The sequence below is a fragment of the Hyperoodon ampullatus genome (genome assembly GCF_949752795.1).
Source record: "Hyperoodon ampullatus genome assembly, chromosome: 13".
Taxonomy (NCBI): Eukaryota; Metazoa; Chordata; class Mammalia; order Artiodactyla; family Ziphiidae; genus Hyperoodon; species Hyperoodon ampullatus.
This window is the reverse complement of record NC_136926.1, coordinates 43211800-43431824: the sequence shown is the minus strand read 5'-3', so window position 1 is coordinate 43431824 and position 220025 is coordinate 43211800. Positions and strand designations below refer to the sequence as shown.

General features: G+C 38.4%; 2 protein-coding genes across 7 annotated transcripts; both read right to left on the bottom strand.

Moving 5' to 3' along the window:
* Positions 1-36045: 36045 nt before the first annotated feature.
* On the bottom strand, positions 36046-157971 carry TAF4B (TATA-box binding protein associated factor 4b; the record flags this gene model as incomplete). Of its 3 annotated transcripts, none has more annotated exons than XM_079717377.1 (15): positions 36046-36213; positions 51009-51119; positions 77025-77081; positions 82564-82689; positions 87571-87701; positions 91651-91820; positions 111608-111710; positions 112371-112521; positions 120455-121069; positions 123825-123914; positions 126016-126138; positions 126246-126407; positions 145521-145628; positions 147131-147276; positions 157629-157971. In XM_079717377.1, the coding sequence occupies 15 exons, from the start codon at positions 157969-157971 to the stop codon at positions 36046-36048; spliced, it is 2604 nt and encodes an 867-aa protein (XP_079573503.1). The 3 variants fall into 3 exon arrangements, with proteins under 3 accessions (XP_079573503.1, XP_079573504.1, XP_079573505.1); XM_079717378.1 differs by having other exon boundaries at positions 112371-112506; XM_079717379.1 differs by having other exon boundaries at positions 112386-112506.
* A 23085-nt stretch (positions 157972-181056) lies between these two features.
* On the bottom strand, positions 181057-211710 carry PSMA8 (proteasome 20S subunit alpha 8; the record flags this gene model as incomplete). 4 transcript variants are annotated; one of them, XM_079717442.1, is made up of 7 exons in its annotated part: positions 181057-181340; positions 183591-183653; positions 183769-183888; positions 189072-189194; positions 192560-192729; positions 197285-197411; positions 211609-211710. In XM_079717442.1, the coding sequence occupies 7 exons, from the start codon at positions 211708-211710 to the stop codon at positions 181248-181250; spliced, it is 798 nt and encodes a 265-aa protein (XP_079573568.1). In that variant the 3' UTR covers positions 181057-181247. The 4 variants fall into 4 exon arrangements, with proteins under 4 accessions (XP_079573568.1, XP_079573569.1, XP_079573570.1 ...); XM_079717443.1 differs by having other exon boundaries at positions 192560-192684; XM_079717444.1 differs by having other exon boundaries at positions 192560-192684; positions 197399-197411.
* Positions 211711-220025: the final 8315 nt, after the last annotated feature.

Below are 220025 nucleotides of genomic sequence, written 5' to 3'. Positions count from 1 at the left end.
CCCCGTGGTCCCAGACTCGGGCTCCGGAAACCTGGCTCTGCTCCCTACTCTGGGGGCCTTGGGCAAGTCATGTCTCCTCCTCAGGCTTCTCTAAATCTGTAAACTGATGGGGTGGGACCAGAATCTCACTTCTCAAATGGGTGCACTTAACCCCAGCTTGCCCACTGGTGAAAAGCTACAAGTTTCTTATCTTCTCAGAATGCCAATTTTACATGAAGATGGTGAGGGACAATTTTTTATTTTTTTAAGAGCTTTATGTGATATAATTCATATCACATACACTCCACCCATTTAAAGCATACAATTCAATGGTTTTAGTATATTCATGGATTGTGCAACCATCACACAATCAATTTTAGATCATGTCCATCACCCCCAAAAAGAAACCCTATACCCTTCAGCATTTCCTCCCATCTCCTCCAGCCCTGGCAGCCCTAGGCAACCCCTAACCCACTTTCTGTCCCCACAGATTTGCCTATTCTGGGCATTTCATGTAAGTGGAATCATATAATATGTGGTCTTGGGAGGGTAATTTTTATATGAAACCAACAGCTATGTTATGAAAAGCAAGCAAAAAATTACATTCATTTTTAATTCACAAAAGATATTTCAAAAAAATTTCTCTTAAATCCGGCAGCTTCACGGCAAGTTTGTCCCCTTCAGGGACAGTGATTCACAGTGCTCCCGCCCCTAGGGCCACTTGGTGGAAATTCTGGGGACCACTGGACTTAATGATCTTTTATCCTCATCCTAAGTCCAATCTTTAGAAGACACCAAGGCCCAGCCTGGATAAACCTACAGAGAGATTTTTCCAGGAGAAACTGCTAGTGACCTTCTGTTACCAGTTCTTCCTTCATCTCCTTATCTGTCCATCTCATCTCTACCCAGAGGTCTGCATTTAGAATAACTGAAAAAAATAATCAGAGTACAGCAATACTGCAGCTTTCTCTATAAAAGAATGACAGGTTGGGTTGTCCTCCCTGCCCACTCACCCTATAAATTCCCCCAGGTCTTGAGAGGAGCTTCTTGATCTGTTTTATTCGCTGAAGTCTCTCCAGTGCCCGGTACAGTGACTTGCAACATCATAGGGACTCAATAACTATTTGCTGGAAGAAAGAAATGAAAGAAAAGATGAAGGAATTAAAGAGGGAAGGATAGAGGGAAGGAAGGAGAAAAGAGGGAAGGAAGGCAGGAGGCAGGGCGGGCCTTGGATAGTGTCATCATACAGGAAGTTAGGCTGTGAGAGGCACTCAGCATCAGCGCCAGGAAAGTTTGTCTCTCTTCCAGGCTTGACACGCTGAAGGAACTGCCTCTGTCCCTTCAGTTCCATCCAATGGGAAAGAAAAAAAGTAACCATGAGCAAACAAAAGAAACAGGAAGATGAAACAGAGAAGGGACTCAGGGTGCCCTCTGAGAGGGGGCCCAGGAAAGTAGACAGGCAGTTCCATCTTCTGCACCCAGTTCAGGACTGTCTAATAGGGAGTTTCTTTCCAAAGTAAAGTCCTGACCCAACACGAATGCCAAATAACCCCAGGATCCCGCCTTACACTCATGGGCAGGGAAGCAGCTCAGGGCGATTTTGACACAAAGAACCAACAACTCACCAGAAATAATGGCAAAGAAACATTGAAGCCTGGGACCCAAGGGCCACCAAGGCCATAGAGAAGTGGGTAGTGAACTTCTGTGGATTTGGCCTGTCCCGGTTGCCTGGACCCCTGGCTGCCTGGACTCCAAGGCTCTAAAGACAAGAAATGAATTAAATAAGTTTTTTAGCTACATAAAATCTATTAATTTAGTCAACAAGGATTACTGTTCTAATCACCAAACTGATGAAACAAAGAAACACAAGAGTAAAGGCCACTTCTTTCCTTTTGTATCACTCAGCTTCTTCTAGGTTACGTTGCATAACAAATGTCCCCCCAAATCTGTGTCATACAACAACAGGTTTCTTGCTCACATTTCACACCTTCTACAAGTCAATTGCAGGTTTTCTTCCATTCTAGCACCAAGGCTGAGGGTGCAGCCCTCCCTGGAACAAGCTGGTCTCGTGGCAGAGAAAAAAGATCCAGAGGACTGGTGGAGACAGGCAATGACTCACAAGTGGCAAATGCCACTTTCATTCACATCTCATCGGCCAGTGGAAGCCATCCACCCAAGCCTATGTCAATGATGTAGAGAAAAACAAAACTCTCACAAGAAGGGCGGCAAATCATTGCAAACAACTGTATGGTCTACCACAGTCCAAACGTGACCAGAAAGACCACGCTGAACCTCTTGAAGGGCAGAATTGAGACTTTTTTCCTCCGCCCCAGTGTCTGGCAGAGCCTGGTTATAGTAGAGTGTTCAAGAATGAAAGGATGGTGCCCACATTTAAAGGTGGAAAATAAGGACAATGACATTGCCAAGATTAGAAATCAGACATCCTGATATCAGCCTTCCCTCTTCCCATCACCACACCATCCTGAAATGCAGCCACCTAAAGAGCTTTGACCTTGCACATGGCAGTAACTTTGCTTTTCAGAAATCGTTCCTGCCCCAGATCAAGACAACAAAACCAACTCTTGACTAAAGAATTTGAAGATGAAGAGGGGTGAGTGAGTTGGGGGGGGTGGTATTAAACCAGGAAGCATAGCACTTTTAACTTATAAAGTGATTTTGCATATATTAACTCATTTGACCTTCCCAGAAACCTGGTGAGAAAGCAAAGTTTATTTAGGCTGTTTTTGATGAGGAAACAGTGCTTAAGTGGAAAACAGTGGTTTAGCACACAGGTTCTAGAACCACTCAGCCTGCCTTAAGTCCTGGCTCAGCCCCTTGCTGGCTGTGTGACCTTGGGAACACTGCTTTACCTTGGTTATGCTAATGGACACAGGCAACAGCACTGGTCATTGGGGCAGAGGCTGGAACACACAGGGAGAAGGGGCAGCCAGTGCTTGGGTGCTGTATTCTCCTGGCATGCTGCCCCATGCCTGTGCTCCAGGAGAGGCAGACCTCTATCTTTCTACTGGTCATGAAAGGAGCCTTGGAGGGTGAGGGACAAGTCAGGCCGGGGTACTAGGAGGTCTGAACATAGACCTGAGCTGTTCAAGGAGGTGCTGGGAGTGCTGGTGCCCAGGATCTGGAGACAGGGAGCAAGTCAAGACTGTGCACAGCCCTCCCACCTTGGTCCCAGAGACCTTGTTGCCAGGCAACTTGAGGGTCATCCATTGAACAATTCATCTGACATTACATCTGACATTTGGAGTTGGAAGGGCTGGGCCCAGTGCCCTCCTGGAGAGGCTCACGGGGTGGAGGGGGCAGACACACAGGATGTGAGTGTAACACAGTGGGTGTGGTGGATGACTGCACAGAGATGTGAGCGCTCGAGCTGGACCAGTGGCAGGCAGGAGGGATGTTTGACGAGGGAAGAGGCAGGAGCGGACACCTGAGGAGGTGAGGGAGGCTTCCCAGGTCAGGGTCAGCCCAGCAAAGCGAGAGCCTGTGCGGGGAGCGCTGAGGGGCCTGAGGCTGGGAAGAGCCACCCTGACCTCCGAGCAGAGAACAGATGGAGACCTGGGAGGGGTGCGGGGCCGGGCCTGGGAGCTTATAGGTGCACACCTCATTCTGCATTGATGAGGAGCCAGTGAGGCAGGCCCGGCCACATAATTAGGGGCCCAGTGCAAAATGAAGATGTGGGGCCCCCTTGGTTAAAGAGTGTTCGCAATTTCAAGACAACAGCAAAAGAGCATTATACCAAGTCCAGGGTCCTGAGTGCAGGCCCCATGTGACCACCCAGGCTGCAGCCCTGGGAAGCTGGCTGTGGGTGTGGCTTAGGGAATGAATCCAGACCCAACAGCTGGCAGTTCCCAGTCTTGGCCAGGAAAAGCCTTGTACTTGTCTGTCTTTGCAATACTGCTATTTTACAGGCACACCTTCATTTTATTAGGTTTCACTTTATTGTACTTCACAGGTTTTTTTTTTTTTTTTACAAATTGAAGGTTTGTGGCAACCCTGTGTTGTCAGATGATAGTCTGCATTTTTTAGAATAAAGTATTTTTAAATTAAGATATGTACATTTTTTAGACACAATGCTATTGCACACTTAATAGACTACAGTGTAGTGTAATCATACCTTTTTATGCACTGGGAAACCAAAAAAATTGTGTGACTTGCTTTATTGCAATATTTGCATTATTGTGGTGGTGTGGAACCAAACCCGTAATATCTCCAAGTTGTGCCTGTAGTTTTTCTTCAAATAGAAAATTTTTAAATATATTTTTAAATCTTTTATGAGATTTTTAAAATGTTATATGCCATTAAATACACAAATTATTCAACTAATAGAAACATTTCAGAGACAATTTTTTGAGAATCTCTCTTCTCCAGAGAGGGACAGCTGGAGTAAATCATCAGGGTTGCCCCTGTGGCTGGCATGCAACTTGCTGCTGGGGTCAGGAGCCAGCACTGCCTTGAAAACAGGGCAGTGACACCTAAGGTTTAAGTTCTGGCAACAGTGGTCTGTCTCCTTTCACATATTTTACATCAAAGCCAGCCAAATTTCTCTGAGGTTCCCTAAGAATTTCTCTCACTATATCCCTAGGAGAAGGTAGAGTTGGAGAGAAGAAATCGTGTTTTTAAAGGGCAGTGAGGACCCTCCTTTGGGGAGCCTCACAGCCCTTTTCCCCTGAGCCCTGGGCTCGTCCATCAAGGCAAGGCCCCAAGGGATCTTGAATCCTGTCTAGGTTCGCAGTCAGACTCCATGTCCCACAGGAGGGAGCCCTGTGGAGAGAAAGCTCTACCTGTGCACTCCCTGCTGAGAAGAGACCCAGACCCTCTCCAAGTGGATGGCACATGAAGCAGCAAACTTTCAAATATAGATGTGATTTTTTTAGGTTCTTATTTCTCTCGTCCTTGAATTTCTGCCTGGAATGTGAGGAGGTTTCTAAGAAGACTCCAAGCTGTACCCTTAAGTGGAACACGTGGAGTGGGAGCCTGGGCTTCCTACCCAGCTTCACGGAGGGTGTGACCCGGCCCTGCTAAGCCTCACTTTCCTCATCTGTAAAATGGGCATAAAAATACTCTGCTGCCGCAAGTCCTGGTGGTGCCACGAGTATGAAGTGGGGAGATGGACACATCCGCACACAGTGAGAGTCTAATAAATGTTGACTGCTGTGATTTCTGCCCAACAGAAGTTTGCTTTAGTTACCTAAAGCAAATATACTCAATCTGGAGGGTTGAGAATGGTCAAGCTGTTAGAAATGGTCTGGATGGAAGGCTGATTTTTCATAAAATTACTGTCTTCACTGCCCTCGTAATAACCCCTGTGGGATGCCCACCCAGAGGCACAAGTTTCCCCCTGTGAACCCACTGCCCTGGATTTTATCTGTGGCCTTTGACCTCTGGTAATGGCCATGGGTGGGACTCCCAGTGATGCTCCTGAGCTTAGCCCCACCCCTGCTGCCCCATGCCCAGTGCACGCCAGCCAATGGCTTAAGCTGCCATAACAACGCAAGCTGCTCCCCAGTAAACAGCTTCAAGTTTTTCCATCCCTAAACCATACTTTACGTGTTTAAACTAACAACAGAGTATCCATCAGCACAGAAAAGTGGATTTCCTCCTTCTATCAGAGAGAGGAGTGAATGGGGAAGCAAATCACTTAAAGGGGTTTCAGAAATGAACAACCAGGAGCTCTTGGTTGTGAGCAGGTTGGAAGGAGACTCTACCCTCTCTTCCACAGTGTGCCTGCCAGCTCGCCAGGGAGCAACCACCAAAAACCACGGACAAGGTGGAAATCTCCAGAGAGGTGAGAGTTTCTGTAACACCTACAGAGCACGACTTGGGCCCTGGGAACACCCCAAGAACTGTCACCTGGCCCTGAAGGCTATTCGCTAAAGAAGAGTTAATTCCAACTGCTGGTGGTCACTGAACCTCCAGAAGGAGAGAATAACATGCATCCTTTCCAAAACAGAACTCACCACAAAACGCTTTTATTCGCGGAGTTCTGAGGGAATGGCTCCCTCAAGCCATTGCTCTAGGGACGTGAGCAAAGGGAGAAGACACAGCTCCCGGACACAGGAGGGGACAAGCAAGTTGAGGCCACGCTGCCGCCATGTTGAAGAAACCAGACTCACGACCCCAGGCAGCCAAGCCAAGGGAGGTTCTCGTGGCCTGAAGGGCCTTCCCCTTCCTTTGCTCTCCCTTCTTTCTGAGTACACACTCCTGGTGTTTTCCTGGCTCCACCATAGCATCCATCACAGAGGCTCGGGGGGTGGGGGGGAGTAGCTGGGCAGGGAGGTCCAGCCCCTCACATGGCCCAGACACCTGACCCAAGTCCTAGCCAGGCCTGAGACAGAGGTGGGGATCCTGAGTTTTGTCTTTGTGTTTTCTATGACTGTACTTTCCACCCATCAAATAGACTTTTTCAAAGCAGTCATTCTCATTGTTTTAAAGGATGAAATTTATGGTTTGAAAGTAACGGCTGCCAACCTCATAAAATGAGCTTTAATATCACCACAGACATTCTCACAATTGGCCAAATCCCCAGGACCCCTATAAAGAGTGAATCGCCCTAGGCAGAAAAGGATTAAATTTACTGAACATCATAAAAATACACAATGAGCTCCATATCCTTTCTCATTTTCCAGTGACAGTTGTGCTGGGCAGGGGTCCTTTGGTCATGATCTCCTCTCCCCTCACCACGCCCTCCTCCCAGTGTCCACGTGCTGGCCTCCACACTTACCCCACACAGCCTGGTCTTCTACCCCTGGTCTCGGCCCCTGACATCATTGTTGACCTGCTCCAGCCCGATCACAGTCAGTGTATTCTCTTGGATCCTGAAGAACCAGATGAGTCCAGAATTTGTTTCTGGATGTTGGGAATATGGACTCATTAATATAGGGCAATTAAAGGCTAATATTCACCTTGACCTGTGAGATGTGTGAAAATCTCTTTATAGGTAGGCTATGCTCTGCTTTATAAACTGTAACCTTGAGGAAGTTACTTAACTGCTCTGAAACTGCTTATTCATCTGTTAAAAAAAATTTTTTTAATATGGATGGTAACTTTATTATCTCGTCTCCCTTAATACTAAAATCCAACTTTCACAGCTGTTGAGGAAACTGACATTCTCCAGCCAGTATGAGTGGAGTTGGGGTTCAGATTCTGGTTTGTCTGATTCCAAAATTCACACTCTTTTTCGAGAGCCCTCCATCATATCCCGGGACGGGGGTTGGTGGGGGCGGGAATTTCTGGAATAGTAGGCAAGATGGCTGAGAAAGGAAAGAGGCCAATAGCAGAGCCTGGCACACTGGTCCAGAGTGAGAGATCCTAAACCAGAGTAACAGCAACTGGAGGGGACAGAGATGCTGTGAAGGCTGAACCAACTTGATAGGAGCCAAGGGGGAGAAGAGTAAGAAAGTGGGAGGGACCATACTAAATTGAGATTTTTGAACCTAAATGACCGAGGAGGTGATGGAAGAGATGAATGTAAAAAATTTAGAAAAGAGAGGCATCTTGAGCATCAGGACAGTAAATGAAATGTCTGGAAGGAATTTAGGGATACAAAATTTTATATTTAGAAGAGATTAGATGCAGAATCAAGATGTGTAAAGCAGCCGCATTAATTAAGGCTAAAGTCACGAAGGCAGGGGACCTCCCAGTACAGAGAGGAAGGTTGTGGGCTGAGAGAGGCTTGGGTGGAGCGGTCACAGGTCACGGGGCAGGGGGAGCACCAGGCATTGCAGGGCCACCCTAGGGAAGGGCCACTTTCCCAGCAGGAGTGCTCAGAATCGGTACACAAAGCTGAGGGAAGGATGTGGTGATAGAAGGAAAGCTTTCCTTTTTAAGAGCGTAATCTCAGTAGATAGGTAAGGGTGGAGGTCAGATTATAGATGGTTAAAAAAAGACTCAGGGCAAAGAAAGAAGACAGAAGTCATAGAGCACATGTTTAAGATACTTGGAAGGGAAAAGATAAAAAAGGGAACACAGGACCAAGGGAAGAGATTTTTCTTTCCCCTCCAAGTCAGATACTTGAGTGTGTCTGACTAGAGAAGGGAGAAATCTAGTGAAGATGGAGAGTGAGTAAGGAAAAGAGATCATTGGAAAAGCTGATTTCTAGAGAAGGCAAGAAGGGATGCATTTGTTAAGTGACAATGAGCCATTATATGCAAAGTACTGTGTTCAGGACAGTAAGAAATAATAAGGATAAAATGAAAAACAGTGCTTTCTCTAAGGATCCCACAGTTTAGTAAGAGAGATGACAGTTAAACAAATAGTAATATTGCATGGCAGTGTGAGCCCTGTGTTCATTTAGCAATATAGTGTTATTTGAGGTTCAGAGAGGAAATTTGGGATGAAAAGGAAAGGGACACCTCAACAGGCATCACAGAAGAGAAAGTACCATATTCAGCCTCAGAAGATGAGCAATAATATGACTGACAAAGATGCAGAGGAAGTGTGCGAGAAAGGAGGAATTCCAGATGCAAAGATGGTATTCAGAACAAGGATAGAGGAGGTAGCCCTGGAAAGAGGAAAAATTCTCTAAATGGGACTTAAGGAAAGAATAGGTAGGGAGGAAAAATAGGATAAAGAGGTATTGCAAAGCAGAAAGGAGCGAGTACAAGAGAACTCACACCTGATGTTCTCACTGTACTTTGTAAGGTTGGCAAGCAGAGGAGCCTCTGAAAGCAGAGGATCAGGGGTCAAGGTCAAGAAGAAACGGGTGCATCTGAAAGAGATGGAGACACAGACTGCAAAGCAGCCAGGTGGGCTTGTTCTACTGAAGTTAGAAACTCCCAAAACTTTGTCTAACAAAAGTCAGCACTCTGGGAATAGGAACTGGAATAGTAACTGTTGGGAGGACTTTTACTTCTGGAAGCATGGAAGAGATACGCTGGCCTACCCTCTTATGGAAAACGATTAACAATGCTGATCTATAAAAAGCATTGTTGAGTTTGGCCAGAAAAATGGCAAGAGACTGAAAATTAAGTGAAAGTGAAAAACCAGAGAGATGTGTAAACTTCTAAAGCCAGCTTTTACCTTGATGACATTTGCTGCAACAGTGAACTTGAATTTTGTTTTTCACAGCCTTGCTGGGTGAAGGACATAGGGCCCAATCAAGGTGAGGAGTCTAACAGAACACCCCCTACATAAAGTTAGAGACTCACTGGATTATATCTTTCATGTCAGAGTGAACTGAGAAATAGACTCATCCATTCCCTCCTCCAAGGGGGTGCAAGGAATTTGCCTCTGTGAACCTAGAACTGAGGAAGAAGGAAAAACTTCAAACTGAATATTTAGTTTAAAGATATTTATGACAGGAGGTGCCCCAGATGCCTGAAAGAGGCAAACACAAATCTTCCCAAGAGAAACTCATCAACCGAACCTCAAATAATTCCCACAGGTATCAGCTCACAGTCAAGAATCACAAAATACATAAGGAAACAAAGCATGAGTGGGTACAAGCAGGATTTAAGAAAAAAAAGAAGAAGAATCAGACCCATGGAATTATCAGATAAAGAATATATGATTTAAAAGATAAAATAAGGAATTTTAAATATTCGTAAAGATAAGAGACTATAAGAAAAAGAACCTAAAAACCCAAGAAATGAAAATGATAATTATAACATGAAACTCAGTAGTTGAGTTTAACAGCAGATTGGATACAATTGAAAAGAGAATTAGTGGATCAAAATACAAAACGTTATAGCATATAATCTGAGATCAGAGGAGGGGTTTTTTGATAGGAGTTAAACTATCCCTCAAATCATGTATTGTTCAGAAAGAGGGAGAAAATACTGATTAACTTTGATGTTAGAATTTCTAGTATAGTAAGAAAAAATGGGGAAAAATTATATAATTTTTAAGCTAGTAAGGGGGAAAAGGAGATAAGAAAAATAATTTTTACTCTAAAAAAAGAAAGAAATGGGTGGGCCTTACTGGATCCAATTCAAGAAAACCAATAAAACAGTAAAAAAAAAAAATTGTGTATGTGAGACAATTAGGAAAATCTGAACACTAACTGGATATTTAATGATATTAAAGAGTTACTATTTTTTAAGATGTAATAATGGTAATGTGGTTTTGTTTTATAAAAGACCTCTTAAATATTATAGATACACACTGAAGAATGTATGAATGAAATTATATGATGGCTTTGTTTTGCTTAAAAACAATCCAATGCTGGGTTGTGGGGAAAATATAGAGGAGAGAAAAAATTTATTTGGTGAAGCTGAGAGATGGTTTTTCCATTTTTGTGTGTGTTTAAAACTTTCTGTAATAAAAAGTTAAAATAAGAAAATAAATATTAAAAAGATAAAAGAAGGCAAGTAAGGAGAGAAAAAGAAACAAAGAAGGCAAGACAAATAGAAAGCTTTTGATAAAATGGCAAATATATCAGTAATCACAATCAATACAAATTGACAAAGTTTCAGTTAAATAAATCTGTCTATATGCTATTTATAGGTAACACATAGAAACATAAAAGGTGAAAGTAAAAAGGACTGAAAATGATATTCCAGGCAAATGCTAATCAAAAAAGCTGGTGTACCTAAATTTAGAGTAGACAAAATAGACATGAAGGTAAGAAGCGCCACTAGGAATAAATAGAATCATTATACGTGATACAAGTTTCAGTTTACTGGGAAAATAGAGCAACTTTAAACATGTGTAACCTAAAAATATAGCTTCTAAATATATAAAAGAAAAACTATACACAATTACAAGGGGAAATAAGTAAATCCACTCTTGTGGTAGGAAAATTTATTATACCTGTCCCAGTAATTGAAATACCAAGAATACAAAGCAAAACAAAACAACAACAAATAAAACAAAAAAGTGAAAAACACGTACAAATATAGAAGATTGGAACAGCACCATAAGATCGATCTAACATATATTTATAGAGAACTATACCAAACAACTACAGAATATAAGTTATTTTCAGTGATAACACACTGAGTCAAAAAATGTCTCTATGGATTTTAGAGTATTGATATCACACAGACCACATTCTCTGATTACAGTGCAGTTAAATGAGAAAGCAATAACAAAAAGATAACTTCCTAATGGTTGGAAATTTTAAAATATGCTTATAACCAGTGATTCAAAGAAGCCAAGGCAAACAATTTATAATAGAATTAATGAGCTAAGCATACAACTTAAGAAGATAGGAAAAGATGGAATGAACCCAAAGAAAGATGAAGAAAATAAAGATGAGAAATTAATGAAATAGAAGACAAAAATATAGAGAGAATCAACAGAGCCAAAAGTTGTTTTTGGACAAAACTAATAAAATTGATACATTTCTGGCAGGATTAATCAAGAAAAGGGGCAGTCACAGATAACAATATCAGAAATTAAAAATGAGACATAATTATAGATGCTGCAGACATTACAACGATTTAAGAGGTTAATATAAACAACTTCATACAATAAACTTGGAAATGTACATGAAATGGACAAATTACTAGGTAAGTATAATTTTATATAACTGACTCAAGAAAAAATAGAAAACTCAAATAGTCCTTTAAACATTAAATAAATTGAAATAATAGTTGAAAATCTTTCAAAAAGGAAACACCAGGCTCAGATGATTTTACCAGCAAGTTCTACCAACATTCAAGAAATGAAACTAGCTTCAAATTATGTTAAGATAGAGACTTCCCTGGTGGCGCAGTGGTTAAGAATCCTCCTGCCAATGCAGGAGACATGGGTTCGAGCCCTGGCCCGGGAAGATCCCATATGCCGCGGAGCAACTAAGCCTGTGTGTCACAACTACTGAGCCCACGTGCTGCAACTACTGAAGCCCACGCGCCTAGAGCCTGTGCTCCGCAACAAGAGAAGCCACCGCAACGAAGAGTAGCCCCCACTCGCCGCAACTAGAGAAAGTCTGCGCACAGCAACGAAGACCCAACGAAGCCAAAAAATTAATTAATTAATTAATTAATTAAAAAAAATTACGTTAAGATAGAGAAAGTAGGTATGACTCACCATTTCATTTTAATGAGGCTGGCAGAACTTTGGTATCAAAAGCAGACAAGGGGGCTTCCCTGGTGGCGCAGTGGTTGAGAGTCCGCCTGCCGATGCAGGGGACGTGGGTTCGTGCCCTGGTCCGGGAGGATCCCACATTCCACGGAGCGGCTGGGTCCGTGAGCCATGGCCGCTGGGCCTGCGCGTCCGGAGCCTGTGCTCCGTAGCGGGGGAGGCCACAGCAGTGAGAGGCCCGCATACCGCAAAAAACAAACAAACAAACAAAAAAAAGCAGACAAGGACAGTAGCAGAAAGTTACGATCTTACTTATGAAATACAGATGTAAAAATAGTAAACGGCTAGCTAACGATGGCAGATTAAAGATGACTGCATTTTTTTGTGTGACTTCTCCCATTCAGAGGTAGAGTCTAATTCCTTCCCTTTTCTTCCAGAAAAGTGCTTCATCAATAGAATGTGGTGGATGTGCCACTGCATGACCTCCTTCTGCCTTAGTCTCTTAGAAACTTCCTCTGGGAAGCCCTGAGCAGCCATGTAAGGAGTAAGACTACCGTGAGAATGCCAGGTGGAGAGGCAACATGAGAGCACTGTGATCGACAGTCCCATGTGAGTCCAGTTTTTCAGCCATTTCTGTCAAAGCACCAAACGCATGAATGAGGTTGTTTTGGACCCGCCAGACCAGCCCATCTGCCAGCTTAAATCCACCAAGTAACCTCAAGGAGTCCATATGAAGCAGGAAAATCCCTGAGCTGAGTCCTGTCCAAATTTCTGATCTGCAAAATTATGAATAAAATAAAATGAATATTGTTTTAATCAACTAAGTTTTGAAGTAGTTTGTTATGCAACAAGAGATAACCAGAAACACTAACAAATTCCAGTACTGTATAAAATCATTTATGACCTAGTTGGTCATAAATATTAGCAAATCAGTTAATATAATTTACTCCATTAACAGATTAAAGGAGAATAGTCATCTTCTCAAAGTAAAAAGAAAGGTAGTTGTTAAATTACTACTCATGATTTAAAAAAAACAAAAAACTCTTAGTAATCTAAGTACATAAAGGAACTTCTTCAGCCTAGACATAACTTTACAGACATCATCATATGGTAAAACATCGTCTGTATTTCTTTTAATATCGGGTACAAGACAAATGTGTCTGCTCTCACTACTTCTAATCCATTTTGTACTGGAGATTCAACCCAATAGAGGAGGGCAAGAAAAAGAAGTAAGAATTGTAAAGACTTCAAAGGAAAAAGCAAATCTGTCGTTATTTGCAGATGATACAATTGTCTTCAAAAACAACCCTAGAAAATCTATCAGAAAGAGTATAAGTATTGATGAAATTTTATTAAAGGTGCTAGATGGATATAAAATCAACATACAAAGATCAATTTCATTTTCATCTATCAACAAAAATTGCTAGAAAGTTTGTTTTAAAAACATAGTTTAGAGTAGTATCAAAATCTTTTAATCAACAAAGATACCAATTTTTCACAAATTCATCTACAGATTTAGTTCATATCCAGTCAAATACCAATAGAGTTTTTGTGGACCTTGATGAGCTGATTCTAAAAGTTACATGGACAAGACAGCATAGCAGCCAAGACACTGTTGAAGAAAAATGGGGGAGGAGGAGTGTGGAACTGACATCACAAGGTATCAATATTTATTCAAAGCCATAGTGCATAAAACAGTGTGGTATTGGAGAGACACAAACTGATCAACAGAATTGAGAGCCTCAAAGAGACCAATATTGATATGAATTTGGCACATTATAGATCAATGGAAAGGATGGACTATTCAATAAATTGGTGGAATAATGGTGTATCCATATGAAGGGAAAATTTTAACTGGACCCTGAACTCACACCATTAAAAAAAGAAAATAATTTCAGGTGGACTAAATTGCTAAATGCAAAAGATAAAACTACCAAACTTTTAAAAGACAACTTAGGAGACTATCCTTATGAACTTGAATGTAGTTGAAAAGGATTCCTAAAACCAGAGACAATTATGCAAATTCTAAAGGGAAAGATTAAAGAACTTATATGTTAAAATTAATAACTTCTGTTCATCAAAAGGCACCACAAAGACAGTGAAATGATAAGCCAAAATTGGGAGTATGTATTTGCACAACACATAACTGACTGAGGATTGACATCCAAAACATATAAAGAACACCTGTAAATCCATTAAGAAAAATAGGCAAAATATTTCAATAGGTGCTTCACAATGGCTAATTGGCATAATTAAAAGACACCCATCCTCATTAACCAACAGGGGAATTCAAATTGAAACAATGGTGAGCCATCATTTTCTGCTCACTGGACTGGCAAAGATAAAAAACAATATCAAGTGTTGGTAAGGAAACAAACGGTACACTTACTACACTGGAGCAGAATGGAAACTGACCTAGCCACTTTGGAAAACTGAAGATGTACACATTCTAGAACAAGTCATTTTACTTCCAGAGCAAGTCTTGAACAAGGAGACATATCTAGAATGTACATAGCGCAGCAGGAAAGTCTGAAATAGTGAAAACAATCTAAACGTCCTTCGGAATCAATATCACCATACAATGGGACTCAGTGAGCGGCGACACTGAACAATTTCACAGCCGCAGCCAAAAGGATGCTTCTCAGGAGACTGATGTTGCCAGAAAGAAGCTGCAGAAGAATATTATTCTATCATGTAAAGTCCGGAAACATGCAAACTGAGTATTCTAGTTAGAGATACTCAATATACATGAAAACGTAAAGAAAAGCAAGGGAACGGTGGACACACACCTCAGGATGATTGATCACTTCTGGGGGAGAGAGAAGGAGATGGATCAAAGAGAGCCCACAGGACACACCACAGGCAACAGCAACAGCCTTTTATTTAGGGTGAGGGTTGGGCACATGGGTGTTCCCTAAATCGAGTCTTTTTATTCTATTCCGTCTCATTAAAAACAGCGAGGGTCCCCCAGGATTGGCAATTGGTGGCCAGAGGCGCCACTACAGGACAGAGATCCCTGTTAAGCCCCAGCTTCCAGAAAGTTGGGCTTAAGAGGAATGTGTTGTAATTCTCTTCGGGCACCCCTCAAAAATAAGAAAATGCCTTTTTAAAAAAGCAAAAGCCCAGGTTTTCCACCTGAGCTAGCTTCAGGGAAATCTGACTCTGATGGATTAAGGATTATGCATGTGTGAATGTGTAGGTGGCTGGGGAGGGGTTGAAGAAGGATGAGGGAAAGTGAGAAAAGAGAAGAGTGTGATGGTGGTGGTTTGGGCCCCAAAGACAGGCACCCAACGGAAGAGGTTATGGGAAAGCTTCTTGTAGTCCCCAAAGAAAGTGAGGATTAACGCTGAATGCACCAATTAACACACGTAGCGTCTACACTCAGAGTCTGATGAAACCAGTTTGATTCTGGCCAACAGCCAAGGGGAGAAAACCCCACTGGATCTGATTTCATAGCACCCTTGAGGATGTACCCAGTAAATGGACACCTTGGAAAGAGGAAGAAAGGGTTGGGTCAGTTCCTGCCAACTTCTTATCCTTGCAAGGTCCTACCATTAGTTTAAAATGCCTCTGTCCTGTTGGGCCTGTCTGCCAGGGCACAGGGGAGGTACGATGGCCTTGCTTAATACAAGGGATTGCTCTGCCTTAGTTTTTCCTGAAGCAAAACTTGGCACTGGCCTCCAGTGTGGCAGAAAGACAAGCCTGTACCTCCCAGGCCCAGGCCATTCATTCCTCCCCTGGACTTGGGGAGGGAAGGTTGGTGATGCATGAAGCGCCTCTGGGAGGGGGCCACTGTGCTGGCCTGGCTTCCCAGGCACAGGGTTTGAATCAAAGGCGGAGGGGGAGACGCTGGCTCCAGTTGGGCTGTGCTCAGAGCTCCAGCTGTTGGGTCTTTGGTTTTTATTACATTAGTCTTAAAAAAAAAGTTTTTAATCAGCAAGAATCAGTGAAGCAGGCTTTATGGTGCAATAATTCTGCATGTTTTGTTATAAATATCCCCAGGCAGAGTTAAGGTTATTTCATACGACTATCAAAGTAACACGCCCGCTTCGGTTGCAACAAGGAATCTGTGAGGACTAGCAAACAGGAAGCATACCATCTGCATTTAAGAGGCTTTTGTTTTAATAAAACGGGTACATATTTATCTATAAAAGAGATTGACCGGCTTGGTAAAGCCAGAGTCTGTAATAAGTAAAGATACAGAGAGAAGCCATGTTATTTGCTGAATTAAAAAAAAAAAATCATCCATCCACTCACTTTCCAGAAACAGCACTCAACTGTGGGTTTTGGCCACACTGATGTTTACAATGAACTCTCGGAGCTCAAAGGCTCCAGGTCCAGTACCCGAGGCCTTGGCTCTACAGGAGATGCTGACGTCTGATTTTTTATTAAGAGTTAAGACCCTTCCCCACCCCTCCCCTGAAAAAACATCAGATGAAAGTTTGAAATTGTTCAGTCCAGGATGAAAAGACACTCCCATGGTTCTGCTTCATATATCACACTCGATCTCGCTTATTTCGACCCTGAAGAGGTTTGGCAGTAGACACGGGAAGCTTGCAGAGAGGCAGCGCAGAGGCGATAACACCCCCACCCCACCCCCATGCAGTTCTGAACCGCACACACTTTCTGATCGCGGTGCAAAGACACATTTCCAAACTCCATGCTTCCTGCCAGGGAGGATGTCACAAATTCTTTTCCATCAAACTTCCCGAAAGCTGCAATTCTTGATGCTGAGGCTGTCCTGGGTCAGAAGGAAATATCTACAGGGTGTCAGATTTTAGTAGGAAGTCTGTTTGTTCGCTTACCTTTTCATTTACTAGGCGTCTCACACATCCCAGGCTGGCCCTGGGCATCTGCATATTGAGACGTCCAATGATCCTGCAAGGTAGGCATCTCCCCTGGCACAGACGGACCCACAGAGGCCGGAGAGGGCAGGAAGGTGTCCAGGAGCACAGGCTGCTTGGTCACTGAGGGCTTGGGAGGCAGACCTGCCTCTTTCCCACCATAAAGAACCCATTCGGCTCTCCTCCCTCTGACCCCTCCGCCACCCAGGTGGGTGAGTTGTGAGAAACATGGGCGGCCAGGAAATGCAGCACGAACTTGACCTGGAGGCAGACCCTGTGGGGACGCTCAGGTTCTTACACTGTGGAGACAGCAGCTGCAGGAACTCCGTGCCAAACCACCCATCCCAATTTTGAGTAGGAGACATGGCACTGACTGTCACAGTGACCCTCCTTCTGCCCTTTGACTGGATGCTCTACTTGGACACCCTCCCAGGAGTGTGTCCCAGGGACACTGCCGGCCTCCTGTCCCACACGGAGGTGCAGAACAAGCATCTTTACCCTCCTGACCTCCGTGCTTCTGAGCCGTGTGGAGCCGCGGCCTCTGACACGGGGTCTGTGAGCCCGTCCGCCTGGCATCCACCCCCCAGGTAACATCCCCTGGCCCTGCTGTAGCTCAGGGCTTCCCTCCAGCCTGGATGGTGACGGCCACACCAGCGGGGCTGCCCGAGTCTCAGGATAATCATCTCCCTCGCCCCTCATACCCATAAATGCACATCTGACGCCACGTAACCCCCTTGGGGCTCAATCAGCAGCCTACGTGGTACTTGGAAGGGATTTCTTCTCTCAGAGCCCTTCCTACAATGGACAGACTAGGTTTCTAGGCAGTAAACTAGTCCTCCTGCCCCACAAAAAATAAAATGACCGGGGAGCCCATGGTTGGTTAACAGGCCTTTAGTTGGTGCCCGAGTGGGAAACCCGAGGCTCTGGCTAGGGATAGAAGGGTCTGGAAGTAAGACAGGTCAACCCATCTTGATTGTGCAGCCAGAGGCTTCGCTCCCAGGACAACAGAGTGATGATAAGGGAAAACACTGACCTTCTCTTCTCAGTTTTCCAGCTTGAGAGACGGTGTCCAACCCTGTGGGGGAGAAATGGCTGGGACACCACACGACCACCGACCAGCGGAGGAGAAGGGGTGACAGCAGGAGAGGAGCCGCAGCCAGGCTTTCTATTACAGAACACGTTTGAAAGTGCTTAACCAGAGTCCATGATTTACATGGCACAAGCTAGCTGCCGGCTGTGGCTTCCAGGAGATGACTTATGAGGCTTCTGCACCCAGAGGACCCACCTGAGCCCTCTCAGGAAGAGCCCCAGGACCGCGCCTGTGGCTCAGAGGTGGCCTGTGCCACCATCAACAGTCAGGACAACCACTGCCCGGCCCTGCCCAGCCAGTTTGGCTCCTGCTGACTTCCAGAATTTCCATTCCAGAGGAGCTAAAAACAGACAGGAAAATCCCTAATTGTGGCTTCTGTAGGCACTTCCTCCCCCAGGCTCAGGCTACCTGGCAGGCAGCTAAGAAGCTCCCAGGTGCCAGTGCCTGGGGAGGGGACCCCTGCTGGTGCTGAGCCCGCCCAGTCCCGCCAGGGCCCACAAGTCTTCCCTCAACCTTCAAACCTCTAACCAGACCTGGGGTTTTCCAGAACCGAGGTTGCAGAGTGAAGGGGCACCTCTTCTGCTTGTTACCACAACACAAGTCACGTGGCGCCTCAGTGGAGCAGCCCCACATGAGGCCGTCTGCAGACGGCCTGGACCTGTGTCCTAACCCACTCCCACCAATCCCACCACGGAGAAGGAGAGGGTGGGAGTGGGCTGAGGAGCCCCCAGAAAGACGCTCCAGGGTCCAACCAGGCAGGGGCTCAGGTAGCTGGGCAGCAAGCAAGCCACCCCTTGGCTGTTCTCTCGGTAATGGTGCCTGACAGGCAGGCAGGGCTGCCATGAGATGCTTCATCATCAGTCCTGCCATGTGTGAAAGACCAAAGCCCAAGGATGGAGGTGGCTGGCGTGTGGGTGTGAATGGTGAGCAAAAGGGAGACTATGTGAAAGCTGAAGGCCTCTCATGCTTAAATTCAAGCAGGCCTTACCTCTCAGGAAGCCTGTGTGTGTACCATCAATGTATTATCATTTAAAGGGCTCCAGAGTCAGGGGAGTCTGGGATGTGTGTCCTGTGCCATTATTGGAGGGTTGACTCCTGTACTCCTGAGCTGGCTTACAGAAGCTGTCATTCTGCACATGCTCCAGACTCAGTAAACAAACAAGTCCCCAGATATAGACACGTCATGGACCTCTGCCTTTTGCCTGGACAATCTTCTTCCTAGGAGTCTAGGCAACTCCTATTTATTCTTCAAGTTTCAGTGTAAACTTTCCCAACTCCCTCCCAGAGAAGGCCCTCCTCCTGTGTACCCGGAGGGGCCTTGCATGTCCCCCGTCCCAGCACTTAGCACACCTCATGCAGCTATTTGGTGACAAGTGTGTCACCTGTCACCGAAATAGTTCACCTCTGTGTACCCATCACAGTGCTTGGGTACAATGGACGTGTGATAAAATAAAACCCGGTATTACTATCCTTAAGCTATTTGATATTTATTCATTTTCAAGAAGGAAGAGAAACTGAAAGAAAAGGCAGAAAGTGAAAGAAATAGAGTTGATGCAAACAAGAATGAAAACCCTCCCACTGCACTTGGTTCATCTTTCACCCTCGCCACACTGTGTTCCATCCACCTGCCTCCCAGATATCTTGTTTACTCTGTGCAGGGAGCTCCCAGGGCAGGGAGTATGTCTTCTTCATCCTGGAATCCCACTGCATGAGATGCAGTGCCTGCTACACAGTAGGCACCAAATATATGTCTGTTGGATGCATGGCAATACCGATGATTGCAAGAAATCCATAGAAAAGAGCAGCAGTACTACACATTGAGGGAAAATGGTTGAGTGCATTGGAGTATATCCAACTCACAACCAAGACACCTGTAACCTGGAAGCAAGAACCACAGCTAAGACCTGTCGCTGGGGAACAGGGGTAAGTATTTTGCCAGGCGGCCCAAGCAAATGCCCAAATATCAGGCTCTCAGGCTCCCAAGACCAAGCTCACAGCCACACGGGACACCCTACCGATCTGTTGGATGATTCAAACCTCTGTCCCCCTGGGTGCCAGTTTCTGCTTTGCCACTGACCATTTATGGACATTATTCTCCTCACCTGTAAAACGAGGTGCCAGTTCCATGCTCTCTAACATTCTTTTGGGTGTTCATGTATATAATTCCACCCCCTCCAAAGCTCTGCAAAGGGGATATTCTGTAGCTAAATATTGAATGAGCAGTGACCACTACAAAACCTAAGAAGAGTATTTTAAACTATAAGATCAATTTATGGATCAAATGGAAAATTCATCAGGGAAAACCTTCAAGATTGCAATGGCACATTTTTTTAGATATCAGTGTGACATACATAGCTCATTCATACAGATCTAAAATGCTGTACTAATTATTATTTCTACCCGTGCCACTACTGCAAGTGCTTTTATTATCATGGTGTCTGTTTAGATGAAAAATGTGGGCCAAAGGCATTCTGATGCGAATCAAAATGGAAATTTAAAATATAAAAGATGTGGGAGAATTTGCTTAGAAATGGGATAGACTTTAATAATCTCTCCTAAGAGGGTAAGACCAGATAGAGTAATTCTCCAAGCCAAGCGTTGGCCCCTGTAACTGGAAGCACGGTGGTGTTTCTCTTGGGCAGACAATCCTTCAAGTTCTCTTCAACCCTCCACGGCACTAACCCCTTTGAATGCAGTTCATGTATGCAGCCAGCTAATTCGTCCATTGCTTTAATAAGTTTAGGCCCAGTTCTTACATTTATCTGGCTCAGAAACTGACTCAGTATTGCTGGGTTGCATAAGAAAATAATTTTTTTTTTTATATTACCAGTGTTCCCACAGAATTGTGCATAATTAAATGCATTCTCGTGCTGGGCTCTTAGGCAAACTAATCTCTCTGGTCTTCAACTTCTCGTCCTGAAATCTGACTGCGTGGCTAAGGCTCAGCACAGCTTTAAAACTCCTAGGATCTGATCTAACCCACACAGGTATGCAGTTTTAAGCAAGCCTAATATTCAGAAAAGTTCAAATTTACCAAAAATCAGTGGGGGCAGGGCTTGGTAGAGCAGTTCTTCTCAAACTTATAACACACATACAAATCCCCTGGGCATCTTGTTAAAATGCAAATTCTGGTTGAGCAGCGCTGGGGTGGAGTCAAGGTTCCTCATCTAACAAGCTCCTGGTAATGCCCATGCTGCTGGTCCATGGACCACACTTTGAGTAGCAAGGGCATGCCCGCTATGCTAAAGTCTTCCAGTAAACAACACTGCCAAGGGTGCTTCCTCGCACGGGATCTTGTCTTGCTTTACACCTGTGACATTATACCTAGGGACTAGCCCCTGACCCCAGAGCAATTATCTATAGGCCAGCCAGTCAGTCACCTGTGAGATAGTTTAGCACAAAATCATTATCCAAAATGTATGACTATCCAAAAGGAAGAACATTTAATCTATCTAAGCACTTCCTCTCTCTTGGGAGATTTGAATGTGACACACAGAGATTTGTGCCCAGATGTAAAAATGTGCAGGGAGAAAGCACTCAACAGAGAACAAAAGCAGTAGCAGAAAAGTTAGCAGGAGAAGCAGGGATTGAGCAGCTGAGGCACTAACGTCAGAAGCACTAGCGTCAAGAGAAAGGGATTCTGACGTCAAGGGGACAAGATGACAGGGTTGCTGGAGTTTGTGCTCTATGGTGATGACTTTTTCATTCTCCCAGAAGCTTCACCTCAGGGGTGTTGTATTCTGGGGTTCCCAGTAAGCTTTGATTAAAGCCCACGAATGCAGACACCTTGGACATTCCTCTGTACCTTGTGACCCTAGAAGTGATTTTGCCCTTTGAGTCAATCCTTTACCTCACCCAGGACGTTACTGGAGCAAACGGCCCTGAGGCGTTTTAAAGGTAGCATCCTTTAGCCCACGTTTCTCACACACACAGAAAGGTACCACCTCAGATCATCTTACCAGAGCCAGATGATCAATTCTACCAAAAAGCAGTGGCAGAAGAGGGGAGGGGATGGGATGGTAGATTGCTCAAGGCTGCCGTAACAAAGAACCACAAACTGGGGGGCTCAGACAACAGAATATTTTCTCATGATTCTGGAGCCCAGAGATCAAGGTGTTGGCAGGGTTGGGGTCTTCTGAGGCCTCTCCCTTTGGCATGCAGGTGGCTGCCTACCTGCTGCATCCTCACATGGTCTTCCCTCTATACCTGTGCCTGTGTCCCAATCTCCCCTTCTTATAAGGACACCAGTCACATTGGATTAGGGCCACCCGAATGAGCTCATTGTAACTACCTCTTCCAAGACCCTATCTCTAAATACAGCCACATTCTGAAGTGCTGGGGGTTAGGAATCTGCTAGCAGGTGAAGACCGTCCAAACCATCATCATGTTCTTTGAGGTGCCTGCCAGGCTGGTCCAGCACGTGCTGGGTGGTGCATACAAGGGAACGAGTCCGCCAGAGCTGCTCATGAAGACCCTGGGGGCCCTGCAGCAGCACTGTCAGTCAGATACGACCCCGGGTGGCCAGAGCAGTGTCCGTGCTGATTAACAGACTGCTGGTGGAGACAGAAACGTGCTTCATATTTCCTAGCAGCCCTGTCTTGTTCAACACATTCACGCGCAAACTAAATGAACACAGAAGGCAGGCTGATGAAACGTGTGGGTGATGCAAGGCTGAGCAGGATAATGGGTTGCAGAGTTGACTGAGTCACTTGAACTCAAATGTGCTCACTGAGTGACAGAATCAAATTTAAATGATCATAACAGGCCAAAAGTAACAAAATGAAGCAAGTAGAACATAGTAATGTTTTCTCTTTAGGCTGATAGAGGCAATTGAGAGACAAGTGCTTCTCAAACTGCAGGGAGCACAGGAGTCACCCGGGGATCTTGCTAAAATGCAGGTTCTGATTCAGTAGGTCTGGAGTGCGGGCTTCAGCTCCTGCTTTTCTATCAAGTTCCTAGGTGAAGACGATGTTGCTGGTCCACTGGCTACTCTCTGAGCAGCGAGGGTGAAAAAGCCCTGGGGTGATTAGTCAGCCACAAGTTCACACGACCACCATCTGACTTCAAGCGTACGAATGGGCCCGCTCTCCTCCGATGCCCCCAGCCCCGTCTGCTGTGCTGCATTTAGCATAGGAAACCAAGTTTTAATGTGGCCTTTAGCAGAGTAGAATGTGACCAAGAGAACAATGAAAATTCTGAGACATCTGGAACCTATGTGCGGAGAATGGAAAGAACTAGGACGCTTCAGCTGACAGAAGGGAATACCAAGTGTAGGAAAGGACACGGGTAGCTATCCCTAGATATTTAAAGTGCTGGCCACAGGGAGATCAGCTTGGTGCTTTGTGACCGCCTGGAGGGGTGGGATAGGGAGGGTGGGAGGGAGGGAGACGCAAGAGGGAAGGGATGTGGGAACAGATGTATATGTATGAGTGATTCACTTTGTTATAAAGCAGAAACTAATAAAAAAAAAGTGCTGTCACATGGGACAGAGATGAGCTCTGAAGCATTAAAAAACAAACAAAAACAAAACAAGACACAACAACCCCCCAGCTCAGTGTAAGGATCAAGAGTGTAGGCGCTGGGGTTAGACCTCCAACTCCACGACTTTCTCTGTGACTTCCACTAAATTGTCTAATCTCTTAAGGCACCAGTATGTCTATCTGTAAGATAGAAATAATAGTAGCAGTAGCTGTATCTGGGTTAGTTGATTTAGCTGCTATAGTTATATTACACATCATAATATGTATAGCATAGTTATATTACATATATAGTTATTAGCAATTAACTACTATGGTAGTTACATCATATTAGTGATTTACACATTAGATGTTTATTTCTCACCTGTGCATAGTCCAAAATGGGTGTCCTTGATTAGCAGGCAGTTTTGCTCCAAGCCACGATTCAGTGACCACAGCTCCTTCCATCTGGTGGCTCGGCCATCTTCACAAGCCTTTCAGGGCCTCTGTAGAAAGGGAAAGAGCACACAAGTCACACATGGCAGGCTGTCATGAGCCAGCTCTTACATGTCACACATCACTTCTGCCTACATGTCATTGGCCAGACCTCAGGCACAAGGCCACTTTCAACAACAGGGAGACTCAGAAACATGGTCTAGCCGCGTGCCCAGGAGGAAACAGGTTTAGTGAACAGCCAGCCACTTTCTGATTGTGAGAGTAATGATTTAGACAGCGCCGGTAGAATGCTTAGTTTGGTCCAGTCTCCGTTTCAGAGTCAGTGCTCAACAAACCTGTGTTATTATGTAACTTCGGAGAACAAATGTAGGCCCAAAATGTTAAATTATAGGAAGGCAGATTTCAAATCAAACCAAGATCGAACAAAGAAATAATAGTTCAATTACGAATTCCATGATAAGACAGTAAGGTCCCCATCAATGAAGCTATTCAAGTAGAGGACCTAGGCCTCAAGGATGATGACGGGAATTCCTTTATTAGTGGAATGTTGGACTAGCTAACCTTCGGACAGCCTCAGAAATATCGAGAGCCTTGGGCTGCACGTAAGTGGCTTGATTCTAAGTGGATTTGTACTCAAATGTGGTAGACTAGACCACATCACCTCTTGTTCTACAGACACTCATCTTTGTGACTTAGCCTGCGTCTCAGCAATTGACATCTCTCAGTAACACTGAAACAGATGTAACCAGAGAGAAGATGCAACGTCCTATCATTTTGCTTGATTTGATATCTTTCTCTCCTTATCCCCATGCCTGCCTCTGCACCTGCCTCTGCATCTATCAAACAGATGGATTAAAACTTAATCTGGGGAACCTGAGGTCTGAGTCCTCCCTTGAGATAACTACAGACTACGTCATGAAAACAAGTTTGAGAATCTGGTAGATGACTGAGCCTATGTTAGCATTTTAGGCACAGCCTGCTGTTTTTTGACCTTTACAGACTGCACTCGATAGACTTTTCTGTGGGATTCTGCTTAGAATATATGCAGATGTCGTCTAAGGGCCTTTTCCCCAAACCCCTGCCAACTGTTTGCCTAGTTATTCAGTAAATCCATAAGAAGTAGACAGAGGATGGCCTTTGAAAGCTGCAGTAGGCAAAATACATTCTTTAAAAAGTTAGTTAGGATCTTTTCAATATTCTATCGCAAAAGAAATCTGATAAAAACCTGAACTGCCTGTTAGGGACTCTAGATTTAGAATTTGCTATCAACTCCCAGGTCCAGAGGCTAATGCCTAATGGTGGCATCTGTGATGAAGTCAATAAAACTATTCTTGATGTTTCTCCAATTTCTAAGTCTCCTCAGTGATGCATCTCCCCCCAGTAATTCTGGGCTTTGCTTCTTCCTTTCCTTCTCCAATAGTACAGATTCCCACCTCAAAAGTGAGACTGCCAGTGTCAAATCAACTGACTTGATTGATTTAATGGGACTGGGTCCACAGTTGGCACTTGGGAAGCAGATTTTGAAAGGAACAGTTACTGACATTTTCCATATATTGGCACATTCTCATTTCAGGACTAGACATGCATACCCTGGAGATATTGTGGGTTTGGTTCCAGACCACTGCAATAAAGCAAATATCACAATAAAGTGAGTCACACAAATTGTTTGGTTTCCCAGTCCATATAAAACTTATGTTTACACTATACTGTAGTCTATTAAGTATACAATAGCATTATGTCTAAAAAAACAATGTACATACCTTTATTTAAAAATACTTAATTGCTAAAAAATGCTAACTATCATCTGAGCCTTCAGCGAGTCATAATCTTTTTGCTGGTGGAGCGTTTGAAATATTGCGAGATGTTGAACAAACTGTAACACACAGACATGAAGTGAGGAAATGCTGCTGGAAAAATGGTGCCAATAGACTTGTTCGACACAGGGTTGTCACAAACCTTCAATTTGTAAAGCAAAGCACAATTAAATGAGGTACGCCTGTACTCTCTTGACGTTCTTGCAGAGAGGACCTGGGTTCACTTCTATTAAAAAAATTCTAATACTTGACACTTGTTAGAAATAAACTTATGATTTGCTCATAGTGTGGAGAATTTCCTTAAGAACAGTCAACATGTACATAGCATTCAGAATCTCAAAAGGCTTCTGAAGACAGAGTCACTTGAATATACTTCTGTAAACGCCAGGATGGCACAGTCTAAACCACATCAAAGACACATTTCTCAGAACAGAGCCACCTACTAGAAACTTCTGAGCTGAAAGAGGAGAGAAGTGGGGAGAAGTGGAGGACAGGTATCTTGACAGACCACAAGATTCTAAGATACCCATTTAGGGAGACACAAAATCGACCCCTTTACATTTTAACAACCATTAAGTTTTTCACTACTTTTGAAGTCAGAGGTAAAAAATAAAGTATCAGGAATATATAATCATATACAGTATGCTCCTGTAGTGAGGTGGACAGTGTCCCCTACTTAATACATGTTCACCTGGAACCTCAGAATGGGACCCTATTTGGAAATAGGTTCTTTGTAGATGTTAGTTGAGGGTCAAGATGAGATCATCCTGGATTAGAGTGGGCTCTGAATTCAATGCCTGGTGTTCTTATAAGAAGGGGAGAGGACACAGAAGATGCAGAGAAGACCATGTGAAGATGGAAGCAGACACTGGAGTTCTGCTGTCACAGTCAAGGCCATTAAAAGATACCAGAAGCTGGAAAGGCAAAGAAGGTTCTTCCCAGAGCCTCTGGAAGCAGCTTGGCCCTGCTGACACCTTGATTTCAGACTTCTGGCCTCCAGAACCGTGAGAGAATTTAACTGTGTTTTAAGCAGCCCAGTTGTGGCAATTTGTTTTGGAAGCTGTGGGAAATTCATCTAGCTCAATATATCTCAAGTAGGATGCTTGGATTGTTCTTTGATTGGGGTCTGGCCCAGCACCATGCACAACTTACACTTTTTGATAATGGCAGAAGACACGGAAAAGACATGATGCACCATTTATTCTATTGCTCTCCTCAGCCATAGAGGCAACCACTGTCTACTTTGATAGCAATTAAAACTCCCAAGAAGCACCCAGTGAGATACTCATACCGCCATCTGAAAGTTTAAAGGTTCCTTGAAGACCAGCTGGCACAACTTCACACTTCTTTTTTTAGGGACATGAAAACCTAAGGCATGAGATTTCATCAAGAAGCCAACCAGCAAATCCTTACCTTCCCCTCATCTTGAGGCAGAGCCTCCATTAAGATTACAAACAGGAAAGTTACCAGTCCTATAGCTTAAACCTCATGGATAACATTCCTACACTAGCTTTGAATCTGCTCAATAGTTTACAGAGAATTATGGCAATTCTTCCTCCACATTACCTTCTCATGTAGAGGTCCAATGCAAGTAATGGTGAGACATAAAAAGTACTCTCATTTCACCCTGAAGAGCAGCAAATTGAAATTGTTTTAAACAAATCTACATGCTATATGAGGGCACCAGAAACATGGCCTCAACATCACTTTGAAAAGACAGAACTCAAAAAAGTGATGTTTTATTCTCCTAGCTGTGTTTCTTCTCATTTTCCCTAGTGTCTCCAATGGTGTGTAGGTAAGGATACAAAGCTGGATCAACTTTATCATCTAAACCATCTATCTACAGATTTAGCACAGAAAAAAAAGGATAGAAAGAAATGCACCGAATATTATTATATTTTTCATTTTCCTTATAGTCTCTTATTTTCCAAATTTTATACAGTGCGAATATATCATTGTTATAATCAAGGGAAAATCTTTTGGGTGGGTAGGGGGTTGGTTTCAGGCAACTCTTACCACTCTCTTTTTCTATAATCACTTTGAAATAAAAATTATAAATAACTTATCTAGAAGACAAAGGTAGGGGACTTATATTCTTTTGTATCTATGAATTTTAGACACTGTAAATATTAGTTGCCGCTATCTTAATTTCCAAAATTATTTTCCATTTCTCCCTTACATGACTTTCATAATCAGCCAAACTAGATCTAGATATTTACTTCCCTAAAAGTACTCTATCCTTTTTTTTTTTTTTTTTTTTTTTTTGCTTCCCAAACTTTTGCCTTAGAAGGCCTTAAAACATACGACTTGAAAAAATCTTATCCATTTCTTTCATTGCATGGGTCAAATTCTATCTCTTCTGTGAGAAATTGAATACGATCGTTCCATTTGGAAGTGACATCTTTTTTTCTAAAGGCACCTATAAGAAACTGCTATTTATGCCTCTCTTTAGGAGGAGTATATGCTACTTTGTGTTTATGTGTCTAGAGTCCATCTCTCTGACTAGAAAACCCCTCCAGGCCATGGACTGTGTCTTATGCATCTTTGTTCCCCATAGTGCAGAAAATTTTTACAAATTTGCCAAATGAATATTTTGGTATCAGGCATTCCTTCATGGATCATTCTCAGGAACCTCAAATTTAGATCACCCCTATTATGATCTACTTATTACATTTAAATGAAGAATATCAATCTTACAAAAAAGAGGTTGGAGTGATCCTCAATTCAGGTTGGCTTCCAATGCTAGTGTTCACGGTGGGAGGGTTCTGTCAGTGAAACTTTATAATTACAACTAGAAGACTCAATTCTTCCTTTAAATGATTTTTCCTCTTTCCCTCTCCCCACTTCCTCCCAGAGTAAACCTCTACTCCCCTTGTTGCTTTTCATGATGCCTGTTTGGTAGAGGAATGTTGTTGACACACACTCAGATATGAATGAATTCTTCTAGTGAAATAAGAAAATTTACAAAACAGTAAGAAAATCTGAGACTAAATCCCTCAAGGAAAAATTCAGTGTTGTTTTCCCAAAGATTTACAGGAAGATTCTACTAGGACCCCTGGCCTGGGACACAGTATAAATTGAATTAAGAATAATGAAACCGTGAGAATGGCAAGGGATAGATCAGTATGCTCCCATATGCAAATAAAGGGGGAACCTACAACTATGTGCTTATATGTATACAAACTATGTCTGGTAAGAGATATATGAAACTGGTAAAAGTGGGTGAATCTAGGGAGGGGAGCACAGGACCTCAGGAGGTCTGTGAGTAGAATTACTTTGGTATGTCCTGTTATGTGATTTGATTGTTACAATATCTATAATAGTTTCAATTAAAAATTTAAAAATAACGGCACAGCTTCATTACTGCTTCCAACCCTACAAGAAACTTAATAGGCAAAGCCAGGGACATAAGAATTACTCTGCTTAATGGCTCCACTATAGTATCATACTTTTCTCCTTCTAGCCTCCCATCCTCCAATCCTCAATGCAATACATTAGACTTTTGCATGAGCTTAGATTATTCTATTTAAAATAAGATACTAGGTTCATGCATTCAACTAGTAACTTTTATCAATACAATCTAGTACTGGAGGTGGGTGGGAGGTAGAACTATGCCATTCAGAATTGATAAAACCGTGACAACCACCATTACTAACAAATATAGTGTTTACTACATGTGACACACTGTTCTAAGAATTCATTAAATTCTCACAACTACCTCACGGGTAGGTACTATTATTTGCCGATGAGGAAACAAAGGCAGAGAGATTAAATAGTTTACCCAAGGTCACACAACTGGTAAGAGGCAAGACTGAGATGGTGACAATGTCAGCCAGGGCAACATTGCCTCAGTACCGCCTATAATAAGAGAAGTTAGAAAGATATCAAACTGACCTTATTATTTGAAAGGAGAAGAGCTGCCATTAAAATTGCTCTCATCATGTTTTACCAAAAAAGTCAAAAGTCTTCAAGTGAGTTCCTTGGAAGTATTTTCTTCCCACAAATATTCAATGTGCAAAGTCTACACAAATTCTAAACATATAACTGTTAACATTATCTGTTCCTCTCACCCAACCAGTCAGTGTCCAAGTACACAGTGGCCAACACTTTAGGTTTCTTGCATGCACAGCAGTCTCTCAAAGTTTCCCAAAGAAAATTATGGCAAATATATGCTACTTGGAACAATTTCTAACTGATGGAATAACTTCAGTGAAAACGTAATTGCACCAATGCCATACTGCTAAAATGCATGTGAAAATACCAAGAGGTTGTTAAAAAGTCAGAGAAAAAGAAGTTGATAACAGATGTAAACTGTGCCTAAATGTTAAAAAAAAAAAAAAAAGTTGTTTCAGGGCAGCAAGGCATATGAAAGTATCTGAAAAGATAATAACATTAAAAACAACAAGGTAAAAACTGGATACTAGGTCGTATATAAACATAGGATATATTATACTTTTATTTCCTGTAGAATCACTGAGTCTTGCTGAGGTTATGGTTTCTTATTTTTCTGAAGAATATGTCCTAATATTGCTTGTGTTTTTTTGCTGCAACTATGACATAACTAGTATAAATGGTTTTAATTCTAAATAAACTTTTGCCAAAATTCTAATGAGACAAAATTTACCTCAAAGCAGATTTCAAGAAATATAGGCTTTAACTTTTATTGAACATAATTTTGGAAGTCCTAGCCACAGAGTCAGAATAGAAAAAGAAATAAAAGGAATCCAAACTGGAAAGGAAGAAGTAAAAATATCACTGTTCTCAGATGACATGAAAATCCTAAAGATGCTACCAGAAAAGTAGAGCTCATCAATGAATTCAATAAAGTTGCAGGATACAAAATTAATATACAGAAATCTGTTGCATTTCTATACACTAACAATGAACTATCAGAAACAGAAATTAAGGAAACAATCCCATTTACCACTGCATCAAAAAGAATAAAATACCTAGGAATAAACCTATCTGAGGAGGTAAAAGACCTGTACTCGGAAATCTTTAAGACACCGATGAAAGAAACTGAAGACAACACCAACAGATGGAAAGATATACCATGTTCTTGGATTGGAAGAATTAATATTGTTAAAACGACCATACTACCCAAGGCATTGAATCTGCAGATTCAATGCAATCCTTATCAAAATACCAATGGCATTTTTCACAGAACTAGAGAAGGTAATTTTAAAATTTGTACGGAAACACAAAAAACCCCAAATAGCCAAAACAATCTTGAGAAAGAATAACAGAGCTGGAGGAATCATGCTCCCTGACTTCAGACTATACTACAAAGCTTCAGTAATTAAAACAGTGTGGTACTGGCACAAAAACAGACACTTAGATCAATGGAACAGGATAGAAATCCCAGAAATAAACCCAATGCTATGGTCAATTAATTCATGAAAAAGGAAGCAAGAATATACAATGGAGAAAAGATAGTCTCTTCAATAAATGGTGCTGGGAAAACTGGAGAGTTACTTGTAAAAGAATGAAATTAGAAATTCTCTAGCACCATATACAAAAATAAATTCAAAATGGATTAAAGACCTAAATGTAAGGCTGAATACATAGAGGAAACTCCTAGATGAAAACAGAGGCAGAACACCCTTTGAACCCTTTGACATAAATCGCAGCAATATTTTTTGGATCTGTTTCCTAAAGCAAAGGAAACAAAAGTAAAAATAAACAAATAAGACCTAATTAAACTTAAAACCTTTTACACAGCAAAGGAAACCACTGACAAAATGAAAAGACAACCTACTGAATGGGAGAAGATACTTGCAAATGATATGGCCAGTAAGGGGTTAATATCCAACATATATAAACAACTCATACAACTCAACATCAAAAAAAAAAAAAAATGGGCAGAAGAACTGAAGAGACATTTTTCTAAAGAGGAAATGCAGATGGCCAACAGGCATATGAAAAGATGCTCAACATCACTAGTCATCACAGAAATGCAAATCAAAAACACAACGAGATATCACTTTACACCTGTCAGAATGGCCATCATCCAAAAAACAAAACAAAGAAACAAAAAACCCACAAATAACAAATGTTGGCGAGGATGTGGAGAAAAGAGACCCCTCGTACACTGTTGGTGGGAATGTATTGGGTTGGCCAAAATGTTCATTTGGTTTTCTCATAAGATGGCTCTAGTAGCACTTAGTTGTCTTTAACTTCATTCAAAACTATTTTGTTAGACTGTATGTGACAGCTGTCATATCAGCATGCATTTAAAAAATGACATCAAAATTAGCGAATTTTTGTGTAGCCATTTTAATATTGAAGATGGAAGAAAAAAAGCAACATTTTCGGCATATTATGCTTTATTATTTCAAGAAAGGTAAAAATGCAACCGAAATGCAAAAAAAATGATTTGTGCAGTATATGGAGAAGGTGCTGTGACTGATCAAACATGTCAAAAGTGGTTTGCGAAGTTTTGTGCTGGAGATTTCTCACTGGATGATGCTCCACGGTTGGGTAGACGAGTTGACAGCGATCAAATCGAGACATTAACTGAGAACAATCAACATCACACCACGCGGGAGATAGTCGACAGACTCAAAATATTCAAATCAAGCACTGAAAGTCATTTGCACCAGCTTGGTTATGTTAATTGCTTTGATGTTTGGGTTCTATGTAAGTTAAGCGAAAAAAACCTTAACCGTATTTCTGCATGCAATTCTCTACTTAAACGTAATGAAGACGTTCCGTTTTTAAAACAAATTGCGACAGGTGATGAAAAGCGGATACTGTACAATAATGTGGAATGGAAGAGATCGAGGGGCAAGCGAAATGAACCACCAAACACACCAAAGGTCGGTCTTCATCCAAAGAAAGTGATGTTATGCATATGGTGGAATTGGAAGGGAGTCCTCTATTATGAGCTCCTTCCGGAAAACCAAACGATTAATTCCGACAAGTACTGCTCCCAACTAGACCCACTGAAAGCAGCATTTGATGAAAAGCATCCAGAATTAGTCAAAAGAAAATGCATAATCTTCCATCAGAATAACGCAAGACTGCGTTCCTTTGATGACCAGGCAAAAAGTGCTACAGCTTGTCTGGGAAGTTCTGATTCATCCGCCGTATTCACCAGACGTTGCACCTTCGGATTTCCATTTATTTAGGTCGTTACAAAATTCTCTTAATGGAAAAAATTTTAATTCCCTGGAAGACTGTAAAAAGCACCTGGAACAGTTCTTTGCTCAAAAAGATAAAAGGTTTGGGGAAGATGGAATTTTGAAGTTGCCTGAAAAATGGCAGAAGGTTGTGGAACAAAAGGGTGGAATACGTTGTTCAATAAAGTTCTTGGTGAAAATGAAAAATGTGTCTTTTATTTTTACTTAGAAACCTAAGGTACTCTTTGGCCAACCCAATAAATTGGTGCAGCCACTGTGGAAAAACGTATAGAGGCTTCTCAAAAAACTATAACTAGAACTACCATATGACCCAGCAATTCCACTCCTGGGTATATATCCAAAAAAACCAAAAACACAAATTTTAAAAGATACATGCACCCCAACGTTCATAGCAGCATTATTTACAATTGTCAAGTATGGAAGCAACCTAAATTTCCATCAACAGATGAACGGATAAAGAAGATGTGGTATATACACACACACACATACAACGGAATACCACTCAGCCATAAAAAAGAATGAAATTTTGCCATTTGCAGTAACATGGATGGACTTGGAGGGCATTGTGCTAAGTGAAATAAGTCAGACAAATACTGTATGATATTACTTATATGTGGAATCTAAAAAATACGACAAACTAGTGAATGAAACAAAAAAGAAGCAGACTCACAGATATAGAGAACAAACTAGTGGTTACCAGTGGGGAGAGGGAAGAAGGGAGGGGCATTACAGGAGTAGGGAAAAAAGGGTTAGTATGGGATTATATGAAATCATGTGTGTGAAACTTGAAAATTGTAAAGCACTAAAGCGCTAGAGAATTTAAAGAATCTTTCATTCAATAAAAAAAAAGAAAAAGAAAAAGAAATATAGGCTTTACAAGAATGTTAAACTTCGCTTCTTTTAAGAGGAGAATAATCTTACAGATATTCAGGAGGAAACAATTTAAAAGGTCCATTGGTCATATTAAAATTAAATGGATAAAATAGTGAATTTTATATGTAAAACATGCCTCAATAAAATTGCTTAGAAAACAGTAAATAGATGGAGGATTTCTGGCACTTTCCCCTTTTAGTGTTCATAACTTAAGATCAACATTGAAGGCAGAGTCTCATACTTCAGTGCTTAAAGGGATCAGGCAAGGGAAGGTGAACTTAGGCTCCCACATCTAAAGTGGACAGCCACTGGTTGGCTCCAGCAGACTGTCACACAAACCGTACACCTAGTGACTCCAGATCTTCTAATTTTTCAAAAGAAGTGGAAATACAGATTTTTGTGAATTAAAATATTGGCAGCACCATGTGAGTCACAGAGAACGCATTTAGAGATCAAATCGGCCCCAAGGCCATCATTTTGCAAACTGAGTGGAAGAATACCTTGGGCCCACTGTGTTTGTTCTTTTGTGTGTAAGATATACTTTAGGACACAAAGTTTAAAAATGTATATTAAGGATAAATTTTGAAAAAGCATACCTTTGTAAGAAAACCTTGATGGGCAAGAGAAGCTTTTGTAATGAGTATGTGTAGCTTTCATTGAGTCAAATACCATGCAAGTTTACAACTATTTCAAAGAAAGTGATACAGGAACTTGGGTCTGAAGTGAGCTTATGGAACCCAAATGCTCACACTCCAAAGTAACAATCCCAGCCAAGAAAGATCTACTGCCCAGCCCCCAGCTTCAGGGGCTAACTTCCAGAGATATTTCCAAAGTCAGTGACTGAGCAAAGTTATTCTTATAATAAAATAATTATTTTAATGAAGTATTTGAAATAATTTTAAACATCTGATCAATAAGATTACACACAAATATGGGAGTGTGCTGCACTTTACCAAAAAATAAAGCTAAGCATTTAAATATACAAAAACAACTTTAGGTATAGACCTCTTCTTAAAGGACTCTTTTAACATACACATAATTTATAGCATTTTTACATAATAACTTGCTGAAACAGAAAATGTGGCCAATTTGAAACTTACTACAGTATAGAATATGGCCATAACAGTCCCGATGGGAAGAACAGGATGAAGAATAACATACTTGAGGTTTTATTCCCCTGAATTCTTTTTCTAAGAAGCACAGCTTTCCCTTTTTTTTTCCTTTAGCCTTCTTTGGAGGATTTACTCATTCTTTCTGTATGTGATTCTAACTACAGCTATTATCTTTCACCAGCTACATACCACAAAAGTGGAATTAAAAAAAAAAAAAAAAGAGGGTTTGCTTTGCAAAATGTCAGCTTCCTCCTCAGATGAGTATATATAACATGCTTCTCATAACATATGTAGAGCCAAGATCTCCAAGAGTAAGATGCTGACATTACCTTTTAAAGTACAGAATCCAAAATGGGATCCCATTGTTAAAAATTTCTAATCATCAATTAGGGATTTTTTTTAATGCAACAAGATGCTTAAAACTTAGGGTAACTAAAAGAGTTTATAAAACTATCCTTCTTGAGATTTAAAGCAATACACAAAACAAAGAATAACTTCTTCCTTTTGAAATACTGTAATTTGAAAATGTTTGATACATTTTCCTTTTTGGTTGGGCTGTGATTTTTTTCCTGTCAACAAAACATGTACTGGTTGGTTCGGAGTTCCAATTCGACCACTCACCCCTCTTAGGTGTATACAGCATATTTCCTGTTTTATGATTCCATTTTCATTTTCCCTCCATCGCTGGTGGTGAGATGAACCAGGGAACAGCAACCTCAGGCACAAACTATCTCCATTTGTCAATGTTTTAACAACAATGGGACTCAGCCGACAAAAGCCACCACTGGCCTTACCTTGTGGCTTGTCACCTTCAACCACAGAAGGCAACTGTCATAACTTGCTAAGCAACTTCTGATTCCAGCCCAGAAAACCTAATGCTTTGAGTCAGGTTCCATGTAGGATGAAATACATAGTTTCCTGGTAAGTGGTGACCCTTCCTTCTTCCACCTGCATCTCAATGCAGGCTGTACTAGGGAAAGATGCCTTACCTATTAATAGTTTGGCAAATGAAGCAGGGAGTAACAAATAGAGCCTTGCTGTAATTAAACACATAGGTAGGCATATGCCTACTTCTGTGTAAATAAACCGTACTTCACAACCTATTTTTAGAAGCTGAATCCTAGTCATTAAGAACCTAATGGAATACATAAGATTTAATAAAAGTATATAACTGTAAACAATGGTCTTCCCTATCGGTGATTATTTTCCAGAAACTGAAATCTCAGGACCACGTGACACCGCTCTATATGTCTTCTTTGGCAGTAAGTAGCAAGGATCTGGATGGAGAGGGCCATGGTCACTTCAGAAGGGCCAGGTACAGAGCTCGAGAATACTTCATCTCCCTCTCCTGCTCCATACAGAAGATCAGGTCCCTGAGGCAGACTCTTGTGATTCTTGGACGAAGCAACTGTTTGGTGGCTGTCAGGCTGGATGTCCCAGAAGCAAAAAGGTTGTCTTTTAAACCCTATACAAAGTAAAGGGAGAAGCAAGTTTAAAATAAGCAATCTTTTATAAATAGAGAACCTGTCAACTCAGCAAGAGCCTGCTAGCCTCTGGCCCCTGGGGTAGGTGCTGGAGGTAATAGCATGATGCAGCTTGTCCTTCAGCAGCCCAGGCTCTTGGGGGAGGCCCATGGCCAGCACACCTAGTTCATGGCCTCAGTCACTCTCTCTCACCTGGACCGTGGCCACAGCCTTTTAACTGACTTCTCCACTTCACTCCGTTCTTTGCTGCACATCACAGGGCAGACCGTCCTCTTTAAAGGTCTTAGACAAAAGTTTCAGGAGTGATGGCTGTGGTCATAATTCTGATTGTGGCGATGATTTCACAGGTGTGTATATATGTAAGAACCTGTCAGATTACACACTTTAAATGTGTGCGGTCTTTTGTTTGTCAATTATAAAAGTAAAAACGAAAGCCTCACATGGTTCAGATCCCACCACTCCATGGTTCAAAAACCTTCAATGGTTCCTCTCTGTCCAGAGTAGCTACTTGAGCACTTATTATACTTTGAGAGCTACGTTAAGCACCTTCCACACATGATCTCTTTTCTTTCATACAACACTGCAGCAAGTTACATGGGTGCTGTCCTCATTTATCAGTGAGGAAACTGAGCTTAGACAGGTTAAAGCAACCTGTTTAAGGTCACACAGCAACACTGAGCTGGGACTCAACTTTTAATGTGATCTGAAGTGAATGCTCGCCGCATAGCACAGGGAGATCAGCTTGTGCTTTGTGTCCACATAGAGGGGTGGGATAGGGAGGGTGGGAGGGAGACACAAGAGGGAGGAGATATGGGGATGTATGTATATGTATAGCTGATTCACTTTGTTATACAGCAGAAACTAACACACCATTGTAAAGCAATTATACTCCAATAAAGATATTAAAAAAATAATAAAGTGAATGCTCTTAGCCTGTTCTATATTATACATCATATCAGGTACAAACTCATTACCTGGCTTCCCTTCAGCCTTACTTCCCATTGCAGAGATCAGCAAAAGGCCATTCCAGGCCAACCTCCTCATCCTTTAAGACCCATTTCAAATGGGTCTACTTACCCTCCCCTTCCCCATAAGAATTCTCACTGTGGTAATTATCTTACATCGTATTATAATTTGTATATGCTACCACCACCAGCACATACCCACTAGATTGTAAGCTTTCTGAGGACAGGGACTATCATTTCTATACCTTCTATGGCTTAGCAAAGTATACAGAACAACACAGATTATCAGCAATATTTTCTCAATTGAATACACTGGTTTAAAACAGAACAACTAATATGAGTTCTAAATGTCATTGAAAATTGAATGAAGGGCCTCCCTGGTGGCGCAGTGGTTGAGAGTCCGCCTGCTGATGCAGGGGATGCGGGTTCGTGCCCCGGTCCGGGAGGATCCCATATGCCGCGGAGCGGCTGGGCCCATGAGCCATGGCCGCTGGGCCTGCACGTCCAGAGCCTGTGCTCCGCAACGGGAGAGGCCGCGGCAGTGAGAGGCCCGCGTACCACAAAAAAAAAAAAAAAAAAAAAAAAAAATTGAATGAAACCCAATACTTCTGTATTAAGATATTACGTTTCCTAAGTATCAATATGTCTATACATCACTATTTAAAAAAAAGATTTGGAAGAAGAAATAAAAATACAGAATACTCAGATATAGAATAATTTAGCAAAATGAATCTTTTATTCTCCCATTCTTTTTTTTTTTTTTAACCATACTTTGTTTCAAAAACATCTCAATTGAGTTGGCAACCCTCCTTTCCCTACCCAAAAGACTTACACAAGGAAAGATATGTACCTAACACAGGAAGCGAATCTTCTGGTTCCATTACTATCTTTTCATAACCTTCAAATTTTAATTACTCCCTCTACATTTCTGGTTTTTTCTTTTTTTTGCTTTGTTTTAGTTTGATGGAGGGTAAGGAAATCCCCTTTAAGGTCTCCAAAACCCTATGGTCAAAACAAGTGAACTTAATTCCATACATGTTCACAGAATGACTGGGAGCACTTTACCTCACAGTCGAATAAAATTTCCTTCGAAGATACTACTCACTTTTGAAGGGATATGATATCACAATCCCACTTCTATACTCATTAGGTCAGACTTATTCAAAAGCATCCATGAAGCAAATTTTGGAAAGTCCACGTTTTAAAAAAAAGGACAAAAAGACTAACTTAGAGGCGGTGTAACACAGATATAATCTTAACTCTTACAAATTATCACCATCAAAATATTCTCATAAGATTTTTACAGAATGGGCCCACCAACTCAGCTTTGGAACACTGGATAAAAGGACAAATTAGGAAGAAAGTTAATATAACACGTCCCAGGCACTGAGCAGCAATTTTGCTGTATATAGGAATTACCTATTTAAAACTACAGTATATTTAACTAGAGGCATTTTTCTTAGCCAAAAATTAGATATATTATGCTAAAGCTGAATCTATATATGTTTATAGATCTTTCCTACCAAGTTTGCCAAAAATCACTTGTTTAGTGTTTTACATGAATTTTTAAATTAAATGGTTAGTTGGACATATTATATCTTGGTAATTTAATTTCTACATAAATATCCAGAAATATGTCATGTCTTTTGATAAAAAGGCATGTATGAGACTGTTTAGCACTACTATTCATAATGGCCCTAAGCTAGAAACGATCCAAACGCCCATTAAGAGCAGAATAAACTGTGGACTATTCATACAAATGGAATACTACACAGCAGTAACAAACTTGAGTAACGTGGACAAATGTCACAAAATGTTAAATGAAAGGATCCAGATGCAAAGGAATACATATGGTTTGATTCCATTTCTATAACGTTTAAAACAGGCAAAGCTATAGAAGTCAGGATAATGATTCCCCTTAAGGGAGAAGAGTGGTAACCAGAAGGGGATAGTAGAGGTTTTCTGGGATTCTGGTGATGTTCTCTTTCTTGACCTAAGTACTGTCTGCATAGGTGTGTTCTGCTATGAAAATTCAGTGAGCTTACTCATGATTTGTGTACTTTTCTGCATTGATGTCCTACTTCAATAAAAAAATTAAACTGCTACCAAAAAAGTCTTGTGTAGGTAGGAAATACAAAGGGAAATGAAGAGGGAAAAGAGGAAAGAAGATAAGGCAAAATTGTTAAATAGAAAAAAATTATGGAGAACGAACCATCTGGGTAAGGAACAAAGGGGTCACAGTTCATGTCTGTCATGTGACAAGCCTGAAGGATCCCAGGGAAAGAGCCACATCACAGCTGCCAGCACAGGGTTGAAAAGGAGGTCATTCCAACAGGATGCAGCAGAAGGCCTGAGGCAATGTTATAAATGAAACAAACCCCAAGGGACATTCAGTAACCCAACAGAAATGTCTTTTATAATTCACAACTTTACGAAGGTGACAGCATTCTCTTCCCCCAAATAGTGACTGGCTTGGAAAGTTAATCTCTGTTGAACTTAGATACAAATATATAGCATTTTTATTCCTATGCTTATGATTTGAAAAAATCCACAATCTGACTTTTCAGCTTCATACTGACCTGGCCAGAATAATCAGCTACATCTCAATTATCCATGGTAAAGCAGGTGGAACTCAGAGCCATAAAAACTCGAACCTGCCTTCACCATCAGTTTTTATTTTCTTCCTCACCAAGTCCTTTGCCCAAAGTCACCTAGGGCTGATTTCTGGTTACACTATACTGTCAGTGCCAAAGAACACGAATGTAGTTAGGAGACCATTTGTAAGAAGAAAAAAAAAACCTGTTGGGACAATGTACTGTTTGTTTCTGAAATAGAGGATTTTCCCAATCGACTTTCTACATGAAGATATTCCTTAATCTGAATTCTTCACTTAGATGAATAGAGGGTAAAACAGAAGATGGAATTCAGTGAAGATGAAAGAAATAATTCACTTACTAAGTGTACAACAGATGTTTTCGGAAGCGTAACCGAACCTAAATGTAAACATTCTTCAACACTGCCAGGTCAATTAAGTTAGCCCTCATTAATTTGTTCAATTATATCACTAAACAAAGTTTCTTATTTTTATAATGAAACTTCTGAGAAACGCTTTTGCTCTAATAAGGAAAACTTGAACACTGTCAGTTACCAATTTCAGAGCAATGACACCATTTTAAGAATGACACTAAGTAATTAAAAATAAGCAATTATTCACATTTCCCCCCAACTTAATAGAGCAGGTGCTGTGAGGTAAAACTTTTAAAAGCCTCTCTACTTCTTTTTCCATGTTTCCTTAAGTTATGTTACTGCTATACTAACTAGTTCATGCTAGCCCACGTACTGATTCAATTCAAAAGTTATCTGGGTTACTGGGTGCCTACTATGGACAAAAGAACTGTTCTGGCAGCATAAGATATACAGGGGGGCTGAATGGTGGTGAATACACTTTGTCTCCTCCATAAGGAAACTCAGACAAATTACTTAACTTCTCTGTGCCTCAGTTTCCTAATCTTCAAAATAGGGACAGTAACTGTAACTATCTCACAGGGTTGGCCTGAGGATTAAATGAGAACAATGCCTGGCATACAGTATACAGTCTATAAATGTCATTTGTCAGTTGGGAAGCATTGAAGGTTTATAAACAGGAAACAGTATAATCCTAGTTCCAGATCTTTTTTTCCATCCCCTAGTTTAAATCTAATTAAAAGTTCCTGTCCATGCCCTATTCTCGTAAGTCCTGGCTAATTTAAATAATTTGTCCTGCCACACTAACCTTGTCCCTCCAAGAGAAATTTTTAAATTTTAGTTGAGCTTTGAATGCTTAAAGCTAAAAAGTAAACTAATGGGCATTACAGACATATGACAAATGGATGAGGGATGTATCCTGGGACAGGAAGGTTTTCACAAGCTCCTCAGATCAAACAGTGGAGGAGCAGCATTGCTCCTTTACAGAACCAACCACACTTATCAGTACTGTCTGCAGGAGCTGATGTCCATTCCTTCCATTCTAGTCCCTGAATCATAAGACCAAGAAAACACAAACGTGTCCCTGAATCTTAACAGTTAACCAGGAACAAGAGTTGGGCATTTTAACCTCTAAAAGGCAAAGATCCATTATATTTCTCAGACTCTCTATTTGATTTATTCTAACCCCATGTCACCATGGCAGCTCTTAAGGGACGCCTCAAGTCTCAAACTTTAAGGAAAAATAAGAATTAGACATGGGGCACAGGGGGTGGAAAGAAAATCTGGCTCCAGAACAAAAATCAAACATCTCTAAGTCTTGGAAGCAAAGATAAATAAAAGTGTCCTGGATGCCTGGCCTTAGTTTAATAAGATCACTGAAAATCTATGTTTGAAAGACCTGAGCTTCTAGGCCTCAAGGGCAGCACAGAGCAGAAAATACTGAGTTGTGAGACTGCCTGCCCTCTGCTGGTCAACAAGCAGAATTTATGAAGTAACACATCCCTTACCTCTATCACCTTCATTTCATTCCTTTGAGTTATTTCAGAATACAGACAATCTTGCATATTAACTTCCACCCTAGAATTTTGTCACCTCTAAGTATCCGTTTTTCAACAGTCTTTATAGAAGTAATACATCTAAACAGACTGATGTGACATGTAATCATGGGCTTTGAGTTCTAATTCTAGTTGTGTGATTATGAGAGTTGTGAAGACAATACTGGTTGCCCTATGCTAATGACCACTCGCATCTTTATCTCCAAAAGAACACTTCCTTAAATTCTAGACCTCATTGTTCAATTTCCTAATAAAGTATGTATCCTAAATTCAACATGTTTCAAATCATTACTCCTGCCTTTCTCCTCTTCTCTTTCTCATTTAAAGGAATGGTAATACCATTCACCTCCAATGCCTAAGCCAGAAAACTGTGTGTCATCCTCAACCCTTTCTTCTTCTAATCCTATCTATCACTTCTGATCAGTTCTACCTCTTTAATAGTTTCCAAATCATCTACATCCTTCTACATTTTCATTTCCATTATCTTCTGCCTAAGACGACTTCATCAACCTTCTAAGAAACTATTTCCAGTATTAATATTCTTCACACTGCTGTGAGTATGATCTTTCTAAAATAAGTAATCTGATAATACCATTTTCCTGTTTAAAATGCTCCAATGGCTAAAAATCTCCTCTAGGACCAAGTCCAAGTATTTAAGCATGACAAATACAGTCAACCATGAGCATACCAAAGCTTCTCCCCACATTCTCATCTCTCATTCCTTTCTTCCTATCTCAAACTATTGATCATGCCATAGAATGTTTTTTCCTCTTTGTTCCAGACAGCTAATTCTCTCCTCCTGGAACTCCTTCTCCAATCTCTCTGTCCTATCCTTATATCACATCACCCGACTAAGTTCTTTAAGACTCAACTCAGGTAACCTGTTTCCCCAATGCTACAAACACAGACTCACCCCAGGTCTAGATTAGGTGCAACTCCTGTGTATTTTAGCTGTACTCTGTACTTTACTGTCACATGTATTCAGTGCAATGCAACAACCTCTTTAACTTTCTCACTCACTGGAAAGGAAGGATTTTGTATCTGTGAATATTTTATATATACGGCACTTAGCTGGTATCCAATCAAAGTTTGTAGTACAATTATGCATCAAGTGTCACCCAATATCATCAGTTATATGAATGACCAAATAGTGAAAATGAGCCATATTATGGGCTTTGGACATTTTAAATCAAGATCCTGCTGTCATTCTTAGCTTTAAGCCAAATAAATTTGGGAGAAAAGCTGAAAGGTAAAATCCTTTGATGACTTGTTCCTCAGCATTACTCATCCCCACCAAGCTGCCACCAGATGGGATTTGCTCAAAAGGCTATTTTCTGCCACTTTCTCCAAACAGTGGGTAAGTGCTTCAACCCACCAAGTAATACAACACACAAGAACAGCAAATAACCAAATAAATGTCAATTCTGAAAAGCAGTAACTTACTGCATGTTGAAAAGCCTGTGTCAGTAGGACTTTCCTCTTTATACTCCCATAATTTTCTTTACCTTTAATTAAGACACAAAGTCCTTCGAAAACTCAAGTAACCTATGTCCAGAACTAAGTTTTATCTATTATTTTATGATAACTTCTTTAAAGGACTGACAGTTAAAGATTTTTCTTTCAGAGCCAACTTTAATTTTATCCTCGAAGGATTGTAAATGTTAAAAAAAGCTACAACATCAGTAAGGATTGCTGTGCCTCACAACTAAAGGTAGATTTACCAGTATATTTAAATGTATTAATAGTAGCTTTAGGTTTGTTTAATTAAAACTTTGGTAATTCTGGAGTTGATGAATTGCATATAGACTGATGGAAAATGATACTAGAAAGAAATATGAATTTACAGGAAAAATGAAAGAGCACTAGAAATGGTAAACATTAAAAAGCTGTTTTTATTTTCATAAGTTCTTTAAGAGATATATGACCAAGTGATAACAATGTACTATGGAGGTTAAAACATATGCACAAGTAAAATAGGTGACAACAATAGCACAAAGGATGGGAGGAATTTGTATAATGGAATTATATAGTTAAAAGGTTTTTACATGATATGTGAAGTGGCATTAATTCAAGATTGAGTATAATCAGTTAAGGATACATATTGTACCATAAAGCAACCATTAAAAAAAAAAAAGAGGTATAGTTAAAAAGCCAAAAGAGGATATAGAATGGTATACTAAAACACTACTTGGTTAACTCAAAAGATGACAAGAAAGGAAAAACAAAAAAACAGAGGGACAAACAGAAAATAGCAAGACGGTAGACTCAAATCTAATCATAGTAATAATTGCATTAAATGTAAATGGACTAAACAGTCCAAATAAATTTTCAGACTGGATACAAATCCAAAGCTCCATTACATGCTACTCATAAGAAACCAGCTTTAAATAAAGACACAGATAGGCTGGAAGTAAAAGAATGGAGAAATGATAAATCATGCTAATACTAAGCATAAGAAGTGCTGGTGTAGCTATAATAATATCAAAGTAAACTTTAAGACAAGGAATATTAGAAATGAGAACAATTTCACAATGACAAAAGGGGGCAATTCATCAAAAAGACATAATGTGTTTGCACTCAGTAAGACCATCAAATGAAAGAAGCAAAAATTGACAGGTAAACATAGACAAATGTACAATTATAGTTAAAAGAAAAGAAAACAACTTATGGAATATTACTCAACCATAAATAGAAATGAAGTACTGATACATGCTACAATATGGATGGATCTTGAAAACATTATGCTAAGTCAAAGAAATTAGATACAAAAGGCCAAATATTGTATAATTCCTTTTATATGAATGCCTAGAATACGTAAATCCATAGAGACAGATGGTTGCACAGCTATGTGAATATACAGTTGTCCCTAGGTATACTGGTTCCAGGACCTCCCATGGATACCAGAACCTGTGGATGCTTAAGTCCCTTATATACAGTGGCATAGCATTTGCATATAACCTCCACACATCCTCCTGCATACTTTAAATCATCACTAGATTACTTATAATACCTAATACAATGTAAATGCTATGTAAATAGTTGCCAGCACTTAGCAAATTCAAGTTTGCTTTTTGGAACTTTCTGGAATTTTTTTCCCCAAATATTTTCAATCCATGGTTGGTTGAATCCATGGATGTGGGATCCAGCAGATATGGAGGGCCAACTGTACTGAACTGCACACTTTAAAATGATGAGGTATGATATGTGAATTTTATCTCAACAAAAATCCAAATAATGGCACAGTTTGGTAAGTCAAACAAACAAGTTCAAATAAACATTTCAAAAACAACTTATATTTATTCTTTTTAATACTTTTCACAATTCTTAGGAAAAAATGCATAAATAGGAATTCAACAACATACTCTAAATAGGTACTGTTGCAATGCTTAAGGCAGATACATTGTTTTCCATGTAAACCTGGATTTTCACTGGTAACATTAGTTGAAAATCTGAACATTTTATTTCGGAATATTTCAGAGAGAAATTTACTGTCATTTAAACTACTGAATAATTTTATTGCTGATTTCTCCTCTCTTCTTTATTCTTGTGTATTTATGTCATTTTCACTCCTTTATTAACATTTAAGGGGGATTTGGGAAGGAGGGAAGATAAACCCATAATGTGCAATTCAACTTATTTCACAGGTGGTCCCTGAAGATAGCTGACAAGGTGTCACACCTGCTTCTAGATAGAAAGGACATACACTTATCTATATAGTAATAATTTCTTTGTTTTGGTTAGCAAATGAACACTATTTTAAGCAACACATACCAGGCATATCAATACTATAAGCATCATGTAGTTGATCTGGCACTGTAACCACTTAATTTTAAAAGAAATATCAGCATTTTCAAGCCAATATGTTATAAGGTTAAAATAAAACCTATCTTTATTTTCAATAAAATAAAGAAATATTGTTATGATGGTTGGCTCATTAAGTTAGGTGAACTATTTGTAAGTATTGCTAACAGAGAAAAGATAGATCCTTTCTAATCCAAGGACCTAAAATTAATGCAGGAAGTAAAGTTATTAATGACTTAACATTCCAAAGAACCCCAAACACATCACCTCAGCAGTATACATACATGACACACACATGCAAACACTCTAAATCTTTAAGTAGGTTCTAGATTACTGCATAGGTATCTGTACAGCCTATGTTAATTTAAGAACTAATTTCATATGCATATATTCTTATATATAACTTCAACACACAGCAGTAAATTAAGGACAAATTAAATATTCCAAAGTAGTAAATTTTAAGTCCCCCCCCCGCCCCCCGCTTAGAGCCAACAGGTTTATGAAACAAATAATTTGGCTCTAAATGATAATTGGTACTTGCTGCTTTTTGCCAGGTTAACAAGAGGAGACAGGAGCTGATGCTATTCAACTCTACCAAGACTTCTGAGAATATCAATGTAAATCTACACAGAGGATAGTTTAATATATAAACTGTACAACTAGAAAGATTTTTTAAAGGATAAGAGCCAGTTTTGCTTTGTTTTACATAATAGAAAAAAATACTAAAGGAAGAAGGTCTAAAACTAATTTCTCCAAATTTATTATTGTTGATTTATTATCAACAAAAATGATAATCTGTGAATGCTGAACGTTCTAAGTTTAATTCTCTGAATTTTACATTTTTTAAAATCACCGTTTTATGCAATCTTCCAAACTGAAACCTATTCCCTTCAGTACTAAAAACCTGCATTTGAACTAAGGATTTTACTCTTCAAAGAGCAAGACTCTACCTCACTCCCTTCTGGGATTATATGCTTATTCTAGTAAATTCAAATCAAACAGGTAAGATTTCAGGTTCCCATCTATAAAGAAAGAGGCAAACAAAAAGTAGACCCTTAGTTTTCAAGGTATAGAATATTAAAAATCTAAATGGTTTCATACATCAATTTTGTGTTATTTGTGAGAGAACAAAAAAACTGAATCGTTAAAGGGTTTTTAACAATCCTGATTCATGCAATTTAAGTGATTGGAGGGGCAAATCAATCAGCAGTATATGTAAACACTGAAAGAGCATACAGCAGTGTTCTCTCCAGTTTCCCATTTTTCAAAGAAAATTACCTTTGAAGTTAAAACACCATGAATAAAAATCAACAAAAAAATAATTTTCAGCTAATTTCAAAATAAGGATTGTACTAAAAAGTCACCAACTCATTAAAGAAATGGATATTTTCAATTCAGGTTGGCATTACTTAAAAGTACTCGCTGTTATAACTCAGTAAAAGTCTGACAACGATCGAAGTTTAAAGTCCAGGAATAAAGGGGAAAACATATAGGCCTAAGTTCTCAAAACTGAAGAAGCACCAAGCAAACACACACTTCAGTATATTTATAGCCAAGTTAGAACACATCTGTTTTGAAATTGAAAACTTAAATAAGCTTGTATTTTAATGTTAATAGATAAATCATATAAACTGATATTTTTTTAATCACTGTTTTGAACATCAGCAGTACATTTCATTTTCCCCCCTGTAACCTATGGACTTTCTCAGATTCAAACATACAATTGATGAAAAATACTTTAAAATCTGATTATTAGAAAACAGGGAACATTTAATGTTTCTGAGATTTGTGACGAACTCAAATGAGACATAAAAATGAAGCTTTGAAGAGATTAAGGATTAACACAGTTCAAATTCACTATGGATCATTACTACTTATAAAATTCTATTAAAAGCTAAAATAATGGTACTATTACTATGATAACAAAGATGACAATTTATTAGGCCTGTACTTGAGGCCAGGAACTAATTAAGCACTTTACATAATCCAATCCTTAAAACATTATAAGGCGGGTATTACACCCATATTCCAGATGGGGATAATTGAGGTAAGAGGTTTAAAGAACTTGTCAAAGGTTACAAAACTTAATGGTCAAGAACCAAATCCAGATTTGACTGAGTCCAAACTATAATGTACTTACCCACGTGCTATGACGCTTCCCCACGAAGCAAACATTTAACAGAATTTGTATAAAGCGACCATTATCAAAAAGTAGGGCAGGAACTTAGATATCCCTGTAGCTCTTTCTCAAAGGAATTATAATATTATAAAGAATAACTTTATGTGGATGAAAAAAAGATTACAAGTAACTGTTCTTGCCAAAAAGAAAAAAGTATGCTAACTAGGCCATATTTTTTTGTTTGTTTGTTTTTGCAGTATGTGGGCCTCTCACTATTGTGGCCTCTCCCATTGCAGAGCACAGGCTCCAGACGAGCAGGCTCAACGGCCATGGTTCACGGGCCCAGCTGCTCCGCGGCATGTGGGATCTCCCCGGACCGGGGCACGAACCCGTGTCCCCTGCATCGGCAGGCGGACTCTCAACCACTGCGCCACCAGGGAAGCCCTAGGCCATATTTATAGGAATACGCTTAATGATGAAATAGCATGCCCCACTTTCAATAAATATTTACACATTTACATACAAATAGACCAAAAATAAAGGGCAGTGGGTTGTCCTGTGCTAGAGAAGTAGGAACATAAAAAACTCTACTGGACTAGTTTTACCATATTTTAAAATACACTAAGATTTGGAACCTTGAGGTCACAAAAAGACAAATACTAAATGATTCCATTTACATGAGCTATCTAAGTAGTCAAATTCATAGAATCAAAGTAGAATGGTGGTTACCAGGGGCTGGGAAAAGGGAAGATGGGGAGTTGTTTAATGGGTACAGAGTTTCAATTTAGCAAGATGAAAAAGTTCTGGAGGTGTGGTGCATAACAATGTGAATATGCTCAACACTACTGAACTGTACACTTAAAAATGGTTAAGATGGTTGAAAAGAAAGATTTGGTACTAATACATAAATAGCCATAAACAGATATACATCACTAGACTGGTCCTGCTGCAATTATATGGTAGTTGCTAGTCACATGTGACTATTAAAATTTACATTAATTAAAAAAAATTAAAATTATTTCCTCAATCACACTAGCCACAGCTCAACAGCCATATGTAGTTGCTGAGGACAGCACAGACAGCACATTCTCATCATAGAAAGTTCTATTAGCTAGCACTGGGTCAGAGTATACAGAAACAGTCTCAAATACATATGGGAATTTGTATTTGACACAAACTTGTTTGTGATAAAGGTGGCGTTTCAAATCAGTGGGGAAAGAATCATTGAGTAAATAGTGTTGGGACAATCTGCTAGCCTGGGGGAGAATGAGGGGGGAGTGAGGGAGTAAAGGTAAATCCAGATCTCAACTCTTATTCAAAACAAATTCTGAATGAACCAAAGATTTATACTTAAAAGCTGAAATGATAAAAGTACTAACACGTAAGTCTAATTATTAAGAAAGGGCTTTCCAAACACAATAGAACCCCAGGAGGACAAAAGCAGAAGACTGATTTTTTTTTTTAATTTAAGAAAATACAAACTTTTAGATGAATAAAGCCCAGACAAACTGAAAGGAAAGTGGAGGGAGGTGTGGAGAGTTCCATTTTCTTAATCTATTAAAAAATATAACTCAGTGGGGAAAAGGTAAATTGAAAATGCCAATATACACATGAAAAAATTGCTCAATTTCACTCATAATTTAAACACTCTATTAAAAATTGCATTTTCAACCATCAGATGGCAAAGAGAATCCCCAGTGTTAAATGAGAGTGTGAGAAAACAGGCACTAATGGATGTAAAACCTGATACAACTCATTCAGGAGGTAATTTAAAAATATTTATCAAAAATGAAAATCAACAAATAATATTTATGGGTAAAATGATATTGAGTCTAGGATTGACTTTAAAATAACCTGAGGAGTGAAAAACTTACCTGAGAAGGTTGGTGTAGATATAAATAAAACAAAATTAGGCATAAATTGATAGTAGTTGCAGCAGGATGGTAGGTGTGTAGGGGATTCATTATACTACTCTAGTTTTGAGTATGTTTGAATTTTTCCAAAAGGGTTTTCCTATTAATGCACACCCTTTAACCCAGGAATTCCATTTCTAGGTATTTAGTCTATAGTTACATTGGACAAGCACACAACAAGGTAAGTACAAGGATGTTCTCTGAGGCAATAAAAGCAAAGACCTGGAAACAACCTAAATTTCCATTAGAGAACTGGTTGAATACATTATTTATCTAAACACAGTAATGTCATATACCTTTAAAAAGTATGGAGGTAAATTATATGAGAGAGATTACGGAAAAGGGGAAAAGTATCAAGAGCAGAACAACAGACACAGTTTGACTACATTTAGTAAAAACAAAATCAAATGTGGATTTGTGAAGGCACATGAGATCCATGCCCACATTCACAACGAATTCTAGAGGGATATGTGAGAATATTAATGGTGGTTACATCTGGCTGGGCAGGAGATGGGGGACTAGAAATCTGTGAGGAGGAAACATTTATTTTTTTCAAACATTTTTATACTATGGATTTTTTTTGCATGTGAACATATTGCATTCATTACACTTCTATTAATAAAAAGAACTAGACTTTTAAAATCCTTCTTCTATTGAGATGATTGTCATTCATTTAGGAACTATCAGTGTTCAGGGTCAGCACTGGGAGGGGCTTGTCTCAAAACACATTTAAGTTTTACAGAGCAGAACAGACGAGCCGTGGTTCCTTTACTGCTGACCTAGCTCAGGGCTCTTATCGAACCTGTATCTCAGCCCTGATGACCGATCTGAAAATCTATCACTACAGCAAATAATTGCTCTAAAGATTTAAGTAAGATCCTTCCTTGGTGTTAATCAAACATTAATGATATTTATTGAATATGTATGTGCCCTGTCCTGTGGGAGATACAAAGGAAAAGGAATTGCTCAAGAAATTCATAATCTCACAGAAGAGAAAACACGCACGCGAGGAGCAGAGAATGATTAATGCCGTGCAAACACATTATGTGCTGAGAAAAGAAGTCAGTGTGGGTATGTAGAGTCAAGGTTCATGATAGAAATGAGAGTGCAGACTTGATTTTAACAGATGAGCTGGATTTAGATACATAGCGGGGAGAAAATTACATAAAACTGCCTGAAAGAGTGCACAGAAGAAACTGAGATAGTGAGATTCAGTATGACTAGAGATGGGGGATAGGAAAAAGTATAAAATAAGTAATTAGTAGGAGTAATGTTCAAGGTGATATATATTTTTAAAAACAAGCAAAAATTAAGATTTTATAAAGAGGCAAAGGAGAGTTTTAACAAGTATTTGACAGCAACAGTGTGCAAGGCAGAGTAAATTTGCATTCTTTGCTTCCTTTAGGCTTGCTTTTTTGACATGAAAAATAAAATAACAAAGAAACATTATTTCAATACCTCACTTCCAGACCCGGATTCTAGTGGTCTCTTCTTCCTTGGTCCAATAGCTGCAAGAGCTGTGAGATTAGCATCTCTATGCTGTATCTGCGCGAGCTCCAACTGTTGTAACTAGAAGATGGAATTAAAAAAAAAGAAAAAAATCAATGTTTACACACAGTGATGCTCAAAGGGGGAAAGAAACTGATCACTAAGCCCACTTCTCTGTTCTTTACCAAATACGTGACAGTGTAAAATAAACATGAGATTTCCCTAACAGCCAAAGGTACATCATTTCTTGATTCCTTTCCTCTAACAAACTCTTTATTCCTGAATCTCTAAATAGAAGAGGCAGAATTTAGGTAAGGAAGAAGTATGGAATAGAAGAAAAAGAAGAAAAGAAACACCCCTAGAGCTTAAGCTCTCCTTAGTTTAGGCACAGGTTAAGAAATGCCTGAAGAATAAGTTGAACGGTAAATTGGAGGGAAAGTGGCCAAAATATAGTCAAACTTTTTGGAATAAGAGAGAATGGCAGTTGGCCCTTGAACAACAAATGTGGGGGGTAGAGGCGCGGACCCTCTATGCAGTAGAAAGTTCACATGTAACTTATCGTTGGCTCTCCACATCCGAGGTTCCTCCATATCCACGTGTCTGCATCCATTAATTCAACCAACTGTGAATCGTGTAGCACTGTAGTAGGTACTTAGTGAAAAAAATATGCATATAAGTGAACCCACGCAATTCAAACCTGTGTTGTTCAAAGGTCAAGGGTACTTAAAAATAGTGTCTGTATATTATAGGAAACAGTTCTATGCTGTATGATTTACAAAGCACTTCCTTAAAATTAACTCATTTAACTCTTACAATGACACTGAAAGGTATATATTAATTGCTATAATAACATGAAAATTATACATATACTTTTTTAATAACTAAGGGAGAAAGTGAGGTTTTAAGAGATTGGGAAAACTTCATAAAGGTCACACAAATAATAAGTGGTAGAAACAGAACTCAGAGCCAAGTGTTCTCATTATATATCTTTTCAATATATTACACTTTCTTATGGATTTACTCTGTATCTGTCTTCATGTCAACAACTGAAAGTGAGTTAGTATTGTTTTGTTGTACAGCTTTCATTATGCCTAACCCAAATGACCAAATCTACAAGGTATAATTTTTTAGTATTTGGGCACTAAACTATTCAGGGGTACCCATCAAAGATGCCTCATTAATGTAGATAAATTTAAGATATTAAAACTGGGAAATAAATGTATGAAACGTAGCATCATTTCACCAAGGCAAGTAAGTGTCAAATGGTATTCTTTAAAAAAAAACAAGGTGAAGAAGTCAAAGTAAAATATCACCACACAGGTCCTTAAGTTTTTCTGGAAAAGGAAGCAGGTTTAATTCCCACCGAAATCTTATTACTGTGGAGAAGAAGGAAGAAAGAACCTGGCACTGGTTGCTAGATAAATATTCAAACAAGATCAGACTCCAAGATAGTCAACTGAAAGTAGCCTATTGGGGAACCATAACTGTATCCTGAGAATATTTTTCTAAAAGAACACTAACTAAATTTTTGACATTAAAGAAAAAAAGCCTAGATGAAAGAAACAAACAATTTATGATGAAATAGGCAGTCTCAGAGAGACATAAAGTAAAGATCACTTCAAATTATTTTATAATATCAGAGGACAGACAAAGAATAAGCCATAGGTAACTGAATCCAGCAAAGCAGAAAACACTTAACTAAAGAAAATGAACTAGGAGCCATTTTCCATTTGTTCCCCAAATTACAGGACAGAAATCCTTCATTTAAATTGTGTATTTACTTATATATAACTTGCTAAAAAACTATTTTCAGGAGTTAAAAACCATCTTTTCTTAATGCTGGCCTTTTAAATAAAATATATAGTTTTAGAGCCTGATGCTGTCACAACATAGAACTTGTAGGTGACAAAATATAATTTTAATTAATCTACCCTGCAGCACAAATCAAACAACAAGCTATATTTTAGTCTTTCCCTGTAGAGAAATGGCTTCTGCATGATAGTCACACCAAATAAATAGTTTCAAAATTGACCTGTCATCAAATTCCACTACCTATATAGTAAAACATTTTCTTTCACTCTGTAAATTACACTTTGGTTTTCAGAAATCTCAAAAACGTTTTAGAAAATTTTGCAAAACTCTTAACAAAAATGAAAACTGACAATAGGTTGGTTGTATTTACAATTAACTTTCTTAAAAACAATGTATTTTGGGGCTTCCCTAGTGGCGCAGTGGTTGAGAGTCCGCCTGCCAATGCAGGGGACACGGGTTCGTGCCCCAGTCCAGGAAGATCTCACATGCCGCAGAGTGGCTGGGCCCGTGAGCCATGGCCGCTGTGCCTGCGCGTCTGGAGCCTGTGCTCCGCACAGTACAAGAGGGAGAGGCCACAACAGTGAGAGGCCCACGTACCGCAAAACAAACAAACAAACAAAAAAAACAATGTATTTTGGCCAGCACAATATAGAAAAACTATGGACTTCTTTTTTTAACATCTTTATTGGAATATAATTGCTTTACAATGGTGTGTTAGTTTCTGCTTTATAACAAAGTGAATCAGCTATACATATACACATATCACCATATCTCCTCCCTCTTGCGTCTCCCTCCTACTCTCCTTATCCCACCCCTCTAGGTGGTCACAAAGCACCGAGGTGATCACCCTGTGCCATGCGGCTGCTTCCCACTAGCTATCTATTTTTTATTTGGTAGTATATATAAATCCATGCCACTTTCTCACTTCGTCCCATTTACCCTTCCCCCTCCCCTTGTGCTCCAGTCCATTCTCTATGTCTGCGTCTTTATTCCTGTCCTGCCCTTAGGTTCTTCAGAACCTTTTTTTTTTAGATTCCATATAAATGTGTTAGCATATGGTATTTTTCTTTTTCTGACTTACTTCACTGTGTATGACAGACTCTAGGTCCATCCACCTCACTACAAATAACTCAGTTTCGTTTCCTTTTATGGCTGAGTAATATTCCAGTGTATATATGTGCCACTTCTTCTTTATCCATTCATCTGTCGATGGACACTTAGGTTGCTTCCATGTCCTGGCTAATGTAAATAGAGATGCAATGAACATTGTGCTACATGACTCTTCTTGAATTATGGTTTTCTCTGCATATATGCCCACTAGTGGGATTGCTGGGTCATATGGTAGTTCTATTTTTAGTTTTTTAAGGAACCTCCATACTGTTCTCCATAGTGGCTGTATCAACTTACATTCCCACCAACAGTGCAAGAGGGTCCCCTTTTCTCCACACCCTCTCCAGCATTAACTGTTTCTAGATTTTTTGATGATGGCAATTCTGACTGGTGTGAGGTGATTACCTCACTGTAGTTTTGATTTGCATTTCTCTAATGATTAGTGATGTTGAGCGTTCTTTCATGTGTTTGTTGGCAGTCTGTATATCTTCTTTAGAGAAATGTCTATTTAGGTCTTCTGCCCATTTTTGGATTGGGTTGTTTTTTTCATATTGAGCTGCATGACCTGCTTGTAAATTTTGGAGATAAATCCTTTGTCAGTTGCATCGTTTGCAAATATTTTCTCCCATTCTGAGGGTTGTCTTTTCGCCTTGTTTATGGTTTCCTTTGCCCTGCAAAAGCTTTTAAGTTTCATTAGGTCTCATTTGTTTATTTTTATTTCCATTTCTTTAGGAGGGGGGTCAAAAAGGATCTTGATGTGATTTATGTCATAGAGTGTTCTGCCTATGTTTTCCTCTAAGAGTTTTATAGTGTCCGCCCTTACATTAGGTCTTTAATCCATTTTGAGTTTATTTTTGTGTATGATGTTAGGGAGTGTTCTAATTTCATTCCTTTACATGTAGCTGTCCAGTTTTCCCAGCACCACTTATTGAAGGGGATCTCTTTTCTCCAATGTATATTCTTGCCTCCTTTATCAAAAATAAGGTGACCATGAGATTGGTTCAAGATAGCAGAGTAGAAGGATGTGCTCTTACTTCCTCTTGCGAGAGCACCAGAATCACAACTAACTTCTGAACAATCATCGACAGGAAGACACTGGAACTCACCAAAAAAGATACCCCACACCCAAAGACAAAGGAGAAGCCACAATGAGATGGTAGGAAGGGCACAATCACAATAAAATCAAATCCCATAACTGCTGCGTGGGTGACTCACAAACTGGAGAACACTTATACCACAGAAGTCCACCCACTGGAGTGAAGGTTCTGAGCCCCACGTCAGGCTTCCCAACCTGGGGGTCTGGCAACGGGAGGAGGAATTCCTAGAGAATCAGACTTTGAAGGCTAGCGAGATTTGATGGCAGGACTTCGACAGGACTGGGAGAAACAGAGACTAGACTCTAGGAGGGCACACACAAAGTAGTGTGGGAATCGGGACACAGGGAAAGGAGCAGTGACCCCATAGGAGACTGAACCAGACCTACTTGCCAGTGTTGGAGGGTCTCCTTCAGAAGCAGGGGTGGCTGTGTCTCACCGTGAGGATAAGGACACTGGCAGCAGAAGTTCTGGGAAGTACTCCTTGGTGTGAGCCTTCCCAGAGTCCGCCATTAGCCCCACCAAAGAGCCCTGCTAGGCTCCAGTGTTGGGTCGCCTCAGGTCAAACAACCAGCAGGGAGGGAACCCAGCCCCACCCATCAGCAGTCAAGAGGATTAAAGTTTTACTGAGATCTGCCCACCAGAGCAACAGCCAGTTCTACCCACCACCAGTCCCTCCCACCAGGAAACTTGCACAAGCCTCTTAGATAGCCTCATCCACCAGAGGGAAGACAGCAGAAGCAAGATGAACTACAATCCTGCAGCCTGTGGAACAAAAACCACATTCAAAGAAAGATAAACAAGATGAAAAGGCAGAGGGCTATGTACCAGATGAAAGAACAAGATAAAGCCCCAGAAAAACAACTAAATGAAGTGGAGATAGGCAACCTTCCAGAAAAATAATTCAGAATAATGACACTGAAGATGATCCAGGACCTCGGAAAAAGAATGGAGGCAAAGATCGAGAAGATGCAAGAAATGTTTAACAAAGACCTAGAAGAATTAAAGAACAAACAGAGATGAACAGTACAATAAGTGAAATGAAAAATACACTAGAAGGAATCAATAGCAGAATAAATGAGGCAGAAGAATGGATAAGTGACGTGGAAGACAGAATGGTAGAATTCACTGCTGTGGAAAAGAATAAAGAAGAAAGAATGAAAAGAAATGATGACAGCCTAAGACACCTCTGGGACAACATTAAATGCAACAACATTCACATTATAGGGGTCTAGAAGGAAAAGAAAGAGAGAAAGGACCCGAGAAAATATTTGAAGATATTATAGTCAAAAACTTCCCTAACATGAGAAAGGAAATAACCACCCAAGTCCAGAGAGCGCACAGTCCCATACAGGATAAACCCAAGGAGAAACACGCCGAGACACATAGTAATCAAATTGGCAAAAATTAAAGACAAAGAAAAATTATTGAAAGCAGCAAGGGAAAAATGAAATATAACATACAAGGGAACTCCCATGAGGTTAACAGCTGATTTCTCAGCAGAAACTCTACAAGCCAGAAGGGAATGGCAAGATATACTTAAAGTGATGAAAGGGAAGAACCTACAACCAAGATTACCCTACCCAGCAAGGATCTCATTCAGATTCAATGGAGAAATCATAAGCTTTACAGACAAGCAAAGGCTAAGAGAATTCAGCACCACCAAACCAGCTCTAGAGCAAATGCTGAAAGAACTTCTCTACGTGGGAAACACAAGAGAAGAAAAGGACCTACAAAAACAAACCCAAAACAACTAAGAAAATGGTAATAGGAACATACATATCGATAATTACCTTAAACATGAATGGATTAAATGTTCCAAACAAAAGACACAGGCTCGCTGAATGGATACAAAAACAAGACCTGGGCTTCCCTGGTGGCACACTGGTTGGGAGTCCACCTGCCAATGCAGGGGACGCGGGTTTGTGACCTGGTCGAGTAGGATCCCACATGCCGTGGAGCAGCTGGGCCCATGAGCCATGGCCACTGTGCCTGCGCGTCCAGAGCCTGTGCTCCGCGACGGGAGAGGCCCGTGTACCGCAAAAGAAACAAAACAAAACAAAAGAAGACCCATATATATGCTGTCTACAAAAGACCCACTTCAGACCTAGGGACACATACAGAATGAAAGTGAGGGGATGGAAAAAGATATTCCATGCAAATGAAAATCAAAAGACAGTTGGAGTTACAATACTCGTATCAGATAAAATAGACTTTAAAATAAAGAATGTTACAAGAGACAAGGAAGGACACTACATAATAATCAAGGGATCAATCCAAGAAGAAGATATAACAATTATAAATATATAGGCACCCAACAAAGGAGCACCTCAATACATAAGGCAACTGCTAATAGCTATAAAAGAGGAAATTGACAGTAACACAATAATAGTGGGGGACTTTTTTAACACCTCACTTACACCAATGGACAGATCATCCAAACAGAAAATTAATAAGGAAACACAATCTTTAAATGACACAATAGACCAGGTAGATTTAGTTGATATTTAAAGGAGATTCCATGCAAAAACAGCTAATTACACTTTCTTCTCAAGTGTGCATGGAACACTCTCCAGGGTAGATCACATCTTGGGTCACAAATCAAGCCTCAGTAAATTTAAGAAAATTGAAATCACATCAAGCATCTTTTCTGACCACAATGCTATGAGATAACAAATCGATTACAAGGAAAAAAACGTAAAAAACACAAACACATGGAGGCTAAACAGTACGTTACTAAATAACCAAGAGATCACTGAAGAAATCAAAGAGGAAATCAAAAAATACCTAGAGACAAATGACAATGAAAAAACAACAATCCAAAACCTATGGGATGCAGCAAAAGTAGTTCTAAGAGGGAAGTTTATAGTAATATAAGCCTACGTCAAGAAACAAGAAACATCTCAAATGAACGATCTAAACTTACACCTAAAGTAACTAGAGAAAGAAGAACAAACAAAACCCAAAATTAGCAGACAGAAAGAAATCATAAAGAGCAGAAATAAATGCAAAAGAAATGAAGGAAACAATAGCAAAGATCAATAAAACTAAAAGCTGGTTCTTTGAAAAGATAAACAAACTTGATAAACCATTAGCCAGACTCATCAAGAAAAAGAGGGAGAGGACTCAAATCAATATAATTAGAAATGAAAAAGGAGAAGTTACAACAGACACTGCAGAAATACAAAGCATCATAAGAGACTACTACAAGCAACTCTATGCCAATAAAATGGACAACTTGGAAGAAATGGACAAATTCTTAGAAAGGTACAACCTTCCAAGATTGAACTAAGAAGAAATTGAAAATATGAACAGACCAATCACAAGTAATGAAATTAAAACTGTGATTAAAAATCTTCCAACAAACAAAAGTCCAGGACCAGATGGCTTCACAGGTGAATTCTATCAAACATTTAGAGAAGAGCTAACACCCACCCTTCTAAAACTCTTCCAACAAACTGCAGAGGAAGGAAAACCCCAAACTCATTCTATGAGGCCACCATCACCCTGATACCAAAATCAGACAAAGATGTCACAAAGAAAGAAAATTACAGACCAATATCACTGATGAATATAGATGCAAAAATCCTCAACAAAATACTAGCAAACACAATTCAACAACACATTAAAAGGATCATACCCCATGATCAAGTGGGATTTATCCCAGAGATGCAAGGATTCTTCCATATACGCAAATCAATCAATGTGATACACCATATTAACAAATTGAAGAAGTAAAACCATATGATCATCTCAATAGATGCAGAAAAAGCTTTTGACAAAATTCAACACTCATTTATGATAAAACTCTCCAGGAAGTGGGCATAGAGGGAACCTACCTCAACATAATAAAGGCCATATATGACAAACTCACAGTAAACATCATTCTCAATGGTGAAAAACTGAAAGCATTTCTTTCAAGATTAGGAGCAAGACAAGGATGTCTACTGTCACCACTATTATTCAACATAGTTTTGGAAGTCCTAGCCACGGCAATCAGAGAAGAAAAAGAAAGAAAAGGAATACAAATTGGAATAGAAGTAAAACTGTCACCGTTTGCAGATGACATGATACTATACATAGAGGATCCTAAAGATGCCAGCAGAACACTACTAGAGCTAATCAATGAATTTGGTAAAGTTGGAGGATACAAAATTAATGCACAGAAATCTCTTGCATTCCTATACACTAATGATGAAAAATGTGACAGAGAAATTAAGGAAACACTCCCATTTACCATTGCAACAAAAAGAATAAAATACTTAGGAATAAACCTACCGAGGGAGACAAAAGACCTGTATGCAGAAAACTATAAGACACTGATGAAAGAAATGAAAGATGATACAAACAAATGGAGAGATATACCACGTTCTTGGATTGGAAGAATCAATACTGTGAAAATGACTATATTACCCAAAGCAATCTACAGATGCAATGCAATCCCTATCAAATTACCAGCGGCATTTCTTACAGAACTAGAAAAAAAAATCTTAAAATTTTTATGGAGACAAAAAAGACCCCAAATATCCAAAGCAGTCTTGAGGGAAAAAACCGGAGCTGGAAGAATCAGACTCCCTGACTTCAGACTATACTACAAAGCTACAGTACTCAAGACAATATTGTATTGGCACTAAAACAGAAATATAGATAAATGGAACAGGATAGACAGCCCAGACATAAACCCATGCACCTATGGTCAACTAATCTATGACAAAGGAGGCAAGGATATACAATGGAGAAAAGAGAGTCTCTTCAGTAAGTGGTGCTGGGAAAACTGGACAGCTACATGTAAAAGAATGAAATTAGAACACTCCCTAACACCATACACAAAAATAAACTTAAAATGGATTCGAGACCTAAATGTAAGACCGGACACTATAAAACTCTTACAGGAAGAACACTCTGACATAAATCACCGCAAGATCTTTTTTGATCCACCTCCTAGAGTAATGGAAATAAAAACAAAAGTAAACAAATAGGACCTAATGAAACTTAAAAGCTTTTGAAAAGCAAAGGAAACTACAAATAAGATGATAAGACAACCCTCAGAATGGGAGAAAATATTTGCAAACTAACGGGCAAAGAATTAATCTCCAAAATATATAAACAGCTCATGGAGCTCAATATTAAAAAAAAACCCAGCCAATCCAAAAATGGGCAGAAGACCTAAACAGACATTTCTCCAAAGAAGACATACAGATGGCCAAGAAGCACATGAAAAGCTGCTCAACGTCACTAATTATTAGAGAAATGCAAATCAAAACTACAATGAGGGGCTTCCCTGGTGGAGCAGTGGTTGAGAGTCCGCCTCCCAATGCAGGGGACACGGGTTCGTGCCCCGGTCCGGGAAGATCCCACATGCCGCGGAGCAGCTGGGCCCGTGAGCCATGGCCACTGAGCCTGCGTGTCCGGAGCCTGTGCTCCGCAACGGGAGAGGCCACAGCAGTGAGAGGCCTGCGTACTGCAAAAAAAAAAAAAAAAAAAAAAAAAACTACAATGAGGTATCACCTCACACCAGTTGGAATGGGCATCATCAGAAAATCTACAAACAACAAATGCTGGAAAGGGTGTGGAGAAAAGGGAACCCTCTTGTACTGTTGGTGGGAATGTAAATTGATACAGCCACTATGGAGAACAGTATGGAGGTTCCTTAAAGAACTAAAAATAGAATTACCATATGACCCAGCAATCCCACTACTGGGCATATACCCAGAGAAAATCATAATTCAAAAAGACACATGCACATCAATGTTCACTGCAGCACTATTTACAATAGCCAGGTCATGGAAGCAACCTAAATGCCCACTGACAGATGAATGGATAAAGAAGATGTGCTACACATATACAATGGAATATTACTCAGCCATAAAAAGGAACGAAATTGGGTCATTTGTAGAGATGTGGATGCATCTAGAGATTGTCATACAGAGTGAAGTAAGTCAGAAAGAGAAAAACAAATATTGTATATTAACGCATATATGTGGAACCTAGAAAATGGTACAGATGAACCAGTTTCTAGAGCAGAAATTGAGACAGAGAAGTAGAGAAAAAATGTATGGACACCAAGTGGGGAAAGAGGCAGGGGATGGGGGTTGTGGTGTGATGAACTGGGAGATTGGGACTGACATATATACACTACTATGTATAATATGGATAACTAATAAGAACCTGCTGTATAAAAAGATCAATAAAATAAAATTCAAAAAAAAAGAAAGTGGCCATATGTGCATGGGTTTATCTTTGGGCTTTCTATCCTGTCCCACTGATCTATATTTCTGATTTTGTGCCAGTACAATATTGTCTTGGTTACTGTAGCTTTGTAGTATAGTCTGAAGTCAGGGAGCCCGATTCCTCCAGCTACGTTTTTCTTTCTCAAGATTGCTTTGGCTATTCGGTATCTTCTGTGTTTCCATACAAACTGTGAAATTTTTTGTTCTAGTTCTGTGAAAAATGCCATTGGTAGTTTGATAGGGATTGTGTTGAATCTGTAGATTGCTTTGGGTAGTATAGTCATTTTCACAATATTGATTCTTCCAATCCAAGAACATGGTATATCTCTCCATCTATCTGCATCATATTTAATTTCTTTCATCCGTGTCTTACAGTTTCCTGAGTACAGGTCTTTTGTCTCCTTACGTACATTTATTCCTAGGTATTTTATTCTTTTTGTTGCAATGGTAAATGGGAGTGTTTCCTTAATTTCTCTTTCAGATTTTTCATCATTAGTGTATAGGAATGCAAGAGATTTCTGTGCCTTAATTTTGTATCCTGCTACTCTACCAAATTCATTGATTTGGTCTAGCAGTTTTCTGGTAGCATCTTTAGGATTCTTTACTTATAGTACAATGTTATCTGCAGACAGTGACAGCTTTACTTTTTCTTTTCTGATTTGGAGTCCTATTATTTCTTTTCCTTCTCTGAGGGCTGTGGCTAAAGCTTCCAAAACTATGCTGAATAATAGTGGTGAGTGTGGGCAACCTTGTCTTGTTCCTGATCTTAGTGGAAACGGTTTCAGTTTTTCACCATTGAGAACGATGTTGGCTGTGGGTTTGTCATATATAGCCTTTATTATGTTGAGGTAAGCTCCCTGTATGCCTACTTTCTGGAGTGTTTTTATAATAAATGGGTGGCGAATTTTGTGGAAAGCTTTTTCTGCATCTATTGAGATGATCATATGGTTTTTATCCTTCAGTTTGTTAATATGGTGCATCACATTGATTGATCTGCGTATATTGAAGAATCCTTGCATCCCTGGGATAAACCACACTTGATCATGTTGTATGATCCTTTTAATGTGCTGTTGGATTCTGTTTGCTAGTATTTTGTTCAGGATTTTTTTGCATCTATGTTCTTCAGTGATATTGGCCTGAAGTTTTCTTTCTTTGTGACACCTTTGCCTGGTTTTGGTATCAGGGTGATGGTGGCGTCGTAGAATGAGTTTGGGAGTGTTCCTCCCTCTGCCATATTTTGGTAGAGTTTGAGAAAGACAGGTGTTAGCTCTTCTCTAAATGTTTGATAGAATTTGCCTGTGAAGCCATTTGGTCCTGGGCTTTTGTTTGTTGGAAGATTTTTAATCAGAGTCTCAATTTCAGTGCTTGTGATTGGTCTGTTTACATTTTCTACTTCTTCCTGGTTCAGTCTTGGAAGGTTGTGGTTTTCTAAGAATTTGTCCATTTCTTCCAGGTTGTCCATTTTATTGGCATATAGTTGCTTGTAGTAGCCTCTTAGGATGCTTTGTATTTCTGCAGTGTAAGTTGTTACTTCTCTTTTTTCATTTCTAATTCCATTGATTTGGGTCTTCTCCCTGTTTTTCTTGATGAGTCTGGCTAATGGTTTGTCAATTTTGTTTATCTTCTCAAAGAACCAGCTTTTAGTTTTACTGATCTTTGCTATTGTTTCCTTCATTTCTTTTTCATTTATTTCTGCTCTGATCTTTACGATTTCTTTCCTTCTGCTAACTTTGGGGTTTTTTTGTTTTACTTTCTCTAATTGCTTTAGCTGTAAGGCTAGGTTGTTTATTTGAGATGTTTCATGTTTCTTGTTTCTTGAGGTAGGATTGTATTGCTATAAACTTCCCTCTTAGAACTACTTTTGCTCCATCCCATAGGTTTTGGGTCATCGTGTTTTCACTGTAATTTGTTTCTAGGTATTTTTTGATTTCCTCTTTGATTTCTTCAGTGATCTCTTAGTTATTAAGTAGTGTATTGTTTAGCCTCCATGTGTTTGTATTTTTTACAGATTTTTTCCTGTAATTGATATCTAGTCTCATAGTGTTGTGGTCGGAAAAGATATTTGATACGCTTTCAATTTTCTTAAATTTACCAAGGCTTGATTTGTAACACAAGATATGATCTATCCTGGAGAATGTTCCATGAGCACTTGAGAAGAAAGTGTATTCTATTCTTTTTGGATGGAATGTCCTATAAATATCAATTAAGTCCATCTTGTTTAATGTATCATTTAAATCTTGTGTTTCTGTATTTATTTTCATTTTAGATGATCTGTTCATTGGTGAAAGTGGGGTGTTAAGGTCCCCTACTATGATTGTGTTACTGTTGATTTCCCCTTTCATGGCTGTTAGCATTTGCCTTATGTATTGAGGTGCTCCTATGTTGGGTGCATAAATATTTACAACTGTTATATCTTCTTCTTGGATGGATCCCTTGATCATTATGTAGTGTCCTTCTTTGTCTCTTGTAGTAGTCTTTATTTTAAAGTCCATTTTTTCTGATATGAGAATTGCTACTTCAGCTTTCTTTTGATTTCCATTTAAATGGAGTGTCTTTTTTTCATCCCCTCACTTTCAGTCTGTATGTGTCCCTAGGTCTGAAGTGGGTCTCTTGTAGACAGCATATATATATATGGGTCTTGTTTTTGTATACATTCAGTCAGTCTATGTCTTTTGGTTGGAGCATTTAATCCATTTACATTTAAGGTAATTATTGATATGTATGTTCCTATTTCCATTTTCTTAATTGTTTTGGGTTTGTTATTGTAGGTCTTTTCCTTCTCTTGTGTTTCCTGCCTAGAGAAGTTCCTTTAGCATTTGTTGTAAAGCTGGCTTGGTGGTGCTGAATTCTCTTAGCTTTTGCTTGTCTGTAAAGGTTTTAATTTCTCCATCAAATCTGAATGAGATCCTTGCTGGGTAGGGTAATGTTGGTTGTAGGTTTTTCCCTTTCTTCACTTTAAATATGCCCTGCCACTCCCTTCTGGCTTGCAGAGTTTCTGCTGAAAGATCAGCTATTAACCTTATGGGAATTCCCTTGTATATTGTTTGTTGTCCCCCCCTCTTTTTTTTTAGTGGTATGCGGGCCTCTCACTGTTGTGGTCTCTCCCATTGCGGAGCACAGGCTCCGGACACACAGGCTCAGCGGCCATGGCTCACAGGTCTAGCCGCTCTGTGGCATGTGGGCTCTTCCCAGACTGGGGCACAAACCCGTGTCCCCTGCATCAGCAGGCGGATTCTCAACCACTGCGGCACCAGGGAAGCCCCCCTTGCTGCTTTTAATATTTTTTCTTTGTATTTAATTTTTGATAGTTTGATTAATATGTGTCTTGGCGTGTTTCTCCTTGGATTTATCCTCTATGGGACTCTCTGCCCCTTCTGGACTTGGGTGGCTATTTCCTTCCCCATATTAGGGATGTTTTCAACTGTAATCTCTTCCAATATTTTCTTAGTCCCTTTCTTTTTCTCTTCTTCTTCTGGGACCTGAATAATTTGAATGTTGGTGCGTTTAATGTTGTCCCAGAGGTTTCTAAGACTGTCCTCAATTCTTTTCATTCTTTTTTTCTTTATTCTGCTCTGCAGTAATTTTTTCCACTATTTTATCTTCCAGGTCACTAATCTGTTCTTCTGCCTCAGTTATTTTGCTATTGATTCCTTCTAGAGAATTTTTAATTTCATCTATTGTGTTGTTCATCATTGTTTGTTTGCTCTTTAGTTCTTCTAGGTCCTAGTTAAACGTTTCTTCTATTTTCTCCATTCTAGTTCCAAGATTTTGGATCATCTTTACTATCACCACTCTGAATTCTTTTTCAGGTAGACTGCCTATTTCCTCTTCATTTGTTTGGTCTGGTGGGGTTTTACCTTGCTCCTTCATCTGCTGTATGTTTCTCTGTCTTCTCACTTTGCTTAACTTCCTGTGTTGGGGTCTCCTTTTCACATGCTGCAGGTTCGTAGTTCCTGTTGTTCTTGGTGTCTGCCCCCAGTGGGTAAGGTTGGTTCAGTGGGTTGTGTAGGCTCCCTGGTGGAGGGGACTGGTGCCTGTGTTCTGATGGATGAGGCTGGATCTTGTCTTTCTGGTGGGCAGGTCTGCATCCAGTCGTGTGTTTTGCGCTGTCTGTGCCCTTATTATGATTTTAGGCAGCCTCTCTGCTAATGGGTGGGGTTGAGTTCCTGTCTTGCTAGTTGTTTGGCATAGGGTGTCCAGCACTGTAGCTTTCTGGTCATTGAGTGGAGCTGGGTCTTAGCGTTGTGATGGAGATCTCTCGGAGAGCTTTTGCTGTTTGATATTATGTGGAGCTGGGAGGTCTCTGGTGGACCAATGTCCTGAACTTGGCTCTCCCCCCTCAGAGGCACAGGCCTGACACCCAGCTGGAGCACGAAGACCCTGTCAGCCACATGGATCAGAAGAAAAGGGAGAAAAAAAGAAAGAAAGAAAGAAAAAATAAAATAAAATAAAGTTTTTAAAATAAAAAATTATTAAAATGTAATTTAAAAAAAGGAAAGAAAAGAAAAAACGGACAGACAGAACCCTAGGACAAATGGTAAAAGCAAAGCTATAGAGACAGAATCATACAAGAAGCATACACATACACACTCACAAAAAGAGAAAAAGGAAAAAAATATATATTTTGTGCTCTCACAGTCCACTGCCTCAATTCTGGGATGATTCGTTGTCTCTTCAGATATCCCACAGATGCAGAGTACATCAAGTCGATTGTGGAAATTTAATCCGCTGCTCCTGAGGCTGCTGGGAGAGATTTCCCTTTCTCTTCTTTGTTTGCACAACTCCTGTGGTTCAGCTTTGGATTTGGCCCCGCTTCTGCGTGCAGGTTGCCTGAAGACGTCTGTTTCCGTTCAGACAGGATGGGGTTAAAGGAGTGGCTGATTAGGGGGCTCTGGCTCACTGAGGCCGGGGGGAGGGAGGGGTACGGAATGCGGGATGAGCCTGGACATTGCAACAGCCTGAGGTGCGCCGTGTGTTCTCCCGGAGAAGTTGTCTCTGGATCACGGGACCCTGGCAGTGGTGGGCTGCACAGCCTCCTGGGAGGGGAGGTGTGGACAGTGACCTGTGCTTGCACACAGGCTTCATGATGGCTGCAGCAGCAGCCTTAGCCTTTGATGCCCATCTCTGGTGTCTGCGCTGATAGCCGTGGCTCGTGCCCGTCTCTGGAGCTCGTTTAGGCAGTGCTCTGAATCTCCTCTCATCGTGCACCCCAAAACAATGGTCTCTTGCCTCTTAGGCAGGTCCAGAGTTTTTCCCGGACTCCCTCCCGGCTAGCTGTGGCACACTAGCCCCCTTCAGGCTGTCTTCACGCAGCCAACCCCAGTCCTCTCCCTGGGATCTGACCTCCAAAGCCATAGCCTCAGCTCCCAGCCCCTGCCCGCCCCGGCGGGTGAGCGGACAAGCCTCTCAGGCTGGTGAGTGCTGGCCAGCACCGATCCTCTGTGTGGGAATCTCTCCACTTTGCTCTCTGCACCCCTGTTGCTGTGCTCTCCTCCGTAGCTCCGAAGCCTCCCTCCCGCCCACACTCGGTCTCCACCAGTGAAGGTGCTTCCTAGTGTGTGGAAGCTTGTCCTCCTTCACAGCTCTCTCCCAGAGGTGCAGGTCCCGTCCCTATTCTTTTGTCTCTGTTTTTTCTTTTTTCTTTTGCCCTACGCAGGTACATGGGGAGTTTCTGGCCGTTTGGGAGGTCTGAGGTCTTCTGCCAGCGTTCAGTAGGTGTTCTGTAGGAGTTGTTCCACATGTAGATGTATTTCTGATGTATTTGTGGGGAGGAAAGTGATCTCCACATCTTACTCTTCTGCCATCTTGAAGGTCTCTGAAAAACTACACACTTTTAACTGGAATAGGAGGATGTTCTGGGCATTAATTTGGAGTTGGCATACACAGTGGGTGAAAATGACATGCAAGCTCAGTTCAGTAAGAACAGCCATTGAATTAGAGGTTTGCTGGTGGAAACAGGATTGCAAGTGACATGCTTATCTACACAGAAAACCTCAAGGTAGATACAAAAAAATGAAACCAAAAAGCCTCCTAGGACTAATGAATGAGTTTAGTAAGGCAACAAGATTCAAGGTCAATACATAGAATAATCATATTTCTAAATATCATTAAGGTAAAGTCTGAAACTTAAATTTTTAAAAATCCTACTTGTAATAGCTTTCCCCAAAATGAAATACTTAGGTATCAATCTAACATGTACAGGTATCTGTATGCTGTAAACCACAAGACGCAGATGAAAGAAATAAAGGAAAATAGAGATAAATGGAGAGACATGCTGCATTCATGGATTGTAAGATTCAACATAGTAAAGATCTCAAATCTCTCCAAATTCATCTACAGATTTAACATGATTCCAATAAAAATTTTTTGTGGATATGGATAAGTTGATTGTAAAACTTATATGGAAACTGAAGAAACTAGAAAAGCTAAATCAATTTTGGGGAGAAAAAGGGAACAAAATGGAAAGAATTATACCATGAAGTTTTAAGAATTACTTATATAAGGCTACAGTAATCAAAATTATGTGTTATTGACAAAGGAATCGACACATAGGTTAATGAAACAGAATAGAGAATCGAGAAATAGATCCACATAAATATGGCCAATTTATTTTTGACCAGGGTGGAAAACAATTCAATTGAGAAAGCACAGTCATTTCAACAAATGGGGCAATTGAACATTCACATGCAAAAAAAATGAATCTTGAACCTCACACCTTATAAATTAACTCAAAATGTCAACTATAAACTTCTAGCAAAAAGCTTAAGGAAAAATCTTTGTGACTTGGGACCCAGAAAAGAATTCTTAGACATGACAGCCAAAGGCAGGTCTATTTTTTTTTAAATTGACAAATTTGACTTCATAAAAATTAAACTTTTGCTCTCTAAAGGACACAGTTAAGAGAATGAAAGAACAAACTAATTTTTCTCTACAAGCTATATGCCTTTTCCTTTTCTTGCCTTATTGTACCAACAATATAATGTTGAATAGTAGTGAAGAAAGCAGACATCCTTGCCTTTTTCCTAATCTTTGGAAGAAAGCATTCAGACTTTTCACCATTAAGAATGATTTTTAGTGGTAGGGTTTTAACAGCTGCCCTTTATCAGACTGAGAAAGTCCCTTCTATTCCAAGATTGCTGAGAGTTTTATTATTAATGGATGTTGAAATCTGCCAAATGTATTTCTACATCAATTGATATAGTCACATGGTTTTTCCTTCTTAGACTATTAATATGTTAGATTTTACTGACTAATTTTTGAATATTGAACCAGCTTTGCATCCCTGGGGTAAAGTGTACTTGGTCAAGATATATTATTATTTTTATATATCACTGGATTTGATTTGCTACTATAGTGGTAAAGATGTTTACATGTATGTTCATGAAGCATATTGGTCTGTAGTGTTCGTTGGTATGCTGATTAGATCAGAGTCACATATAACAAATCTGTAGCTCAAGAGTGGTAATAAGAATTAAACATAGTAATACGGGGTTGCTTTCCTGAGCTCCTCCCTTTCAACCATCTTTCCAGTAATTTCTGGTTCCCTGGGGCTCCTCTTTTTGGCCCTCTGGCCAGAAAGCTGGGGTTTAGTTACTCCTCTTTGCCACATAGTTCTATGACTACGTCCATGTCTAGGGTCCAACAGCAAGAAAAAATGGGGGTGGGGAGTGGAGTAAAAGTGAGATGGCAACCTCACTGCTGGTTCAGAAGTCAGTTTGAATTCTCATCTTCTTCCCCAATTTGCCTACTATTTACTTTTCAAAGCCTTCGAATAGCTGCTCCATGCATTCTGTCCAGGTTTTATAGCTGTGTTCAGTGGCAGAAACAGTATGGAATGTTTTTACTCCATCTTAACTGAAACCATTAAAAACTAGTTTAATCAGAATTCTGACAGCAGGCTTCTGTTATATTATATTCCTATTAGCTTGTACTTCATAAAACTTAAGCCTGCTTGCTCACCTATACCAGCAAACTCTCTCAACTTGGTCCAAAAAGACCTAACAGGCTTGGCAGGTTTTCTTTTAAGGGCACCCTCATTCCTTCCTTAATGGCTAATGAAAAAGGCAGAAGTCTTCATCTCCCTTATCATAGTCTCTCTGATATCAAGTAGAAGTCCCCTAAAATTCAAGTCAGTGCCCTAGAGAGCAACAGAGCAATCGTGGTTGAAAATTATTTTATCTCTGGTGTTTAGTACTTGTCTCTGTTCCTTAAAAGTGTAACTATGGTAGTGTTGACTTTAATCAAGAGCCAAACCACATTAATAGATTACCTTAAAAAATCACACAAGCTCTCAGAGGTAAAACTCAGTAGAGGTACTTCTTGATGTTAAGGACATTATTTTTTAAAAAAACAAAAGATATAGAAAAAATGAAAATTAATGAAAACAGAAACCAAAAGCTTATTAGGCAGAATCAGAGGAGTTACATGAAGAATGAATAAGCTAGAGTCCTAAAGCCAACTCCCTCAACAAATATAGGGACATATTTAACAAAAAGGGCTAAATTATCTAGATAATTATGCTGACATAATGGGAAATCCAAAAATGAGTTTCTTTTTCATGCTCAAGGAAGGCAAGATATAGGGGGAAAACGTAGGCACAGAGAGTACAAAAGATGACAGCAGAGCTGTCCTTCATAACAAATGATCCAAAAATATGAAGTAGTGTCACCTTCAGTCCGATTTCGCTACATACTTTCAGAAAGTATAAAGGTATAAAGCAAAGGAAGGAATTGAGAGGTAAGTTAATGAGCCTGTGCCCTAGAGCCCGTGAGCCACAACTACTGAGCCCTTGTGCCACAACTACTGAAGCCTGCGCGCCTAAAGCCCATGCTCCACAACAAGAGAAGCCACCACAATGAGAAGCATATGCACCACAACAGAGTAGCCCCTGCTCGCTGCAACTAGAGAAAGCCTGCGTGCAGCAACGAAGACCCAACACAGCCAAAAATAAATAACTTAATAAAAAAAAAAGAATGTCCTGCTGAGATTTCATAATTACAGTTAACATAATCTTAAACCAAAGGAAAAAAATTTTGGAACAAGTTCCAAAAAAATCATCTCCCCACCTCACATAAATTCAAGGATACCACAATTCAAACACAGAATCCTTTTTAACACCTTAAAGACAATTATTAAGCAGGCATTCTACCAAATCAGTCACAGGGTCTGATTAATTTTTCTCCCAACCATTAAGGCTAATGTTATCAGGACACTGTCCAGAACACCTGAGATACTTGGCTTGAAGTTTTTTCCTCCATTGATAATTATTTTAATTGAAGTATAGTTGATTTAAAATACTGTGTTACAGTGTTCATTGCAGCTCTATTTATAATAGCCAGGACATGCAAACAACCTAAGTGTCCATCGACAGATGAATGGACAAAGAAGATGTGGCACATATATACAATGGAATATTACTCAGCCGTAAAAAGAAACGAAACTGAGTTATTTGTAGTAAGGTGAATGGACCAAGAGACTGTCACACAGAGTGAAGTAAGTCAGAAAGAGAAAAACAAATACCATATGCTAACACATATATATGGAACCTAAAAAAAAAAAAAAGGGTTCTGACGAACCTACGGGAAGGACAGGAATAAAGACGCAGACATAGAAAATGGACTTGACACGGGGAGGGGGAAGGGTAAGCTGGGATGAAGTGAGAGAGTGGCACGGACATATATACACTACCAAATGTAAAATAGATAGCTAGTGGGAAGCAGCCACATAGCACAGGGAGATCAGCTCGGTGCTTTGTGATCACCTAGAGGGGTGGGATAGGGAGGGTGGGAGGGAGATGCAAGAGGGAGGAGATACGGGGATATATGTATACATATAGCTGATTCACTTTGTTATACAGCAGAAACTAACACACCATTGTAAAGCAATTATACTCCAATAAAGATGTTTAAAAAAAAAAAAAAAATATTGTGTTAGTTTCAGGTGTACAGCAAAGTGGTTCATATATATATATATGTTTTTTTCAGATTATGTTACATCATAGGTTATTACAAGATATTGAATATTGTTCCCTGTGTTATACAGTAAATCCTTGTTGCCACCTGAGATACTTGGAATTTGAAATGTATATCTGCTGGTCAGCCCTTCTAATCCATCTCTACCTTTCAGGAAAATAGTATATTCCACATAATCTCAATTGAACACTTTTCCCCTTACATGCAAACATAATACTTGATTTATGTATTATTAAAAAGAAATATAATGTGCTGTATTCATATTAGATTACATAATTTTTTTTCCAGTTCTTACTCTTATATCCTTTTTTTAATTCCCAAACTTCTTTTCATTCCTCTGGAAGGAAAAAAAGAAACCAAAAAACCAAAAAACTGACATATTAGTTTTTGGAAACTGATATACCCATGGGCAATCTCAGGATTATTATATTTAAGAGCTTGATGGCATCTTTCTTAAATGTATCTTAGCTAATGGTTTTAAGCTACTGGTTTTCCCTGTAATACCTCACCTTTCCCTAAATTATGACAGCTCTGTAATACAAGCAGAGCATGTATTGTTACATTCATTTTAAATACAAGGAAATGGGTAAGTTCAAAGAGGTCAAGTAACTTTCCCAAAGTGAAATCTAGATAATGGCAGGCTGAATCTAGCATCCACGACTCCTGACTTCTACTTCAATGTTATTTCCTCTATAATACACACCTTTTCTATCAAAAGGATAATACATATCTCAAGACACGCAGATCCTATACATCAAAATTAAAGAATGAGTACAACCTTCTGAAGAAGCTCTAAATAAAATGTTATATTTTCTATGTAAGGTTCACCAATCAACAGATACAACCAATAAAGGTCTCTTGAGAAAATATCCATTAAAAAACCTAGTGTAGCTTTCCTGCTTCCAAAGAGAGAACTTAGTGAATGGTAATTGGATGGTAACTGAACTATGCCAGTTCAAGATGCCAATTCTCAGATTCCCAATTCACAGTATTTTATTTAACTTTCTATGACCATTTAGTCAATGGGAAAACAAAAGTGATAGATTTTAAAGGCCCCCTTCTTTCCCCTCCTAGATTCTAAGTGTGATCTCCAGAACAGCGATAGCAATAGAAAAATCACCGAAAATTTTGTTGGAAATGCAAATTCTCAGGCTTCACCCAGGCCTACTGTGTCATAGATTACTGGGGTGGTACACAGCAACCTGTGTTTTAACAAGCTGTCCAGATAATTCTTATGCATACCAAAGTTTGAGAACTACTATCTTAGACTATCAATGCTTTGAAAACATTGCATTTCTGTTTCTCTGCTATGTATACAAGAGCTTTATAACTTGCCATTTTAAGAACATCTTCTCCGTACTACATTAATTTGATTGCACTTTTAATGACAAATTTCATTTTTCCCTGTTCAGTGTTCCATGAGTTTTGGCTCATGCAGAACTAGCATAAAGTTTAAATACAAGTTGCTATAAATTTAATAGTTAGCCTTAACTATCATATTTCACTGACTCCATATCTTTTAAAATTTCTTTTTAAAAAATCCCTTGCCCTTCTTGTACCTAAATGATATATCTTCTAATCAGTAATGAGCCTTATGAGTCAGTATTTTATTTATTGTACAATAATGCTTCATGGAGAATTGTATTACTTATAGTTTTTATATCCTATATTTTCTATAAACAAAAATCCAAAGTCCTTCAGGGTACAAGTTTTCTAATCTGTTATGCATTTTAATTATTTAATACTTATTTTTGCTCAGTTTCTACAGGATGCACCATGAAACTAATGTGCCAGCAGGTACATGTCATGCATTCCTTTTTCTTTCTTCTAATGTCTGATAACAAATGAAAGCGGGGATGCTAGGAATTGTTAAAAAGAAAGTAAATGAATTCTTTGTCTCACTCGGCACAGATGTACTAAACTCACATTTCCCAAAGGAGAAAGAAGATATTCAAAGGAAATAAGGGTCATGATATATATAACAAATGTTTAAGGAATCAGGATGTTTGAACTCCAAGGTCAGATGGCTTGCTCTGCAGAACTGTGGATGATGTGGTAAGAAAGGAAAACATTGAAGGCTAGATGGTAATCTAGGACACACAGCACACATTTCAGACAAGTCTGCAGATGCATTAAACAAAAACGTGCCTGCTTGTTTGAAGTCAGAATTTGGCAATTAGTAATCTATTTAAAACCTTTCACACATTGATGGTGAAATGGAAGAATGTCAGTAGTTACATTTCAGTAAAAGTATCTAGGGGAAAAAAGCCATCACAATTTAAAAGTGTCCATATTTAAAATATAAACTTACAATACAGAGAGCGAGAACGCTTATGACATTTTTTTTTTCCTTCGGTATGCGGGCCTCTCACTGTTGTGGCCTCTCCCGTTGCGGAGCACAGGCTCCGGACGCACAGGCCCAGCGGCCATGGCTCACGGGCCCAGCCGCTCCGCGGCACGTGGGATCCTCCCAGACCAGGGCATGAACCCGTGTCACCTGCATCGGCAGGCGGACTCTCAACCACTGCGCCACCAGGGAAGCCCCTGCTTATGACTTTTTTTTTAAAGGCAAAGATAGAAAATAGGAAAAAGATGGCCCCAAAGTTGGAACTAAAATGTTTGATATCCACAGACATTTTAGCCAGACGACAAGGTTTTCAAATAGATGGATAACCTGTCAGATCAATAAGAATAGTATGCAGCAGGAGCTGCTTCAACGGATTCAGACTAGGCTGGAGGCAAACCCAAAGGCAGCCTACTTTTTTAAGTGCCAAATGAGAATGACAAAATTGGAAGAAGTCAATAGGAAGGATGAAAAGAAATTAGACATCTTTATAAAAACCTGCTCAATTTAACAGTTTGTCTTTACACCAGAATGCAAAGAAGAAATGCATAGACTCTAAAACTATTAGAGAAGAAAACCCATGGGAGAAATGACCAAGATCAAAACTCTAGTCCTGGGCTTCCCTGGTGGTGCAGTAGTTGAGAGTCCGCCTGCCGATGCAGGGGACACGGGTTCGTGCCCCGGTCCGGGAAGATCCCACATGCTGCGGAGCAGCTGGGCCCGTGAGCCATGGCCGCTGAGCCTGCGCGTCCGGAGCCTGTACTCTACAACGGGAGAGGCCACAACAGTAAGAAGCCCACATACCGCAAAAAAAACACAAAACTCTAGTCCTTAACAGTTGAAAGCAACCATGGATTATAAGACTACGTATGAAGGGGATTCAAGTTGTGATTTAATATTTATATGACAAACATCACTGCTGAAACATTCCTCAGGATCAATAAAGCCTACAACTTCTCTAAACAGTTCTTTGGAGTTCTATATTTGTAAGACACTGTCATTAATCTGTTTCCTATGCCCAGCTTGGTAGGTAGGTAGTTACCGGAAAAAGGAAAGCAAAGCAGTTTTTATATTGAGCAACGGTAAGGAATCTGTACTGATTTTCACAATTGGACAAGGAAAACTTCCTAAACAGCCAAATACCAAAAAATCACAAACCAAAGCTTTATAGTTTATAGCAGTGTGATAACAATTAGTATATCCCAAATGATAACCTTACAAATTACCATATAAGACAACAATTCAACTCTATATAAAGATAGGGTCAGTGATCTTGCAACCAAACAAAATATGGTGTGTTTGATTCTAAATTAGAGCCCCTTAGAATATTAAAGTTATTAAGAACTCTAGGGGACATGGGGATGACAAAAATGACAATATTTTACTTTCATCCAACATTTGCAACTAATAGAGTGGCTCTGTTCTTGGAACTGGGCCAATGTATTTGACTCTTTTTTAAATCAAAGATGATTTAGAATAGGAAACAACCAGAAAACTTTTGAAATATTTTGGAAGGAAAATATATAGTCTTTTTAATATTGCTAGTAAAAATAAATAAATAGAGGTGCAAAAACAGTGGGGGAAAAAAACAGGCTTGCTAAAGCACACCTGCTCTCATTGAGAGTTGTTTTTTTTTTCTTTTCACATTTGCTCTTACAATTTTCTTCAAAAAATGCTGTCCACCTATTCATCCTTCAGGGAATAAAAAACACAATTAAAAGAAAAACAAACAAAAGCATTCCATACAAACCTGAAGGAAAAATTAATCTATGATCCACATGTTTGTGAAGGTATATGAAAGAAAAACAGACAGGATAAGACCTTTAAGGATAAAGCGGTAAGTTTTCTGATATTTATTTTCCAAAAAGTGGGTGGGATTAGAAGATAAGCATCTATCAGTCCTAAATGAAAACAAAGAGGGACACTCATGATTCAAAGCAACCAATCAGTCTATCATCAAGCCAGACTTGCTGTAAGATTATAGGTACAGTTCTCGTGTTAACTTTTTTAGATAATATTTTTAGATAAATTTTCTGGAAAGAAATGAGTAACAGAAATTTTTTGTTGTTGAAATAAAATGATTCGGTTTCAAATCCTTTTTAATATTCTCCTTTCCCAGTTCTCTTCACCTCAATCCAGAAACCCCTCCATCCAGAGTTCATGTTTTCTTCCTTTTCTATTTGAGTGAAAATACACCACATTGATTGTAAGAATCTTACTAGATTTCCATTTGCTTTGCCTCAGCTCCCACATTAATCCAAACAATAAGGGCCTTTAAAACATTCATAAATAACCTGCTGCTGCTGGCACCTAGGAGCCGAGTGCAGCAATGTTAAGCAACAACAAATTTCATAGTTCAAGAGGCACAGTTAAGGAAAAAGGTTGCTCAGGAAATCACTCTTATTTAGCACAAAGATCCTTAAAAATTGCATGAAATCAGTCAAGTAACTATAGAAACCAATTTCTTCAGCTCCATATCACACGTCTCACACCTCAATTGTCTTTATTATCATCTGCTGTCAGATCCTTAATCAGAAATGTGAACAGGCTTGATGATTTATTCAGCAGGGAAAAGAATCTGTAGGTCAAGTGAAAAATTTCACACACACACCCATACATACACCACGTCTTCAACCTTAGGTACTTTCATTTCCTTCTGTTCTCAGCAGCTCTGGGGGCAACTCCAGTGAGATCCAATATTAAGGCTCAATTAAAATAAGCTCCAATTAGTGGAGCTTTTTTCTCTGGGGCTAGAAAAGTCAGGAAATGGATATTGGGAAATGTAAAAAGTCAGCTACTGAGAGGAGGCTGCAGACATAAATGAACTTATTTGTTGATTTCTACAGTTGCTATGCAGAGGCCTCTGGGAGTAAAAGCTTAACCAGTCTAAGCTATAAACTAAAACCCCCGCAGCTAAACATGAACTGTGTGAAACAAGGGCTCCATTCCAGAACAGAAAACTGCTGGGCCCAGAAAATTAAAAGCCAGAGGCGTTTTCCATTTAAAACTAAATCCCAGTACCACCTCCCAGCCAAAGAATTATAAGCAGTATCAGATTTACAAAACGAACAATTACCCTGGAAAAATGTAGCCTATTGTACAGTCCCAGATGCTAAATCTCAGAAGTTTCTTTTCTTTCTTTCTTTTTTTTAAATCCCACATTATACTCCTCCAAGTGTGCTGCTGTAGTTTACAAAGAGCCATTTCTAGACAGGCCTAAGCCTTGAAAATAAATTTTAAAAAGAGAGCACATAACTCATTGACCTCATTTGAAGTACTGCCCTTGCCTTCAGCAGTTCCTGTCCTTCCCCAAGGCTTCGGCAAATGGTATGCAACAGCAAAATAAACCCTGACCTAATTGCCAGGAGAGAGCTGCCAACCTTCCCTCAAACACAAAGACAAGCATGGTAACTTGAAAGTCCTACCTCTTTGGCTTTCTGCTTTAATCTCAGCTGTTCTGGATCTTCTTTATTGGAACGACTCTATCAAAGGAAAAGAAAATTTTAATAGAAATTACTAGCATCTAAACACCATAGTTGCCGTTAAATATTTAATAAATGACAATTTTCTCTTGTGATTGAAAACTTTAGCTCCAGGGGAAAATGCCTCAATCCAGTCTCGTGCTCTCCCTCCCACCTCCCCCTCCCTCTCATCATCTGGGCTGGCTGCTGCAGTTCTAGCCCGGAGGAAGCTTATAGAGAAAATGATGCTAACAATGTCAGTCAGGTCCAGTTGAGGCATGACGTTGTTCTTGTTGGAACACTAAAAACTGAAAAATGGATGGTAGAGATGAAGGAAAAGAAAAGGATAACTGTTGGCTCAAATGAATGAAAACAATCAACATTGGCTAATCCTTAGGTGAAGCTATTTTGGTAAAAAATATGGTATTTCAAGGACTATTAAAAACAAGAACGTGACGAACTTTGAACCAAATTTCTCCCTCTTCAAAAGTGTAATTTTTAAAAATTAAGAAATACATCCCAATGTTTTCATTAGAGTATCTTATCATCTTTGGGTCCTCTATAGCACTTAACAGAATGCTGTGCCCAAGAAAATGTTCAATAAATGTTTACTGAATGTCACTTTCCATACTGATTCAGTTTAACATTCAAAAAATGAATAGTCTTACAGGACTGCTATAAGAAAAGAGCTACATTCTACATGTAATGCTATGATGGAACCAAAGGTAAGGAAAGAACTATATTTCTGACACTACAGACATTTGTCCACTGAAAAATATGCTGCGGATAGGTGTATTCTTCTTCTTATTCTAATAAAGTTACCTAACTCCTTATAAATCTGAATATTCCATAACATTCAATAGCAGCTAACTAAAGATAGCTAACAAAATAAAAGCAAAAAGTATTTTCCTATTTACTTAGTTTAACTGATAATGTTTTTACTGATTTATCAGTACTTCTGTTAAAGGAAAACACAAGGAAGAAACTTTATATTTGAGTGCCTTCTAATTTTAAACACCTTAATTAAATACCTACATAAGATTCTACCCAAAGCTAATATATTTTTTCTTAATTTTGTCTCCAATCTAGTAAAACAACTTCACTCTAGCTCAAACTAAGAAAACTCCCTTGTTATTCTAGTTATGTTAGGAGAGAATGAGTATATGTGTATTCACATAAAAATATGTGTGTATATGTATGTGTGTATGTGTGTGTATATAATTTTTGCCACAGTATAAGATGGGCACATTTGGGTATCAAGTCTTTGTCAGTCAACCAATATTTATTGACTATCCATAGTATATATTCTACTCTGTGTGCCATTGTTCTAGGCCTTGGAGATATAGAAATGAGGTAACAAGACAAAGTCTCTGCCTTCGAGTAACTTACATTTTAAGAAGAGAAAAATAAAACAATTTTATAGAAATTAAACACAGTTGTGAAATGTAAAACATTTATGATGGGGAAAAATAAAAAACAATGACTGATAGTGATAAGTACTATAAATAAAATAAAATAGGATAATGTGATAGAAAGAGGGGCATACTTCTATAGTCAGAACAGGATGGAAGACATCTCTGAGGAGTGACAACTGAGTAGAGATCTGAATGACAAGAAGGAGGCAGCCACATAAAGACCTGGGGGAAGAACACTCTTAAGCAGAAGGTGCAGTCACTGCAGAAGCCAAAAAATGGGAATATGGTTGGCGTACTTGAGGAAAGAAAGAAGGCTGGTGTGGTTGGAGCATAAAGAAAAGTTGAGAGATAAGGCTGGAGACAATGTACCACCTTGCAGGTCATGATAAGGAGTTGGGCTTTGATTCTAGTTGTAAGAAAAAGCCACTGGAGGGTTTGGAGCACAGGTGTGAGATGCCACTGGCAGGACACTTTCGAAAGGTCACTCTGGCTGCCGTATAGACGATGCACTGTATGGATCCAAGACTGGTGGCACAGGCACACAGAGCAATTAGGAAGCTGTTCTAAAACAACTGCTGTAAATACAAGACTGAGAAAAAGATGAGGGCAACTTGAACCAGCATCATAGAATATGATGATAAATAACTAGATCGAAATACATGTTGGGGGTAGAGCCAACCAGATTTATTGATGGATTGGATATAGGGTGTGAAGTAAACAGAGGAATCAAGAATGATGCCTAGGATTGTGGCCTAAGTAATTGGAAGGATAGAAAATTCCAACTTCCCGAGAAGGTGAAGACCAGAGCAGATTTGGGGAAAGGGAACTCAGTGTTCAGTTTTAGATGCTTCATTAGTAGTCTAGGATACAAACTTGGAGCACAAAGAAAGGCCACTGTGACTGGAGCAGAATGAGTGAAGAAGGGAGGGACATGAGGCAAGTTCAGAGAGAGAGGTGGGTGCCTTTAAAAATTTGGTAGTAAGTTTGGATTTTATTTTAAGGCAAGAGGAAGTCACTGAAGGATTTTAAGCAACAGAGACACACATGATTTGTTATGAAAACATTATCCTGACAACAGTATGAAAAATGGATTGTAGAAGGAAAAGGACATTAGTTAGAAGACATTATAAAGGTCCAAGGGAAACATGACTCAGATCAGAGTGATGACAACAGTGATGAAGAGAAGGTGGTGGATACATTTTGGGAACTGAATAGGAAAGTGAACTGGATGTAGGGAGAGAAAAGAGAAAAGGGACTTAAAGATGACTCCTAGGTTTTTTTGGCTTGAACATATGGGTGAATAATGATGTCATTCACTGAGTTAGAAAATCTGTAAGAGTAGAAGGTAAAACTACAAGAAAGTGAGAGCAAGTATAATATACTACACCCGATAATAACTAAACAAGTATTTAAAGGTTTATAACCTTGTTTACAGCAGAGTAATTGGGAATAAAATACCAATAAACCACCTCGTTACATTGGCTGTGTGCTTGCTTATAATACTCAAGGGCTCGAGAAAGAGCATCTTCCTGTCCCAGCAGCCTTTCCCAGGACGAGAGGGGTCAGAATGGGGACTGAGACTGTGGGACAGTGAGAAGCTGCACAGTGACAAGGTTGTGGTGCACCTTGGCACATGAAGGTATAGACCAGAGGTCAAGCATGCAGGGTGATGAAGGGCTGGGGAAGACCCACCAAGGCATGGGCCAGTGGGCATGGCGGCCAATTACATGGGCAATGAAATGAGGGCAGGGATAACAGTGGTAGCAGACAGAAGAGTCAGTCAGCATGGTTGCTTGGGAGATTAGTTACATTGATCAAATAAGTAAATTGAGAACATAAATATATTGAGGATAATGAGAGCCAAGTTTCTGACTTCAGAGTAAGTACTTATAAACATGGAAAGGTTAAGGCTAGGAAGAACCCTAAGATATCACGGAGATATTCATATAAATTTACAGTTTTACAATGTACACACACAGGAAAATAGTTATAGATCTATGTTTGTGTGTTTATATAGATATGTGTACATATCACATACATGTTTCCTAGATCTGTCCATTTGACAGGGTCTACATGTAATGATACTCTCTTAGCAATGAGCACACTGTAGGCTCTAATCTTGATTTCTGGATATCATCCTCAACTAAAAAGTATACGGTTCCTTGGAGAACTGACTGATTCCAGGGCTGGGAAAGGATGAGTAAAAGCTGGGCCTGGAGTATCTTGTGCCTGAAAGTAAGGACATGCTCAGTGAACGATGGAAACATGATTAAAGGACAGAAGTGCCAGCTGGAAGGGTCTCCCACTCAGGAGCAATTTGAGCAACAAAATAAATAATGATAGTAATGGGTTACAACCTGTTGCATCAAACAGAAATCCATGAGCGCATGTTGATATAAATGAATGTATGAATGTATGAATGAATGAATGAGAGAGAGGAAAGCTCTTCCACAAAGCAGAGTACTAATAAACATAGAAGAGATGATGAAAATAAAGAATCACCATTTGGCAGCCATTACAGAGGTATGTGATTCACAGGTATCATCTATGGATGCTAAAGTCGCTCTGTGGAGTTTGATGAGGTATGGGATATTAGTATAATGCTATAATACCTTCCTACAAAAAACTAATTGATTACAAAGGGGGAAAGGGCAACTTTAAAATGGAGAGAACTGATCAAGGTTGCCTTTTGATAGAATCAGCTGAGAAGAATGAAGCATCATTTCCATGCATTCCCACCAAGAATGCATGACCCAAGTCAAGTTGTAAGAAAACATAAGATGAACCCAGGTTGAGAGTCACCCTACAGAAGGTAAGGCTTGTACTCTTGTACTCTTGAAACTTGTCAAAAACATGAAAGAAAAAGAGTGAGAAAATCTGACTGAAGGAATCTGATGACAACTGAATAGACACACATTCCTGAATGGGAAAATGGACCATGAAGGAAAAAGAGGGTTGAGACAGCTGGTTAAATCTGAATGGGGTCTGTGGATTAGATGGTAGTGTCATGTTATTCACATCCTGACTTGGAAGGTTATACAGGGGAATGGCCTTGCTTTCGCAAATACATGCCAGCATGTTTAGGAGTGATGAGACATCATGTCTGAAGCTTGCTTTCAAAAGGTACAGAGAAAGACTAATTAGAGACAACAGTTCCATAATTTTGTGAATGTACGAGAGACCTCTGAATTCAAAGAAAAAAGAACAGAAGAAAGAGAATAATAATGGGAGTGTGCACCTGTGTACAGAAATGATGGAGATGGAGGAAATGCAGTAAAATGTTAAAAATGGGGAACCCCAACTGAAAAGGAGATGTATAGTTCTGGCAACTTTTCTGTAAGTATGAAATCATTTCAAAATAAATGAATTTTTAAAAAAGTGATTAGTATGTGACTAGGAACAAATATTCTAAAAGGGGAAGATTCCAATAACATTGGAAATCAAAACTGAAGCGTTTAAAACAAAAAATAACACTAGTATCTAACTCTTAAGACTGCTCCCCAAGGCCTACAAAGAAATGTGTAGCAACAAAACACAAACTATGATGGAACTAGCTCTCACTCCATCTGGCACTAATGGCCCAGGAAAATGCTTAAAGGAGGAAGAAAGAAAATCAATAATAGCCTTACCTGTTCTCTCTTTTAGTATCTCTCTAACCCATTCCTGCTCATCTTCTATTTTGTTTCATATAATCCTAATTATTCCTAGTTTTTACCTATAACATTCATGTCCACTTTCCAAATTTTCCTCTCTCAACTTCAACTTGGCACATATTAAATCATATCCCTAAAAAGAACTTGAAAAATTTTTTAACATTTTTACTTGGGGAGGGAGGAGTGGTATGATGCTAGGCACACAGGAATTGAGAATGAGGAGACAAAAGATTATGTCTCATTAAACTAAATTAACTGAAAGCCACTGTACCACACCATCCTGTGGCTGTGAGAGAATTTATTAGTAATTTCATTTTAAGAAATCCTTCAGAGAAATCTAAAGGCCTAACAAAACCAAGATAGTCAACAAATGATAAAGCCGATTCTGACCTCCTTGCCAGGCCATGTTCACTCATAAATCACATAGGACCTTACCTTGGCTGCTTTAAGTAACATTTCTCTTTCTTCTACATCCTTTCTCTGCTTCTCCAGTTGATCTAGCTTTTCAAGAAATTTGAGCTGTGATCTGGTGTCATTAGACAGGATGTAATTTTCACTTGCCTGGGGGAAAAAAAGTCTTATGATGATCCTAGGCAACACATTCTACATTAGGTCTTGTTATAAATCAGCTAAAGACAGTAACACAAACATAGGGAACTAAATTTACAGGAGGTAATATGTTTATTTCTGTTAAGCAAACAACAACAAAATAAGAACTTTAATCATCCTTAAAATTTGAGAGGTGATTAAGCATTGAAATTTCAAAGAGCTTTGCTAGTAAGCTTCATCCAGAGGGGAGGAAAAAGGAATTAAGCCAAGCAGATCCTAATAACTGGAAGTAGAAAGCAAGAGAGTGCACTGTTTACCTATAATCTAAATCTTTTTATTTAAACTATCGTCCATCTCAGCAGACCTTAATGATTAATTAAATCGTAGGCCTGTGAAAGACAAAAAATAAGAAACAAACATCTCACTGAAAAATATACCTAAGATGAAAGTTATCACCCTTGTTTCTATTGTTGAATTGGTCTAACCATGCCAAGTGAAGGCAACTTCTACCAAAATACAACATAAGACAAAATGGCAAACATTAATATCCTAAACCCTGTTGTAAGGATTTCCTTCAGCTATGGACTTGGGCAGAAACTATAGTCAAAGAAATTAAGTATACAATGTATAAATGAGAGTCATAACAGAGAAGTATAATTATTCATCTTCAATGTTCCATAAAATGATAAAATTTATACTGTTTCATTTATTCTGATATTCTACAGTGTAAAACAGTGCTTTACAATCTAAATATTTTGTAATTTTATCTGATATGACCACCTATCTCTCCTCCTTTAATACATGTATGCTTGTTGGGGGTGGGATGACTTCCTGCCATCTACTCATTTCAGTAATTCAGACATCCAAGCTATTGAAGGGAGACTATAAAATAGGAAAACTGAATGTTTTTAAACGTTTAGTCCAACGGTCAGTGCGTGGCTTGGAAATCTGGATACAGCACCATTCCCATCTTTGTTTTATCCCATGCTTATGGTTGATTCAATTAACTGGGACTGAGAGATTTCATATGCCCAAGATTCTTTTTAAATTAAATTTTTATTGTTGGTATTTAACTAGATCAAAAGAGTATTACATAGAATAATGAACAAGGATGTATTAGTGCTACTTATTTTACTCTGTGTTTAATACAAAAAGAATTCTCAAATGTTTTTAAAGTTAAATAATACAAGATAGAATATGGAATACATTATAAGCCAACCATAGAGGCATAAATATAATAATCAGTGGTTTCTTAAATACTTCATTTTTACCATTTTTCTGTTCATATACCCTGGAGATAATTTACTGACAGGATTTAATTTAAAAGGACAGCAAATGCTAAATTAAAAAGGGGCACAGACTTTCTAAATTTGAACCCAATCTCATTTCCATGCTAAGATTCCTTCTCTCTCTTCCAACTGAGTACAACTGCCTCTTGCTTAATGCATCCTTCCTTTACTTTTCCAGTCCTAAACAACTGAGTGTCTTCCCTACTTCTACTGAGTCTCCAACTTTATTTAAACAACAGTAACCCCAATCTTATCATGATGCTTCCTGTCTACCCAGCTGGTCTAACTGAAGTCTTCTTGCACCACAGAGTCAGGTGGTTTAGCAGTGAAAATATAAGGACTCAGACCAAACAATAACATCATCAAGTGAATCCCATCTAGAGAAAGTACTACAGCCCCTTTCAACTGGAAAACATGAAGTTTCTCCATGGCCACTGGCACGTAGAAGACTCTAACATATCTTCAGTGGGAAAAAACCTGGCAGCAAGATCAAAAGCTTTGTATCACGTGTGTCACTTTCTACTTCTTCACTTAAATCTCAGTTTATGGACTATGATTAATTAGAGAATTATGTCTAACCAGGTGAAAGATTATCAAAAGTAGAGGGATTTCAAATGGAAAGAGATGGTGGGGTTTTGCTTTTAATAAAAGTAGCTCACTTTTGTGAAATTCATGGAGTAAAATTTCCCATACTGTACAGATAAAAATAAATCCTATCAGGGATGAACTGAAATATAAGGACAGGGCTCAGTCTGTGACACAAAGATTATTACAATCAAAGTCTACAAAATAAGTATATAATTTTGAACTAGATCCAAATATAATTAAATGATTATTATTTCTGTTTAAAGAAGGATGATTGTGTAGCTGCTTTTCTATATGTGCAAATTCACACAGTGGCATTAGCTGTATTAAGGAATAAGTGTGGGGAAAGGCGGACAGGGGAAAATCAATCAGGATAGGCAGTGTCAAGACAGAAGGTTAAGAAGGTGTTAGCTTTAAGCTAAGTTATTGAGTTTCTAAGTGGGGTAGATACTATCCATTTTGCCTGGGGCAACTAAATCCTTGGAATATGTGTTATTGATATACACTAGAAGAACTACTCCATCTGAAGGCTATACATAATAGAGCTTTGGATGGCATTCTGGATAGTAAACATTACTTGGAAAAATTCTATTCCATACTAAACGTACATGCTACATTTTGTATAGAAACAGCCTACTGTAAATGAAAGTGCACTCATGTATATCTGAAACAACAGGGTGTTTGAGGCAGGAAAAGGGGAGAATCCAGATGTGAAAAATTATAAGGCTCTTTAAAAAGTTACAGTAAAAAGACAAAAAGGAAGACTAATTCCCCCACATCCCAAAAGTGAAGGTAAATTGTTATCAATTTAAATTAGGTTACTGCAAATTTAGGATGCTAATTGTAATCCCCAAGGTAACCACTAAGAAAATATCTAAAAAATACACACACACACACACACACACACGCAAAGGGAATCAAAACAGTATACAACAAGAAAAAAAATCAAACAAAAAAGAAGGCAGGTAAAGGAATGTCAAAAAAAGCTGTAAGACACACACAAAAACAGAAATAGCAGAAGTAAGTTTTTCCTTAATCAGTAATTACTTTAAATGTGAATGGATTAAACTCCTCAATCAAAAGGTAGAGACTGACAGAATGGATAAAAAGCAAAATCCAACTATATGCTGTCTACAAGATATTGGCTTTAGATAAAAGCACAAATAGGCTGCAAGTCAAAGGATGGAAAAAAATATTCCATGCAAATAATAACCAAAAGAAAGCAGGGGTGGTTATACTAATATCAGGCAAGACAGACTACTTTGTGTCAGAAACTGTTAAAAGAGACAGGACATTATATACTGACAAAGGGTGAATTCACCAAGAAGATATACACACTAGACAACAGAGCCCCCAAATATATGAAGCAAACACTGACAGAACTAAAGAGAAATAGTTTTACAATAGTAGTTGAAGTCTTCAATACCCTACTTTCAATACTGGATTGAATACCTATACAGAATATCAATATGGAAATAGAGGACCTAACACTATAAACCAACTAGATCTAACAGACATATATGAACACTCCTCCCCAACAACAGCAGAATACACATTCTTCTCAAGTGCACATGGAACATTCTCCAAGACAAACCATACGTTAGGCCACAAAACAAGCCTCAATAAACTTAAAATGATTGAATTGTGCTAAGAATATTCTCTGACAACAATGGAATGAAGCTAGAAATCAACAACAGAAGGAAAACTGGAAATTTCACGAATATGTGGAAATTAAACAACATACTCTCAAATAACCAATGAAATAAAGAGATCTCAAGGGAAATTAGAAAATACCTAAGAGATGAATGAAAACAAAAACACAATGTACCAAAACTTATAGAATGCAGCAAAAGCAGTGCTCAGAAAGAATTTTATAGCAATAAATAAATGCTTACATTAAAAAGGGTAGATCTTAAATCAGTAACCAACCTTACATCTTCAGGAAACAAAATGAGAAATGAAAGTAGGATCATTACCACTGACCTTACAGAAATAAAAAGGATTATTAGAGAATACTATGAACAACTGTATGCCAACAAATTAAATAACCTAGAAGAAATGGACAAATTCCAGAAGCACACAAAAATAAATACTGATAGTGGGGGTTTTTTCACAGCTTTTTCTGATGATCATGTATTTTTAAGTCAGTCCAGCAAATTCTCACAAAGATTTATACAAGTGAGGACCTCAGCAACTATAAATAGTTCTTCCAAAGTTCTAAATGAAGCAGAAAGGAGAGAAAACAATGATTTCCTCCAGGAAATTTACCGGTGGTAGAGTGGCTGATCTTCCCTAGATTGTTTTTAACCTATGTGTAGGACATCATGACAATGACCATTCTTGCAAACTCAAAACCTTATAAGGTTACCCATATACTACACTGTACAAAATCTACCTATGAACATTTCTTGATATAGGGGGAAAAGGTTATCTTTTTCAACCCTCATTACCCAATAAATTTGTTCTCCATCAAAACCATAATGCAAATAAATCTAATGCTTTCATTTTGATGATGGCAAGTGATTTGGTTCACACTACTAGGGATAAGATAGGCTATTCTTGCATTTAATTTTTTATAAAAGCGGTCAATATAAATAATGAGTGGCACCAATATTAGCACTCAATGCAATCATTTAACTTATTAAAAGGAACAGGAGTGCTAGCAGAGAACGGATCACTGAAGAGAACACAGCTATCCAATACGTTATCCCTTCTAACACATCCTCCCTCCCAGTCAAGAGCTTTAGGAGGAAAAGCCTCAGGCAGAACAGATGCATATTTCAATGTACAGTGACATAGAAGCTTTGGATACCATTTGAAACCCTATTTTATTTGTCATGTAAGCGTATCTAAATAAGGCAAATTAGGAATGAGACTTTTATTTTCTACCAATATGAAATATGTCTCGACCATTTCCTTGAAAAAATATACTTAGAATGTGAACCCATATCAAAAAACTACCTTTAACACAACAAAGAAGAGACAGAAGAGTTTGTTCTTCTTTAAGGATTTCCTTTACCTTGTAAGTTGTCATTCGATGCTGAGCGATTGTAGTCAGTTTTTCTAGAAGGCCTCGTAATCGCTCCTGTGTTGCATGGGAGATCAAGTTCACAGCATCAGAGTTAAGTTCTGTAATGTCATGCTTTTTACCTGTGGAAGCAGAGAAAATCCATTACGTGTTTTAGTAGTGGCTGATAATTGAAATAATTAGCACAGCAGGTATTCTGTTCCCCCTGGAAGTCATACCCATTATGAATAAAGGTTTGGAGATTATGATTTTCCTGGTTAAGTCACAACTTCAAAGATCTTAGACATTACATTAATAAAACCTAGCCTGAAGCCTCAGAAAATATAGACATTGTTTCACTTAGCCTCTAGACTCATTCTCCTTGCAAGGTCATTTATAGGACAAAGTTAATAAGAACACAAATCAAGTCTAGTGTTCAGGGAGGAAAATGGTAACTGCAGAAATCAGTGCTGTATTCTGTTAATTTTAGTCATTAAAAAAATAGAAAATTACATTTTGCCGTTTGACACTGTTAACAATTTATGACATTTATTTCAGTTAATTCAGATTGTGAGTCTCTGTTAATAACTTGTCTGCATGACACACCTATACTCCTTTTATCCATTACCAATCATGCTTATTTTGCACTAACTCATGTTCCATAAGTTGACCTGGTAATTAATTTACAAGTTGAAATGGGTTCAAAGCCTCATCATTTTACCCATCAATTTGAAAAATTTCTCTTTCACTATATCTCCTTCCATAAATAAAACAAACTTCTATTCTTCCTTCTGCTAATTAGGAAGAAAGTTTCAGGAAAACAATTTGGACCACATACCCCAAAGCAGAAGCTCATTTATAAATCAACCTTATCAGTTTTTAAATAGTAATTCTCCAGCTCAGTGAAACTACCTGTATTATCAGAGACCTAACTCTAAAGATACAGGTAATTAGGTAACCTCATTTAAATGAGCTTTTAAATAGTGCTATTGTGTTTGTTTTTAACATATGTATTTATAGAAATTTAAAATATATTATTGTTTGATTTTGCAGTCTATCTGAAACATACTCATATACTCAAAGTGTGAATGAGTATTGCAAAAAACAAGCTTTAATTAAAAGCTAACAATTCTTAAACACATTCTTTGACATTATTCTATAACAAATGTTCAACTTAATTCAAAATGTGGGCTATAGTAAATCACACAGGAAAACGATATAAAATGATTCAGTTTCTCCTATAACAAACCTTTAAAACAAAGCAGTTCATTACTTTGTAGCAAAAATGAATTAATCACCAAGTTATGATTCAAGGAGGGGAAAAACACTGAAAAGTCAAATCTACTTTACTAAAACATCAGCATAAACAAATAGTGGGGGCCTTCTATAGAAGGAATAATGCAATTTCAAAACAATCCAATGATTAAAATTATAATTAAACATAGAGTATATAGAGGATGACATGCCTGTTAATGCCTAAAGAAAGTGAACATTTAAGAATATATAGTGTTGGGCTTCCCTGGTGGCGCAGTGGTTGAGAATCTGCCTGCCAATGCAGGGGATATGGGCCCTGGTCTGGGAAGATCCCACATGCTGCAGAGCAACTGGGCCCGTGAGCCACAACTACCGAGCCTGCACGTCTGGAGCCTGTGCTCCACAACAAGAGAGGCCGCGACAGTGAGAGGCCCGCGCACCGCGATGAAGAGTGGCCCCCGCTTGCCACAACTAGAGAAAGCCCTCGCACAGAAACAAAGACCCAACACAGCCAAAAATAAATAAATAAATACATACATACATTTATTAAAAAATATATATATATAGTGCTTGGGGAGAAACTTTGAAAATAATTTCATATGTATTTATAAAACAGGAACCTATGCTAAAGAAATATCTGTATTTTCAAAATACTAAAAATAAACAAGTACTGGGAGTTGCAATCAATTCCAGGGCTTAGTGAACAATCAAACATTCTAATATCTTCACTAAACTGATGATAAAACATAACAGAGTTACAAGTTAAAGTCTCATTTGAAAATAAAACACTCCCTTTAGTAAAGTCACCATTGACTGTTTAAGGCAATCTAGGTGTTTGCAAGCTTACTATCTGATTTTTACAGAATGTCTGTGTAATTTAATTTAGGTAATTAGCAAAAAAGGAAGAACACTGGCATGTTTACTCCCCTAACATATTCAAGTAAGAAAATCTTCCTCCCCAAATTCTTTGGGTTACTTTATAATTCCTGTTATTAGGAAATGGTCTTGGTTCTGATCTGTTCTGTAAACATGAAATTTTATTGTAAATGAAAAAATTCCTAGAAATATATAACTCCATTCACTCTATGGTTTTTGTTTTTGTTTTAAAAGCTTAGGTAATTTAGAGGGAAGAAGTTTTGCAATTTTCCATCATATTAAATGACAAGTTGGTGTTTTATCATCAAGAACTGAAAATACAAAGAGTTCTCCCCAGAATTCTCCTTGAAAGCAGAGGTTAGCAAACTAAATCTGGTCTCTCTTTATAGATAAAGTTTGATGGCAATACAGTCTTTTCTATTTGTTCATATGCTGTCTACAGTTGCTTCTATAACATAACAGCAGAGGTAAACAGTTGCAACACAGACTATATGGCCCACAAAGTGGCGAATATTTACAATCTGATCCTTTGCAGGAAAAAATATTGTCAATCCCTGTCCTAAATGATGGAAAATGCTCTGTCAAACTAAAAGTTTTCCTATCATATAATCAAGGTTTAAATCAAGCTAGAAATAAAATTTAGAAGGGGGGCAGGGAATTGCTAAAACTAAGTATGAATCTACTTCTACTCCACCAGTTCTAAATAATTATATGGCTAAAAGGAGTTAAAACACCCGTAAATTTCCCAAGCCATCACAGAAAGATATTTGCTCAGCCTTATTCCAAAATTAAGGAACCGTCTCCTATATAATACAAAATACAATGCAAGAAGAAAACGAAAGAGAAAGAAAGAGAGGGAGGGAGGGAAGGAGGAGGAGGAGGGAGGGAGAAATCAAACAAAACACAAGCAAACAGCAAACAAACATTTTACCATTAGCTCTTCTGAATTTCTATCCCTTTGAACTACTGTAAATTCTAGTTTTTCAAGATAAAAGAAGGATAACATATAACCAACTTAAATTAGAGGTGAAAAAAGTGATAATTTGAATAACATACAGTAGGAGCTCACATATTTCTTTACTGAGTAATTGTGAAGTAGACTTAGAATATGTAATAGTAATGCATTTTGAAGTCTTTAAATATACCATGGATGTATCAAAAATCTGAAACCTTCACATTTTTGTGTTAGGCCTTCAACACAGAATGTAAAGGTTCTTAGTCAAGCATACTAAAAGGTCACTGGTACTGGCCCCACTGGCCCCTCAAATTGGACATGGGTTAAGGAAGAGAGCTAGAGGAGACTCCAATAAGTCAGGACACAAGAAGTGAGATAACTCACATGCAACAATCTCTCTCCAATCTGTCTCTTTTTTCAGTTATCACTGCAAGTTTGGTATTAAACAACAACAAAAAAGCTGTTTGGCTCCAGAATAAAACTGGTATGTTCTCTTCCATTTCTTTTCACATGCTTCAGGCCACCCAGCAACTACTCCTGGCCAGAGAGAACTCTGATATTCTAGTTCAGTTCTTTTACGGTAAGGATGGGTTTGAATTTCAGGGTTGAGATGAGGAAAAAGGGACTTACTCTCATTGGCTATTTCTTCATTCCATAAAAACAAACTTGTAACAAGTTACATGCCTAAAGCCCAACCAAGGAAGAACAACACAGAAAAAAATAGTATATCATAAGCATATATTCATTTTTTACACATCTATTCTCCCATTAAGATGAATAAAATATTAACTTCTATTATCTACACCAGAAACCATAGGTTACATGATTTAAGTTACATTAATAATTTTTAAAATAAAATACTTTTTTCTATAACACCCATGAAATCTTGATTACTTCCAGAGCCTTTTTTAAGCCTCAGAATTTCCAGAAAAACCAACCCAGGCTATCTCTTTTGATAACATTTTCCTTGGAAGAGACAGTCCTATCAGGTCAATAATCATACTTACCAATGTCTAAAATTCTCTTTTGTAGAGCTCCAATGAAAAGAAACGGTTCATCTTTACATGACTGAACAAGTGTGCCAACCAATTCAGAGTTTGTTGCTAAGATGCAGGCATTTTCTTCACTGAGGTTGACCCCTGCCATGGAAGTCACATCATTGATGTCATCTTCATCTCTAATAGAAAAAAAAAGAAAGTTTTCAGTGGTTGTGGTATGTGAATGAGTGATTTAAGAGAGCAAAGAATTATAGGTTTCTCCTTATAACTAAAGACATTATTTTACTCAATTTATCCAAGCAAGTGAAGTAAAGCATGGCTATCTTTCCCTGTCAGCCTTTAAAAATTCACTGATGTTTCTAACCACTAGTGTATATTTAACATCAGAAAGATGAATCAGAAGCAACTTTGTCTCCTAGTGCCCATCTCTCCCACTCTCAGTTTAGTAAATAAGATACTCTAAGAGGGATTTGGAAGTTATACTAAGTTATCCACAAATTGCGGGTAATGAAAGAATGAAATAAAAACAGACTTCTTTGTTTTCATCCAAGATGATTTAAAAACCCCTCAGATATCCCCAGTGCAGTCCACTGTTCCACTGAGCAGCAGGAGAAATCCCCCAATCCCGAAAGGTCCATACCCATGTAAAAGCCCTTGAGAAGAAGCTTTCTAGACTAGCTATTCTGAAACCATATGGTTAAAACCAGTTTTGTTTTTCCGCTTCAGACTTTTGGTGTGCTCCACCTGTACCAATTGAATTCATTAAACCACCTCCTCAAGCAAGTGGCTGCAAAGGGCTTATATTTAAAATATAAAATTATACACACATATGTAAAAGACATACATATAAAAACACAAAATATGTTTGAGCTCCTTGCATTGTGCCAGCAAAATTAAATAGTGGCTTTTATCTAATAGAATTGCTACATGGCTACAGTACTAAGATGAGTATATATGTTTCAGGATAGAGAAGTGAGAGACAAAAACCTAAAATTCCCTTACGGCATTCTTAACACCCTGTAATAACAAGCATGTTACTGATCATAACTCATGTACCAACGCATAACATAATTTACATAAACATGATTATATAAAAAACATATTGTTTCTATTTATTGCATGGGCCAAAAGATATATCATGTGGTTTCATGTCAACAGATTTAAATTATGAACCTCCTTGTGGTAATGCATTTATGCACAAAAAAGCGAAATAAAGTATAACTGTCAAGCGCTCAAGATACAAAGGCCTCTGGTGTTCAGCTTTAAAAAGCAGCATGTTAGGAGTGAGAGGGAAAGAGCCCCTACTCACACAGGTATGAGAGATTCAAACTAAATGAAAGAAAGTTAAGTGCTGGACATAGCAGTTGCAAGTGAAGAGAAAGAACAATGGTCTCACAATCTGAACACTATATTTAAAAACCTAACATTAAAAGGTGTGTCTCTGTAATGGAGAAAAGAAAAAAATTTTAATTAGTATCTCAAATCAACCAAATGAAACACGCAATATAAATAAACTGTATGGGGACTTCCCTGGTGGTCCAGTGGATAAGACTCCATGCTCCCAATGCAGGGGGCCCAGGTTTGATCCCTGGTCAGGGAACTAGAGCCCGCACGCCACAACTAAAAGAGCCCACACGCTGCAACTAAAGATCCTGCATGCCGCAATGAAGATCCCACGTGTTGCAACTAAGACCTGGCACAGTCAAATACATAAATATTAAAAAAAAAAAGAATCTATATGAAAATGGTTGGACTCCACCTCATCAACTGTCACAGAGGTACTCTCAGAGGGATGGTATGCTGAGAATGGTTCTAAGAATCAATTTACCAACTATGTAAACAAAGAAGTATTCCAGAAACATCTAAACATTTAAAGTCTAAAGTGTAAGACGTAGAGAATGGACATGAGGACACGGGGAGGGGGAAGGGTAAGCTGGGATGAAGTGAGAGAGTAGCATGGATTTATATATACTACCAAATGTAAAATAGATAGCTAGTGGGAAGCAGCCGCATAGCACAGGGAGATCAGCTCAGTGCTTTGTGACCACCTAGAGGGGTGGGATAGGGAGGGTGGGAGGGAGATGCAAGACGGAGGAGATATGGGGATATATGTATATGTATAGCTGATTCACTTTGTTATACAGTAGAAACTAACACACCATTGTAAAGCAATTATACTCCAATAAAGATGTTAAAAAAATAGTAAAATCTAAAGCATAAGAACAGTAGAAACCATAAACCTAAAGATGGACCAAGGTCTGAGTAAAAAAGTATTTTAAAAGGTCTGCATAAAAAATATTAAAAAAAACCCCCCAAGTATCAAGAAAATGAAAAGACAAGCCACACAAAGGGAGAAAATATTTGTAAAAGACATATCTGATTCAAAACATATAAAGAACTCTTAAAACTCAACAATATGAAAACAAACATTAAAAAATGGGCCAAAGACCTAACAGACACCTCACCAAAAAGATTTGCAGATGGCAAACAAGCATACGAAAAGATGCTCCACATCCTATGTCATCAGGGAAATGCAAATTAAAACAATGAGATACCATTACACGCCTATCAGAATGGCCAAAATCCTAAACACTGACAGCACCAAATGCTGATGAGGGTGTGGAGCAACAGGAACTCTCATTCATTGCTGGTAGGAATGCAAAATGGTACAGCTACTATGAAAGACAGTTTGGTAGTTTATTACAAAACTAAACATACTCTTACCATATGATCCAGCAGTTACACTTCTTAGTACTAACCCAAAGGAGCTGAAAATTTATGTCCACACAAAAACCTGTACATGGATGTTTATAGGAGATATACTCTTAATTGTCAAAACTTGGAAACAACCAAGATGTCATTCAGCAGGTGACTGGATAAATAAACTGTGGTAAATCCAAACAATGGAATATTATTGAGTCCTAAAAAGAAATGGTATCATACCATGAAAAGACTAGAGGAAACTTAAATGCACATTATTAAGTGAAGTAAGCCAATCTGAACAGGCTACATACTGATGATTCCAACTATATGACGTTCTGGAAAACGCAAATTATGGGGACAATAAAATGACCAGTGGTTGCCAGGGGTTAGCACAGAGGATGAATATGCAGAAAACAGAGGACTTCTAGGACAGTGAAATATATAGTATCTGTATGATACTATAATGGTCGATACATGTCATTACACATTTGTCAAAACCCACAATGTACCACACACCGAGTGAACTGTAAAGTAAACTATGAACTTTGGGTGATAATGATGTCTCAATGCAGGTTCATCAATCGTAACAAACAGACCACTCTGGTGGGGGATGTGGATAATGGGGGAGGCTGTGCATGTGCTGCCATTTTCTACAACGTCCAAATCAATTTTTTGCTATGAACTTAAAACTACTCTAAGAAACAGTCTATTTAAAACAAAAAGGCCAAGTACAAATCGATGAAAAGTCAGGTCACTCCAAAAGAGAATACCAACCAGTTACTTAACACCTTTAGGACTCAAATTTTTCTTCCTCTAAAAAATGAATAACTTAGATTAGGTACTTTCTAAGGTCACTCTCAGCCACTTAAAAGAATGAGGCAGCTCTCTTTGGCCAGACACAGAACAAATGCCAAGGTGTATTGTGAAGTGGGAAAAAAACTAAATAAAACATAACAAGGCATAGAACAGACTGCACCTTGAAAAAAATACACACACACACACACCACACACACACACACACACACACACGGGCATAACATATCTCTGCATGCACAAGAAATTCTCCTCTGGAGAGGGAAACAGGGAAGCATGGATAGGAAGAAGATTTCATTTATACCACATCATACTCCTTTCTACCCTTTGAATGTTGTAGTATATGCACAGATTACCCAATCAAATGGTTAGTGATATTTTAAAAAATAATATATAAATAAACAGAGAAAGAAAACTGGAGACAGAAAAATATTATGAAGTTTAGATATATGGCCTCATCCTTCCTTTAAAAAAAATCAGAATTGTTTAAGGTACACAGCACATGGCTTTTACACACATGCACACAACACTGATTGTTCACAATCTCAGCTGTCTGCCAGGTACACAGGCCCTGTAAACTGCACCCTGCCCCCACAGGTGAGTTCCCACATAGCCCCTGCTGAAATCTCACATACAGACTGGAGAGACCAGTACGAGGCCTCCTTACTACCAGTACCATGCACAGTACTGGAACTGAACAGAACTCAATGTTCAATGAGGAGACTGTCCCATGTCTTTTAGAATCTTCTTGCAGCCCTTCTCTGAACTAAGGGAGCTAACCACCCAATAAGATTTGTTCTTGCCTACCCACCCACCCAGTTTGGCCCCAAGCTGAACACAGCTCCCTCTAGTTCAGCTGCCAGTTGCTATGGTTACAGAGGGCAGCAGGAATAGAGGAAGACCCCTACTGAGGGAAGAGGAAAAGGTACCACCATAAACAGTACCCGAACCACTTAAAAGTTCCTCTAAGAAAGGAGGCAGACTAAAGGAAAGCAAAGACAACACCGTGTTGTAGAAGCATTATTGATAAGGCTAAATATTGTAAGATAGGCCAAGGCAGTAATAAAGGATTTGATGCTGAGATGTATTTGTGATTCTGGGTTGGCTCAATTTTAAAGGAAAAGAAAGTGAGAACCTCCAAGTCGCATCTTCAAGTCTTCTGGTCTAATGCAGTATGTCTTTTAACGAAGGTGCTGTGAAAGATAATCTGTTTCATTTTTAAAGACATACAAAAAGGAAATTTAATAGTGCCTCAGTAGAAAAAGGCTTCCAACTCAAGATTCTGTGGGGAGTAATAGGTTAATATGCAAAAATTAAAGTAGCATTACCTAATTATCATTAATACCTTGCATTTTGGTTTCTGAAACTGATCTAATTCTTCAGCTTTTTATAAAGTTAACCGTTGCTTGTGCCTACCTTAAATCTCTTCTACCCTTTTAAGATCTATAATAGCACCAGACTAATTTTTCTATAGTAGAGAAAATCACATTACTTTCCTATTCAAAAACATTTCATGATCCTATGAGCTCAACCTGATATTCAAGGCCTTCCAAGTAATGACCTTAACTTAGCACTCTTACCTCCCATTCCTCACCGTAAAATAGCTCCTACTGATTCTGGCTTTCCTGTTCTAGTCTTTAGCTCCTCTTGCTTTATTATCTTTCAGCTGTCAGTGCCTTATCTATATTCCAGACCTACTTCAAATGCCTACTTTGGAAATGTTGGTTTAACTTATCTTTATACTTTTAAAGCATCTTTCCAATTGCTACAACTTCCAAGGGTACATTTTGTCTTTGTTACGGTAGGTCTTACTCTGTCTTCCAATAATCAACTATTTGCCTTATACTTCAACCAGAATAATTTTATTGAACATATTAATCATTTTCATCACCTATCATTTCTAGCAGAGTAGTCATAAATGGTACTTAAATATTTGAGGAATTTGTATGTGCTCAGAACAGCATGCTGTTTATCTGTGACAATGTACTGGGAAGTAGAAGAATGGTGGGTAAAAAAGATGAGTCAAACTGCCTACTGTGAAATTCTGACTCTGCCACTTACTGTCTATATGAAATAAAGCAAATTTATTAACCTCTCTAGGCCTGCAACATCAGTAAAATGGAGACAATAACATTCCCCACATCTGAGACTGAGGATTGAAGGAAGCAATCATATCACGAAAAAAGGAGTTCCTTTAATATATAAAGAGCTCCTACAAATAACTAAGGAAAATACCTAAAATCCAATGGAAAAATGGATGAAACATAGAAATCTTCAGTTAATGAAAAATTTTAAATGACTCAAATATAAGATGTTTTATCCTACTCATAAGAAAAATGTAAGATACAATTTTTCACCTGTTAGATTGGTAAAAGTTCACGAGAACATGTGGAAATATGATACCTTAAGCTTTGTTGCTCAGACTATAATCTGTTAATCTAACTCCATTGAGAGTTACTTGACATTATCTAATTTAAAATGAATAAACTGCTCTTTCTAGAAATTACGTGAAACGATAGTCATTGCAACTCTGTTTTCTGAGTACAAAACACTGGAAACAACCTAAATGTCTATCATTATGTAACTTTGTTAAAAACATCAAATCACAATGATTATATACTGATATAGAATAATCTACAAGATTTATTACTACTAAGTTGTAAATATCAAAATGGGTTGGCCAAAAAGTTCATTTGGGTTTTTCCATTACATCTTACGGAAAAAAACCGAACGAACTTTCTGGCCAACCCAATAAAACATCATGTATTGCATACTGTCATCTATGTTGAAAAGATTCTATCTAGAGAGATATGCACGAAATTGCTAACAGTGGTTGGCTCTAGGCTGAGAACCTGGGTAGCAGAGGGAAAATGATGCAAGAGAGAACCTTATTTTTTTCCCACTGTATATCCTTTTGTTCCTTTCGAATGCTATACAAAATGTATGTATTACCTAGTCAAATAAATAAATAATTTGCTTAAAAGGTATAAACAAAAAATTTTTATTTTAAGAAAATCAAGTTCTTCCTTTAGGTTACTAATCTATGGTAAAATAAGGTTGCCTTCAATATTCTTTTTTCACCACCCTTGGGCATAATCTTGCTACGTTACCACAGCCAGCTTACAAACCCTGCTTTCTTCCTTCTATGGCTTTTTTAAAGGTATCTTTCCTCATGGGAAATTCCCTTTCCTCTTTTTAACTCAAACACAGCATAGGATATTGCAGTATTTCTCAAACTTCAGTGATTTTAGGAACTACTTACGAGTATATTCCTTCACAGTTCATTCAGCATGTAAGCACAGAGATAATTTTTCCTAAATCGCATTTTACTATGAAAAAAATCTGCCTAAAAACTATGAAAGACTTCACAATCTCACCTCTAAGTCTTCATTCATGTAATTTCCCTGTGAGGAATGTTTAAGACCATAATTTCTAACAAGATTTAGCATAAAGCAACTCCTTCAAGAAGATTTTGTTGTTGTTGAATTTTAACCCTAGATTTAGAGTTTATCTGGGCACAGCTCAGAAGGATGTTTCTTCCCTGTCTCCTGACTTTCCAAGATTTTGTCACCAGAGACTGTTTCCTCTCTCTTTAAGTCCTTACTTGAATGATTAATCATCTATATTATGTTACCCTATATAACAAGTATATATCATTGATACACTTGTATATATAAGGACAGACTCTTAATAAATACATAATGAAACAATTAATTACATATGAAGCAAGGTAGAGCACATGTTTAATCTACACTAGAGAATCTGATTCGTGCAATATGAAAAAATGGGACATTAAAGTTGGTGGAATAATATTATCTGTGCAAACAGCATGTAACCTTGTCCTATATTATTTTCTAAGTGTCTTTTAAAGCAAAATTTTTAAAAAACCTCTTAATTCCTAGCTGGTAAAATACCTTCTAAGTTATGTAAGTATATATTAATATACATATATATGTATTATTCATCCATAAATATTTTATAATTTCTCTCTAAAATATAAGAACTCTAAACAAAGACCTTAACCATAAGGCATTATCACCTCTTCAAAAAATCAATAATTCCTTATTATCATCAAATAGCCAGTCTGTTTAAATAGAGTTAACTCTACAAACATGCACAGGTACTGTAATATTTATCACTTCTGATTCTGAAGTACGAAGAATAAAACACAAATCTCTGGCACCCTCTGGTGTTTAAACACTATATAGCTTCCCTTATTCATCCCAGATGTACTTACTGACAAGCACAACAGAAAATACGATTTACACTGGGAAAAAGTCACAAAAATGTTCTTTTCAGTTAAACAGGTAGTTTTGAAAATACAGGCAGATATCACTCTATGTTATTAAACCTCATCCAGTTAAGACAGGATCTAATGCCATACACTATTACCTCTTCTTATTTAACAAAAGAGTCAATATTAAGGGTCTATTTTAAGCTTCATTTTAACAATAACTGAAGTGATATTAAGTATCCAAGAAAGCAAACTGAAAGAAAAGACATTACTATAAAAAGATATGCATAAAACCACATATAGCAGAAATAACTAGAACATATTATACAAAAATGAAAAGTGTATCTTCGTGCAAAAATTAAATGTATCTTAAAAATAGATTATATCTAAGATTATAGATATTCCTGTTCTCTTTTTCAAAATCCATTATTTCAACAAATTTCTGAATGCTTATTATGAACAAGGCATTGTTCTAAATGTTAGATATACAATGGTAAAGTTACTGTAAACTCTCAGAGATTTAAAAAGGAGTGGGGCGCATAAAGAAGGGTAAATAAATGAATAGGGTAACTTTAGATAGTGCCTCAAGACAGCAGATGTGACTGAAAAAGGAATAAAGAGAGAGGATTTATCTAAACAGATATAAAAACAAATAATGAAAGATAACTGAAAATGCAAAAATATTAACACAGAAATAAAACAAAAACAGCACTAAAATGAAAATCTAGAAATGCACCCTTGTATAACTGAGAATTTACTAAAAGGTAAAGTAGCATTTCAAATCAGAAAAGTAAGGATGATGAAATCTTCAGTAACTGTTGTTGAGATGAGCAACCCAACTGGGAAAAGGCAATTTCTGTTTCAGCTATTTACAAAGATAGAATCAAGAATTACTGAAGATTTTGTAAAGGTCTATTGCATATATGAGGTGTATATAGATAACTTGGAAGAAAATATAGGAGCACATCATTATGAGCTAAGGATAGGGAAAGAGTTTTAAAAATAATGCAAAAGTCAAAAACTATAAAGGAAGAGATTAATAAAGTTAATATTGTGATTTAAAATCTTCAAATAACAAAAGACACTAAAAACAAAATTACACGTTAAACAAAAGATTGGGAGAAAAATATTTATAACATACACATACTTATAACATACACAACAAAGATCTACTCTCAGGAATTCCCTGGCGGTCCAGTGGTTAGGGCTTCGTGTTTTCACTTCTGAGGGCCCGGGTTCAATCCCTGGTTGGGGAAATAAGATCCCACAAGCCACACAGCGCGGCCAGGAAAAAAAAAAAAAAAAAACTATTTTCCAATATACAAGTCTAGAAAGCAATAAGCACTCAATAGCTAAATGAGCAAAAGTAGTAAGCTAGAAACTACCTAAAGAAAATACTAATGGTGACACTTTTGCTTCAGGCATTAACGACTAGATTTACCCATGAGAAATTACATGACATTCTTCTAATTTAGACCAGCTTATTTTCATTCCAGTGTTGGATGCACAGAAGTTGTCAAAAAGGTGTCAGTAAAAATAAGCACTGAGCACACTCTAAAGTAGAACTGTCTCAGGGGCAAATGCCTGTGGCTAGCACTAGTTTTCGGGCCTCTGTTAAAGTGGAGAAACTCTTAAGTCAGGTTCTCTAGAACAGGTACTAACATGGTCCCAAGTCAATAGTCATCCCTGGTTCCTATGGGACACAGTCACAAATCTTCTTTGGAGTAAAGCAAGCTCAATTTGGGTCGCCAGATTTAATCTGATTTACCCATCCACTGAGGTTTTAAATTCAACAATTACATTTTTCACTTCTAAATGTCCTATTTGGTTCTTTATCAAATCTTTGTATTCATTTTTTAATAGATAATTGTTACTTGCTCATTTTTTGTGATTCCACATTTTATTTTTAACCATTTTATAAGAGTTTTTAATATTGAATATTTGATCACCCAATGTTTGAAGTCAATGGCATTCCAATTGTGTTGCTGTTTCCTTTGCTTGGGGTGACCTTTCCTTGTAGGCTTTATCTTTGAAAGTGAACACATGCATACATACCAGAAAAGAATGAAATGACATTATTAAAGTGCTGGAAGCAAAAAAAGAAAAGCCAACCTATAATTCTAATCTCACTCCTGACATCACTGTCTACATAAATAACCTAATTTAAAAATAATCAGAAATAAGAACTTAACAAGGGGGTTGGCATACAATTTTTTTTAAAAAAAGCAACCTAGGGAATTCCCTGGTGGTCCAGTGGTTAAGATGCAGGCTTTCACTGCTGTGGGCCCAGGTTCAGTCCCTGGTTGGGGAACTAAGATCCCACAAGCTGCGTGGCGTGGCCAAAAATAAATAAAAATAAATAAATAAATAAAAAGCAACCTACATTTCTATATACTAGGAACAGAAAAGGCAATTACCAAAAATTTTACCTATAATAGCAACAAAAAGGTGCCTAGGAATAAACAACAGATAAACAAAACAAATGGTATACAACCTGTATAGAAAATTATATCACTTTACTGAAAGATGTTAAAGAAAGCATGCATAAATGGAGACATAAATCATGTTCATAGCTAGAAGGTTCCAAATTATAAAGAAATCAGCTGAAGGACAATGGACCTATGGGCTCAAGGCTATGTTGGTCAAATTCTAGCAGAGGTTTTTGATGGAATTTAAACTGATGCTTAAATTTATATGAACAGCAAAATCCCAAGAATGGCAAAAAAAAAAATCAAGAAGAGCAGGGGAAGGGGGTATGAAAGTGGAGGAAGGGGCTTCCCTGGTGGCGCAGTGGTTGAGAGTCCGCCTGCCAATGCAGGGGACACGGGTTCGTGCCCCGGTCTGGGAGGATCCCACATGCCGCGGAGCGGCTGGGCCCGTGAGCCATGGCCGCTGAGCCTGCGCGTCCGGAGCCTGTGCTCCGCAATGGGAGAGGCCACAACAGTGAGAGGCCCGCGTACCGCAAAAAAAAAAAAAAAAAAAAAAAAAAAGAAAGTGGAGGAAGGAGGGTGTAAAAGTAGAGGAAGGAGAGGAAACAAAAAAATAAAGAGGGGGCCTCCCTGGTGGCGCAGTGGTTGAGAGTCCGCCTGCCGATGCAGGGGATACGGGTTCGTGCCCCGGTCTGGGAGGATCCCATATGCCGCGGAGCGGCTGGGCCCGTGAGCCATGGCTGCTGAGCCTGCGCATCCGGAGCCTGTGCTCCGCAACGGGAGAGGCCACAACAGTGAGAGGCCCGCGTACCACAAAAAAAAAAAAAAAAAAAAAAAAAAAAAAAAAAAAATAAAGAGGGATAGGTAGGAGACATGCCTTAACAGAGGTAAAATTTATTTTGAAGTTATAGTAAATTGAGCAGTATGCTACTGGAAATAAATTAAACAGTAAGATAAAATAGAGATTAAAAAAAAAGATTAACAGAATAGATAAGCCCAGAAGAGACCGTGCCTATACAGGCACACCTCCTTTTATTGCACTTCACTTTATTGTGCTTCGCAGATAATGTGTTTTTTACAAACTGAAGGTCTGTGGCAACCTGGTGGTCAAGCAAGTCTACCAGCGCCAGTTTTCCAATAGCGTTTGCTCATTTCATGACTCTTCGTCACATTTTGTCAGTTCCTGCAATATTTCAAACTTTTTCATTATTATTTTATTTGTTATGGTGATCTGTGATCAGTGATCTTTGATGTTACTATTGTAATTGTTTTGGGTCACCACAAACCATGCCCATACAAGATTGCCGACTTAATAGGTAAATGTTGTGTGTGTTCTGACTGCTCTACCAACCAGCCATTCCACAGTCTCTCTCCCTCTCCTCAGGCCTCCCTATTCCCTGAGACATGACAATATTGAAATTAGGCCAGGTAATAACCCGACAATGCCTCCTAAGTGTTCAAGTGAAAGGAAGAGTTACTCATCTCTTACTTTAAATCAAAAGCTAGAAATGATGAAGATTAAGGAGGAAGGCCTGCAGAAAGCCAAGATAGGCCGAAAGCTAGGCCTCTTGTGCCAAACAGTCAAGTTGTGAATGCAAAGGAAAAGTTCTTGAAGGAAATTAAAAGTGCTACTCCAGTGAACACACAAATGATAAGAAAGTGAAACAGTCTTACTGCTGATATGAAGAAAGTTTTAGTGGTTCTGGACAGAAGATCAAACCAGCCACAACATTTCCTTCAGCCAAAACACAATTCAGAGTCAGGTCCTACCTTTCTTCAATTCTATTGATACAAAAGCTGAGAGAGCTGAGGAAGCTGAAGAAGAAAAGTTTGAAGCTAGCAGAGGTTGGTTCATGAGGTTTAAGGAAAAAAGCTGTCTTCGTAACATAAAAGTACAAGGTGAAGCAGCAAATGCTGATGTACAAACTACTGCAAGTTATCCAGAAGATCTACCTAAGATAATTAATAGAAGTGGCTACACTAAACAACATACTTCCAATGTAGACAAAACAGCTTATACTGGAAGAAGATACCATCAGGACTTTCATAGGTAGAGAGGAGAAGTCAACCCCTGGCTTCAAAGCTTCAAAGGTCAGGCTGACTCTCTTGTTAGGGATTAATGCAGCTTATGATTTTAAGTTGAAGCCAATGCTCATTTACCATTCTGAAAATCCTAAAATTAGGGTTCAGAATCCAGCAAAGAAAAGTACCCTAAGTCTTAGTTGAAATACCTGAGGTACTACATCCTGGAGTCAGGGAGAACCAAAGGGACATGGAGTCTTGGAAAGATTACAGCCTAGATTTGAATTCAGTTACTGACTAGATGAAGGCAATCTGCTCCTCTCCTGCCAACCAGCAAACTGGATAAATTCTCTTTCTGGAGGTAATTAATCCAAAACTCCTATAATTACTTTTTACACATATTTGACACTGACTCAAAAATTACTAAGTTCATACCAAGAAACAGCTAAAAAGCCAAATAACAGAAACAGACTTACAGACAACCTGGATGTTGGAAATATTAGGTATGAACTTTAATATAACTATGACTAATTGTTCAAGAATGCAGAAGATAATTCCAATAGAGAACAAAAATCTATTAAAAAAGAAATGGAGGTGTGGTTTTTGGTAATGACAGAGTAGCTTAATTAATCATTACAAAATCAACATATAACTTTTTAAAAAGGCAACCATTTTAAAAAATGGGAAAAAGGCAACCAGAAACTAGAGAGAAGTCAACCCTTGAAATATGGTAACAATGATGGGTAAAATTTGTGAGTTTATGTCTTTTGGCCTGAAAGCACTCTCCAGCCTGTGCAGCCGTATTCTAAGTGTCAGAGGACAGATTTTAGTGTTGAAAGAGCACTTAGACAATTAGGGAAGATACATCAGAATGTAAGGCTCCACAGAGCAGTAATCCCTCAAATCTGCATATAAATCTGACCTAATCATTGACTGATGGAAGAACTACATATGCCCCAGGGGACACTCCAGCAGCCTAACAAAAACAGCAATAGGAAGGGGAAAGAACCAAGTGAATATTTCAGTTGCTACTCAACCTAAGAAAGACTAAGTTTGGAATTTAAGAACAGTCAAGTTAAACTAAAATAAAGTCTACTAAATTAAAAATCAGTCTTCAGGAACATAACTGAATCCAGAGTCAATAATTACTAGATATGTGAAAAAACAGAAAGTCACTGAATGTTCTGAACATAATGAAAACTTATAAGACGTATGAAAAACTGGAAAATGGGACCTAAAGTTTAAAAAAAAAGTTGGCAGAAATGAGCCAAATGTTGCAATTAGCAGACAAAGATTTTTAAGGAAGCATACAAATATGCTGACAGATTTAAAGGAGCAAAAAGATCAAAGAAAATAACAGAGCCTTGGTATATGCAGGAAAATATCAAAGTCTAATGCATATATAATTGGATTCATAAAAGGACAGGAGAGATAATGGGGCCAAGAAAAAAACTCTGAAGAAACATTTTCCATAGTTAGGAAAAAGAAAAATAAACACGTTACAGATCCAAGAAGCTCAGCAAAACCTAAGCAGAATATAAAGGAAACCATAACTAGAGTCAGACCGAATCAAAGTCAAAGTGCTGAAATCTAAACAAAGAGAAAATCTTAAAGTAGTGAGAGGAAAACAAACAAAAAATCAGTGTACACATGGAAATAATGATATGAATGAAAACTGACTGTTTTTTTGGGTTTTTTTTGCAGTACGCGGGCCTCTCACTGTTGTGGCCTCTCCCGTTGAGGAGCACAGGCTCTGGACGCGCAGGCCCAGTGGCCATGGCTCACGGGCCTAGCCGCTCCACGGCATGTGGGATCTTCCTGGACCGGGGCACGAACCCGTGTCCCGTGCATCAGCAGGTGGACTCTCAACCACTGCGCCACCAGGGAAGCCCTGAAAACTGACTTTTCATCAGAAACAATGGAGACCAGAAAACAATGGAATAACATCTTTAAGTCTTCACAATAAAGAAGATTGGGTCAGCCTACAATTTCTAATCGGAAAAAAAAAAAAAAAAACTACCCTTTTAAAGGGAAGGTAAACAAAAATAGTTCTCAGGAAAAGGAAAACAGAAGAGTTGTCACCAGAATTACAGACCAAGAAATGCTATAGGAAGCTCTTTAGCTGAAGGGAAAAAATACCACTGAAAACTGAACTCTACAGAAAAAAAAGAAGAGCACTGGGAATGGTTTAAAGAAAAGAAAGAATATTTTAAGGGAAAAAAAAGACTTTAAAGCTAAAATCATAACATTGTAGATACATACATACATTTATAATGCATGCTGATGTAATACATATGAAAATAAAAATATATAGCACAGAAGAAGAGAGTGAGGTAAATGGACTTACATTGTTGCAAGGTTCACATATTTTATGTGTAGTACCATATTAACTCCAAATAGAGTGTACACTAAAAATACATGTTATAGCATATTGTAATCCCTGTTGATCAAACAAACAAAAAAATGCAGATATAGATAAGAAGCCAACAGAGGAATTAAAATGAAATATAAAATAATAATCACTTACCCTAAAAGACAAAAAACAAATGAATAAAATAGCAAAATATTAACCTAAAGAAACAACCGTTGGATTTCATAAGAAAAGCTCAACCTAGCTATATGCAATGTATAAAGGACACTCTTTAAATACAAAGACACATGTAGGTTGAAAAAAAGGAAGGAAAAAGATAGAATATGCAAACAGTAACAAAGCTGAAGTGTTTATATTCAGCAGATAAAATACACAGCAATACAAGAAATATTTTCAAATAAAGAAGGACATGTGGGGACTTCCCTGGTGGTCCAGTGGTTAAGACTCTGTGCTTCCACTGCAGGGGGCCCGGGTTCCATCCCTGGTCCGGGAGCTAAGATCCCGCATGCCACGCAGCATGGCCAAAAAATTTTTAAAGATAATAATAAAATAAATAAATAAAAATTTAAAAAAATAATAAAAAAGGACATGTAATTATAGAAGGGCCAATTTATTAGAAAAACATAACAATTATAAATGTGTATACCTAATAACAGAGCTTCAAATGATTAATGTAAAAACTGGCAGAACTAACGGAAAAAATAAATCTATAAGCATAGTTGGAGATTTAATACCCATTCTCAGTAACTGATGGAACTAGTCCAAAAAAAGAAAGCCAGGAAATAGATATAAACACTACTAGCTACCTTCACCAGAATGGCACTTACAAAAAACTACTCCCCCAAACTGAGTAATACATTTTTTCCCAGGGCATATGAGATATTCATCAAGTTTGACCACAATAAAGAGTCTCAAATTTAGTAAGATTGATATTTAACAGTGTATATTCTCTGATCAGAACCAAATTACATTAGAAAAAAAATGAATAAAATCTCTAGAGAAGTCCCAAATATTTGTACTTTTAAATAAAAGGAAAAGGAGAAAATATTTTGACATGAATAAAAATGAAAACAAAACACTATAATTGGCTGGATGCTAACTCAGTAGTTAGGGGGTTTATAGTTTTAAATGAGAAGCAACTAAAACCCAACTTAAGGAAAAGAAAGGAATATTCTTTATAATAAAATAAACAAAAGATGAACAGATAAAAACAATAAAATCGGGCTTCCCTGGTGGCACAGTGGTTAAGAATCTGCCTGCCAATGCAGGGGACGCGGGTTCAAGCTCTGGTCTGGGAAGATCCCACATGCCGGTGAGCAACTAAGCCCGTGCACCACAACTACTGAGCCTGCACTCTAGAGCCTGGGTGCCACAACTACTGAACCCACGTGCCACAACTACTGAAGCCCGTGTGCCTAGAGCCCATGCTCCACAACAAGAGAAGCCACCGCAATGAGAAGCCCATGCACCCCCAACAAAGAGTAGTCCCCGCGTGCCGCAACTAGAGAAAGCCTGCGTGCAGCAACAAAGACCCAGTGCAGCCAAAATAAATAAATTAATTAATTAAAAAAAAAAGTAAAATCAAAAGTTAACTCTCTAAAAACACTAAACAAAACTGAAAAAAACATATCAATGAAAAGAGAGAGTATCACTACAAATCTTACAGATACTAAAAGGATAAGGGAATAAAATGAACAGCTATATGCCCAAAAAAGTCAACAACTAAGATAAAATACACAAAATCCTTAAAAAACAAAAAGCATGATACGTTACCCTAAAGAATCTACAAATATTAAAAGGAAAAGAAAGTAGTAGCACAGCTTCATTTCAACAAATTTAAAAGTAAAATGAAATGTACAAAAACCTTAAAAAATGCAACTTTCTGAAATTGACATTAAGATGACAGAGAAAATCATTTATAGATGAAACTATCTTATCAAAACCTTCCCCCAGGGGACTTCCCTGGTGGTGCAGTGGATAACACTCCATGCTCCCAATTCACAGGGCCTGGGTTCGATCCCTGGTCAGGGAACTAGATCCCACATGCACGCCACAACTAAGAGTTTGCGTGACACAACTAAGGAGCCCACAAGCCACAACTAAGGAGTCCACCTGCCGCAACTAAGGAGCCCACCTGCCACAACTAAGACCCAGAGCAAACAAATAAATAAAAAACCAAAAAACCCCAAAACCTTCCCCCCAAAGAAAACAAAAGACCTATTTAGTTTCAAGGGTAAATTCATTCGTATATTTAAGGAAGAAATAATATAATTTCTACTCAAAGGTTTAAAATAAAGGAGAGGGAAAAATATTGTACAACTCATTTTTGAGACCAGCATAACCACATACCAAAATCTGGCAAAGACACCATAAGAACAGAAAACTATATACCAGTATCCCTAAAGAACATACATATAAAACCCTTAAAATATTAATCAAATCAAATGCAACAATATATAAAAAGGATAATAATACTTCAGGAATACTAACATTCAAACTATTTTTTTAAAATCAGTGTAATTCACAATACATTGCATAATTTAAAAAATGAATGACTGTCTTAAATAGATGAAGAAAAAGCGCATGACAAAATCACTCAATTTAAAAATGGGCAAAATATTTGAACAGACATTTCACAAAAGGAGCTACACAAATGGCCAATAAGGACATGAAAATACACTCAGCATCTTGATCAACATGGGTTTGAACTGCACAGGTCCACTCATACACAGATTTTTTTCAGTAAATACATACAGTAGTAGATGATCTGGAGCTGGTTGAATCTGAGGATGCAGAACCACAGATATGACAGGCAGACTATAGAACTTGAGCATCTGCAATGGGTCAACCATTGGTGGGAAAACCAATCCCACCGCAGATACTGAAGAATGAGGGTACAGCTATATACCAACTACAATGGTTAAAACTTTAAAAACTGCAGTTTATCAACTGTTAGCAAGGATATGGAACAAATTCTCATACTTTGTGGGTAGAACTGTAAATGGTACAACCACAAAGGAAAACAGTTTGGCAGCTTCTTATAAAGTTAAACATACACCTACTAAATGATTCAGCATTTTCATTCATATCTTTATGTAAGTAAAGGGAAAACTTATGTCCATACAAAGACTTTGATACAGGTGTTCCTAGCAGCTTTATTCATAATAGCCAAAAACTGGAAACAACCCGCATGTCCACCAGTGGATAAAGAGACAATTCAGTACAAACAAATGCAGTAGACCCACACAGTGAAATACTACTCAGCAATGAAAAGCAACAAATTACTAATACATGCAACAACACTGGATGTATATCAAACACATTATTCTGAGCAAAGGAAACCAAACATAAGAATACAAATTATATGATTCTATTGATATGAAACCCCAGGAAAGACAAATCTACAATGATAAGAAGCCAATCAGTGGCTGCCTAAGGTATAATGGGGGGACTGGCTGGAAAGTCTCACAAAGGAGGCTTCTGAGGTATTGAAAGTGTTCTATGTATCTTGACTGAGGTACTGGGTACATGAATTTAGCCTTCTGTCAAAACTCACTGCACTGGAAGACAATGATGACTTCCTAGGTTACCATCTTCCAACATTTACTCCCCAATACAATACAGAACAACAAAAACCACAGGCTCAGCATAACTTGAAGACAAAGAATACCCAAACTTCAAAACAAGAATAAGTGAAAAAGGACAACAATTCCCAGTGCATACTTTCTTGCCCTATTGCGACCAATTTCCCAATGCACTCACCCTCACCTCAAAGGCTTTGGGTAAAAGAAGACTGAATAAAAACTGCAGAAGAGAGACCAGAGAACTAGTGGTAGGCACAAGGATGAAATAATGGTTGTCCTGGTAGATCAAAGCATGGACTACATTCAATTAATTTCATCCAAACAAGAGATGACTGGGAAAACTTCAGAGAACAGACTGAAGGTGAGCATTTTAATATAAAAGTAGAACTACAACTAAAATATAGGTGGGGGTGAGGACTAATGTACAAATATTTATATATTGTGACAAATAATGCAACTAAAAATGGGAGAAGATAGAGGAAAAAGAAAACAGAATATCCACACACTGATTTTTAAGTAATCAACTGGTAGAAATGAAAGAATATCAATCCAAGAAGGACAAACATAAGACTGTAAAACTTCTAGAACAAAGCACAGAAGAAAATCTTTGAAACCTTGGGTTACACAAACATTTCTTAGACAAAACATGAAAAGCATAACCTCTAAGAGAAAAAAATTAATGAACTAGACTTCAGCAAAATTAAAAACTTTTGCTCTGTGAAAGACACTGGTAAAAGAATGATAAAACACACCACAAAGAAAATACTTCCAAATCACTATGTGACAAAGGACTTGGATCTTGAATATATAATGAACTCTAAAAACTCAATCATAAGAAAAAAAACAACTCAAAGGAAAAATGGGCAAAAGATCTGAATACACACTTCACCAAAGAAGACAGTATAAGGATAGCAAATAAGCATAGGAACAGATGCTCAACATCTTAAGTCACTAGGAAACTGCAAATTAAAATGACAATAAAAACAACCACTATACACTTATTGGAATAGTAAAAATCAAAAGAATTGGCAATAACAAGTACTGACAGAGTTGGAGTGCAAATGGAACTCTCATCACTGCTGGTGGGAATGCAAAATGGTACAGTCCCTTTGGTAAACAACTTCGGCAGTTTCTTAAATAGTAAAACACATACTTACCTAATGACCGAGCAATAATACTCTTAGATATTTACTACAGAGAAATCAAACCTATGTTCACATAAAAATCTGTATGTAAATGTTTATAGCAATTTTATATAGAATCATTAAAAAACTGGGAACAACCCAATGTCCATCAACAGGAAAATGGATAAACAAATTTACATTCAGACAATGAATGCTGCTCAACAGTACAAAAGAACAATCTTCTAATAATCAAAATGATGTAGATAAATCTAAAAAAAATGCCGAGTGAAAAAAGTCAAATGCAAAAGAGTAGATACTGTAATTTTCCATTTATATAAAGTTCAAGAATGGACAAAAATGATCTATGGTGATGGACATAAGAACAGTGGCTGCCAAAGGCAAGGGTTGGAAGTCATTGATTTGAAAGGAGCATAAAGATGATGGATATGTTCAGCATCTTGGTCTGAATTATGATTACACAGGCATATGTTTGTCAAAATTCATTGAGCTCTACAATTAAGATTTGTGCACTTTACTGCTTATAAATTATACTTAATAAAGTACTGTTAGCTTTTAAAAAAGGCATCATTAAATTTGTTTTGTATATTATTGTCATCCCTTTCCTGTTTTTTAAAAAATATTAATTTCTTAAACCAGACCAAGTTTTAACTATTTAATTTCTTTACCTGAAGGATGCTGTTCCATTCTCTTTTATTTTGTTTTTCTGAATAGATGACTGAAGTGACAGAACTTTATTTCCTGGCAGGGTAATTTGCTTTAGAATGGAAGCTATAAAAACAAAAGAAGAAAGAAAAGGTAAAATTTTAAAAAAGCAATCACACTACATTAGGAAAAATTCAGGACAAGTTATTTTTAATGCATATAGAATAATCAAAGAAAATTTCAAGCTGCCCTAGAACTATGTTTAAATTCAAACATGACAATGAATTTATTCCCTGCACAAGAAATCATAAAATTAAGACCTCTCCCATTTTTTATATGGTCCTCAAATTGGCTACAGAATTACCAGCATTATAAAAATATTATGCAGAAAAGGTGACAGAAACATGTTAATAATATATCCTTTATATTGGTAGATTTAAAAAATACATAAAACCTAGACTGACTTCCAAATGTAGGGAAAGAAGCACATTTTAAAAAGAAATAAGACAATAGCAAATTTTATAAGTTAGAAAAAGTACTTTATTTACTAGTAGATTGTTTTATCTAGTTACAAAACACCACAAGTGGTGCTTCTTTAATCTAAAACAACATACACCCTTAAAAAGTGGCTATGTACAAAGAATATAATAAAGTTATCTTTCAGTCTTCTCTCACAGGTCTCAACTTAAAAGAAATCTCTCTTCTCTTAACAGTGCAAAAGAAAAGTATGGAAACCCATCATGTTCCAAACCCAAGGTGATGGGGCAGGGATGAGCCAGAGTCTACCTTGAGGAAACTGACTGGTAGGTACTGCAGTGCTCACTGTCACCTTCTTCTGTCCAGATTTCTGGATGGTCAATGCTGAGGAATGGGAAAGTGTGGTCACTTGTTTTGTAAGGCCTCCTGAAGGCTGCTGGACTACCTGAAACAATGAGAATGATTAATACAGTCATTCAACTAGACCTGCTTTAGGAAAGAACAAGCTTTCAATTGTAACAACAGAACAAATGATTAGGCTCACCTAACTAAATATACCTTTATTGTAGCATCACAAGAAAGCCTACTTAAAATATAAATTTGTATGTAGCAAAATTATCTTACTCAAAAGTGAAAAACATGACTATCTCACACTATAATTTTCAGAGTGTAATTCAAATTTATATTCTGCTCAATTTAAATCTCCAAATAGACCCTATTTTCATCTTTTAACTTAACACAGAAAATTTCAAACTTATACAAAAGCAGAGGGAACAATAAAATGAAACCACCTATACCATTATTACCCAGCTTCAACAATGATTAATTCTTGACCAATTTTATTTCATCTATATCCTTACCCACTTCTCCCCACTCTCAATTATTTTAAAGCAAATCCCAGATATATCTTTTTATCCATAAATATTTCAAGATATACCTCTAGAAGATGACAACTTTCAATCGGTTGTTTTTTTAAAAGTATCTGAAAGATAACAATGCTACAGGCATTCTCCAAGATAACAGTTCAAGAAATCCAGAGGGTGAGGGTTGAGGATAAAGGAAAAGAAATTAAAGTAATAGCAGGGCCTTGTTTTTAGCTTCAAAGAAGAAACAACAGAATAGCAGAGTTTCATTTTTTCACTTCAAAGAAAAAAAAGTCACCATGTATTTGAGCCAGCTATTGAGAGCGAACTATTTATAAGTCCTCAAATTCATATATGGCTAACATAAATGATCTAGGAGGTAGACTTCATAATGGAATTCTGGAGGTATAATTTATTCTATACTCTAATTTTTTATAAATAAAATTGTCTAGTGCATAATACTAAACAAAAATAACTTACAAGAAATCCAAAATGTCCCAATAAATAATCTTATAGGAACCGATATTCCTAGAGAAAAAATACAAGTTGGAATAATTCAATTGCCATGATTCTATGAGAATAGACTCTTGAAAGAGAGAAACAACTCTTGAAAACAATGAGGCATTTCAGTTGAGATCATACTTATGTATTGTAAAGTCCTAGGAAACAGATTTAAATTCTATAAAGTAATACACATTCAGAGTCCCATTTATGCATTCAGATTGAAACTCAAAAGAAAACAGAAACACTCCTAACAATTCTGGCATACCTCCCTATTGTTCATATTTTCTTCCTTGATATCTTTTATTTGGTATTCTTTTCAGTATTTTAATTACAAAAGATAGCAATAAAATGTTATTAGAAATTTGCTTATGAGTTAGTCTTCATACCATTTTTGATGGGTACTCAAAAATATTTAAAAAAGTTAACAGCCTAGAGACCAGCCCCTGAGGTGGAAGGAGGCTCTATGCCTCCTGGGGTCCTGCCAGGAGGAGTGGGGGCATGGAGGCCACGAGACCCCAGCATCAGCGTGTGGCCCTAGCACAGAACAAGCTGGGGAAGGCAAGCCTTGGTGCCTGCAGGAGGGCTCCCAGGCCAGGGATGTGTGTGGCTCAGCCTACAGCCCACTCCAGGGCAAGTTCATGCAGGGAGCAGGAGGCAAATGTGCCAACTGATTTAACAATCCTGGATACCCATCATTCCTCATCCTAATGAGGATGTACCAATGAGGATGTATGCTACCAAGTGCACCTAATACACTTGGTATCACATGTGCAGTATGTTCCTGCACACTTGCTGAACAAAATAAAATACCATGAGTGAGACAGTATAAAACAGTTCAGTAGTCTTCTTTCAAAGAAAGTACCATTTTTAGACCACAATATTAGGCATCTTATGGAGACTGAAATTAGAGAGATGGAAATTGGCCCAAAGATGATATATCTGTTCCTACTTGGCAAGCAAAACAAAGAGCTATTATATTTTTTAAAACATGTCCTTTATTTACTTTCCCTCCAAAAAAACCACTAGAAAAGAAGAAGAGTAAATAGTACATACCTTAGCTTTTTCTCTTGACAAGTCAAGTTCTGATGTTTTACTAGGATATTAACATAATTTAATGTTTTATAGTTTATAGAAACTGCAGGTCTAGAGCTACACAATATTCTTCAGGTGACAGCTATTTTTTTACATTGATTATGATTTTTACATTAACTATGATCTGGAATATCTGACATGGAACTGTTCTTAAATTCCATAAGAAAAGGAAGCAAACAAACACAAGTACAGATTAAACTAGTAGATGAGAACACCCTTCACACTCTGCTTTCTCTGTATTTCGACCCCACCAACTCCTCTGTTCATAAATACACAGCAATCAAATACTTAGCTCTAAATAACTCAAGCAGTAAATGCACACAAATTACTAAAGGGTAATACCTCCTCTAATTTTTATATAGTATTCAATATGTGATTACTGGCACACACTCACTGAGGTTGAGTTCTAGAAAACATAGGGCCCCAAATTAACAAAAACTGTAGTATAAAAAGTCAGGAAATAGGGAATCCCTGGTGGTCCAGTGGTTAGGACTCTGTGCTTTCACTGCCGAGGGCCTGGGTTCAATCCCTGGTCGGGGAACTAAGACCTCGCAGGCTGCACAGCGTGCCCCCTCCCCTCAAAAGTCAGGAAATACATGTTAGTTACCACTATTTCTTAGGAACAGCCAATGTGTGGTTCTTGTGCTACTACTCATATTCTGGGACAAGCATACACCACTGAATACCACCACTTCTATATACCCACATGCAGCCTTAGAATCTTTCTTGACACAGAGGTCCAGTAAAATCCTATGAGAGTTGAAATGTATTTGCCATGCCCAATCTAGATTAAAATTCAACCTTGGCAACCTCAGAATATGCTGTTTTTTCAAAGGGCCTTCTAACCACTTTTAAAAATTTGCCCAAATGAACTCTTAATTATATTACCAGCTTTTATAGAAATCAGTAAATGCTGCTTCAAATCGAGAACCTATAAATTTCTGTTAAAAAATTTAAATGTGCTTATTTGTATGATGATTTATATGAACTTTAACAACAAGCAAAACTAATCTGTGGGAGTCTTTGCTTCTGGAGGTACACAGGTGGGGACTGACTGGGAAGGGACAAAAGGGAACTGCAAGGTGATGGTAACACTCCATATCTTGAAAGAGTTTGAGTTACACAGAGGTAAGCACTGTCAAAACTTATCCAATGTTACATTTAAAATTTATGCACATCACTGAATATAAATTTTAGCTAAAAAGAAGAAAAGAGTAAACAAGTATTGATTGGTAGTTAATGATATGCATGCATTAAAATTAATGTTTAATTTTTTAGGAAGAAACCTTTGAAATGTATCAAAAATTAAGATTGATGGGTGGATAAATCAAGTATATTAACTGTAAATAGTGGAATCTAGGTGGTTGGTATATGGGTGTTCACTATAAACTTCAACTTTGCTATGTTTGGAAATTTTCATAATAAAACATTTTCTTGAATAAGGCAAAAATAAGACAACATACACCCTGTAAATATTGTCTCTAAATAGCCTATTTTCCATAAATTCTAATGTAGCCTCACCAAACTAAAAGCTAAAAAAAATATATTCTTCAATTAAATTTAAATGAACTGGCATGAATCAACCTATATATTAAGACTACTATATGAACCCTGATTAAATTATAGTCCATGAAGATTTTTCGAGGCCTTACTTGGATTCAGACTCTTTACCAAATCTTTCATTAGTCCTATTTGACAATCAACAACTGAATTCTACCTCTCCTGTCACTCTTAACAGCATGCTAAGAAGAAAGAAAAAAAAGACAAACCGATTACTTAAGTCTGGGTCTTAGTAGATCAGTCCAATATGAAACTGACGGTGAACTACTTGACCCAATAAAACAATAATCCTTGTTTTGTTTCCTACTCAATTTTAATTTCAACTTCTTTAACAAAAATACTGGCCACCAGCACACTCAGAGACTGAAATTTATACCTGGAAAATATCTCTCCTTCTTCAGTGAGAAGTGAAGTCAGAGACAATCAGCAGAGTGAAGCCTCACAGAGCATTTCATATAAAAATGTGTATTCTGAAATTCTTTAATGATTCCCTACTTCAAAATAATTAGGTACGAGACAAAAATATGATGCAACAACAAATTTTTTCTAATATTCTGGGTCAATTTATTTTAGGAGATCAGTTTTACTTCAATGAAACTGAAAATTACCACATTAATAATATACTGATAATTAGCTGTCTTTCTCTTACATCCGCAAAACAGTAATAGTTGGAGAATGATTGCTGAACGTACTTGGCCACTTACTTATCAAATGTCTACAATTCTGTTAAGAAAGAAATGCAAGTAATAGTCACCTGGGGAAATATATATCTAAATAAGGAAAATATCTATGATAATACTACAACTTCCTGCCCTATCTCCAAATAAAAACTTTTTTAAAGATTTTACACACACACACACACACACACACACGCACACACAATTACTAAGAGTAACATTATTCAGTTTACTCTCTAAAACTATACACCCTTTTTCTAAAAAACAGAAACCCAGAATTTTGAATTTCCTTTCTCATTCATGATTTTTGTTCACACATGTGGATTTGAGAAGCTTATTAATTTTTTGTGTTAAAATTATTAAAATTTATCAAAATTTAATTTTAAAAATGATGAGACATTAAAATTTAGCTCTTTTAAATTAAATTAACATTTCTAATTACATTTAAACTGAATTACTATGACAATGTTTAATTTAAATTAAATTTAGCTTTTGCTCAATTATGTGTAAAATAATTTTTTCACAAATATCCTAAGGAAAATTTCAAGCATCAAAACTCCTGAAAGCGTCTACTTATTTTCTATCCACCATTGGTAGATTCTAATCCAATTCATCCACTCTCTTTCATTAACTTTTTAAAAAAGGTAAAAATGTCAAGCTCCGCTTAATTGTAGTATATAACATCCTATAAAGCTGCTATGCCAGAATTGGTAGACAACCAATAAGATTAATCATTTAAAAGAATTAGATTCTTAGATGAAATCCAGGAACTACTGGTTAGGTCCATATTTCAACAATTCAAGCATTTGAGGACCAAGATATACAAAGCACTATGTTGAACTACTGGTACAAAATGAAAAATTTATACCTAAAGAAAGTCTGAACAATCCTAGCTAATGTACTTGAGAACTTTAGCAGATCCCCAGAGGGTAACATACAAAAATCCATGAGATAGAAGAGATAACATGTGGTCATAAATCTAAATTTTTTTTTCAATTGGGAGGAAGGTCTCTTTAATCTGGAATGAAAACATATACTTCATAAAATAGTAACTGTACAAAATCTAAACCCTGAAATGGTAGATTAAGAGGATTCTCACACCTTGAAAGTGTGATATTTAAAACATCTTATCAAGAAGGCAGGAAACCTATACAACTCTTCAGGAAAACTAGTACAAGCTAGAAAAAGATAAAGTATTAGAAAAAGATAAAGTATTAACAGGGATTTTTAAATTCATGATTATTAAAGGAAATACATCACACAAATTTTATACCTAACATTGAAAAACACAGCCATACTTCTACTGTTCAGACCACTTTTGGAGATTGCATCCTGAGTTACATGGACCACAGATTTGATCTAGCGTGGCAATTCTCGTATTTTAAATAATTATTTACCATATTTCTTACAAGCTGCATTGAATACTTTCTTATGTTTCTAGCACCCGGAGTGTTTTCCTCCTCACTTAGACCTAGAATTAAACTGCACTATGGTTTATAATGAACTCACTGATCATATTCTTAAATTACTTGAGTAATACTAATTCAAACTTAAGTAACATTAATTTTCTAAATTAGCTGATTTGAAAGAACATCCTAGTTCAATCCTCTCTGTGGCATTACCATACAGAAAGAACAGCTTATGTTGTTTTGTGCCCCAGGTAAAAATTTGTTATAAAACAGATTACAATGCTTCTTCAGTGTCTAGCTGCTTTGTTTCTGCCATTTTAAACAGGAAGTTATGAATACTGACATCAAATTTGTTGACTAAAATTGAAACAAAGGCCAAACAAGAAAACAGAATTCACAAGGAAAATATATTCCCCATTCCTTTAAGAATGAAAGCAGGAAGTTTAAAAATCCCTAAAATTTACCAGTGGATTTTGTTACATGTTTTTCTTGATTGAAACTGTTTCTCATGTATAACAAGGTAAGCCTATAAAATGTAAATGCTGTCAAGATGTTATTACCTGACAGTTATCCATTTCAGGACCCTCTAGAAACCTAGAAGTTCTTGCCATAAGTGCCAGAATCTAATGGGAAAGATGCTGGGTTCTAGGTGAGATCTATTACTTGTTGAGTGCCAGTGGATAGGTCCCTTACAATTTCTGGGATTCTTAGTTTTCTCCCTGCCTTGTCTTCATCAAAATTATTTCAAAATCCATACTGCATACAAGACATGTTTTAAGACTCTACGTAGCTATAAAGTATTATTTCACTTAGGGGTGGATATGCTATAGATTTTCAATAAAGATTAGCATTTATTCAAGAATCAGCTATGACCCATAAAGAGGATTTCAATACTCTTAAGTGCTACCAAAAGAGACCTTTCACCAGGGCAATTACAGTTCCAATGGTTCCCAAACCTGGCTACTCAGATCGATGTTTAAGAATCACTGCTTCTAAAGAAGGTTCATCTCTGAGATTAAATGCAGACACCCAAGAGAAACGCCACAAGGCAGGTACATTTCTCCACTTGAAAATCAGACGCAGAGTAGGAAGGGATGAAAAAAGATCAATGCCCAGGAAATGATATTACTTCCCACCTACCCAAGAGTTTGACTGTTGCCCAAACTATCTTTCCTCTTTTATTCTACACCTAAAGCTTGCCCTCTGCCTCAAAGACAATCATTCACAGATACTAATGTCTTCTCCTGATCATGTACACAAGGCTGGGAAGTCTACTTAGATTTTACTGTTCCAAAAAGCAGAAAAAACTAAAACAAAGAGATTCAAAACACAGCCTTTAACATAAAGGTTTTCAAAGAAGAACAAGGGCAATCACCAAAAATCAAAAGAACAGTTAGTTCTGTTACAGTATAAGGTAGGGGAGAACTTTACTTAAAAAACACGATTTTTAATTAATTCACCATGTACTATCTTCCACAGGTTAACAATACTTTCAGTCTTCCGATAAAACGCGTCTTGAGTGAAGTAGATCTAAACACTAATAGATAAACAGCTAAAATTTCAGGTTTCTTCCACCCAAGAACTTCCCAATCTATAGGGTTTAGGAAGAACCACAACTTCTTACTCATCTAGTCCCCTCACTTCTCTCTGCCCTCAGCACGTTTTTAAAAGAAATGTTACCATAATATCACCTATGTAATAACCTTACCAAAAATATTTAATCTGAATCTAGTCTTGAGGAAGTGATTAGACAAAACAAAATAAAGGACACTCTGCAAAACAACTAGCCCAGGCACTTAAAATATTACAACACAATAAACAACTACAAAAGGCTGAGAACTGTTCTAGATTAACGGAGCCTGAAAAAAAAAATGACAAGTAAGTGTAATATGCAATTCTTTACTAGAAACAACATCAGAAAAAAAATTAGCTATTAGGGACATTGTTGGGACAACTGTAAATATTGTGCCAATATTAACTACCCATGTGTGATAATAAGTACGTTTGCAGTTATGCTAAAAAAAATCCTTTTCCTAAAGAGATACACAGTACTTAATGGCACAAAGTCAATTTCTGCAACCAACTCTTAAATGGTTCAGGAAAAAATTACGTGTGTGTTTGTGTATGTGAATAGAGGGAGGAGAGACAAAGCAAACATGGTACAATGTTAACAACTGGTCAACCTTGGTCAAGGGTACACAGGGGTTCATTTTACTAGTCTTGCCAGTTTTCTGAATGTCTGAAATTTTCAAAAGAAGAAACGGAGGAAGAAATGAACTGTTACTCACTAGTTGTTTGACTTTAACTGCCTGTGGAATGCTGGCTGGTTGTGTAAGCACGGGGCCCGGCTGTGCAAGTGTGATTTGGAGTGGAGTGCCAATGACAGGCTTGTCAGATGTAGTCCCAGCAGAAGTAACAATAGGTTTCATAGACGGAAGACATACAGCTGCTGCTGAGGTTTCTCCAAAAGTTACCGAGGGGAGGGCCAGTGTCACTGCTGTCCCAGAGACAACTGGCTTTTCAGGCTGAAGTGAGACTGCTGTCACTGTGTTCTGCAGAGATGTCACTAGTGGTTTTGGAGTCTGAAGCACAACAGTTCCAGCTGTTGTTCCTCCTGGCACAGCAGCTGGACCCACAGAATGAAGTGTCACAACTCCAGTTTTTGCTCCCCCTGGAGCAAGTGGATTCAGAGTTTGCACTGACACAGTTCCAGATGTTGCTGCTTCAGAACCAATGATGGGCTTTTCAGGCTGGACTGAGGAAACTGCTGTTGTCACCACAGGAGAAGGCGTTACTGTTGTGGTACAGGTAGCAATGACCACCTCGCTAGAAGTCTGCTGAACACACTGCTGAATAAAGCTCTGGGAGTTAGGCATCAGTTGTCGTAAGGCAATCACACTTTTCTAGAAACAGAGGACAAAAAAAACACTGATAGCTAAATAAATGAGCTCTAGTAAAACAGAACTACTTTGTATGTCATATCTTTACAACATAAAATTAAAAGTATACCAACGTTTCAGTTGAGGAAATCTGTTATCAATCATTTACATTCTGTCAATATCCAGGATACAATTTAAAGCCCCGAAGTGCTTCATTTTTCAATTCATAATTACTATGTCTCAGTATTAAACTTATTTTATAAACCTCAGTATCAATTTGGTATCAAATACTAATTTGGTAAAATAAAACACTGCATCCTACTTATTTGTATTTATCTAAACCCCATAACAGATCACCCATAACTTCAGTATTTACAAGTTTGTTTACAGGACAGCAGAATCTAAAAAAAAAAGTTTTTGTTAAATAACTTCCAAACTCTGAGTAGAAACAGTCTTTACATCAAAATAAAATTAATAGAAAGAAGGTCAATTTCCTTAATTGAGCTAGAATATTTTCTGACTGGATTTTAAGTTGGAGTCTACCTTTGTATCTTGCTAAAAAAATAAAAACAGCTTAATGTAAAAAGAAGGTTCTGCCTTTTCATCCCTGGGGTTTTTATCTACTTTTGTTTTTGAGTAAGAAAAAAAGACGAAAAAGGAGGTGGTTGGTAGGTTATCTTTTAGCGAATTCATGAGCTGTTTTGGAAGATTTCCTTGTTTTGATACTTAAATTCAGTCAGATTGCCTTTACTTAAGAAGCAAATGAGAACTATTGTTTCTCTTCCCTTTCCTTCTAGTTACGTCTCTTACTTTTTTTATTTAAAAAGATTGAGAGGGGCCTCCCTGGTGGCGCAGTGGTTGAGAGTCCGCCTGCTGATGCAGGGGATACGGGTTTGTGCCCCGGTCTGGGAGGATCCCATATGCCGCGGAGCGGCTGGGCCCGTGAGCCATGGCCGCTGAGCCTGCGCGTCCGGAGCCTGTGCTCCGCAACGGGAGAGGCCACAGCAGTGAGAGGCCCGCGTACCGCAAAAAAAGAAAAAAAAGAAAAAAAAGTAAAAAGATTGAGAAAATTTTAATCTGAAGGTTTTCAATTATATATATCTATAAATAGTATCAAAAGAAAGAAACAAAAAGTCTTTCACGCTCCTTTCCCAAACTTTAAAAATGGTAGAAAACAAGCTGCTTTGGAAATACATGAACAAATGAAGTGATTTGATTAATTAAATTTAAGCAAGAAATCTAAGATGGGGGAGACCTGAGAAAAACACAACTGGAAAGAAATGTTAAAGTAATAAGACTTAAAGAGACAACAATAAAAACATGTATGTTAAATTATCTCTTGATCACCTGGCCAGAGTTAAGTCTAAATGCCGAATCCCTTATCTCTATGCAAAGTCCAACCTCCAGAGCTCTCAAGGATGTGAAAAAAATATTCTCAAGAAAGAAACATAAGGCTTAATAATAGTCCTTAGAAAACTGATACAAAATGCAAATACTTAATGGTAATATTTAGTAACTTCAAGGGAGTGTTACATAGCCAGTAGAGTCAGGCTAAATTCTAGACCTGTGTGTTTGATCAAAAGTTAAGTCAATTTAAACAATTTTCTCATCTCCAAAATGGAAAATACTATACCATCTAGCACCTATTGTCAAAAGACTGATATGAAAATTAAGTCCAAACAATGCAAATTATAAGTGAAGTAGCCAGCAAAGCACAGAACACATAGTAGGTACTTTCTTATTTCCCTCCTTCTCCCCCACAGTGTCTCCAGTGAGTATGAAACACAGATACACTAAACAGAGTTGTCAGTATCACGTAGAGCACCTACAACTCACAGAACTTTTACACTGAAAGGGACCCAAGAAGAACTGCAGCTAACTTCTCAATCAAGAGGGTCACCTGAAAACAGGGCTCTAGTCATTTGATGTTCGGTACTGCGCTGACCCTTCAATCTTCCCTTCCCCAGACTAAGTCTTCCCTGGCTAAAACATTCTCAGTTTTTTAGCCACATCTTATATCACATGATTGGCAACTTCCTAATCAACATGGTCAGCCTCCTAGGGACAATTTCCAGTTATTTTAATAGCCTTCTGAAAATGTGGTTCCCCATCTCCTTTCCCACTCTTTTCTAAAGGCAACTCTTTGTTCCATTATTTCAAAATATATGGGATGAGTGTTTGGTTCACTAAAATCTCAGGTCTTTAATAGCTTTATAAATTTCAATTCAATTCCTTTTCAGCTTCAAAATATCCAAAAGGAATATATTTTTTCAGCCTGCCAAACAAAGCTCTTGTTATCAAAGTTATTGTTCTCCATCAAAATCTATTTAATTCAATAAATCTTAGAGAAGAGTGTCTACTAACAATATAAATTAATTTTTAAAAATAATAGCTTCCCCCCTCCAAAAAAAAATAATAATAGCTTTCCCACTAAATTTGGTACCATGTGGCTTACTATTTCTAAGAGAATAAGAGTCATCAGGACAAAGCAGAGACACTATTTTTTTTTAAAGTTAAGAATCTTTGAGAATACAAGCATCAAATAATATAATCATTAAGTTATGTTCATGAATGAGATGTTACTTCTGTTTTCTCAATGTGTTCCAATGCAAAGAATATGAATTATGAATGTGCTTTACAGATTGCAACAGTCCTGAGAGATTTCTTCTACTGTTACTATCTTCACATTAAATTGCTGTCATATTGAAATATTCAGATTTTAAATTACTTTAAAGTAATCTAATCCAAACTATTTCTTCAAAGTAACACATAACTCTACCTTAAGGAAAGGAACTAGGTGAGGCTGAGGTGAAGACTTGAGTTCAACATACAGTTGTCTAGTAAATTCTTCTGCTTCAATTTTTGCATCCTGAGGAATGGAAGAAAGAAAAACACTTTTAGGTCTACAAATATTTTACGAGAGGAAAAGTGTGTGGTTCATGATTGTAGACATAGCAAACTTTGAACAGTAATAAAGTCAAAGTCTATCATTAAATGGGGGCGGTTTTTTCATGTCCCCCATAAAATGGATAAACATAGAGATGTTTTTTCATACAGAATACAATGAAGAGTTTTTTTTTTTTTTTTTTTAAGATCCCAGTAAGCAAAGTGAGAGAAGAGCTCGCTGACTGGATAAGGTGATAGTACTATAGTCTGTTAAGAACAATTAAGAAGTAAAGACACAGGAGTCCTACACTTCTTAGAGTAGGAAATTGGAAGTTATTTGGTGTGGGGGCCTTGGATTTTTTTTTGTTTTCCTTTCTCAATTTTTAAATTACTTTAACTGAGGTTAGACTGTATTTTATTACAAGGCCACAATAATAGATATGCTGTTGTTCCAAAGAACTTAGGAACCCTTTCATACTGGTTTGGACTCTAAACACTGCAGGGGTCTATGAGGTCTAAATTATTTTCACATTAATACTAATCATTTTTTTGCTTTTTCCACTGTGCTGAGATTTGCACTGATGGTACGAAAGCAACTGCTGGCAAGAAAGGCAATGATAACAAATTTAAATAGTTGTCGTCATACTCTGCATTGCTATGCATGTGTGGTAAAAAACAAAAAAAAAATAGAGCCAGTTCCACTTTAAAATGTCCTTCACAGAACAGTAAAATTTAATTTTACTAAATCTTAACCCTTCAGTAGACATCTTTTAAAAATATTGTGTGCAACATAATGGGAACCATACATACAGTAGACCAAAGTAAGATACTCAAGGAAAAGCACTTTGTGATTGAGTTGCTAGCTGAGCTAGCTGCTTTTTTTTCATTTACTGGAAAGAATATCAAACCAGCTGTGGTTATTCACATTGGGGTATTTTGAGAGACACTCTCTCAAAAAACAAACAAATGATCGAAGCCTGTCACTGTAAGGAAAACAACTGATGGTTTTTGTTGCTAATGATAAAAATCAGAGCTTTCAAGCCAAAATTAGAATTTTGGAAAATTTGTAACCACAATCCTGAGCTTGACAGCTTCCCTGTACTGGAAAAATTTTCTGATGCGATTGTTAGATTACAAGTATGATTTTTTGATATCTTAAATAACAAATCTGTCAACATTTGGAAGATCTATACAACTCAGCGAATCAATTATTTTCCAGACAACCAAACGTGAGCTGTTACATTTGGGTGAAAGATCCATCCAGGGTACAAGACAAACCAGGGGACTCTAAAGAATATGCATAACGATCTGGAGAAAAGCTCTTAAAATACTTTTCCAACCACTTCTTTTCATGAGGCCAAATATTCTCCAAATACTAATAAGTTTTTATTTGACCAAGTAGTCAACCTTCTCTCCAAAGCTCTTTTTAGGCTAAGTGAAGCAAGACTAGCAAACAAAGTAATACAGTCGGCCCTTCATATCCCCGCGTTTTGCATGAGCAGATTCAACCAACTAAGGACTGGTGTAGTACTATATTTACAATTCGCAGTTGGTTGAATCCACAGATGTGGAACCCACAGATAGGGAGGGCCAACTATGGGACTTGACCATCCGTGGATTTTGGTATCCTCAGCAGGTCCTGGGACCAACCCCATGGATACTGAGGGACGACTGTATAGACTAGATTTACTAGTCTAAGATTTATAATCATTACAAAGCTTTCAATAAGCAAAAGCAAAGGTTATCCAAAAATGCATTTAAGATAAACCTCATTTAAAAATATTTATTTCTCATTTAAAACATGTTCTACAGCTGTTTACAGAGCTTTTATATATTTTTTTTCTTTTTTTTCATTTTTTGCTTTATAACAAATTTAATCAGTTATACATATACATATGTTCCCATATCCCCTCCCTTTTGCGTCTCCCTCCCTCCCTCCCTATCCCACCCCTCCAGGCGGTCAAAAAGCACCTAGCTGATCTCCCTGTGCTATGCGGCTGCTTCCCACTAGCTATCTACCTTACGTTTGGTAGTGTATATATGTCCATGCCGCAGAGCTTTTATATTTTATAGTCCCAACTTACCAAAAGTTGTTCCACCAACTTCTTCACATTCTGCCCCATCTCCGGAGACTGTGATCCACTACATGCCAGTTTTATTAACATTGCGAGGAAGTTCTTACATTTCTTCACATTTTCTAGCATCGTCTAAATATAGAAGTATAAACAAACACTCACAAATGTTAGCTAGAAAATATACCTGAAGAAGATTTGTAAAGAGTTCTATTTACGTAAGGTACAAGGGAGAGCTTTACCGGAGAAAGATTAGTCTGAGCAGCGGCTGAGTTCTCTGCTGTGAGACTGGGCTCACTTGAGGGGGTGGGTGGCGCTCCCAAACTTGAAGGCTTCAGGGTAGCCACTGTATTCAACGGCTTTGCAGGGGTCACTGTAACAACACTGGTTGGCACAGCCACAGACTGAAAGTAAAAGCGGTAGATATCGAGAGATGTATTACTATGATATGCATCATGGCGAGTGCCTCATTTCACACTTAGGCTACAAAAGGATCTTGACATCCTTGCTTTTATATTATGCTCTACTAGTCTAAGGCAATGTAACACCATTTACCAGCTCTGGATTCTGGCAGCTCTGGGTTTCATTCTCACCTACCTACCTATTTATCATTGACACCCAAGTGTTGACCTCAGGCAAGTTACTATATCCTGCTAACCCTCTGATTCCTGTTTGTAAAAAAACAAGGACAGCAATGGTACCTACTATCCTGGGATTGTTTCTAAAAAACAGTGCCAAGCACGTAGTCCTCAAATATTATTAATACTTCTCCAGGGGGACGAGGGGAAGATGGCGGAAGAGTAAGACGCGGAGATCACCTTCCTCCCCACAGATACACCAGAAATACATCTACACGTGGAAAAACTCCTACAGAACACCTACTGAATGCTGGCAGAAGACCTCAGACCTCCCAAAAGGCAAGAAACTCCCCATGTACCTGGGTAGGGCAAAAGTAAAAAGAATAAGCAGAGACAAAAGGATAGGGATGGGACCTGCACCAGTGGGAGGGAGCTGTGAAGGAGGAAAGGTTTGCACACACTAGGAAGCCCCTTCGCGGGCGGAGACTGCAGGTGGCAGAGGGGGAAAGCTTCGGAGCCGCGGAGGAGAGCACAGCAACGGGGATGCGGAGGGCAAAGTGGAGAGATTCCGCACAGAGGATCGGTGCCGACCAGCACTCACCAGCCCGAGAGGCTTGTCTGCTCACCCGCCAGGGCAGGCAGGGCTGGGAGCTGAGGATCCAGCTTCGGTCGGAGTGCAGGGAGAGGACTGGGGTTGGCAGCGTGAACACAGCCTGAAGGGGTTAGTGCACCACGGCTAGCCGGGAGGGAGTATGGGGAAGAGTCTGGACCTGCCGAAGAGGCAAGAGACTTCTTCTTCCCTTTGTTTCCTGGTGCACGAGGAGAGGGGATTAAGAGCCCTGCTTAAAGGAGCTCCAGAGACGGGCGTGAGCCGCGGCTAAAAGCACGTACCCCAGAGACGGGCATAAGACTCTAAGGCTGCTGCTGCCGCCACCAAGAAGCCTGTGTGCGAGCACAGGTCACTATCCACACACCCCCTTCCGGGGAGCCTGTGCAGCCCGCCACTGCCAGGGTCTCGGGATCCAGGGACAACTTCCCCGGGAGAGCGCACAGCGCGCCTCAGGCTGGTGCAACGTCACGCTGGCCTCTGACGCCGCAGGCTCGCCCCGCACTCCGTACCGCTCCCTCCCCCCAGCCTGAGTGAGCCAGAGTCCCAGAAGCAGCTGCTCCTTTAACCCTGTCCTGTCTGAGCGAAGAACAGACGCCCTCCGGCAACCTACAGGCAGAGGCGGGGCCAAATCCAAAGCTGAGCCCCGGGAGCTGTGAGAACAAAGAAGAGAAAGGGAAATCTCTCCCAGCAGCCTCAGAAGCAGTGGATTAAAGCTCCAATATCAACTTGATGTACCCTGCATCTGTGGAATACATGAATAGACAACGAATCATCCCAAATTGAGGAGGCGGACTTTGAGAGCAAGATTTATGATTTTTTTCCCCTTTTCCTCTTTTTGTGTGTATGTGTATGCTTCTGTGTGAGATTTTGTCTGTATAGCTTTGCTTCCACCATTTATCCTAGGGTTCTATCTGTCTGTTTTTTTTTTTTTTTTAAATTGTTTTTCTTAATAATTATTTTTTATTTTAATAACTTTATTTTATTTTATCTTACTTTATTTTATTTCACTTTATTTTTTCTTTCTTTCTTTCTTTACTTCCTTCCCTCCTTTAGACAACAAATCATCCCAAACTAACGAGGTGGACTTTGAGAGCAAGATTTATGATTTTTTCCCCTTTTCCTCTTTTTGTGAGTGTGTATGTGTATGCTTCTGTGTGAGATTTTGTCTGTATAGCTTTGCTTCCACCATTTGTCCTAGGGTTCTATCTGTCCGGTTTTTTTAAATTTGTTTTAATAATTTTTTTATTTTAATAACTTTATTTTATTTTATCTTACTTTTATTTTACTTTATCTTCTTTCTTTCTTTTTTCCTTCCTTCCCTCATTCCTCCCTCCCCCCTTTTCTTTCTTTCCTTCTTTCCCTTTCTTTCTTTTCCTTCCTTCCTTCCTTCCTTCCTTCTACTAATTCTTTCTACTTTTTCTCCCTTTTATTCTGAGCCGCATGGATGAAAGGCTCTTGGTGGTGCAGCCAGGAGTCAGTGCTGTGCCTCTGAGGTGGGAGAGCCAACTTCAGGACACTGGTCCACAAGAGACCTCCCAGCTCCACATAATATCCAACGGCGAAACTCTCCCAGAGATCTCCATCTCAACACCAGCACCCAGCTTCACTCAACGACCAGCAAGCTACAGTGCTGGACACCCTATGCCAAATAACTAGGAAGACAGGAACACAACCCCACCCATAAGCAGAGAGTCTGCCTAAAGTCATAATAAGTCCACAGACACCCCAAAACACACCACCAGACGTGGACCTGCCCACCAGAATGACAAGATCCAGCCTCATCCACCAGAACACAGGCACTAGTCCCCTCCACCAGGAAGCCTACACAACCCACTGAACCAACCTTAGCCACTGGAGACAGACACCAAAAACAACGGAAACTACGAACCAGCAGCCTGCAAAAAGGAGACCCCAAACACAGTAAGATAAGCAAAATAAGACAAAAAAACACAAAGCAGATGAAGGAGCAAGATAAAAACCCACCAGACCTAACAAATGAAGAGGAAATAGGCAGTCTACCTGAAAAAGAATTCAGAATAATGATAGTAAAGATGATCCAAAATCTTGGAAATAAAATAGACAAAATGTGAGAAACATTTAACAAGGACCTAGAAGAACTAAAGATAAAACAAGCAACGATGAACAACACAATAAATGAAATTAAAAATACTCTAGATGGGATGGATCAATAGCAGAATAACTGAGGCAGAAGAACGGATAAGTGACCTGGAAGATAAAATAGTGGAAATAACTACTGCAGAGCAGAATAAAGAAAAAAGAATGAAAATAACTGAGGACAGTCTCAGAGACCTCTGGGACAACATTAAACGCACCAACATTCGAATTATAGGGGTTCCAGAAGAAGAAGAGAAAAAGAAAGGGACTGAGAAAATATTTGAAGAGATTATAGTTGAAAACTCCCCTGATATGGGAAAGGAAATAGTTAATCAAGTCCAGGAAGCCCAGAGAGTCCCATACAGGATAAATCCAAGGAGAAATGCGCCAAGACACATATTAATCAAACTGTCAAAAATTAAATACAAAGAAAACACATTAAAAGCAGCAAAGGAAAAACAACAAATAACACACAAGGGAATCCCCATCAGGTTAACAGCTGATCTTTCAGCAGAAACTCTGCAAGCCAGAAGGGACTGGCAGGACATATTTAAAGTGATGAAACAGAAGAAACTGCATCCAAGATTACTCTACCCAGCAAGGATCTCATTCAGATTTGATGGAGAAATTAAAACGTTTACAGACAAGCAAAAGCTGAGAGAGTTCAGCACCACCAAACCAGCTTTACAACAAATGCTAAAGGAACTTATCTAGGCAAGAAACACAAGAGAGATGGAGACTGCGACTTCCGGGTAAGATGGCGGAAGAGTAAGACGCGGAGATCACCTTCCTCCTCACGGATACACCAGAAATACAGCTACACGTGGAACAACTCCTACAGAACACCTACTGAACGCTGGCAGAAGACCCCAGACCTCCCAAAAGGCAAGAAACTCCCCACATACCTGGGTAGGGCAAAGCGGAGAGATTCCCGCACAGAGGATCGGTGCCGAGCGGCACTCACCAGCCCGAGAGGCTTGTCTGCTCGCCCGCCGGGGCGGGCGGCGCTGGAAGCTGAGGCTCGGGCTTCGGTCAGAGCGCAGGGAGAGGACTGGGGCTGGCGGCGAGAACTCAGCCTGAAGGGGGCTAATGTGCCACAGCTAGCCGGGAGGGAGTCCGGGAAAACTCTGGAGCTGCCGAAGAGGCAAGAGACTCGTTCTTCCCTCTTGGTTTCCTGCTGCGCGAGGAGAGGGGATTAAGAGCGCTGCTTAAAGGGGCTCCACAGACGGGCGCGAGTCGCGACTGAAAGCGCGGAGCCCAGTGACGGGCGTGGGACGCTGGGGCTGCTGCTGCCGCCGCCAAGAAGCCCGTGTGCGAGCGCAGGTCACTGTCCACACCGCCCTTCCGGGAGCCTGAGCAGCCCGCCACTGCCGGGGTCCCGGGATCCAGGGGCGGCTTCCCTGGGAGAACGCACGGCGCGCCTCGGGCTGGTGCAACGTCACGCCGACCTCTGCCGCTGCAGGCTCGCCCCGCACTCCGTGCCCCTCCCTCCCGCCCGGCCTGAGTGAGCCAGAGTTCCCGAAGAGGCTGCTCCTTTAACCCTTTCCTGTCTGAGTGAAGAACAGACGCCCTCCGGCGACCTACACGCAGAGGCGGGGCCAAATCCAAAGCTGAGACCCGGGAGCTGTGAGAACAAAGAAGAGAAAGGGAAACCTCTCCCAGCAGCCTCAGAAGCAGCGGATTAAAGCTCCACAATCAACTTGATGTACCCTGCATCTGTGGAATACATGAATAGACAACAAATCATCCCAAATTGAGGAGCCAGGAGTCAGTACTGTGCCTCTGAGGTGGGAGAGCCAACTTCAGGACACTGGTCCACAAGAGACCTCCCAGCTCCACATAATATCAAACGGCGAAAATCTTCCAGAGATCTCCATCTCAACACCAGCACCCAGCTTCACTCAACGACCAGCAAGCTACAGTGCTGGACACCCTATGCCAAACAACTAGCAAGACAGGAACACAACGCCACCCATTAGCAGAGAGGTGGCCTAAAATCATAAAAAGTCTGCAGACACCCCAAAACACACCACCAGACGTGGACCTGCCCACCAGAAAGACAAGATCCAGCCTCATCCACCAGAACACAGGCACTAGTCCCCTCGACCAGGAAACCTACACAACCCACTAAACCAACCTTAGCCACTGGGGACAGACACCAAAAACAACAGGAACTACGAACCTGCAGCCGGCAAAAAGGAGACCCCAAACACAGTAACATAAGCAAAATGAGAAGACAGAAAAACACACAGCAGGAGAAGGAGCAAGATAAAAACCCACCAGACCTAACAAATGAAGAGGTAATAGGCAGTCTATCTGAAAAAGAATTCAGAATAATGATAGTAAAGATGATCCAAAATCTTGGAAATAGAATAGACAAAATGCAAGAAACAGTTAACAAGGACCTAGTAGAACTAAAGATGAATCAAGCATCGATTAAAAACACAATAAATGAAATGAAAAATACTCTAGATGGGATCAATAGCAGAATAACTGAGGCAGAAGAACGGATAAGTGAGGTGGAAGATAAAATAGTGGAAATAACTAATGCAGAGCAAAATAAAGAGAAAAGAATGAAAAGAACAGAGGACAATATCAGAGACCTCTGGGACAACATTAAACGCACCAACATTCGAATTATAGGGGTTCCAGAAGAAGAAGAGAAAAAGAAAGGGACTGAGAAAATATTTGAAGAGATTATAGTTGAAAACTTCCCTAATATGGGAAAGGAAATAGTTAATCAAGTCCAGGAGGCACAGAGAGTCCCATACAGAATAAATCCAAGAAGAAATACGCCAAGACACATATTAATCAAACTGTCAAAAATTAAACACAAAGAAATCATATTAAAAGCAGCAAGGCAAAAACAACAAATAACACACAAGGGAATCCCCATCAGGATAACAGCTGATCTCTCAGCAGAAACTCTACAAGCCAGAAGGGAGTGGCAGGACATAATTAAAGTGATGAAGGAGAGAAACCTGCAACCAAGATTACTCTACCCAGCAAGGATCTCATTCAGATTTGATGGAGAAATTAAAACGTTTACAGACAAGCAAAAGCTGAGAGAGTTCAGCACCACCAAACCAGCTTTACAACAAATGCTAAAGGAACTTCTCTAGGCAAGAAACACAACAGAAGGAAAAGACCTACAATAACGAACCCAAAACAATTAAGAAAATGGGAATAGGAACATACATATCGATAATTACCTTAAATGTAAATGGACTAAACGCTCCCACCAAAAGACACAGATTGGCTGAATGGATACAAAAACAAGACCCATATATATGCTGTCTACAAGAGACCCACTTCAGACCTAGAGACACATACAGACTGAAAGTAAGGGGATGGAAAAAGATATTCCATGCAAATGGAAACCAAAAGAAAGCTGGAGTAGCAATTCTCATATCAGACAAAATAGACTTTAAAATAAAGACTACTAGAAGAGACAAAGAAGGACACTACATAATGATCAAGGGATCGATCCAAGAAGAAGATATAACAATTGTAAATATTTATGCACCCAACATAGGAGCACCTCAATACATAAGGCAAACACTAACAGCCATAAAAGGAGAAATCGACAGTAACACAATCATAGTAGGGGACTTTAACACCCCACTTTCACCAATGGACAGATCATCCAAAATGAAAATAAATAAGGAAACACAAGCTTTAAATGATACATTAAACAAGATGGACTTAATTGATATTTATAGGACATTCCATCCAAAAACAACAGAATACACATTTTTCTCAAGTGCTCATGGAACATTCTCCAGGATAGATCATATCTTGGGTCACAAATCAAGCCTTGGTAAATTTAAGAAAATTGAAATTGTATCAAGTATCTTTTCCGACCACAATGCTATGAGACTAGATATCAATTACAGGAAAAGAGCTATAAAAAATACAAACACATGGAGGCTAAACAATACATTACTTAATAACGAAGTGATCACTGAAGAAATCAAAGAGGAAATAAAAAAATACCTAGAAACAAATGACAATGGAGACACGACGACCCAAAACCTATGGGATGCAGCAAAAGCAGTTCTAAGAGGGAAGTTTATAGCAATACAATCCCACCTTAAGAAACAGGAAATATCTCGACTAAACAACCTAACCTTGCACCTAAAGCAATTAGAGAAAGAAGAACAAAAACATCCCAAAGTTAGCAGAAGGAAAGAAATCATAAAAATCAGATCAGAAATAAATGAAAAAGAAATGAAGGAAACAATAGCAAAGATCAATAAAACTAAAAGCTGGTTCTTTGAGAAGATAAACAAAATTGATAAACCATTAGCCAGACTCATCAAGAAAAAAAGGGAGAAGACTCAAATCAATAGAATTAGAAATGAAAAAGGAGAAGTAACAACTGACACTGCAGAAATACAAAAGATCGTGAGAGATTACTATAAGCAACTCTATGCCAATAAAATGGACAACCTGGAAGAAATGGACAAATTCTTAGAAATGCACAACCTGCCAAGACTGAATCAGGAAGAAATAGAACATATGAACAGACCAATCACAAGCACTGAAATTGAAACTGTGATAAAAAATCTTCCAACAAACAAAAGCCCAGGACCAGATGGCTTCACAGGCGAATTCTATCAAGCATTTAGAGAAGAGCTAACGCCTATCCTTCTCAAACTCTTCCAAAATATAGCAGAGGGAGGAACACTCCCAAACTCATTCTACGAGGCCACCATCACCTTGATACCAAAACCAGACAAGGATGTCACAAAGAAAGAAAACTACAGGCCAATATCACTGATGAACATAGATGCAAAAATCCTCAACAAAATACTAGCAAACACAATCCAACAGCACATTAAAAGGATCATACACCATGATCAAGTGGGGTTTATCCCAGGAATGCAAGGATTCTTCAATATACGCAAATCAATCAACGTGATACACCATATTAACAAATTGAAGGAGAAAAACCATATGATCATCTCAATAGATGCAGAGAAAGCTTTCGACAAAATTCAACACCCATTCATGATAAAAACCCTGCAGAAAGTAGGCATAGAGGGAACTTTCCTCAACATAATAAAGGCCATATATGACAAACCCACAGCCAGCATCGTCCTCAATGGTGAAAAACTGAAACCATTTCCACTAAGATCAGGAACAAGACAAGGTTGCCCACTCTCACCACTCTTATTCAACATAGTTTTGGAAGTTTTAGCCACAGCAATCAGAGAAGAAAAGCAAATAAAAGGAATCCAAATTGGAAAAGAAGAAGTAAAGCTGTCACTGTTTGCAGATGACATGATACTATACATAGAGAATCCTAAAGATGCTACCAGAAAACTACTAGAGCTAATCAATGAATTTGGTAAAGTTGCAGGATACAAAATTAATGCACAGAAATCTCTGGCATTCCTATATACTAATGATGAAAAATCTGAAAGTGAAATCAAGGAAACACTCCCATTTACCATTGCAACAAAAAGAATAAAATATCTAGGAATAAACCTACCTAAGGAGACAAAAGACCTGTATGCAGAAAATTATAAGACACTGATGAAAGAAATTAAAGATGATACAAATAGATGGAGAGATGTACCATGTTCTTGGATTGGAAGAATCAACATTGTGAAAATGACTCTACTACCCAAAGCAATCTACAGATTCAATGCAATCCCTATCAAAATACCACTGGCATTTTTCACAGAACTAGAACAAAAAATTTCACAATTTGTATGGAAACACAAAAGACCGCGAATAGCCAAAGCAATCTTGAGAACGAAAAATGGAGCTGGAGGAATCAGGCTCCCTGACTTCAGACTATACTACAAAGCTGCAGTAATCAAGACAGTATGGTACTGGCACAGAAACAGAAAGATAGATCAATGGAACAGGATAGAAAGCCCAGAGATAAACCCACGGACATATGGTCACCTTATCTTTGATAAAGGAGGCAGGAATGTACAGTGGAGAAAGGACAGTCTCTTCAATAAGTGGTGTTGGGAAAACTGGACAGGGACATGTAAAAGTATGAGATTCGATCACTCCCTAACACCATACACAAAAATAAGCTCAAAATGGATTAAAGACCTAAATGTAAGGCCAGACACTATCAAACTCTTAGAGGACAACATAGGCAGAACACTCTATGACATAAATCACAGCAAGATCCTTTTTGACCCACCTCCTAGAGAAATGGAAATAAAGACAAAAATAAACACATGGGACCTAATGAAACTTAAAAGCTTTTGCACAGCAAAGGAAACCATAAACAAGACCAAAAGACAACCCTCAGAATGGGAGAAAATATTTGCAAATGAAGCAACTGACAAAGGATTAATCTCCAAAATTTATAAGCAGCTCATGCAGCTCAATAACAAAAAAACAAACAACCCAATCCAAAAATGGGCAGAAGACCTAAATAGACATTTCTCCACAGAAGATATACAGACTGCCAACAAACACATGAAAGGATGCTCAACATCTTTACTAATTAGAGAAATGCAAATCAAAACTACAATGAGATATCATCTCACACCAGTCAGAATGGCCATCATCAAAAAATCTAGAAACAATAAATGCTGGAGAGGGTGTGGAAAAAAGGGAACACTCTTGCACTGCTGGTGGGAATGTGAATTGGTACAGCCACTATGGAGAACGGTATGGAGGTTCCTTAAAAAACTACAAATAGAACTACCATATGACCCTGCAATCCCACTACTGGGCATATACCCTGAGAAAACCATAATTCAAAAAGAGACATGTACCAAAATGTTCATAGCAGCCCTATTTACAATAGCCCGGAGATGGAAACAACCTAAGTGTCCATCATTGGATGAATGGGTAAAGAAGATGTGGCACATACATACAATGGAATATTACTCAGCCATAAAAAGAAATGAAATTGAACTATTTGTAATGAGGTGGATGGACCTAGAGTCTGTCATACAGAGTGAAGTAAATCAGAAAGAGAAAGACAAATACTGTATGCTGACACATATATATGGAATTTAAGAAAAAAAAAGGTCATGAAGAACATAGGGGTAAGACAGGAATAAAGACACAGACCTACTAGAGAATGGACTTGAGGATATGGGGAGGGGGAAGGGTAAGCTGTGACAAAGTGAAAGAGCGGCATGGACATATATACACTACCAAACGTAAGGTAGATAGCTAGTGGGAAGCAGCCGCATAGCACAGGGAGATCAGCTCGGTGCTTTGTGACCGCCTGGAGGGGTGGGATAGGGAGGGTGGGAGGGAGACGCAAAAGGGAGGGGATATGGGAACATATGTATACATATAACTGATTAAATTTGTGATAAAGCAAAAAATAAAAAAAAAAAAAAAAAAAAAAAAAAAAAAAAAAAAAAAGAAACACAAGAGAAGGAAAAGACCTACAATAACAAACCCAAAACAATTAAGAAAATGGGAATAGGAACATACATATCGATAATTACCTTAAATGTAAATGGACTAAATGCTCCCACCAAAAGACACAGATTGACTGAATGGATACAAAAACAAGACCCATATATATGCTGTCTACAAGAGACCCACTTCAGACCTAGAGACACATACAGACTGAAAGTAAGGGGATGGAAAAAGATATTCCATGCAAATGGAAACCAAAAGAAAGCTGGAGTAGCAATTCTCATATCAGACAAAATAGACTTTAAAATAAAGACTATTAGAAGAGACAAAGAAGGACACTACATAATGATCAAGGGATCGATCCAAGAAGAAGATATAACAATTGTAAATATTTATGCACCCATCATAGGAGCACCTCAATACATAAGGCAAATACTAACAGCCATAAAAGGGGAAATTGACAGTAACATATTCATAGTAGGGGACTTTAACACCCCACTTTCACCAATGGACAGATCATCCAAAATGAAAATAAATAAGGAAACACAATCTTTAAATGATACATTAAACAAGGTGGACTTAATTGATATTTATAGGACATTCCATCCAAAAACAATAGAATACACATTTTTCTTAAGTGCTCATGGAATATTCTCCAGGATAGATCATATCTTGGGTCACAAATCAAGCCTTGGTAAATTTAAGAAAACTGAAATTGTATCAAGTATCTTTTCCTACCACAACGCTATGAGACTAGATATCAATTACAGAAAAAGATCTATAAAAAATAAAAAACACGTGGAGGCTAAACAATACACTACTTAATAAAGAAGTGATCACTGAAGAAATCGAAGAGGAAATAAAAAAATACCTAGAAACAAATGACAATGGAGACACGACGACCCAAAACCTATGGGATGGAGCAAAAGCAGTTCTAAGAGGGAAGTTTATAGCAATACAATGCTACCTTAAGAAACAGGAAACATCTCAAATAAACAACCTAACCTTGCACCTAAAGCAATTAGAGAAAGAAGAACAAAAAAACCCCGAAGTTAGCAGAAGGAAAGAAATCATAAAAATCAGATCAGAAATAAATGAAAAAGAAATGAAGGAAACGATAGCAAGGATCAATAAAACTAAAAGCTGGTTCTTTGAGAAGATAAACAAAATTGATAAACCATTAGCCAGACTTATCAAGAAAAAAAGGGAGAAGACTCAAATCAATAGAATTAGAAATGAAAACGGTGAAGTAACAACTGACACTGCAGAAATACAAAAGATCATGAGAGATTACTACAAGCAACTCTATGCCAATAAAATGGACAACCTGGAAGAAATGGACAAATTCTTAGAAATGCACAACCTGCCAAGACTGAATCAGGAAGAAATAGAAAACATGAACAGACCAATCACAAGCACTGAAATTGAAACTGTGATTAAAAATCTTCCAACAAACAAAAGCCCAGGACCAGATGGCTTCACAGGCGAATTCTATCAAACATTTAGAGAAGAGCTAACACCTATCCTTCTCAAACTCTTCCAAAATATAGCAGAGGGAGGAACACTCCCAAACTCATTCTACGAGGCCACCATCACCTTGATACCAAAACCAGGCAAGGATGTCACAAAGAAAGAAAACTACAGGCCAATATCACTGATGAACATAGATGCAAAAATCCTCAACAAAATACTAGCAAACAGAATCCAACAGCACATTAAAAGGATCATACACCATGATCAAGTGGGGTTTATTCTAGGAATGCAAGGGTTCTTCAATATACGCAAATCAATCAGCGTGATACACCATATTAACAAATTGAAGGAGAAAAACCATATGATCATCTCAATCGATGCAGAGAAAGCTTTCGACAAAATTCAACACCCATTTATGATAAAAATCCTGCAGGAAGTAGGCATAGAGGGAACTTTCCTCAACATAATAAAGCCCATATATGATAAACCCACAGCCAACATCGTCCTCAATGGTGAAAAACTGAAAGCATTTCCACTAAGATCAGGAACAAGACAAGGTTGCCCACTCTCACCACTCTTATTCAACATAGTTTTGGAAGTTTTAGCCACAGCAATCAGAAGAAAAGGAAATAAAAGGAATCCAAATCGGAAAAGAAGTAAAGCTGTCACTGTTTGCAGATGACATGATACTATACATTGAGGATCCTAAAGATGCTACCAGAAAACTACCAGAGCTAATCAATGAATTTGGTAACGTAGCAGGATACAAAATTAATGCACAGAAATCTCTGGCATTCCTATACACTAATGATGAAAAGTCTGAAAGTGAAATCAAGAAAACACTCCCATTTACCATTGCAACAAAAAGAAAATATCTAGGAATAAACCTACCTAAGGAGACAAATGACCTGTATGCAGAAAATTATAAGACACTGATGAAAGAAATTAAAGATGATACAAATAGATGGAGAGATATACGATGTTCTTGGATTGGAAGAATCAACATTGTGAAAATGACTCTACTACCCAAAGCAATCTACAGATTCAATGCAATCCCTATCAAACTACCACTGGCATTTTTCACAGAACTAGAACAAAAAATTTCACAGTTTGTATGAAAACACAAAAGACCCCGAATAGCCAAAGCAATCTTGAGAACGAAAAACGGAGCTGGAGGAATCAGGCTCCCTGACTTCAGACTCTACTACAAAGCTACAGTAATCAAGACAGTATGGTACTGGCACAGAAACAGGAAGATAGATCAATGGAACAGGATAGAAAGCCCAGAGATAAACCCACGCATATATGGTCACCTTATCTTTGATAAAGGAGGCAGGAATGTACAGTGGAGAAAGGACAGCCTCTTCAATAAGAGATGCTGGGCAAACTGGACAGGTACATGTAAAAGTATGAGATTAGATCACTCCCTAACACCATACACAAAAATAAGCTCAAAATGGATTAAAGACCTAAATATAAGGCCAGAAACTATCAAACTCTTAGAGAAAAACATAGGCAGAAAACTCTATGACATAAATCACAGCAAGATCCTTTTTGACCCACCTCCTTGAGAAATGGAAATAAAAACAAAAATAAACAAATGGGACCTAATGAAACTCCAAGCTTTTGCAAAGGAAACCATAAACCATAAACCATAAACAAGACGAAAAGACAACCCTCAGAATGGGAGAAAATATTTGCAAATGAAGCAACTGACAAAGGATTAATCTCCAAAATTTATAAGCAGCTCATGAAGCTCAATAACAAAAAAACAAACAACCCAATCCAAAAGTGGGCAGAAGACCTAAATAGACATTTCTCCAAAGAAGATATACAGACTGCCAACAAACACATGAATGCTCAACATCATTAATCATTAGAGAAATGCAAATCAAAACTACAATGAGATATCATCTCACACCGGTCAGAATGGCCATCATCAAAAAATCTAGAAACAATAAATGCTGGAGAGGGTGTGGAGAAAAGGGAACACTCTTGCACTGTGGGTGGCAATGTAAATTGATATAACTACTATGGAAAACAGTATGGAGGTTCCTTAAAAAACTAAAAATAGAACTACCATATGACCCAGCAATCCCAGTACTGGGCATATACCCTGAGAAAACCATAATTCAAAAAGAGTCATGTACCAAAATGTTCACTGAAGCTCTATTTACAATAGCCCAGAGATGGAAACAACCTAAGTGTCCATCGACAGATGAATGGATAAAGAAGATGTGGCACATATATACAATGGAATATTACTCAGCCATAAAAAGAAATGAAATTGAGCTATTTGTAATGAGGTGGATAGACCTAGAGTCTGTCATACAGAGTGAAGTAAGTCAGAAAGAGAAAGACAAGTACCATATGCTAACACATACATATGGAATTTAAGAAAAAAAATGTCATGAAGAACCTAGGGGTAAGACAGGAATAAAGACACAGACCTACTAGAGAATGGACTTGAGGATATGGGGAGGGGGAAGGGTAAGCTGTGACAAAGCGAGAGAGAGGCATGGACATATATACACTACCAAATGTAAAATAGATAGCTAGTGGGAAGCAGCCGCAAAGCACAGGGAGATCAGCTCGGTGCTTTGTGACCACCTAGAGGGGTGGGATAGGGAGGGTGGGAGGGAGGGAGACGCAAAAGGGAGGGGATATGGGAACATATGTATATGTATAACTGATTCACTTTGTTATAAAGCAATTATACTCCAATAAAGATGTAAAAAAAATACTTCTCCAAAAAAATTTGAAATAGTAAGTTTTTGTAAGAAAATATAGAATTTATTTTATAATATTCTGCTTTTTATTAAGTATAAATCTGAGAGATCTATTGATAGTCTCATATTCAGATAAGCTGCTTTTATGTAGACTATTAGAAAAGCAGTAATAGCTTTGTAATTTGTAATAACAAATATTACAAAATGTGATTATCTTATTTTCACACTGAAAAGAATTTCGGTTGTTTCTTCTATCCTCTATTAAATAAGGTGTGATTACAGCACCACCTGCAGGATAAAAAGTTTAATATAAGAAATCGCAAATTGGGTAATAATTTAGACAACCAGATTGAGATAAAGCAACAATCTTACTTTAAAGACAAACACTAAAAGTTACAGAACATGAGTAAAGTTTGAGGGTGGGGGAGAGAACAGTATTTACAATTCACACAGAAAACTGAACACTGCACCATCATTTTAATTTAAATACTTGTGTTCTACAGGTATACAACACAAAAAGGTCAGGTTGCTATTACCCTCGAGAAAATTTCTTTCTGCAACCTTCAATATAAGTGAATCAAATATACATCAAAAATTTCCACTTTAGGGCTTCCCTGGTGGCACAGTGGTTGAGAGTCCGCCTGCTGATGCAGGGGACACGGGTTCGTGCCCCGGTCCGGGAAGATCCCACATGCTGCGGAGCGGCTGGGCCCGTGAGCCATGGCCGCTGAGCCTGCGCATCCGGAGCCTGTGCTCTGCAATGGGAGAGGCCACAACAGTGAGAGGCCCACGTACCGCAAAAAAAAAAAAAAATAATTTCCACTTTAGAAAGACTGAAGCATATATTAGACAAGAATGTTCTGGGGGTAAAAAAATGGGAAAAATTTAAAACACTGATTAATGATGAAGATGAAAACTTATGAAATGTTAAGCAAAAAAGGTAAAATTAAAAATCATACCTAAATTAGTAGTTTTATTAAATATTAACAGATCTCAAAGACAACAATGAAAATGAAGTCTCGTTCTTAGTCTATCCCTAGTCCTGCTCTTCAAGGACAAGTACTGTACAGTTCCCTCTGAATCCTTTTGGAAATCTTCTAATAAACATTTTAGGTTTATGTAAACACATACTCTTTTTTCAGTGAGTATATTTTATACTCTACCATTAATTCTCTGTACTACTATATTTAAGAAAGTAATGTCGAACTTTAGCTGTTGACTATGATTACCTCGCAGGACTGATGGGAGGGGTTCCTCAGGGGAGTACTGTCCCTCTTCCTTATGAAGCAAAATAAGGCCCAATGAAATGTGAGCTCAGGAAAAAAGTCCTATTTTTTGTGAGTAGAAGCATTTGTGGCACTCCTACTTTCCTTGTCAATATTTTATTCTGTCTCCAGCACAAAATCTGTCCTTCATAACTCTTTTTAATATAGCTACTACCTGTACCTTACCAGATACCTGCAACTCTTAAGAGGCATGGAGAAATACACAATCCTGGTCTTACTCTATGTATATAATCACACTGCAGTAATGGATGGACTGTTTTAAACTCAATCATAAATCTCAATATTCTAGACCAGGCAACGCTATTTCCATGCTTTGCAAGACTGCACTGGCACTGAATAGGCATGTCTAGGGGACAGGAGAGAAAAGACCTGGGGTATATGTGAAGTAAATTGTGAAAATCAGTTATATTAATATACAAGAGTCAGTGAAATTAATTGTATACAAATTTAACAGACTAAATTGCCTTTTAAGGAGAGTCATCCAAGTTCTAGCTCCTTATTTCCAAGAAATGCCTAAAACTGAGATGCTTTACCTCTCAAAGTGGACACAGAAATTATTCACTAACTTCACTGATAATTTCTACTGCCTTAGCCTACCACTAAGGAGCAACTCAGCTTAAAATATGCATCAATTTAAATTAAGAAAAGTTATACACACCCTGCATGGAAATAGCAACTGTAGACATATATACGGAAAAATAACCCAAGGAAAAGAATTAAACAACACATATATACCATTTTAGTACAACTATATGTATTAAATCTTTAATAAATAGATACAATAAAAAAAATTGATTTACTCAAAATACTGTGGAAGTTGAAACACCTTTCATAAAATAACTGTATTGTAAATTCTTCGAACTTCATATTTTTCTGGTGCCTCAACATCCCTACAAACACGCTGTGAACGCCCTGCCCACGTGACCAGGTGCACCAGTGTGATAAGGCTGGTCCCTGCCACAAGTTCTCTTTCTGCTCTCCCAACTGTGACATATGACATTCAAACACACCAATGAAATCCCCTCACGTCTTTTGCTTGTGTACTCCATACCAACCCTCAACAAAGGCACTTGCCCCCAGGTCTTCATTCTCTCTCAGATCCCCACTTGTTTGGTTGAGCCTGCCCCGGTGCTCCTCCCATATGGCCCCCTGCATGTCGTTCCATGCCACCCTCTTCTAGGACCTGTCAGTACAGGAAGTCTCTTTCACTTTCATACAACTTCCTGTGGTGTTATTTGGTGTCCACCTCTGACTGATCAAAAAAAAAAATCCCATTTTAAGAAACATAATTATTTCTTACAACACATAGCAGCTATCAGTAGGCCTAAATTCATACCCTTTGGCCCAGTGATCTCCCCAGAATAACCTAAGGGAGGGGGGTGGGGGGGGAGGTGGAACCTAGAGTTTGAGACAATCAGCACAGAGGTCATTAAGAATAGAGTTTCCAGAGTCAGAGACCTTGGTTCAAATGCCCCCTTTGCTACATATTAGCAGAAATCATGCAAATATCTTAACTTCTCTAAACCGATTTTCACATACATAAAACAGAGATAATACTTCCTTACAGAATAGTCACAGGATGAAATGAAATGAGATGAGGGATGTAAAGCACTTAAAAAGTGTCCAACACATTAAGTGCTCAATAAATGGTAGCCATTATTAGCAAAAAAAACAACAAAAACAAAACAAACAAACAAAAAAAACTATGTTTAAAATCAGGTTCACTGATCACCATATCTGTTAGAGGAAGTAATATGGTGAAGTAATTCTGAAACACCAAACACCATGTTTGATCCACAGCATGGGATTTCACATAACATGCTTCAAGAAGATGTATCTTCTATACAGCAAAGGAAGTACAACAGTGGTCCCATGACCATGGGATCCACTGATTATCATATATGGCATGATCCAGAAGCTGCCTGCCTAGTAAAGTATTAGAACAGTGCGCAGAAAACACAGGTGAAGTGCAAACTCAGAGACAATACTCTATAAAGATGGAATTCTATCCTCCATCTTCTAAGACTTAGTGCATACTCACTGAATCAAAAAATTCTGTATGGTACCATGTCCCCAACAGGACAAATATATGAAGAACCAAGGAATCAAAGAGTAGAAGGATGAACGGATCCACTTATCATTACTCCCAAAGACCCACTGGGGGATCCTGTGCTTCCCATTCCCGCCAACAGTTGGCACACTTTCACCAAAGAACCTAGCAAGAGTCCCTATAAACTAGACACCATGGCTGCCTCTTGGACACTTCAGGGTCCCTGTGTCCAGTGACCAACAGGAAAGAGAAGAGTCATTATCATGACAGGGGTAACTGACCTGACAACTGGAATAGGTAGGGTAGCTTTTACACAATGAAGGCCAAGAGGAGTTTATGCAGTGAATCCAGGTGATCCACTTAAGTGCCTCTTGGTATATCCTTGTCCAATTGTGATGATAAATGGACAAGTGACACAACTCTTGCCTCAAAGGACTGTGGCAATTTGGACCTTGAATCTGTCAGGGATAAAAGTCTGATCACACTACCAGTTAAGACCCAGAAGAGTTGGTAGTTGAGTGTGGGAGGAATCTAGATGGTATCAGCTGCAGCAGTGGGGACTAGATGGTAGTCAGCTGCAGCAGTGGGGAGTGTAGTTCATCCTACTAACCTCCTCTCCTTTGCTTCTCCAGGGAAGAAACCTATAGAAATCCAAGGAGAGCTGGTTTCCAATGCATATGAGGAAGTACATCCCAGCAATTCAAGTAGACTGTGATACACCATCACAAAGAGATTTGTGTTATCCTAGTTGTTGGGAATGCTATTCAGACAGACGACAATTGTCAGCTCCTTCAGAGTCTGCTTCAGCTACAGAGAATTACCTGCCCATGAGCACAACTCTCCCTGGAGAGTTCACATCCCATGACTGATGACAGGGGGGAAATTATGGCTCATCCAACCACGTTGGCACACAGTGGGACAACTCTGACGGGCCACACTTGCTCCAAAGCTCTCCATCAGGTCGGCTGAGGCTTTATTGGACCTGCATCTAGTTCAAACTCTTACTCTCCTTCCCTTCCACAGTTATCAATCCCTAATAAATATCCCATACACCAAAATTCTGTTCCAGCACCTGCTTCTAGACACTGTGACACATAAACATTAGATGCATTTGTATTAATTTAACACATTTGAATAAATCTGATATTCCAAGAATATACACCATGTTCATCTTGTGTTTCCCATACTTCCAACAGTTCCCAGTTTAATAAGTGTCCTCATATATCACTGAATTGCTCTCTTCAGGAAATAGCTAGCAATAAATAATAACGAAAGATGAGAAAATAACCAGTGCGCACATGGCCACAAGTCACAACTTACTTGCACTGGGGAAGGCTTCGGAACAGTGGTTACCACAGTAGTTCCTATTTGTGCCAGTTGTTTAACAGGTGCCACTGCCACCTTCTTGATTAACTGTGAACTAGAATTCTTGGGGGGGAGGGGGAGATAGTACAGAGTCATCAGCATTAGTAATTTAAAATGAATCGGTACTATGGCAAACATCAAAACACTTTACCACAGCAAACTTCTTTGTTATAACCGGTTTTATAACCTCATGAATTTATGCATATTTTCTACTATTAACCTAACTCGTCAATTAGCCAGTTGACACTCATTTCTTATTCCTAAAGAGGCAACTGATTAAACAGATAAATATCACAGTATTTCTGCATTAAAATATTGAATTTTACTCTTTGGCTCACACAGAAAACATACAGATACTTATTTTTTTTTGGTCATTTCTATTGCTGGTATCCTTTTAGTCTTTTTTTAAAAATAACTTTAATTAAACTATATTTTTTGTGATATAATTGACATATAACATTGCGTAAATTTAAGGTGTACAATGTGATTTGATATATTTATATATTGCAGTGTGATTCCCACCATAACATTAGCTAACATCTATATCATATCACATAATTATCATTTTTCTTTATTGAAGTATAGTTGATGTACAGTATTATATAAGTTTCAGGTTTACAACATGTCAATTCACAATTCTTAAAGGTTATACTCCATTTATAGTTATTTTAAAAGATTGTCTATATTCCCTGTGTTGTACAATATATCCTTGTAGCTGATTTATTTTATATATAGTAGTTTGTATCTCTTAATCTTCTACCTCTATCTTGCCCCTCCCCCTTAGATTCTTATTTAATATATGATTATAAACAAAAGTCTGCTAACCTATCTCCTCAACCCATAGCAAACAAGAAAGGGAAGGAGCAGCTATCATTGACAGATATAGAAATAGAGAAAATGACTGGCTGGGAATCTATATCAAATTATGAGAAAGTGGGTAGGGGGAAACTGGCAAAAAATGATATTACCACAGAATACAATGAAACTTTTTATTAGGGTGAGCCTGCTTCATCAAGAAAATACTATACTACATTCCACATTTTCTGTTTAACCAAAGAAAGATGCTCATAAAAATATTTTTTTTTAACTCTGGCACACACAGGATAAGCTTTAGTTACCTAGAAAGATGATCACGTATGTAAAATAAATCATCTTCTAACAACACCAAGTTAACGAAATATTACAGCAGATTTCTAATTTTTTAAAGGTAATTCCTATACGATATGGATAAAAAAGAATACTATAAATTGTAGTGTTAATGTTTTACCACAAATTAAAGTTGAAGCAGAATGGCTATTTTCTTCCCGTTTAGAGATGCACATAGCCCTTTGAACATCCCCCTGAGAACAAGAAAATCTTTGAGTACAAAGATTAACTTATTAGTTTTGCCAAACGACAAAACCAAACACCTAGATTAAATGAACATATTCAAAGAAAGTAGTTTAATTCAAAAAGTTGAGCAGAACCATCTCTTCTATTATTTTTACTGGCAAATATATACACATTTATATGAAGATAACTGCTGGAAAACTGAGGAGGATGAAAAAAACTTTAATGTACATTACCTGCATTGTACAGATTTTGACTGTTTGAGTATTCGTTGGTACAGCTGGCCTTGAAGTTATGTTACTTGTGGTCTCGGTTCTTGTTACAGCTTGCTGAGGAGATACCAACATCAACTGACCACTGTTACTTTTGATTAACACTGTTCCTATAGTTAAAAGAAAACAAAATGTGAGCTAATAAATGAAGTATTATCAACACATATTGTTCTCCCACTTCTTTCAGTGCTATAAAATGTTCTGAATAAATGATTAGTTAGTACATACTGAATTCCATGTCTACTAATTAAGATACATAATATGGAAAAAATGTTGTCACTCAAAGCTATTTAAAATATTAAAAGTCTAAACATATGAACAAGATACTCCTGAAGAAGGCAAAACACTTTTCCTCATGACATCAAACTATTTATAATGCTATAGTAAGACGGTATGGTAACAGCACAAGACTACACAAACTGACCAATGGAGTAGAATAGAAAACCCCCAAATAGACCCCAAATAGCCCACAGATACGTCATATCAAATTTTTCTAAAAGCACTGCAGATCAGTGAGAAAAAGAGATACTATTCAATAAATAGGGCTTGTTCAATTAACTAATGGAAAAGATGAAAAGTTTCACACCATACACAAAAAACCAAGGGCATTAAGGATACAAGGATAAAAAGTAAAAACTTTTAAACTTTTAGACAACGTAGAAAACTGTCATTCTGAACGGGGATAGGGAAAAATTTCTTAAATAAGTAAAGTTTGATACATACAACTATATTTTATTTTATTTTATTTATTTTTTTGTTTGTTTTTGCGGTACGCGGGCCTCTCACTGCTGTGGCCTCTCCCCGTTGCGGAGCACAGGCTCTGGATGCGCAGGCCCAGCGGCCATGGCTCACGGGCCCAGCTGCTCCACGGCATGTGGGATCTTCCCGGACTGGGGCACGAACCTGTGTCCCCTGCGTTGGCAGGCAGGCTCTCAACCACTGCGCCACCAGGGAAGCCCACAACTATATTTCAAAAACTTTTGTTCAGCAAAAGATATCATCAGGTAAAAAGACAAACCACAAAATTGGAGAAAATTTGGGGACTTCCCTGGTGGTGCAGTGGTTAAAAATCCACCTGCCAAGGCAGGGGACACAGGTTCGATCCCCAGTCCAGGAAGATCCCACATGCCGTGGAGCAACTAAGCCCGTGCACCACACTACTGAGCCCACGTGCCTAGAGCCTGTCCTCTGCAATGAGAAGCCACCACAATGAGAAGCCCACGCACCGCGATGAAGAGTAGGCCCTGCTCACAGCGACTAGAGAAAGCCCCTGTGCAGCAACAAACACACAACACAGCCAAAAATAAATAAATTTTAAAAAATAAATAAAACTAAAAAAGAAAAAATTGGAGAAAATTTTAGTTCACGTGTATTCAAGGAACAAATATCCAAAATGCAAAAAAGAAACACAGATACCAGTGACAGGGAAAGGTAAATTAAGACCACAGTGAGATATCACTTTATATCTACCTAGACAGAAAAAAATTAAGAAGTCCAGTGACAATATTAAGTGTTAGAGAGATGTGCAGCAACAAAAACTCTCAACATCTTTAGGCTGATAGTGTAATTTGGTACAACTGCTTTGTTCAACTCTACACTGTTGTGCCAAACTGGTTCCAATTTGCATACCCTCTAACCCAGTATTTCTAATGTAAAGAGATTGTTGTCCATGTAAGTAGGAGGTATAAACAAGAATATTCATAGCTGGAGTTCCATTTCTGGAATGGCAGCATGAAAAGCTCAATAAAGCCACTCCCCAGCAAAACAAGCATAACGTGAAAATTATTTTAAAAAACAACCATTTAAAGTCTTTGGGAATGCCCTAAGGCATACAGAAAATGACTAGACAATTATTAAAGAGAATCTACTAAAACTCAGAACAGCAAGAATCTGTGGCATCTGAACCATGACCCACTCCCTCTCCTTTCTCAGTTCAGGCATTGTGGACAACACAAGGCCTCCCTCTTCCCCAAACTCCCAGTTGAGGGCTATGGTATCTCCCTGGGAGAAGCAGGCCACTAGCATTTCCCATCTCTGCCACCCCAACTTGCATACAGAAGAGAACAAATTTTAAATAAGTGCATCCAAGAGTTTCCAGGCTTCTTGTTTCACCCATCCCTACTCAGAAAGGGAAGGCTCTACCCCAGGGATGGCTCAGAGAATACTTGGGGCCCAATCACCCTCACCCCAGTTCTTTCATAGGGTGGAGGTTCCACACTGGAAGAGGTAAGCAGAAAGACCAGAGGCTACCACCCATGCCCAGTACCCCACTTCTAAAACATGGATATCACTCAGAAAGAAACATGCCACAGCCCTGGGTACTTGCTCCAAACATCTCCCAAAAGAAACTGACTTTATTTCCAACAGAGTGTGGGAAAGGTCAAGGCTAAGGTCACTCTCAAGTACAACAGAACAATTAAAAGGTTTCTGGTATCTTCATGACAGATATAAGCTAAGTCACAGGCATATCTCCAGTTTACAAGAGAGAACAAGATAAAGAAACAACTAAGAAGGGCCCTTCTGGGGGTCAGAACCTCAAGCAATGACCTCAAAAACTACCCCTTGTAAAGGAGTCCACATTTAATTGAATCAGACTAGGCTCTAGGGCACTGTTGAAAACAAGAGGGTAACTGGCTGGCAGTGAGTGGAGCCTAACAGTTAGGCGTGACACCAGCTGAAGCAGAAAGCTTAACAGAGAGATCAGAGTAAGAAACAGTCAAAAAGAGCCCTGCTAAAACCACTGTCATCCCAGGGTGGCTGTGCTTATGCCCAAAGCTGTACCCTGTGAGGAAAACAGACTTCACTAAAATAACACAGCCATTTAAAAAAATAAACAAACAAACAAACAACAATAACCCACTCAGGGAAGTAAAGACCAGTATCTAGACTTGCTATAATATATTAGTTTTGGGGCTTCCCTGGTAGTGCAGTGGTTGAGAATCTGCCTGCCAATGCAGGGGACACGGGTTCGTGCCCCGGTCCGGGAGGATCCCACAGTCCGCGGAGCAGCTAGGCCCCTAAGCCATGGCCGCTGAGCCTGCGCATCCGGAGCCTGTGCTCCGCGACGGGAGAGGCCACAACAGTGAGAGGCCCTCATACAGCAAAAAAAAAAAAAAAAAGTACAATAACTGAAATAAAAATTTCACTAGAGAGGCTTAACAGCAGACTTGAATGAACAGAAGATAAGTCAGTGAACTTGAAGATAGTTCAATAGAGATTATGCAATCCAAAGAACTGAGAGAAAAAAGCATTTCAAGAAAAATGAACAGAGCTTCATAGAAACGCAGGACAATGATAGGCACACCAACATAGGCATAATGTGAGTACCAGAAAGAGCGGGGGAGGGAGGGGAAGGAGGGGGGTGGGGGGCAGAGAAAGAGAGAGAGAGAGAGAGATAGGAACAGAAAAAATATTCAAAGAAATAATGGCTGACAATTTCCCAAATTTGATGAAAAATAATCTAAACATCCAAGTAGCTCAACAAACTCTAAGTAAGATAAATGCAAAGAGACCCACACCAAGACACAACATGATAAAAAATGTACAAAAAGAAAATCTTGAGAACACCAGGAGAAAAATGTACAAGAGTACTGCATTAATAGGATTAACAGCTAACTTCTCATTAGAAACAATGGAGGCCAGACAGCAGGGGTATGACACATTCCACTTGCTGGGGAAAAAACAAAAAACAAAAAAAACCAACTATCAACCAACAATCAGATATTCCCTGAAAATATCTGTCAAAAAAGGAGACAAAATAAAGACATCCTAGACTGGGATTGACATATACTCACTACTATATATAAAATAGATAACTAATAAGAACCTACTGTATAGCACAGGGAACTCTACTCAATACTCTGTAATGGCCTATATGGGAAAAGAATCTAAAAAAAGAGTGGATATATGTATATGTAAAACAGATTCACTTTGCTGTACACCTGAAACTAACACAACATTGTAAATCAAATATGCCCCAATAAAAACTTAAAAAAAAAAAAAAAAAGACATCCTCCTTAGAGGACTGAGTGCTAGCAGACAAACCAGACAGGAAATACTAAATGAAGTTCTTCAGGCTGAAAACAAGAGACTCCAGAAAGTAACTCAAATTCACATGAAAAGGGCACTGGTAAAGTTAATTATATAATTTATATGCATATTACTGCTTTATCTTAATGGGTTTAAAAAACAACTATATAGAACAATATACATAATTGTATTCTTGAACCTATAACATATTAGAAATGTAACGTATTTGTGAACAATAACACAAAGAAAGTGGTCAGGAGCAAAGTTGTACTGCACTAAGGAAATGACTTCAGATGGTAACTGGAATCTACAGGAACAAATGAAGAAAACTAGGAATGGTAAATAAGAAGGAATAAAACAAATGCTACAAATATATCCTTGTGATCTTTTCTTCTGTCAGCATCTTTAAAAGACATATAATTACATAAGGTAATAATTGTAACAAGGTATTGTTGGGTTTGTAACATATCTAGATGCAATATGTAGAGCAATAATAGCACAAAAATAAAAAAGAGGAAAATGAGCTAAATAGGAAAAGTGTTTCTACATCTCACTGAAACAAGTTAATATAAATGTGAAGTAAATTTTAATAAGATGCATATTGTAAGAGCAATCACTAAAAATATATATATTCTTAAAAAATATTATAAAGGAATTAAAATGTTGCACTAGAAAATATTCACTTAATGCAAAGGAAAGAGGGAACAGAGGAAGAACAAAAAAGACAAAATATATAGAAACAAAAGTAAATGGCAGGCCTAAACCCAACTATATCAGTAACATTAAATGTGAATGGATTAAATAATCCAATCAAAAGGCAAAAAGTGTCAGACCCAATTATAAAATAGGATTCTACTATATGCTGCCTACAGAAGACACACTTTAGACTCAAAGACACTAAAAAGGTCAAAGTAAAAGGACAGAAAAGACATCATCCAACAGCAACCATAAGAAAACTGGAGTGGCCATACTAATATCAGACAATAGAGTAAAACATAATGTGTTACTGGAGATAAAGAGTGGTACTTTATAATCGATAAAACAGCCAATGGATCAGGAAGATTTAACAATTATAAACATATATGCACCAAACAACAAAGCCCAAAATATATGAAGAAATGTTGACATAAACGAAGGAAAAAAATAGAGAATTCAACAATAATACTTGGGGGACCTCAACACTCTACTTTCAATGAAAGATAGATGTCTAGGTAGAAGATCAACTAGGAAATCTTGAACAGCAATATAAACCAACCATACCTAAAACACATCAATAGTATACTCCACCCAACAACAGCATTCTTCTTAAGTGTACGTGGAACAGTCTCAGGATAGACTACATGCTAGGATATAAAACAAGTTTAAATAAATTTAAAAGGACTGAAATCATACAACGTGTGGTCTCCAACTACAATGGAATGAAATTAGAAATCAGTAACAAAAAGAAATTAGGGGAACTCACAAATATATAGAAATTAATTACTCCTAAGTAGCCAGTTGGTCAATTAAGAAATCACAAGGGAAACTGGACTATACTTTGAGATGAATGAAAATGAAGACACAACATACCCAAATTTATGTGATGCAGCTAAAGTAGTGTTTAAGGGAAATTTATACAGCTGACCCTGAACAATGTGGGAGTTGGAGGTACTGATGCCCCACACCCCTGTTCCGTTGAAAATCTGCATGTATCTTTACAGTTGGCCCTCCATATCTGAAGTTCCGCATCCACAGATTCAACTGATTGCAGCTCACGTAGTAGCACAGTATGCACTTATTGAAAAAAATCTGAGTATAAGTGGACCTGTGCAGTTCAAACCTGTGTTGTACACAGGTCAACTGTTGTTGTAAATCACTCTATTTTAAAAGAAGGATTAGGGCTTCCCTGGTAGCACAGTGGTTAAGAATCGGCCTACCAATGCAAGGAACGCAGGTTCAAGCCCTGGTCCGGGAAGATGCTACATGCCGCGGGGCAACTAAGCCCATGCGCCACAACTACTGAGCCTGCGCTCTAGAGCCCACAAGCCACAACTACTGCAGCCCGCACGCCTAGAGCTCATGCTCTGCAACAAAAGAAGCCACCACAATGAGAAGCCCACGCACCACAACAAAGAGTAGCCCCTGCTCGCCGCAACTAGAGAAAGCCCACACGCAGCAATGAAGACCCAACACAGCCAAAAATAAATAAATAAATAAATAAATTTATATATATATATATTAAAAAAAAAGATCTGAGGAGATGTGGGAAGCCCTGAAGGATTTCAAGTAGGAGAGACATTATTATGTTTGCATTTCAAAAAAATAAAATAAAAGAAGGATTATTTGAATTAATAACTTAACCTTCTATCTTAAGACATTGGGGAAAAAAGCAAAATAAAAACTATAGCAAGCAGACGAAAGAAAATTAATAAAGATTAGAGCAGGGGTCAATACGATAGAGAATAGAAAAACTACTGAGAAAAATCAAAACAAAAGTTGGTCTCTGAACAGACCAACAAAATTGACAAATCTTTACCTAGATTAACTAAGAGAAAAGGAGAGAAGGCTCAATTTGCTAAAATTAGGAATGAAAGAGGGGATATGACCACTAATCTTACAGAAAGAAGGATTATAATAGAATACTATGACCTATCATAAACCAATAAATTGGATAAATAATATGAAATGGACAAATTCTTAGAAACACATAAACTACTAAAACTAACTTAAGAAAATGGGCAATCTGAATAGATCTCTAACAAACACAGATTGAATTAATAATCAAAAATAGTATCCACAAGATAAGCTCAGTTCCAGATGGCCTCACTGATGAATTCTACCAAACATTTAAGGAAAAATAAATCCTTCACAGATTCTTCTAAAAACCAGAAGAGGAAACGTGTCAATTCATTCTGTAAGGTCGGTATTACCCTGATATTAAAACCAAACAAAGACATCACACGAAAACCAGAGACCAAAATGTCTTATGTATACCAACGCAAAAATTCTCAACAAAGTACTACCAACTGAATCCAGCAACATTTAAAAAGTGTTATACCCCATGACCAAGTGATATTTATCTCAGCATGCAAGGTTGGTTTAAGACCCACAGCGAACACCATACTTAGTGGTGAAAGACTAAATGCTTTTCCCCTAAGATCAAGAACATTTGAGATGAGGAATGAGACAAAGATGCCTATAATCACTACCACTTTCATTTAACATTATACTGAGAGTTCTAACCAGGGCAATTAAGCAAGAAAATAAAATAAAAGGCATCCAGAATAGAAAGTAAAACTATCTATTCACATATATTATGATCTTCTATATAAAAATCCAAACAAATCCACGAAAAAAGCCATTAAAATTAATAAACGAGTTCAGCTAGGAAGAAGGATACAAGATCAACTGTATTAAAAAAAAATCAACTGTATTTCTATACATTTCCAATGACTAACTATAAATGGAATTTAAAAAATTCTATTTACAATAGCATCAAAAATAATATACTTTAGGAATAAATTTAACAAAAGAAGTGCAAAAGCAATACTCTGGAAACTACAAACTGTTGCTGAAAGAAATTAAACATCTATATAAATGGAAAGACATCCCATGTTTGTGGACTGAGAGACTTACACTTACTTTGCAGGACTGTTAAAGGGATCAAATGAGACAATATGAGCAAATTTATGAACTTTAAAGTTATTGGTGGTAGTTGTTATTAATGCCTTAAGGTCCACAACCTTTGAGTCTTTCTAACTCAAATATGAGTTAAAGTGACTTCACAGCCTTAGAAACACAAACAGTGGAGGGCGCATATGGTGAGCACTGAAGACAATTGCCTCTCATTTCATGACGTCCAGGAGCACTGTTACAACGGTGGGAGCAGATGATCATGTACTATTCCCTTGATAAAGCAAGGGTGGAAACAAGAACCACGAAGATTATCCAGGAACGAATACAGGAATTTGAGAAATGCAAAACCTATACCATGTCTCAGCATGAAGGAGTTGATGAAAGACCCGAACCATTTCACAAGCAACTTTCACAAACTTCTGTACAGTAAGACTGAGAAGCAGAATCTATGAAGCACAGTCTATGACATAAAAGAAGCAATCAAGTCCTTACTCATCACTCTGAAATACATGATAGAAGGGACACAGAATACCAAAAACGGAAAGAGCCACAGTCTGGTCTAAATCCCACAAATTCATAAAAAAGAAGACTGAAGAGATTACAAAAAATATTCGACAGAATAATCTTCAGGGCTTTGCTACAGTTTCTTTCATTTCCTCACAATGCCCCCCTTTTTGTTTCCAGCTCCTGCTCCCTAGAAAAACCTGTGGTGCATATGCATATTTTTTAAAACTAGTTCTGTTCACAGAGGGAATTCTGAAGTAAAGAGAAATCAAATACTTAAAGTATTCATTACCTTGGGAAAATCAGAGCTGACTCCTATGTAATTTAAGCATCCTTGAGCAATCCTCTGCTAATCCTCAGTATATAAAAGAAGTAGAACAAGACCTTTTTAAAATGTTATTTTAATCAGTGTTTCTATGTCATTCCTCAAGTATCGGTTATCTTATTGTGCATCTGTGAGAACACAAATATGAGTATGTGCTTCTGCCACACCTCAGCAGAAATTCCAAAAGCTGCTCTTCAAGGTACCTTCTCACCGCCTCTCTAAATAACAACTCCTAAAGGCAATTCATCTCCTCTCTTTTGTGGGAGTTTATCCATGGTCGACAGCATAACAAGTTTTAGTGTAGTGCATACTTAGGCTGTGGTCCTGGTTTGCTGCTGTTTTGCTCTAGCAGGTTTCAGTTTGTGTTTCTCTGTGTAATAAAAAGATCAGGCTCTAAAATTCTATAAATCGCCTTTTAACATTGCTACGCAAGGAGGCATATTGTACACACACCAAGTGGTAAGCACAGTGTTGCGGAAAGAGTAGAGTTAAACAGACCTGAATTCAAATTCCCTCTGACATCTATGACTTGTCTGGCATTGGGCAAATTCTTTACCCTCAGAGACCTTTTTCCTTATTTGCTATGTATCTATTATGACCAGCAAACAAAAGAATATAAATAATGTATAAAAATAATAATGGATGAAAACTTCCCAGCAATATAATGTTGTATGTCAATTGTAGCTCAATTTTTAAAAAAAGTGCTTAGCACAGTACGCCCTCAATAAGTGATCCGTTCCCACTTACCAGCAAGTTTCCACTCCTGAAAGTTCTTCTCTCTTAATACTTTTTTGATTGTTTCTAAACAAACTTCACTGACTAGATAGGAATTTTGTTTTTAACAAATTAGGAGTAATTTCATTCAAACACATTCATAGCTACTTTATAAGAGTGCATGTAGGATGACAACTTAGAACCAGCAGAAAATGTATCCAGCGGTGCACACAGCCTTAAGTGTAGGTACGTCGTGTACAATACAAAACTAAAACACAGCTACAACAGAACATTAGCTCCAAAAGAGGCACCCTCATTTTGCTTGGGGAAACTGACATCACGTGAACCAAATGCTTCCACTTCTTTACCACCTTTGGGGGTCAGAGTGCCCACTGCTGCTCAGCAAAATACATAGAAAACAATCAAATTATGAGTAGAGTTTTTTTCCAAAGAAGATAACATGTGCTTTTTTTCCCCACTGAAATTCCAAGTGACTTTCATTTGAGGAAAGAAGACAAGGTAGAAAACTCAAACACCACTCTGCATATTTACAATATGCAAATGATCACAAAGCAAAACCTTGGTCTCAGTCATGAAAAACAGCCCCCCAGAGGACACTCTAGTATAAAAAGTAGTCACAGGCTCATTAACGGTAGCATTCACACAATGCTTCACAAATAACCACCTCATGGCTCTGACCTGTCAACCCTGGCATTTGCTCCCTGTGAGAGGGATCCTTCTAACTCAGTTACTTACAATCATCACACATCTGAAGATTGTGCGGGAAGCAACATTATTCATTTCTAAGCAGTAAACTTACTTAGGCTTGCTTAAATTTAAAATTCACTTTCGGTCTTAACACACAAGAGCCTTTTAAAAACACTTTTTTTTTAACATAGTAATCTAAGCTTGTGGATACAAAAATTGATCCTTTCTCCATCTGAAAATAAACTTTAGCGATACTCTTTACCTTCCCGCACCTAAGAGCCAGTGCCTCAAAGGCCCTCCTGAATATGCTGCTCCAGCTTTTCCTGTGTCACTTAAGGGAAAAGATGCTCTCTTTAAATAGGAAAAGAAAAACGATGCAGTAAGGACTCAAAGAGGCTATCTTGATTGTAACGCCAAATCACTGCCCCGCAAAGTCAAGATTATGAAAGGTTCTCTTGGCTGAGTTTTTTAGAACTCCCAGCGAGAAGGCGCAATCCCGGGCTGCGACGTTTCCCGTGTCACCGCTGGCCGGCCCGAGGGATAAGCCGGAAAAGGTGAGCGACATACCTGGAGGAAGCTGAAAATTAGCAGGCAACTGGATTGTTGTGGTGTTGGGTGCTTTCACGGCGACAATCTGAGGAGCTGGCAGACGAGGGCCGCTGCTGAGTTTAGGAAGAGCACTGACAGGAGCCACTTTAGTCACCAAGGTCCCCACGGGGGACCGCAGCGGCTGGGACGCCGTGGACTCCACGCAGACACTGACAGGAGCCTTAGTCACGGCGCCCAAGGCCACCGGAGTGCTCTCCACCCGGACGGGCAGAGCCGCGGCGGGGGCCATGGTCACGGTCCCAGAGGCGCCCACACCGGCGGGGGGAGCGGCGCCGGCCGGTTCTGTGAGGCCCGCGGGCATCCCCAGGTGGATCAGCGGCAGCTGAGGCGCCGCCGTTTCGGGAGCACAGGCGAGGGGACGCTTGACAAGCGGCAGCCGACTCCAGTGCAGTTCCGGCTCCACAGCATCGCTAGGGAGAGGCGCCGGGGCCGCCACACGAGTCAGTGACCGGCGCCGGCTGGACAGCGGGACCCCGGCGTCCCGGACCTTCCTCCAGTCCGCGCGGCCCCGCCGGCAGCCACACCTGCTCGGCCGCTCGCCGCTTCCTCAGCGGCGCTCACACGTGCGCCGGCTCAACCCGGCCCCTCAGCCTCGCGACCAGATGCAGCGGAGCCCGGCTGCGCGGCTCCCGGAAGGGCGTCACTTCGGCTCCCACCTTCCACCAAAACTCTGCGCGGCGGATTCCCCCGCCAGAAATTTCAAAACTACAAACCCAGAGCGGCCCAAAGCCCCCTACGCGCGCTCCGCACGGCCCCTCTGCGCGACCACGCCAGCCATGTTTATATAGCCACGCGGAGACCTCGCGCACGCGCACCAGCTACCGCCGCTGCCCCGGGCTTCCCCCAGAACCCGGCCGCGTGATTGGCCACAGACTGGAATCGCGCTCGTGACGTCAGTAGGGACGGCTCCAGAGGGCGTTAGAATCCGCCTCTGAATCCTGAGGAAGGAGGGGCGAGTTGCCAAAAATCTACCACGTGGCGAGGCCAGACAGCTCTTGGAAAACTGCGGTATCCGCGTTCAGCTCTCTCCTTGGTATCCCCAGTTGCGTGTTCCTTGAAGAGCCCGGACTATACTTTCCACAGGCTTCTTTTTAAGGAAACAGTGTGGAAGACCGATTTCAGAGAACGGTAACAAAGTAAGAACTCAATCACGCTTCCTCACTGTTTTTCTGCGGGCTTGGCTGTATAGCGTCGTTAGAATGAGCATTGCATTTGACACTGTGAAAAAAAAACTTCCATTTCTTTCTTTTAAATGTTTAAGCATGGCGTATAATTTTACAGTCTGTAAAATGTGCCTACTTTCGTATAATTAATTTAGGGTTGAGCTGCCCCAAGGGAAAATCTCTTTCATCCTCGGCGTTGCTGTAGATATCTCTGTCACCTCTGAACTTATTTAAGTTGTTTACGTGTCTGTCTGCTTGAAAACTGGGACAGTGTCTTTTGATTCCTACATCCTCAGATTCTAGCGCTTAGATTTTAAGTGCAATGCTAGATATTCTTTGAATAAGTGAAAAGAGTGTGGCAAATGAATCAATAATACAAGTCAAATATGGGAAAACTTGCCCCTTAGAGATCTAATCAGAGAAGATGCCTTGATTTCAGGCTGTTTTTCTAATATTATATATTTTAGGAACTGACACTATACTGAATGAGATAGATTATGCAGGTAGGCAGGCAACGTGACGTTTACAGCTTCTAGTTCTCTCCCTCCCTGTCTGTTCCAACGGACAGGATCTACTCACAGTCCTCACACGTCACTGCGTTTGCCATCTCCCACATCTCAGCCAGTCCAAATCAAGAACCCATCGCATGACCCTAATCAATCGCAACATTCCCCATTTTATGAAGACTTACTTGATCACTTACCTTGCAGAAAACCCCTCCAAGTGGAGTTGAAGAGAGGAAAACTAAATTTATTGAGCACCTTTTGCGTGCTGGTCTTAGGAGATACCTTTCTTTCTCCTTCTTTCTTTCTTTCTCGCTCTTTCTCTCTTTCTCTCCCTCCCTCTCTTTCTTTCTTTACCACCTCATTTTACTGACTTAAAAACTGTAAGAGTAATTTATCCATGAAGCTGGGAATCTAACCAGTCTGTATGAAGCCAAAGAACATCTCTTTCCACTACTCCACAAATGTCTGATTCATCTTATATCCTCCATTGCCACTGGCGAAATGCCTTGCACAGAAAAGGTACTTAATAAATATTTGCTAAGTGAATGAATTAAATGGAGCCATGCAACATTTCCAGCGAAGCAAAACCATCTAGTGGATTTGAATCTTAGGCCTGCTCTTTACTAGATGGGCAAATTGTTTAGCCTTGGTTTTTCTCTCTCCGTGTGGTATAGTTCAGTGAATGCTAGAGGAAGGAAGGCTAGAGGAAGGAATGCTAGAGGAAGTTTGCTCTGAGAACTACCCTTTTCTAAACTTCCATTAAACCCCACCTCCAACTCACATACTTTATTTAGGTATGTAAATAACCTCTATCAAGTTACTAAGAGGCTTGACTTGAGGAAGTATACGTTCTCTTTAAGGTGACCTTGAACATTTTTCTTTTATGTTTGCTTTATAATTTGCCTTGCTAATGGGAACTTTAATTTTCTAGTTGAAAAAAATATACTCCTCCTTACCCAGCACTTGTCCTGATATTTGGAGTTTAGCAATAATTATGTTTATTACATTTCCTTCCTATAGAAACTTATAATAATAAAATAGGATACATAGGAAGGCAAAATGAGTTCTGTCTCTATGTAAGAAAAGAAAAAATGTAGGGGGAAGATTATATCTTGATTTTATTAGATTTATCTGTTAAAATATTTGTAAAATTACAGATGTTGAAAAATACTTATTCATTTACCTTCTGTCTTAGTCCAGAGAACTAATCCCATTCATGAGGGTTCCACTGTCATAATTTTACACCTCCCAAAAGCCCCACCTACTAATACCATCACCTTTGGGAATTAGGATTTCAAAATACAAATTTTGGGGAGACACAAACACTCAGATTATAGCGCCTTCTAAATGATGGACTAAGTCATTAATTGTCCAAATATTCTGCTTATCAACTCAGGTAATAAAACAAAATTGAACAAATACAAAATTTATGTTCTGAATATTTTACTATTTTACATACAAACACACACAAACATAATTTAACTAGGGTACAGTTATCGAGTGGACAATGTAAGTTATTCTTATTGTCCATTTGATTTTCCAAGCACCTACAGTCTCTTCACAAAATGAATAAAAGTTTACTACTCTAGAATTTAAGTAGGAAGCCTTCTTTATCAGTGCAATGAGACCAGCTGAAAAATCTGCCAGAGAAAACATAACTGTTTGACTAAGATGGCTATGGCCTCAGCTTCAAAGTGAGCCAGGAACAACTGTGTGCCTTCAAGTTCTATACCTTGAACCTAGTCCAGTATCTATGTTTTGCATCAGAGCATTTAAATACTTTCTGCAACAGAACACCACTCTGTCATTCCTTTCCTCTTAAAGGAATGTGACTCAAACTTTTTTTTGGCTGCACCATGTGGCTTGCAGGATCTTAGTTCCCCAGTCAGGGATCAAACCTGGGCTCCCGGCACAGAGTCCTAACCACTAGACCACCAGGGGATTCCTGTGGTCCAGACTCTTAAAGAGTTTTGACTTCATGAATGATTTCCATTCTTGGTGGCTTCATTAAAGATTCAGTGAAGTCTGAGACACTTTTAAAATTTTTTAGTGTTTGAAATCTTGCTCTTAGAAAAAATGAATGCAGCTGAATGATCCTAACATAAGAGATCCATTCACACTGTGGAATATTAATTAGCGTTAAGACTTACACATTTAGGGACTTCCCTAGTGGCTCAGTGGTTAAGAAACCGCCTGCCAATGCAGGGGACACTGGTTCAAGCCCTGGTCCGGGAAGATCCCACATGCAGCAGAGCAACTAGGCCCATGTGCCACAACTACTGAGCCTGTGCTCTAGAGCCCGTGGGCCACAACTACTGAGCCCGTGTACCACAACTACAGATGCCTAGAGCCCTGCTCCGCAACAAGAGAGGCTGCTGCAATGAGAAGCCCATGCACCACAACGAAGCGTTGCCCCCGCTCGCCACAACTAGAGACGGCCCGTGCGCAGCAACAAAGATCCAACTCAACCAAAGATAAATAAATAAAATTTATTTAAAAAAAAGAAAAAGATTTACACACTTAGAGGTACATTTATGGAAAAATGATCATGGTATATTGTTAAAATTTAAAAAAGGAGGTTATAAAATAGTATGCAAAGTATGACTCCATTTTTTTGTAAACTAAAACAAAATTTTAACCAATAAGCAGATTAGATATATACTCAGAAGAAAATCTAGATTATACACCAAACCCTTAACAGAGGACATCTCTATTTGGAGATACTCTAAGTGATCCTTTTTTTTTTTTTTAATTGAAGTATAGTTGCTTTACAATATTGTGTTAGTTTATACTGTACAGCAAAGTGAATCAGCTATACATATACCTATATCCCCTCGTTTTTGGATTTCCTTCCCGTTTAGGTCACCACGGAGCATTGAGTAGAGTTCCCTGTACTATGCAGTAGGTTCTCATTAGTTAACTAAGTGATCCTTTTTAAAAAAATTCTGTGTACTTTCTAATTCTTTTAACAATGAATGAATAGTATTTACATAGTCAAAAATTAACACAAGCTTTTTCTTAAAATATGTATTCTTAGTAACAATTGAAATCTGTAAACACAGCTAAGTACTCCCTAGTCTCCTTCGCATAGCATCCAAGAAACTTCACTGAACTTCACCAAGCTGGGAACCTTCCACTGGCCCATAGGTAACTACGGGAATTTCCCAAATATCCCAAACTTTCTCTCAACTTTATGCCTTTTCATACATTGGTTCACATCCCTTCAAAGACCTTCCCCATCTGAAACATGTTCTACCTGGCCAATTCCTGTTTGGCCTTCAACAGGCTACAGCCTACACTGGATGAATTCAGTGCCTCTTTCGTCTCCCATAGCACACTGTAGTATCTGAGTTGTTTTTCTTGTCTATCCTCTCTCACTAAATTGTGAACTTCCTGATAGCTGAGACTGTGTCATGTTCATCTCAGAACCAGAAGAGAGAATCTAATACATAGTAGAAAGACAAAGAGTACTTCTCCGACTCCTATTCCAATCCCAACCTCTAGACTGGCTACCAGGGGCAGGAATTCTGTCTTGTCTGTGTATTCCTGGTGTCTAATAGGAGGGTAATATTTCAGCTTTCTGTTCTCAGTCTATACTTTCCTTGGATGATAACATTCACTTCCATGGCTTAATTTCTATCTATATGTTTATGACTTCCAGATCTATCTATCTATCTTTGGCCCAGTTTCTCTCCTGGTTTCCAGACTTAGGTAGACAGCTGCCTACTGTCTTCACCTGGATGTCCCACAGGTTCAAACTAAACTTATTCTGCCATCTTCAAACCTGCTTTTTCTTCTATGATCCTATTTCAGTGAACCAATGAACCCCTTTCCAGTTGCCTAAGATGTAAAGTGAGGAACTGACCTTGAGTTTTCCCTCTTTTTCACCCCTGTTTCAATCAGTCTTAGATCCTGTCAATCCCAGGATTATATCTGTAATATCTCTGTGATCCATCGACTTCTCTCATTCCCACCATCACTCTTCTAGTTCAAACCCAAGTGCAGTCACTTAAATTATACTAACTGTGCTGTGTCCATGCCTCTAGCCTTGCCCCTCCATTCTATTCTGCAGTCTGCAATTAGAGAGACTTTTTTTTTTTCCAAAATGTTCCTTTAAGCACTAACATGGTAGTTATTATCATCATTCTTTGATTTAGGATTATTTTTCTTTCTTACTGAAAGGAACCTAAAAAGAAAACAATTTCTATATTTAACCGTTTATAATTCTATCATTCTGGCTGAATTCTAATTTTTGCATATTACTTTCTAATCCTTGTCCATTGTTTGCCTGTGAAGTATGATTTTGTGTATAACTTATAGAACTTACCTTTGCCGAAATAATTTTCCATGCCTAAACATTTAAAGCAAGTCACTTGCATAGTTCCATACTTCTAAAATGTCTTCATAATGATCATTTTACACGTTTATGAAATACAAACACATAATTGTTTGCATGTATAATTACAAATTATGATAAATGCTATGAAAGAAAAGAACAAGGTGCTTCAAAAGAGGGTAATGGATAGGATCTAATTTCACTATGGAGATAGGGGAGTGTTCCAGGAATTAAAAGAATGCCTGTGAGACAACTAGAGGAAGGGTGGCCTAAATGACCTTTGGAGAGGCCAAAAGGGGCTTGACCACCTTCAGGGCTTAAAGGTCATGTGATGTGCAAATGAAAGCAATTGAAATATTTTAAGCAGAGGAGTAACAATGAATCAATTTACATTTGAAAACTTTTTATTTGGAAATAATTTCAAATTTAGAGAAGAGCTGCAAGAAATGGTACTTAAAATTCCCATATCCTCTCCATCCAGATTCACCAATTTTAACCTTTTGGTTTGTTCATCACTTGCTCTCTTTGTGTATAAGTGTGTGTGTATGCATATATAGTAAACATACTCACTCGATCCTCATTACTCACACATGCTGTATTTGCAAATTCAAATTCAAGCCCCCTACCTGCTAAAATTTATTTGTTCCTCCCCTCGTGCCCTGTGGTACTTGCAAGGTCTTTTGCAGACATTTGCAGATCAGGGAAAATTTTAGTTGCCAAATGTGCACATTCCCAGGTGAGCTCAAACAAGGCTCTGCCTTCTTGTTTTAGCTCCCATACTGTAAACAAGTATCCTTTCTGCAGCCTATTTAGTGCCATGTTTTTCATATTTTTGTACTTTTTGTTGATGATGTCACTGTTTAAAATGGTGCTCAGGCACAGTGCTGAAGTGCTGTCTAGTGTTCCTAGGTTACATGCCTTACAGAGAATATATGTGTTAGATACGCTTCTTTCAGGCATGAGTTATAGTGCCATTGGTTGTGAGTTCAATGTTAATGAATCAACAATATGTATTAAATAAGGTATCTTTAAACAGAAACACATAAGACATGTTGATACATGGAAGGGTGGGGGAAAAAAAGCATGTTATGACCAGAGGCTTACAGGAACCTAACTCTGTATTTCCCCTAGTCATGATTTTTTGGTATTTGCTAATTCAGTGTTCTGTGACTTCATAGAACACAATCACCACAAATAATGAGAATCAATTCTATATACACTTTTGCCCTAAACTACTTGAAAGCAAGTTGCAGACTTACCCCATTACCCCCCAATACTTCAGTTTACGTTTCCTAAAAACAAGGACTTATATAACCACAGTATAATTAACAAAAGTAGGAAATTTAACGTTGATACAACTATTTAGTCAGCAGATCTTTAATCAACAGATCTTTTTCAATTTTGTCCCAATAATGTTTTTTATAGCAAATTTTTTTCTAATCCAGGATCCAATCCAGAATCATTCATTGCATACAGTTTTATATCTCTTCAGTCTCCTTCAGTGTAGAACAGTTCTCTGCCTTTCTTTTTCATGATATTGCCATTTTTTTTTTTTTTTTTTTTTTGCGTTACGCGGGCCTCTCACTGCTGTGGCCTCTCTCATTGCGGAGCACAGGCTCCAGACGCGCAGGCTCAGCGACCATGGCTCAGGGGCCCAGCCGCTCCACGGCATATGGGATCTTCCCGGACTGGGGCACGAACCCGTGTCCCCTGCATCGGCAGGTGGACTCTCAACCACTGCGCCACCAGGGAAGCCCGGTATTGCCATTTTTGAAAAAAAAAAAAAAACAGGCCCTTTATTTTGTAGAATGTCCTCAATTGGGTTTGTTTGTTGTTTCCTCACGATCAGATTCAGGTTATGCATTTTGACAGGAATACTGCATGAGTGATGTTATGTCCTCAATTGGGTTTGTTTGTTGTTTCCTCACGATCAGATTCAGGTTATGCATTTTGACAGGAATACTGCATGAGTGATGTTATGTCCTCTGTGTCACATTAGGAGATACATTATGTAAGTTTACGTTATTACTGTTTACCTTAAATTTGATCACTTGTTTATGTTGGTATGCGCCAAGTTTCTCACCATAAAGTTAACTATTTTTCCTCTTTGTATTTAATAAGCAGTGTGGTGGGACATATTTTGAGACTATATAAATATCTTGTTCTTCATCAAGCTTTGCCTTATTAATTTTAGCATCCATTAATGACTTGGCTGAATCAACTATTACTATGATGGCCGCAAAATAGTGATTTTTTTTTATTTAGCAAATTTAATCAGTTATACATATACATATGTTCCCATATCCCCTCCCTTTTGCATCTCCCTCCCGCCCTCCCTATCCCACCCCTCCAGGCGGTCACAAAGCACCGAGCTGATCTCCCTGTGCTATGCGGCCGCTTCCCACCAGCTATCTACCTTACATTTGGTAGTGTATATATGTCCATGCCGCTCTTTCGCTTTGTCACAGCTTACCCTTCCCCCTCCCCATATCCTCAAGTCCATTCTCTAGTAGATCTGTGTCTTTATTCCTATCATACCCCTATGTTCTTCATGACATTTTTTTTCTTAAATTCCATATATATGTGTCAGCATACAGTATTTGTCTTTCTCTTTCTGACTTACTTCACTCTGTATGACAGACTCTAGGTCCATCCACCTCATTACAAATAGCTCAATTTCGTTTCTTTTTATGGCTGAGTAATATTCCATTGTATATATGTGCCACATCTTCTTTACCCATTCATCCAATGATGGACACTTAGGTTGTTTCCATCTCCGGGCTATTGTAAATAGGGCTGCTATGAACATTTTGGTACATGACTCTTTTTGAATTATGGTTTTCTCAGGGTATATGCCCAGTAGTGGGATTGCTGGGTCATATGGTAGTTCTATTTGTAGTTTTTTAAGGAACCTCCATACCGTTCTCCATAGTGGCTGTACCAATTCACATTCCCACCAGCAGTGCAAGAGTGTTCCCTTTTTTCCACACCCTCTCCAGCATTTATTGTTTCTAGGTTTTTTGATGATGGCCATTCTGACTGGTGTGAGATGATATCTCATTGTAGTTTTGATTTGCATTTCTCTAATGAGTAAAGATGTTGAGCATCCTTTCATGTGTTTGTTGGCAGTCTGTATATCTTCTTTGGAGAAATGTCTATTTAGGTCTTCTGCCCATTTTTGGATTGGGTTGTTTGTTTTTTTTGTTATTGAGCTGCATGAGCTGCTTATAAATTTTGGAGATTAATCCTTTGTCAGTTGCTTCATTTGTAAATATTTTCTCCCATTCTGAGGGTTGTCTTTTGGTCTTGTTTATGGTTTCCTTAAAATAGTGATTTTTTAAAACTCATTTCTTCTACATTATTGTTTGACATTCTACTGAAATAAATAGTTTTCCCATTTCTCTTATGTATGTATCAGCATGGATTCATGCATTCTTTTTTAGTCAATGGGCTATGATCAGTAATTGCCATGACTTATTTTGATTCTCAAATTGTCCGAGATTTGGACAGTAAGAACTCCTTTTTAAGTTGTTTCCCGTATCCTTTTGATGTACCCCCATCATTTTCTGAGTAATGTACATTCTTAAAAGACCATTCTAGTTATTATATGGAGAATGGTCTTGGGGAAGGCAAAAGAAGCAACAAAGAAACTAGTTGGATGGCTCTTGCAGGTGAGAGATGATGGCGGCTTGAAATAAGTTGGTAGCAGTGGACAGATTTGAAGTATATCTTGGCAGTAAAAATCTGTGGGTGTTAGTGGTAAATTGAGTAAAGTAGCTTAGGGAGTGGAAGGTGTTAAGAATGACTAACATTTCTAGCTTGAGAAATTGGGTGGATGGTGATTGCATTCACAGTCATGGGGAAGATTGGAGATGGAGCAGCTCTGATGGAAAAGATCAAGAGTTCAGGGCTTCCCTGGTGGCGCAGTGGTTGAGAGTCCGCCTGCCGATGCAGGGGACACGGGTTCGTGCCCCGGTCCGGGAAGATTCCACATGCCGCGGAGCGGCTGGGCCCGTGAGCCATGGCCGCCGAGCCTGCGCGTCCAGAGCCTGTGCTCCACAACGGGAGAGGCCACAACAGTGAGAGGCCCTCATACTGCAAAAAAAAAAAAAAAAAAAAAAAAAGATCAAGAGTTCAAGAAAGATCAAATGGAACTTGAAAGTGGAACAAGAACTAGGCTTTATATTACCTTTCTACCTGCACTTCTTGACAGTATAGATTATACTTGAAGTAATGGGAGTAAATGTTATCATGGAAGGAGAGCAGGTGCAGTAAAGAGAGAAGAACCCATATCAAACCTCAGGATTTCATGGTAGCATAGAAAAAGAAGCCAATAAAAGGAACTAGAGAAGGAGGAGAGGCTGGAGAGATAGGGGGAAGAACCAAAAGGGTGAAGTCAGGAAGCCAAGGCAAAAAAAATCAAAACAGGTGAAGTCAGGAAGCCAAGATAAAAGTGATGAACTAGGTGAAATGCTGAGAGGTCACATTTCAATTTGCCTCTTCTAGAATGATGCTTGATGAAGACAGCGATCTTTTGTTGATGTTCACTGCTATACCCATATATATGGGCCAATGCCTGGTCCATAGTAGGTGTTTCATAAATATTTTTGACTGAATGAATGAATTTGTAGATCATGTGTTTCTGTAGTGTTATCACATTGATTAGATATAATGCCCAGGAACATGTTGAATAATAACAATGATATGCTTCCTAGTCTTGTTCTTTTTTTTTTGTCCGTGCAGCATGCCAGATCTGTAGGATCCTAGTTTCCCAATCAGGGATTGAACCCGTGCCCCCTGCAGTGGAAGCATGGAGTCCTATCCACTGGACTGCCAGGAAAGTCCCAAGATGAAGGCTTTGACATCACATCTCAGGTCCATGTTTTGTTTTGTTTTTTGCTGCCATCAACATGGAGGTGCTGGGAGTTGAACCCAGGGCCTTGTGCATGCTAAGCACGCATTCTACCACTGAGCTACACCTCCCCTTGAGTTCCTAGTCTTGTTCTTGATGTAATATTTCCTCAAGTGGTTTAATTGTTTGATGTTTGCCTCTCCAAAACAAAAATTTGTGGTTTCTTGCATCATTAATAAGTTTCCATGCCCCCCACCCCGTCACCATATGCCCCTCCTCTCCCCCAGTGTCTCTGGAGTAAAACCCAAATGTAGGATAGAAGTCCCATCGTGATGTGACCGCTGGTTGGCATCACTTCTGGCTACCACCTCCCTTTTCCCACATCTTCTTGTGGTGCCATGCTCCTCTTGCCAGGCAAAGAGGTGGGGGAAGAACTTTCCCAAGGAAGTCTTCTTTGACCCCCTCCCCAGCAAAACCCCCCATTATGTTTGTTTTCCTCTTGGTTGATCCTCCTAGTAGATTCTCCTAGTATATTCCTTACTTCCCTGTTTCTCTTGAGACTCTAAGTTTCTTTCAGAAAGGTCTGTTATTTTACTGTTTAACCTGCAGTTTCTGACACAGTATCGTGAGGTTTTGTGGTAGGAAGGAAGGAAGGAAGTCAAGGTCCCAGGCAAAACAGCTAAAACCTTTCACCCACCATCACCTCTCTGTTTCTAGGTATTCTTCCCACAGACTCTGTCTTCTAAGTTTCAACAAATTCTTCATTATATCTTTCCTAGACTGTCAAGTAATCCCAGCTAATGTATTTCATTTTAATTACATTGTTAACTGATAAGGTGTGATTCTTTTCTTTTTTTATTTTTTAAGAAACTTCTGAATGAGAAAAAAGTTTCAAGTTTTCAGGACTTAAAAGTTGTCGACCTCACCATCTCCTAAAGCTTTATGTACGTTAGATCTGGGTTTAAATTCAGATTTGCAATGTGCATTTGTATATCAAAACTCTGAGAAGACTTGCAATAAAGCAACTGTTTTCAAACTTTTTCAGCTCAGGAAACGTTAATACTATTAAAACTTACTGAGGACCCCTGAAATCTTTTGTCTGTGTGGATTGTATCTATCAATATTTACCATATTAGAAATTAAAACTGAGAAAAGTATAAATTATTTATTTATGGGTCCATTTAAAAATACCAATAAAAGCCTCACCACATGTTATATTAGCCAGGGTCCATTCAGGGGACAGATATCACATCAATTTTTTGAAGAGGGAAAATTTAATATAAGACATTGTTAGCTACTAGAAGGTGGTTAGATACTGAAAGGAGTAGCAGAGGACTGACTCTAAGGCATCCTTAGAGTCGCAGATGCAAAAAAGCATCTATACCCTCCAGCTAGAGGGAGAGTGGGCATTAAAAGAACCGGGGATTAGGAGAGGAACAGTCCCCATGGCTGAGATTCAGACCTCCTCCAAGGGGGCATGGAGCGCACGGCCTGGCAGTGATGAAGAAACTTGCCAGATGAAATGGGCCATTGCTGGTCTATAAAGCCACGGAAGGTGGGGAAAGCATGGCCTGCGGGTGTAACTGGAGTTATCTGTACTTCATAACAGCGGAGTACCAGAATCCATAAGCCAAATAGTTACCTGTTGCTGTGGCTCTGCAGTGTGACTTCAGTGCCCTCTATTGGCGAAGTGTAGCATTTCATTAGCTGGCAAAGGAGAAATGTTACCAGGGTCCACCTCTGCTCTCACAAAAGAGGGCAAAGAAAGGCAGATTTGTAGCTGAGAGTCAAGAAATTGATAATTAGCACACATAATACCATAAGTATTTTATAATATTTCATAAATATTTTAAATGAAAAATAACTATAGTTTTCTCAGCCAGAGGTGCCCACATTCTAGTAGGAGATACAAGTGTGAAACAATTATAGACAGTATGAGACAGGTCGCAACAAAGAGCTTTGGAGACACAGAGGTTGGGCCTCTAATGAAGCCCGAGGAAAGGCTTCTTGTGGTGAGTCATAAGAAGTTTCCAGAGTCAGCTCAATCGATGAAAAGGAGGAGGAGAAAAGTCTTTTCTGTGAGAGGAAGCATGTGTGTGCTCCCCAGGTCAGTCACATACGCAGCCCCTTGCAAGGGAGCTGCTTTACTGACAAAAAGGGCCTCATGGGGTGGAACCACTTGACCCCAAGCTGCTGGCCACCACAGACTGGACAAGCAACAGGAAGCTGGCCCAAGGGCAGCCACTCCTTTGGCCACAGTGACCCTACCCAGGCCTGATACAAAAATATCAGCTGGTCCAAACACATTTACTCATGCAGAATTGCAGTTGGGAACCTTGGAAAGAGAAGGGAAGTTAACTGCGGAAGCTGAAGCTACATGATTGTAATGGAAAGAGAAGCTAGAGGGGCCATAATGCACATGTATGAGCTAGAAGGTTATAAGGGAAAAGAAACCATGAGTTAGCATAAACTGTGAGTTAAAGAAAGAAAATGAGACTGAGAAAGTCAGACAGTAAAGAGAGAAGAACAGATGTGCTCAAAGGAACTGATCCTGATACTGCTTCAACATTAGAGTTAAGGTCCAAAAGTTCCTGATGCTGACATTTCTATTGCGGCCATTCCTAGGAGGCAAAATGATGTTATTGTTCCCAGTTTTGTAATTCCCCATGAGGGCCCTTGTTTCTTTCAATCCTTACTGGAGTGAACCTTTGTTTCTTTTAACCAAAAGACCTCAACTGAAGTGGGCATAGAGAAAACATGACACAATCAGCAAAATGCAAATATCATGTCTGAAAAAAGGTGGCCTTGAATTGTCCCTGAATTCCTAGTGCAGGTGGGCCAGCCTTATATACATGATCTACTCACATGTTATATGTATTTCAAAGACAGAATTATAATTCACCAAACACATCGTTTGGAGTACTTTTCAAAACCTCTTTCCTATTACTTTATCCATTATCAATAAATATGATATTATGCTAGAATAAGATAAGCAAAGAACAATCTCATCTTAGCCAGTAATTTTAAGTAAGAAACATGGAAACAACTGGTATCTGATTTTGGATTTTTAAGTTGTAATATAAATGAATGGCTCTCTAACATTCATTCAGTAACTATTTATTAACTACCTACTATAAGCTCAGACTGTTCTAGGCACTGGCCATACACCAACTAATAAAATAGATGTGGAACTTACAACTCTAATGGGGCGGGGCAGTCAGTAAACACATACAAACACATATTTCAGGTGTTAGGTGTTTGGGGCGTGGGAGTCCTATTTTATAAATGATGGTCAGAGAAAACCTCTCCGATAGGGTGACATTTGTGCAGCAAATGGAAGGAAGTACAAGAGCAAGCCATGCCCACATAGAGTATGGGTAGAGTGCTGCAGGCAGAGGACAGTTAGTTTCAGAGCTCTGAGACAGGAGCCTGCTTAGTGTTTATGAGGAACAGCAGGGAGGCCAGTGTGGCTTGAGGTGAATGAAGGATGGCAGAAATGGCAAGAGATGAAGCAAAGAGGTATGGGGAAGGTGGGGGAAGGGAGATCACGTAGACCATAGTAGGGGCTACATGTAGATGTCTCCTAAATACTTAGCTAATGAGATCTAACAAGTACTTAGGTGATGCCAGTGCATCCTAAGCATCCGTCATCTGGGAGCTTGACAGAAAAGACTCATGGGCTCTACCTCAGACCGATTGAATCAGAACCTGCATTTTACAAAGATCCTCAGAGATTCATATATACATTAATTAAAGTATGAGAAACACTAGTTTAGCTTATGTTAGTCAGCAAAGACATAGGAAACCACAATCAGCACTTTTTCTTTAATTTTCAGTTTAGGATGGATTTTTCTACTTCTGCAAAAAACATCACTGGGATTTGGATAGGGATTGCATTGCATCTGTAGATGGCTTTGGGTAGTATTGACATCTTAACAATATTAAGTCTTCCCATCTATGAAAACAGGGTTTCTCTCCATTTATTTATGTCTTCTTTTATTTCTTCCAGCAATGTTTTGCAGTTTTCAGTGCACAAGTCTTTTGCCTCCTTGGTTAAGTTTATTCTTAAGAGTTTTATTCTTTTTGATGCTGTTGTAAATGGAATTTCTTAATTTTCTTTTTGGATTGTTCATTGTTAGTGTATAAAATGCGTCTAATTTTTGTTTGTTGATTTTTTTATCCTGCAACTTTGTTTTCTACTCCAAAGATTCCATTTAAAAAATGTTAGAACTAATAAACATCAGTGAACAAAGATGATTTTACTTCTTCCTTTCCAAATTGGATGCCTTTTATTTCTTTTTCTTGCTCAGTTGTTCTGGCTAGAATGTCCAATACACTGATGAATAGAAGTGGTGATAGTAGGTGTCCTTGTCTTGTTCCTGATTTTAGAGGAAAAGCTTTCTGTCTTTCACCATTGAATATGATGTTAGCTTTGGGTTCTTATTATGTTGAGGAAGTTCCCTTCTGTTTCTAGTATACTGAGTAATTTTTTTTTTTTTTTTTTTTGCGTTATGCGGGCCTCTCACTGTTGTGGCCTCTCCCGTTGCGGAGCACAGGCTCCGGACGCGCAGGCTCAGCGGCCATGGCTCACGGGCCCAGCCGCTCCGCAGCATGTGGGATCTTCCCAGACCAGGGCACGAACCCGTGTCCCCTGAATCGGCAGGCGGACTCTCAACCACTGCGCCACCAGGGAAGCCCCTGAGTAATTTTTTTTTAAATCACAATTGATACTTCAGATTCTTTCCCATTTGGTAGCTTAAATGGACACAGAAGTCTTGGGAGTGTTTGAAAATGGCATGTTGAAGATGGCAGAGACACAGAATGGGAGGAGTCTTGGCTCCTAGATTTTTTTTTTTTTTTATTTCCTAGATTTTCGCTTGGAGGATTGCAATCAACAATGGGATTTGTTATTGAGAAACAAACTGGGGAATTCCCTGGTGGTACAGTGGCTAAGGCTTTGCGCTTCTAATGCTGGGGGCTCGGGTTTGATCCCTGGTCAGGGAACTAGATCCCACATGCCTCAACTAAAGATCCCCCACGCAGCAACAAAGATCCCACTTGCTGCAACTAAGACCCAGCACAGCCAAATAAATAAATTAATTAAATTAAATTTAAAAAGAGAAGCAAACTGTGTGGGCTCATCTACTATAGTAGCTAGCATTGCTTTAACATGTAAGCAAAACGTAATTTCCCAAATATAGTAAATGCTCTTACAAATTGATGTGGGAAAAACCCAAAACCTATTGGAAGAATTAGGCAAAGGATATGAACAATCAATGGGAGGAAAATTCAAAAGGCTTTTAAACAAACATAAAGATGTTCTATATCATTCATAAAAGAAATGCAAATCAAAATTATTTGGGTAAATTTTTAAAAATACAAAGTAAATAGCTATGAAATTATATATTGAGATTTCACCTATTTATTGGCAAAAAAGTTTGAAGCACTGTTTTATTAGTTTGAGTTCAATTAGAGAAGCAAAACCACTGTGGTATCAAATAAGCAATTTTCTTCCTCTAGGAATTAGACCTCACACAACTGTGGGAGTTGATGGAGAAGTCTGTGCAAGGTTGTTGCCGCTGGTGTCAGCTCATTCTGGTAGTCAGGAAGGAAAGTTGGATGTGAAGTGGGGAGGGTGAGAATAAACTGTAACCCATGAGGACAAACAGTGCCCTCATGTATCTTTCACCATCTGCAACCTTGGCAATGCTGGTGACCTGCAGGAAAAGCTGGTGTCCTTTGCCATGAAGCTGCATGCAAAGAATCTGTTAGCAAAGAATATGAAGGAGGAGATCCGGTAGGACCTGGAGGAACTAGAGTAGCCATGGGCCTGGATGCCTCCCCACACCAGTAAAGTGAGCCAGCAAACCAACATCCTTTGCGAGCTGCTACAGTGCTGGTGCCCTACATGGAGCTACTTCTCTTCTGCCTTTCAAATACTGTGCAAATTTCTCCTGTGGCCAACTCAAACTGGCAGCCATATAGGAAAGAAAATTCTGGGAAATAGTTCCAAGGTTAGCTGAGTTGATACCGTACAAAGCCAATGCAACTACAACGGGAAAGGTATAACAGAGGGACCCTCACTCACTGTTAGGAGAAACATAAATTTGTATAATTGTATAACATACTTTTCACCCTGAAATTCTAATTCTAGTGATTTATCCTGTAAATATACTTCTAAATATGGGAAATGACAAACAAAAGTTTATTCATTGCAACATTATTTGCAGTAGCAACACCAGGAACAGTAATGATCATCAATAGAAGACTGGTTAAGAATTTAACCTTGGGCTTCCCTGGTGGCGCAGTGGTTGAGAGTCCACCTGCCAATGCAGGGGACACGGGTTCATGCCCCGGTCCAGGAAGATCCCACATGCCACGGAGCGGCTAGGCCCCGTGAGCCATGGCCGCTGAGCCTGCGCGTCCGGAGCCTGTGCTCCGCAACGGGAGAGGCCACAACAGTGAGAGGCCCGCGTACCGCAAAAAAAAAAAAAAAAAAAAGAATTTAACCTTATATCTGTACGTTGGAAAGAATGAGCCTCTCATGGGAAGATCCTCAAAGATATGTTAAGTGAAAAAATCAAGATACAGAACAGTGTACAGTATGCTACCACTTGCATTAAAAGATATATTCATGTTTGTATATGTATGGAATATCAATAGAAGTATACTGAAAATATCAGTAGAAGCATACTGATAACATCCGTTACCTTCAAGAAGAGAAACTTAGTTACTGGGGGACAAAAAATGAGATGGAGTGTTTTTACAATTTTTTTAAAAGTTGTGTACCACGTGAATGTATCAGTTATTAAAAATAAGAGTCTCCTTTAAATGAGACTGTTACATGCATTTCTTCTGTAGTTTATTTCTGACATATGCTTCTTGAAATCAAGATCTTACAGAAAATATTCTTGTGACCTGTTTTCTCTATGATAGGTAAAGCACAGTATACCTTTATAACTCTATTAAAAATACAGTGAAAAACCTTCTTATAATTTTTAATTAGATGAGGCATTTTTATGACCCCTCAATAACCAATGAAAATTTATATGGAGTTATGATAAAGTAACTGCTTAATTTCTTTCTAAAGGAATGTCAATGTATGAAATATATATATACACGTAGATATGTTTATATATGTATTCAATTAAACAGGACAAAGCATGGGAATACTTGGAATGAAGAGCCGTAAGGAAATATGAAATATGAGATTAAGTGGGGTTTTTTGCAAACTTGGAGAGTATTTATTTCAATCACATCCTTTTCCAAGATCAAGTAGAAATTTACTTGCTTCCAAGTGTCTTTTAAAACTTACCGTGCAAACTGCAGATCTGCTTCCTAAGAGAATTAGTCATGACTTCACTTCAGATGATGGTTAGATTGTCATGTCTTTCATTACTTCACTCACTTGGTCATCATCCTCAAGATGACCAGGAATGAGGAAAAAAAAACTTTTAGAAAGGATTAAGCGCTAACCTTAGTAATGAAGCAAAGCTGTCTCTGGCTCTGTCAGACAAGGGAATATTGTAATGACCACTCTTATACCATCCACTATTCAAGAAATAAAGAAATATGATGTGTCAAGTGCAGTTGAAGCCCCGTGTGTTCCCTTCTCTTCCAACCATCCTGATTTTGCTTTTTATTTTTACTACATATGGATACATACATAGACAACACAATACATTATAGTTATGCATGCTTTTAAGTTTTCTTAAGCAGTGTGCTTCTTGAGGGCAAGGTATGCGTGTTTAAACTTTCTTAAACTTTTTCTGCATTGAATGTTTTTTGGATTTATAATTGTAAGATACATAATAAAGTATAGATAATTGACATGTACAGTTTAGAGAATAATGAAGTGAACATGCACATGCTCACCACCCAGCTTTATAAAAGCCTTACCTTTCTTGTGCATTTCTCTCCCTGGCTCCCAACAGAAGTACTCATGTCCTGACTTTTGCAACAACTATAACTCCCTTGCTTTTCTTCAGTTTTACCTCACTGTATCTGTTAAACACTATATTTAGCTTTGTAGGTCTTTAAGCTTTCTATAAACATTCCTTTGTCTATACTCTCTCACAATTGGCTTTAGTTTTTGCTCAATGTTTTGGAGACATATACCTGTTGTGTACATGTAACTGTAGTGCCTTCTTTTTCCCTGCTATGTGGTATGCTACTGTATGGATAAATCACAATTTATTCAGTCATTTTCCTATTGATGAATATTAGGTTACTTCTAATTTTTTTTTTTGCTATCACAAGCAATGCCTTTATAGGTGATTGTTTTTATGCACATATACTAGAGTTTCTGTAGGCTATATACCTCAGAGTGGAATTACTGGCTGAAGGACACTTGCCTCTTTGACTTTCTAGATCTCACTACCTTGTTGCCCACAGCAGGTGTCCTAAAGTCCAATAGCAGTATAGGAGTTTCTTGGGCACCAAATGCTCACCAACATTTTATATAGTCTAAAAAAAAATTTTACACAGTCATTTTTAATTTTTGCCAACTTGATGGCTGTGAAGTAGCGTCTCATCGTAGTTTAATATGTGTTTCCTGGATTAGTGTGGTAGAGCATTATTTAATAAGCTCCTCATAAAGAGAAAATCATTCAGATGTTCTCTTCTGTGAACTGCCTGTTTAAATGGTCCATCCATTTTTCTGTTGCACTGTGTTTTTTATTCCTTTGAACCAACAGTCCTATATAAACTCCAGACACACATCTTTTATCAGTTATATGTTACAGATGTCTTCTCCCATTTGTGGCCCGTCTTTTCACTTTCATTATGGTATCTTTTGATGTAGAGAAGCTTACATTTTCAGAGTTGAATTATCAATCTCTTCCTTAAGTGTTAGCACTTTCTGTAGCTTGTTTAGATACAAGGTCTTAAAGATATTTTCCTGTATTGTCTTCTAAACGTTTTACCTTTTATGTTTATGTCTTTAATTCATCTGACATTGACTTTTTAAAAAATGGTGTGAAGTAGAGGTTCCATTTTCTTTCTTTCCAAATGGATAACCAGTTGTCCTATTTTCTTTCTTTCCAAATGGATAACCAGTTGTCCTATCACCATTTATTGAAGCACTTATTCTTTACCCACAGATATGCAATGCTAGCTGCCATAACCCAAGTATCCCAATGAGGGTGGCTGTGTTTCTAGGCTTTTTATCGTCTCATTCTTATTTTGGTTATTGTGCCAGTACAGCTTTCTCCTGGGCAGCACTGGCATCTGCTCAAATGCCTTCTCTGATTCTCAACCCCTTTCTGTTTTTGGCCTCTGGGGATTTCCCTTACTTCTTGTGAGTTCAGTTATGCATTTAAAGGGCATATGTTATGTTTATTAGATCTTATCCAGCATTTCTTTGCCTGTAGTGAGAGATTTTTTTCAGACTATATAGTTAATGATAACCTAATGATGGAAAGAGAAGTTGTTTAGCTGATTCCCAAAAACAAATGTTTGTGATCATCTCACCTTGAGGATACAAGGGAGGAAAAGCACAAAGTGCTTGCATATTGCATTTTTCCAGTAAAGCACAAAGCGCTTGCATATTGCATTTTTCCAGTAAAAGAGGTAAAACTGACATTTTAAATAGCAATAATGTTTGAATATATTTTGGCTAAAACTTCACATTAAATTAAAAATCACTTTGTATAGATCAGCAAAACATGACCAAAACAATACTTAGATTTCCAAAGTAAAACAAAGCAATTGAGTCAAAAATAATTTGACTCTTATGCCAGTTACAGGAAGAATAAAACCAATGAGATATAAAAGCCTCTGCCTCCTATGATACAGCCTTGTGAGGAAGATTTGAGGAAAATGTGTCCATTTCGATGGATAACTGTGGTGTAAAGCACTATAAGCATCAGCACTTTGGGCATAAACTATACAATGTGTCTCATAAGAATTAAGTGAGTTACGTGCCGCGGAGCGGCTGGCCCGTGAGCCATGGCCGCTGAGCCTGCGCGTCCGGAGCCTGTGCTCCGCAACGGGAGAGGCCACAGCAGTGAGAAGCCCGCGTACTGCAATAAAAAATTAAAAAAAAAAAAGAATTAAGTGAGTTAATGTTTATAAAGAATTCAAAACAGTGTCTGGCATGTAGTAAGCACTATATGAGTGGTTGTTTAATAAAAATAAGGGGTGGAATTACAACCATATCATTTGGATGGTGTGTCCCTATTTCCCCCCCCATATAGAAGACATGTCTTCAAGACAAGGACCATTTCTGGTACTTAGCACGAAAAGAATGTTCAATGAGGATGAGGAGCAGGTGAATGCACCTTCATGAGAAGGCTCCCCAGGGCCATGTGTGGTATAGCAACACACCCCTCTCTTCCTGGAGGTCCCCCCATTTTTACTTAACCAGGGCCTGAATCCACTTTCAGGGACCCTGCATGCAGTATATATTCAACAATTATGTGGCGCCTTCCCATCACTATAATGTTCAACAAGGGCCAAAGACATTAGGGAAGACATAGAGATTGAAAACAGGCACATGACAAGATGCTCAACATCACTAATCACCAGGGAAGTACAAATCAAAACCACAGTGAGATACCGCCTCACACCTGTTAGAATGGCTATTATCCAAAAGACAACAAATAACAAGTGTTGGCGAGAATGTGGAGAAAAGAGAACCCTGTGTACTGATGGTGGGAATGTAAATTGGTTCAGCCACTATGGAAAACAGTATGGAAATTCCTCAACAAAATTAAAAATTGAAGTACCGTATGATTCAGCAATTCCACTCCTGGGTATTTTTTTTTCTTTTTAGGCCACACTGCACAGCCTGTGGGATCTTAGTTCCCCGACCAGGGATTGAACCCGGACCCCCTGGAGTGAAAGTCCTAACCACTGGACTGCCAGGAGATTCCCCAGTCCTGGGTATTTATCCTAAGAAAACAAAAATGCTAATTAGAAAAGATATATGTACCCCTATGCTCAATTCAGCATTATTTACAGTAGCTAAGATATGGAAGCAACCAAAGTATCCATCAGTAGATGAATGGATAAGGAAAATATATACACACACACGTGTGTGTGTGTGTGCACACGCGCATGCGCGTGTAATGGAATATTACTCAGCCATAAAAAAGAATTAAATCCTGCCATTTGTAACAACATGGATGGACATAGAGGGTATTATGCTAAGTGAAATAAGTCAGACAGAAGAGACAAATAGTGCATTTTACCTATATATGTAATCTACAAAACAAAACAAATGAACAAAAAATAAGGAAACAGAAAGTTATAAATACAGAGAACAAACAGGTGATTGTCAGAGGGGAGGGCATGTACAAGGAGGAAAGAAATAGATGAGAGAGATAAAGAAGTACAAACTTCCAGGGGCTTCCCTGCTGGCACAGTGGTTGAGAATCCGCCTGCCAATGCAGGGGACACGGGTTCGATCCCTGGTCCAGGAAGATCCCACATGCCGTGGAGCAACTAAGCCCGTGTGCCACAACTACTGAGCCTGTGCTCTAGAGCCCACGAGCCACAACTACTGAGCCCATGCACCTAGAGCCCATGCTCTGCAACAAGAGAAGCCACTGCAGTGAGAAGCCCGTGCACCGCGACGAAGTGTAGCCCCCGCTCGCTGCAACTAGAGAAAGCCCGTGCACAGCAACAAAGACCCAACGCAGCTAAAAATAAAATAAATTAATTAAAAAAAAAAGAAAAAACAAACAAACTCACTCATATAAAAAGAGATCAGATTTGTGGTTCCCAGAGGCAGAGGTTGGAGGAAGGGGCAGTTGGATGAAGGCAGTCAAAAGGCACAAACTTCCAGGCATAAGATAAATAAGTACTAGGGATGTAATGTACAACATGGTAAACATAATTCATGCTGCTGTATGTTATATATGAAAGTTGTTAAGAGAGTAAATCCTAAGAGTTCTCCACAAGAAATAGAATTTTTTTCTGTTTATTTCATTTTGCATCTATATGAGATGATGTTCACTAAACTTATTGTGATAATCACTTCATGTTTCTAAATCAACTCATTATGCTGTACTCCTTAAACTTATACAGTGCTGTATGTCAATTATATCAATAAAAGTGGAAGAAAAAATAAAGTATACAAGAGCATGTGTGTAGGTTAATGCAAATACTGTGCCATTCTGTATAAGGGACTTGAGCATCTGCATATTTCGGTATCCACAAGGGGTCCTGGAACCAATCTCCCTTGGATACCAAGGGATGACTGTACTGCAACTTATAAGGTAAAATAAATATAACAAAATATTTAAAAATTTTTTTAAAAGGCTCTGACAAAATTTTGGCAATTCACCAACACAAGGATGTTTTTATCATTCATCTAGAAATGCAAGTCAATAGTATATTCAGTTTATTTTGGAATAGCTATCTTTACCTGACAGTCTATGCTCAAATGGCACCAAATTATTAATTTTTAATTTTTATTAATTAAATTTGCATGTATGAAAAAAGTAACATACTAGGCAAGTTATAAAGTATAGTCTCGGGCTTATATAAAATCTTGACTGCTTTCAACAATTACTGAACTCTCTTTTCAAAGAAAATCTTCATACTAATGTATGTTTGTCTATGTAATAGACTGAAGACAGCCACAAATGGCATTCTCAAAACAACACGTAACTACTAAGTGTAATGTTGCAAATTAACTTATTTCCTTAAAATTTCACTAAATAATTCTAAGGAGCACAACAAAATATTAAAAGCTCCCAGTGTTTATCCTCAGAATTAGGCAGTCTTCTTTGATTTTTTCTTCTCTGCTTCTTCCTTTTCCTTTCCTGTTTCATTTACTTGTAATTCAATTTCTTTGGCACTAAACATCTGAAAAGAGAAAAAAATTTAAAAAGCAAATTTCAGTTATAGCAATAATTTCTAAATATTTATAATGTGAAGGACCCCAATTATATTTTATAAATTTTTATGTTCTATTTATAACATTATATTTTATAACTTCAAATATATAATGAAATATTTCACAAGGTTCAAAAGCAACATACTTGTAACAATTATGGACAAAACCAGAACTCTATGACATTTCCACTCTCGTGTGCTAATATAGAAAGCTGGGCAAATGCAACATTGCATTGCATATCCTATATATGATAACTCTGAAAACATTTTTATGTGAGGCTTATTCTATTCATGAGCAAATAACTCATTACTGAACTCCTATCCCTACCCCACTGTGTGATTCTTGAAAAGGTTTGTCTATTTTATCAGCTCATGGACTAGCCAAAGGCAGGAAAATGATGATTTACACTGTGCTTTGTTTACAGCTACTGAGTAGAGAGCAAAACAGTTTTTATTTTATTTAAATCAATTTTATTTTATTTAAAATCAAAGGTGGCAGCAACTTGCTCAAGATCATATGGTTAAACAAATGCATCTGCTGGGAATTAAACCCAGATCTATCCAATTCCAAAGCACAGGCTCTATTCACTACACAGCCTATTGTGAAATATCATGTGGAAAGATAGTGTAACTTTGGTGCCAGTACACATACCATTCTACCACTCATAAATAAAACTATATGTATATCTGTGTGTGTGTCTGTCCAGGTGTGTACATATGTATGTGATGGGGCTGGAGAGGTGACTCTGGACTCAGTGGTTCTGTGTCCCTTTGGTGTTGGCACATCTGTCCCTAAGTCCTTGGCAGCAGGGGTGACAACCTGACCCAGTTCCTATCTCCATACTCTGTGCTCAGCACCCTGGTTATTTATGTGGAGCCTTGCAGAGGGAGACCCAACTACCCTGTCCCCTTTTCTCTTATTCATTGAAACTTGCTCCTGCACTCTCCTTGCATCCCCATCCACTGGTGTCAAAAGAACAAGAACAACAACAAAAAACTGTCAAGAAAACAAAAACAAAAGCAAAAACCACTGCTCCACACAGCACTGATTTTAACATTATTTCCCCTTGAAATATTTTCTTTAAAACAAAAGTTATATATAAAATAATCCTTTTTAGCGCACTTTTCATATAGTTTCCCATGCAAGTGCTTTTGTACACCCTCAGCTAAAGAACAGCTAGTTAGCAAACAGTGTGAAGCTCTACCTAATGAACAATAGTGAACCACATTTCAAATGCTCTTTAGCCAATGAGTCCTGTATCACAGTATTTGGAACAATTTATCACAGCGTTCTGAATACTTTATTTTGCAGTCTAGCAGTTTTAACACATAATGGCTGACAAAAGGTGTACAAATAATAATGCTAGACTTGCCATAAAGAAATATGGAAAGATTATCACACTAGATATTAAAATGCAAGTCTTAAATAAGCTCAAGGCACTCATAAATGAAAAGTAGAGAAAATAGATAAAAACCAGTAGGCAATCAAGAAAGGGTGGTTTGGTTTTTTTTGTTTGTTTTTTTGCGGTACGCGGGCCTCTCACTGTTGTGGCCTCTCCCGTTGCGGAGCACAGGCTCCGGATGCGCAGGCTCAGCGGCCATGGCTCACGGGCCCAGCCGCTCCGCGGCATGTGGTATCTTCCCGGACCGGGGCACGAACCCGTGTCCCCTGCATCAGCAGGCGGACTCTCAACCACTGCGCCACCAGGGAAGCCCAAGGGTGGTTTTTCGACATAATGAAGGATAACATTATGTTAGAAGCCTAGAGGACCAACAATTATATAAATGGCAGCTGAATGACACTGGCTAGAAGCCAATCTTGATTTCAGAAGATGTAAAGACAGGAAGAGTAACTGTTCTCTATATGGTGCCAGGAATGAATCTTTGTAAGGAATATGCTACACTGACCCTATATAGGACTGACTCAGTAGGGGTGCCTACTTATAAGAACATATACTAAATGGGGTAGGCCTATATATAGATCTCAGCACATCTAGGTCTTCCCAGAGGGCTAGGAATAGATAACTGCTTGTGTAATAAGCATATACAAATTAGTGACTATTAGGCTACAGAAACAAAACAGAAGTCATCATAGTGTCAATGGATGCTAATGGATGTTTCAGGCTTATAATAAAAGATTCACAGGTGTCAACAACATATTAAATTTTGTCAAAATACTTTATACTACAGATATTTTGTCCTCTTTGGTTAATGACTTACCTTCAAAGGTTGCTTTCTTCTTATTATACCAAGTTCAATGTTTTTTCCACCAGATTGGACAACCTAATGTAAAACAAGTGCAATTTTAGAATTACTTCAGGAAAGTCTCTGTTTTAATAAGCGACTGAATGAGGGGAAAAAACATGCTTTTCTGTATATGCTTTATTAGATCACTTACTTCCAGCAAAGCTCTTATTGCTAATTTGATAGTTTCACTGTCGTTTGCTATAGCATCTTCTGTGTAATTCTTTTCTAGAAATTCTCGGACAGTTTTAGCACTTCGACCTATTGCATTTGCCTTGAAAGATAGAAGATAATAATTAATATTACTGCAATATGAATGAACTTACGGTTACTAAGTGAGGTTTAGAGCTTACTCCAATATTTCTTAGCATAATTACTAAATGAAGATTGTAGGTTCGAAGATTTAGCAAACATTTCAACAGCTCATTTGATTACTATATGAATAATCTGTGGTGATGGCATGCCTGACTTTCAAATATACCAATGCTTTCCTGGCCAGTGCTTTCTATTTCCTTAATGGCTCCCAAGTCCTTAGTAGTCAGAAAAGATTAAAAGAGTTGAAACTCAAAAAGATGTGAAGAGGAAAGGAGACATAACTTTGCAATATGATGCAAAAAGAAGAAAAAAAAAGGACATCACTGTGAAGAAGAAAGTTGTTTCTGTGGATAGGACTGTGCATCATTTTCTTAGAACTTAGAACATAAGTATACTAATTACTGATTCATTATATCCTTTGACTATAAGCAAGAAGGGCTGCTTCTGTTCCATGCCCCATTTTTCTTTGTTCTTTAGAAATTTTCATCAGATGAAGGGAAGAGGAAATGCATTTTCCTGGCTGCATGACTACAGGTAGTATATGGCATGTTCTTTCCATTTGGTCTCAATATCCAGTACTAGTAATGATAATGATGATGATAACAGTAATTTATATTAACAGAGCACTTAATGTGCCAGGCACTATGTTAAGCATTTTACATGGATTATCTCATCTTAACCGTCACAAAAACAATTAAATAGGTACTGTTACTACTCTAATTCATTGAGGAAGAAATGAAGGGTTGACGGGGTTAAAAGAGCCTTCTCAACCTCAGCACTGTTGGCATCCTGGGCTGGATAGCTCTGCCCTTGTGAGGGCTGTCCTGTGCACAGCAGGATGTTTAGCAGCCTTTATCCACTAGATGCCAGCAGCACCCCGGCCTCAGCTGTGACAACCAAATGTGTCTCTAGATATTGCCAAATGTCCCTTAGATGGGACAAAATCACCCCCATTGTGAACCACTGGCTTAAGTAACCTTGCCCAAGATCATATAGCGGGTAAGTAGAAGATCTGAGCTTTGAAACCAAGTAGACGGAATCACCAATCCAAGCTTTGAACTCTATACCCCATGCTGCCACATGCCCCTTGCTGTGATGTCTCTAGAGAGAGAAAAGAACCAGCAGAAAGGCCCATCCTTTCACCGAAGGATTCTGGCACGAAATGGGGGATGTCTCAGTTCCAACTGGTAGGTGTTATGATTACTGGAAAGAGATCTCAAAGGAGTCTTTTAGGAAGTGAGAATGAAAACACACCTTTTGTACTACATGAGTATATAGTTCTGCTACTTGACAGAACTTTTTTGATAGCTTTATATTTCAGAAGATTAAAATAAATAGCTGTGAAATTTTAAATCAGATTTTGTGGCCTTGAAATTTCATTAAGATCAAAGGTAAAGCCTTCAGCCTGGTATGACTTTGGAGTTTATCAGCTTCTAGTTTGTTTTGGTTAACTAATTGGTTGCTGCCCAGAGAGGAAGTACATAAGGTAGTGGTTTGTCCAAAAATCTCACTGAGCCTTTAGAAGTCACCTTGTAAATTCCTGGTGACGTTCCTGTCCACCTCTTCCAATTGCTGATGTCAAAATTCTTTAACTCTTAACCTATTTGACTGGTTTCCTAAAATCTAGCTGCTTCTTGCCACACTCATGCCCCTACCCTCCCTGCAACCCGATCACCCACTCCAGCTCACTTCAACAGACTCTGATGAGTTTGCAGTGTTTTTCCTGCCTGCCTATCCAGATTAATGACAATTTTCTGTGGCAAACAATATTAGCTGCCAACCCCAATATCCATTCTTCCTTTGTAACAGAACTCTAGGCAATGTGCCTGCTGAAAAATGTCATGTCCTACCCTCTGTTACCAAAAGGTATATACAAGTGGAAGTAACTGGGTGAAACTTCTAGGAATCCTTGCTGCCTGTAATGCAGACATGTTGGCTGGAGGTCTAGTAACTACCTTGAGAGCATGAGAAAAGACTAAGATAATAAAAGAGACAAACACCAGCAACTGCCTATTTCAACCTTCTCATTAGGTGGGAGAAATAAATCCTGTGTGAAGAATCATCGCATCTCTGTTAGGAGCAAAGAACAATAACTCACGAGTACACCTTTGAGTAGATCCTGTGACGTACTGCCCCACCCCCCTTCAGAAATGAAAGCCTTATTCCTACAGTTGCTGGAAGTGCCAATGGCACACAGCCCTCAGCTCTTAACTTCTTTGAGAGGTGCCTTTGTTAACAAGAGCTGCCTCACCTAAGGTCTTGTACTATCTAGGGTTGGCCCAAGTCCAATGACTGATTGATGAAGAGCTATTAATGTCCAGACCCTCACCCCAACTTGGAACAACTTTGAAGAGCTACCCCAGATCCAGGGCTTCCCATGGGATTGATGAGGCCTTTATTGAGATTGCACTGCAGTCCAACTTTTCCCTCAGCCTAATCTGGTTCCCTTCCCTTCAACAAATGCTGATCCCCAAAGCACTTCCTAATATGCTTCCTAAAAATGATGGTTAAATGGCCTTTAAATATTTTCCAAAGAATACCAGAGTGGAGAGAGGATCTATGATAAAAGGGTTCCAAATTCAAGTAATCTTGGAGACTACTACTTTAACTGCTTCTAGAATATTTATAACGCCTTTTAGAAGATGCAGAAGGTAACAAAATTTATTAAATTTCTTTAGAAAAACATCTCTCAAAGTTAATTAGCTTTAAAGAGCTTGTTTACATTACACCTATTAACATCAAAAGAAATACACTTTGAGAAACACTGCTCTGAAATATACAACATATTAACTTTGTTCCTGTTTTAAAGTGTTACCTACAACAGCAAAACACTTGGCCTTATAAGCTCTTTACCATCGCTCCATCCAAGCTGTCCTTGCCGAAGTCACCAATGACTTGCCTGTTACCAAATTCAATCATTTCATGTCCTCTTCTTACTTGATCCATCAGTGGCACTGACTCAGCTGATCAACTCTTCTTAGAATACTGTTTTCACTTAGGATCCAGGATATTGCTTTCTGGGTTCTCCTCCTTTACAGACTAGGCTGGATCTATCCCCACCTTTCACTGGCCACTGCCTCTGATCTAAATCTGGTCTTGCCTGAATTATTATTGAGTCCCCTAACTTGTTTGCCTGCTTCTACCCTACAATCTGTTCTCAATAAAAGAGATACTTTTAAAATATAAATCAGATCATGTTACTCTAATAAGCAAAAACCTCTAGTGTCTATTTCACATGTCCTCTATGTGTACCGTGTAAGACTACAACCTAGTACTGCAGTGTTGTCATCTCACGGTACCAGAGCTGTGTTCTCAAGTCCTCTATACCATCCTGTCAGTGATATAGTAGGTCAGAGTAAAAAAACAAAACATAGAAACAAACAAACAAAAACACTTATGTTTAAAGCGCTCCCCCCAAATAAAAATAAAAACCGGAAGATTTTACTCCACCTTTAAAGACTGAATATCAGAATTTATATTAAATGTATAGAGAATCCTTTGGCCTAGGGAAGTAGCATGAAGTAGTGGACAGAATACTGGACTAACAAGCAGAAGACCCTGAGTTCTAATTCCAGTTTTGCTATTAACTAGTGAACTTAAAAAAAAAATCACTTAACTCCTGAGTCTTACTTACCAAATACATAAAATTAAAGTTTCCAAGACTTTTTTGTTATAGATGATTTTTTTAAGCTGCATAATGCTTCCTTCAACCAAAATCTTATAAGAAAGTACAACATGTAAAATCAGTAAAATGATGATAACGGGGTGTATGTGTGTGTGTGCACATGCTCACGCTGTTCACACCCTCCCCACCTCCACCACGTGGCCTTGCAGTACCACAGCAGCAGTTTCAGACCTGAGTGATAAATGAAATCCCCAACAATTAAAAAAATTTCCATAATTTTCCTGGCTGACCTTGAAATGAAATAAAAATGCTTCTCTATATAACCCCCAGGGAGCAACCAAATTAAAATAGAAAATTATGTAAACTTGGAAATTGTTATGATATTGAAATGAAAGGTCAGGATGTAATGATAAATGTAAACAGAAGATGGCAGACTTCAAAATATTTAGAGAAAGATTGAGTGTAATAATTTGTTTTGTTTAGGGCATAGATTTGGGAGGCACATGAAATCTAGTACCTGTAAAAGATTTCTAACCGGCAGAAAAAAAGTCTGGCATTTGCATCAGGTAAATTCATAGTTTCTGGTTACCAATTAGATTGTCCAGATAGCTTTTTAAGATGTGCCCTTAATAACGCAAGTATTCAGATCTTTGTGGCAAGAATATAATCCACTCTTTTACTGGCCTGGTTAACTCATAACCGTCTTATGAGTATGGTCAGCTAAAATCAAATCCTTTAGTTAATACAGGTTTAAAGACCAAGGTAGTATTTCCCATGAATTTATTTGGCCCTTAATAATAGTAAAATAAGCTTTTTATAAAATTATTTAAAGCCTGAGTGTTTAAACTTTTAATAAAGTCAAAATCACTTAGACTCTATAGTATATAGTCTTATTCTTATATATGAGAATATACAAAAATTCACTTCTGCAAGCTGTCACTAGTTTCCCTAAGCCCTAGACTTTTGTATTAGATTTGAGTTTACCATTAAACAAAGTTAGCAGTTGGGTACTAAAACAAGAGTAACAACTTATCTGGAAAACAAACTATGTTCCAGGAATTATGTGGATACAACTGCCAGGTACTGACACATAGGTATAGATTCATAGTTTGGGGTGCTTTGACTCTCCTAGAATAGAGGATATATTAAAGATTTCACCATGAGATTTAAAAGCTCATTTAATTCTTTACTGAAAACAAAAAGACTATTTCTACTCAAAGCAAGCATCCTACTAATATGGAAGAATGAATGATGAAAAGAAACTGGGTATTTATCTTACTTTGCCATTTATATACATTTTGGTTTGTCACATTTTTCAAAAGTAAAGATCCTGTGATTAATAAACCAAAGTGTTTCTTTATCCATCCAAAACCATCATACTTTCTGACTAGCTAAATTGTTACATAAAGTTTATACTACCATCAATATTTTAGTACAACATAATTTGTTGTCAGGTCCCTGAAAGTGATAAAGCACCTACTCAAATTCTAAAATACATTAACAAATTCATGACTCACCTTCCAAGCATGATAAGCACCAGAGGGATCAGTCTGATATAATCTTGGGATACCATCATCATCAAAACCTACAATTAAGGCAGAAATACCAAAAGGTCTTCGTCCATTGCTTTGCGTATATTTCTGAAAAATAAAATGTTTTCATGACTACTTTCTATATGAGGCCTTTTAAAGAAAGGACAACACTATTACTTATGAAATAACAAATTCCAATAGTAAAGTATTCCTGATAAAATGATCTTTATTAATTACTATTGTGTATAACTTCAAGATCCTCTTCCTTTTTCTGTACTAACCACAATCCATGATGAAAATTTTAAGAAATAAATGTACACAGTAAAATAAAATCGTAAGTTTCTTATGTATGGTCTTAAATTTGTTTTCTCGTTGCCTTATGTAAGTTTGGTAACATAACTAGACTGTAATCTTTTTTCTTACTTCAGAGAACTGTGCACGTCATACCATTTTGGTTCCCAATAAAGCTGATTTCAATGAGCTGTGCTTTGGAAGCATGTCCTTGGTTTACTTTGAGGGACACTTTGTTATTATCAAGTATTCTTACTTGATACTATTCCTATCAAGTATATTCTGTTCACTATACCAAGTTATCTCTATATAAAAACCCAACTAAGATACTTCTTTCAGTACCGAGACAAGGAACCTCTGTTTCTCTTGAAGAAAAAATATGTTTTTTCCTGACTGACAGTGGGGCACTGGAAACTAATGGTATTTTTTACTTTAGTGCCAGGAACTTTCTGAATTTGTGCTCTAGGGAGTGGAATTCACACTAATTCTGAGACTGGCATCCACAGAAGTTGTGCAGAGAGGCAGCCCTGGCAGAAAACTCAGGACTACATTTGTAGGCAACTGTAGGAACTGTATATAACTCTATGGCTTGAGATAGCTTTATACTAGCTTTCTTCTTGGACTTGTCTACATATCTATTTTTAAATTTTAATTGTATTATATCTATATTTATAGGCCACTTTAAGTTTCGGGGTTTTTTGAGGTTTTTTTTTTGGCTTCATGGCTTGTGGGATCTTAGTTCCCAGACCAGGGATTGAACCCGGGCCCCCTGCAGTGGAAGCATGGAGTCCTAACCACTGGACCGCCAGGGAATCCCAAACCACTTTAAATTTTGAATGCAAATAGTGAGTTAAAACATAAACTCTTTTTTTTAATAACATACTTTTATTTTTTATAAATTTATTTATTTTTATTTTTGGCTGCGTTGGGTCTTCATTGATGCGCGGTCTTTCTCTAGCTGTGGTGAGCAGTGGCTACTCTTCGTTGCAGTGCGTGGGCTTCTCATTACGGTGGCTTTTCTTGTTGCAGAGCACAGGCTCTAGGCACGTGGGCTTTAGTAGTTGTGGCACGCAGGCTCAGTAGTTGTGGCTCACGGACTCTAGAGCATAGGCTCAGTAGTTGTGGCGCACGGGCTTAGTTGCTTGGCAGCATGTGGGATCTTCCCAGATGAGGGATTGAACCCATGTTCCCTGCATTGGCAGGCGGATTCTTAACCACTGCACCACCAGGGAAGTCCACAATATAAATTCTTAAAGAATAGGGTTTGTCTTTTTTCTCTGTATTTCCTAATGTTCCTAGTTCACACCTAGGTATGAAGTAGATGTTTTGTAAATATACTTTAAGGAGAGAAACTTTTACCTTATTTGCTTAATTGACCACTTTTTTTGTTTTGTTTTGTTTTGGCTGCGCCGTGCTGCATGTGGGATCTTAGTTCCCCCACCAAGGATCAAACCCGCGCCCCCTGCACTGGAAGTGTGGAGTCGTAACCACTGGACCTCAAGGGAAGTATTAATCAACCACTTTTTAATGAAAAAGTAACACACGCACAACTTAAAATAATTTAAAAGAACAAAAGGCGTACATGGGGATAACTCTTTTGTCCCAGAGCCTCAGCTTCCTCCTCAGTAGCAACCCCACTGTTACAGATTCACAATGTATATTTCTATAAATGTTCCATGCATAATAGCTTTTGTATTTCCAAAAGAAAAGCTGAAAACCACAATTGGGAACCTTGTATACACAATGTTCTGCACCTTGTTTTTTGGTGAGTACCTTTTAACTACTGGGAAAATCAAAGCAAAGAAAAAAGAAAAACAGAACAATATAAAAATGTTGAACTTTCTTGAAACGTGAATTAAATTTTAAAAAAATGTATGTAATCTAAAACCTTAATATCTAGACTATATAGAACCTATTAAAAAATCTCTATGTAGACGAATGGTAAAATCCATGCCAGGAGGTATTCTAAATGCTTTAAAATGTACTAAATCATTTAATCCATGCTGCAATTCAACAAACATTATTGTAACATTCATTTTATAAATAAGAAAATTGAGGCAAAACAGGCTAAATAGTTTTCCCAAGGCATTAACTAGGAAGTAGCAAAGTCAGGATTTAAATCCCAAAATTCTGGCTCCTGGGAGTACATTCCTAACTACTAGAGTGCCTGTCAAAAGGAAAGATAGTTTACACTGGGAGAAATGAAAATAGCAAACCAACATGTGGAAAAAAATTGACCTTACTACTAATTATAAAATACAAATTAAAACAACTATTACAGTACATTATACTTATTTGCAAAATAAAAGAAAAATGAAAAACCCAATGCTGATGATTCTTCAGGGATGTATTTATGCATTGCTAGTTGTACAATAAAAATTTGTTCAATCTTTTTAGAAAGCAATTTAGCTACGTATAACAAGAGTCTTAAAACTAATTACAATCTCTAAACTAGTAAATCCATACTGAAAATTAATTTAACAATATAATTCAAAAAAGAAAAAGAAAAGCTGTGACAAAGATAGAGTAATGTTATTAAAGCAGCAGATTGAGAGAGAGACAGAGAGAAAGGCAGAGAGAGAGAGAGAAAAGGAGAAAAGGAAAGAAACTGGAAACAACCTAAATAATTACCAGATAGCAACTAGAAACAGTACTATATAGTTCGTAAGGATGGTAAGTATAAGGAGATGTTGCCATATTTAAAGAACAAAGAAAATGATAAATAAATGAAACAATACTTGTATGCATCATGATTATACTAAATGGCAAATCATGTATCTACACATGGACTCAGAAGAAGTCATATCTAAACCTGATCGGTTGTGTTTAGCTTTGTAGGTGAAAGAATCATGGGTATTTCTTTGGAAAACTTTAAAACGTGTTTTACCGCTACATCTCTGATGTAGAAATCTGTACAACTGTAGAAATCTCCTTAAAAGGTTACTCATTTTTTAAAATTTAATATAATTCTCAGAATTGACATTGATTGAGATTTCTGATATCAAATCAATCCACTCCACTGGAATAAGAATGTGAGTTTGAAGTTAAGTGTGAGAAATAATAAGGAATTTAGGACGTTTTAATAGACTAAATGGTTGGAGTGACTGTAGTATTCCCATGACAGGACCCATAATGATAGAAAAGAAGAAAACTTGAAGAAATCTGTTGGAATACTGGCTTACCTGCTTTAAGGTTGCTACGAAGCGAGTTATATATTCTACAGTGACTGGGTCCTCAACTGTAAGCTTATGACTCTGGCACTCCACACGAGCTCTGCTTATTACTACTCTTGCATCAGCAGTCAGTCCTATAAAAGTAGTCAATATATTACAAAAAAAGGATGACATTTTTTCTTGTCAAAAGGGTTTTGGCCACCATGATATTTTTCTTGTAACATCCTTTGTTTTTTCCAATATATGTTCTTAATAAAGGATTTATAAAATAGACTATAACTCATCCTAAATTAGTTTCCTTCATTTGATCCATTCTTATTTACTTTTTAAAGAAAACTGTTTTAAAGAATAATGTTTAAACACTAATGTTAAGTCACCTATTTCCCAAAGATCAAAATGGTTTAATTCACAGGACAGTAAGTCCCCTACATACGAACGAGTTCTGTTCCGAAAGTGCATTCATAAGTCCAATTTGTTCCTAAGTCCAACAAAGTTAGCCTAGGTACCCAACGAACACAATTGACTATAGAGTACTGTACTGTAATAGGTTTATAATACTTTTCACACAAATAATACGTAAAAAACAAACACTAAAAATAAAGAAAACATTTTTAATCTTACAGTACAATACCTTGAAAAGTACAGTAGTACAGTACAACAGCTGGCATACAGGGGCTGGCATCGAGTGAACAGGCAAGAAGAGTTACTGAGTGGAGGAGGCAGAGGAGGTGGGAGATGGTAGAGCTGAAGGATCGTCAGCAATAGAAGACGGAGGGCAAGCTGCAATTTCACTCACGCCTGACATTGATGGCACAGGTTCTGGTTCCTTGCTGGATTCAATTCTATCTACATGCTTGAAAAAACGATCCAGTGATGTCTGGGTAGTAGCTCTTTTTTTCTCGTCATAGATGACACGGTAGCCTGGACTGCATTCTGAATGGCTGCTGCAACCTTCGTGTACCATTCTATGTTCAGGTCCTGTCCTCAAAAACTAACAGTGCCTCGTCAAATAAAGAAAATCCCCTCGTCATTTCCTGCGTTGAGAATCTCTTCAGTTCTTCAGCAGTACCAGCTACATCACTGCTGCTTTTACCCTTGCTTCCGGATATCCTGGGCTTGAAATAAAGATACTGTTCTACTGTACTCTATACAGTACTGTAAAGTACATAAAAGCACAACCACTTGTAGAGGATGCACACACATGACAATGTACGCCAGACACGTGAACTAACTTATGTGATCGGACATGTGAAGACCCGTTTGCATCTTTGAAAGTTCTCAACTCGATGGTTCGTATGTAGGGGACTTACTGTAGCTGGTTTGATTATTAGATTAGGTTTTATTAAATTTTTAAAAATCGTAGTCATATTTTTTAAAACTTTTTTGAGAAGATATCAGTGGCAGATTGTTCAAAGGTTGATGGTCTATCCTAATTCCAGAACCAAGATACTTATTACCTAAACCATGAAGTAAGCTGGATTTCTTCTTATGGAAACAATGAGTATTACTTCATTATCAAACAGAATTCAATCTGCATTCAGTGTAACTGTGACATGTCACTTCTCAGCTTTTTGTCTAAGATTAGGTGTTTGAAAATCAGGAATGTTAAAACAGAAAAAGAAGGGAATTCCCTGGTGGTCCAGTGTTTAGGACTCTGTGCTTCCACTGCCGATGGCCCGGGTTCAGTCCCTGGTTGGGGAACTAAGATCCCACAAACCATGTGGCCAAAAAAGAGAAAGATAGAAAGAGAAAGAAAGAAAGAAAAAACTTCATCTTGCTTTTGTCATACCAAAACATCATGTGATGAATTCTCAACACTTCTAATAAGGAGATAGAAGGTGTTTCTACCAAAAGAAAAACAAACTGACCAAAACCTTAAAATGGATTCTAATAATTACAAACATTTCTACTAAAGACTTTTTTGGCATTTGACCTTTCCGTCACCATTTTCTTTCTTTCTCCACTCTCTTAATATCATATTGCCCCAAAAATTCTTTCACAAAATCTCTGAAACAGCCGTTTCCCACATAACCATCAACCTTTTGCAGTCACAGACTCTTGTTTCCCTTCCACACCATTTCAAAACGTGTTTCTACAAACCTGGAAGAATTGTCAGCTCCTGAAGACAGTTAACAGTAACCAACAATGAAGACGTTGTCAGAATATGCCACTGTTAAGAACACTCTAACATTCATGAGTAGGGTGTGAATTATAATCAGATACTCAGTTAAAGAAGAGAAGCTGATTCTCTTCTCTTTGCAAAGGTTATCTGAGAGAAAGAAATGGGAACAGATTGACTTAGCCTACCCTATAGACTAAAAGCTTCACTCAACTTAAAAATATGATCAGAAAGGAGATTTTGAAGTACAGTTTTCCCCTTTACACTGTAAATATGGTCCAAAACTACAGAAAAATAAAAGTATCATATTTAGAAAGTAGTAATGTAACTACTTCAAGGAAAAAAATAAGTGATAAATTTGTCAAACCATACGAGTAACATAGTTGTGTATATGTGTCTGATTTTAACATAAGAACTAGCAATTATACAAATCAATACTAAATGGCTAGGAAAAAGAGAACCACTTCTATTTAAAGATACATTGAAAAGTGCAAATTCACTTTCTTTATAAATAGACAACCTATAGAAGAAATGAGTCCTCAGTCTGTTGCTTTTAAATTTATACAACTTTAACTTGAAAATGCTATCATAATGTTGATCTTTGCAAAGAACCAAATCTCGGGTCCATTGCTTTTTCTCTATTGTTTTCCTATTCTCTATTTTACATATCTCTGCTCTAATCTTTATTATTTCCTTCCTTCTGCTGCCTTTGGGTTTATAGTTTGTTCTTCTTTTACTAGTTCTTAATGTAAAGTTAGATTGCTAAATTGAAATCTTTCTTTTTTTTTTTTTTTTGCCGTACGCGGGCCTCTCACTGTTGTGGCCTCTCCCGTTGCGGAGCACAGACTCCGGACATGCAGGCTCAGCAGCCATGGCTCACGGGCCCAGCTGCTCCGCAGCATGTGGGATCCTCCCGAACCGGGGCACAAACCCGTGTCCCCTGCATCGGCAGGTGGACTCTCAACCACTGCGCCACCAGGGAAGCCCTTTTTTTTTTTAATATAAGCATTTATAGCTATAAATTTTCCTCTTAGCAATCCTTCTGCTGCATCCCGTAAGTTTTGTATGTTGTGTTTTCATTTTCATTTGTCTCAAGATATTCTCTAATTTCTCTTGTGATTTCTTCTTTGATTCATGGGGTTTTTTTAGGTGTACTGTTTAATTTCCACATATTGTGTATTTTTCAATTTTTCTTCTGCTCTTGATTTCTAGTTTTATTCAATTTTGGTCAGAAAAAATACTTTGTATGATTTCAACCTTTTAAAATTTATTAAGACTTGTTCTGTGGCAAAATGATTCCTTTTATAAGACAGTAAGGTAAAGGCTATTTGTTGCTCAATAAAGTTTTTAAACTTCAATACAAAATTTTCGTTTTGAAAAAACACAATTAGAAAAGGAGCAAAAAGAAAAAAAAAGACAAGAAACATGTCTTGTTTGCTATACAGTGGCAAATAAACACATAAAAATATGTTCAACATCATTAGCTATGAGGCAAATGCAAATTAAATCCAACAAGAGATTTCACGACACACCTACACAAATGTCTAAAATAAAAAATAGTAACAACACCAAATGCTAATGAGGATGCAGAGAAAATGAATCATTCATACACTGTGAGCAAGAATGCAAAACAGTACAGCCTCTCTGGAAAACAATTTGGCGGTCTTTTATTAAACTAAACATGCATTATTATATGACCCAGCAACTGTGCTCGAGCATTTATCCCAGAAAAATGAAAACCTACGTTCACGCAAAAACCTGTACACGAATGTTCACACCAGCTTTATTTGTAATAGGCAAAAATTGGAAATAATCCAAATGTCCTTTAATTGGTGAGTTGTTAGCAAAGTGTGGTATATCCTGTACCATGGAATACTATTCAGCAATAAAAAGCAATGGCGTAATGACGTATGCAGTAACTTGGATGAACTGCAAGGGAATTATGCTGAACAAGAAAAGCCAATATGAAAAGGTTATATACCACATGATTTTATTCATACAACATTCTCATGCACAATTACACAGATAGAGAATAGATTAGTAGTTGCCAGATGTCAGACACAAGAAGGAGGAATAGCATGATATAGCCCTGTGATGACCAAAGAGTTGTATATCTTTATTTTGGTGATGGCTACATGAATGTACGCATGTTAAATCTATTAAACCTACACACACACACACAAATGCATGCAAATGAATGCACGTAGAGCTGGTGAAATCTGGATAAGCTCTGTGGCTTGTACCAATGTCAATTTACTGGTTTTTAAAGATGTTACCTTTGGAGGAAACTGGGTAAAGGGGACTTCCCTGTGTTGTTTTGTAACTTCCTAAGTATAATTATTTCAAAGTAAAAAGTTTAAAAAGAAAACAGCTACCTAAAGTTATAATTAAGGTAATATATTTCTTTTAAAATTTATGTTTTATTAAAGCTCATTATCAGAAATGCTGGTTTAGAGTTGTGATTTCCCAAAAAATATAAGGCATACTGTTTATGTTTAATAAGAAATGGAGTTTAGCTCTATATGTTGTATAAATATTGCATAACAGCTACAGAGGGGCCAACTGTTACCCTACTACACCAAGATACTCTATCATTATTGTAGGTCCCTAAGTACCTGCAAAAGCCATGCAGACATGGTCATCAAGGGCACAAATTTTCCTCACAGTTCTTTCACCTTGAAGCTTGGCAACAGATTTTTTTTCGACCCCAAGCACAACTATATCAGCACCTCGAATTCCAACCTGTTGAGTCATTAAAAAAACATAACGAGTTATCATTTTTAACACTAAAATCAAATTATTCTAACATATGACTTATGGAGAAAGGCTCTTCCTTAACCTTCAATAAAAATGAGAAAAGGAGACTTCTAAGAAAATAGATGCGTAGGTATAGGCTTACTAGAAGTTCATTTCCCAAACACAAAGCAAAGATAAATAGGTATAAACTAGAAGAATATACCACCAATGCTGAAACTACGTGAGTGTCCTCATCTCATACAGTACACCTAAAGAAGTACTATCCCAATAAAGAAAAAATTTAACCCAAATGAAAGAAGATGCTGGAAATACATGTGAATTCCTTATAGAATGGGTAGTACCAGTGCTGGTGGTAGGAGAAGTAGTATAGAAAGTCAAGTAGAAAAAATCCTGAAAGCTCTCCCATGAATCTCACAATTTGGAGGGATAAGGAATAGGGGCCATAAGTAGCCAAGAGAAAGACCAAATGCCCTCACGCTACATCAGTGATAAGGAAAACCTCAATGCAAACATGAATATAACAAGAAGAATCACTATTGCTCCACTCTCCATTCCTTCACTTGGGAAGGAAGTGGGAAAAAGTTTAAAGAATAATGTATAAGGGTAGTAGCTCTCAGATAGGGACTTCTGGGAAACATGACCCTTTTCTCAGGGGTTCAAGAGTAATCTATGAGAACTTTAATTCTGTATTACAATGGTAATGTAAATATTTTGAGAGGCATTTGTGTTTTATGATTGCCTTGTGACCAAATGTGATATTAGTACTGTTTTAAACAATATAATTATGCAAAAAGGTGTGCTTGAATTAGTATTATTGAAGTAAAAATATAGAACAAGTTAAATATATAGAACTAGATCTGAGACTACCATCTTCCAGTTAAGTAAAACACAGACAATTTATCAAGGCTTTTGCTCTTATTGTTCCCTTACTTCAAGTCTGTCAGTTTATCCAATAGTCCTTCTCTTACCATTCTATCCAACATCAGCTACCCTCCCCCCACATCCCACCCTCACCTAATACACACATGTCGAACTTTATACCCTACAGGGAATATGCCTTTCTACCAAGCCATGGGACATTATAACACTTTAACATATATTAGGACTCAAAAAAAATCTCAATATTTTCCCAAAATTGAAATAAATCCAATTCAACTCATTGATCACAAGAGAACACAATATGTAGCTCTCACCTATTTTTGACTTGATAAAGTGATTAAAGCTGTCAAAACAGACTATTTAGAAAATGTTTATAATGAAAATCCTAATATTAAAGTCTTCTGTGGATGAAATTAAGCTCAGAAGAAAATTCATAATCTCACTTTATAAAATCAAGTAAAAATTAAGAATTCATTCAAGAAGATCAAAAAGGAATAAAAATACTTAAGCTAAACTTAAGAGGCGAAGTAAGGCAAAAGCAGAAATTAATGGTTAGGGAGAAAACAATACAATTGATAAATAATACTAAGATTAAAAAAATTTTTTTTTTTAATTTTTGGCAGCACTGAGCAGCTTGCGGGATCTCAGTTCCCTGACGAGGGATTGAACCTGGACCACGGCAGTGAAAGCCCAGAATCCTAACCAACAGGCCACCAGTGGACTCCCCAAGATACATTTTTTAAAAGAAATAATTAAAAGCAGTATTTCAGTTAGTATAGCCAAGAGGAGGAAAGGATAAAATAAATATATGCACGTGTGAAAAAGTAGGAATTTAAAAATTCTAAGTTAATAAATTTGAAAACCTGACTGAAAAAAGATGACAGGTTAGAAAAATTAAAAATTGCTCATACTTACTCAAGAAAAGATAGAAGTCTCACTCTCATTAGCCAACATGGGATAATTTCAGGAAAGAACTATTCCTCAAAAGCAAGTGTCAGGCCTAGAAGGTCCATGGATAAATTCTTTCTAACCTTCTGTTCTAGGTACTTCCTATGCTATTTAAATTATTCTATGGTGCAGATCAAAATTGAAATATTCCTAATGCTTTTTAAAAATTATTTTGATTGATTGATTTTTGGCTGCTCTGGGTCTTCGTTGCTGTGCGCAGGCTTTCTCTAGTTGCGGCGAGTGGGGGCTACACTTCATTGTGGTGTGTGGGCTTCTTAGTGCTGTGGCTTCTTTTGTTCCGGAGCACGGGCTCTAGGCGCCCGGGCTTCAGCAGTTGGAGCATGTGGGCTCATTATTTGTGGCGCAAGGGCTTAGTTGCTCCGAAGCATGTGGGATCTTCCCAGACCAGGGATCGAACCCGTGTCCCCTGCATTGTCAGGCGGATTCTTAACCACTGCGCCACCAGGGAAGTCCCCCTAATGCTTTTAGGGAAAGCTATGTAACAATGTTAAAATCTGGCAAAAAGTACTAATGATTTTCACTTAGGAAACCTGAGGCCCATTCAAAATGATATTCATAACTAGAATCTAGAGGTCCAGAAAAATAACAATATACCATAAATAGTATGGTTCATTCCAGAAGTTTTAGGAACATCAATAAAATTAAATCTTTAAATATAAATGTTACACTGGGTAAGTGGAGATCTGTTATTTTTGGCCTTCTGATAAGAACAGAACTTCAATTGTTCTTGAAAAAATACTGAGTCTTTAGGTGGGGCTATAATGTAACCCAGCCTAGCCAAATGATAAATCCTTAAAGTTTTATTGGAAGTGTTTGGAAGACAAGATAATTCCTTCTGCTGTACCTAGAGCTGGGAGCCTGATGCCTAGGGCTCTCTGGGAGCCACCATGTAGAGATGTTATGTCCGAGGGTGAAAGTAATAGGGAGAGGAAGCAAGAGATAGAAGGGGAGAAAGAAGGAGAGAAAGGGAGGAAGAGACACACCAGTTCCGCTGACATCGTTTGATACCCTAGCAGCCATATAGTTGAACCTGAAAGCAAGGTTTACCGCTGCTCCCTTTGGATACTTGACTCAATAGATTTACTTTTTTTGCTTAAATTATTTTGATTTGAATTTCTGATACCAGCAATTGAAACAGTACAAACTAAAACAATCAAATAGTAAAAATAAAAAGTAAATGATAAAACTACAAAGACATGATAAAATTCAACATCCATACCTAAATTAAAAATAATACTAGAAAAGCAGGAAGAAGATTATTTGTGAAAACTATTTCAAAGCTTGTTAAAAGTATCACAAGCCAGCAGCCAGGTTCGTCTCAAAATATGAATCACCGTCCATTCAACTGTTCAAGCCAAAAATCTGGTTGACATCCTTTATCATTCCTTCTTTCACACTATCCATTTCCAATCAATCACCAAGTTTCTGTCCATTTTACCTGCAAAAGCTATCCACTTCTTCCTATCACCACTCTAGTAAAACCATCATTTCTTGCCTGCACTACATACTCTGCATATCCTAATAGGTTTTCCAGTTTCTTCTCTTGCTCCCCACCTTCCTCCTTCCATCCTCACCCTTCACTGTACCCCCATCTAGTCTCCACAAAGCAGCCAGCATGAGCATTTAAAAACATCAACAATGTCAGATTACTCTCCAGTTGAATATCCTTCCGCTGCCCTTAGAAACTTTTTTCAAACTCCTTAGTCTTGCCAACAGAGCTGGGCATGATCTGACCCCTGCCTACTTCTACAATAGTATGTCACTGCTGTTAACCAAGCACCAGCTACACTACCTTCTTTCAAGACTTGTCAAACACAATTCTGTTTCCCTCCTCTGAGCTTTCACACGTGGTATTATTCCCACTGTCTGGAATGCTTCTCCTCTTATTTCAGGTCTCAATTTAAATCTCACCTCAAGGAGTCCTTCTGTATTATTCTCTAAACAACCTATCTGTTCGTGCAATCAACATATTTATAATTATTTATTCATTATACTTATCTCTCCAAATCGTTAAATCTATGAGGGCCAAAAAAACAATCAGGCAAATTTAGATGAGGGATACTACTGAACAATTAATCCAGTCTCTTCAAAAAGTCCAAGGCGGGCTTCCCTGGTGGCGCAGTGGTTGAGAGTCCACCTGCCGATGCAGGGGACGCGGGTTCGTGCCCCAGTCCAGGAGGATCCCACGTGCCGCGGAGCAGCTGGGCCCGTGAGCCATGGCCGCTGAGCCTGCGCGTCTGGAGCCTGTGCTCCGCAACGGGAGAGGCCACAACAGTGAGAGGCCCGCATACCACACACACACCCACAAAAAGTCCAAGGCATGAAAATAAAGGGGGGCGTGCTGTTCAAGAATAAAAGAGATGTCTAACAGCTTACTGCAATGCATGGACTTTAGATTCAGACTCAAGAAAAAGAACAATAAAAAGATATTTTGTAAGCAATAAGGAAAATTAGAATGTAGACTATTACAAAATATTAAGGAGTTGTTGTTAATTTCATTGGGAGTGATCATGGTTTTAAAAAAACATCTTTTTTGGGACTTCCCTGGTGGTCCAGTGGGTAGGACTCCATGCTCCCAATGCAGGGGGCCCAGGTTCGATCCCTGGCTGGGGAACTAGATCCTGCACGCGTGCCACAATGAAGAGTCCGCATGCCACAATGAAGAGTTCGCATGCCACAATTAAGAAGTCCGCTTGCCGCTACCAAGGAGTCCACATGCCGCAACTAAAGATTCTGCATGCTGCAACAAAGATCCCTTGTGCTGCAACTAAGACCCGGCACAGCCAAAGTAAATAAATAAATAATAAATAAATATTAAAATAAATAAATAAAAATAAAAAACATCCTTTTTAATCGAGATAAATACTGAAATATTTACAGGGAAAATATAATATCTGGGATTTATTTTAAAATACTCCATTGAAAAATGAATTTCAACTTCAGCCTCACACCATATACAAAAAGTAACTCAATATGGATCATAGAATTTGCCTGGGGACTTCCCTGGTGGTGCAGTGGTTAAGAATCCGCCTGCCAATCCAGGGTACATGGGTTCGAGCTCTTGTCAGGGAAGATCCCACATGCTGTGGAACAACTAAGCCCGTGCACCACAACTACTAAGCCTGCACTCTAGAGCCCAAGAGCCCACAACTACTGAGCCCACGTGTCACAAAAACTGAAGCCCTTGCACCTAAAGCCCATGCTCTGCAACAAGAGAAGCCACTGCAATGAGAAGTCCACACACCACAACAAAGAGTAGCCCCTACTCACCACAACTAGAGAAAAGCCCGCATGCAGCAACAAAGACCCAACACAGCCAAATAAATGAATGAATAAATAAATAAATAAATTTATTTAAAAAAAAAGAGAATTCGCCTGTGAAGCCATCACGTCCTGAACTTTTGTTTGTTGGAAGATTTTTAATCATAGTTTCAATTTCAGTACTTGTAATTTGTCTGTTCATATTTTCTATTTCTTCCTGGTTCATTCTTGGAAGGTTGTACCTTCTAAGAATTTCTTCTAGATTGTCCATTTTAATGGTGTATAGTTGCTTGTAGCAGTCTCTTATGAGCCTTTGTATTTCTGTGGTATCCACTGTAACTTCTTTTTCATTTCATTTTATTAATTTGAGTCCTCTCCCTTTTTTTCTTGTTGAGTCTGGCTAAAGGTTTATCAGTTTTGTTTATCTTCTCAAAGAACCAGCTTTTAGGGGCTTCCCTGGTGGGGCAGTGGTTAAGAGTCCGCCTGCGAATGCGGGGGACATGGGTCCGTGCCCCGGTCCGGGAGGATCCCACGTGCTGCGGAGCTGGGCCCGTGAGCCATGGCCACTGAGCCTGCGCGTCCAGAGCCTGTGAGTCCGGAGCCTGTGCTCTGCAATGGGAGAGGGCACAACAGTGAGAAGCCTGCGTACCGCAAAAAAAAAAAAAAAAAAAAAAAAAAGAACCAGCTTTTAGTTTCATTGATCTTTACTATTGTTTTCTTTGTTTCTATTTCATTTATTTCTGCTCTGATCTTTATGATTTCTTTCCTTCTACTAATTTGGGTTTTGTTTTTTCTTCTCTAGTTGCTTTAGGTGTAAGGTTAGGTTGTTTATTTGAGATTTTTCTTGTTTCTTGAGGTAGGATTGTATTGCTATAAACTACCCTCTTAGAACTGCTTTTGCTGCATCCCATAGGTTTTCACTGTCATTTATCTCTAGGGATTTTTTGATTTCCTCTTTGATTTCTTCAGTGATCCATTGGTTCTCTAGTAACATTGTTTAGCCTCCGTGTGTGTGTGGTTTGTACAGTTTTTTTTCTGTAATTGATTTCTAACCTCAGAGCATTGTGGTTGGAAAAGATGCTTGACGTGATTTCAATTTTATTAAATTTATCGAGGCTTGATTTGTGACCCAAGATGTGATCTATCCTGGAGAATGTTCCATGTGCACTTGAGAAGAAAGTGTATTCTGCTGCTTTTGGATGGAATTTCCTATAAATATCAATTAAGTCTATCTGGCCTAATGTGCCATTTAATGCTTGTGTTTCCTTATTAGTTTTCTGTCTGGATGATCTACACATTGGCATAAGTGGGGTGTTAAAGTCTCCCACTGTTATTGTGTTTCCCCTTTTATGGCCGTTAGCATTTGCCTTATATATTGAGGTGCTCCTATGTTGGGTGCATATATACATTTACAATTGTTATGTCTTCTTCTTGGATTGATCCCTTGATCATTATGTAGTGTCCTTCCTTGTCTCTTGTAACAGTCTTTATTTTAAAGTTTATTTTGTCTGATATGAGTATTGCTACTCCAGCTTTGTTTTGAATTGCATTTGCATGGAAATGCAAATCATTTTTCCATCCCCTCACTTTCACTCTGTATGTGTCCCTAGGTCTGAAGTGGGTCTCTTGTAGACAGCATATATATGGGTCTTGTTTTTGTATCCATTCAGCCAGTCTATGTCTTTTGGTTGGAGTATTTAATCCATTTACATTTAAGGTAATCATCGATATGTATGTTCCTACTGCCATTTTCTTAATTGTTTTGGGCTTGTTTTTGTAGGTCTTTTTTCTTCCCTTCCTCTTTTGTTCTCTTCTCCTGTATTTCCCTCCTAGAGAAGTTCCTTTAGCATTTGTTGTAAAGCTGGTCTGATGGTGCTGAATTCTCCTAGCTTTTGCTTGTCTGTAAAGCTTTTGATTTCTCCGTTGAATCTGAATGACAGCCTTGCTGGGTAGAATATTCTTCACTGCAGGTTTTTCCTGTTCATCACTTTAAATATATCATGCCACTCCCTTCTGGCCTGCAGAGTTTCTGCTGAAAAATCAGCTGATAACCTTATGGGGATTCCCTTGTATATTATTTGTTGCTTTTCCCTTGTTGCTTTTAATATATTTCTTTGTATTTAATTTTTGTTAGAAAAATATGGAATGCTATGAATTTGCATGTCATCCTTGAGCAGGGGCCACACTAATCTTCTCTGTATCGTTCCAATTTTAGTATATGTGCTGCCAAAGTGAGCACTTAATATGGATCATAGACTCAAATGTAAAACTATAAACTCTTAAAAAAAAAGGAGAAAATTTTGGGGATCTAGGCAAAGAGTTCTTCTACTTGACACCAAAAGCATGAACCATAAAAAGGAAAAAAATTATAAATTTGGCCTCATTAAAATTACAAACTTTTGCTCTGTGGATGTCCATATGAAGAGGATGAAAAGACAAGGTACAGAGTGAGAGAAAATATTTGCAAACCACTTAACTGACAAAGTACCAGAATCTAGACTATATAAAGAACTGTCAAAACTCAACAGTAAAAAAACTAAACAGTCTAGTTAGAAAATGGACAAAAGACATGAAAGACATTTCACTGAAGAAGATATACAGATGGCAAATAAGCACATGAAAATATGTTCAACATTATTAGCCATTAATGGCTAATTTAATTAAAACCACACTTAGGTATCACTACACACTTATCAGAATGGCTAAAATGAAAGACAGTAACACCAAATGCTGGCAAGGATGTGTACAAACTGGATCACTAACATATTGCTGGTAGGAATGTAAAATGGTACAGCCACTCTGGGAAACAATTTGGCAGCTTCTTATAAAACATGCAATTACCATACAATCTAGTAATTGTACACTTGGGAGATTTATATCAGAGAAATAAAAACTTACGTTCATACAAAAGCCTGCTATGAATGCAGCTTTATTCATAACAGCTCCAAACTGGAAACAACTCAAATGTTCTCCAACACATGAATAGTTAAACACTGTGGTACATCCATACCATGGAACACTACTTGCAATAATATGCAACAACTTGGATGAATCTCAAGGGAAGAAACCAAATTCCAAAAGGTTTCATATTGTATTATGCCATTTAAATAACCTTTTGAAGTTAAAACAAATGAACCTCAACATTCTCTCCAGGCTTTTTCTCACCAACATTTAAACATATGATGAAGTCTCTCTTATCTTAAACAAAATCTTAAAGACCACTTCATTTCAATTCTGCCTCTCTCTCTCAACTTCAAGGCCAAATACTGTCATCAACTCTTAGCTTATAGTAACCTGCTTTCTACCCCACTCCTCCCAGTGTTTAGCCAAGGTAGACTACACATAGGGTCATTAAGGTCCCTTAAGGTTGCAGTCTACCCTAGTCTACATAGTCTATAGTCTAAATTTTGTCTTCTCTAGTGAAGAAGAGTTCTCAAGAATACTCATTTACTTGACCTTCAACATAGATTTTTTTTTTTTTTTTTTTTTTTTTTGCGGTACGCGGGCCTCTCACTGTTGTGGCCTCTCCTGTTGCTGAGCACAGGCTCCAGACGCGCAGGCTCAGCAGCCATGGCTCACGGGCCCAGCTGCTCCGCGGCATGTGGGATCCTCCTGGACCGGGGCACAAACCCGCGGCCCCTGCATCGGCAGGTGGACTCTCAACCACTGCGCCACCAGGGAAGCCCCAACGTAGGTTTTAAGTAAGGAAGCGAAAGGATACACTTCAAAATACCAATAACTATCTCCAGCCCAGATCAATATCCTGAGTTCCAAATGTGTATATTCAGCTGCCTCACCATCTCTGTGGATCAGGAATCTGGAAACAGTTTAGCAAAGTTCTCTGGCTCAGGGTCTCTCACAAAGCTGCAAGCAAGTTGTCCCCCAGGACTGCACTCATCTCAAGGTTCATGGGGGAGAATCCATTTACAAGTTCACTCTCATGGTTGTTAACAAAATTCAGTTCCTTGTGGATTGTTGGACTAAGGACCTCGGTTCCATACTGGGTTTTGCTCCATACTGGGTTTTTAACAGAAAATTCCCTCAGTTCCTTGCTACACAGGACCCTCCAAATGACAAATCACAACATGCCAACTGTGTTCCACCAGAGTAAACAAATGAGAGAGTGAGTAAGGATGAACAAGAAGCAAGTCACCATCTGTAACCTAATATCTGAAGTGATGTTCCATCACTTTTGCCTATCCCATTCCTTAGAAGCAAGTCACTAGGTTCAGCCTACATCCAGGGGAGAGGGTTACTTAAGGGCATGAACACCAGAAGGTGGGGATCATTAGAGGCCATTTTAGAGGCTGCCTACTACAGATTCTATAAGCATCTCAATCTCAAAAAGTCCAAACCTCAGTTATCTTCTCCTCATACTTAGTGCTTCATATTCCCTAAAAAAAAAATGGCAGTGCCATATACTAAGAGGCTAAATCCAGAAATGGAGGCACCCTCTCTAACTCCTCCCTCTTCAGTACCTCCTCTCCTCCTTCCCCACCCCCAGTACCAGCCAAATAATCATCAAATGTATCAACTATGCTGCTTAAGTTTCTCCAGAATCTGCCTTATTTCCATTTTTGCCCCAACCCTAGTGAGAACTATTATCATCTTTCATCTAGACTACTTCCATAGACTCCCATGTATTCTCCCTGCTTCCAGCCTTGATTTCATCTAATCCACTGACCACGATGCAGTCTGAGAAGTCTTTGAAAAATTAAAATATGAAGAAAAAAGAAAAGAAAATCTGAATGTGGCATTCCTCTACTTAAAACCTGTATTAGTAGGGAACACTTCTCACTAGGCAAACCAAGACAACACAGAGATGGGTTAGGGACAAAAGGATCTAGGGACTATAATATTTACTTCTGCATATCAGCCTTCCTGCTCTCTTGATGCAGAGATGCTTTATCTGTACAGAAAAAAAGATGGCCACCAGCAACCTTGGACTCATATCCCAACAGTTCTCCCAGAGGAAAAAAGCTACCACTATCTCTAGCTAGAAAAGTCCCGAGGATGGACTTATATTGGCCAGATTTCTGTCACTTGCTCATCGCAGGAGGACAGAAACTATGAATGATTCTGTTCGGGTCATGTGAGTACCTCTTTGGTGGGACAAATGCAGTCTGTTATTAGAAAGACAGAACAGCAATAGCCACATCAAAACCCTTCAAGGCTTCTTATTCCTTTAAAAGTATTCCGTGATCTGGCTCCTATATCTAGCTTCATCTCTTCCCATTTTCCCACTGCTTCAGCAATCCCGAATGCCTTCCAGTTTGTGAACCATAGTCATATTTTCCTTCTTGGTCTTCCCATATGCTATTTCTTTTCTCTAAAATACTCTTCTCTTTCCCCTCCCACTTTTTCACCTGGCTAACTTTCATCTTTCAGGTGTCTACTTAAATATTACATACATCTTCATGGGGACCTAACACCTAGAGTTCCCACAATGCCTCATATTCTCTCATTATGATACTCAGATAGGCCTTGTTAGGACTATCTACTCATAGTCATCTAACATTCCTGCTAGAGAGTAAGCTCTCTGAGGCCATTGACTGAGTCTATTTTGTCCACTGTGAAATCCTAGGACCTAGCACCACATTTGGCAGATATAAGTGTTCAACAAAAATGTCTTGAAATAATAAATGAAAGTGCTGGAAGAAATACAGACCAAATTGAAGGAAAAGGAGAAAACAAAGGGATAGTAAAGAATAATACCTACCATTTGTTAAGTACTTGCTGTGAACCAGACACTGCGCAAGATGCTGAACATGTATTATTGCCTCATTCATTTATCACATCAACACTATGAAGCAGGCACTATTTCGAGGCCTATTTTACTATTAAAAAAAACCCTGAAGCTTAGAGGAGTTAATTGCTTTACATGATACATATCTAGCTTCCACACTCATGATGTCGACAGATAAGTGATATACAAAATTTATGAAATAAATTGCATGGTGCAATGCAAAGAGCAGGGGCTTTGGAACTAGAAAGACTTAAGTGAGAATACGGGCTCTATCACTTTCTGGTTGGGTACCTTCTCCAAGCTATGGAAGCATCCTAATCATGGTTTCCACATACACTAAAAAGGGGATTAAATACTGTTCTTAACATTAGATAATGTACATGAAATACATGGTATAAAATAGGTATTACTTAAATGGTAGTTTACGTCCTTCCCAGTTCATCCACTATATATCTTTTTTTTTTTTTTTTTTTTTTTTTTTGCGGTACGCGGGCCTCTCACCGTTGTGGCCTCTCCCGTTGCGGAGCACAGGCTCCGGACGCGCAGGCCCAGCGGCCATGGCTCACGGGCCCAGCTGCTCCGCGGCATGTGGGATCTTCCTGGACCGGGGCACGAACCCGTGTCCCCTGCATCGGCAGGCGGACTCTCAACCACTGCGCCACCAGGGAAGCCCCATCCACTATATATCTTGCAGTAGAAGCACAAAAGGAATTACACCATCTAGATTCTCAAAGATCTTACTATCCAGTTGGTGTGAGAAGACTATTAAGCATACCTGAAGTTAAAGAGAATATGAGGCTAAATAGTAAATACTCTACACTGCTCTGTGGTACAGATGATAAATTCAGAAGAAGAAAGAGATCCATGATGACTAGACTGGATCAGAGACAGGGCCACGAAGGAAAGAAATGTGCAGAGACTCTTAGAGGATAAGTAAGATGGAGAGTGACAGAGAGGTGTTTTCTACTCTCCCCACCTACAAGGCAGAAGCATATATTGGTAAAACCATGAAACTGCTCCCTTAATTAAAGAGCGTGGATGTGGATCGTGTAAGATTTTCAGGGCCAGACTGTGGAGCTGAGATTGGATAAAGTAGGAAATATGGAGCTAATAACAGTTTGGGGTCAGGGAAAGGACAGAATGAGGAAGGATAATAAACCTTAGCCTTTTCATGGGAATATTGTGAAGGATTCATTTTTTTCTTCCCTTAAAAGAAAGTATTACCTCTTCGAAATGTTATTCAAACATATTTTTCATTTATATAAAAGGGAACTAAAGCAAAAAGAAAACAGACCTCTTGCCTCACTTCATGCTGTAAGATAATCATCAAGAAAGAAGCAGAACGGGCTTCCCTGGTGGCGCAGTGGTTGAGAGTCCGCCTGCCGATGCAGGGGACACGGGTTCGTGCCCCGGAAGATCCCACATGCCACAGAGCGGCTAAGCCTCTGAGCCGTGGCCCCTGAGCCATGGCTGCTGAGCCTGCGCGTCCGGAGCCTGTGCTCCGCAACGGGAGAGGCCACAACAGTGAGAGGCCCGCGTACAGCAAAAAAAAAAAAAAAAAAAAAGAAAGAAGCAGAACCCAAGGACTCTAATTGTAGCCCATATAACTTTTTGTATTACCAAATAATATGGTATCTACATACTGGTCACAGCTGGCCAACCTCAGCTTATTTATAACTCATCATATCAACTGTCATTTATAGACAGAATATTTTGTGACATATTTTAATAAACAAGTGCCATTGTAAACTTTACCCCACGTGAAAGGTCATAGTGCCCTCAAGGAAACACAATGAATAACTCCATACAAAGATGCAAATTATAATTTCAGAATCCTGAGACAAAACTGTCTCATCCTTCCAATGTGTCTTTAAAAATACCCACTATAGGTATTTTTATATCCTTACCCTTTTACAGTTCATTACAAAGAAACCATCAATCAGTTCTATAGCATTCTTAAAACATTTTAAATAGCCAATGCGGTTTCTTATTACACCTCAGTCTTCTCCCATTACTCCCTTTATTTTAGGTTCTAAAACTCGGGCATTATTTTCTAACCATATGTTTCATGGCATGCTGGGGATTATATAATTTTTGTTTTTATCAAAATGGTACCCTTTTGGTTTAAGCTACATCAGGCTTTTCTTAAATTTGCAATTCCAAAAGAATTACTTACAAAACAGAAGTAAAACTAGAGGGCCCAATTAAATAGAAAAATACTTTAAAAATGGTAAGATTCTTTCTAGTGTTATTTTTTTTTTTACCACTTTACATTTGATAGATTTATGATAAAAGTGAATTACTTCCTTTCATAACTAAGTTTGTATGGAAAGTGAGAGAAAATACAGATACTACTAGACTTAGAAACGCACTGCGTATTGTCATAGCTAGTGTCTCAATTTCCAAGATACACAACAAACATGCTCATGAAATTTGAAAGATTTAAAAAAATTGCATCCTCCTGAATTCAAAGGCTAGGATCTGGACGATTTGGGGTAATATATCTTTGGTCACCAGGGCACTTTTGTCCTTTTAAATTTTTATAAATCACCAAGATTATTAAATATAATTAAAACTTGGCAGGAGCATTACTGCTGCCCTGAATGTTTTAAAGTTTTTCAGAAATGTGGATATATCAATTTAAAGGAGGGTATAATCTCTCAAGGAATTCCAGTATTATTTAAAAACCAAAGCAAAAGAAGTGGAAATGGCAAAAGAGTGGAGATTCTTGGGCTTAAAGCCTCTAGAAGGCTGCTAAATATTCAGGAGTAAATTTTTGGACAATTATTTTTAAAAGGTGAAAGTGTTGGAGTAGATTAGCATTTTCAACCATTCCCTCAACAAAAATTTAATTTTACATCGATTTAAGCCACATTTCAGGGACAGCCATGTTTGATATTTACTGTAATTATTACTTTTCCATGTGTCTGCCAAATCCTGAGGAAGTGGGCAGTGTGCATTCAGGCAGGCTGTTACAGGCTGAAAGAAGTCTTTTCTTTCTTTACTGTCAGACACAGCATTAATATCTCTTCTACAGTCAAGGCTACAACACACACACACACACATACACACACCCTAGTTAAACGTTTACAGCGACTGTTAAAGGCAGTTGCACAACGGAAACCTATGAAATCTACCAACTTTTAACTCCACCGCTTCCATCCCACATTTCAGAACAGCATCTTCCTCAATAAAGGAAAGAGGCAATTTTCACACGTGGGAGACTCTTTTCTTGTTCCCCTACACTGAGTGATGCGCTGGGGCAGCGGGGTAAGGAAGGCCTGACACAGGGCAGAGAACGGTGGTCAAGAAGAGTTGCTCGCTCACCACAGTGGATCCTTTCTTTACCGCTTTCTGGGCATATTCCACTTGTAATAGGTGTCCGTCCGGGGAGAAGACAGTGATTGCCCGGTCATACTGAGACGCCATTGGCGCAGGGCTACCGCAATATCCGCTGTGAGTCCCACACTGCCTCAGTCGAGGGGGCAGTGGAGTCGCACCTGCGGCCACATGCTACCCGGAAGTGCTTGCGCATGCTCAAGACGCCGTCGGAAGTGATCACGGGGACAGCTCAGGGGTCCTCGTGGACTTCCGCTGGTTCGAGGCTGTGCGTGCGAGTCGACTGTGTTCCTCTGCTATCCTTAGTGCCTGGCGCGTGTGTCCCAATTTTCCCATGCTGGTGTTGCTCCAGGAGTGGGGTTATTAAAATGACCCTCAGAGATTAGGGCTTAATAGTGAGAACTTCAAAGATCAGGTATTTTTGTTTTCGCAAACCTATTAGAGAACCAGTGGTAAGTTAATTTTCAACCTCTTATTTTTGGATTCAAATTCTAAAATGTCCTTCTCTCTCTTTCTCTTCCCCTCCATCCTTCGTTATCTTACATTATTTTAACCCAAAGAAATAAGTTATAATTTTCGAATTTTCACTTGTCCTTGCACTTGCTCGCACTCTTTCTCTCTTTTCATTTCTTTTGTCCATTTCTGCCTTGCGATCAAATAGAACAAATGAGCAAATAGTCCATCAAACTAATGTTAATAATAGGAATTAAGATAGTACTATTTTAACCAAAGAAATTTTTTAAAAGCCCAAATTATGCTAACTTGAAAGATATCTGCAAATTTAACTGTTCTATGAAATCTGTATAATCTGGTACAACATTACTACCTGTGAAACAACTCTTGTCTCTTTGTCCTCATCAATAAAATGGGAATATTTAAAAATTGGTAGAAAAGTGTTCGTCTTAGGTTTAATATATTTATAGGTATAAATAACTTAAAATGGTGCCTAGTGGATAGTAATAGCCAGGTAAGTTTAAGTATTGTTATTACTTTCCATGTTTGTTGTTTTCCATCGGGGAGGATCTTAAGTTTGGTGAAACCAGCCTTAACTAAAAAAAGAAAAAAGGGTACCCACAAAAGGGGAGAACTCCATACCCTCAATTCCAAACACTTAATTCAGAGTTTTAGTTGACTACTAAAAGCAATTTGTATTTAGTCCCCCATGCCCCCCATCTTTTTCTTTAATATTAGAAACTCTTGAAAAGTCTGGTTTTACTAAAAAAGAAAAAAGTTCCTAACCAAACCAATTCACTCTAATGTTTCAAGAGTTTCTGAAATTTACAATGTTATGGTAAACCAACATTTGCAAGAAGCTGTTATTTAAAAAGTGTCTTGGTGTCCTTGTTGAATAATATGATTTTTTTCTTTTTCTTTTTACATGATTATAGATCACAAGAAATTTCAAAAATAGTGCAGAGAGGTCCCCTGTACCTTTCACCCAGCTTCCCCCAATGGTAATATTTTAACATAACTATAGTACAATATCAAAACCAGGAAAATGACATTGGTACAAACTTATTCAACTTTTACCAGTTTTACATGTACTCATTTGTGTATGTGTGCATAGTTTTATGCAATTTATCATGTGTAGATTGGTATACGCACTACCACAATCAAATACAGAACTGTTCCATGACCACAAAGGTCCCTTGTGCTGTTCACTTACAGTCATACCCATCCTACTCCCCTCCCCCAACCCTGGAAACCACGAATCTGTTCTTCATCTCTATAATTTTGTCGTTTCAAAAATTTTATATAAATAAAATCATACAGTATGTAACTTTTTATTTTAAGATAATTGTAGATTCACAGGAAGTTACAATGATAATACAGAATGGTCTCCTGTACCCTTCACTTAGTTTACCCAATATGTTATATTTTATTGACTATAGTACAATATCAGAACCAGGAAATTGACTTTGGTAGAAAATATGTATATAGTTTTGATTGAAAGACATTTTGAAAGTGTTATGATGTATTTTAGCATTTATTTCACAAATATGATAGCATTAAAATGTTGACAAGGATTAATTGACACATTTGGGATTCACATTGACACTGCAGCTTAACAGTGTGGCTTTGGGCAGGTATATTTCACTTCACAAAAAACTAGTTTCCTGATCTGTAAAACAAGGGTAATAATACTTACTTCATAAGCTTGTTGTGAAGAGCAAATGACATAATGTGTTAGTGCACATAGGGCAGTGCCTGACACAGATAAGCACTTGAAAAATGTTAACTATTGTTACTAATCATTGAGTTAACTAAAAAGTTAAGATTATTCTGTAAGAGAGATTAGGAAAGTAAAAATGTAGCATGAACCCATTTATATATTTTTAACATGTATATATGTGTAAATATACATTTTTAAGTATAGAGACAAAAAAAAAAAAAAGAGTGAAAGAACATACACCAATTTGACAAAAGTGGTTTTCTTTGCAGGAGGCCGGGGATTGGAAAGAGAATGGGGAGACATGGTAAGGAAAGAGAAGTTACTGTTCTAAACTTTATATGTATAACTGTATTATTTAAAAATTTTTACAGCAAGCATAGCTTATACTTAAACAATAAAAACAACATTGAGAAAGTTTAATGCTTAGAGGCTTCCAGCAATGACAGCCTTGATGGTTTGATCCAAATATCCTATTGAGAACAATTAGAAATATTGAACAAAATACTTTTTTAAAATTATGTATGCTGACTCCAACTAGGGTTTGTGGTGCCAAGATTCAGAAGAGAAGGAAAACTCGTAGAGAGTAAGCCTAGCATCTTCCCTTGGAGGTATTTGCCTATTTCCAAAGCACTCACTAGATGAGAAGTAAAGGAGACCTTTGATAAACAAAAACTGGAGTTCAAAGTCTGTTATGGTATAGAGGTCATGAAAAACACCTAGGCTTTTGTTTGGGACTCAGGGGGCCACAGCCCCAAAGTAAGAGTGAAACAAAAATAGACCTGTTCTCACAGGGACTAACATTGAGCTTTGAATCATCTCAATCCATGATTGGAATAAAGCAGTGTTTCTCAGACTGTGGTTCAGAGATCTTGGAGGTACCCAGAAACCTTTCAAGGGATTCACAATGTCAAGCCTATAGTGATTACACTAAAACAGTATTTGCCCTTTCACGGTGTGGATATTTACATTCACAGTGCAAAAGATATGGGTAAAACTGCTAGAGCCTTAGAATAAATCAAGGCAGTAGTACCAAACTGTGCTAGTAAACATTGTATTTTTTTACCACTAAGCACCTATGGAAAAAGCCAATTTCATTTTAGAATATCATTGAATAAGCAGTAAATTATTAATTTTATTAAATCTTGTCTCTTGAGTACCTGTCTTTTTAATATTCAGAATGACATAATGGGCAGTACTCATAAAGCACCTCTGCTGCCTTCAAAGTAAGGTAGTTAGCTTGAGAAAAAGCACTTTTTAAAATACTTGAGTTGCTAACCGAACCAGCCCCCTTTCTTGTGGAACACCATTTATACTTGAAAGAATGACTGACACACTGTGGTTATTCAGAGTTATAATTTGGGCAGGCATTTCTTGAAAATGAACAAAATTAGCCTGTCATTTCAAAAAAACAACAGTATGTGTTTCAAAAGATAAAATTCAAGCTTTTAAGCAAAAATTAGAATTTTGGAAGACTTGTATACATCACCATGAACTTGACAACTTTCCCATAATTAAAAACTTTACTTGGACTTCCCTGGTGGCGCAGTGGTTAAGAATCCGCCTGCCAATGCAGGGGACACGGGTTCGATCCCTGGTCCGGGAGGATCCCACATGGCGCAGAGCAACTAAGCCTGTGTGCCACAACTACTGAGCCTGTGCTCTAGAGCCCACGAGCCACAACTATTGAGCCCGCGTGCCACAACTACTGAAGCCTGCGCGCCCAGAGCCCGTGCTCTGCAACAAGAGAAGGTACCGCAATGAGAAGCCTGCGCACCTCAACGAAAGAGTAGCCCCCGCTCGCCACAACTAGAGAAAGCCTGTGCGCAGCAGCGAAGACCCAACACAGCCCAAAATAAGTAAATGAAATAAATTTTTAAAAAATTAAAAACTTTACTGGGACTTCCCTGGTGGCGCAGTGGTTAAGAATCTGCCTGCCAATGCAGAGGATACAGGTCTGAACCCTGGTCCAGGAAGATCCCACATGCCGCGGAGCAACTAAGCCCCAGCACCACAACTACTGAGCCTGCGCTCTAGAGCCCTCGAGCCACAACTACTGAGCCCATGCACCACAACTACTGAAGCCCACGTGCCTAGAGCCCACGCTCCTCAGCAAGAGAAGCCACTGAAAGGAGAAGCCCACGCACCTCAATGACGAGTAGCCTGCGCTTGCCGCATCTAGAGAAAGCCCGCGCACACCAACAAAGACCCAATGCAGCCATAAATAAATAAATAAAATTTATTTTAAAAAACAGACATTCAAATTGCTGTAGACCAATGGATTTTAATGTAATAATCAAAGTTCACTCGTAGGATTCTAAATTGTGTTTCAACCAACTTTAAGAAACTATCACCTTTTGAGCTCTGGTCTAGTATTAAAGGAGACCCAATGATTGAAATTCACTGAATGATTGATGTGCAGTGATTTAAAAAGGCTATAAAAATACTCTATTTTCTAATACCTATCTTTGTTTTTTCCGTATATTACAACCAAAATAACATATTGGAACAGTTTGCATGTAGAAAGAGATATAAGAATACAACTATATTTTATTAAGCCAGACATGAATGAGATTTACAATCTCATTCTTCTCACTAATTTTTCAAATTTGGGAAAATATAGTTTTTTTAATAGAAATATATAAAACATATCAATATGTAATGAATTTACTATTTTAAATGAATTAATAAGTAAAATGTTTTAATTTCTTATATGATCAATATTGATAGATATAACCCACATAAACAAAAGCTCTTTGAGATCTTCAGTAATTTTTAAGAGGGTAAAGTGTTCCTAAGGCCAAAAAGTTGGGAAGCACTGGGATAAAGCATTGCTAGTGCCCCTAGATGATTAGCTACCTGCCAGAAGCAAAAGTAAATCCTTTGTAGAGGAAGATAAGATCATGCAGAAGCTCAACTAATTACCACACTTTCTCATCTGCAATATCATGTACTCAATCAAAAATAACCGGGCACACACAAAAAATGGTGTGACCAAAGAACAAGAGAAACAGCAGACAATATAGGATCTAGATAATGGAGTTATCAGATGCAGATTTCTAAAACAAATAAGATAATTATATTTAAGGGGTTAAAGACAAGATCAAGATTTTCAGCAGGGACTAGAACTATCAATAAAGCACATATTGGAAATTGTAGTATTGAAAACTAAATTAACTACATTAATTGAGATTAAGAGTTCAATAAATGGATTTAAAATCAGAGTAGATATAGTTGAAGAGAGAAGTGGAGAACTAGAAGATAGTTTTATATGTATATAAAATCTCCATATCTTGGAAATTCAAAATTTTCTCTGTGAATTACTAGTAAGAATGATTAAAAATAAAAACTAATGGATGCACCGAAAAAAAAATACAAACAAACAAAAAAACCCCTCCATATCAAAGCAGAGAGAGGTAAAAGGATAGAGAACACTGAAAAAGAATTTAAAACCTTTTGGATATGCTGAAAAACCTAATGTTTTTATAGTTTCAGTACCAGAACAATAGCAGATAGAAAAATAGGGCAGAAACATGTAAAGATAGTTTGTTTAGAAATTTTCAAAACTGACAAAAGCATCAAGCAACAGATTCAGGAAAAACTATTAACAACAAGCAGGATAAATGAAAGAAATTCAGCTTAGAAAACCTATAATAAACCTGCATGTATGTATTGGCCACTTCATTACTGTGCAGTCTTTAAATCTTTTGTCCATGTTTGTTAATAGGGTTGTTTGTCTTCTTACTGAGTTGTAAGGGTTCTTTAAATATTCTAGATACAGGTTCTTTGTTTTCATACATTTTCTCATGGAGTATAGCTTGCCTTTACATTTTCTTATAATCCTTTGAAGAGCAGATTTTTAAATTTTATTGAAATCCAATTTATCACTCTTTCTCTTATGCTTCTTGCTTTTGGCTATGTCTAAGAAATATTTAACCTAAGGTCATGAAGATTTTCTCAAATTTTTTGTTTCAGAAGTTTTATAGTTTTATTTTTTACGTTTAGGTCCACAATCTCTTTCAATTTAACTTTTGTGTCTATGTGAGGAAAAGGTCAAAGTTCATTTTTAGAAACATGGATGAAACATGGATTGTTGTTCCAAAACAATCTTTTCTCTATTGAATTACCTTGGCATCTGTATTAGTTTCCTATAGCTGCCATAATAAATTCCCACAAACCTGGTGGCTTAAAACAGAAATTTATTCTGTCACAATTCTGGAGGCCAGAAGGCTGAAATCATGGTGTCTACAGGACTGCACTATAATATTACGCTATTATTTTTCTTTTATAGAAAATATACAATAAATGTGATTGATAAGTTAGCTTAGTATTTAATTAGGACAGTAGTTTGTAACATATTGAATAACATCAATATTTTAGTGCACATTGCATAATTCAACCATAAATGTTAGATGGGGAATAAACATTGTATTAGTTTCCTATTGCTACTTGAACAAATTATCACAAACTTAAAGCTTAAAACAACACAAATTTATTACTTTACAGTTTTAGAGGTCAGATGTCCAAAAGGGTCTCACTGGGCTATAATTAAGGTGTCGGCAGGGATTTGTTACTTCTGGAGGCTCTAGGGGAGAATCTGCTTCCTTGCCTTTTCCAGCATCTCGAGGTCACCCACATTCCTTGGCTTATGACCCCCTTCTATCTTCAAAGCCAGCAATGTCCAGTCAATTCTTTCTCAAGGTGCCCTCTCTCTGATTACGACTCTTCAGCCTCACTGTTCTCCTTTTAGGGATATCTGTGATTACACTGGGCTCACTCAAATAATTCAGGTTAACCTTTGTATTTTAAGGTCAGCTGGTAAACCACTTTAATTCCATCTGGAAACTTAATTCCATGTTGCCATGTAACCTATCATATTCACAGGTTCTGAAGATTGGGAAGTAGTCATTTTTGTGAGGATGAAATTATTGTGCCTATCATACCCATTCATAGGGAAAGTAGCTATGAATTCTTAGGGAAATTACAAATCCTATAAATTGTGAAGTAGGGCTTCCCTGGTGGTGCAGTGGTTGAGAGTCTGCCTGCCGATGCAAGGGACACAGGTTCGTGCCCTGGACCGGGAAGATCCCGCATGCCGTGGAGCGGCTAGGCCCGTGAGCCATGGCCGCTGAGCCTGCGCGTCCGGAGCCTGTGCTCCACAACGGGAGAGGCCACAACAGTGAGAGGCCCACGTACCACAAAAAAAAAAAAAAAAAAATTGTGAAGTAGTTCAACAGTTATATTCTTTTACTAAAGGTAAAGTAACTGCACATCATGCACAAGGTCAGGAAACATGTTAAACAGGGAAAAAAATCATGATCTCTAAATTATTGCCACAAACTATCTCAAGGATAGACTACCAAGTATTTTGGACCATTTCTAGTCTTGAAGTATGTATTTCTCTTCTTATTAGGTTATTAAGTACAAATCTTATCCTTGTTTAGTAATTTACAGTATCACATGTGTTTTTGCATATTTTACCTGTTAAAATTGACACAATCTTAAAGAATCTAAGGTAAGACTATCACTTAGTACAGTGGCTGTGCATAATAAATGCTAACTAAATGATTAAACAATTTATTATTTCTAACAGCCTTTTAAATAGGGCGGCTCTTTTTCAGAAAGGTGAATGAGATACAGAAATGCCCTGTCCAGTATCATGCCACAGGTGGACGAACTGGGAACTCCAAACTTGGGCATCCATCACAGTGAGTTACGATTGCATAGAGCTTCCCATAGAAACTAATTTTTTTGAAGCAATACTTTCTTATAACATTAAATCCCCAAATATAATTGATTCAGCTCCTTCTTAATTCATTAAATATTTGATACTATAAGAAGAAATGGAAATGTGCCAGAGAGGCTAAGTTATAGTCTACTTTGAATGAAATCTTCTGGAGTATTGAAAATAAAGTCTTTTATGAAGAATTGAGAAAGGTGATTTGTTCTTGCCTGGAATAATGATTATATATATAGATGTATGCTCTTCACCTTATAGTCTGGAAATCTGTGGAAGCCACAACTCAAAATGACTCATCAAATGCCATGGTGACAGTAAGCAGAGAAATATTTTGAAAGATATTACCTGAGGGGTTTTGCTCTGAGCCCAATTACAAGCAGACAGGCTTGGTCTGTGCCTTCCCAATGTATTATAAGAATTTATGGCAGCACTGGGGCTTAAAATATCAGCTAATTTGATAGTACAGAGATTCTACTAATTATAAAACAATAAGTA